At 48.6% G+C, this 288,358-nt stretch overlaps 1 protein-coding gene across 1 annotated transcript; it reads right to left on the bottom strand.

Moving 5' to 3' along the window:
• Positions 1-101,038: 101,038 nt before the first annotated feature.
• On the bottom strand, positions 101,039-275,865 carry DEGS1 (delta 4-desaturase, sphingolipid 1). Its single transcript, XM_069608640.1, has 3 exons — positions 275,621-275,865; positions 211,141-211,883; positions 101,039-103,154 (listed from the first exon to the last, which is right to left on the bottom strand). The coding sequence occupies exons 1-3, from the start codon at positions 275,700-275,702 to the stop codon at positions 103,008-103,010; spliced, it is 972 nt and encodes a 323-aa protein (XP_069464741.1). The 5' UTR covers positions 275,703-275,865; the 3' UTR covers positions 101,039-103,007.
• Between the last annotated feature and the right edge of the window lie 12,493 nt (positions 275,866-288,358).

Genomic DNA, 288,358 nt, shown 5'->3' with positions numbered 1-288,358 from the left:
TTCCGTTGACAAAATATTATGTTGTTATAAGAAATGCATAAAGATATTCGCAAAGCAAGGGGCCATGCTTGGCCCCATAGATGTCCCCAGTCTAAAAACTAGAACCTTGTTGGCTACCAGTGAGCCACGAAAATGAGGAAGCATGCCATTGATTCCAAGGATTTCCGAAGAGTCTGGTGACTCAATGAAAGCTGAGGGAAGGCATACACCTCCACCCTATCCCACAACATCTCTAGAGCATATCTTCGAGAGTTCTCGCCCTGATCCTCCTGGGGTGTCAGAAGTGACACCACTTCTTTTGGTCCATGCCAAGAAAATCCACCAGTATATAGTCCCAAGTGGAGAATAGGCTCAGTGCAATCTGTTGGTTCAGTCCCCATTCATGGTTGTCCTCAGTCAGACTGCTTGGGTGATCCACATCTGTATTGATTGCTCTCAGCAAATGTACTGCTTCAAGTCAGATGCCATGATGAATGGCCCATTCCGATCTGCACACCCAGCAGGGAGAGTTGGGTTGATTTAGTCCCACCCGCCCCCTGTTTGATGTAAAAGATCAAAACCGAATGATCAGTTTGTATTTTGGACACTTGTTCCAAATGTTGGACAGGAACGACTTCAGTGCCAGGATATATTGCTTTCAGGTCGAAGAAGCTGATGTGTTGTTTCCAATCGTTTGAGGACCAAAGGCCAACAACTTGCAGATGATTCATGGTCCCCTGGACCCCCTCTGCCCCAGCCAGGGGGAGGAGAGTCACTTGTGATGATCACTTGCGGAGAGGGTTTCCCAAACTGCACACCTGTTGCCAGATTTTGAGTGTCAGTGCACCAAACCCAGACCAGATTCATCGCTTGTGGAATGGCAGTCGGGTTTGAGGGTTCAAAGCTTGAGGTGAGGCCTACCAGGGCTAGTTGGATTCTGCACATTTTGAGCCTGGCCAGATGAATCACCTAGACACCAGAAGACATGAGGCTCAGGAGCCTCTGGAACCACCAAGATTTATGCTGGAAGAGCTTATGAAAATTGCACTTCCTCTGTGGCCTTCATCTTGATGAACATGAATAATTCCTCCCTCAAGGAGGGGGAGGCGGTATGCTTCAAAAAGGGGAAAGGGAGGAATAATAGTCCGAATTCTCTGCTCACCACGGATATAACTGTAGGGTCCGAGTTGATGGTCTGCCAGGTTTCGACGTGAACGGAAATCCTCCCTCCCACCCGTGTACTCTGAGACAAAGCACGTGATCACTTATTGTGCTTCTTGGCTGCTGAAGAAGAGCACTTTGATGTGGAGGCTGCTAGGGAGACATGTATTTTAGCAGATGGCTTCTTTTTTCACTTCAAACTGGGCAAACTGTCCTGCTGTCTCGACTTGCGCTCTCAGAACCAACGCAAACCTAAAAAAGAACGAGATTGCAGCCTGGAGCTGCTCTGGGACTTGGGGGCTGCTAATTTGGTCAGCCCGGATACATATTTTGCTGTGAGGGTATTTGCCTTTTTGTGGGTGAGCCCCTCATCAGTCATGCAGAGAAATACATCAGGCCCATTGTAGGTGTAGGCAAATAGCCTTGTTTCTGAAACTCCTTCATGAACATCATGGCGTATAGCCATGTTTGCCTACGGGTGTCAATTCTACATTGACCCCGCCCTTGACGAGGAGCGAACATGGTCTGTTGCTTATAGGGGATCCTCCCTTGAACCTTTTCAGGTTTTTTGCAGGAATTAACCTTTCAAATTGATATAGGTCTCTCGAGTACACCCAATTTGCAGCTGTGAGGAGCGTCGTAACATTGGGCAGCCTCAAATTTAACACCAAATTGGTGAGCACACTCTCCCCGTTACACTCCTCTCAAGAGCTTGGTCTGCTTTGCTCAATATGCGAGAGGTGACTGATGAGGAAGATGCTGTGGAGCGGTTCGGACACAAGGGGTATGTCCAGACCAGTTCTCACCTGCTCCTGCAGCCACCAACACACTTGGTAAGTCTCTATATTATCTAAGCTGGGATTATATTAATTTTCACTTTTTCCTCCTTGCTTCAAGTTAGTTCCGCTTTCCCATCTCCATCCTCCCCCCAGTCTGGTTGGGGATTAGCCGACATCCACCACACGTGATAGGAAGTCTCCCTCTTCAGAGTCTCAACTAGGGCAGCCTTGCCCAGGCAGCTAGCAAAGGGTCAATGATAGCTCTCTAGGGCCGCTTCTCCCAACCCCCGTTTTCCCTGTTCGCCCGCGGGAGCCCTTGCTGAGGCAAATGTTAAGTGCTGACCATCGTTTCACATAGCAACCAAACCGTCCATCCTGCATACAATCTGTAATTAGCTGTATAATTGGAATATCTCTGATAATGCATTTAGGTTTATTACCGTAAGTAACCTGAATATTCAAACGACAGCCGTGTATTGCTTTTAGCTGAATATCTTGAACGTACCCTCTATTGCATTTAACTGAATGTTTTTAATATGTCCTATATACACGATAGGTTACAATTTTAAATACAACTTGTATTACATCCAGCTGAATTGAGGGTAGCCTTTATTGCTTTTAACTGAATATCTTGAGTACATCGTGTATTACATCTAGCTGACATCTTGAGTATATCATGCATTACATTTAGCTGAATATTTTGAGGGTAGCCTGTATTACAACTAGCTGAACATTTTGAGGGTAGTCTGTATTGCTTTTAACTGAGTATATCCTGTATAACATTTAGCTGAATATTTTGATGTTAGCCTGCATTACATTTCGCTGAATAGTTTGAGGGTAGCCTGTACATTTAGTGAATATTCTGTGTAGCCCGTACTACATTTAGCTGAATATTTTGAGTATATACTGTACTACATTTAGCAGAAAAGTTTGAGGGCAGCCTGTACTGCTTTTAACTGAATATATTGAGTATTTCCTGTGTTACGTTTAGGTAAACATTCTGGGTGTAGCCTTTATTACACATAGCTGAATATCTTAAGTGTAGCCCTGTATTGCATTCTAGCTGAATATAACTACGCTATTGCCTCTAGCTGGACATTTTAGTTGAACAGCCACAAGAGTTCTTTTATATCATGCTGACTAACTCTCAGGACAGAGGTGCACTCTGGTGCACTAGAAGACCAGCCAACCCCCCCTGCCACACCCTCCCCCCACTTGCACCTCACATACCGCCCTCAAAGGGCACCTTCCCCTCCAAACAACCCCCCATGCCCGCCAGACCCACTTCCTCCTCAACCTTCCCATTCTTCCCATCCTTGAGTGTCACCCGGGCATCCCTTGCCAACACCTCTGCCTCGGCAGACCCTCCAACCCTCTTGACACCCCTCAGGCAACAAAGAACCCTTTCAAACAAAGAATCTGCAACACTCATGACATCACATCTCATCTCTGCATGCCTCTCTTTATCTGTCTCCCCCACCCCTGTCCACACCCCTTACCCACACAACCATATCATCATCTCCAGTGTAATCCCTCTTCAACGAATCAACATTCACCCCAGACACAAACACCCCGGTCCCACCTCCACACTCCCAGGGAAATCTGCAAACTGCTGCCAAGCCAAACCTCAAAATCGTTCCAACTCCATTCTCCTCCTTCCTCACTCAAAGACCCCATTAACCTCCTCCCCACACCAGCACTCCCACGCCCCGAGCACCTTCCTACAACTCCTTCTTACACTCCCCGATCTCTCCTCCCACCACAGCAACATCCACCCCAAATCGCAAACAGCGCACATTCTCTTTCCACAAACCCTAAGAACGATTAGAGCCTCCCCTCTCCTTAACAGCAGAAATAGTCCACCCCCGCAAACATATACCCTGCCCCCCCGCATTCCCACCCACCCCCTGCTCCCTACCATCCTCTCCCCTGACACCACACCTCCGTCCAGCTCCCCCACCTCCACTGCGGAATCCCCCCCCCATTACTTTCCTATCCAACCCTCCTGCCTGCATCCCCAGGGATCAACTATTCCCACTCATGTGTTCTGGTCCACACCAGAACTGTCCCCAAAAACAAACATTTATGACTTCATCTCATCTGAAAACCCAGACATCAGGTTCATCACAGAAACCTGGATCTCCAGCGACTTCCAACCCATCGCACATGAGGCATCTCCACCACCTCCTCCCCCAACTACACTCTCATCACTCACAAAGCTAGTAGAGCAAGCGGGATTGCCATCCTCGACAATCCTCATCTATCTATCTCACACTCCAAGGTACAGGCATCAAATGCAGATTGTGAATCGCTCCTAGTAAAATTTATTACCAGCCCCTTCCACACCCACAGCCTCTTACTCATCTACAGACCCCCCGGCCCCCACCCCATGGCTACAACCAAACACTTCTCTAACACCCTCAGATTCCCAAGCGGCCATCCTATCCTCCCACCCCTCAACTCACCCTTCTAGGATACCGCAACATATGGTTTGAGGCCCCAGACAACCCCATGAAATGACAACTCCTGGACAACCTGGAAGCCCTCAACAAGGCCCGAAAGGTAACCGATGCCACTCACACAGCAGGACATCCTCTCGATGAAATCTTTAGCTCCACGAACCTCATCTCCATGCTCCCCCCCGCACCCACTTCTATGGACGGACAACACAGGTATCCCTTTTTCTTGTCACCCACCTGCCCTCCCTCTTTTCTTTCCTGGTTCCCTCCCTCCACGTATAGCAAACACTGAAAGGCCATAGTAACCCCAGAATTGACCAACTCCTTGCTCTCCTCCCACCCCAACCTGCCAGTCGAAGCAGGAATTCCTTCCGTCACTTTGACTTTTGGCTCACCAAAGCCCTCCTACCTCTCCTCCTCTCAAGATCAACCACCAACAGACAAGGCCCCTCGCTGAGATGGTTCACCCCCCCTTGCTCAAATCCCTAAAAACACAAAACCATTCCCTGGAACACAGATGGCGGGCGGACCCATCACCGTAAAATAAAGCAGCCTTAGCCCATCAGACCCAGGTCTACAAAGCCGAAATCTGGAAGGGCAAAACATCCTTTTACGGGTACAGAATCTGCAATGCTCATGATAGCAGTAAATAAATCCATAAGATAATTGCCAAATTCATGCCCCCCTGCACTCCCACCCCTCGCACATCTCCCAATCCCTCTGTGATGCACTCTCGGACCATTTCTACAATGCGGCATGAGAAAGAACCCGTACCATCAGCACAAAACTATCAGCCCTTCCACCACTACCCCTTAGTCCCCCCACACAAACCCCCTAACCTGCCCCCCTCCCTCCCTATCTTCCCTTTAACCCTCCCGATTCCTCACCATCAGACACCAAATTACCCACCTACCTCCCGTCACCTCGACTGCCCGCCCATTCAATAACAGGGTCCCTCAAGGCACCGGCCTATCCCCTCTTCTCTTCTATATGAGCCCTCTCCCTGCACATAAACGCCCACACAACCTCACCTGCTACAACTATGCTGACTACACACAAATCATCTTTAAAATCCTCAAGTCACCTCGACCCTGACCTTGCATCCTGCCTCACTAACATTGATCATTGGATGACTGTCAACCACCTCCCACTCAATCCCGGAAAAAGAGAAATCATGCTCTGCAGAAAGACAGCCCTCTTCACTGCACCCACCCTCTGGCCACCCTTCCCTAGCCCCTGCTGCATCCTCTGCACTCAAAATCCTGGGTTGTATGATGAACACTGACTTATCAGACCATATTAACAGTGTCTAAATCCTACTACGTACACCTCTGCATACTCAAGCGCATCTTCCCGTACCTCTTCTACTCCCACATAGTGATTGCAATCTTGTCCATTGTCCTCTCCCGACTAGACTATGCCAACTCCCTAATTGGGCGCCCCGGCCTATCAGCTCCAAAGGGTCGAGAACTCTGCAGCTAGGGTTCTCCTCGCCTTTGTTCCCAGAGAGCACAACAACCCCGGCCTCTGCGTCTTCCAATGGCGCCCGGTCAGACAACGGTTCACTTTCAAAGCCATGTGCATCACTCAGCGAGCCCTACACAAGACAGGCCTGAAATGCCTTCAACAGAAAATCCCCCACTACCATCCCAATAGAAACCTGCGTTCAGGCATCCTGGCGATTCCCTCTTTCAAATCAACCAGAATTGGAGGCTCCACTTTCTCTGTCCAAGCCCCCACTATCTCGAATTCAAAGCTGCTTAGCATCCAACGCATCGAGGACCACCTGGTCTTCCCGAGGGACCCCAAGACATGGCTATACCCCCAGCCCCCACCTCCCTCCCTAACTCTTTCCTCTTGAGCTAGCTATGAACTCCAATACATTCACCTAAGGACGGTATGAATTAGCAAGACTAACAATATCCAGTAGAAGACAGGAGGAAGTCCACGCTGCAGATACATATCCAAAATGCCAGAAACAACAGATGGGTACGTATCTCATTCCATACTTACGACAGTTAGCCAAAGGCAAGGCCACTCACCTGCACACATCTGCAACCATACGACTTTCCCAAGGACATATTGCACAACACCTGCCATTAGAATGCAGCTATCCACGACAAAAACGAGTTCTAGCTGGACATAATTATTTCTACTTCTCCTGCACACTCGCTTTTCATAGTGAAAGCACCCATCCACATGTCTTCTTCACCTGGGTAGCGAGTAGGGACCTGGCCATTCCTACCCAATTTATCTTTGTTCAAAATGCATACATGCATTCTAATCTCCTCAGTAGAATCTTCACATACCTGGATTCCAGTCCCCTGAAGGCGTTCAGCCTACAGCACGTTGGGACTATACCAATGGTGAAAGATGCTATACAAACAATGAAAGTTGGCTTCAGGCAGATTCATCGGATCCTGAGGTTTGCGGGATCAAATCACAGAAGGGGTCCCTGAAGTAAACCTTCATTGGTTGGTTTCTGAATTCAGTCTTGAACCTGGTGAAGGAAGTGCCTCCACATGCCTGACTAAGCCTGCTTTGTGGTTGAGATGCTGGTCTTCGATATAACGGAGGACTGGACAAGAACTCGATTTATGTTGGCTGCCAAGTCTGCTTACCCATCAAACCATCCACATAATACAGTGGAGAATATGTGCGGCCCAGGGAAATGAACGGTTGGAGTGATATGTGAGTCGGGGCAGACCATTCTGGGGCGAGTCCGAAGTACCCATCACGGAGTTGTAGCTTTGCTGTATGTGACTGCACTTGGTTCAAACATTTTATGTGGTACAGACGACACCAGACTAGATGCAAGTCGCATAAATTCTATCTGCATCACAACAGGTCCCTGCTACGAACGTGGCACGTTAGATGTACATCCCTTCAGAAGTTCCAGGACGGAGGCTGAACATCCATCAAATGAACCCCTTTAATGGACCCTATGCGAAAACAATGGTCAAGTTAGCCTTTGATGAGGAAGCCTTTAGGAAAATATCCAATATGTTTAGCCATGCTAAGGGGAACCTAAGTGCAGCCCAGTCCCATTATTAACTCTTTTTGAGGCAACCTCAGACCTCTCTGGCAACTTTAGCCCCCAACAGAAGGAACTTCAGACTTGCTGAATTAAACCCCAAGCGGGAACCTACGAGCACGTGGATATCCAGGTTAGATCCCAAGAGGGTGACTTTGGGACAGGAATCAGTGGCACTAGGACTGGAATGGTTCTTCCGTGATAAAGTAAAGTCACGATGATGTTGCAGGACTGAGTGCTGAAAAACCTCTTCCCAGTGCTGGAGCAATTGACAGAGTGTGAGCAGAAAGTGCATCATGGTAAAAGGCATGCCACCGGTGTTCCAGCTCCAAGCACTGAAGACAAGAATGAATGAGAGTATGAAGCCACTTCATGACTGCCTCAGGAAGAACAAGAAGCAAACCCTTTTATGTCCCAGCATAGACGGACAGAGGGTAATCAGAACGCAACACTCGGGACAAGGGGAGAAATATTGTGAAAAGACTGAATACGAAAAAAGGGCAGGAAAAGGCCATCCAGTGCCACATGTGTCAGATCAAGAAGGCAGGAAGAGGACTGGGTGGCCTGACCCAGAGGCAGAACAGAGGGCCTACATGTGCGTAAAAATAAAAGGACACTTTTTTTAGGTCTTACAAAAAATAAAAAAAAATAAAAAAAGAGTCTGATCCTGTCCAGTGGACAGAATGTCAGAGGAAAGGAGATAGGACATGGAAGTATTCAAGATTTGTGTATATCCTGAAGAGGGATGGGGAAGTTGATCCCCTCTTCCCCCTGATCCCCCTCGCCCTCCTATAAAATACATGACACGGAAGGAGGCCAGGAGACACCGCGATCGGCCATACTATTTCAGACTGATTCCCAGTGGTCCAATAATTGACAAGTATGTCGAGACGTACCCCCTCAGCCAGCCCTATGGGCCAGGTGCAGTACAAATCTACCTCAGGGTGGATGAGGAGCCCCAGGCTAGACACCTCAATTGATAGTATTGATTAAAGCGACAAGAAGCCATGTTGCTGACGTCATTAGAGACACCACCACTAAGAAGCGTTCAACATGAAGCACACGTGCTATCTGCACTTTAAGACGCACTCGAATACACGAAGAAAATTAGCATACAGTTCTATAGTTCGAGGACAGACACACATTCATACATACTGTCATTGCTTTTATTATTTTGCCATGAGCTAAACGCAGCAATGCAGAAACCGCAAGCAGCAAGAGATCCTGAGCAAGGCTTGCAGATGCTTACACGCAAATAACCTTATGGAACTGCAGGAGCACCTATGGGACCTGACAGAACTAAGTATGACTAACCTATGGAGAATATAGAATAGCACAAATACTGTAGAGCCGCATTATGGTTTAGGAAAACTACAGCAGGCCACAGGCCTCTCAGCAAGAGCTGAGCTGAATTCATGCTGAATAGAGAGCAAAACATGTGATACAGGACCGCTGCCAAGGTCACAAGATACGGATGACATTTAATTCGCTGAACGACAGTAGCACCAGCTACAATAAATGCGAATAATTCCTCACAATTCAGAGCCGCACAGCTCCAAATCATGGTCTCCGAACACGTGACCCGGCCGACGCAGACAATGGACAGCGACCAGCGCTGGGAAAGGGAGCCGATCTCACGCCACCAGACAGAGGACCGCAACAAAGATGTTACAATGTGAGACAAGTGTTGCACAGAGAGAACAAGCACTCTCATAGACTAAGGTGGTGCTCACAAGTTACAATACAGACACAGTCATTACCTTGAAAAGGTACACCAAGAGCTGAGAACCTTTGCAGATCCCAGGCCTGGGGACATCAGCTCCAGCCAATCACAGTTTAGTATCCTAGGGGTGGGTAGCAACAGGCAAGAACCAATGGTAAGACCCTCACACTGCAACATTGTTATAGATAGTTGGCTGGCCTGGTCCATCCCCAAATCACTGACATGCGAGGGCAGTAGACTAACATGTACAATGTCCACTATAGGTGGTCAATTACTCAGTACCCAATCCAGTGGTCCGATAGGTTTTCTGGAGAAGTGCCACTCTGACGCCAGTTGGGTGCAAAACTGTGAGCCAAGAGAAATTGAGATGTCCATGGATTTCTTCTGTCCCTGTACTGATCCCTGTTGGTTTTTGCTGTAATAAACAGCAGTTTGAACTTGCCATTTGACCGAGTCCTCAGTTTGGCCTGTGGAAGGTGTTGGGCCTTCCGAGAGTCCGCAAACTCCTAGTGGCCCTCTGGCATACCTGGGAGTTTGTCCCAACAAGTTGGTAGCAGAGGTATGGTTGGCTCTGCCAGCCCTGCACCAGGCCATCTCCTTCACCGCCGAACCCGAGAGGCTGTGGGACCCTCGCATATTTCGAGTAGACGGGAAAACACATGCCCATTTACAGGTCGTCAGGAGCCCCTTGTGAATTATCCTGCCCAAAGTCAGCGAGTTGTACAGCCAGACCAAGACGGGGAGGCGAGCGCCTTGACAGGGAGCCTGCAGCCGAGCAGCGCTAGCACACCACGGAATATAAGTATTGACCCAGTCGAACAGCAAATGTGGGTGTGAGGGAGGGTACTGAGTATTGTGGAGTATTGCCTAGTAGTGTTATAGTGAGTAGGGACAGGAGCCGAGGTAGAAGTCCCTTTTCTATGTTTATGGCACATTCAGTCTCAGAGGTAAAAGGTTCTGGTGAATAACCTAGACTATTAACTCCAGGGCTTGGATGTAAGTTTTAGTTACTTACCTGTAACTGTATTTCTCCAGCATTGTTATCTTTCATAGATTCAGATACTTGAATATTCCACTTCGTCAGACTGGGAATACTCAGTGATTTAAATAATTATTAAAAAATCAAATATATATACATTATTTCCATAGATTAATGAATGTAGATTGCCCATTATGCCCATTGGGCCATTCAATTGTGTATTCCCTCCACCTCACTTTGGTCCTTTATGGCCCCAACCAATGAGGTGGCAGGGTTTAAGCTCTGCTCCAGGCAGCCATCTTCAGATTGTGAGCCGTAGAAGACTACAAGTATGATGACTGCTGGGCATGGGAGCAGCCTCTCAAGCGAGGCGGGTGGGAGCATGTGAATTTATGAAAGATACCAATGTTGGAGAAATACAGTTACAGGTAAGTAACTAAGACTTCTCCAGCATTGGATCTTTCATAGATTCAGATGCTTGAATAGAATACCAAGCAGTTAAAACATGCCTCTAACACATGGATATTCTGCAGATCCTTCTGTTCACCTTACTATACAGCAACTAAATAGGTTACATTACCAGGGAAGGCGGCTCCTACCTTACGCAAAAAGAGATGGCAGAGAACCGCTTGGCCCACTGCTGATTCTTTGCTGGTATCTTCTGCCAGGCAGTAATGCTTGGCGAAAGTATGCAGAGTGCTCCAGGTCGCAGCTCTGCAGATGTCCTTCAATGGTACCCCTGCGTGAAACGCAACCAAAGTTGTTCTCCCTCTGGTGGAGTGAGCTGAAGGAGGTCTGGCGAGTGGCTCGCCTTTAGCTTGGTGACAGTGAATGATACATTGGGTTAGCCAATGTGCCATGGTCTGCTTTGAAATACGCTGCCCTTTGGTGCGGCCAGCAAATGTGATGAAGTCTAGTCGAGGAGCGGAACTCCTTAGTTCTTTTTATGTACAATTTTAAAACCTTTGCAACATCCAGCGAATGTAAAGATCTCTCTGCATTAGATGTGTGATTCAAGAAGAAGGTTGGAAGCCCCATGCGCTCCATAAGCGTAATTTCTGACTACACCTTGGGTAGGAATTTAGGATGCGTTCTTAGGATGACGTGGTCCTTGAGGAACAAGGTGAAATGGGGTTCTGACGAGAGGGCTTGCAACTCACTAATCCTCCTGGCGGACGTGATGGCTACTAAGAAAGACACTTTCCAGGATAAAAAATGTTATGTCACACCTATGAATCGGTTCATATGGTGGTTCCATGAGCGCGGTCATGACCGTATTCAGGCTCCATGAAGGAACCAGCGTTGGTGTTGGTGGGTAAGTACACATCAATCCTCTCAGGAATATCTTGTTAGCCGGTTTGGTGAGCAAAGATTGTTGACCTGGATTTGTCATGTATGCCATATGGCAGATAGATGCACCTTGATGGTTGATAGGGAGAGCCCTGCTTTGGCTAGATGCAACAGGTAAGGTAGTACTTGTTCGATCGATGCAGCGAGTAGATTCACTGATGACGTTTTGCACCACTTAGTGAAACTAGTCCATTTTCAGATGCAAGTGATCCATTTGGAGGGGGCCCAAGAGGCCTCAATTATATCCCAGCTCTCAGCAGGAAGATTCAAGTTAATTAATTTTCGCTGTTCAGGAACCACGCCCTGAATAACAGGCTCACTGGGCCGTGGTGGAGAACCTTGTGATTCTGTTGCGTTAAGAGGCTCTGATGAACTCTGAGGTGAATCGGGGGCCATCGGGACAGGTGTCGCAGGGTTGGGTACTAAACTTGGCGAGCCCAATACGGTGCTATTAGAATCATTGAGCAGGCCTGCTCGTTCAGTCTGCTAAGTACTCTCGCTATGAGAGGAATCAGTGGGAAGGCATAAAGGAATTTCCCTGTCCAGTCCACTGAGAAGGCATCCCCTATCGAAAGGTGTTCTGGCTATCTGAAGGCGAATCTGTGGCATTTCTTGTTGGTCTTGGTGGTAAAAACGTGTAACGCTCACCTGATTCCCGTAGAGGCGCCGGTCTTGACTGGGCGTATACCGTATCTTCAAAGGGGATGTGTAACACACGGCTGGCTCTTTGGGCTGGACCTCTGTGCACTGTATGTCTGACTCGAAGGGGAAGATGTCTTAGGTAAGTGAACGCCGTGCTCTCCATCTGCCTCGGGGCAGGCTGCTGTAACCAGTTTCTTCACTGGATAAGGGGAGCAGGCCTCTTGACTTCAGAGGACTGCTGTCCGTCGTTTACTGCACGAACGGTAAGTTTCGAGTAATTCTAATGTCTTTAAAGTCTTTAGTAATGATGTTTCTTGTTTTGCAGGGTTCCGGCGATGGCGGATGACGGGCTGAAGTGAGTTGAAGATGGAGCCCGTGTGATGAATAGAAGCGCCTGGAAGCACGTAAGTAAGCGCTTGTTGCCTGCTTCACGATGCGCTCTAACTGTCTTTTTATTTTGCAGGTACAAGTTCGGAGCGGCTGCAGGGTGCCGGAATACCCACTGGGTTAGATGTGGAAAGGAGTAATGGCACGTGAGTATTAAAGTTCCCCAATGTCTTTAAACGCACCTTGTTTTGTCTTTCAGATGCGGGATGCAGCGCCGAAGGCCTCCGGAGCGTGCGAAGAGTTGGTAAGCTTTTGTCTTTCAGATGCCGGAATGCAGTGTGAAGACCTCCGGAGCGCACGAAGAGTAGGTAAGCCTTTGTCTTTCAGATGCCGGAATGCAGCGCGAGGCGTTGGTGACAGCCGATGGACCAGGTAAGTGAAGAGCTGTCACTGAAGACCGTAATGCTAACCTGTTCTTTCTTGTCTTTATAGGTGTTGCTGAAGACTGGATTCAGGATGGTAAGCCTTTTTCCTTAGGCCCAGGATCAGATGCAGAAGACACGATGAGCGTTCTGCTGCAGAGGATGCAGAATAACGCAAAGCAAGATTCATCCATCGGGTGTGGTTTAAATAGCCTCCTGTAGTGCTTAGGTGTCTCCTTCCACAGCCACGCCTAGGTAAGAAAAGAGTTCCTGCTTTCCAGAAGAGTTCCAGTGTTCTGAATCTAGGGAGTGGCTCCTGCCCCACCCAACAGGAAAAGTAGTTCCAAACAGAAGAGGATCAGAGGCTCAACTGGCAGGCAAGTAAGCAGCATGGTCTGCTGCAGGTAAGTCCACCCAAGCATTATGAGCCCGGCGCTTCCAGCGCTGGGACTGGGCATATTTATGAGCCTGGTGCCACTGGCGCCAGGACTGGGTCCAAAAGGTCCCAATTGGGACTGGTTGGCACTCGGAACCTGGGTTATGGATCTGCTTCCAAGGGAGTTGGGAAAACCCTGACCTTTTGGAAGCAGAGATCATGACAGTACCCCCCCTCAAGGCCCCTCCCAAACCGGGCTTCTCCGGGGGTTTTGGCTTGTCAGGAAATGTTCGGTGAAATCTTTTGATTAGGCGAGGAGCGTGGACATATTCAGCAGGTTCCCAGGATCTCTCTTGGGGGCCGTAGCCTTTCCAGTCAATTAGGTAAAATAGTTTAGATTTGGAGATCTTGGAGTCCAGAATGCTTTTGACTTCAAACTCGAGTTCTCCATCAACTAGGATAGGTTTTGGAGATTTAGTTAGTCGGGTTTGAGGTTGCACGGGTTTTAATAGAGAGACGTGGAAGACCGGATGTATCTTCATGTGCGGGGGAAAGTCCAACTTGACCGCTACTGGGTTTACTATGGTAGTGATGGAATAGGGACCAAGGTATCTTGGGTTGAATGTGCGTGGCCCTTTTAGAGGTAGATATTTGGTGGATAACCAGACTTGATCCCCTACTTGATATTGAGGGGCTTCCTTCCGATGTTGATCTGCTCCTTTCTTGTATTGTTCTTTAGCCCTTTGAAGGTGAGAAACAGCTTCCTTAAAGGCTTGGGTGATTGTAGAATGCAGGTAGTCTACTGCTGGTGTTTCAAGATCTTGGAGGGGATCCAACTCCGAGGTTCGAGGGTGACTGCCGTACAAAAGAAAAAACGGGGTTTTCCCAGTTCCCGAATGGACAGAGTTATTGTAGGCATATTCGGCTATCCAAAGGATGTCTTTCCAAGTTTTTTCAGTTTGTTGCAGCATGCAGCGTAAATACTGTTCCAGAGTTTGATTGGTCCTCTCGGTTTGTCCGTCGGTCTGAGGGTGGTGACTGGTCGATAGTCTCACATCAATTTGAGCCGACCGACAGCAACTTTGCCAAAAATGAGAAATAAATTGACTACCTCGATCCGAAATAAGAACCGAAGGAAAACCGTGCAGTCGGACGATGTTTTTGAGAAATTCTCGGGCCAGAGTTGCTGCTGTTGGCAAGCCTTTGAGCGGAATGAAATGCGCCATCTTGGAGAATAAGTCCACGATTACTAGAATCGTATTGTATCCGGAGCATGGAGGTAGATCGGTGATGAAGTCCATAGAAAGCGTATGCCAAGGGCGAGGTGGGATGTCAATAGGGCGTAAGAGGCCTGCTGGTCTTTCCTTTCGACTCTTGTTTTGGGCGCATACTCCACAGGACATTATAAAGTCTCTGATATCTTTTTTCCAAGACGGCCACCAGAAGTAGCGCTTGATCTTTTCTGAGGTCTTGGCCATACCGGGATGTCCTTCCATTAAAGAATCGTGATCACAAGAGATTACTTTTTTCTGTAAATCTGTGCTGGGTAGGTATAATCGTTCTTGGAAATACAATAAGTTGTCCTTTACTGCAAAGTCCTTTCCCTGCAGATGCCAATTCTGTATGTCTGCTGGAGTTACAAGTTGCCTGGCTTTATCCTTAACTTCCTCTATGGATTCTGTGGCGATTACACCCAGAATTCTTTGTTCGGGAATGATTGGTACAGGTTTAGGGTTGATCAAGTGTTCTTCCACTCCCATCCGAGAAAGGGCATCAGCTTTACCGTTCTTTGTACCAGGTCGATAGGTAATTATGAAGTCAAACTCGGCAAAGAATAATGCCCAACGGAGTTGTCTAGAGGATTGGGCTTTTGCGGTTTTCAAATATTGCAGGTTTCGGTGATCTGTAATCACAGTAACGGTGTGTCGGGCCCCCAGCAGATAATGCCGCCAAGCCTTAAAGGCAGACTTGATAGCCAGAAGTTCCTTGTCAGTAATCGTGTAATTGATTTCAGGAGGCGAGAATTTGCGGGACCAAAATGCCACGGGGTGCAACTGATTGGTTACCGGGTCCTTTTGTGAATGAACTGCCCCCATGGCAAGGCTTGAAGCATCAGTTTCCACGATGTAGGGGAGTTCGGGGCGAGGGTGTTTTAAGATTGGTGCAGAGATAAATTTAGTCTTCAAATCCTGGAAAGCTTGTTCCGCCTCGGTAGACCATTCAAAACGTTTGTTTTTCTTTAACAAGGCAGTGATGGGCTGGACTATTCGAGAGAATTCGGGGATAAACCTGCGGTAAAAGTTAGCGAAGCCTAACATGCTTTGCACACCTTTTACGGAGGATGGTGATGGCCATTTGAGAACTGCATCGACCTTCTTTGAATCCATACGCACTCCGCCAGGTGATAATATGAATCCCAAGAATTCAACTTCAGTCACGTTGAAAACACATTTTTCCAACTTAGCGAAAAGTTTGTGTTGACGCAATCTTTCGAGGACCATTTTCACGTGTTTCCGATGTTCAGATTCCGATGAAGAATAAACGAGGATGTCGTCAATGTAAACAACAACACACACATCTATGAGCTCTCTGAGGACATCGTTCATAAAATATTGAAAGGCGGCCGGGGCATTGCAAAGTCCGAAGGGCATGACCTGATATTCAAATAGCCCATACTTGGTGCGGAAGGCCGTCTTCCATTCATCGCCCTCTTTTACTCGTACCAAGTGGTAAGCTCCTCTAAGATCCAGCTTTGTATATATGCATGCTTTTCTGACTTGGTCCAGGAGTTCAGGGATCAAAGGTAACGGATATCTATTCTTAACGGTGATCTGGTTCAGGGAGCGATAATCTATACAAGTTCTAAGGTCTCCTTCCTTTTTTGGAACGAAGAACAAAGCTGAAGAAGCAGGGGACTTGGAAGGACGAATAAACCCATTTGCCAGGTATTGATCCAGGTATTGTCGAAGGTGAAGGTTCTCAGGCTCGGTGAGGGCATAAATTCTACTACAAGGAGGAGTAGATCCAGGTATCAGGTCTATCTGGCAGTCATAAGACCTATGAGGAGGTAGAGAGTTAGCCTGATCCTTCCGGAAAACATCTTGGTATTCTAGGTATTCGGGAGGTAACTGGGGAGTCTCTGAAGAAATTGCTGCCAGTGCAACACCAGGTGGAGGGTGACAAGTAGAGACACATTCTGGAAACTGGACCGTTCTTGCTCGCCAATCGATCAGAGGATTGTGTTTCTCTAACCAAGGTATTCCTAGAATAATCTGAAACTGAGGGGCCTTGATCACATCGAACACGATCTTTTCATGGTGTCCATCTTGACTTACTAGCGTCACCTCTTGAGTGGTATGCGTTACTGGCCCGGAGGCTATCTCCGTACCATCCACCGTAGTAATGACGTCCTTTACAGCCTTGGGACAAAGTTAGATTCATCCTCAAAACCATTTCATGATCCACATAATTGCCGATGGCACCGCTGTCGACGTAAGCTTCAATTTCATGTAATCGATCCGGATTATCAGGGCTAATGAGGACCATAGGTATCACGAAATGCGAGGTCACGGAACTGGTTTTCACGCTCGGCAAGAGGACCTCTATTCTTGTCGGGCGAGGTCGTTTCCCTGCTCAGAGTTTGTAACTTTGGTAACTGCAGCTCCTACTGCCTTCTTGGCAGGTTTCACCGGACAGTCTCGAAGAAAGTGCCCTGAGTTTCCGCAATAGAGGCATAATTGCAACTGTTTTCTCCTTTCCCGCTCCTTTTGTGTTAGAGGACCTTTCAGACCCCCTATTTGCATGGGTTCCCCGGAGTCTACTCCTTTGGAAGGAGTTGGCGGTTTGGAAAATACTCGAGCATCAAACTTGGAACGATCGGCCTTTCTGTTCTGCAGTCTGTGATCTATTTGAACGACTAAGTCTATATAGTCCGAACAATCTTGTGGGGGATTCACTACTTGGGCTAACACATCTTTGAGCTCTCCACGTAGACCTCTATAAAACAGCGTAATCCTTTTGTCCTCAGGCCATTGAGTTTCCACTATCAGTCTGTTGAAAGACGCAATATAAGCCAAAAGGTCTTGATTACCTTGTCGCAACGAAAGAAGCTCATTGTCCAGGGCCTGCCCCTGTGAATGTCTTGCGAACAGTTTTTCCATACTGTGCTGAAAAGCTTGAAAATCATGGAGGACCGGATCATCTTGATTTACTAGAGGGATCGACCAGTCTGCCGCATTGCCACTAAGGTACGAAAGCACGAAAGCTACTTTAGCTTGATCAGTTGGAAAGGCTGCTGGCCGGCATAAGAAATGCAACCGGCACTGATTGATAAATACTGCAAACCTCTTTGGGTCACCAGAAAATCGTTCGGGCGGAGCCAGAGGTACATTCCCAGGTAGGTTGATCTGCACTGGATTCATAGAGGATGTAGAAGGAAGATTTCCCCCAGATGCGGGTAACGGGGTCTGTCCGGCTTGTGACTGTAGCAATTGTCTAGCGAGATCATCTGTTCGCTCCTTGGAAATAATCAGTTCCCTTCTTAGAGCGTTCGTTTCCTGACGGGCTGCATGCACTTCTGCCCTTAGTTCCCCAAGTAACTGGGCTAGCTGGTCGGTATCCGAGGTTTCCATAGCGCCTGGACGGGAGTTTAGTGGTAGGCTTTGCGTTCTGTAACGCTCACCTGATTCCCGTAGAGGCGCCGGTCTTGACTGGGCGTATACCGTATCTTCAAAGGTGATGTGTAACACACGGCTGGCTCTTTGGGCTGGACCTCTGTGCACTGTATGTCTGACTCGAAGGGTAAGATGTCTTAGGTAAGTGAACGCCGTGCTCTCCATCTGCCTCAGGGCAGGGTGCTGTAACCAGTTTCTTCACTGGATAAGGGGAGCAGGCCTCTTGACTTCAGAGGACTGCTGTCCGTCGTTTACTGCACGAACGGTAAGTTTCGAGTAATTCTAATGTCTTTAAAGTCTTTAGTAATGATGTTTCTTGTTTTGCAGGGTTCCGGCGATGGCGGATGACGGGCTGAAGTGAGTTGAAGATGGAGCCCGTGTGATGAATAGAAGCGCCTGGAAGCACGTAAGTAAGTAAGCGCTTGTTGCCTGCTTCACGATGCGCTCTAACTGTCTTTTTATTTTGCAGGTACAAGTTCGGAGCGGCTGCAGGGTGCCGGAATACCCACTGGGTTAGATGTGGAAAGGAGTAATGGCACGTGAGTATTAAAGTTCCCCAATGTCTTTAAACGCACCTTGTTTTGTCTTTCAGATGCGGGATGCAGCGCCGAAGTCCTCCAGAGCGTGCGAAGAGTTGGTAAGCTTTTGTCTTTCAGATGCCGGAATGCAGTGTGAAGACCTCCGGAGCGCACGAAGAGTAGGTAAGCCTTTGTCTTTCAGATGCCGGAATGCAGCGCGAGGCGTTGGTGACAGCCGATGGACCAGGTAAGTGAAGAGCTGTCACTGAAGACCGTAATGCTAACCTGTTCTTTCTTGTCTTTATAGGTGTTGCTGAAGACTGGATTCAGGATGGTAAGCCTTTTTCCTTAGGCCCAGGATCAGATGCAGAAGACACGATGAGCGTTCTGCTGCAGAGGATGCAGAATAACGCAAAGCAAGATTCATCCATCGGGTGTGGTTTAAATAGCCTCCTGTAGTGCTTAGGTGTCTCCTTCCACAGCCACGCCTAGGTAAGAAAAGAGTTCCTGCTTTCCAGAAGAGTTCCAGTGTTCTGAATCTAGGGAGTGGCTCCTGCCCCACCCAACAGGAAAAGTAGTTCCAAACAGAAGAGGATCAGAGGCTCAACTGGCAGGCAAGTAAGCAGCATGGTCTGCTGCAGGTAAGTCCACCCAAGCATTATGAGCCCGGCGCTTCCAGCGCTGGGACTGGGCATATTTATGAGCCTGGTGCCACTGGCGCCAGGACTGGGTCCAAAAGGTCCCAATTGGGACTGGTTGGCACTCGGAACCTGGGTTATGGATCTGCTTCCAAGGGAGTTGGGAAAACCCTGACCTTTTGGAAGCAGAGATCATGACAAAACGTTGATCTGCGGATGTCCCCATTTGTGAAATATCCGTTGGACTTCTGCTTTGTCTAGCTCCCATTCGTGGGGTGCTGTGTAGTCTCTGCTTAACTTGTCTGCCAAGACATTGTCCACTCCCGTTAGGTGTTCTGCTTTGATCTGAACTTTGTGATGTAAAGCCCAGGTCCATAGCTTTTGAGCTTCTTGGGACAACATCTCTGACCTCGTGCCTCCTTGTTTGTTCGTGTAATGCATGGAGGTCGTGTTGTCCGTCTGGATGGTTACCACCTGCCCTGCTAGCACCAGTAGGAAGGCATTTAGCACCCACTGTATTGCCCTGAGCTCCAGAACATTGATATGTAGTTGGGACTCCTGGCTGGAACACGTGCCCTTTGATTGCAGACCTGCCAGGTGTGCCCCCTAGCCCGATCGTGATGCATCCATCCTGAGGAGAAGGGTTCATGTCGGAGCTTGGAAAGGCATTCCTTGTAACAGGTTTTGAGATGTAGCCCACCATCGAAGTGCCTTGTGAAAAGTTGCTGGTAGCTGGATGGTATTCGCCCAAGACCTGAGTGTGTGTTTCCATTGGCGGTCCAGGGTCGCTTGAACTGGTCTCATGTGAAGCCTGCAATTTGGTATGAGGAATATACATGAGGACATCATGCCCAGGAGAGATTTGAAAGAGCGTACCATGGCTGTCATATTGCTTTGGAACCATGAGGTCAGATGGAGTAATGCTCATATTCTGTCTGCTGATGGTTTTACCCTAGGTATGCTGGTGTCACGCTCTGCCCCCAGAAAAAGCACCGTCTTGATGGGTACTGGGTAGGATTTTGCCTCATTTACCGCTAAACCTAACCCCTTCAGGAGGTTTGTCGCTCTTGCAACTGCCGGGTTCGTGAGTTTGAATGAGCTCGCCCTTATTAGCCAGCTGTCCAAGTACGGAAAAACCTCAGAGTTCCCGTTCTTCTGAGCATTGCTGCTGCCGGTGCAAGACATTTGGTAAAAACTCTTGGTGCTGGCTTCAGTCCGAATGGGAGGACACAGAATAGAAAATGTAACTCCCCTATTGCGAATCTGAGGAACTGTCTGTGGGCAGGATGAATGGGGATGTGGAATAGGCGTCTTCCAAGTCCAGAGTGGCCAGGAAGTCGTGTTGGTTTACCCATGGAAGGACGCTCTGAAGGGATGTCATCTTGAATTTGATGCACTTGATAAATTACTTGAGCACTCTCAAATCCAGTATCGGTCTCCACTGACCGTTTTTCTTTTTCACAAGGAAAAACCGGGAGTAGAAGCCTCTTCCCATGTGATGGCCTGGAACCAGTTCTATAGCTGCTTTCTGAAGCAGTTTGCGAACTTCCAACATGAGATGTACCTTGCATGAAACGGGAGCAAGGGAAGGAGGTTGACCCAGTAATTCGATGGTGTGACCCTCGCAAATCACTTGCAACACCCACTTGTCCGATGTTATCCTTAGCCAGCGTTGGTAATAGTGCCTTACCTCCCACCGGGGTGTGTCGTGAGTGTAAGATAGGAGTTGTCAATTCTGCTTGCCTTGGGTTTTGGCTTGGTTAGAGCCACGTCTTCCCCTATTGGTGCATCTGCTCGTTGGCTGATGGTATCTGTTGTCCTGGAAGGTGTTGCTCTGTGTTTTTTAGCTGTAGGGCGATTGAAGCCTCTGTATTTGGATGATGCACCTCGAAAGGGTCGGAAGTATCTACAAGCTTTGTCCTAGTCTTTAAGGGAACTGATGGCTCGTGCTGTATCAGTATCTGTCTTTATTCCCTTGAGATGGTCGTCAATTTTTTTCCCCAAAGAGGTTGTGTCCAAATGAAAGGCATATCTAATATTTGAGCTTGAACCTCTGGTCTAAAGTTTGTAGCCTTCATCCAGGCTTGCCTTCTAAGGACAGTACCATTGGCCATTTACCTGAAACCCAATTCTGCTATGTCAACTGCTCCGTTGATCACATGATCAGAAGTAGCTTCACCATCCGATATGATCGCTCAACTTCTTCCCGAAGTTTTGTTGGTAAGTGTTTGGCCAATTTAGACATACAAAGCCATAGTTCACAGTCCAGCCGTGCTGTCATGGCCAGAGTGTTGCTAGCCCTGATGGTTAGAGAAGCCGACAAAGACACCTTCCTGCCCGTAGCCTTCAATTTATGCCCTTCTTTGTGAGGTGGGGCTGATAATGGTGATGATGGATTAGACAATTTTTTCCTGGCTGCAACCACGATAACAAAGTCCGGTTTAGTATGCCCTCTTCGGCATAGTGGTGCCGTGTCCGGTGCTTATATTTCTTCTCTGGTCTTGAGAGAAGTAAAGGTGTGGACAAAGGTGTAGCCAAAATCTTAGTTCCAGCGTCCCATATGGTATCTAAAAGAGGAATTGTAGTGATTGCTCTCCGACATTTATCTCTATGTTCATATAGAACTGACTTCTTTTCCTCTGATGTGACTTGCAACTTGAAAGGGTCTGCCTCCTTGCAGATAATCGTATGAAACACTAAATCGTCGGGTGGAGAAGTATTTCCTGGGGAGTCCTTCTTCCTAGGTTTTTCTGCGATGTAATCGTCCCACTCGCTTTGCGTGTCTGACTCATGTGTAATCTCCCCTTCTTCAGGGTCTGAAAAATCTCTGAAAGGGTCCTCCTGCCAGTCCGAGACTGATGTGGTGGATGGAATTACCATAGGGTCCCTAGTAGGTGGCCTTGGTCTAGGTGATGATCTCGGAGGGGAAATCCTTGGCGGCGAGTGTTAGGGAGAATTCTCCTTCTAGGGCTAATTTCCCTCACCTAGTGAGTCCCCCAGCAGCTTTGCTGGATTTCTGGAGTTTATTTTTTCCACCTGGTAAGAGTGTACATCCTTTTTCCACTCTTACACGTGTTTTGGCCTATGTGTTTTTACTCATTGTGTGATCTTGGGCACTGGAGCACACCACTTCAGGTGCCCCTGTTCTTGTATGGGTTACACAGCACCTTTAGTGCAGTAACCCAGGATTGTCTTTAAGACTTCCCTCTGACTCCATTTCGCTGGGGCTGCCTACTGTCCCCTAGAGAAAGGTAAAGTTGCCATTTACTTTACATAGTCATTTTTACCACAGACCCAGTACAACCCATCTTACATGGAGTACTGGAAAGGGCTAATCTGTACCCCTTTTCTGTCTGTACCTCCCTGAGCATTGTTTCGCTCTTTTAACATTTATACTTGGCTGGTGGCAGTGGTATCTACCCTAACTTTTCTACCGAGATTATATTAGATAAACATGGTACTGTTCTTGGCTATTATATTAGCCTCGAACATAAACCTGCTTGACCAAATCGTCTTTCTTTTGGCTCTGGTTGGGTTTATTCGCCATTTCTTTTTGTTAAAGTCCTTCTTGTGTTTTACTTTGCGCGGCAAACTAGGTTCGTCTTCTTTGTTCACCGTCTTTTGACGGGCTTCTGCAGAGAAGCCCTCCTCCAGGCGCCTGGGTGTCTAGGTGGGCTGAATGTGAGGGAGGGGTGTGGTCACCTCCTGCACAGGGTGTCCTAGGAAACCCAAGTCGCACTTTGCCATGATTGGCTGAGGTGGTTGTCCGGGCTGGATAACCCCCCTGCTGCGTGATTGACAGCTAGGCTGTGTGAATGGGGGTTTTGCGCATAAAAGGCAGGTCTCTTGGGCTAGAAGTCAGAGTCGCATCTGGAACTACAAGGAACTGAGAGAAGCGGAGAGGAGGACGGCTGCTGCAACTACCCCGTCCCGGTGAAGCCCTGCTGCAGTCCTGAGCTATCTACCCTTCGACGACTAAGAGGAGATCCAGTCCGGAGTCTTCTTCCCTTGAGCCTGGTGGGGATAACCAGCTCATCATCTCCAGCCAGAGATCTCCGCCGTGGTCGAAATCGCTGCACACTGCTGTAGTGGTCCAGATAGCCACCTGCCGAGCCTCTCCTGTTTTTAAGGAGCGCACCTTTTATTTGTTGTCGCTGCTGCCGCTTCATCCCTGTGTGATGCAGACCCCTTTCAGATGTCCCCCTTCACAACGAAGCTCCAGGAATCGTCGGTCTGCGGGAAACAAACAGGAACAACTGCCAGGGCACCAGCTGCATCATTGGAATAAGGTACTGTGTTCTACTCGAGGAAACTGGGTGAATCCCTTTTTCTTCATCCTCAAGGCTCGCCCTTGTCTTCCCTCCTTCTTATAACTTTTGCTTCCGAACATTGACAATATCAAAGTACTCTTGGCTACACTGAATCGTGAACTGTCTAACGGTGTGTTCTTCGGCAACAGGTCTCCGGTGTCACTTAACCCTGGCTCTGACCCTTTGACTTTTGAACTCTTGTTCCTGAATGTTTCTCGATACTGTCTGCCTAACCTAAATATTGCCTGTGATTTTTGCCTCCAACTCCCTCTGGGTATCTCAGGTGCCAAGTGTGTTTTTGCCCCGGTAGCATTTCATGTCACAGATACGTGTTTATTGAGTATACCGAACTGTCAAAAAGTGATCACAACCGTATCTGTGGTATCGTGTTTTGTTCATAACACCGGTCATTCAAACACAGGCTACTTACCTTGAGACATACTGTACAAAGTGAATTGGTTAGTTGTAGTATATTTAACGTGTGGTTTTGTTTAAAGTTTAATAGAGGTGTTGTGTTTATAACTAATGGTTTAAAAATAAATGCACTTATATTTTTTACCTGAAACCTTGAGTCAGTGTTTGCTTGAGCCACAGCAATTGTGGTCCCTTTGTGTAATCTCTGCTACTGCTCATATACTCTTGAGATAAGCCTGGCTGCTCTGCTACTGCTACCACTATAACTTAGTAGTACAGGCTTGTACCAAAGGTAAAACTTGTATTGCCACCTGAGTTCTTAATTGTGTGTAGTGGTCCCTAAGGGCACTGCACAGGATTCTGCCTAACAGCGAAGCACTGAGCGTCCTGCTCCTAGATCTGCGAGGTGGCTCTGGTGAATATGCTCTCTTATGAGGTCTGCTCCTAGTAGGGGAGCTTCTTGGTGTGCTATGAAGAGGTGAAATATTCCTCTGGGGGGGGATCCTGTATCTTTCGGCATAGAAGATCGATGTCTTTGCCTTTGCCGCCTGTTGAATTCATCAATAATCCTTTGCATTGATGCCATGAGTGTTGGATCGTATGGATCAGTGGACTTCTCTGTAGTGGGATGCCAGGGAGGGCTATTTTCCTTGGGAGTGAGAACAGGCTGTCCACAAATGAAATCGGTGTCCGAAAATTCTTCCTGTAGAATGATGTCTGGAAGCTCCGTCATCTCTCTTAAGGGAGACAGTTTATTTCCTTTTGGCTGAGTGTGGTCCTTTGGAGTATAAGGGGCCGTGCCCATTGACTTGTTTATACCGGTTTCATTGGGCGGCGTAACTGTGGCATCCGTGGACGGTGAGCTGGGTTTATTTTTCTCCATCAACGAGGAAGTGGGTGGTGTTGTGGACGGTGTTGACAGTTTCGTTGACGGTGGTTTCGTCGACGAGGACTTCGCCGACGATGGTTTCGTCGACGAGTGATGGTCCTTTGACTCCGTCGACGATAGCTTTGTGGACGAGTTATGGGATTCCTTCGTCGATCGTTCAGTGGAGGCAGATTTCAACGACTATGAATTATTCATCGAGGACGAGGTTTGAAGCGTCGCCATGGACGTTCTCGGTTTTGTTGACGGCTTGGTCGTCGACGGGCCCTTATCGCTGGTGCTGCTCGCAGAGGGCGTTTTTCGTGGACGATTGCCCCCCCACCCAAGAGTTTTTTTTAAATGCCTCCTTTGCCTATTCTTCTGGTCTCCAGAGGTAAGGGAAGGTGTGAGGGAGGTCAATTCCACCTTTCTCTTGCCCTTATGTGAAGGGGAAGTACTCAGTGCCATTGAGGAGGCCCTTCTCTTTGAAGCTTGCCTCTCAAAAGGTTTTATAGACAGCACAGGAGCGATCTTAGATTCTTCATCAGAAGAGTGCCTTCTTGGCTGTAGATGCAGAAGGAGTCTTCTGTGTCTGTCCTGAAGAGTTTTGTTGGAGAAAGTCCTGCAAATGTCGCATTTGTGGATTTCATGAGGGTACAGGCAGTATATGCACTGCTCATGAGGATCCTTCATGTAGACAAGCTTTTTCTTGCATCTAATGCAGTCCCTGAACAGGGAAGGCTTTTTGACAGTTGGTTCTTCCGACATGGTGTGAAGAAAAGTTTCACTCGACGCCCAGAAACACAGAGTAGGAAGAGCTTTATCAGGGGATCAAGGTAGGATATTTTGAGGAAAAGTTCACAGCTAACAATGAGAAAAATCGAAAAGCTCAAGAGAGCTGGAGGATTCCCTGTCTGTTAGACTGTGGTGAAAAATCTGAAGATGGCTGTCTGGGGCAGAGCTTAAACCCTGCCACCTCATTGGTTAGGGCCATAATGGACCAAAGTGAGGTGGAGGGACTACACGATTGAATGGCCCATAGGCCATAATGGGCAATCTACATTCATTTTTCTAGGGAAATAATGTATATATTTCATTTTTTAATAATTATTTAAATCACTGAAGATTCCCGGTCTGACGATGGGGAATATTCAAGCATCTGAATCTATGAAAGATCCAATGCTGGAGAACCAAAGATATTCCTGTGGGTTGGGTGTTTTAGTTCGGGTCATAGATGACGGTATCCCCGCGATGGTTAGCAAGGGAGCTGGCCTAAACTGAGGAAGGTGAGTCGACTGGTTGAAGTGTCCTGGAGTGAGGCTTTTCACACGTTTGGCGATGCAGCGGATCATGAGAAAATATTGGTATACTCTGCCTGGAGTGCAGGAAGACAGCTGTGGGGTTTTAGCTTAGTTAGGAGGTAACAGGCTATTACAGCTGTATTTGATTTACCTATGCTGTTCTGGTAGCTTGGTGACATCACCCTTCGGTTTGCACATAGGACACGCAGAGCTTGAGACAGTGAAACTTGGGATTGGCAGACGAGGTGAACCAGTAGCGGTGCGCGGAAGGCGCACGTGCAGGATTGTGGGTGTGCCTGAGGAGGCAGTGATTGTGAAGGAGGGGCGGTGCATAGAGCATGCCTGATGAGTTGTCGAGCCAGAGAGGCTTGTAGAAACTCAGAAGCATTATTATTGCATTTAAACAGCAGACTATCGAAACCCTCGACTTGAGGTCAGGTAAAAGGTATTGAGATGCAGTAAGGCAACAATGGGGGGATACGCCCCTTCAGCACCTGTGCAAGATACTTCCACATTATAAGGACAAGATATGCAAATATATCATAGAATGGTCTAAAAGTACGGAGGGTAAATTAACCAAACCATGGCCACCTTGTGGAAGTTTTTCCAAAGATGCGCAGCAATCACTATTGACACACATACAGGGTACATACAAAGGGAACAAATTGATGAAACGCATGGCCATATTTGAGGTGTGGCGCATGTTCCAGGAGGGGGATGCCACAAAGCACCTGTCGTTGCTAAGCCAGCGGGAGGTAAGGAACCCATCCCTCTGCACCTCCCCCTCCAAGTGTAGCATCCAACGATACAGACAATGAACAGGGAATGTATCCGGTAAGAGCAGCAGAAGAGTATTCAAATCCGACATCCAAGCCACCACCATATACAAAGGAGGAGAAGCCGAAAGGTGAAGACCAGCTAGCTAGTGATTCAGGCGCGAACAGCGTGGCACAGTAATGCACAAAGGAGGAGTTAGAGGGCATACACGCTAACGAATGGATAGCAGCGCAGGTACTTTTAAAGCTTCAAGGGAAGACAAATGCAGAGGCAGAAGTGTCGACCGAGGCGATAGAACGCCTGAAGAGGGACAGCGACACGACACATTGGGCATAGATAATGGACGAGAAAGACAGAAGGGACAAGGAGAGGGAGGTGAGATTACAGCGCGAGGACAGAGAAAAGGAGAGAGGAGAAACTGGAGCGGGAATACAGGGAACAAAGAAGGGAGGAAGAGAAGGAAGACTTGGAAATGGAGCAGGAAGAGAGAATAGAGATATCTCCAGGGAAAGGAAGAGAGTGGAAAGAGATGAGGGAGAAAAAGGAGAGAGATCCAGAGAATGCGTAGAGACAGAGAGCTAGCAGAGCAGGAAAAAGAACGAGCGAGCAATAAGGCAGTGAAGATGCAGGCAGCACTGAATAGGGAAAGGAATAGATTTGAAGAGCACAGACGGACAGAACCAGACAGTACAAACTTTCGGGGTAGAAGCGCAAATGATGGAAGTGGAGTAGGCCTACCGGCCTGGGCACGAGGAAGCAGGGGTGACTTGAGAGACATCAATGTCAGCATGAAACCCAACACAGACTTGACATCAAGGAGACCGAGATTCACAGATGACTTTTTGTAGTAACATAGACACAGGGTCTGAAAACAAGGACAAATACAGGGGGGTAGCAGTAGCGATCACAGTCCACGGGAACAGGGACAGACAAACAGGTGTTATGGGAGTTCAGGACACATACACGGGGAGAAGAGGGAGGTGGCTCAGACGAGCAGACACAACAGACTGACTTTTGCAACTCACACAGCACCTATATTAATAGACTAAGGGATCTCCCAGGACGAAGGAGGGGGAAGACAGCCATAGCTTGTTCGAGAGGACGATTGACTAAAGTTTATGATGATAACAGGAGAGTGACTATACTGGAACCAGTAGATGTATGCACAGACATTGTGGACGAGAGAGGGCCTTGAAAAATTAGACTGACTAGGTCGTCACTTGAGGAGAAGGCTGCATACACACAGATGCCTTTATTGGAGCGAGGTGAGACCTCAGTACATGGCACGGAAGCACACAGACAAGTAGAATGTGAAGTGTAGGTTGCCATCATTGAGCACAGGAGATGGGAAATGGATTCATGAGATGGAGAAGATGACAGCTGGTCATATATTAGCAGTGGGTGACGTAAAGGGACTGTTGGTATCAATATTAGAAGACACAGTTGATGATGTATGGAAGAGGGTGGGGTTCCAAGGGGTGACGACAGAACACAGCGCACTATGGGGCACCATTTGCAAACTGCAGGGCAACAGTATGGCAAGCATTAAGAACACAATACCGAGACACGTCAGACATTGGGGAAAAGACGTCACGTAAAATGAGGGAAGATGAAGACCCTGTGCAGTACATTCAGGTGATTCAAGAGCTATGGTGCCTCGAAACTTGAGAGCCTTCGGACAAAACAGTAGCAATATTTTATCACATATTAGTGCAGGGACTACCAGAGCTAGTCCAGAGGAGTTTGAAGAAATTGGTGGTGATGGAAGCAAAACGATCGCCAGGGATACAATTCACGATAGTGCATCATTGTAGACTATGGCAGGAGAAGGTTAAGCAAAAGTGGAAGACAGGAAGGCAGATGTGGTGAAACTTGTGCAGACAAAGCTATCAAAGTATGCGATGGAAGGGGCAGTCATCACCATCCCCACCCCATAGGCACAGAAGCAACTGCAGCATCAACAGCCACAACCATTTGCACCGCCCCTGGGAGGAGGGTACATGGGGCGGGGAAGCCCATAGCAAGGGTTTCGAGGAAGGGGAGGACTACATTGCGGGCATGGCTTCAGGCCACAGATGCATCACAATCAAGGAGGGTTTCCAGGAGAGTTTTGGGGATATGAACAACAGGTGCAAGAGAACCCAGGGGACTTTTTGGGGGGGTTCTGGGGCAAGGAAGCAAGCCACCATAGTGCTGGACCTGCATGCAGCTATGTTTTAGGTGGACGCAAAAGAGTTGGGAAGAGCAGGACCAACAGCCATATCAAAGGGGCCAAGATGACTATTACGCACAGGGCCACCAATCACAAGGGCAGACTCAGGGCACATATCAACAAATACTGCAAGCGCAAGCACCACCAGCACAGATGCAGGTACCACAGATGCCAGCACCAATACCACAGCATTTGCAAGCACCACAGATTAGAGGGAGCACATAACTTCTAGCACAAATACAGAATGATGATGCACCAGCACCCGTCCGACGACTGGGGGGGAGTTACCATGGTAGGGAACAACCCCTTCACAGGAAACGGATTGTTCATCTACCCACAATAGGACAGTCCACAGACAAACTTGATGTGTTCCATCCAGTTGATCACACCCAACCGTGCGGAGGAACATCGCATAGGGGTGGCGATAGGTGACAAAACTTTTTCCTTTCTTGTTTACACTGGGCTGACTAGATCATGCTTTAGGGAAGGAACATTTACATTGTCAGGCGATGCCATGAACACTCAGATTCTCTGGGGCTCAGGAAGTGGTTCCTTTTACTGATAACATGTCACGATCTATTGGAAAACACGATCTATCACTACCTTTACTCTACTCTCGACAGACACCTGTAAACATACTGGGCCGAGACATGAGCAGACTAAACATGACCATTTAATTCACAGATAAAGGCATAGTGTGCTCAACACCAGGCATACACATGCTCAATGTAAGGCAGATCGTTTGCATATTGTGGACGCACGTTACAGAAGAGGGGGGGGGGGTGGCCAGTGGACCCAGAGATGTTCCAGTATGGAACTGACATTGCTATTGCATGGCTCCCAGGCATTGCAGGGAAAGTGTGGTGGGTCCCAAACGAATACCTGTTTAAGCCAGAAACACCATTGGACGAGGCAAAAGGAACAACAGTGCCCATAGAAATAGAGGCAGTGGTGGCGAGAGAGGATTGGATCGCAGTGCATGGGATGGATGACACAGGGAGGACATGGAAAGCAATAATAGTAGTTGCAGAGGGGTGCAGGCTGACTACAGTGATCGACGAAGAACTATTCCCGGAAGAGAGACAGGAACTGGAGATGGTGTTTGAAATGTGTGTAACCTATTGGTTACAGACGCATTACAGAGAGGTGCCACAGAGGATGGCGATGGAGGCGCCAGTCATTCTGGGAGGAGGACATGTCCCCCATCAGCTTATGCACCACAAATCCTTATTACATGGGCTGCATAAAGAGCATAGGGGGAGTGAAGATTAAACTGAAACCAGGAGCAATTTTGCCAAGAGTAAACAGTATCCCCTAACAAAGTAAGCAGCTCTGATTGAGGGAGGCATTTTGGTACCATCGGAATCTCCATGTAACACAGCAGTGTACCCCGTGTGCAAGGCCAATGGGGGATCATGGCGTTTTATTCAGGATTTAAGACCTCTTAACCATATTGTTGAAGTCGAGTATCCTCTAGCTGCAAACCCAGCGACAATGTTGTGCAGCATTTCAGTGGAAGCTGCATGTTTCACGGTAATTGATTTGAAGAATGCATTCTTCTCAGTGCCACTACACCCACATGACTCGACCAGCTTTATTTACAGAAACCAGAAGTGGAAACATACTTGTTTTCCACAAGGGTACTGCGAGTCACCATCTATCTTTAACAGAGTGATACAGATGGATCTAAGTAACATACAGACGGAAAGCACAGTTTTACAGTATGTAGATGAAAGTTTGATTTGCAATGAGACATAAGACCAGTGTAGGAGGGACTTGATGCACATGCCAACAGTGTTAGCTGACAAAGGGTACAAGGCCAAATTACAGTATTGCCAGAAGAAGGTGCTGTACATTGGACAGATGATGTCCAAGGACAGCCGACAGATCGCCCCACAGAGGGCAGAAACAATACGAAAAAACGCCCTAGCCTATGACAGTCTGGGAAATGCTACAGTTCTCGGAGTTGTGTGTGTAATTACTGCAGAGCATGGGTCTTTGGCTACAGCACATATATAAGGCCACTACTGTGCGCCCTGAAGGAAGCACAGAGAGGAACAAAGACACTGACATGGACCACAGAGAGGACCGAGGCCTTTGAGGAACTGAAGGAAGCCATAAGCACTGCCCCAGTGTTAGGGACCCCAGACTGCAAAAAGGATTTCTTCCTATTCTCGCACACGGACGGTGTGGTGATGAAGGTGGTACTGACACAAAAGACAAGCATGGGCCATAAGCCAATTGCTTACTACAGTGGACAACTTGACCCAGTAATGAGAGGACATTATTCGTGCAAACAGCCGTTGGCAGCTGCAGCCTTCGTAGTGGAGAAATCCTCAGCAGTGACAATGGGGTGCACCACCACTTTTTGTACGTGGAGCATGCCCTCTTTGCAATACTGCATAAGCCAGAGAACACACTGACACACAGAGAGCATCAGGGCACGAGGTGATACTATCGAATGTAGGATTGACGATCATAAGATGCAAGACTGTAAACCAAGCAACATTTCTGGAAAATGTTCTCAAGGCAGGAGACTATGCACATGACTGCACAAAGAATATAGAGATGTTCAGCGAGACACACACAGTAGAGGGCGACGCACTTGAGTGGGGAGACGTGCTGTATATTGACGGTTGGCTGACAATTGATCAAACTGATGGGATCAGACATACTGGGACTGCAGTGTTAAGACTGAAGGAGGACGGGACAAGTGAGGTGGGTCAAGTGCGCGGCTACCATCCCATTATTCAGTACAAGCAACATAACTATTGGCTCTCATACTAGCACTGGAAAGCAGCATAGAGAATGAAGTTTATTCCGACTCTGCCTACGTCACATCAACAGTACACTCAGGACTGGCGCGATGGCTCAGGTTCAGGAGAGCAGACACGACTCCAGTGCAGCATGCACTATTATTAGACAGACTGAACGAGGCAATTGCTTATCCAAAAGAGGTAGCACTAGTGAAGTGCCAGGCCCACAACAAAGGGGAGACCATGAGGGATCGAAGCAGCAGACTTTGAGGCAAAATGTGCAGCGCATTTTGGACAATTGTGGAAACAGAGAGAGAGACAAAAGGCTCTATGAGGGGTGGACATGGTGATGAAGGAAGGTTACAATGTATTACCAGAGACGTAGATCATGGCGCTACGCCCAAGGAGGAGAAAGAGCTATGGGTGAGGAGGGTGCTCAATGTCTCTGACAGATGCCTTATGGCGACAGAACACAGGGGAAGTGGTCATGCCACTAGCATTATTGAAGACAGCATTAGCACAATTGCACTATTCAACACACGCAGAGAAGGAGGTCATTGCTACGCGCATTGGAGAAACGTGTTTTTGTCCAAATTTGAATTAACATGTGGCTGATTTTGTGAGCACCGGCTCGACATGCCAGCAGTTTACAGCAGGGCATACTTTGAGAGTTGAGAGGAGCCATACCAAATCGTGTAGGTCCATTTCTGCACCTGCACGTGGATTACATGGATATGATCCATGTTTGCCAAGGATACTGCTACATGGTAGTGGTTGTCTGCTCATTCCCTAGGTAGATCAAGGCTGGGCCCTGTTCACATGTTGGCACCCTTAGAGCGGCCAGGTTTCTGGTCAGGGAGGTTTTCCCCAAGATGGGGCGTGTGCGAGGTCCTGCAGTCTGACAACAGCCCTCACTTCGCCAACAAACTGTTTCAGCACATCACAACCCTGCTAGGCATCCAGCATAAATTCACCTGTGCGTACCCCCCACAAACAAACGGGATGTGTGAATGCCTGCATGGACTCCTAAAGCAGTCTATAGCTACGACACAGCAAAGCACCAAGAAAAATTGGTTGCACTGTTTGAATTGCCCTTGCCTTGTTTGAATTGCGCAATAAGCAGGGTTCAACCGCCATTTAACGTCCCATGAGGTGGTGACAGGACGGCGCACGCATCTTCCCCTGGCTCCTCCCACAAGAGCACTGAAAGACTGAGAATAGTGCAGAGGTGTTATGACAGTAGATGTATGATAACATTACTCATCTGGTTGCTAGTGCTTCTTTTATCTCTCGCCAGATACAACGAATCCAGGGGGGGCCAGAAGACGGCGAAGAGACCAACTGCGACAATGCACCACAAGACTGTACTAAAACATCCTGTAAAAGTGGGAAATACTGTTCTCCTGCGTAACTTTATAAGGCGCTGGAAAGCACCTAGGTTTAATGGCCCCCATGTGGTTGAAACAATAGCAGACCATGCTGTTAAGCTAGTAGGAAAGTCAGTGTGGAATCACCTTCAAAACATCAAACCCTACAAAGCAGTGGCCTCACCTGGCAACAGAGTATCAGTGACCGACAGGTCCAACATTCAGAACCTCGATGAACTACAAGTGCGTGCACAGCTCACAAGATTAGGGAGACCCGGACATCCTATGGTCACATGATCCCAAGCAGCAGAGGTAGCAACTGGATAGTAGTACACATTGACTAGAGATACACTGTTATTTTCCTTTACAAACACGCATGGCCTACATGAATGCTGTGGGGATTGTATTGTTGTTTTACCCATGTTAACTTCCACCTACCCCCCAAAAGCTTTCTCTAACCAGTTCGTACACTATGCAAGGAGACCCAACCAATTCAGAGCACAATCCCCTGGAGTATATCATCTTGTCTTTGTAGAGTATTTGGCTCAAACATACCCACAACTTGAGCACGGTGAGCCCCAAGTGCTGGCTATATTGAGAGACCTCTCAGTAAGAAAGATCTGGGAGGAAGTATTTGCCTTTGCAATAAGTGATTATTTGGTCCACAGGGCATAAGGGCACTGACAATACTAACACAGTAACACCTTTTTCTGCGCAATTCAGACAGGCAACTGTATCAGCAGGCTGCAAGGATCAAGCAGCGTAAGTAGAAATTAAGGGAACAATAAAGAAAATTATCGTTGTCGTATCTATCGATTTCTAGTGGCCCGATAGGATTTATATTTTGGCAATTGTATGTTGTTACTGCTACCGCTGTACCCTCTACTAACATTCCACCAACACAAGGTGGGACAACCATGTCAGGTATACAAGAGGACAGTGCTGATAAGGTAAGGAGAAGTAAGCGCAGTGTTGACACAGACATGAAGCGTGTAGACATGTATCTCATCGACACTGCTAGAGTGTCTAACAACATGTGGTACAAACATATGACAAAAGTATATAAGGAAACCACCAGGGAAAGCAGTTCTGTCTGCTCTTTAATTCCCTATGCCATGAGTGCCTCTAGAACGTTCATAGCAACTGAAAACACCAGCAGCAAGGGCACAGTGCCTGATGTATTTCGCGACGGTGCAAACGCGAGGAAGATTCCAAGGGAAGACAGCAACATTGAGATGGGTGTCCGAAGGAACATTCCCATATGAAGAAAATTACATAATGACATTAGACATGAACATTTATTGTCAGCTAGATGAAGCAATACGGTACATAAATAATGGACCTGAGAAGGGAGAAACGAGACTCACATTAAAGGAATTGCCATGTCCCTGGACAAGAGTGAAGGAGATAGGAGAGCTTGAACAAGGTGCAGGAAGAGAACGACAATAGCCTGAAGGAATGGGATGTGAGCGCGAAATTGCGGACATGGGTATAAAATGAAGCTGGACCGATGCTGATAAACCCTCTGAAGACACCAACCCTGCGCTATCAGAACAATGGCGATGTTGAAGTTGGCGGGATACAAAACAATTGAACAACTTGCAACAATAAGAGCGGGAACGGCAGTGCTGATGGATCACTACTGGGCTTGTGGATCGAAGGAGTATGAGTAACCTCCACCTGAATGGGGAGGAGTTTGCTCATTGGTACACATCAACATGCCTTCATTGGTTGTACCCAAGACCCAAGAAGAATGTAAAACTAGATGAATTCCTGAAAATGAATAATAAGAGAAGAGATCGATTGGGGTGACACCAACAGCTCGGGCAGAGAAGCAGGAAGGATTGAGGCGAGTGAAAAGGGGGGAAATGACTTCTTGGAGGCATCAGAAGTGGCACTGGACGAGATCCCAGCAGAACACAGGCTGTTTAGCAGGACACAGTGGTTACAGATTCCTCAATGGGAGCAGATGGTAACGATTAACTCTACAGTGAATGGGTTCAACACCATAAAGGAAGAGTTCAGAACAGTAAGTTTGGTGGCACTCCAGAATATAGATATGTATGTACTAGATCTCCTCACTGCAATGGAAGGAGGAGTTTGCGCATAGATAGGGAGTTGCTGTTGCACATTCACACCAGCGAATGAAGATAACCGAACACTCTCAGATGCAGTAGCACAGCTGGCACAGTTGCATGCCAAAATGGAGGATGAAGCACGAGGAACTGGAAAGGACAAGAGCTGGCTGGCATACATATGGTCATGGATGCCATCAGGGCTGTCAGACGGACTGAAGGTTATAGCAGCAGCTCTCGTGCTGGGAGCAGCATCCATCTGTGGGATCAAAATCTGCATGACAAGGTGCAAAAAGACTGCAGAAGAGGCTATCAGAATGCAGATACTGATGGACGTAAACAAAGGGGGAACAAAATGCAAGATCGTTGCAGAACGAGACAAGCTCAGATTGCGCAGTGTGAACTATTTCAACAGGGTCCATGAAGCTGGACAACCCACACGATCCAAAGTACTATGACGGAAAGTGGGTTTTGTGCAACCCCAAAAGCAGTGTGCTGTTACATGCGCTGGTCGTTCGACGACCACAAAAACTATTATGGACACCTTGGAAGGATGATAAATATATGGCAGCCCAGAGCAAAGGGAATGTGATATAAGGATGTGGTTGACAGGTCGACCAGAGGGGGGACTGAGAGGGATGGGGAAGTTAACCCCCTCATCCCCATCCGATAAAATACATGACACAGAAGAGGGCCTGGAGACACCGCGATCACCCATACTATTTTGAACCGATTCCCAGTGGTCCAATAATTGACAAGTATGTTGAGAGGTACCCCCTCAGCCAGACCTATAGGCCAGGTGCGGTACATATCTACCCAGAGTGGATGAGGAGCCCCAGGCTGCAACCAAACACACCTCAATTGACAGTAACAATGAAAGCGCCAAGAAACCATGTTGCTGACGTTGTTCGAGACACCACGCCTTAGCAGTGTTCGACATGAAGCACACGTGCCATCTGCACTTCGGGACAAACACGCACCGGACTACACAAAGAACGCAAGCGTAAAGTTCTATAGTTGGAGGACAGACACATTGTCATTGCATTTATTATTTTGACAATGGCTAAATGCAGAAAACCGCAAGAAGCAAGAGATCCTGAGCAAGGCTTGCAGATGCTTACATGCAACTGCAGGAGCACCTATGGGACCTGACCGAACCAAGTGTAACTAACCTATGGAGAATATAGAATAGCATGAACACTGTAGAAGCTGTATTATGGTTTAGGAAAACTACAGCAGGCCACAGGCCTCTCAGAAAGAGCTGAGCTGAATTCATGCTGAACAGACAGCAAAACGTGTGAGACAGGACCTGCTGCCAAGGCCACAAGATACAGATGACATTCCATTCCCTGAACGACAGTAGCACCAGCTGCAATACATGCAAATAATTCCTCATAATTCAGAGCTGCACAGCTCCAAATCATGGTCTCCGAACACGTGACCTGGCCAACACAGTCAATGGACAGCAGCCAGAGCTGGGAAAAGGAGCCGATCTCACGCCACCAGAGAGAGGACTGCAACAATGTGAGACAAGTGTTGCACAGAGCGAACAAGCACTCCCATAGACTAAGGTGGTGCACACAAGTTACAATGCAGGCAGTCATTCTTATTACTTTGAAAAGGTACACAAAGGGCTGAGATCCTTTGCGGATCCAAGGTATGGGGAGGTCAGCTCTAGCCGTTCACCTTTTAGTATCCTAGGGGTAGGTAGCAACGGGCAAGAACCAATGTAAAGACCCTCACACTGCAACTTTGTTATAGATAGTGATTTGGAGATGGACCAGGCCAGCCACCTGACATGCGAGGGCCAGTAGACTAACATGTATAGAGTCCACTATAGGTGATCTGTTACTCAGTACCCAATACAGTGGTCCGATTGGTTTTCTGGAGAAGGGCCCAAGTTGTAGTGTCACTCTGACATCATTTGGGTACCAAACGGGCCTGCCAGCCAGGAGAAGTTGAGATGTCTGGATTTCTTCTGTCCCTGTACTGATCCCTGTTGGTTTTAGCTGTAATAAACCGCAGTTTGAACTTGCAGTTTGACCGAGTCCTCTGTCCTGTAGAAGGTGTTGGACCTTCTGATAGTCTGCAAACTCCTAGTGACCCTCTGGCATACCTGAGTGTTTGTCCCAACACTTCTTAGGAGGGCGCCATCAATATTTTTATTCATTCCTTATAGCTTTCAGATTTGAAGTGACCTTAGTCACTCCTTGTGTGAATTTACAAGCTTTCAGAGTACCAGCGTCCCCCTCCTTATGGTAAAATGCAGTATAAATATGTAAGTGAACTGGATTCCTTATTGACTTTTGTTGCTTAATTTTATCCACTGTTTTTCGTGCCTGCCACTAGTTGCCTCAATATTTGTGCCTAGGCACTCATTTATATTCTGGAGTTTCATTTCAGACGTTACAGACATATGTGACATTTTAGATTAGACTAAGAGAATCAATAAAGAGAAAAAAATCACTCACTTGCGTTAATCGCAGGATCAGCAAAGCAATTATTAAATCAGGGTTTGAAATTGCTGGGAGCGATTAAGTGACTGGATAGGGCCTAGAAGATCCTGGTTAGCTTGACACCAACAGCTACAAGGAGTTAATTTTGGTGCAACATAAATATGCCCATCTGACAATAACTTTGTACCTGGGAATATTCATAAAAGGGTACATTCGTAAACCTCAAGAAGACCTGTAAAGAATGAATAGTGCTATGTAGTGGACACAGTTAAAATTGCTTCTCATTTAGAAAGTAGATTTGTTACATGATATATACTGTGTTGTTGCTGCTAGTGGTTTCTATCACAACCGCAAGAACCAACAGAAGAAGCCAAATACCTGAGCGGGCACCCGAACATCAAAGCGCCAATTGATCCCATTGATTGCTTTGAGGAAGATATTATGACTATATTGTCAGACACAAAACTTATCTCACAAATACTTTTACTAGGTGATTTCAATTTGGGCTTCTGTGTCCCTAATGACCAACCACGCTAAGACACTATCGGAGACCTTCACTGAATCTGGGCTTACACAAAGAGTCAATCAGCCTACCCACGAAAAAAGGCAGAATACTAGACTGGGTTGCAGACTTAAATTGTGAGATCGCAGTTACAGGCCCATAACAACGGTCCCATTTTTACTCAAAATAATAAAGCCGCATACATACAGATCCAGTCATACCATAGGCTCTAACCTCCTAGGACTACGTTGTCAATCAGGTTTCAGACCACTCCATGGCACAGAAACCGCCTTGATTGACCTGAAAATGCAAAACAACCAACTAAAAGGCAACTGACAATACACCCTACTTCTCCTACTGAACGTCTCAACCGTGTTTGATCTGGTGGATCACAAAGTGCTCTGCAATCGTCTGTCCACCGCCACCAATTTCTCGCAAAAAGCCACTAATTGGATTCAATCATTCCTCAACAATAGGTCAATGAGTCTTCTCTCACTTGGCCTCCGCTGACCCCTCTCCTATCACCTGTGGTGTACTACAAGTTTCATGTGTCTCTCCGACCATGTACAATATATTCACAAAGCCCTTGTTTGACAATTTGGATCATCTCGGTGTCACCTACACCAACTATGCAATGACACCCAGATACTCATACCTCTTTCGGGTTGACTATGACATAGACCTGGCTCTAGTTAACAAAATGTACTCAATCATTCAGGCATGGATGGCAGCACACGGCCTCTGCCGGAATGAGGTCAAGACATATCTTGATCCTAGGGACTCCAACCAATTTGAGTAAACTTGAATGTCAATATACTTCATTGATTCTTGACGGCATCTTGAGCAAAGTCGCCAAGGAGACCAAAACTCTAGGTTTTTACATGGACTCCACCTTGAACCTCGGGAAACAAGTAAACGCCACGGCCTCTGCTACAGCATACACGTGCAAGCTGATACGTGCTTGCAAACCCTTCTCATCTGATGATAGTTGTATCACACTTGCCAGGGCTCTAATCTTGTCCAAACTCGATTATTGCAATGCCTTATATGCAGGTGCAAATAAACAGATTCTGAATAAATTGTAAATTCTGCAAAATAATGCATTAAGAACTGCACTAAGTATCCCGAGGAGACTTCATGTCTCCGAAGTCAGAAGACATCAGAACTGGCTATCCATCAAGGACAGAATCCAGCTTAAAATAGCTTCCATCACACACAAATGCCTGAATAACGCTGCACCGATAAAATCATAAATAAATCTTCACGACCCACAAGGACGGTAAACTCGCATTGCATCATTGTTCCCAGATTGGAAACCAGTTTTCCTGTTCAGGCTGCCCAATGTTGGAACGCTCTCCCGCTCCACCTGCATATGGACCAGACCTTGCAGAACTTCAAGATAAATATAAAAAAATGGCTAGTGTCCAATGACTGCTGACCGTCCTAAATCCTCACCTGCTCTCTGAACACTGTCTGATTCTGTCTTGTACAGTTGCCATGTTTCTACTCATTTTTGTATGTCTACTGTTGTATTCTTCCCGATTATCGCTGTCCTTCTGTGAAACTTAAGACTTGCACCTTCATGTAATGCGCCAGATACCTTCGGATCAGGAGCGCAATATAAATAAGCAAACAAACAATTGGTGGCAATGGTACGTATAATACACCACTCCACCGGCACGGCTAACTACACACATCAGTGTACAGCAAGGATTTACAAAAAGTGTGGTTTTTAAATTCTCTGCCTACCTACACCCGACTACGCCTCAACACCCCTTACAGGAGAATGCAGTGCAGTCATATGAGAAATTCGGGCAAATCGGGCACGCTGAACACATAGCGAGTCACTAGCACCGACACCACCCCTATTCTTTGCAGCACCCATCCACATGCCCCGACTACATGGGTTGCTTTTCTATCGAAGCCTTTCCATCCTTGCTAAATCTTTTGGCCAAATGCACACACACATATTTGTGCCCCAGGACCTCCAACACTCTGGACTTCAGTCCTCAGAGGGCATTCCCACTAACAGCACATTGAAACTATAATAATGGTAATATTGGCGCTACACAAATGACAAGTACACTAGAATACTGCTTGTATCTCTTGATTCTAACTCCCCAGCTGTTCTCATTCTACTTGATCGCTCCTCTGCATTTGATACGGTCAACCACCATCCTCCTAAAACTGCTCCACGATACCCTAGGTATCTCGGAACAGGCACTGGACTGGGGGACCTCCTTCCTCACTGACCATCCCTCCTTCACCACCTGTGGCGTTCCCCAGGGATCCAACCTCTCTCCCTGGAACTAACATCTATCTTGCTCTGCTTGCACACCTAACTTACACTTTCTCCCCTCACTTCCCGTGTTATGCAGACGACAACTCTTCTTCAAACTTCGCTCTGATCCTCTCCTTACTTCCTCCATCATTCACAACTCGCTTTCTTCCATCCATTCCTGGTGTGCCTCCAATGAACTCTACCTCAACGCCAGCAAGACTGAGATCCTTCCTATTGGGACTCTGACTCCCTCTTTCTTCCCTTCACTCTGGCCTCCCTTTATGGGCTCTCCCACTTCTCCTTACTTCTGTAGCCAGAAACCTTTGAGCCCTCTTCGACTCCCTTTCCTTCCTCGCTCCCTCATATCCAGGACCTTGCCAAGAAGGCCCACTTTCAATGCCACCTCCTCAAAGGAATCCTTCCTTTCCTCCCTTTCCCCCTGAAGCTCCACGACTCTAGTGCTCTGGTACTCTCTAGGCTGGTCTATTGCAACAACCTCTTAACCTACCCTCCGCCTTTCTACATCTTCCCAGCTTATCCTTGGCCTCAAGCCCAGGGACTGCATCCCTCCAGCCCTAAAATCTCTCCAGCCCTAAAATCTCTCCACTTGCTTCCGGTTGCTGCAAGGATCAAATTCAAATCCCTCTGCATCATTCACAAGGCTGTCTCTGGCCAGGGGCCACGCTATCTAAAACTGGCTCTCGTCAAATACTCTCCCTCCAGATCTCTACGCTCTGCTAGCACCAACTCACTGCGCGTCAAGCACTTCTCAAAACAGTACGCTGGTGGCCGATCTCTTTCCTCTACGGGCTCCCTCCTCTGGAACAGCCTCCCCATTCCTCTCAATCTTGAGCCAGATCGCCTCAAATTCTGGAAGCTCCTCAAGACGTTCCCTTTCACCTCCTATTTCACCCTCTCTCCTCCCTTGCTAAACACCACATTCGTTAAGATTGGGACCAGGGCCCTCATGTATCCTTCTGGGTCCTGGCCCCGGCCCCAGTCCCAACAATCGCCTCTGCCCACTCCCAGCACTTGCCTTGGGCAGCCACTGGCCTGTGCTGCCTCACAAGCCTTCACTTATTATTGGCAGTTAACCACTCTCACCAAGTGATCTCTGCCAGGAACGTAACGGCTTGCAACTTACCTCCTAGCACTTCCCCAGTGGAACACCTAGCACTTACCCCCTTCCCTCGCCCATTCTCCCTCTCTGCACTTGCACGTTCTGAATGCTCACAAGGCCTAGTAGGTATGCCTCTTTCTTTTTCTTCATTCTTAGTATATTTGCCTTTCGTTCCCATGTTGCCTCCCGCTACCCTGTGGGCACTTTGAAACATAATTTACTTGATGTATAGGCGCCTCACAAATGCATAATAAATAAAATAAATATGACTGTCTCATTCTGCAGAAGAAGAAGAAGAAATAAGGAAAGCAAGGTGGTAACCTCACAGAAATACAAGGTGCCAGCTGAGATGGATACAAAAGTGGCATTAAAGAAAGGGACAGTAACAATGATTAATGCAGTAACATATGTAGTGGCAGAGTTATGATGTAGCAGCAAAGATGCGTAAAGTCTAAATGAGAGGCAGCAGCATTATTGACAAACTGACAAAAAGTAATAAACGGGCATGCAATTGAAATAAAAGGTCAAAAGCGAAAACATGTAAAACAAATACGGCCAGACATAGGATTCAAGAGAAACTGTGAGCAATACAAGACTGAGCAACACAGCAATCGAAAGAGGGGTTGAAGATGTCCATTTTTGGGTGCCTTCCACAGATCAGCAAAAAATTATAAATTACTCACTGTAGTGACTAACGTACAGTCCCCTTTCCTCCATACTGCATGGGCGTCCCATCCTAGTGACGGGAGAAGTAACCTTTCTCACCAGAAAAAAATGTCCTCCCATTTAAATTTAGAGGGGCGAGGGGTGCGACCCCGGGAGCATGCACTGCCTTGACTCCGCCCTCCAGCGCCACACCTCAGTGCCCAAAGACGCGTCGACAATAGACTAACATTGACTAATGACACCAGTTTTATTAGGGGTGAGGATGGTGGGGCGTATGGAGGAAAGGGGACTAAGCGTACGTTAGTCACTACGGTGAGTAACTTATAATTACTCTTACATCCCGTCCTTTTTCCTCCACACTGCATGGGTGATTAAAACTGAGTGTAGCCCCAGGGTGGAGAGGAGACCCTCCTTAAGCAAATAGGTTTCTAAGATCCGCCTGTCTGAAAGCCACGTCTGATCTAGAGCCGACGTCCAACTAGTAGTGCTTGGAGAAAGCTGAAGGGGTGGCCCATTTGGCCGCCCTGTTTATGACTTGTCAGGGGACATGCCGCTGGAATGCATTGGCTGTTGCCTTGGCTCTGACCATTGGGTGTGCATGTTGGCCGGGAGTGGCTTATGCTGTCCCTTGTAAGCTTCTTTGATGGCCGAGACCATCCAATGGGCTATGGAGGCCTGAGACCCCGGTCTTGATCCGCCGACGGTGCCAAACAGCGCGTCTGACTTGCAGAAGCCCTTGGTCCTATCCAAGTAGAATTTCAGGGCACGCCTGGCATCAAGGCAGTGCAGAACTCTCTGTGCCTCATCCTTAGACTGCTTAGCTCATCTTAGACTGCTCAGAGCAATCAAGCCCCTTCTTAATGAAGCAAACTGCACTACTATCGTGAGAGCAACCATACTGTACCTATTAGAGTATGGTAATGCACTACTACTTGGAGCCAACAAGCAAAGTAGGAACAAATATCAGCTTGTACAAAATAACGCAGTCAGAATAATCAAACAGAAACGGAGAACGGAACATATCAGCAAAGCTTGGAAAGAGCTACATTGGTTGAAAATTGAAGATCGAGTGCCTACATGGGAAAGCTCCAGCATATCTGAAATCAAAGATTACCCAATACTTGCCAGCACGTTCACTCTGGTCAGAAGCACTAGGACTCATCATAGTAAAACCACACAAGAAAGAAAACGGCCTAGTTAGAGCCTTTCCGATCCGTGCAGCCACGAAATGAAATCGCTGCCCCTAAACCTAAGATTAGAGACAAATCGCCTTGTTTTCAGAGAAAAGCTGAAAACACTCCTGTTTAAATAAATTGGACTGCAAGACAGTTAGTAATATATACTGAACACACCATTGTTTGATCTTCTTCCACTGTTTCCTCGTCTTGTCCTTGCCGTCCGGTCTTTATGTTGGGGCCCCTATGCCCGCAGGCTTTCGGCGCCCTACATATAAATAGGCTCAGCAAAAAAACAAGGCAGCACTATTTCCTCATACAGATGGAATGCAGAAGGCACCATAGGTAGGAATGCTGGGTGTGTGCGCAGGGCTACTTTATCCTTGTGAAACGTAGTATAGGGCTCTGAGGCAACCAGCACCTGGATTTTGCTGATTCTGCGTGCCGAGGTGAGGCCGACTAGCAAGGCTGTTTTAATGGTGACCAGCCTGATGTCCGCAGATGCCATTGGCTCAAATGGTTTGAGAGCCAGGGATCTCAAAACTATGTTAAGGTCCCACACAAGGTGTGGCCTCTTGATGGGCGGGTAGAGTCTGGCGAGGGTGCACTGGAAAAGAGTGGCCCTAACTTGGGCCTGGATCGATGATTGACAAAGTCCTTCAGGTCCTCTGGAGGCGATCTCTGGAAGAGCTCCCTCCACCTGGCTTGTCTGTTCTTCAGAGACCTCGAGGAAAGCGCGTCATACGCGGTACAAGCTTGCCAGCCATTGTCTGGGCCAAGGCAACCTAGGCAGAGGGTGTGGGGGTCTGAAGTTGGACAGAGCCAGTCGCAGGATGGACACCTGCTGAACACTTTAGAAGTCGCCATGCACCAGGGGACCGAGTACCTGAATGATAAAAAGACAAAAAGACAGAAGAGAAGAAGTATCCCCGCGTGGAATTACATGGCCGAAGCCAAACCCAGGAGCGCTGGTTGAATTCGGCCCATTCCCGTAAACGAGAAAAAGGGGACGAGGTGCCTGAAGGGCCTAAAAGGCATACCAGTTTTCTTCGAGGGTTCCCGAAGTGGACCTGCCAGTACCGGACATCGTCGGAGGGGGCTAAGGTTAAGCCCAGTTTGTCTGCGGTGCTGGATACCAGGGTTTGCCCTGAGGTCTCCATTTCTGGAGCTTTCCAAACCATCACCGGGTTACGGCTCGGGGTCCCCGTTTCTGGAGCTTTCCATACTGAGTATCGGCTCAAGGCCCCTCTCGAGGGAGCTTTACGTACCGGGTTAAAACCAGAGGCTCCTCTTATTGAGGCTAAGGTCAGCACCGACAGACCCGATCAGTGAGCTACATTCCTCAACCGTCCCACCCTCAGGGTAGTAGTGGCACCGGTTCTGTCTAGGAGGCAAGATGGCCGGGCACTGACCATTACACCTCCACTACTGGCTTCGCCGAGGTTCCTCCGCTGGAGGCCAAGTGTGTGGCGGGTTCTAAGATGTCCAGTAAACATCCAAGACCACCAAATACCGGCTCTACCGAAGATCCTTGTGTCAAGGCTAAAGCGTTGTTGAAGTCCCCTGACGAGACAAATGCCTCATCTCAACATGTGACGCAGTTCTCTTCAGGTGTCGACAAAATGGCAGTCCAACCTCCATGGTCTACGGCAGCCATTTTTGATACCTCCCTTACGCCGACGTTCATGCGATCTGGTGACGGGAGCATTCTTTTTGGGGCTGAACAGCATTTTCCACATCAGGTGGACAGCACAAATCTGTTCCGCCCATCAGTTGACTGGCGTGCACGGGCTCTGCTGCCGTATACAGTATTGCTACCTCCTGCTCCCACTCCACTGATTTACGTGGACCCAGTTGGTGGTGGGCCTTCATGGCAACATTCCTCCTTGTGTTCATGGGGGCATGCCCCTCAAGAGCGGCCTCTGCCTGTACCTACCCCAAAGCCTTTGGCCGAGTTCTTTGGGAAATTTCAGATGCTCATGCACTCTGACCCTCTGAAGGCGTCTTTTTAGAAAGTATACCCCCGAGCCTCCTGGCCCGCCTTCAGCGCCAGCCGTTCCACTGCAGGTTCTGGTGGTGCCACCTCCTCCACCTCTTCCTTCTGGACCTCCTCCACCTCTTACGCCCTTGCTCCTGTTGTCTCACATAGAGAAAACACTGGCGGACTGGGATAGCACTTTAAAACCTGAGGTGGTACGTGTTTATTTTTGGAAGGCAACAGCAGCCGCTTTGCCACGTACAAGATGGGCATGAATGCCCTTGGGAGGTTGAAGGCCCTGAATGGTCTTCTGCGCTTCTGAAATACAGGAGGTAATCCATCGGGAGATAGCCTTTGAAGCTGATTTTCCTTTCGGGTCTCCGAACGTAACAAAGAGTTGGGAGGAGCTCCTGAGTTCAGTTGTTCTGTCCAGATAGAACTTCAGAGCACGTCTGACATCTAAATTGTGAAATACTCTTTCTGCATCTGAGACCGGGTTCGGAAAAAAGACCGGTAATGAGATAGATTGATTCAAATGAAAATCAGTCACCACTTTAGGGAGGAAAGAAGGATGAGTGCGGAGCACATGCATAGGGAAGGTAAGGAACAGATGTTCCACAGACAAAGCTTGAAGCTCGCTTACTCACCTTGCCGAAGTCACTGCAATCAAAAAGGCAACCTTCCATGAAAGGTACTTTAGATCCGCCGTAGCCATGGGTTCAAATGGTTTATGGCATAAGGTGGTCAGAACCACATTTAAATCCCACTTTGGATGAGGATTTCACACAGGTGGAAAAAGATGAAACAAACCTGCAAAATGCCTTTTAATGACTGGGTTTGTCAAAGAAAAGGAACAGTTATCGGTGGACAGGTAGACGGCAATAGCCGACAAGGAAGTCCTACAAGACAAGAATGACCTAAGCTGCCAGATAGAAAAGGAACGAAAGGACAGAGTCAATCATAGAATGTCTGGGGTCCAGCTGCTTAGCTAAACACCAGTGACAAAAGCGGAGCCACTTGCTCCTGTACTGGGACCTCGTAGAGGGCTTCCTGGCTGCTTGGATAATGCGCGTATTGTCCTCGGACAGGTTAAACTGCGCTAAGGATTTGAATTTAGGCACCAGGCCGCCAAGTTGAATGATTGTGAGGAGTGGTGCCATGTCTGCTGATCACACTGGTGAAGTAGTTTGGGAATCAACGGCAATCTGATGGTGGACAAATCGACAGATGCTGAAGTTCCGAAAACCAGAATCCGGCTGGCCACAAAGGAGCTATGAACAGGAGAATGCAATTCAATGTATTCCTGAGCTTGCAGAGTGACCGATGAATCAGAGAAGAGGTGCAAAGGCATAAGCCTTCATGTTGTGCCACGGAATTTCGAGAGCATCCCCTAGAGAGGAGGCCCAGAGACCGTTCCTGGATGCATAGAGAGGATGTTTCCTGTTTGTAGCTGTCACAAAGAGGTCCATTTTTGGGGTGCCCCATTGGTGGAGAGGACTTCCGTGTTCAGTTCCCACTAGTAGCTGGCTGCTGTCTGTCGGCTGAGTGAGTCTGCAGTCACATTGAATTGCCCCAGAATGTGTACCCCCAGTAGCCAAATGCTGTGCTGGATGGCCCATTCCCAAATCTGAATGGCGAAGTCCACAAGAGGTGGTGACTTGGTACCACCCTGCTTGTTGATATAAAACATCGACCCCGAGTTGTCCATGCGGAGGCGGACCACCCTGTTCGTGATGGATGATTGGAAAGCCTTCAGCGCCAGAAATACAGCCAGGAGTTCCAAATAATTTATATGAAACTGCCTGTCCTGATCGGTGGACAAATCGACAGATGCTGAAGTTCCGAAAACCAGAATCTGGCTGGCCACCAAGGAGCTATGAACAGGAGAATGCAATTCAATGTATTCCTGAGCTTGCAGAGTGACCGATGAATCAGAGAAGAGGTGCAAAGGCATAAGCCTTCATGTTGTGCCACGGAATTTCGAGAGCATCCCCTAGAGAGGAGGCCCAGAGACCGTTCCTGGATGCATAGAGAGAACGTTTCCTGTTTGAAGCAGTCACAAAGAGGTCCATTTTTGGGGTGCCCCATTGGCGAAAGATGGTGGAGAGGACTTCTGTGTTCAGTTCCCACTCGTAGCTGGCTGCTGTCTGTTGGCTGAGTGAGTCTGCAGTCACATTGAATTGCCCCGGAATGTGTACCGCCAGTAGCCAAATGCTGTGCTGGATGGCCCATTCCCATATCTGAATGGCGAAGTCCACAAGAGGTGGTGACTTGGTACCACCCTGCTTGTTGATATAAAACATCGACCCTGAGTTGTCCATGCGGACGCGGACCACCTCGTTCGTGATGGATGATTGGAAAGCCTTCAGCGCCAGAAATACAGCCAGGAGTTCCAAATAATTTATATGAAACTGCCTGTCCTGCGGTGTCCATAGATCGAAAACCTGGAGATGATCCAGCATCGCGCCCCACCCCAGAAGGGAGGAGTCCGTGGTAACTGTCACTTGTGGGTAGGGCTCCTGGAAGGAGGCCCCAACTGTTAGGATTGTTGGTCAAAACCACCATAGAAGGTCCGTAAACATGCAGGATGGAACTGGGATCATCTTGGAATCTGAGTCTGAAGCCTGACACCAAGATCTCTGAAGAGCCAGCTGTGTACGCCTCATTTTGAGAAGAGGAAGAGCAAGTACGCACGAGACCAAGAGGCCCAGAAGACTCTGGAACCACCAAGTCATCATGTGCTCTGACTGGATGATGAGCTGGCACGTGGTGAATAGATCCGCAATCCTGTCCGCCGTCAAATACACCCTGGAGTCAGTCGTGTTCCCCAACGGAAACCCAGGAAGGTCAGGTCTTGGGAGACCGTCATGGAAGAGTTCTGCCAGTTCACCGACATCCCAAGATTGAACAGGAGCTGGAGGAGAGACTGGAGATTGCTTGAAGCCGTCAGTGGACAAGGGCTGCGTAGGAGCCAGTTTTCCAAGTACGGATCTACATGAACCCCCTATAGCCGAAGCAAAGCTGCGATAACCAACATAATCTTCGTAAAGACATGCAGCACTGAGCTGAGACCAAAAGGGAGCACCGGAACTGGAAGTGCTCCCCTCCCAGGGAGAACCGCAGATATTTTCAATGCGGCCTCCATATCAGGATGTGCATATACGCATCCTGAAGGTCCACTACACTGAAGCAGTCGCCCTTCCGAAGAGAGGACTTTATTTGGCAGGGTGTGATCATCTTGAATTTCTCTTGGGGGAAGAGAAAGGTTGAACTGGGAAAGGTCGAGGATGGTGCGCAGACCAGCCTGGGTGGATTTGGGCACCGTGAACAGACGAGAGTAGAAGCCCTCACCTTGTTCCCCGAGGGGAACAGGTTCCACCGCCCTGAGGTCTAGAAGCTTCTGAACGTCAGCTCTGAGGGAGGGTGTCCCAGTCTGTTGGAAGGGAGGGTTGAAGGGTGGGGTTGGGGCTAGGGGCAAGCGAATGCGCCCCCGAGCGATGGACAAAACACACCGATCTTTGGTGATGGTCTGCCACGCCTACAGATGAGACGAGATTCATCCTCCCACCGGAGTCTCGTGCGACCGACAAAAACATAATTTTGCAGATTTGTCGGCAAGGAGACCATCTGCCCCTGGAGAGGAGGCTGATGGCTGAGAGAAAAACCGACAACGTTGTTGCTTTTGACGGGTGCCGCCAACCGGAGGTTCAGTTCTGCGCGCCCCTGGTCCTGAAACCCCCTGAAGACAGAGAAGGATCGAGACGGACACCCTCATCTCTGTGTATAAGGGGCCTTAGTTGGGACCTTTGCCAGGACCGACAAAGACTTGGCGGTTCGGGTGCTCGCCTTGGTCTTTGTAAGTTTGTCATCCGTAGAAGAATGAATCAATTCCTTGCCGTCGAAGGGAAGGTCCAGAACTTTTTTTTAAATTTCTTTATTTTCCAATTAACAACATATATACATACAACATACAAACATACAAACTTCAACTGGCATTTTGGCTTTCCGGCGGATTCTGCTATGGGGTCATCATCCTGGAGTGTCCAACAGCTTTGTCTTCTCAGCCTGTGGCCGCTTCCACTGGCTGCCTCGGTATCCATGCGATGTTGTCCATTCTTCAGTCCCTTGTGTCTCCCTTTCCTGGGCACTCTGGTATCCCCCTGCCTCCTCCGGATCCTCTTCGTCAGTTTCCTCTTCCTCTCGTCCAAATAGATTCTGCACTAGGGAGTTCCATGCTGCTATTTTTCCAGCCGTTTCCCCCTTCCCTCTCTGCACTGCTCTGATCCACACCCCAGTCTCTGCTAGTGTCCACTTTCAGAGGTCCGCCCACCATGCTTCTGTGGTCGGGCCTTCTCTAGATTTCCAGGACATGGCTATCCTTCTTTTGGCTAATAAGCATATCAAGTCTTTCATTTTTGCTAGATGCACTTTATCCCTGCCTCCTTGTGGGAAGAGGCCCAGCAGGTACCACTCGGGGGGCTCCGCCTGTATCTGAAGGCCGCTCTTCGCTATTTTAATCCTAATGCCTTCCCAGAAAGTCTGTACCACCGGGCATGTCCAAAACATGTGCACCATGTCTGCCTCATTGGCCGAGCACCGTGGGCACCCGCTGGGATCGCCTCCGCATATCATGTTCATCCTTTTAGGTGTGAGGTACGCCCTATGTGTCACGTACAACTGTGCTTGTTTGAACCTTGCGTTCCTGGACACTGTTTTTGGGTATCTCAGCACCCTGTTCCATTCTTGGTCACTGAGTGGCTTGTGGAGTTCTTCTTCCCAACGTTGTTTTATATGCAACTGTTGTTCTGTGTGGGGTCTCAGCATTTGCTCGTATAGTCTGGAGGTCGTGTGTCCCCTCTGAAATGTCATACCACATATTCAATGCACCTGCTGGTTCTTCTTGGTCTTCCCATTCTGGCCATCTATCTTTAATTCTGAGGATTAGTCTGTTATACAGGATGAATTGGCCCTCGTGTATGTCATATTCTTCCATCATCTCTTGGAAGTCTGCCCATCTCCCTTCTCTTATCATATCTCCAATTTGCGCTACACCCTTGGCTTCCCATTGTGTTCGGAACGCTGCCAGCAAACTCATGTCCGTACCCACCAGGCCCGCCAAGGGTATTTGTGCTGAATAGGGGTCCTCCGTCCCCTGCAGTTTCTATGCTCTCCTCCACAATCTTACTGCGAGGTTAAGCATGTACGGCAGAGTCCTGAGCAGAAGTTTGTCCAGCCACAGTATTTCCCTCAGGTAATGTGTTTTCAGTGCGGGCTGGAAGTTATTTTTATCCATTGTTTCATCCTCCCCTAGCCATTTGACCACAAATTGTAACTGCCCAGCCAGATACCTTTCAAAGTCCGGCAATCGAATGCCTCCTCCCCCATAGTCTCTCTGTAGAGTCCTCATTGCAACCCTATTTCTCCCCACTGCCCACAGGAAGTTCCTTGCTATTGTGTTTAGGTTCGTGAAGAAGGTCCTAGGGATGCTATATGGGATGTTTGTGAAAAAGTATAACAGGTGTGGAAGTACTACCATTTTCAAGAGAGCGGCCCTGCCTATCATCCCCAGTGGAAGTGTTCTCCAGAAGGCCATGCATTTTCGTGTTGTGTCTAGGGCTGCTTGTGTATTATGTCAGTGAGAGTCTGCAGTGTCATGGTGGACCTCTATCCCCAAATATTTGAAAGAGTGTGGCGCTCACGCTAGGCCCACGTCTGGGAGTCCCTCCGGGGGGACCCGCCTCAGGTTCGCCAGGGGGAAGATCAGGGACTTCTCTTTATTTATTGCTATACCTGAGAGTCTGGTGTATGCTCCTATTGCTTCCAGGAGGCAGGGCAGGTTAGTGCGGGGGTTTCTACAAACAATAACATATCGTCCGCGTACAACGAAATTTGGTGGAGCACCCCGTCCACCTCAATCCCTGTGTCTCCGTATTCAGCTCTAAGGAAGACCGCCAGTGGTTCCAGGGCCAAGATATATAACATTGGTGACAGTGGGCACCCTTGTTTCGTTCCTCTATAGATCCTCCATTCCTTTGAGATATATCTCCCTGTCTTAACCCTGGCTCTGGGCTCACTATACAGTAGCCTGAACCATCTGAGGAACCCTTCGCCAATGCCAAAGTGGGCGAGGACCCTCACCATCCACCCCCAATTCACCGAATCGAATGCTTTGACTGCGTCGAGAGACACTATCGCACATTCTCCCCGTCCCTGGTTTGTTCTGTCGATGTGTTCCGTCCAGGAACGTAACCTGTTTGATCAGGATGTATCAATGTGGGGATCACCGGCTTCAGACGGTTAGCTAAAACCGCCGTTAGTATCTTAACGTCCTGGTTTATAAGGAAAATTGGCCTATATGCCGTGCACCTTGTGGGCGGTTTCCCTGGCTTAAGGATCGGGACGATAATTGATTCTGACATGCTAGCCGGTAATCGTGCACTTTCGTATGCATCTTGATATGTCTCCTATAACCTTGGGGTGATAGTGTCTTTGAACTTTTTATAGAACTCTCCTGGGAGTCCATCCGGGCCCGGGGACTTGCCTGTAGGGAGTTCTGCTATTACACCCGCTATCTCTTCCTCGGTGAGTGGGGCATCAAGTATTTGGGCCTGCTCCTCTGTTAACTTTAGCAAACTTATTTCTGCCACCTTGAACGCATCCCAGAGCAAGGCGTTACTCTCCACACTCCCTGTATTGTGTTCAAAGTAGTCATCTATTGCTTCCTGTAGGTGTTCTTGGAATTCTCCCTCATCCAGAGCTTCTGCCCGGAGTCGCTACGTTGGTATTGGGGCTTTCCCCTGTGTGTGTGCCCATGTTGTCAATATTGGAGCGTGGTCTGAAAGCGTTCGGGCTTTAATGCTAATTCCTGTGAATTCATGTAGTGATTCAGTGCCCGTGATTATGTAATCCGTGTAAATATTCAGTGGGGTGCGCTGTAGTGTGTGTACCCTCTTCTTGCTCCATGTACCTGTCTCCAGACGTCCGCCAGCTTCAGGTGATCTAGGGCCCTCTGCAGTTCCATGGCGGGTGGCGCCGGCCTCTTAAGTTTATCATCCGATCGGTCCAGGAGCGGGTTCAGGGTGCAGTTGAAATCCCCGGCCCAGATGAACGTTGTGTCTCTGTACTGGGCTGGTTTAGGTGTTCGTTTTTTGAAGAACTCTGCCGTATCGTGATTTGGAGCATAAGTGTTAACTAGGCACACTTCCCTATTCTCCAGCATTCCATTCACTATCACCGTTCTTCCTTCTTGGTCGAATTCCTTTTTAATGAGTTGGAATGGCACTCCCGGGGCGATCCATATCAGTACTCCTCTTGCATAGTTGGAGTATGTGGCGCTATACACTTGCCCTTCCCATTTTTGATCAATCTTGGACTGCTTCTCTCGGGTCAGGTGCGTTTCTTGGAGCATTGCTATCTTGACCTACATTTTGTTGAGCCAGGCGTAGACTCGCAATCTCTTAACGTACGCGTTGAGGCCCCTCACATTCCATGTTGCTATTGTTAGCTCATCCCGGCTCATGGGTGTTTGTAGTCCTGGCCTCGTCATCCCATGGCCCTGTTTGTTTGCCCATTTCCCTGCTTCCGTGTTCCCTGCTGCTGACCGAGGTCACCCGCGTGGGGCTCGCTCTCTTCTCCTCTTGATGGCCATGTCTCCTGGATCTTTGCTGTAGTTCACTCCAGTCACTGTGTGCTGATATTTCCCCATCATAGTCTTTGACCATTCCTCTAACGCCAATGCCATCTTCCAGTTCTTCGTGTCTATCAATAACCCAAACTGTAACTAAAAAAACGAACGCCCAGCCACCCTCCCCCTGCTCGGGCCTCGCCGCTTCTCTCGCCTTGCTCCTCTGGATGAGGCCGGCTCGCTGCAGCGTGATGCCTTAGAACTGGCATCTGAGCTCTCTATCACACTTCTTGGGGGTGCGTTTTACTAGGCTGGTGCGGTTTATTAGGACTGGTCGCTCCTTCATATTTACTTTCCTGTTCCCGACTTCTCATTTGTTTAGTACTTGGCTTCCTTGATTCTAACTATCTGCGGATCTCTCGACCGGGCTGGGCATTGCCTCTGTTAGCGTTTCGCTGCTCCAGTTGGGGGATTCCTTGGGCGTCCATCCACGTATATGCCTCTTCCGTGGACTCGAAGAAGTGCGTCTTCCCCTTATGTATCACCTTCAATTTAGCCGGAAACAGAAGCATGCATCGTATCTCTGCTTTTCTGAGGCGTTCCTTTGTGGGGCCATACTGCGCCCTTTGTTTTTGAACCGTAATTGTGTAGTCCGGATATATAGTAATCTTGGATGAGTTTCTGATAATCTCCCCTCCCCCCTCGAGAACGCCAGTATCTTTTCTCTGTCCTTAAAGTTCATGATTTTGGCGATCATGGCTGTTGGAGGGGCATCCGGCTGGGGTCTCCGCATCAGTGCTCTGTGTGCCCATTCCACCGCAAAGCCTTGGGACAGTGTTCCAGCTCCAACCTCCTGTAGGAGCATGTTCTTAATATATTCCGTGGGGTCGTTCCCTTCCTCTCCTTCCGGAACCCCGATTATGCGGACATTATTTCTCCTTGCGTCTTCTGCTCTCCTTTCCAGGATCTTGACTCTCTGGAGCACCTCCATCATTTGGGTCCTCGTGGTGGCGGAGTCCGCTGTGTTCTGCTGTACCTGCTGCTCCGCTGTTGTCACTCTGTCCGTCAGGTTTCTCGCGTCCTGGCAAAGGAGGCCTACGTCCACCATAACTGTGTCCAATTTTTGTTCCAGAGATGCCTTCAGGGCCCCTATGGCTGTGTCCATTTTCTTCTCAAGCGTCGCCTGTAGGGTGGCGATTGCCTCTAGGATTTGCCCATCTTTACCTCTGTCTGGTGGGTGTGGGGTGTTGGCCTCCATCAATGCTGCCTCCGGTGGATTCAGCTGCCTATTGTCTGGTGCCTTGGTAAAGTTATCCATGCTGACTTGTTTCGTTTTCCCCTCCACCTTCTTATTGGGCATTGTCACTGTGCGGGCCTTGGGTACTGCACTGCTTTCTTGACCGTTGTCTGTGGCTTGTACGCCGGGTCCATGTGGGGTCAGGTTCTAGTTGGGTGGGGGCTGCCGGCAGCTGATTCCTCTCGGCTTGCTACGTTCCCCCTATTCTCCTCCTGCCCCTCTTCCCCCGGTTTCCGGATTCGGGGTCGTTACCACTTTCCCCGGGGGGTTATGGGTTCTGCCCGTTGTGCTAGGGCAGTCTGTATGCACCCTTTGGCCCTCTGCTGGGGGTTCCCTGTGTTGTCGGGTACCGTGCGGGCCTTCTGGCACTCTCCTCACCCGCTAGCTGTTGGGTCTCATCAGTGCCCTGGAGCGGTCCAGCGGCGGGCCGTCGTTTCTATGAGTCCTTCCGTGCCCCTGCGCTCTCTCTTGGGTCCCCGGGCTCTCGATCTTCCTTTGGATCTCCTCTCCGTGCTAATGAGGCCGGCGGGGGCTGGAGGTGATGCTGTCCTCGGCACAGGTCCTCCTCGGATTACGGCGCTTGTTGCGCTCCCTCGGCGCCGCCTTCTTGCGACCGCTCCCTGACGCAGCCGCTCTCCTTTCTCCAGGCGCTCACTGTTGACGTTCCGCGGTGCCTTGGCGCCTGCTCCTTACTTGTTGCGCCCTCGCTGGCTTCCTGGGGGCTTATCCGGCTCTCTCGACGCCGTCTCCTCCTCAGCCGATCCGCTTCGCTTGCCCTGCCGCGGCCACTCTTCCTCTTCTTCTGCACCCCCACTGCTGTCCTCCTTCCTTCTCCGGGTTCGCAGCACCGACCGGCAGCCTCTCGTAGTCTCCCGCTCTGGGTCGCTACGCCATTGGTTGTGTATTAGCGGGCCGCCATCTTGCCTTCGGTGCTCCGTATGTTTGCTGCCCTTTTTCGCCTCATTCCCCAGTCCGGTTCTCCTCAGGGCTTGGATCGGATGGTCGGTGGATCTTCCGACGCCTGTCGGTAAACTTTCCAGCTGAGTAAGTCAGTTTTTAAAGCGGATTAAATCAGGATCATTCGGGAGCTTCCCTTTCGTGCTCCTCACCGCATGGCCGCTCTCAAGGTCCAGAACTTTATCTTGCACCTCCTTCGAAAACTTCCTCGCATGGAGCCACGCCTGGCAGGAGGTGTCAATTCCCACCATCAGGCCTCGAGCTGAGGTATCCACATGGTGTGCCGCAGCTTCCAGGAGATCTTGTGCCAACACCCTGCCGTCCGACAAACCGGCTTTGTAGTCGTCTAGCCTATCCGCAGGAATACACTCCTGGAAATCAGCCAACTCCTACCACAGCTTTATATTAGTTGCTGCCAGGATCAGCTTGGTATTTGCTTGGCGAAGTTGCAGTGCTGAGTTGGCAATGACTTTCTTGCCCAAGGAGTCCAGAATTTTATCTTCCTTGGAGAGAATCCGAGCAGCAGCCGTAGAGGTTGCAGAGGCCGGCTTGGATTGAAGCGTGGCCACAGCTACCACCGTCAAGGAAGGGAGCGGACAAGACGCCAAGGCTATCTCCTCAGAGGTGTGGAGCCTGTAACGAGCATCAATTCTCTTATTGACATGTAGCCCAGTGTTGGGCTTATCCCAGACCTTGCGGGCCTCAGCCAAAACGTCCCTCTGGAGGAACAGGCCGGTGCGCTCTTGTGATGACAAGGTGAATGCTCCCGAAAGCACCCCCTCCTGTGGAACAGGGGCCTCAGGTACTGGAATGTCGAGGAGGGCCATCATATCCAGGAACCGGTCATGGAATGCTCCAAGAGTGGCCCTCGTTCTGCTGGTGTCGTCTCTATGGGAGACAACGGGGGCATGGGAGTAAGAGCTGGAGGCGGACCAAGATGCAGAGGTGCTACCACCGCATGAGCTGCTGGAGACGCCGGAGTGGAAGATGGAGGCGGAGGTTCAAGGTAATCTCCTTGAAAAGACCTATAAAATACTCCTTCTTAGGGTCAAAGTGCACAAGCCTCTGAAATTTCCCAAAAAATACATCCTGTGATGAAGGTTTAGGCGCTGGGGTAGGCAGAGGCCTCTCATACGGGGTGTACCCCCACAAATGCAATGAGGATGGTTGCCAGGAAGGTCCACCACCAAATTGGGTCCACGTAGACCAGTGGAGCAGAAGTAGGCGGAAGCAAGACCATATGTGGCAGCGGCATCCGAGGACGCCAGTCATAAGAAGGGCGGAACACATTTTCACCTTCCACCTGAGGTGAAAATGGCTGCTCAGCCCCAAAATTAAGATTCCCAGCACCCGCCGTCGAGAATGTAGGTGTAAGGGAAGAGTCCAAAATGGCCACCGTGGACCATGAGGGGTGGGCTGCCATTTGAGAACTGCATCACATGTGCAGATGAGGCAACCGTCTCCTCAGGCTGGTCAGGGGACATAACACCTTAGCCTTGACACTAGGACCCTCAGCAGAGCCGGTTCTGGGGGTTCTCAGATGTTTACTGGACATCTTTGAGATGGCCCCAAAATTAGCCTCCAGAGGAGGAACCTCGGCAGAGCAGGTAACAGGAGTTACGGTCTATGACTGCCCTCTTTGCCACCTCGACAAAACCGGTATCACCGTGACCCTGAGCGCAGGAATGCTGAGGAATCACCCTGACAGACAAGACCTTCAGAGCAGGTCTCTCGGTTTTGTCAGTACAGACCTTGCCTCAAAAAGAGGAACCTCGGGTTTCGTCCGGGTATGTGTAGCTCCCTCGTGAGGGTCCTCAAGCCGTGGCTTGGTACAGAAACCTACAGAAAAGGAGGCCTCAGGGCGTGCCCCGGTGTCTGTTTGGAAAGCTCCAGAAACTGAGACCTCGGAGTGAACCCCGGTGTCCAAAGCCAGACACGCCACGATTGACACTGTCCTTTCGTTCATATCTTATCTGGCAGCTTTGGGCATCCATGTCTCGTCTTGCAGGACTTACTTGTCGGCTATTGCCGCCTACCTGTCCCTGACACCTGTTCCTTTTCATTGACAAACCCAGTCATTAAAAGGCATTTTGCAGGCCTATTACATCTTTTTCCACCGGTACGCAATACTCATCCAAAATAGGATTTAAACGTGGTCCTCACCGCCTCATGCCATAAACCATTTGAACCCATGGCTACTACGGATCTCAAATACCTTTCCTGGAAGGTCGCATTTTTGATTGCAGTGACATCCGCAAGGCGACTAAGCGAGCTTCAAGCTTTATCTGTGGAACATCCGTTCCTCACCTTTCACAAGGTGAAAGTTGCGCTCTGCACTCATCCTTCTTTGCTGCCTAAAGTAGTTATTGATTTTCATTTGAATCAATCTATCTCATTACCGGTCTTTTTTCCGAATACGGCCTCGGATGCCGAGAGAGTCTTACACAATTTAGATGACAGACAAGCCCTGAAGTTCTATCTCGACAGAACAAGTGAACTCGGGGGCTCCTCACAACTCTTTGTGACATTCGGAGACCCGAAAGGGAAACCAGCTTCAAAGGCTATCTTCCGATGGATTGCCTTTTGTATTTCAGAAGTGTATACCATTCAGGGCCGTCAACCTCCTAAGGGTATTCATGCCCATCTTGTACCTGGCAAAGCAGCTGCTGTTGCCTTCCAAAAGTATGTTCCCTGGGAAACCATTCCCAAGGCGGCTAGGTGGGCTTCCCCCTCAGCTTTTTGTAAACACTACTGCTTAGACCTGAGCTCCAGGGCCGATGCCCAATTCGGCCAGGCTGTTCAAGAACCTATTTCAGTAGGGAGTTTCCATCCACCCGTATTACCTGCGAGGAGTGCTTGGGAATCTCCCACAAGTAGAGGAAAGGGGATGTGACGTAAGAGTATAACAAAGTTACTCACCGTAGCGACTACCTTACTCGTAGTCCATAGCGTCTAATACGTATCCTCTATTATTGTTAAAGGGTTGCAGACCTGACGATGGAAAAGGACTGAAGGGCGATGAGCAGGGCAGAGCTCAGGAGGGCTGCCTTACGGCCGCGTGCGGTACCCCGCGTAATAGGACATTTTCATTTTTGATGGTGTTTGACAAAAGTGCTACAGTCCCGTCCCAAAAGACGGAATGTCACACAAGTATGGAGGAAAGGGGACGGGAAATAGGAGTAGTGTAATTACCATTCTGCTTGGAATTCTGTTTTTGGGGAAATCAATGGATTGATTGGACATGAAACCTTTATATGAACTTTAGGGAAAACATTTGGTGTGTCTTAAAGACTACTTTTGTATTGTTAATCTATAGGTCACTCATTCTTATTGAGGTGATAGCAATTAAAAAGGCTAAGCAGTAGGCAAGATGTCAGAGTGAACATTTGTGTATTGTTTGAACCGATAGATGTATGCATTTTACTTCTTGCATGAAAGCTTTGCAATTGGCACATTTCACAATTTCTTGGTATATGCAGAGTGCTGCAAAACACACCTTTAGAGAGTTGAACACTAGACCAGTGTCTAGAAGATACAGTAAGTATGCCTCAATGTCTGAATCTGTCTAATCTACTGAGTCCACTGCATGTTTTCAATGACAAATAGCAAGTTTTCAATGACAAATAGCAAAACTCTGCCACTTATTGGAATAACTTGTGCATGTGTTAAGCTTGTATGCTTCCCTGAGGATGCTCATTAATTGTTTGGGAAGAATTGACCAAACACTGATTTTGGGAGCCATGCTGCCAGTTCAAACTTTGTGGTTCTGGATGAGTTAGCGGATACTGTCAACATCAGTAAATTCAGCTTTGCTTCATGGGTGATTCAACTAGCACGTGGAGCTGAAGATCAAGTAACAATACTGGATCACACAGCCGCTCTCCGTTGGACCCAACCTGGGTAAATAGTCTCAAATTGCAGTAGATTATGTAATAAATCCAACGTGATACTTGTATTCACACGTAAAGTAAGAAGAGTCTGTTACTTTTATAAAAATAATGTATCCGAAACAAAGTAGTGCTGTCACTAATCAATTCTTAGTGAGGAAGCAATTGCCATGACTTGTTCATAGATCAGACTTAGTATGCCAATGGATTTCGGAAAACAGTTTCCTTCTTCAGGGCAAGTCTGTTACAGTATGGGTAAGTGTAGTCATACATTTCATCAAGGTGGATTCAGCGCCAAAACATAAAAACATATAACATAACATGTAAATGAAAACAAAACATACCATTTAGTTGAACATTCTACTATCCCCTCTCCTCATAGACAAATCACATTTATGTGTTCGTTATTAATGCATTTGAACTTGTGCCTTTCTGCATTTTAATCGACTGCCTTTTTGGCTCCCTCTGCTAAAATCGAATCTAGGTATGTTTGGATTATGTATTTGAACGTGTGCCTTTCTGCATTTTAATCGACTGCCTTTTTGGCTCCCTCTGCTAAAATCGAATCTAGGTATGTTTGGATTATGTATTTGAACTTGTGCCCTTCTGCATTTTAATCGACTGCCTTTTTGGCTCCCTCTGCTAAAATCGAATCTAGGTATCTGTACCCTAATACACTGCTACCGCGCTTACTGCTGCCTACTTTCTGTGCACGCCACTGCATCTACGGTGGTCATTGTTATTATTGTTTAACATTGTGTGCAATTGCCTACGACAGCACCTCTACCTCAACCACACTTTTTGTAGATCTGATAGGCATCTGCTTTTAGACTGTATTAGGCCAACATGCCCTCCACCCTCACTACTCTATTTGCAAGAATACTGCCCACCCTTCTCTACCTCACATGGCACACCGGTGGGACAGTACCCAATTACACCACCGCCTCCCTCCACTACCCCAATCTTCACAACACCATGACTAGGCCGTCCATTGCTCACCACACCAACCCTTACCTCAACAACCCAGCCTTATGGCTCCAACACTTTGCTTCCAGACCTTCACCAAACATACCATGTTCCATCACCCTGAGAAATGCCAGACTTGGCTCGCGACTCACGCACGCCTCCCATCACTCTGTGCATCTTAACAAACAGCCTCTGACCTCCACCGCATCCACACACTTGAAAAACCAATCATCACCTCACCCCAACCTCCCTAACACTAGCAATATTAAGGGTGCATTAATCAATGTCAGATCACTCACGGCTCACGCTCTAGATGTGGCTGACCTTATTCTTACCCTCGACCTCATGGCTATCACCGAAACTTGGCTTCACGCAGCCTCTGGCCCACTACTCTCCCTTGCCATCCCTCCAGGTTACAACATTATCAGACACGATCGTAACTCTAACCAGTCCAAAGGTGGTGGCATTGCCATCATCCATAAAAATGCTCTAAACTTCCACCTCTCCTCTGTGCATCACTTTTCCTCTATGGAAGCACCGACAGCCAAACTAGCCGTCACTCCTAACCACTCTATCACCTTCCATCTACTTTACCGGCCACCTGGGCCGCTATCCACCTTCGCTGAGGACCTCTCCAACATCATCACTCATAACACCAAAACCAAATCCCAAGCCTCGATATTAGGGGACTTTAACCTGGGCCTCACTGATCCCAATGACACTGCTGCAATGGCTATTGATAATATGCTTATGAATGCAGGATTCATACAGCTTATCAACCAACCTACCCACGTTAAGGGCAGAACCCTCGACTGGCTAGCCTCCCACAATTGTCCTATCCATATCATCTCTAACCAACAGTATGCATGGACCGACCACAACTTAATTACGTTTAACATTCAGTCCAAACCTGCCAGCCTCTCTCCTACCATGGAACCAGCTACTGCCACCCGCAATAAACGTGACATCACTTGCGACAGACTCCTCCCCCTCCTCCTCCTCCCGGCTCTCAATGACCAGGTTCGCTCATGCTCCGACTCCACGGCTATGGTTGACACCTTTAACCTCGCTATGCAAAAAGCCTTAGATATCATCGCCCCATCCAAACTGAGAAAACCCAAACCTCGAGCCCACCTGAACTCTTAGTTCAGACCCCAGCTCAGAACCCTGCGCAAAGAAAAGCGAATTGCGGAATCACATTGGAAAAGCAACCAGTCGCAGCCAACAAATCGTGCCTCCTCCTGGCCGGCCACCCTTAACTACAAGGAAGCCATATTCCAGGCTAAAAAAGACACTTACAATAAACGTATCGAACAAGCCAAATCCAACACCAAAGAATTGTTTAGAATCCTAAAAGAACTTGAAACCCCTGTCACTGCACCAGACACTTGCATCAAAGATAGCACTTGGTGTACCAAAATCCAAGAGGCTCTCCTCGGCAAGATTGCCACCCTCCAAATTAAAATCAATAACAAACAATCAAGCCTACAATCCAACCCACAACCCAACTCTATCCCCACCCTAAACCACCCCACCCCAGACTCTCTGACTCCTATTAGCTTCTCTCCACTTCCGAAGTGGAAAAGATCATCACCAGCCTTAAAGCTACCAACTGCCAAGGCGACCTCTGCCCGGCACCTATAATCAAGGAAGCAGCTCATGACCTAGCGCCATTCATTACTACGCTCATCAACTCTTCCTTTAGCTCTGGGATCGTACCTGACAATCTTAAGGACGTGTGGGTCATCCCCCTATTGAAAAAACCTACCCTGGATCCTAGTATACCCACAAACTACAGGCCAATCACCACGGTCCCGTTTTTACTAAAAATCCTTGACCGTGCAGCATATCTACAAATTCAAGATTACCTTGAATCTAACAAACTCTTGGGACTTAGGCAATCTGGGTTCCGGCCATGTCACAGCACTGAAACTGCCCTCATAGATCTAAAAACACAGATTGAAGATCTAAAAGACAAAGGCAAACTTGCTCTCTTACTCCTCTTGGACCTCTCGGCGGCCTTTGATCTCGTCAATCATGAAATCCTCTGCCACCACCTTAAATCAGCTGCACACTTCTCCGATAAAGCTACAACCTGGATTAGCTCCTTTTTAGACAATAGATCTATGCGCGTGTTCTCTCCACTAGCAGCCGCCCCACCTGCACCAGTCTCCTGTGGCGTGCCACAAGGATTTTGTGTTTCACCCACGTTGTATAACGTGTTCACCAAACCTCTCTTCGATATCTTGGACTATCTGGGTGTCACTTACACCAACTACGCTGACTACACCCAGATACTAATCCCTATCTCAGGTGACTACACGGCTGACTCCCTCGCTATCAATGTCATCTACCAGGTCATCCAGGCGTGGATGGCTCAACTCGGACTCTGTCTTAATGATGAAAAGACTGAGCTCCTTATTCTTGGTTCGCCACAAAAACTTACCAAACTCGACCCTGCGTTCAAGTCCTTCATCATCGATGGGAATATTATCTCAACCGCCAAGGACACAAAAACCCTAGGGATCTACATTGACTCGACCCTATCCCTGACCAGACAAACTAACTCAGTCTCTTCCGCAGTGGCATATACCTGCAAGCTTATTACAGCCTGTCGCCCTTTCCTCTCCGCAACCAATGTGTCACCCTGGCTAAAACTCTTGTATTATCCAAGATTGATTACTGCAATGCAATGTACCTAGGCACCAATTGATGCAACCTAAACAAGTTACAAATTGTCCAAAACAATGCGATTAGAGCTGCCCTCAACATTCCCAGGCGCCAACACATATCCGACACCACACGCAATATTCGCTGGCTCTCAGTCCCACACCGCATCTCCCTGAAATCCCTGGCTCTTACCCACAAATGCCTTCATAACCAAGCTCCCTGCTACCTGGCCAACCGATTTGCCCTCTACAGCTCCATTAGACCCTGCAGAATGGCTCATTTAAACTGCCTTGAGGTTCCACGTTTCAATCTCCAAAGATCAGGTGGAATTAGCTTCCCTATCTTGGCAGCTAAACTCTGGAACACGCTTCCTAATGAGCTTAGCGCAGAACCCTCATTCCCAAGATTCAAACACCTTACGAAAACCTGACTGGCCGCCCAGGACATTTAGCTCTGGGTTCTCTGCTTAATTTGTACATGTATATATAATCTGCTTGTCCTCTCATTGCTATTATTATACCTGTAAATTCTGTATTATACGTGTAAACTTTGTAATTATGGTTCTGTCTGTTTTTCTTATGTTGTAACTAAGTGATGCGCCCAGTTGCCCCTGGGCCTGGTGCGCTATACAAATAAATAAAATACAAAATACAAATGGATCATGGGCCAAAAGAAAGAAAAAGATGAAAAACATAATGAGTCTAACGTGCAGATTCTCATCACGGAACTAAGAGGGGTAAATAAGGCATCCATTACCTGTGTGTCTGGCATGTAAAGCGTTTCTTACGTGTGCCGAGAAAATAGTGCAAATGTCGTCGATCCTATTGCTGTAATGTCGGATAGAAGCATAATTACTACGGGAACCAGTGTATAAAATGATGTCCATATGAAAATTCAAAGCGGATAAACATCTTACCATGAGCAGTTTGGAGCGATAGAAAGCAGCAGTACGCAGTCGAGCAGAGTCTCCGACTGGCGTTTACAGCCATTGCCGAGGCAATGGTTCTATTTATGCATCACGTGACTGCCTGGCACTGTGGATAGGCCGGCAATCATGAAAAAAACAGTGCAAATGAGGTGAATCACGGATCGCAAAGAATAACCATGTAATTATGGGCTATACTGTGCTAGTAAAGCAAATTGTGAAGGATTAAAAAAACGAAAATCAATGGAAATGAAAGAAATACATTATGGATAAAATCATAGAAACCATGGTCAATCCCGTAGTGGCGTAAATTAGAGTAAAATTCACTAGGGACCCCGCAAGGTTAACTGGGTTAATAAGGTACACGTGAATGCGCTTCAACAAAAACATAATAAAAAATAAACATAGTAAAAAATACTATACTGGTGAATCAATAGAAACCTTGTTAAAGGGACACTATACTAAACCCAATAAAGGGTAGGAATTGAACCATAGTGTGTTACCCCAGTCGCCAAAGGTGCCTGGGTCCTAGACAACGTCCAGGAAGTGCAACGAGGTTAAAAAAAAGGGTACCTTATAAGTAAACATTATTCAAAAACCCAAGAGGGCAAGTCACATGGGAACAATAGATCAAGAGTAATGTGGCGAATCAGCTAAGTCACTGATAGGTGTCGCCGGCTGGTGGCATTTAGGGACGAGGAGGTGCGACGGGGCCGTCACATAGTTCTACTGGAATGCTCTAAAAACATAACCAGAGGAACCGTTCAAACAATACGATCATTAGGCAGTGGTGAAGAAAACTAGGCAGAATATATATACAAAGTGCAGCAAACAACGTGGTACGAGACCACACATCTCGAATGTAACAATGATAGTTAATTTCCTCGTTAAGACCATTTGGGGCTAGACTACCCAGTTTGTCAATCCAGAAGGTCTCCCTGCGATTAAGTCTCAGGCCTAAGTCTTCATGGGGATTGTTTTTGATCAGGACCTCCAGGATCAAGAACCTTATTATCTGTGTAAGGTTATGGTTGTTTTCAACCCAATGACTGGCTACAGCTGAATTGAGATTTGTATTGCGAATACAAGACCGATGTTCGTTCCACCTTATTTTAGCCGCTCTTGTTGACTGACTGACATCACATTTCCCACATGGGCATTTAATGCCATATATAATGTTCACACTGTCACAGGTTCCATACGTTTGAAGGAAGATCTTCTTGCCTGTGCGAGGGTGATAAATGACATCTCCTTTAATCACAGTTACAGTTAATACAGTGAAGACAGGGAAATGTGCCGGTTCGTTGTGTAATTGGTTCTTTGGAAGGTGGTCTTGTGCGTACCAATTCGTCCCTGAGGTTCCTACTCCTTTGGTAAGCAAACACTGGTAATTCGTTGAATAGATTCTGTACCCTTGTGTCTTTTTTGAAAATGTTCCAATGTTTCTTGATAATCTTCTTGATCTTATTACTTTTGAGTAGAGAATTTTGACACATACACTGGTGATTTGAGTTCACTGTTGGGTTTCTTAGGTGCTGACAGGAGTGTTTCGCGGTCAAGGCTATTGACCCTTTGTATTGCTGAATTGAGTTCTTCCTGTTTGTAGCCCTGTCTTAGAAATGTGTCTTTCATCTCAAGTTGTTGTGATGTGTAATCTTCTGGGTCACTAACGATTTTTTTAACTCGAAGGAGTTGGCTGAAGGGAAGATTCTTAAGTAAACTTGGTTGGTGGAAACTCGAGCGATGCAGCAGATTGTTGCGGTCAGTTGGCTTACGGAAGAGAGTAGTACTGTAACCAGTGTCTTTCTTAATTATCTGTACGTCCAGAAAAGTAATTTTATCACGTGATGTTTCTCTGGTGAATTGGACATGTTGATCGATGCTGTTGAGATATTCAAAGAAAGCATCAAATGTTGCCTCGGTGCCTGTCCAGACACCGAATATATCGTCAATATAACCTGTCCACAAGTAAATATCTTTCTTCCATTCTTGTTTGTTGAGTATATGATCGAGCTCAAACTTATACATAAAGCAATTTGCGTATGTAGGTGCCATGGTGGCGCCCATTGAAGTGCCTGAAGTATGAAGAAAAAAATGATTACGGTATTGAAAGTAAGAATTTTCGGAAATGAATTGAAGCAGAGTCAAGATGAATTCTTTTTGTGCGTGCACATCCGGTGATTGAAGAAGCAGCCATTCAACTGCTTCAATTCCAAGATCATGTGGTATGGAGGTATATAGGCTTTTGACATCAATGGTAAACATCAATTGGTTCTGTTGAACTGTGGTAGACTTGAGTTTCTGCAGGAAATGAGTGATATCGCGGGTGTAGGTCATCGTTTTCTGTATTAAAGGTTGCAGGAAAAAATCTATATTAGATACCTAACGGTTGGTTTAAACTGTCCATACCTGCAACTATTGGTCTTCCGGGAGGTTTGATCGGATCCTTGTGGATCTTGGGTAGTGTGTAGAAATTCGGTATTCTGGGGTGAGCATTGTTCAGAAATGTGTGTGTGTGCTCGTTGATCCAGTCAAATTCTAGTGCCTTATTGAGCAGTGTCTCTAAATTGCGTTTGATAGAGATAGTAGGATCATGATCCAAAATGGCATATGTAGTGCGATCATGTAATTGTCTAATACATTCTAAATCATAGTCTGCAGTATTCTGAATAACCAAGGCACCTCCCTTGTCTGCAGGGGGAATTGTAATGTTCTTGTCCCCGTATAGGTCCCTGGGGAGCCTCATTTCGTGTGGTTTGAGGTTTTTGTGTGGTGGCGTCTTGTAACTGATCCGTTCTAGGTCTCTAGTGACCATTTTCTGAAATATATCGACAGATGGTATGGTAATAGGTGGTACAAATCCACTCTTGGCCCTGAACTCTTGAAAATCAGATGTACTGGTTAATTTATCTTGAGTCTCCAATTCCTCGAAAAAGACCTTAAGTTTGAGTTTCCTCACAAATTTGTAAAGTTCAAGCTTTGTGTCGACTAATGTTGTGGCATAAGTTGGTACAAAACTCAATCCTTTTTGAAGTGTGTCCTCTTCCATTTTGCTAAGTGTTCTAACTGAGATATTGATAACTAGGTTTTCCTTAGTTGTAATCTTGTTTGTGGTTTGGATCTTGGGTTTCCTCCTCCCCCTGCGGGTTCTTTTGGGCGTGCAGATGCTTGAGTCGAAGAGCTGGTTGACCCGTTGGAATTATCAGTTGTTTGTTCCGTCAGAGTTTCAGAGTCCGTTTGTGCCTCCGAGTCTGAACTAGAAGTATTGTCAGATGGATACTTGAAAAGCTTTTTCGGTGCTATTTGACCATATTTTTCCATCCATGTGTACACCTCGTCATTAATATAGTCATAAGTGTCACGTTTAAATTTCTTGACCTTTTGTTCTAGTTCAGTTTTGTAGTCTTCCAATTTGGCGTTGATATCTAAAAGAATCAAGTTGTATTCTTCTTTTCCCAATGAGACGACCAGTTCTTTCAATATCCTGAATTTCTTGTTCAAAGTAGTCAAATTCTTAGCAAGCTCTTGAATAGTAAGTAAAATCAAGTCCAAAGAGCATTTGTTTAAGATAGCCTCCCACTTCCGAACAAACTCCTTGCTTTCTTTGCACAGGGTCGGTCGCAATTGTATACAGAGTCCTCTAGGGATCCGCTGGTTCTTAAAGTATCCACCCAAAGTGATTGGGCAGGCAGTCACGTGATGCATAAATAGAACCGTTGCCTCGGCAACGGCTGTAAACGCCAGTCGGAGACTCTGCTCGACCGCGAACTGCTGCTTTCTATTGCTCCAAACTGCTCATGGTAAGATGTTTATCCGCTTTGAATTTTCATATGGTCATCATTTTATACACGCGTTCCCATAGTAATTATGCTTCAATCCGACATTACAGCAATAGGATCAACGACATTTGCACTATTTTCTTGGCACATATAACGAACGATTTCCATGCCAGACACACAGGTAATGATGCCTTATTTACCCCTCTTAGTTTCGTGATGAGAATCTGCACGTTAGACTCATGTTTTTCTTCTCTTTCTTTCTTTTGGCCCATCATCCAAGAATGTTCCAACTAAATGGTATGTGTTGTTTTCATTTACATGTTATGTTATATGTTTTGGCGATGAATCAACCTTGATGAAATGTATGACTATACTTACCCATAATGTAACAGACTTGCCCTGAAGGAAACTGTTTTCCGAAATGCACTGGCATACTAAGTCTGATCTATGAACAAGTCATGGCAATTGCTTCCTCACTAAGAATTGATTAGTGACAGCACTACTTTGTTTCGGATAAATTATTTTTGTAAAAGTAACAACAGACTCTTCTTACTTTACGTGTGAATACAAGTATCACGTTGGATTTATTACATAATCTACTGCAATTTAAGACTTTTACCCAGGTTGGGTCCAATGGAGAGCAGCTGTGTGATCCAGTATTGTTACTTGATCTTCAGCTCCACATGTATTTTGAGTCAGGGTGTCTCCAGACTTATCACAGCCAGCGCCCTTTAAACCATCTTTTGAATCTAATGGAGTATTTTTACTTTGGAATTAATACAAGAAGCTTTTTTACATAGTGGTGCCCACTCATTTTCCTCTTTGATTCAACTAGCACATCATGTGGGGATGACCACACCATGTGAGCCCAGGCTGACGTGATCCAAAGGAGTTATGTTCCCTCATTGCTGCTTTGTACTACTCTGAGGATCAGTGGTGTCAATGGGAAAACATAGGAAAATGTCCTGGACAGATCACCCATAGTGCAATACTTAAGCACCTGGAGACAAAACGGTGACATTTTGCATTTGTATTTGTTTTATGCGATGAGTGTTGCCTATTTCGAGAATTTGAGTGCTTCTGTGTTGAGCTATACATTTTGTTCCAGATGAAAGAGTCTGCTGAGAATGACTGCCAGAGAATTGTCAGCTTACAGAACATGCTGTGCTCTCTGCCATATTTTCCTGTAGGTGCTCCAGTGCCAAATGCGCCGAGTTATGTGACGGAGTTAGGGATTGTATGTCTCCAGTTTGCTTAGATAAAACATTACAGACTTGTTGTCGGTCTTCACGAGAAATCTCTTGCTGTAGATTTGTGTCTGAAAGCTCTTAAATGCTCCCTGCACTACTAGAAGTTGTAAGATATAATGTACGATGAATGATTAGTTCGGGTTTCCTGTTCTCTCTAGGTATGTACACCAGTCTTGTTGAGACAGCTTTTGTAATGATCTCGTGTACATGTGGACTTGGGAATGGTTGTCCTTTCAGCAGGATTGTGGAATTCCATCATTGCACAACTACAACATTTTGTGTTACTTACAGCCACTAGATCTTTCCAAACCTCTGTTCCCTGTGGCCGTTGCGAACTGAGCCACTCTTGAAAGAGTCGTGTGAAGTCTTGCATGTAGCGCTAGATACATGCAGAACACATCAGACCCATTTGTTCCCTTACTGAGATCACTACTAATGGCTAAAAAAATGGGAACTACTAATGGCTAAAAAAAAAAAGGGAACTAATGCCTAAAAGGTATGTACCCTGTCACTTGAGGAATGGAGCAGTGATGTGTCCAGTAAGCCGGTAAGATAGCTCGGCAGATTGCATGCTCGCTGCTTCAATCTGCGTGTGATCTGCAGGTGGCAGGTTCGAATACTGGCAAGGTAAACTCAGTATTGATTGATCAACCTCGGAAGGAAGAATGGCTAACACTGGTTGGGTAATCCATGGTATGTAAATGATCTATGTCCAGCACTTTGAAGCAAGTGCTATTTAAAATAATATTTAATTCGGCCCCTAGAAAAATCGTAGGTTTTGACAAGATATAACTGGATTTTGGCACATTTATGGAGAACACCAGTTGATGGTGAAGTGAGATTGAGTGTTTTAAAAGCACTGCTCGATGCCCTTGCTTGTTTTTATTCAGTCGTCGTTATAGACTGGATCACCCCGTCTTCCCAGATAAGTAGCCACCCTCAGAGTACCTTTGTGAACACACATCTATCTATTATATTTTTGTATAGCGCCAGTCACCCACGGGCCTCAAGGTGCTCACAAGACAGAGACAAAAGAAAACAAAGAGCAGATGTCGGAAGGGGGAAAGACTAAATCAGGAGGTGAAAAAGGAGACCTAGCCCAGGTAACAAAACATGTGTTTATTGTTTCTTGAACTGGGCGGTTGACTCGCAGCCTTTAAGGGTAGATGGAATCCGATTCCAGAGATCTGTGGACCAGGCTTGAAAGGCTGATCCCCCCCCAATCCTCTTCAGCAGAACTCGTGGTTGTTGAAGAATATCTTTGTTGGAGCTTGGAGTTAATCGAAGGGGAGCTCTAGAAAATCTGGCTGAGAAGTAGTTTGGGGCTTTACCTGCCAAACAGCTATGAACCAACATGGTGCCTTTAAATTTAATTCTTTGATTGCCAGGCAGCCAGTGCAATCTTCTGTGGGCCTCAGTGACACGAGTACGTCGACGGAGGCCGCAGACAGCCCGAACGGCTCCATTTTGGATTACTTGTAGGCTGTTGATATTAGCCTGGGGAGAACCGATAAGCAGGCTGTTGCAGTAGTCTAATTTAGTGTTGATAATAGCTGCTGCAATCATAGCTCAATATGTCTCGGACAGATGTGGCGAATTTGCCACAGTAAGTGAATATAGAATGAGCAGGAAAATTTGAGATAAAGGACGTTTCTTAAATGTGAGGTGGGAATCAAAATAGACCTCTAAAGTTTTCACAGAGTCAGAGACCTTGACAATACTACCTGCAATGCAGAAATTGCCAGAAGAGGGATCCATGTGTTTGAGTTTGGCCGGTGTGCCCAGAATCAGCAGCAAATTTTCTTATTATTGAGGGCTACAACATTCTTAGCCATCCACAGTTGTATGGCATGGAAAATGGTGTTGACTTTCTCTAGGTCCTTGCTTTAGATGCCTGACAGTTCTATCACGATCTGGGTGTCAGCATAATTTGCAAAACGGACACCCAGTGAGGACAGAAAGCCGGCACAATGGTTTTATGAAGATATTAAATAAAATTAGAGACAGGCAGGATCTCTGCGGGACCCCACAGGTATGCATCACTTTAAGAGACTATCCATTGTCCTTGGTTACAAATGCAGTTTGTGGGCCAAAAAAGGATCCGAGCCAGTTAGCCGCAAGCTCAGAATATCTGCCCACCTCAATCAGTCTATCAGTCAAGATTGCATGATCGACCAGATCGAAGGTGGCTGAGAGGGACAAAAGTGGTAGCAGTGCCTGGCCACCCTTATCCATCTTCACGATGTTCGATTTATTTAAGAACAAGTAGGGCAGCCTCGGTTCTGTGGTTTGCACGGAATCCAGACTTGCCAGTGGCAAGAACAACCAGGTTACTCACCGTAGTGACCACCTTACTCCTAGTCCCCTTTCCTCCATACTTCTGGGACATTCCTCCGTCCTGTGGGACGGGAAATATTTTTGTCCTTCCTCTCTTTCTATGTGGGGTATGGCACGCGGCCATAACCCCGACCATCTTAGCTCAGCCCTGCGCATTGCCCATCAGTCCTTTTCTATCGCCAGGTCGCACACCTTTAAGCAATAATAGAGGAACCTTATTAGAGGGGACAGCGGGCGGGCATATGGAGGAAAGGGGACTATGGACTAGGAGTAAGGTGGTCACTACGGTGAGTAACCTGGTTATACTCCTACGTCCCGTCCCCTTTCCTCCATACTTATGGGAGATTCCCAAGCACTCCTTTACAGGAACTACGGGTGGATGGAAAAACCCCTATTGAAAGAGGTTCTTCTGCTAAGCATGGCCAAACTGAGCATCAGCCCATGAGCTCAAATCTAGACAATGTTTACAAAAAGCTGATGGGGAGGCCCAAGTAGCTGCTTTTGCGATGGTCTCCCAGGGGACATATTTCTGAAAGGCAACCGCAGCTGCCTTGCCCCGCACCAGGTGCACATGAATACCTTTAGGAGGCTGCCGACCCTGGGCAGTGTAAGCCTCCGCAATACAGGCAGCGATCCATCTGGAGATAGTTGCCTTAGAGGCCCGTTTACCTTGTGGATTACCAAAGGTCACCAACAGTTGCGAAGAGTTCCTCAATTCAGATGTTCTGTCTAGATGGAACTTAAGAGCCCTTCTCACATCCAAGCAATGCAGAACCCTTTCAGCTTCTGAAGCAGGGTTCAGAAAGACCATCGGTAGCGAGATCGATTGGTTCAGATGGAACTCAGAGACCACCTTCGGCAGGAAAGAAGGATTTGTCCGTAGGACCACCTTATCCTTGTGGAAAACCAAGAAGGGATGCTCCACCGATAAAGCTTGGAGTTCACTCACACGCCTTGCTGAAGTAACAGCAACCAAAAAGGACACCTTCCATGAAAGGTGCTTGAGGTCCACCGTGGCCATTGGTTCGAAAGCTTTATGGCACAACGTCGTAAGAACCACATTTAGATCCCACGCCGGGCGCGGCTTGCGATAAAGGCACGTCAAAGCCACGAAATGTCTCCTAATCACTGGATTAGACAGAGTAAGAGCATTGGTCCGTGGATAGGTAGGCGGATACCGCTGAGAGATAAGTTCTGCAAGACAGAACGTGAATGCCCGACTCTGCTAGGTGGGACACGAAAGACAACACAGTGTCAATCGTAGCCGCCCTTGGGTCCAGCTGTTTGTCTAAGCACCAATGACAAAACCTAAGCCATTTGCTTCTATACTGAGACCTTGTTGAGGGTTTCCTGGCTGCCTTAATAATGTGCATGTTATCCTAAGACAGGTTGAGATGTTCTAATGACTTGAACTCATGCACCATGCCACCAAGCTGAACCATTGTGGGGAGGGATGCCACAGCTGTTGATCCTTGTGAAGCAGGTCGGGACTCACCAGTAGCCTGATCGGTGGATACACCGACAGGTGTTGAAGTTCTGAGAACCAGAACCTAGCCGGCCACCACGGGGCTATGAGCAGAAGAGAACAGTTTGAGTTCTTCAGCTTGCAAATCGTCCGATGAATCAGAGGCAGGAAAGCATAGGCCCTCATGTTGTGCCATTGAATCTCGAGAGCATCCCCCAGAGAGGAGGCTACCAGCCCGTTTCTGGAGGCAAACAGAGGAAGTTTCTTGTTTGCCGTTGTCGCGAAGAGGTCCACTGCCGGAGTGCCCCAACGCAGTAAAATCCAGCAGAGGGTCTCCGCCTTCAATTCCCACTCATAGCTGACCGTCGTCTGCCGATTGAGGGCATCTGTCGTGACGTTCAGCTGGCCCGGAATGTGTACTGCGACTAGCCAGACACCATGACAAACCCCCACTCCCAAATCTGGATGGACAGGTCCACAAGAAGGCGAGACTTGGTGCCCCCTTGCTTGTTGATGTAATACATTGACACCACATTGTCCGTGCGGATACGGACCACTTTGTTGGCAATAATCGGTCTGAACGCCTTGAGCGCTAGGAAGATCGCCAGCAGCTCCAGATGATTTATGTGGAGGAACTTGTCCTGATGCGACCAAAGATCCGAGACCTGAAGACGGTCCAACGTCGCACCCCACCCCAGAAGGGAGGAGTCCGTTGTGACCGTCACCATAGGCGCTGGGTCCTGAAACCCTGCACCCACCGACAGGTTGCTGAGAGATTACCACCACTCCAGGTCCGTTCTCATGAAAGCCGGAATCAAAATCAACTCGGAGTCCAGATCCACAGCCTGACGTCAAGAACTCTGAAGAGCCATCTGAGTGCGCCTCATCTTGAGACTAGCAAGAGGAAGAGCCAACACGCACAAGACCATGAGGCCCAGAAGCCTCTGGAACCCCCAGGCCACCATGCTCTCAGACTGCGCAAACATCTGGCACGTGGCCAAAACATCCGCCATTCTGTCCCCAGTCAGGTACACTCTGCAGTCGATCGTGTTCCAGCGAAAATCCAGGAAAATCAAATCCTGCGAGACCGTCATGGAAGATTTCCACCAGTTCACCGACAGCCCAAGATGGAACAGGAGCTGAAGGAGAGGCTGAAGATTGCACGCAGCTTTTAAACGGGCAAGGGCTGCGTAAGAGCCAGTCGTCCAAATACGGACATACATGGATACCCTGCAGACGAAGATAGGCCGCAATCACCAACATCATCTTTGTGAAGACACGCGGGGCCGAACTGAGGCCAAAAGGAAGCACACGAAACTGGAAGTGCTCCTCTTCCACAGAGAAACGGGGATATCTCCTGTGTGGATTCCAGATCAGAATATGGACGTATAGGATGGTGCGCAGGCCAGCCTGGTTGGGTTTGGGTACCGTAAACAGCCGGGAGTAGAAGCCCTCCCCTCGTTCCCCAAGGGGAACGGGTTCCACAGCCCTGAGGTCCAGCAGTTTCTGAACCTCGGCTATTAGCGAGGACGACCCAGACGGTTGGAAAGGAGGGTTGAAGGGCGGGGTAGTGGGTAAGGGTAAGCAGAAGCCGCCCGAGCGACTGACAAGACCCACCGGTCCTCGGTGATGGTCTGCCAGGCCTCCCAATGAGACGCAATGCGTCCTCCGACCGGGGTCCCGTGCGAGTGCGGAGAACCCTCATTTGGCAGGCTTTTCAGTGGCGTTACCACCTGAACCTGAGGAAGAGGCTGAGGAGAGGGAGAAAAACCGAGTCCGTTGCTGCCTCTGGCGGTTATTAACTGGAGGCGTATCCGCTCTGTGGGATTTCCGATCTAGAAACCCACTGAAGCCAGAGGAGGGCCGACTTTGCGACAACGGTCTCTGGGTTCTAAAAGGAGTTTTAACCAGGACGGACAAGGACTTAACTGTCTGGGTGCTGTCCTTCGTTTTGGCCAATTCCACATCCGTTGTGGAATGGAAAGGCTCCTTACCATCAAATGGCAGGTCCAACACCTTGTCCTGCACCTCGTTTGAGAACTTGGTGGCATGCAACCACGCTTGTCGAGAGGTATCAACTCCCAGCATGAGGCCCCAAGCCGAAGTGTCGACGTGATGAACCGCGGCCTCCATGAGGTCCTGGGCCAAGACCCAGGCATCAGACAATCCTGCCTTAAAGTCCTCCAGCTTCTCGACCGGAATGAATTCCTCGAACTCCGACAGACCTTTCCACATTCGCCCCCGCTAACACCAATTCAGCATTGGCCTGACGAAGCTGCATGGCCGAGTTAGCAAAAACCTTCCTCCCGAGGGAGTCGAGGAGCTTGTCCTCTTTCCCCAGGACCTGAATAGCAGTCGTAAAAAGAGGATGCTGCAGGCTTGGACTGTAAAGTGGCTGCAGCCACCACCATGGAGGAGGGTGGCGGACAAGACGCTAGGGCCACCTCTTCCGAAGAATGCAGCCTGTATCGCGCGTCAATTTTCTTACTGACGAAGAGTCCAGAGTGTGGCTTCTCCCAGACGCTACGGACCTCGGCCAGAACGTCCTTCTGCAAGACTAGGCCAGTACACTCCGAAGGAGATAAGGTGAACGACCCCGAAAGCACACCCTCCTGCGGAGCGGGTGCCTCGGGCACTGGGACATCCAATAGACACAACATGTCCAGTACCCAGTCGTGGAAAGCTCGAATAGAGCGGGGCTGGTCTTCGCTGTCCTGATCGCCCTGCGCATCATCCGACATGTCGGGGTCTTGCTGAGCTGTGTCGGGCACAGTCTTGTGCACCGGGGGAAAGGGCGGAAGGGTTGGGGGAGGAACCACAGGCAAAGGCGGCGCCGGCAGAACCACCAGGAGCACGGGTGGAGCAGGAGGCGCAGGAGGGCACATTTCCCTGAAAAGACCCTTAAAATACTCCCTCATGGGGTCGGTACGCATGAGCATATGAAACTTGCCGAAAAAAAGAGTCCTCCGGGGAAGGCTTTGGAGCTGACGGAGGAGGCTTCTCATGAGGAGGATAATTCCAGGGACGCAGAGGGAAGGGTAGCCAAACAGGCCCATCCCCAGAGGTGTCCACATAAATCAAGGGTGCCGAACCCATAGGCAGCGAGATGTTGTGCGGAATAGGCATCCGAGCATTCCAGTCGTAAACTGGACGAAAAGGATGCGCACAAGGAATCTTATGTTCACCCAAAGGACCAAACCCTACACCTGCGGCTGATGGCATAGTTGTAGGGGAAGCGCCCAAAATGGACGCTGTGGTTGTGGAGGGAACGGCCGCCATTTTGCCATCCCCTGAGGGGAACTGCGCCACGAGTGGAAGTGAAGCAGGGGTCCCCCCCGATGTATCAGGGGTCTTCATTTTAGCCTTTACACAAGGAACCCCGGCCGAGCCGGTACTATGCAGCCTGGAATGTTTCTGCGACATACCAATAGCCAAACTAGCCTTCACAGGAAGGACCTCGGCACTGCCGGTAAAGGAGGAACTTCGATTCAAAAGCTCACCCCGTGCCCCTTCAACGGTTCTGGTGTCGCCACAAGAGCGGGACCGGTGAGAAAGACCTTTCACCGATAAAGCCTCCTCAGAACTGTTTGTCACCTTAGCCTCTTCACGAGGGACCTCGGACCGGAGTCCGGTAGAAGCCTCTTCACAGCGGCCTCCGAACCTACGTTCGGTTTTACCAAGCCCAGCCGAGGCCTCGGGGCGCACCCCGAAGCCGATAAGGAGGCCTCGGAGCAAGCTCCAGTACCCCACGACTCAGTAGAACTCTGGCTACACACAGCCCCCACAGCAGGGGCCTCGGATTGTAATCTGGTGTCCACAGGCCCCTTACGGAGACCCGTACGCCGCATAGATAAAGAGGAAGGACAAAAATGTTTGCAAACATTTTTTCACGCTTTTACAAAGTGCTCCGGTCCCGTCCTACAGGACGGAGGAATGTCCCATAAGTATGGAGGAAAGGGGACGTAGGATTATGTCATTCTGTAGGACAAAGCCTTGGTATTGGCCAAGTGGAACTAGTCCAGGATCTTTAACAAAAATGGGACATTAGTAAATGGCTGGAAATTCCCGGCGTCCACGCCGCTTTGATGCCATCTGGGACAACAGCTACGGCAAATGACCGATTAACAAGGGTGGTGACCCAGGGTATCAAAGGGTCTTGAAACTCTTGAAATAGTGAGGCGGGAAACTATCCCCTTTACATCACGTGGGTCTTAGCTTAGATATAGCTTCCAGAAACTCCCTTTCTAAGATTTCAAGGAAGGAGAAGGAGCAGCTGGGTCGTAAGGGAGAAATACCAGAGGTGTGTCTTGATCATTAAGTTCAGTTGGTTTGAGAGGTTATGTTGATGCAAAGTGACTTTCTGGGTAAAGCTGTCGTGGATATGTTGATACCATGCTTTGTCTGCTTCTGGAAGGGTATCTGCTGAACTGCCCTTTAATTCAGATAGCACCTTAAACAATTCTCGAGGCTTAGATTTTAGCTAATTCAATCCTGACCGTTTCCTTTTGCTTTCACTAGCTGAGTGAAATTTGAGAAACAAAAGTAAGCAATGAATGATCTGACCAAGGACAGATCTGAGTTTTTGTATGAAGAACATCCATGTTCGAGATAATATCCATGGGTTTCTAATTTTAGACCGAAGCACCCTGTACCGATAAAGTGCTTGTGGCCTACCTAGAATAAGAGCTCTTGTTGATCGCACTGGTACATGGACATTTCCAAGTATCCATCTCTCATGACAAATGTTGCCACAATGGGGGTGGAATTCATCTTGTGCAGTAAGTCATGGCTTTTGACTTGTTCTGCCTTTGCTGGAAAACCCTCTTCATCAGCCTTCTCCTCTCCTTTGTTGCTTATTTATTTATTTGAATTCTTATAAGTTGTGCCACATGCCCGCAGACCTCAGGGCACACACGAAACAAGACAAAACAGATGGAAAGAGCAACAGTGGTGGAAGACCAGGGTCCAATGAATCAGAGCAGTAAAGCAAGAGAAGCATTGGATTTAGTCAGGCGTGGGTTTCAGGATATCAGCCATGTGAGTTTGAATGCTGTCCCTGTTCCATGGGGTTTGGGTGCGGACCCCAGCCAGAACCTGAAATGGCTCAAAGATGGCGCAAGGGTTTCAAAGTGCCATGGGGGTCATGTTCGGTTTTGGCTTTTTGTACTACGTAATCAACATCCTTTCCAAAATGGGTGTTTCTGAATGACGGACTTATTCATTAATGCTGCTTGTGTTTCGGGCTTGAGCCCAGTGCCCCCCTAGACACTGGTACCGGTGTACATGTTAGCGCTGGCTGTTTGTCAGCCTGTCTCTGCAGCATCAAGACTGTTATTTATTGCGCCAACTGCAGTCTAGCTCTTGAGTATACTAGCAGGCACATTTGCCAGGACTCCTTCACTCATTTCCTTAAGAAGGAGCTGGAGATCATCCCACTGTATTTGGTTTTATCTTGCCATTAGTGCTATGGCATTGGCAAGCCTCACACAGTAGGCTGCTGCAGAAGCTGCAATTTTTCTGCCTAGGTTGCATAAATGCTTACTCCCGTTCCATCTGCGGTGGAAGCTGGCATGCAACATCTTCTGGCTGTAGCGACCACAAGTGTTTCTAAATGTAGTTGGGAGCCATATTACCAATGAGGATGTTGATGATGGTCTATATTTCCTCTCAGTTCTGGAATCAAGTGCTTTAATCACTGCAACTCTAAAGAGTGCTTTTTGACTGATTCTAGAAAAGTAATGCAACGTGCATTCAAGTTGGAGTCCTCCAGAATGTCTTCAATTAATAAAGTTACTCACCGTAGTGACTACCTTAACTTCTAGTCCATAGTCCCCCTTCCTCCATACTTGTGGGACATTTCGTCCTTCGGGACGGGACCACTTTTGCAAAAAGCATCAAAAATGTGAATTTTTTCCCTTTTTTATTTTTACGCGGTGTACCGCACGTTGCCGTAATCCCACCCTCCTGAGCTCCGCCCCGCGCTTCGCCCTTCAGTCCTTTTCTATCGCCAGCTCTGAGACCATTAAAGCAATAATAGAGGATACCTTTTAGAGGGGACGGTGGGCGTATGGAGGAAAGGGGACTATGGACTAGGAGTAAGGTAGCCACTACGGTGAGTAACTTTATTATACTCCTACATCCCGTCCCCTTTCCTCCATACGTGTGGGAGATTTCCAAGCACGCACCACAGTTAGTTCGGGTGGATGGGAAAAAAAACATTACTGGAATAAATTCTTAAGGACAGCCTGACCAAACTGGGGATTAGGCATGAAACGGTATGACGGTATACCGGTATTAATACCGTGCTCAATGCCATTCTTATTTATTTACTGTTATTTCGTTTTCAACGGTTTACCGATTTTGTAAACCTTTGCAAATGAAATAACAGTAATTAAATAAGAATTGAGACTGAACTGAAGCCTTCCTTTTAATAGATGTGCGGCATGCCCACAGTGTTCTGTGCACTGCAGTCTGTGTTCACAATGCGCAGAGTGCATTGCAGGGGGCACGGGCAGCCACACTGGATTCTGTCATCTCGGAGGCTGAGCCTGGGTGTGGAGGCAGAGTCTGCCCGGGCTGTCATGCCTCACAACCCCAGCGTACGTTGGAGGAGTATTCAAACTGTCAGAGAGACAGTTACAGGTGTAGGCAGCAGTGCTCCGTAGAGCCCATTTTAATTAAAGTGCTCAGTCCTGTCCCACCAGTGAGCCCTGCCCACTGCCAGCCAGTAGTACTACCCATAAGTGGGGACTGGGGAGCCTGAGCCATCACGGCCCGCTGCAGTCCCACTGATTGCAAGCAAAGAAGATTCGAGTCACTTGTGAGTCGTGACTCACGACAGAAAACAGAAAGCTGATCGGCGGGTGCACCAGAGCACTGTAGTAATTGTAGTTGTGCACCACATGGGCATTGGAGCCCTGCAGGTATGTCATTTTACATGTACAACAAAGGTTACAGAAATGAAGAAAAAGGCTCCTATTCCAAGAAGATTCTTTTTTTTTGGTAAAGCCAATCATGGATATGCAGCAGTCCTCCATTCAAGCACCGTTAATCCTCCTGGTGACTGCCTGCCTGTAGGCATTGCAAGCGGATATATTCAATTCAGAGTAGATAACACCTCTTTTTACACTATTCGCACAACTACAATAACACTTTTTCCAACTCAATTCGCGTTGCAGTAATCATGTGCGATTTATGTCTGAAAAAGTGAACTATGTATTTCATACCGCATCTGCAGTCACTGACGATCAAGGTCCTGGAATCAATCCTTAGTCAAAATAAATAGAAGACGTTTGTTTGGAAGAGTAAGCCACCCCAAATGTCACTTGTAATTTCACTAAAGCGCCCAACAGAGCGCTTTAATGAAAGCTCCATTTGTGCATAGATATGCCTATGCCACTCAATTAAAAAGAAACTTTAAATGGTGTTTGGCCCCTTTGGAAATGTTATAACTTCACCTCGAAAAACTATCTGTCATGATCTCCTTTGGCTGACAGCAAGTTTACAAGTGAATCCAGCAGACATTCTCCCCTTCATAGCGATTTCCCTAATGTATTGTGGAAAGGCCATCTCAAGCATTTCCACTCTGACACGAGTATTTCCCTTTGCTCTCCTGGATTATCTAAGCAGGTATGTGAATGCTCGCTGGTGTGTGGCCTATACTTATTAGGGTACACTGCTTGCAATCAATTGCAAGAGTGCGAACATGCGCATTATTATGATCTGCTTTGCGCAATAAGGAACAAGTTACTTACCTGTAACTGTTGTTCTCCAGCATGGGTCTGGCATGGATTCACATGCTCATGAATATTCCCCGTCGTCAGGCTGGGAATCCTCGGTAAAGAAAAATCAGTATCAGTTTTGTTTCTGATCTGTCTTTCGTAGTAGTAACCAATCACTGATCTCTGCGTCATACTGACCACAGCCAATGACTGCCATCTCCCTAAGCCCCGCCTCTGGCAGCCATCTTCAGATTTGGTAGCACGTGAAGTGGCAGTATGACCAAGTGAAGAGCCGCAGAGGGGTAGGCGGGAGGGTTCGCATGTGAATCCATGCCAGACCCATGCTGGAGAACAAGTTACAGGTAAGTAACTTGTTCCTTCTCCAGCATGGGGTCTGGCATGGATTCACATGCTCATGAATAAAAGAATACATAGCAGTACACACATGCACAACCACGGGAGGTGGCAAAGGCTCAACATTAAGCATTACATCAAACTCAACATTAAGCATCTTACCTCCTCACCAGGCTCACCTCAGGCGAACAGGTTGCGCAGCACTGCTTGGCCGACCCTGGACTCCTCCCTGGAATCCCGGTCGACGCAGTAGAATTTCGTGAAGGTGTGCGTCGACCTCCACGTAGCAGCCCTGCATATGTCCAGCAGGGGCACACCAGAAAGGAACGCCGTGGTAGCTGCGATCGCTCTGGTGGAATGGGCTCTCGGACGGCCAGGCAACGGTCGGTTTGCCAACCGATGACAGTACATGATACAGCCGGAGAGCCATCTGGAAATGGAAGCCTTCGAGAGAGCCTTCCCCCGATTGACAGGTCCAAAGTTCACAAAGAGTTGTGACGTCTTCCGAAAACACTTCGTGCGGTCCAAGTAGAACTTCAGCGCTCTAGCCACATCCAGCGAGTGCAAAGTCCTCTCAGCCGGCGACGAAGGCGACGGGAAGAACACAGGCAACACCAAGGGTTCGTTGAGATGGAAGTCCGACGGTACCTTGGGCATGAAGGAGGGGTGCGTCCTGAGCACTACCCTCGTGTCGTGAAAAGTCAAGTACGGGGCCTTGCAGGAAAGGGCCTGGATCTCTCCCACCCGTCGTGCGGAGGTGATGGTCACAAGAAACGCTGTTTTCCACGACAGAAACTTCAATGGGGCCGAGTGCAGAGGCTCGAACGGAGGTCCCATGAGCTTGGTCAGCACCACGTTGAGCTCCCACGCCGGGGCCGGAGCCTTCACCGGCGGGAACGATCTGAACAGTCCCTTCATGAACTCTTTCACCAGACGATGAGACCACAAGGACGTCCGGCCCGTGGTTCTGGTGTATCGGGAGATCGCAGCAAGATGAAACTTGATGGACGCGTGTGCCAGTCCAGCTTTGGCCAGCGTCAGCAGGTACGGCAGTACCTGGGGAGCCGTAATCCGTAGAGGGTTAATCTTCTGTGCGTGGCACCAGACAGAGAACCTCTTCCATTTGTGTCCGTAGCATTTAAGAGTCGAGGACGCCCTGGCCTTTGCAAGAACCTCTCTGCAGTCGGCCGGTATGTCGTATCCTCCAAACTCTAGCGCTGCACGAGCCAGGCCTGCAAGTTCAGCGATTTCGGGTTGTGGTGGAGGATGGCGCCTCCTTCCCTGGAGAGTAGATCCGCGTCCACCGGCAGCTTGATTGGCGGGGACGCTGACAAGTCCAGAAGGTCCGGGAACCATATCTGCCTCGGCCACGCAGGTGCGACGAGGATCATCCTGCACCGTGACCTCTTGAGCTGGTTGACAAGCCGGATTAGCAGTGGCAAAGGAGGGAACGCGTAGAGGAACAGGCCCTCCCAGGGGAACGAGAAAGCATCGCCCATGCTCCTCGCCTGGGGAAACCTGCTGGCGAACCTCCGGCACTTGGAGTTCGTCGCCGTCGCGAACAGGTCGATCTGGGGTGTGCCCCACCGTCGGAAGAGGCGATCCACTAGATCCTGCCGTAGTTCCCACTCGTGGCACGAGCGCAGCTCCCTGCTGAGTGAGTCGGCGATGGTGTTTTTTATCCCTGCCAGATGAAACGGCACCAGAAACATCCTTTGGGCGACGGCCCAATGCCACAGGTCCTGCGCCTCCTTGGACAGTGCTGGGGACCTGGTTCCGCCCCGTTTCCTGATGTAAAACATGGTGGTGGTGTTGTCGGTGAAGATCCTCACCACCTTGCCCTTGAGGGACGGAAGGAAGGACCTGAGGGCCCAGAACACTGCACGGAGCTCCAGGACGTTGATATGGAGGGACTTCTCCGTCGGGAGCCAAAGGCCTCTCGCGTGCAGATTTTCGGTGTGCGCTCCCCACCCTTCCAGGGAGGCATCCGTGGTCACTGTCTCCTGGTGGTCTGGGGTCTGGAAGTCCATGCCCGCCGTCAGATGCGCGCGGATGCCCCACCACCGGACCGCTCGGCGGAAACTCTCGTCGAGTGTGATCCTCTCCTCGAAGCCGCCCGTCGTTTGGATCCAGCGCGCGTCCAGGAACTCCTGCAACGGGCGCATCCGGAGCCTGCACATGGGAATGAGGTAGATGCAAGAAGACATCATTCCGAGGAGGGACTTGATGGACCTCACCTTGGCCGCGTCGGAAACCAACATCCGCTGTACCTTGCCCAGGATGGACCTGGTCCTTTCCTCCGACGGGGAGGCCAGAAGGGACACTGTCGAGCTTCGCTCCCAGAAACAGTGGGTTTTGCCCGGGTACCAGGTGGGACTTGGCGTAGTTCACGGAGAATCCCAGGTCCGTGAGAAGTTGGACGGTCCTTGCCGTGTGATCCACGGCGAGCTCCCTCGTCTTGGCTCGGATGAGCCAGTCGTCCAGGTAGGGGTAGACGTGGATCCCCTCGCGGCGCAGCTGCGCCGCCACCGGTGCGAGGCACTTGGTGAACACCCTGGGTGCCGACCGTAGTCCGAAGGGGAGGGCTTTGAACTGGTAGTGACGCCCTTGGACCACAAACCTGAGGAATTTTCGGTGCCCCTTTAGGATGGGAATATGGAAGTAGGCATCCTCCAAATCCAACGACGACAGGAAGTCTCCTTCCTCCAGCTGACCCAGGACGTGCTGGAGGGTGACCATCCGGAACTTTTGCGCCTTGATGAACTTGTTCAGAGGTCGCAGGTCCAGGATGGGGCGCCATCCCCCCGTCTTCTTCTTCACGAGGAAGTATCTCGAGTAAACTCCGGAGCCCCGAAGCCTCTTTGGGACGAGTTCGATGGCGCCCTTCCTGAGCATCGCCTTTACCTCCAGGAGAAGTTGAGGGACGTGAAGTTCTTTCCTGGCCACGGGGGGGGACGCGCGGACACCTTCTTTGAAACTCGAGCGCGTGGCCCCGGGCCAAGGCGTCCAGCACCCAACGGTCGGTGGAGATGGACTCCCACACGCTGACGAAGCTCGCCAGCCGGCCTCCCACCGGGGTGCTTCGGTGGGGGCCCGACCCCACGGCCGGTTCAATCCTGCTTCGACGAGGCTTTGCCGCCTTGACCTCCTTGGCGACGACGGGGTCTGCCAGACTTGCCTCGTCCTCTGTAGGCCTCCTGAGCCGACGAGCGGGCCGCTTGACGGTAGGTGGAGAAACCGCCGCCGGAACTTTTGGAGGCGCCCTTGCCTCCGCTGCTCCGAAAGGGCGTCCGCCGTTGTTGCAGAACTTCAAGGGCCCGGGCCTTCTCGGTGTCCGCTTTAATGGCCTGAAGGGAATCGTCCACTGTTTTCCCAAACAGGTTGTTCCCATCGAAGGGCATGTCCAGGACTCTAGTCTGAACGTCTTGACGGAAGTCCGTAGCCTTGAGCCATCCACGCCGCCTAAGGCAAACGCCGTTGCCCAACTGGCGGAACCCAGTGTCGGCGATGTCCGTCGCAACGGTAATGGCGTAGTCCGAAGCCACCTCACCTTCCTGCAGGATCTCCAGGGCCTCTGCCCTCTTGTCGTCCGGCAAGAAGTCCAGCAGGGGAGCCAGTTTGTACCAGAGCTCCCTGTCGTAGCGGGCCACGATAGCCAAGGCGTTGGCCGCTTTAATCGTCGTCGCCGCAGACGAGATGACTCTGCGTCCCATAGCGTCCAATTTCTTTCCCTCGCCGTCCGGTGGGGAAGTCGATGTGGAGGCCGCACCCCCCCCCGGGGGGGGCCGTGTCCGGGACCCGGTACTTCTTCTCGTACCGGTCTCTTCTAGCTGGCGTCGTGGAAGGGTTCTTGAGGAGGGTGAGGCCCTCATCCCAAATGTCGTCCAATAGAGGCACTGAGAGGACCGTCTTCCTCTTGGCCTCGCGCCGCTGATAAAGGAAGCCTTCCTTCTTCTTCTCCTCAGGGCAGAGTTGGAAAAGCTCGGATGCCCTGGTGATCATGGAGTGGAACGATCCAATCTCATCGGGCGGAGAAGCCCTGGTGGGAGGCGACGACGGTACATCCTCGTCGTATACCTCGTCGTCCGTACCCGTCGCTGCCGTGTCAGTCCCCGTATCATCCCCTCGGGTGGACGGGGAGGAGGGCTGGAAGGGGCGCGACGGCTGAAAAGGAGGCTGAGGGTGGATCCTTCTTTTCTTGGTAGGGGGAACACCAGAAGGTCCCGGTTCTGGGTCCCCCGACGGGAGAGGTTCCGTCGGCAACGGTAGTCTCGTCCTTATCTCTGAGCATAAGGACTGTATAGCCAACAAAATGGCCGCCGAGTTGTCTCGCGGCGCTGGCAGAGGGGAATCCGATGGGCGATCAGGGGCCCCGTCGGTACCCTCGACGATGTCGTCGTCACCTGCGTCGGGATCCATCCCGACGGGTCGGTCTTCTTCCACGCCGAGGCCGTGGCTTAAGACTTCGACCAGCTCCTCCTCCGAGGTTGAGGCCGAATCTACGACGACGCCCTGCCCCCCCTTTTTCTTCCCCACGGGGGTCCTATCGATGGGCACAAAAGAGGACTCCCTCCGAGGTGGCAGGGAGACTCTGAGCCCCGAGGTCGCCACCACTGGTGTAGCCTCCACAGGCTGAGCCAGGGCCGCCGCGACAGTTTCGATAGAGGGCTTGGCCGGATGGATTAAGGCCTTCACCACCTTAGGTGCGCTCACCGCCTTACCCTTGAGGGGGGGGGGACACTGCCTCGCTCCCCCTCCGCCTTCGAGCTCGACCGGGGCCTCTCCAGGAGCTTCGCCGGGTGCTCGGCCTTCCTCTTACCCGACCCAGAGCGTTGGCTCGTGGTTGATGGTGCCGGGGAGGGTGCGCCCTGCCTGGCGCCCGTAGAGCCCGACCGTTCGGCGCTCCCGGTGCCAGCGGACTCGCGGTGCTTGGCCTTATGTTGGACCCCCGTCGCCGGGGCGTCCTCAAAGGTCTTAGACCACCGCTCGGCTTTCTTCCTCTCGCCGGACGGGCTCTTCCCTTCCAGCCAGTTGGCGAGACGTTGATGGCGGTCCTTCATGGTCCGCTCCGACATGTTGCCGCAAAACGCACAGTCCTTCTCCACGTGCGTCTTGTCCTCATGTAGGCAGTAAAGCCAAAAAGAGTGTTCGTCCTCCTTGAAGACGTTCTGCAGCTGGCATCCAGGGCAGACCCTGAACAGCTTTCCGGGCGTCGAGCTTCCCTTCTCCTGGGCCATGACCGGGCCTGAGAAACTTCTGGAGTCCTCCAAAAGCGTAGCTCGACGAAATCTTCACCCTTGAGGGGCGCAGACGAATCCGACACGGGTCCCCGTTGATCGGATGGAGAATCGGTGGAGCTTGAGGCTCTTTTGACCGAAAAAATGAAGTTTTTGCGAAAAAACGTGAAAAAAAAATAGCACTAACGCTCGAGAGCAATAGCACGAGGATCCCAACACATGAACGTGCGGTAAAAATCTGAAGATGGCTGCCAGAGGCGGTGCTTAGGTAGAGGGCAGTCATTGGCTGTGGTCAGTATGACGCAGAGACCAGTGATTGGTTATTACTACGAAAGACAGATCAGAAACGAAACTGATACTGGTTTTTTCTTTACCGAGGATTCCCAGCCTGACGACGGGGAATATTCATGAGCATGTGAATCCATGCCAGACCCCATGCTTGAGAAACACCTTGTTTTACACAATTCGCACTCGTGTGCGATTTGCGCCTGAAAATGTTTTATTGTAGCTGTGTGAATTATGTAATACGAGGTGTTTATTGCACAAAGAAGATCATATTAATCTGCATTTTCGCATTACAGAGATGGAGGAGAAATGCTGATGGCAAGCACTGTTTCTTTTCAATGAAAGCATGAAATGAAATTTAAAATCAGTTAATTGACTGCAGCCAGGCCCGATGCTTTAGCAATCCCCTGCCCCATCGATAGCCTTGCTTGCACTTGCAAACTGCAAAGTGCTGCGGTCTGCAAGGGGCCAGGACTTCCTATTTCTCCAACCATTCTATAAGACTTTTATAAAGTTGTATAATTGTTTGCGACAATGGACAGTTAAATTGGACTACCAGGATACCTCTTTACTGAGTTTAAATAAAATAAATGTATGTTAAGAAGAACTAAGGCAACCTCTTGGTAGCGTCTCTTGTTTGCGTTGTGTGTCTTGGTGACAATGTGTGACTTTTCCTGGCAAAAGTATTACTTAAAATAATGGTGAAACACACTTGTGTGCTGTACCGTGATAACCACGGTATACCGTCATTTTACATGAAGGTTATCATACCGTCAAAAAATCAATACCGTGACATCCCTACTGGGCATCAGCCCTGGAGCTCAGGTCCAAGCAGTAATGGTTACAAAAAGCTGATGGGGAAGACCACGTAGCCGCCTTGGCGATGGTTTCCCAGGGAACATACTTTTGGAAGGCAACACCAGCTGCTTTGCCACGTACAAGATGAGCATGGATGCCCTTCAGAGGTTGTAGGCCCTGAATGGTATATGCTTCATAAATGCAGGAGACAATCCATCGGGAGATAGCTGCCTTTGAAGCAGGTTTCCCTTTCGGGTCTCCGAATGTGACAGAGTTGGAAGGAGCTCCCGAGTTCATGCGTTCTGTCGAAGTAAAACTTCAGGGCTCGCCTGACATCTAAGTTGTGCAAGACTCTCTCGGGCATCTGAGGCCGGATTCGGAAAAAAGACTGGTAAAGAGATCGATTGATTCAAATGAAAATCGGGAATCACTTTATGCAGGAAAGAAGGGGGAGTGCGGAGCACAACCTTATCCTTATGGAAGGTGAGGAACGGATGTTACACAGACAGGAGTTTGGCGCTCACTTACTCACCTTGCCGATGTCACTGCAATCAAAAATGCGCCCTTCCAAGAAAGGTATTTGAGATCAGTAGTCGCAATGGGTTCAAATGGTTTATGGCAGAAGGCGGTGAGGACCACATTCAAATCCTATTTGGGATGAGGATTGTGCATCGGTGGAAAGAGATCTAGTAGACCCGCAAAATGCCTTTTAATGACTGGGTTAGTCAAAGAAAAGGAACAGCCGTAGTCAGACAGATAGGCCACAATAGCAGACAATTAAGTCCTGCAAGACAAGACGTGAATGCCTGAAGCTGCAAGGTGAGATATAAAAGAAAGAACAGTGTCAATCGTAGCGTGCCTGGAGTCGAGCTGTTTAGCTAAACATCAGTGGCAAAACGGAGCCACTTGCTCCTTTGAGACCTCGTAGGTGGTTTTCTGGCCACTTCGATAATGCACATATTGTCCTCGGACAAGTTAAACTACACTATCTGAATTCAGGCACCTGGCCGCCAAGCTGAACGATTGTGAGGAGGGGTGCCGCTTTTGGGGATCGCACTGGTGAAGCAGGTCGGGAATCGACAGCAATCTGTGCGGAGGAAGAATCGACAGATGCTGAAGTTCCGAGAACCAGAATCTGGCTGGCCACCAAGGAGCTATGAACAGGAAAGTGCAGTTTGATGTATTCCTGAGCTTGAAGAGTGACCGATGAACCAGAGGTAGTGTCGGGAAAGCATAGGCCTTCATGTTGTGCCAAGCAATCTCCAGAGCGTCCGCTAGGGAGGAGACCCAGAGACCGTTCCTGGATGCATAAAGGAGGAAGTTTCCCGTTTGTAAAAGTCGCAAAAAGGTCCACTTCTGGAGTGCCCCATTGGCAAAAAATGCTGCAGAGAACATCCGTGTTCAGATCCCACGCTTAACTGGCTGCTGAGTGAGTCTGCAGTTACATTGATGTGACCCGGAATGTGTACAGCCAGCAGCCAAATGTCATGCTGGATGGCCCATTCTTAAATCCGTATGGCTAGGTCCACAAGGGGAGGTGACTTGGTGCCTGCCTGCTTTTTGATGTAAAACATTGCCACAGAACTGTGCAAATACGGACCACCCCGTTCGCAATGGACAGTTGAAAAGATTTGAGCGGCAGAAAAGCAGCCAAGTGTTCCATATAATTGATATGAAACTGCCTGGCCTGAGGTGTCCACAGATCGAATACCTGGAGATGATCCAGTGTCGCGCCCCACCCCAAAAGGGAGTCGTCCGTGGTAACCGTCACTTGTGGGTAAGGCTCCTGAAAGGAGGCCCCCACGGAAAGGTTGTTGGTTGAGGACAACCACAGTAGATCTGACGTCATGCAGGACGGAACCTGGATCATCTTGGAATCCGAGTCCGAAGCCTGAGACGAAGAGCCAACCGAATACGCCTCATCTTCAGGCGTGCAACAGGAAGGGCTAGCATGCAAGAAGCCATGAGGCCCAGGAGTCTCTCAAACCACCAAGCCGTCATGTGCGAGGAGTGGAGGAAGAGCCAACACGTGGTGGATAGATCCACAATTCTGTCTGCCGTTAGGAACACTCGGTTATTGACCTATTCCAACAGAAATCCAGGAAAATCGAGTCTTGGGAGACTGTCATGGAAGATTGCCGCCAGTTTACCGAAAGCCCATGGTGGAACAGGAGCTGGAGGAGAGACTGGAGATTGTTCAATGCAGTCTGTGGGCAAGGACTGCGTAGGAGCCAGTCGTCCAAATACAGATATACAGAGGAAATCTGTGATGACCGACATCTTCGTAAAGACATGCCAAGCTGAGACCAAAAGGGAGCACACGGAACTGACAATTTTCTCCTCCCAGAAAGAACCACAGATATTTCCGATGCAGCCTCCATATCAGGATGTGAGAGGACTGTATTTGGCAAGGCGTATCATCTTGAATTTCTCGTGGGAAGAGAAAGATTAAACTGGGAAAGATCAAGGATAGTGCGCAGGCCAGCCTGGTTGGGTACTGAACAGAGGGGAGTAGAAGTCCTCCACTTGCTCCCCAAGGGAAACCGGTTCCACCGCCTTGAGGTCTAGAAGCTTCTGTACCTCGGCTTGGAGGGAGGGTGTCCCGCTCTGTTTGAAGGGAGGGTTGAAGGGTGAGCCTAGGGGGGAGGGGCAAGCAAAAGCCCGCCCGAGCGATGGACAAAACCCACCGGTCTTCAGTGATGGTCTGCCACGCCTCCAGATGAGACTCGTGTGACCGACAAAAAAAATGTTGCTGATTTGTCGGCATGGAGACTACCTGTCCCTGGAGAAGAGGCTGATGGGTGAGAAAAACCAACCACCTTGCCGTTGTTGCTGTCGCCGTGTCCCGCCAACCAGAGCATCAGTTTGGCGCGCACGACGATCCTGAAACCCCCCGAGTCAAAGAAGGATCGACAAGAAACAGAACTGTGCATTGCTACCCAGTGTGCCCAAATGCACTCCTAATTGGATAAAAAATCCCAATGTTAAATCGTTGATACTGGAGTAAAAATCTAAGCCTATAAGGGCTTAGATTTGTGCTTCAGCAATCGAGAATACTTTATTTGAATATTAAAGGTTAGCTTGTACGTTAATTCACAGATCTTTAAATGAACAGTGCATCTCATTCAAGAGAACCAGTCCCCAACACAACTGTTAGAGAATCTCTTCCTTTTAATTCTCTAGTCTTAAACACAATCAATATCAAATTACAGATATCAATATGGTTAATCTTTTTGTGACAATATAAAAAAACATCAGACAGAAAGTGAGCATAACAGTAGGAATATAATTGTTTTAATTCTTGTGCCTGACTTATTAGAGGCAATTGTCTCTTGGAGCGGTTAGCTCCCTCCAGGGAAACCCTTTTAAGATTTTGACAAGTAACCAATGCATTTCGGATCAAAGATCCATCTTCGGGGTAGGGGCTTCTCTGTTCCTATACATGGTGAGCTACGAATAGTAGTAGTATCCTTAATTCTGATCCTTTGGGGAATTCAAATGGACATTCATTTTAATAACTGCTTTAATAGAGTGAGGCTAAAAGTAAGGTATGGGGAGGCTAATGGTACTAACCTATCCCAGAGGGCTGGTGAGGTCCAGAATTTAACCTATCATGGATACAAGAGAGAGAAAATAACCAAGGTAAGTGTTTTTAGAATTGTAAAAACACTACTCACACAGAAGTAGCATAATGTAATGGTAAGTAAAACCTCTGCACTTACCCAGTCTTCTAGTGGCAATCACTGGAGACTGGGAGGCGGCCACGCATAGTGCGGCAGAAACCCTAAAATGGATAAGTAATACTCAATATTTTAGGTCATGGTACACCCTCATGAGGAGACAGTAGACTTTATCTCTATTCAATCTAGTGCGTTTGAAGTGGGGCGGCGGACAGTCATAAATGTGGAATCTAGAGAATAATGTCTCAATGTTATAAAGCTTGTGTCTCTCTCAAGAGCAGCGCACACGGAAGATTGTGCATAACTTCATCGATCCTGTTTGCAATAAGGGTCAGGATATTCACTCACCGGGTAGCGAAGCTTCTCCTCCCGCGCCGACTGCTGTACTGAAAGCAGCGCGGCCACGGGTAGGGTCCCAAGTTGTCCCGGCAACCCCGAACATGCACACGGGGCGGCCGGGCAGAAGCCATCTTGGTGTGGGCATTCGGCCGTAGTCTAGGTTGTCATGGAGATCAGGTATGCATGGACGCACGCAATTTGTTAACTATATCAATCTCTCGTTTGCACTGGCTCAACTCACGGAGAGAATGAAACCTACGTGGGTAACCCAGTTCCCCAGGTATACTGAATGTATATTTGTTGCAGGAATGAGAAGTGACAGATGCGCGTGGGGGCACAACCGCGGTTCAAGAGAATCTGCGGGGTGCCCCCACAACGCAACCATTCTATGTTTACCTCTAAATAGGGTTTCTATCGGGCTGCGCGGAGGCCATTTTCCAGAGATGTATGGTACTGGCGTGTAAAAAACAGATGTACAGATGCCCATGCCGCTATTCACTGGTGGCAGGTACGCAGACCTGTCATATCAATTAGTGCATTACTGCTAAATTTCACAATAGTGCAGTATAGGATCTCCCTGTGTACAGGTGTCACTTCATCGGTATACAGGCATTTTCAGATCAAATGGTACATGCATGAAAAAAAATGAAAGGAAAAATAAATTCTACACCGATTACTGCTGGCACATAACCTGCCATCTAGAATCTAGTAATACATTACTGAGAAATAATTGGAAAGTGGCACGACCAACCATATACACATGTGCGATCTACTTCCATAAAAGTCATCTAGCCTATCCGCAGGAATGCACTTCTGGAAGTCTTCTACCTCTTTCCACAGCCTCAGATTGGCTGCTGCCAGGATGAGCTTGGTGTTCGCTTGACGAAGCTGGAGCGCCAAATTGGCAAAGACCTTCTTGCCTAGGGAGTCCAAATGTTTATCCTCCTTGGATAGGATTTGGGACGCTGCCATTGAAGATGCAGAGGCCGGCTTGGACTGGAGGGTGACCACCATTGAGGACGGGAGCAGACAAGCCGATAAAGCCATCTCTTCAGAGGTGTGAAGCTTGTATCGAGCATCAATTCTCTTGTTGATATGTAGCCCAGTGTGGGGTTTATCCCAGACCTTGCAGGCCTCAGCCAAGACATTCTTCGGAAGGAACAGGCCGGTGCCTCAGGTACTGGAATGTCATGTCCATCATATCCAGGACCCGGTCATGGAATGCTCTCACCGAGCGGGGCTGCTCATCGCAGTCCTGATCCACCACGCATACCGCCTCAGGTTTTAAAGTGCTGTTCCGGTCCGCAAGTGTCTTCTCTATAGGAGACAACGGAGGCAGCGGAGGAAGAGCTGGAGGAGTTCCAGAAAGAAGCGGTGGAGGGAGAGGAACCATCGGAACCTGAAATGGAATAGCTGGGGCAGAATGTGGGACAGGAGGCTCAGGATACATTTCCCTGAAAAGAGGCTTGAAACACGCTTTCATTGGGTCTGAGTGCATGAGCATCTGAAACTTCCCAACAAACTCATCCTCAGCCGAAGGCTTGGGCGCTGGTACAGGAAGAGTCCGCTTGTGAGGGGCATACACCCATGAACGCAAGGAGCATGGTTGCCAGGAGGCCCCACCACCGGCCGGATCCACGTAAATCAGTGGAGCGGAAGCAGGAGGTAACGAGACTGTATGAGGCAGCGGTGTCCGGGCGCGCCAGTCAAATGAAGCGCGGAACAGATTTCTGTTGTCCACATAGCGTGAAAAAGGCTGCTCAGCCTAAAAAAGGAATGCTCCCAGCACCACACGGCGTGGACGTTGGTGCACAAGAGGTATCCAAAATGTCCGCTGTAGACCACAGATGTTGGGCTGCCATTTTGTCGACCCTGGAGAACTGCGTCACATGTGGAGATGAGGCAATTGTCTCCTCAGGGGAGTCAGGGGACTTTAATAACCCCTTTGATACAAGGATCCTCGGCAGAACAGGTACTGGGTGGTCTCAGATGTTTACTGGACATCTTGGAACTGGTCCCAAAATTAGCCTCCAGTGGAGGAACCTCGGCCGAGTCAGTAGTGGAGGGGTACCGTGACCACCCTCTTTGTCCCCTCGACAGAACCGGTACCACCATGACACTGAGCGTGGGACGGTTGAGGTATATACCTCACCGACAAGACCTCCAAAGAGGGTCTCTCAGATCCATCTGTGCAGACTTTAGCCTCAACAAGAGGAAGGAACAAGTTACTTACCTGTAAACTGTTCTCCGGCATGGGTCTGGCATGGATTCACATGCTCATGAATATTCCCCGTCGTCAGGCTGGGAATCCTCGGTAAAGAAAAAACATTATCAGTTTTGTTTCTGATCTGTCTTTCGTAGTAGTAACCAATCACTGATCTCTGCGTCATACTGACCACAGCCCATGACTGCCATCTCCCTAAGCCCCGCCTCTGGCAGCCATCTTCAGATTTGGTAGCACGTGAAGTGGCAGTATGACCAAGTGAAGAGCCGCAAAGGGGTAGGCGGGAGGGTTCGCATGTGAATCCATGCCAGACCCATGCTGGAGAACAACAGTTACAGGTAAGTAACTTGTTCCTTCTCCAGCATGGGGTCTGGCATGGGTTCACATGCTCATGAATAAAAGAATACATAGCAGTACACACATGCACAACCACGGGAGGTGGCAAAGGCTCAACATTAAGCATTACATCCAAAACTCAACATTAAGCAATTCTTACCTCCTCACCAGGCTCACCTTAAGCGAACAGGTTGCGCAGCACTGCTTGGCCGACCCTGGAATCCCGATCGACGCAGTAGAATTTCGTGAAGGTGTGCGTCGACCTCCACGTAGCAGCCCTGCAGATGTCCAGCAAGGGCACACCAGATAGGAACGCCGTGGTAGCTGCGATCGCTCTGGTGGAATGGGCTCTCGGACGGCCAGGCAGCGGTCGGTTTGCCAACCTATGACATTACATGATACAGCGGAGAGCCATGTGGAAATGGAAGCCTTCAAGAGAGCCTTCCCCTGATTGACAGGTCCAAAGTTCACAAAAAGTTGTGACGTCTTCCGAAAACTCTTCGTGCGGTCCACGTAGAACTTCAGCGCTCTAGCCACATCCAGCGAGTGCAAAGTCCTTTCAGCCGGCGACGAAGGCGACGGGAAGAAAACAGGCAACACCAAGGGTTCGTTGAGGTGGAAGTCCGACGGCACCTTGGGCATGGAGGGGTGCGTCCTGAGCACTACCCTCGTGTCGTGAAAAGTCAAGTACGGGGGTTTGCAGGAAAGGGCCTGGATCTCTCCCACCCGTCGTGCGGAGGTGATGGCCACAAGAAACGCTGTTTTCCACGAAAAGAATTTCAACGGAGCTGAGTGCAGAGGCTCGAACGGAGGTCCCATGAGCTTTGTCAGCACCACGTTGAGCTCCCACGCCGGGGTTGGTGCCTTCACTGGCGGGAACGATCTGAACAGTCCCTTCATGAATTCTTTCACCAGACGATGAGACCACAAAGACGTCCGTCCCGTGGTTCTGGTGTATCGGGAGATCACAGCAAGATGAATCTTGATGGAAGCGTGCGCCAGTCCAGCCTTGGCCAGCGTCAGCAGGTACGGCAGTACTTGAGGAGCCGTAATCCGTAGAGGGTTAATATTCTGTGCGTGGCACCAGACAGAGAACCTCTTCCATTTGTGTCCGTAGCATTTAAGAGTTGAGGACGCCCTGGCCTTTGCAAGAACCTCTCTGCAGTCGGCCGGTATGTTGTATCCTCCAAACTCTAACGCTGCAGGAGCCAGGCCTGCAAGTTCAGCGACTTCGGGTCGTGATGGCGCCTCCTTCCCTGGAGAGAAGATTCGCGTCCACTGGCAGCTTGATTGACGGGGACGCCGACAAGTCCAGAAGGTCCGGGAACCATATCTGCCTCGGCCACGCAGGTGCGACGAGGATCATCCCGCACCGTGACCTCTTGAGCTGGTTGATGAGCCGGATCAGCAGCGGCAAAGGAAGGAACGCATATAGGAACAGGCCCTCCCAGGGGAACGAGAAAGCATCGCCCATGCTCCTCGGCTGGGGAAACCTGCTGGCGAACCTCCGGCACTTGGAGTTAGTCGCCGTCGCGAACAGATCGATCTGGGGTGTGCCCCACTGTCGGAAGAGGCGGTCCACTAGATCCTGTCGTAGTTCCCACTCGTGGCACGAGCGCAGCTCTCTGCTGAGCGAGTCGGCGATGGTGTTTTTTATTCCTGCTAGATGAAACGGCACCAGAAACATCCCTTGGGCGACGGCCCAATGCCACAGATCCTGCGCCTCCTTGGACAGGGCTGGGGATCCGGTACCGCCCTGCTTCCTGATGTAGAACATGGTGGTGGTGTTGTTGTCGGTGAAGATCCTCACCACCTAGCCCTTGAGGGACAGAAGAAAGGACCTGAGGACCCAAAACACTGCACAGAGTTCCAGGACGTTGATATGGAGGGACTTCTCCGTCGGCAGCCGCGTGCAGATTTTTGGTGTGCGCTCCCCACCCTTCCAGGGAGGCATCCGTGGTCACTGTCTTCTGGTGGTCCGGGGTCTGGAAGTCCATGCCCGCCGTCAGATGCGTGCGGGTGCCCCACCACCGGATCGCTCGTCGGAAGCTCTCGTCGAGTGTGATCCAGTCCTCGAAGCTGCCCGTCGTCTGGATCCAGCAAGCGTCCAGGAACTCCTGTAACGGGCGCATCCGAAGCCTGCACAGGCGGATTAGATAAATGCAAGAAGACATCATTCCGAGGAGGGACTTGATGGACCTCACCCTGGCCGTGTCCGCAACCAGCATCCGCTGCACCTTGCCCAAGATGGACCTCGTCCTTTCCTCCGACGGAGAGGCCAGAAGCGCCACTGTGCCGAGCTTCGCTCCCAGAAATAGTGCATCTTGCGCGGACACCAGGTGGGACTTGGCGTAGTTTATGGAGAATCCCAGGTCCGTGAGTAGTTGGACAGTCCTCGCCGTGTGCTCCGCGGCGAGCTCCTTTGTCTTTGCTCGTATGAGCCAGTCGTCCAGGTAGGGGTAGACGTGGATCCCCTCCAGGCGCAGCCGCGCCGCCACCGGTGCGAGGCACTTGGTGAACACCCTGGGTGCCGACCTCAATCCGAAGGGAAGGGCTCTGAACTGGTAGTGACGCCCTTGGACCACGATTCTGAGAAACTTTCAGTGTCCCTTTAGGATGGGGATATGGAAGTAGGCATCCTCCAAATCCAACGACGACAGGAAATCGCCCTCCTCCAGTTGACCCAGGACGTGCTGGAGGGTGACCATCCGGAACTTCTGTGCCTTGATGAATTTGTTCAGTCGTCGTAGGTCCAGGATGGGACGCCATCCTCCCGTCTTCTTCTTCACGAGGAAGTATCTTGAGTAAACTCCGGAGCCCCGAAGCCTCTTTGGGACGAGCTCGATGGCGCCTTTCTTGAGCATCGCCTTTACCTCCAAGAGAAGTTGAGGGACGTGATGTTCCTTCCTGGCCACGGGGGGACGACGCGCGGGCACTTTAGAAACTCGAGCGCGTGACCCTGGGCCAGGGCGTCCAGCACCCAACGGTCAGTGGAGATGGACTCCCACACGCTGACGAAGCTCGCCAGCCAGCCTCCCACCGGGGTGCTTCGGTGGGGGCCCGACCCCACAGCCGGTTCAGTCCTGCTTCGACGAGGCTTTGCCGCCTTGTCCTCCTTGGCGACGAAGGCGGGGTCCGCCCGACTTGCCTCGTCCCCTGTAGGCTTCCTGTGACGAACGAGCCGCTTGACAATAGGTGGAAAATCCACCGCCGGAACCTTTGGAGGCACCCTGCTTGCCTCCGCCGCTCCGAAAGGGCGGCCGTCGTTGCTGGAGAACACCAAGAGCCCGGGCCGTCTCCATGTCCGTCTTGATGGCTTGTAGGGAATCGTTCACTGTTTTCCCAAACAGGTTGTTCCCGTCGAACGGCATGTCCAAGACTCTGGTCTGCACGTCCTGACGGAAGTCAGTTGCCTTGAGCCATCCACGCCGTCTAAGGCACACGCCGTTGCCCAACTGGCGAAATCCAGTGTCAGCGATGTTCGTCGCTATCGTAATGGCATGGTCCGACGCCACTTCTCCTTCCTGCAAGATCTCTAGGGCCTCTGCCCTCTTGTCGTCTGGTAAGAAGTCCAGCAGGGGGGCGATTTTGTACCACAACTCCCTGTCGTAGCGGGCTACGATAGCCAAGGCGTTGGCAGCCTTAATCGTTGTTGCTTCCGATGAGATGACTCTGCGTCCCATCGTGTCCAATTTCTTTCCCTCGCCGTCCGGCGGGGAGGTTGACTTAGAGGCCGAGGCCCCCCCCCGCTTTCTTCCTGGCCGCCGCAGAGACGACCAAGTCCGGGGTCGGCTGTGCCCGAAGGCACAAGGGGGCCGTGTCCGGGACCCGGTACTTCTTCTCGTACCGATCCCTTCTCGCAGGCGTTGTGGATGGGTTCTTGAGGAGGGCGAGACCCTCATTCCAGATATCGTCCAGCAGAGGTACAGCGAGGACCGTCTTCCTCTTGGTCTCGCGCCATTGATAAAGGAAACCTTCCTTCTTCTCTTCCGGGCAGAGCTGGAAAAGCTCGGATGCCCTGGCGATCATGGCATGAAACGATCCAATCTCTTCGGGCGGGGAAGCCCGGGGAGGAGGTGACGACGGGAGATTCTCGTCGTAAACCTCGTCGTCTGTACCCGTCGCAGCCGTGTCAGTCCCCGTATTATCCCCACGGGTCGTGGACGGGGAGGAGGCTGAGCAGGGCGCGATGGTTGAAAAGGAGGTGGAGGATGAATCCTTCTCTTAGGAGGAGGGCTCCCAGAAGGGCCTGGCTCCGGGTCCCCCGTCAGGAGCGGTTCCTCCGTTGGTGGCAACGGCAATCTCGTCCTTATCTCCGAGCAGAAGGACTGTATAGCCAACAAAATGGCCATCGAGTTGTCTTGCGGCACTGGTTGAGGGGATTCCGACGGGCGGTCAGGAGCCCCGTCGGCACCCTCTACGTTCTCGTCGTCTCCCACGTCGGGGTCCCTCCCGACGGGCTGGTCTTCTTCCACGCCAACGCCGTGGCTTAAGACTTCGATCAGCTCCTCCTCAGAGGTTGAGGCCGAATCCACAACGACCTCCTGCCCCCCCCTTTTTCTTCTCCGTCGGAGGTTTCACAGGGGTCCTGTCGATGGGCATGAAAGAGGACTCCCCCCGCGGTGGCAGGGAGACTCTCGGCCCCGAGGTCGCCACCACTGGTGTAGCCTCCACAGGCTGAGCCAGGGCCGCCGCGACTGTCTCGATAGAGGCCTTGGCCGGGTGGATCAAGGCTTTCACCACCTTAGGTGCGCTCACCGCCTTCTCCTTGGGGGGACGGTCACCGCCTCGCTCCCCCTCTGATGGGGCCTTCGAGCTCGACCGGGATCTCTCCAGGATCTTCGCCGGGTGCTCGGCCTTCCTCTTACCCGAGCCAGAGCGTTGGCTCGTGCTTGATGGCGCAGGGGAGGATGCGCCCTGCCTGGCGCCCGTAGAGCCCGACCGTTCGGCGCTCCCGGTGCCAGCGGACTCGCGGTGCTTGGTCTTCTGTTGGACCCCCGTCGCTGGGGCGCCCTCAAAGGTCTTAGAAGACCGCTCGGACTTCTTCTTCTCGCCTGACGGGCTCTTACCTTCCAGCTAGTTGGCGAGACGCAGATGGCGGTCCTTCCTGGTCCGCTCCGACATATTGCCGCAAAACGCACAGTCCTTCTCCACGTGCGTCTTGTCCTCATGCAGGCAGTAGAGGCAAAGGGAGTGTTCGTCCTCCTTAAAGACATTCTGAAGCTGGCATCCAGGGCAGACCCTGAACAGCTTTCCGGGCGTCGAGCTTCCCTTCTCCTGGGCCATGATCTAGATGGGCCTGAGAAACTTCTGGAGTCCTCCAAAAGCGTGGCTTTACGAAATCTTCACCCTTGAGGGGTGTAGAAGAATCCGACACGGGTCCCCGTTGATCGGATAAAGAAACGGTGGAGCTTGAGGCTCTTTTGACCAAAAGAGAACATTTTCTTAAGAAAAAGCGCGAAAAAGGCAATAGCACGAGGATCCCAACACTTGAACGTGCGGTAAAAATCTGAAGATGGCTGCCAGAGGCGGGGCTTAGGGAGATGGCAGTCATTGGCTGTGGTCAGTATGACGCAGAGATCAGTGATTGGTTTTTACTACGAAAGACAGATCAGAAACGAAACTGATACTGATTTTTCTTTACCGAGGATTCCCAGCCTGACGACGGGGAATATTCATGAGCATGTGAATCCATGCCAGACCCCATGCTGGAGAACCTTGGGTTTTAACACGGTACGTAAAGCGCCCTGTGACTCATATGGAAAGCTCCAGAAATGGAGACCTCAGGCGAACCCTGGTATGCAGAGCCACAGACGAACTGGGCTTAACGTTAGCGCCAAAATGGTGAACCTCGGAACAAAGTCCGGTACTGGCAGGGCCACTGCGGGAACCCTCAGAGAACACTCCGGTATGCCTATTAGGCCCGTGGGGCACCTCAGGGGAACACCTGGTGACAGAGCTACACAAGACCCCCCACATCCCCTGTACCTGGAAGACCACGGGAAAAAGTCCCCTGGCCGGGGCCCCCTAAAAAGTAAAGAACTTACTGGCCGTTTCTTCTTTTCGTCGATGAAAAGCTGGAAAGGAGGTGGAGGAAGGCGCTAAAACACCTCCCCCCACCGAAGAAGACGACGTTGCAGTGCCCGGACGGAGAGGGAGTAACAGTAGAAGCACGAATCCCAGCGATGTTCCGGGCCTACGCACTCCAAGCAAAGAGTGGGGATCCGCCCTAGCGAAGCAACGTTTGCATGAAGAACAGGACACGAATCCCAGAGGCTCCGGCATAAACGGAGGACTAGGTCACCGAGGAACCGGAGCAGGAAGGAAGGACAAAGGGAATAAAAAAAATACCCTGTGATGCTAGTGCATCCAGCCCCGAACGCGCAGAGAAAAGGACTGAAGGGCGATGCGTGGGGCGGAGCTGAGGAGGGCGGGGTTACGGCCACTTGCGGTACCCCGCATAAAAATAAAAGGACAAAAATTCTAAATTTTTGATGCTTTTTACAACAGTGCTCAGGTCCCGTCCCGAAGGAGTAAAAGTCTTTGGCCTCCTGTGTCTTTATTCAGAACCTCTATACAAGTGCAGTGGCCATAAATTGGTGACTAACAGTAGCGGTGTGGGCTTTCCATTTAAGTAGCTATGATGAATGTAATCGGGCATGTACCTCCTCCTCAAGGTAGTATTTTCTGCTCCAACTGGCGTTTAGAAATCTACTGCACCATCTTGTCCCTTTTAGGATTTCAGGGGCACTGTTTCTTACTCTTTTCCCTTCGTTTTATGAAAAGGAAACACCAGAAATGACGTGCTGCATAGCTCTAGCCTACCAGGCTGGCAGCTCAGAAAGGGTATTCTGCTCTGTTCTCCAGGTATATAAAAGATCTGCTTCTTTATCACCTTTATTATAAATGGTCCTAGAGTCGGATTGTGGTACAGTCGTGTAAACTGGCTCTTTATATAATACTGGTTCTGGACTTGAAGCCCATCATGAATTAGTCTTTAGCCAATTTTGGCACCAAAGTCATTAGAGGTCATGTCATGATTTGGTGCTGAACCTTGGTCTGTTTAGGACGCTTGACACCATGTTTAGATCTATGAAGGTGTCAGGGTCACCTAAATGGCATTCCTGCACTAAACTGTGCAGTCTCTGTATTGACCACTTTGGTGATGGGTACATTGTTGCCAACACAACTAGACTTGTGCGTGCGTTCTCCTTCCTTGTAGGGTTTAATACGTCTCTGCACCTTTTGCTTTTTAGGGTGGTGGTGGTGGTTCTTCGAAGTCCAGTCATTCGATCTCAATTCAGGTGTTTTCCATCCCTGCTGCTTGCTCCGGCGTTGATTCGACAACCAAAGAAAAACACAATCTGAGGGCACAGGCGTTGGGAGCTGAGGGGCACTGTGGGTTCCTGCACATGTAGGATAGGGTGATTTTTGAAGTAAACAACATGTAATATTATGACCAAGCACTAGATGACGGAATATTCATAGCATGTGAATTTACGATTCTGATGCCTAAAAGAAACCACTACACCCACACCAATCATTGCATACACTTTGCTAAATGATCGCAAAGAAAGACGACATGAAAGCTATTGTAGGTGGTAAGCATTTTAATGAGTCCAGAGTCGATTTTGCCCTATAATTTGTTAATACTGACACATTTGCACTAAATCAGCTTCACAAGGACAAGCTGTTGAACAATTTGTATAACAATTTTCTGACTTGCTAAACAGATAAAATGTGGGCTACAAAGGTGGCAAACTGGCAACAAGTTCGGAAATAAAGCATTGGAGCGAATATGCAAATCTTTAATTTATGCAAATAGCATGTTCACCTTGTCCCTGTGGACTGGAGTCAAGGTGTTGACGACCACCATCTGATTCTCCTCCAGGGGTTAATGGACTTTGGTCACAGTTTGTAAAGGGCTGATAAAGGGAGTCTATGGAGCAGTGCATTGCGCTCTAGGCTAAAAAAGGTGTTCATGGGGAGGCACAAAGCGAGAAAAACAAAGCCTGCATCCTGCCCAAAACGGTGGAGTCTCCCGTTTGGTCACAACCAATTCTATTAGTGCCAACACCTAGATCAGAGACCAGATGAGTGAAAGAAAAAAAACAAACAGATAGGACGTTGTATGTCACAAGACCACCTGCTTATTTACAGACCCTTACTACTTGGATTCATAAAGAAGAACATTGGAGAACCCCTCCTTATAAAGTGATTTTGCAGGGTCAAATTGGGCACAAACCGGCTCAAAGCCAACAGGACAAAATCTGAAATTTCAGTACCACCACAACAAATGTTTAAAGACCAGCAAGATTCACTGCAGTGGGCTATGGGGATTAAAAAGCAAGGCACATTTTTCCATCCAAGAAACAATGGAGAGTTCATGTTTAATAATGTTCATAGAGAGCATATGTTTTCTGTCTTGAGCTCAATCAAGATATATTCACAGTGCATTGTGTTCGTTATCTTCAACTTCTTTAGTTTAATTACGGTCAATGGGGGAACATTGAAACTGTTTCTTCAAAGTGCTAAACGTGTATGCAGTGCTACTTTTCACCAACGCCGCAAATTACAAAAATAAAAGGCAGCAGCAATGTTTTATGCACTTCAGTGATGAACTCCGCTGCCAATCGCAAAAGGGGGGGTGTCAGACTGCAAAACAATGCAGGGGTGACAATTCATACCAATGACCACACAAACATGGAAGAAAATGTAAGAACATTTCGTAGCTGATCGTCCATCCGTATCGTCACCAGGAAACACAAGAATGTGGTTTCCAGTGTCCACACAATACAGCAGAATTAGTGTAGAGGTACGTTCCACACAACTATATGAAAACAAAACTATTTTGTTTTTAAATATAACACTGCAAGATGCACAAAATATACTAAACTATCAAGACACAAACTTCTGTAGATCAAATGACCAATATAGATGTTCCCAAGAGAACCATTATGCGATAGGGCTTGAATGTATTTCTATAGCCCACAAGACCAATAATTAATAAAAAAAATACTAAACGCTTGTTTTATTGGCACTGCGTTTAGCAACGGACTACTCAAAATGTCACTTCTACAAACTACCCACAGATCTATGGACAGCATGCACACAAAAAAATAAAATGTGTTCACACAAAACCAAAATGAATTGTGTTATCGAAAATGTTTGGGTCCAAATGGACAAGACCTCAATGCATTTCAAAAAGTTGAAAAACACAAGAAAGAAGAAACAAAACACACAAAATAAACAGCTGAAATGGTGCAAGTTTTTGTGCAATGGCTGAACAGACAATGCCAGAATGGGGCATCTTGACGGGACGAAAAACAAGCTAACGAGCTGTGCATTGCGAGCGACGAACCGCAACATGTATCTTTTCTAAATGCTTGTGCAGCTATGCTAGCTATTTGTAAACTTGGCTTTGGTTGTTCTTTTTTTAAAACTACAAGAACGAAATATAAATATACATTTCACGATGGAACAGGAACAAAGGCTCTTGTGCCCGTTACATTGTCATGGAAGGTAATAGGAGAACGGCGTGTTCCTCATGGCTGAACGGTTTTACTCTTGCTTCACTTCACCCTTAAGTTTTCTTTTCATGCGGGAATATGGGCTTAGTGTGTCGTCCATCACAAAATCATATAGTACAGTAACCCAGGAGTTGTATTGGGGCAGGCTGTCATAGTACTCTGCTGCTATTTTCCTCACCTAGAAAAGAAAAAAAACAATCAATAAGACACAAAGGACAGCTGTACATGTAAATACAAAACACAGGCTAGAGAGACGATTACTGGCTTACAAAAGTCATTTGTCGCTCAATTTACTTTAAAACAGCAATCTATGCATCAGACATGGTCAAGAGAGATCTGCATAGGACGGATCTACTAGAATGGCAGAAAACCGAGTGTTAAACTTAGAGGAATTACCATTGGCTCAAGCATTACTTTTGTAATTGTGTTTTTTGTTTTACAACAAACCATACACGAATAATCCAAATTTATATGCGGTAACATGGAATAAAAAAAAACCAATTCAACACATTCATACGATTAATTCCTGCCTCGATTGATTATCTGCAAATAAAAACGATACAAAGCAGGTAGTAGCTAAAATAAACAAAAAGTACTCGTATGCAAATGTTAAAGTCAATTTTGTGTACAAAACGCTCCAGACGGTGCACTTTTGAAAACCTCAAGGTAGGACAATTTACTAAAAGATGTTGCAGTCCTTTCAGCTGGTATTCATGGCATATGACAACCTCGTGTCTTCTCAGGGATATTGAACAGAGGGCCTAACCTAACACTACAAGCATATCTAGAAGATTAAAACGTATTAATAAAAATGCATGTGGGAATTTAGAGAAGGCAGAATAACTCCCGTTTTTCCTCGAATGAAAAATGGGTATGAGTACTTGGAGATCGAGATTTTTGTTGTTACCCAATCAAACTTCCACGGGTTCTGTTAACCAGATCCTGTATGGAATACATTACTCACCGTAATCGTATTTCTGGTGCTTGTATCTGCTTAGATCACATGCTATGCATAGGCCGACATACTAGTGGAAGCTGCGGAGTATTACAGTTGTTTTTCGAAACTCGAAAATGGGCGTCAAAATAGGGCGTGCCAGTAATACTATCCCTATTGTGACGTCCCCTGTAACCATGATCCCGCACGCGTGGGGGTAACAAGTCATCCACGTAAAAATAATCCAGCCCCATGAATTAATTTTGGAATCCCCTTCATTTTGCAACACTTTACAATAAGAACTGAAGAGAAATGGTCTTGATTGGAGCTTAGCCACCTCGTTTGGGTGTAAAATGCACAAGCCTTCAAACTCTTGGTTTGGAATCAAAGAACGACTTAGAACCTGGTAGCATAAGTACATGATGATATGATTATCGTTCAATTGCCATTTACAGCCTATTCACTTCTGTGCTTAGAGAAAAATCTGGATTACCTCCTCGTTTAATCTTATGCATCACAGTCTACACCATTTGAGCGGTGTCAGCCCAAGACAGAGCCATGGTTTAACAAGCGTAATAAAAGGAAACAAATTGTTTTTGTATTTCCCACGTGTGTAGTTCCATCCCCTCGCTAAGTGGGAGATATACACATGGACTGCCACTCACCTATTTTTGTGTGCCTGCCAACGGACCTTTCTGCTAAGTAGTTGACCCCTCCCCGTAACGATCGAGCGGAGCCTTTTCAGAGGAGGTTTGATCGGGGCAAGACAACCAGCGGAGCAAACACCCTCAAACATTGTGTTACTCGCCCTGTGTGCAGGCGTTTGGATAATGTATGAATTGCTGCATAACACCACGAGTTACCTCATGAAGGCGGCGTGACGATTCACAGCCTCACAGACCAACGGAAAAGTAACGTGCTGTTTGATGAACAAGCAGAGCTACGGTGAATATATTTTCAAGAAGGAAAACCAGAATGGGCAACAACATAAATTAAGGACTACCCACCCCCTTCCCCCTGCATATCGCACCTCAAATCCCTCCCCCCCCCCAATATTTCAAAGCACTGAAATCCGGATCAATGGTTGTTGATACAAAAGGAGCTATGACTGATTGATATGACAGGCCTTTGTGTGCGTTTGTTTCTCAACGTGTTTTTGTTAGCAGAACCAGTTAATGCATGTGGGTGGTACCTGAAACGATGGGAGCCAAACCTGCCACATCAAAACTCAGAAAATGTTATGATGTATATTTACTAAATTCTTATCCCTTTATCACAAACCGTGACAGGGTTTTAAAATAAAAACTCTTGGAACAGAGGGACCAATCCAGGGACAGTCCTGGCAAAACCGGGACGTCTTGTCACCTTAATGCAGAGCCAGAAATCACACAGACACTGGTATGTTGTGTCCAGGTTTATCAAGAAATAGCTTGTCGGGTGCGGAAAGTGCAGTCAATGGAAATGTTCATTACAAAAATATGGAGCCAGGTAAAACTGCCCCTTCACCCTGTACTTAGCAAAAGGCCAGATGCCAGGATTGGCCAGCCTGAGCTGGTCAGACCTTTGCGTATTAGTACCCGGCGAGGGACGATTTGCCATCCTACAACATGATTTGCCCTTGCTGGGTCGTTACCCGAGTGAGTGCCTTTGTCGCACCGCTGATAGCCTCGCACCCGGCACTAACTTTCTTTCCTCGGAGTGCCGGTGTCCATTTTACATATGGCAAAAATGGAATGATTACAACATGTAATCGTTGGATTAGTGCAATCTTAATCTGCACCATTTTTTTTTACTTATTTCGATTTGGCATCTCCACATTTCCGGAAATCGCAGTCTTTACCTTATGGCACACCACGCTAGGCACAGTTTCTCTACACGCCAGCCCAGCCATCAGATACTTTAATCCAGTCTGCGTCATCATAGCTCCTAATCCTTTACACACGGAGCTCCAGATGCAAACTGCTGAGTGAAAAATAATGGAGGTGGAGCTATAAACAAATGACACGTCCATAAACCAATTAAAGGAGACATTTTTTCCTAAAGTGACTTTGCAGCTAATTGGTGAAATGAGTGTAGAGGAGTGGCTTCAAGACAGTCCAGTGACCACAAAAGAAAAACCATCCTGTTCCAGCATTTAATGAACTGTGCACCATGATACAATTCGACATGATAATGTCTATTGAATGTGATTTGGATTTTAATAGAATTAAAGACACAGTCAGCAACTAAATGGGCTGCAGATACTTTTAAAGGGTGGCCAATTCATAAAGTATATTAATCTGTTTTTGAAAATGCATCACTGTCAACATAAGCCACTTATTCGCATCATTATCAGGCACAAAGCTTTGCTATGGAATAAATCGTCATTTAAATAATCCTCCCTACACTCAAAAACATTGGGTCCAAAATAAAACGTTATCAATGGCAATAATGTTTTCATCAGTATTAGAAAAAGTATGGCGTGAAGGAAAAGACTTAACAGTAAATTTGAATAATATACAGGAGGAACAGTGCTCTTTTGACCACAAAAGAACATGCACTAGATACGAAATCGGATTTGACGCAAAGCAATGAGCTTCTTACAATGGGGTGAGTTTGAGGGGCAGTCTGACCAGGTTGTGGAGGGGAGCAAATGGAACAGTCACCGGGGACATACATAGATTAAGGACAACCAACATTGGACATTTTTAAGTGCAGGTAGGCTGTACAGCCAGCTGTGCTCCGGACATGACCATGATGGGTGAAGTGCTAGAATGGAGCAGAGGAAGTGAGCGACAGGCAGGTTAGAGGCGAGGTACGTTAGAGGCGAGGTACGTTAAGAGGGTAACTCGGAGGCGAGGAGGTAGGCTTTTAGTTTGGTTTTGAACAAATCCGTGTGGACTGTTTCTCGTGGGCAAGGGTAGTCTAGGAGGCAGAGCAGAGATTACAAGAAGGCTTATAGAGTTGGACAGATACAGTGGTGCCTTACTGTGGATAGATTTGTGAACCATGAGAAGAAATTTAAATCTGGGCCGGTTTTGCATCATCAGCCATCCAGCCTGGTGACGGTACAAGGAAGTATGTGTGAAGTGAGGGAGTTCAAAAGAATCCTGGTAGCAAAGTTAATGATCTTGTTGAGAGGACAGAAAGCATAGTTGGGGAGACAAAAGGGGACACTGGCACAGTAGTCCAGTTTAGAGAAGACAAGGTTGGTTAAGAGCTGCTTCGCTGTTTTGAAAGGAAGGAGGTGCCTGATTTTCCTCACACTTGGGAGGTTGAGGCGAGCTGCTGCTCCAATTTTGGAGATGAAGAGTGAAGGTGTGAAGGTGTGAAAAGGGTCATAGATGACGCTGAGGTTTCTCGCTGAAGAATAGGGGAGGGTCTCATGTGGGAACTGGATAGGCAGAGAAAGATGAGAGCTTTTGGCAGGGAAGAAGAGTACCTCTGTTTTGGTAGAGTTTAACATCAGAGATTGCATAGCCATCCAATATTTAATGGCAGAGACACAGTTGGAAATTGATAGAAATATCAGAGGAGAGTTCAGGAAAATGGAAGATGATTTTGGTGCTGTCCGTGAAAAGCTGGTACAAGAACCCAAAGGAGGAGATTAGTGCCCCAAGAGCATAAGTGTAGAGTGTAAAGAGGAGCGGACCCAAGACAGAGACTTGTGGAACAACAGTTAGAGGGGCAAGTTAAGAGGTGGTGTCGCTCCAGGAGTGAGAATTGGCACAGTGCCAGATAGGATTCAATCCAGGCAAGGGCTTCATCGTGAATCCAAAGAAGAAAATGTATTAAGGAGGTCAGGGTGATCAACAGTGTCAAAGGCAGCAGACAGGTCAGGGAGAATTAGGACAGGTTTTAGTGCTTAGAAGAGGCAATGAAGTTGGACACATTCATGAGAGCAGTTTCTGTGGAGTGACAGGATCTAAAGCCTGCTTGTAGGAGGTCTCGAAGATTGTGGATGTGTACTAAATTGGTAAGACGGTTAAACACAATCCTTTAGAGCACTTTAGAGTATAGTGCGGAAGGGGAGACATAGTGCAAAAGTTAGCCGGTAGGCTGGGTTAGCCCCTTGCTTTTTTTTAAAACATTTTTTTTTTTTTTTTTTAAAAAAAAGGAGAGGGATGACCATGGCTGTTTTGAAAACAGAGGGAAAACAAGCAGAATCGAAGGACAGGTTGATGAGTTCAGCTGGGTAAGAGGCCACTGTACAGGCAATAGGCTAGAGTAGCTGAGGAGTAAGAGGGTCTAATGAGGCACAAGAGGGGGTTAGTGTCATCAATAGAGATAGCACTTCATAAGTATTAGTGACTAAAGTGGGAGATGGAGGCAGAGGATGATGGTAGAGTAGGCGATGTGTAAAATGTAGGAGGAGGGAGTGTGAGGAAAGTTAGGAGAGTCTAATTTTGGTAATTTATTGCAGCAAAGTATTCAGCTAGGTTATTAGCTGCGCGAGTGATGTTGATAGACTTCAGAGGAGTGAATTTAGGGTGCCCTGTAGAAGGCAAGGATCATGGAGTAAGAGTCAATGAGGGTTACGTAGAATTCCCTTTTAGCTCTATCAAGAGCAGAGCGGTAGAGGTGCAGGTCCTCATGCGAGCGTGTATGCCTCCATTTGCATAGCAGCCAATGCATGTCTGTGCGGAGAAAGCGCATGAATGGGGTGACCCATGGTTGAGGATGCTGAGACTTGGGGGTAAAAGTAAGCAGTGGGAAGTGAGATGAGAACGAGTCATAGTAGGGATTGGAAGCTGGAGAAGGAAGTGTTGGTGGAAGAGGTATCAGGTGTGAAGGAGGAAAGTGAGAACTGTACGTCGGAGAGAAAGGGGGGATGGCAGAAGGTTTAAATGTCCTTTTACTAATAGGTGAAGCAAGTGTTGAGGAAAGGTCAGAGGGTAGAACAGAGATGGTGGTGGAAATAATTGAGTGATCAAATATGGATGGTTTGACAGTAGTATTGGTGGTTGAGAGAGGTGGAGATGAATAAGAGATCCAAAGAGTTACCCCCTGTGTGGGTAGGTAGGTTATGGATAGAGCAGAGAGCGTGGTCACTAAGAAAAGGATGAAGTTCAGAATTCTGAGAAGTGGTTGAAGAGGGAAGGTTAAAGTCACCTACGGGAATGAGGTGATGTTTAGTGGAAAGAGAATCAAGGAGTTGCCCAAGGTCATCAAAAAATGGTCCAGTGGGACCAGCAGGGCGATGGATGGAGAGGATGTGAACTGAGTGAGGCATAGCAATAGTAGGGATAGTAAAAGAGGTAGGAGAGGATTTTGCATTGGGGATTTGTGAGGCATTGAGGCGGGAAGAGTAGATGCCCGACGCCTCCACCTCTGCCAGTCAGCCAGAGTGGCAGTGTCAGGTGGAGAAATCCAGGTTTCAGTGATAGCAATTGGGTCTAGGGGAGAAGAGCCGTAGTGAAAGACCGTGATAAAGGACGTTTTTATTTGCATACAGACTGAGCATTCCAAAGTGCAATGTTCAGTTGATGAGGTAAGGAAGAGAAGTTGAGTCTCAGAGGAAGATAGGCGAGGTGGATGGGTGTTAGAGGAGGTACGGTTAGCGTGTTGGTTTTGTTTGTTGGAAGGAGGTGGACGAGAAATGGAGTAAAGGGAGATTTGAGTGGTGAGTTTCAGACAGGGATTGGAAAGGAGGAAGTTGTAGCAGGATTGGAAAAAGTGTGGCAAGAGGGGAGTAGGAGCAGGAGTGAATGCCTTATAGGTTAGTAGCACAGTAATAAGAAAGCTTTGGGTCCTCACAGGTGCAACAGGGAGAACGGCATAGGCAAAGTGGCTGGTCAAGGGCTGGTCTTCACCCTTCACTGTTCCGCCCTTCAGTGGGACACCCGTGGCTGGACGCCCCTAGGAAGTTCAAACGGGTCAACACACGTTCTTGTCACCTGATAGCCAAGTCCATCTGTGGTTGTTCTCTCTGATATTGTCCCTGCTGTTGCTGGAATGATGCGATTTCTTCCCGATTTGCAAGAGGAGCATCTCGTGGATTTTGACTGGAGATGGGTTTGGTCCAAAATGGCCCCAAGAAGTGGTGACAAGGATCCAAGATGAACACAGAAGTAATGTCACAGATCCAAGATGGCCGTTGGAGGTGATGTCCGTGACCAATCCAAGATGGCCACTGGCAGTCAAGATCCAGACAGAAAGTGAAGCCACAAATCCCATATTACCCCAAGTGATCTGCACCAACTTAAACAATCTGGAGGGTCCAATATCAATAACCCAAACACTTTGCAGTTCAAAGTGGGATTTTACATTCAACTCCACTCAGAGGAAGAGAAGGACATCATCTACTACCATCTAATGCGTTTCAGATTTTGAAAGACGAAAAAAATGGAACGCAGTATGCAACAATGCCCTTCAATGAAGTAACTAAAAACCATCATCCTTGGTTAGAAAGACACCGGAGTGACTTACGAGGGCGAATGTAGGAAGCACCCAATGATCCAGACTATCCAGTCAATTCTCTTCTATATTACATTTCTAAACTACCTAAAGATGCACCTTGCTTGGTTATACCCTGTTCATTTAAAACAATGAAATATACCACTGAAAGCACTTGGTACACTAACTTCTACGCAAAAATAGTCTAGGAAATGTTATACCCAAAATCTTCAAACATGCACATCTTAAAACAATGACACAAACCATTCTATTGGTGCCACATCTAGTCAACTTTTGGCCAGTGCTGGACTGGAAGCGCGCCAAATTATGACCGTCACTGACATTGAAATGCCTCATCTATTGAGAGCTATTGGCCACTTATACCAACTGAACATCAGAAATGGTCTTCTATCCCCCATCATGTTGGATCGCCTGCTTCAACTACAGAGTGTCCTACTGTTAATCCTCCATGCAACGTTCTGCAACCTTGCAAGTTTACCTGCCTTTCTCAATCCTCTTCTACTGGTTTCTACGATAGTACCTCTAATTCTCAATTTGCTATCCGTTCTTTTACATTCCAATGGAATGTACAATTTAATCACCCTCGAACTGTAATATATTTTAAGCATCAGTTCCTGTTCAATGCTTTGCCTTTCTCTGTAATTTTAAAACAAAACTCACTTCTACAGTATTCCCCTTTTAAATCTGGTTTTGAGATTGCTTAAAATACAAAATATCTTTTGTTTAATTTGCGCTCCTCACTTACTGCCTTCAATTTACTGTCCTTGCTTTCCAACTCCCACTAGGTTTCAATTCTTCTTCATTATACCCAATGCTTAATACATTACAAATAAAACATTGTTCCTTTTTCTGTTTTGCTTTACTCTTCTTCTCTTCGAAGTGCCTTCCACAGAAATTACCCTTTCATTGTTTCCAATGCTATGTAATAATTTACAAATTACAACCAATATAGCTACCTGCGCAGCCGCCTCCAATGCCAGTCAGTTGGTGGCCATTTCGTCTTGGCTCTGTAATACGCAGCTGGCGAGAAGATGCTCAGGTTTTCAGTTCAATTGCTATTAGTATCCCAAAAAAATGTCTTGGGGGTACTAATAGCAATAGAACCCTTGGGCCTAACTCAGGGTTATAACTTATGCCGGGGACATTATCTGAACGGTAATTCCCCGCTTCTAGGGCTATTGCTCTTCTGTATCGCTGACAGAGGTCTTTGTCAAGCGCGCAGGCCTTTGCGGCCATGGTTCAGGCCAGCCTAGCGCATTTCCCTGATCCCTTGTTGGGATTGTTCCATCCTAATCGGGTGAATTTTGCTTCCTTTCTTTGAATGGTGATACACCTACTGCTGCTCCACAAAGCAGTTTGTGGGTATTCATGCTATTGGCTCCTGTGAGGAGGCGGCTCGTCGACATGTCCACAAGTTGAGCATTTCTGAAAAGGAGAAATCTTTCGTTTCATCTCCTCTTCCTCATGTTGGTTTCTGTTCACCCGTTGCTCTCAGCAGTCTTCCCACCGTTGCTAGCCTTAGAGACTTCATTTTTTCAAGTAACTAGTCACACTGGGTCTCTTACTTAAGGAGAATTTCGAGAGAGCATGGCACATGCGTGGAGGGAGGGAGGAAAGGCAGGCCTTTTTTTCTCCTCCCCTTGAAGTGGCGGATCGTGAATACATTTTCCCATGGGCGAAACAACTTCACTGCATAAAAACCTAATTTGGCCCATTACTGGCCCATTGTTCAGTGGCCAAGCCGAAGTTGCAGTGGTGGTGGCGATGACTTGGCCTTGGATTTCCACACCAACAGGTTTGGGGGTTTCAAGAGAGGTCAACGGCAAAGAAATAGGAGCACATCCCCTTAACTACAAGCTTCCCCATTTAGAAGCACACATAACGCCATTGTCATAGCAAAACATGGTAAAATGACACCTTTTCCCAAAAGTCAGAAATTGTTCCCTTACTTAGCATGGGCAGCAGTGTTTTCGAATGAGCTTTAGAGTGTCATACTCTTTGTCAATATAAGTTATAGCCCAGGATCACTAAAATATGGTGGGTTCGGTTGTACATGTTAAAATGGAAACAATCTAAATCCATGGAGCGTTTCTCATACATGCCAAAAGTAGTAGTATCTTTTTTGCAATCTCTGTCCAAGAACGGTGTCGTCTTAAGGCCCTAGTAGTTTGTATGTAATATACCGTTTCAGTCTTCTCTACACATGTGGTCAGTGTGTGAACTTACATTCATGATAGTGTCTTGTCTATTTTGTATGGGGATGCAGGTTTTTAAACTAGCAGGAAAAGCATACAGGGATTCCTCACAAGCATTCAGTGTGAGAATGACAAAGTTCCTCACTGTAGTGACTACCTTACTCCTAGTCCATAGTCCCCTTTCCTCCATGCTTGTGGGACATTCTGTCCATCGGGACGGGACCGGAGCACTTTTTAAGCATCAAAAATACAAGGTTTGTCCTTTTATTTTTAAGCAGGGCCACCACACGATACCGTAGCCCTGCCCTGCTAAGGTCTGCCCCGCGCATCACCCTTCAGTCCTTTTCTATCGCCAGGTCCAGGACCATTTATCAACAATAGAGGATACTTATTAGCGGGGACGGCGGGCGGGCGCATGGAGCAAAGGGGACCATGGACTAGGAGTTAAATAGTCACTACGGTGAGTAACTGTCATTCTCCTACGCCCCGTCCCCTTTCCTCCATACTTGTGGGAGATTCCCAAGCACTGACCATAGGTATTACGGGTGGATGGAAATGTCCCCTATTGGAATACATTTTTAAGAACTGTCTGGCCAAATTGGTCATCAGCACGGGAGCTCAGTTCAAGACAGTAATGTCTGCAAAAAAGCAGATGGGGACACCCACGTAGCCGCCTTGGCAATGGACTCCCAAGGGACGTACTTTTGGAAAGGCAACAGCAGCCGCTTTGCCACGGACCAGATGTGCATGAATGCCCTTTGGTGGTTGAAGGCTTTGAACCTTGTAGCACTCGGAAGGAACAAGTTACTTACCTGTTACTGTTGTTCTCCAGCATGGGTCTGGCATGGATTCACATGCTCATGAATATTCCCCGTCGTCAGGCTGGGAATCCTCGGTATAGAAAAAAATCAGTATCAGTTTCGTTTCTGATCTGTCTTTCTCAGTAGTAACCAATCACTGGTCTCTGGGTCATACTGCCCCCAGCCAATGACTGCCCTCTCCCTAAGCCCTGCCCCTGGCAGCCATCCTCAGATTTTTACCACACGTTCAAGTGTTGGGAGTCCTCGTGCTTAGCTCTCGAGCTTTTGCTGCGTTTTTGCACTTTTTTCAGAAGATTTTCTCATTTTTTTCGGTTAAATAGAGCCTCAAGCTCCACCGTTTCTACTTCCGATCAACGGGGATCCGTTTCGGAGTTTCTACACCCCTCTAGGGTGAAGATTTCATCGAGTTACGCTTTTGGAGGATTCCAGAAGTTCCGAGGCCTACCCCGGACATGGCCCAGGAGAAAGGGAGCTTGACGCCCGGGAAACTGTTCAGGACCTGCCCTGGATGCCAGCTTCAGAATGTTTTCAAGGAGGACGAGCATTCGTTATGCCTCTACTGTCTCCATGAGGGCAAGACGCACAAGGAAAAGGACTGCGCGTTTTGTGGGAACCTGTCGGAGCGGACCATGAAAGATCGCCACCTCCGTCTCGCCAATTGGCTGGAAGGTAAGAGCCCGCCAGGCGAGAAGAAGAAAAAGAAGTCCGAGCGGTCTTCTAAGTCCTGTGAGGTGCTCCGGCGACGGAGGCCCAACAAAAGGCTAAGCACCGCGAGTCCGCGGGCACCGGGAGCGCCGAACGGTCGGGCTCCTTGGCTGCCAGGCAGGGCGCATCCTCCCCGGCGCCATCGACCACGAGCCAACGCTCTGGCTCGGGTAACAGTAAGTCCGAGAACCCGGCGAAGCTTCTGGAGAGGCCCCGGTCGATCTCGAAGATTCCGGCAGAGGGGGAGCGAGGCTCGGACCCTCCCCCCAAGGTGAAGGCCCCAGGCGTACAGAAGGTGCCGTTGGCCTTAATTCACCCTGCTAAGACCTCGATTGAGGATGTCGCCGCGGCCCTGGCTCAGCCTGTGGAGGCTGCACCTGCCTCCGCAGAGGGGGGAGTCTTTCAGGCCCATCGAGAAGACCCCCACGAAGTCCTCGTTGGAAAGGGCGGGGGAGGGGTTGGTGGCCGTCGTGGATACGGACACGACCTCTGAAGAGGAGCTCATCCAAGTCGTGGAGGAGGCCCAGCCCATCGAGAGGGATCCCGACGAGGGCGAGGGCGACGGTGACGCAGACGAGGCTCCTCAAGAGCCCTCGCTCCCGTCGTTTCCGGTTCCGCAGGAAATTCGTCCTCCCATGGAATTGTTTCATCGGCAGAGAGACCACCCGTTGCTGAAGAGGCTGTAGAGCGAGAAACAAAACAGCCACCTTGTTGTTGCTGTTTACGGCAGCAGCAGTCAGCTGGAGCACCAACGCGGTGCGCACAGTGGTCCTGAAAGCCTCCGAGTATAAGGCGCCTTTGCTAGTGTTTTCGCAAGGACCGACAATGACTTGGCAGTTTGAGTGCTTGCCCTGGTCTTCGTGAGTTCCTCATCTGTGGAGGAGTGGAACAGTTCTTTACCATCGAAGGGGAGATCAAGCACCTTTTCCTGAACTTCCTTTCGAAAACTTCGTAGCATGCAGCCACGCTTGGCGGGAGATGTCGACTCCGACCATAAGGCCCAGAGCGAAGTGTCTACATGATGGGCCGCAGCCTCCAGTAGATTCTGCGCCAGAACCCTGGCATTAGATAAGCCGCCCTTGAAGTCTTTGAGTCTATCAGGAGGAATACATTCCTGAAACTCGGCGAGCTCCTTTAAAAGTTTGACATTAGCAGCCACCAGGATAAGCTCAGTATTAGCCTGGTGCAGCTGAAGAGCCGAATTGGAAAAAGGAACAAGTTACTTACCTGTAACTGTTGTTCTCCAGCATGGGTCTGGCATGGATTCACATGCTCATGAATAGTCCCCGTCGTCAGGCTGGGAATCCTCGGTAAAGAAAAAACCAGTATCAGTTTCGTTTCTGATCTGTCTTTCGTAGTAATAACCAATCACTGGTCTCTGCGTCATACTGACCACAGCCAATGACTGCCCTCTACCTAAGCACCGCCTCTGGCAGCCATCTTCAGATTTGGAAGCACGTGAAGTGGCAGTATGACCAAGTGAAGAGCCGCAGAGGGGTAGGCGGGAGGGTTCGCATGTGAATCCATGCCAGACCCATGCTGGAGAACAACAGTTACAGGTAAGTAACTTGTTCCTTCTCCAGCATGGGGTCTGGCATGGATTCACATGCTCATGAATAAAGAATACATAGCAGTACACACATGCACAACCACGGGAGGTGGCAAAGGCTCAACATTAAGCATTACATCAAACTCAACATTAAGCATCTTACCTCCTCACCAGGCTCACCTCAGGCGAACAGGTTGCGCAGCACTGCTTGGCCGACCCTGGACTCCTCCCTGGAATCCCGGTCGACGCAGTAGAATTTCGTGAAGGTGTGCATCGACCTCCACGTAGCAGCCCTGCATATGTCCAGCAGGGGCACACCAGAAAGGAACGCCGTGGTAGCTGCGATCGCTCTGGTGGAATGGGCTCTCGGACGGCCAGGCAGCGGTCGGTTTGCCAACCGATGACAGTACATGATACAGCCGGAGAGCCATCTGGAAATGGAAGCCTTCGAGAGAGCCTTCCCCTGATTGACAGGTCCAAAGTTCACAAAGAGTTGTGACGTCTTCCGAAAACACTTCGTGCGGTCCACGTAGAACTTCAGCGCTCTAGCCACATCCAGCGAGTGCAAAGTCCTCTCAGCCGGCGACGAAGGCGACGGGAAGAACACAGGCAACACCAAGGGTTCGTTGAGATGGAAGTCCGACGGTACCTTGGGCATGAAGGAGGGGTGCGTCCTGAGCACTACCCTCGTGTCGTGAAAAGTCAAGTACGGGGCCTTGCAGGAAAGGGCCTGGATCTCTCCCACCCGTCGTGCGGAGGTGATGGCCACAAGAAACGCTGTTTTCCACGACAGAAACTTCAATGGGGCCGAGTGCAGAGGCTCGAACGGAGGTCCCATGAGCTTGGTCAGCACCACGTTGAGCTCCCACGCCGGGGCCGGAGCCTTCACCGGCGGGAACGATCTGAACAGTCCCTTCATGAACTCTTTCACCAGACGATGAGACCACAAGGACGTCCGGCCCGTGGTTCTGGTGTATCGGGAGATCGCAGCAAGATGAATCTTGATGGATGCGTGTGCCAGTCCAGCTTTGGCCAGCGTCAGCAGGTACGGCAGTACCTGGGGAGCCGTAATCCGTAGAGGGTTAATCTTCTGTGCGTGGCACCAGACAGAGAACCTCTTCCATTTGTGTCCGTAGCATTTAAGAGTCGAGGACGCCCTGGCCTTTGCAAGAACCTCTCTGCAGTCGGCCGGTATGTCGTATCCTCCAAACTCTAGCGCTGCAGGAGCCAGGCCTGCAAGTTCAGCGATTTCGGGTCGTGGTGGAGGATGGCGCCTCCTTCCCTGGAGAGTAGATCCGCGTCCACCGGCAGCTTGATTGGCGGGGACGCTGACAAGTCCAGAAGGTCCGGGAACCATATCTGCCTCGGCCACGCAGGTGCGACGAGGATCATCCTGCACCGTGACCTCTTGAGCTGGTTGACGAGCCGGATTAGCAGTGGCAAAGGAGGGAACGCGTAGAGGAACAGGCCCTCCCAGGGGAACGAGAAAGCATCGCCCATGCTCCTCGCCTGGGGAAACCTGCTGGCGAACCTCCGGCACTTGGAGTTCGTCGCCGTCGCGAACAGGTCGATCTGGGGTGTGCCCCACCGTCGGAAGAGGCGATCCACTATATCCTGCCGTAGTTCCCACTCGTGGCACGAGCGCAGCTCCCTGCTGAGTGAGTCGGCGATGGTGTTTTTTATCCCTGCCAGATGAAACGGCACCAGAAACATCCTTTGGGCGACGGCCCAATGCCACAGGTCCTGCGCCTCCTTGGACAGTGCTGGGGACCTGGTTCCGCCCTGTTTCCTGATGTAAAACATGGTGGTGGTGTTGTCGGTGAAGATCCTCACCACCTTGCCCTTGAGGGACGGAAGGAAGGACCTGAGGGCCCAGAACACTGCACGGAGCTCCAGGACGTTGATATGGAGGGACTTCTCCGTCGGGAGCCAAAGGCCTCTCGCGCGCAGATTTTCGGTGTGCGCTCCCCACCCTTCCAGGGAGGCATCCGTGGTCACTGTCTCCTGGTGGTCTGGAAGTCCATGCCCGCCGTCAGATGCGCGCGGATGCCCCACCACCGGACCGCTCGGCGGAAACTCTCGTCGAGTGTGATCCTCTCCTCGAAGCCGCCCGTCGTTTGGATCCTGCGCGCGTCCATGAACTCCTGCAACGGGCGCATCCGGAGCCTGCACATGGGAATGAGGTAGATGCAAGAAGACATCATTCCGAGGAGGGACTTGATGGGCCTCACCTTGGCCGCGTCGGAAACCAACATCCGCTGTACCTTGCCCAGGATGGACCTGGTCCTTTCCTCCGACGGGGAGGCCAGAAGGGACACGGTCGAGCTTCGCTCCCAGAAACAGTGCGTTTTGCGCGGGTACCAGGTGGGACTTGGCGTAGTTCACGGAGAATCCCAGGTCCGTGAGAAGTTAGACGGTCCTTGCCGTGTGATCCACGGCGAGCTCCCTCGTCTTGGCTCGGATGAGCCAATCGTCCAGGTAGGGGTAGACGTGGATCCCCTCGCGGCACAGCTGCGCCGCCACCGGTGCAAGGCACTTGGTGAATACCCTGGGTGCCGACCGTAGTCCGAAGGGGAGGGCTTTGAACTGGTAGTGACGCCCTTGGACCACAAACCTGAGGAATTTTCGGTGCCCCTTTAGGATGGGATTATGGAAGTAGGCATCCTCCAAATCCAACGACGACAGGAAGTCTCCTTCCTCCAGCTGACCCAGGACGTGCTGGAGGGTGACCATCCGGAACTTTTGCGCCTTGATGAACTTGTTCAGACGTCGCAGGTCCAGGATGGGGCGCCATCCCCCCGTCTTCTTCACGAGGAAGTATCTCGAGTAAACTCCGGAGCCCCGAAGCCTCTTTGGGACGAGTTCGATGGCGCCCTTCCTGAGCATCGCCTTTACCTCCAGGAGAAGTTGAGGGACGTGAAGTTCTTTCCTGGCCACGGGGGGGACGCGCGGACACCTTCTTTGAAACTCGAGCGCGTGGCCCCGGGCCAAGGCGTCCAGCACCCAACGGTCGGTGGAGATGGACTCCCACACGCTGACGAAGCTCGCCAGCCGGCCTCCCACCGGGGTGCTTCGGTGGGGGCCCGACCCCACGGCCGGTTCAATCCTGCTTCGACGAGGCTTTGCCGCCTTGACCTCCTTGGCGACGACGGCAGGGTCCGCCAGACTTGCCTCGTCCTCTGTAGGCCTCCTGAGCCGACGAGCGGGCCGCTCATGGTGGAGAAACCGTGGTGGAGAAACCGCCGCCGGAACTTTTGGAGGCGCCCTTGCCTCCGCTGCTCCGAAAGGGCGTCCGTCGTTGTTGCAGAACTCCAAGGGCCCGGGCCGTCTCGGTGTCCGCTTTAATGGCCTGAAGGGAATCGTCCACTGTTTTCCCAAACAGGTTGTTCCCATCGAAGGGCATGTCCAGGACTCTGGTCTGAACGTCTTAACGGAAGTCCGTAGCCTTGAGCCATCCACGCCGCCTAAGGCAAACGCCGTTGCCCAACTGGCGGAACCCAGTGTCGGCGATGTCCGTCGCAACGGTAATGGCGTGGTCCGAAGCCACCTCACCTTCCTGCAGGATCTCCAGGGCCTCTGCCCTCTTGTCGTCCGGCAAGAAGTCCAGCAGGGGAGCCAGTTTGTACCAGAGCTCCCTGTCGTAGCGGGCCACGATAGCCAAGGCGTTGACCGCTTTAATCGTCGTCGCCGCAGACGAGATGACTCTGCGTCCCATAGCGTCCAATTTCTTTCCCTCGCCGTCCGGTGGGGAAGTCGATGTGGAGGCCGCACCCCCCCCGCTTTTTTCCTGGCCGCCGCGGAGACGACGGAGTCCGGGGTAGGCTGCGCCCGGAGGCACAGGGGGGCCGTGTCCGGGACCCGGTACTTCTTCTCATACCGGTCTCTTCTAGCTGGCGTCGTGGAAGGGTTCTTGAGGAGGGTGAGGCCCTCATCCCAAATGTCGTCTAATAGAGGCACTGAGAGGACCGTCTTCCTCTTGGCCTCGCGCCGCTGATAAAGGAAGCCTTCCTTCTTCTCCTCAGGGCAGAGTTGGAAAAGCTCGGATGCCCTGGTGATCATGGAGTGGAACGATCCAATCTCATCGGGCGGAGAAGCCCTGGTGGGAGGCGACGACGGTACATCCTCGTCGTATACCTCGTCGTCTGTACCCGTCGCTGCCGTGTCAGTCCCCGTATCATCCCCTCGGCTGGACGGGGAGGAGGGCTGGAAGGGGCGCGACGGCTGAAAAGGAGGCGGATCCTTCTTTTCTTGGTAGGGGGAACACCAGAAGGTCCCGGTTCTGGGTCCCCCGACGGGAGAGGTTCCGTCGGCAACGGTAGTCTCGTCCTCATCTCTGAGCATAAGGACTGTATAGCCAACAAAATGGCCGCCGAGTTGTCTCGCGGCGCTGGCAGAGGGGAATCCGACAGGCAATCAGGGGCCCCGTCGGTACCCTCGACGATGTCGTCGTCACCTGCGTCGGGATCCATCCCGACGGGTCGGTCTTCTTCCACGCCGAGGCCGTGGCTTAAGACTTCGACCAGCTCCTCCTCCGAGGTTGAGGCCGAATCTACGACGACGCCCTGCCCCCCCTTTTTCTTCCCCACGGGGGATTTCACAGGGGTCCTATCGATGGGCACAAAAGAGGACTCCCTCCGAGGTGGCAGGGAGACTGAGCCCCGAGGTCGCCACCACTGGTGTAGCCTCCACAGGCTGAGCCAGGGCCGCCGCGACAGTTTCGATAGAGGGCTTGGCCGGATGGATTAAGGCCTTCACCACCTTAGGTGCGCTCACTGCCTTATCCTTGAGGGGGGGGACACTGCCTCGCTCCCCCTCCGCCTTCGAGCTCGACCGGGGCCTCTCCAGGAGCTTCGCCGGGTGCTCGGCCTTCCTCTTACCCGACCCAGAGCGTTGGCTCGTGGTTGATGGTGCCGGGGAGGGTGCGCCCTGCCTGGCGCCCGTAGAGCCCGACCGTTCGGCGCTCCCGGTGCCAGCGGACTCGCGGTGCTTGGCCTTATGTTGGACCCCCGTCGCCGGGGCGTCCTCAAAGGTCTTAGAAGACCGCTCGGCTTTCTTCCTCTTCTTCTCGCCGGACAGGCTCTTCCCTTCCAGCCAGTTGGCGAGACGTTGATGGCGGTCCTTCATGGTCCGCTCCGACATGTTGCCGCAAAACGCACAGTCCTTCTCCACGTGCGTCTTGTCCTCATGTAGGCAGTAAAGACAAAAAGAGTGTTCGTCCTCCTTGAAGACGTTCTGCAGCTGGCATCCAGGGCAGACCCTGAACAGCTTTCCGGGCGTCGAGCTTCCCTTCTCCTGGGCCATGACCGGGCCTGAGAAACTTCTTGAGTCCTCCAAAAGCGTAGCTCGACGAAATCTTCACCCTTGAGGGGCGCAGACGAATCCGACACGGGTCCCCGTTGATCGGATGGAGAATCGGTGGAGCTTGAGGCTCTTTTGACCGAAAAAACGAAGTTTTTGAGAAAAAACGTGAAAAAAATAGCACTAACGCTCAAGAGCAATAGCACGAGGATCCCAACACATGAACGTGCGGTAAAAATCTGAAGATGGCTGCCAGAGGCGGTGCTTAGGTAGAGGGCAGTCATTGGCTGTGGTCAGTATGACGCAGAGACCAGTGATTGGTTATTACTACGAAAGACAGATCAGAAACGAAACTGATACTGGTTTTTTCTTTACCGAGGATTCCCAGCCTGACGATGGGGAATATTCATGAGCATGTGAATCCATGCCAGACCCCATGCTGGAGAATTATAAGTTATTCACAGTAGTGACTAACATACTCCTAGTCCATATTCCCCTTTCCTCCATACTGTATGGGTGTCCCTCGCTAGAAACGGGAGACGGAACCTTTTACCAGAAAAATCAACTTCCCCTTTAAATTTAGATGCACGCAACTCCGCCCACCGGCGCCACTCCTCAGTCGCTTTGACGCGTCGACAATATTATCATTGCCTAATGACACTAGTTTTATTAGGGGGAGGATGGTAGGACGTATGGAGGAAAGGGGACTATGTACTAGGAGTACGTTAGTCACTACGGTGAGTAACTTATAATTATTCCTACATCCCGTCCACCTACTGTATGGGCGATTACAACTGAATGTATCCTCAGGACGGAGAGAGCTGCCTCTCCTAGGAAAACAAAGTTCCTGAACACTGCCTGACCAAATACTGCATCCGACCTGGAGCTGGCATCCAAGCAGTAGTGCTTGCAGACATGCAAGGGCGTAGCCCATGTATCCGCCCTGCTGATGACCTGCCACGAGACGTGCCTTTGGAAAGCCACCGCCATTGCCTTTGCTCCGATAGCGTGGGAATACATATTTGCTAGAAGAGGTTTGTGCTGCCCTCGTAAGCCTCCCTGATGGCCGTAACCATCCACTTTGCTATAGAGTCATTGGAAGACTCATAGCTGGGCTTTGACCCACCAAAGGTGACCGAGAGCATCTAATTTGCAGAAGCGCCTGGTTCTATCCAGTTAGAATTTTAGAGCACGCCTGTCATCTAGATAGTGCAGAACCCTCTGAGCGTCATCCTTAGGGTCCGCAAAGAACATAGGTAACACCATCTCCTTGTTTAGGTGAAAAAAGGAGACCACCTTAGGCAAGAATGCGGGGCAAGTTCTAAGCACCACCTTGTCCTTATGGTAGTATAAGGCTCTGAAGCCACCAGTCAATGGATATCACTGTTCCTGTGTGCAGATGTAAGGCTCACCAGGAGGACTGTCTTAATGCTGACTAGCCCGATTTCCGCAGACACCATAGGTTCAAATGGTTTAGGCGCCAGGCCGCCCAAGACCATGTTGAGTTCCCACACCGGGTGTGGCTTCTTGATAGGCGGGTAGAGCCTGGTAAGCCCCGCTAGGTGTCTTAACCACAGGATTAGAGGATGAAAATACCTCCTCTTCCGAGTTTCGGTAGGCTTCAATTGCCACCAGATAGGTGCGACATGTGTCCACCTGCACCCCCGAGTGTGCAAGGTGTGCAGAGAAGGATAGGACGTAGTACATCTTGCAGGTCAATGGATCAACCCCCGTCGATTCAGCCCAGTAGCAAAACCTAGTCCACCTGCTTTTGTAATGGTGGTAGCATCGCTCTTAGCGCCTTGTACAATGTCAAGGTTAGCCATGACAGATGTAGATGCCTTAGTGTGACCTGTTCAGGATCTACGTTGCGAGGGTTAACTTCTGGGGTCGGGGTGGATGACAGTACCTCCCTGCTGTGAGAGTGTTAGGGAGAATTCTCATTTCACGGCTAATTTCCCTTACCTATAGAGTCCCCCAGCAGCTTTGCTGGATTTGAAGGGTTTATTTCTTTTTACCTGCTAAGAGTGAGACTCTTTTTCCCACTCTTAGGCATCTTTGCTATGTGTGTTTAGGCTATTTTTGTGTTTAATGCCTATGGGATCTTTTCTCTCACCCATCTTTATGCACGTGTTACACAGCACCCTCCGTGCAGTAACACAGGGGTGTCGTAGCAATCCCCAAACATAGACTCCATACCCTGGGACAGACTACTGTCTTCCAGGGCATGTAAAGTCCCCATTGACTTTACTAGTGAATCGCTATGAACTAAACCAGTACAACCCATCTTAAAATGGAAGTACTGGAAGGGGTTAATAGTTTTTCCCCTATGTTCATTTTCGAGAGGGTACTTAAAAAGTCCCCCCCAACAAAGCTTCTGGCTGGTGGCAGTGGTTACTACCTTTCATATTCGACCGCAAATATTTCCCTATGGGATTTTCCCATTGTTCAAGGCTAACACTTACTGACAGCCTCTAACATACCGCCTGTTTATTTTATTATTAACTTTACTCCGGTAGGTTTTATTTGCCAGAACTTTGATACAATTTCTTTCTCGTGTCTTACTCTAAACTCCTAACCCAGGTCGGGGATCCTTTGTTCGCTCTTTTGGCGGGCTTCTGCCAAGAAGCCCTCCTTTAGGCGCCTTCGAGTCTGGGGTGGGTCTGTTTGGGAGGGGGAGTAGAACCCCTGGACAGAGTTGCCACAGCAACTCAGGTCGCACTCTAACCTGATAGGCTGGAGGGTCTCCGGCCAAGAAGACCACTCCACTGTGTGAGTGACAGCTAGGCTGTATGAATGGGTCTCTTTCTGCATAGAAGCACGGTCCTGAGGACTGGAAGAGCAAGACGTCACCACTGGAACTACGGAACCGATGGGGAGAGAAGCCACAGACATCTTCAGCATCTACACCACCGGTGAAGCCCTGCTGGATCGTCTCACCACTTTTCTTCCACACGACGAGAGGAGATCTTCAGTGAAAGAGCCTCCTTAACTTGAGCTGGTGGGGTCAACCAGTTCACCTATTGCTCCCTCGGACCTGCCTTGGTCGAATCGGCAGTGCCCAGCACTTGGAGACCGGATAGCCAGGCAGCTATCGACCTGGACCGCGATTAAAAGGAGCGTACCTTTTAAAGTTCATTTGGCAGCACCGCGGCTGGTTTCATCCCTGGGTAGTGCAGCAACTCGAACCTTCCTCCACGACGAGAGCCTCTCTTCCTCTGTTGGACCCCTCGACCTGCAGGAACTACCAGGAACAACCGCCACTGCAGGAGCCACTTCTTCACGTTTAAGGTACATTGTTCTGCCAGGCTGCCCTTTCTCCGTAGTAGCCCCAAAGGTGTTTTAAATCCTTTAACCACTTGTGGGGTCGGCCGCCCTCTCTCTTAACATGGTCTTTCGCCTCACATCTACCTCTTCAATATTTTTCTACTAAAGACTTGACTGCAGCTACAAGAACATTTTTGCTCCTAAGCTCTTGGTCATGTACCACTAACTCTGGCTCAGGCCCATTGACTCTGGCTGATTTGTTAGATCTGCTCTCACTAGATTGGTTTTCAATGAGAAATGTGTCGATGCACCTAAATCTTCTAAACCCCTCTTCCTTCCTACTGTTTTAACTTGTGGAGTGCCATTTTGCTCAGTTTTCATTCACTTGTCTTTTGGCTAAAGTGTGACTGTGCATTACTTGTTCACAAAACTTCAGGGAAGTGTTGCTAGGGGGGTGTCTTGAAGATATTTCAGTTTAACTTGTGCTTTCCCTCCCCTTCGTTGAATTGTTAGAGTGCCATTTGTAGTTGGTTGTTACTGTGCCGTTTTGCTCAGTTTTCACTTTACCGCAAACTTGTCTACAATTGAATAGGGAGTTGTATATGCTTTTCCTTGACTAAACTTAACTTACTTTATCAACTGTGATCTGTGTGTTGAAACTAGATGTGTATAGAATAAATATATTCTCTTTTTGATACAAAGCTTTGGTCAGTGTTTCCTTGCTCCAGAGTACTGTACTGCCCATTGTGTAAACCCTGAATACTGCTCATCTCCCTCTTAAGTTAAGTCTGACTGCTTAGCCACAGCTACCAACTAAATCTTTGTGGTACAGACTGATACCAAAGGAGATTTATTGCTCTCACCTGTAGTCCTAATCTGGTGTAGTGCTCCCTAAGGGAACTGCACTGGATACTGCCTAACAGAGAGTAGGTGAGCTGGGCCCAGCGGAAGGTGCAACGGGGCCTGCTCCGACAGGCTGAGCAGTTCCGAGAACCATGGCCTCGCGGGCCACAACAGAGCTATCAGGATGATACAGACGTCCTGGGCCTCCCTGATCTCTTTACCCTGTGCACCAGGGAGTGGGAGGGAAGGTATTCACGTTCATGTTGTTCCATTGGATCTGCATTGCATCGCCCAGAGAGCCCCAGCCATGCCAGGATGCGAACTGGGACACCTCCTGTTGGACCAGGCGGCAAAGAGATCCACCTGAGGAGGACTACCTCCAGGTTGGCTCCCCCGGGAGGTGGATCGCTGCCAAGTGTATGCTCTTTACCAGAGCCCACTCCCAAATGTTGACTGCAGGAGTGCATAGGGGAGGAGACCTGGTGCCACCCTGCTTGTTGATGTAATACATGCAGGTGGAGCTGTCCGTTTGAATGAGGATGGCTCTGGGGAGGAGCGCATGGAATTACTAGGCCGTAGGCCTAACTCAGGAGCGCTAGTGAAAGCGGTCCGTTCCAGTCGACGAGGAAAAGAGGACTGGGAGTGGCACCGGAGTCAGGGGAGCACATGCTCCCAGGGCCAAATCCCCTTGAGCACATCTAAATTTAAAGAAGGAAGTACATTTTTCTGGTGAAAAAGGTTGTCTCCCGCCCCTAGCAGGGGACACCCATACAGTATGGAAGAAAGGAGACAGGATGTAGGAGTATTACCAGGTTACTCACTGTAGTGACCACCTTACTCCTAAGTCCATAGTCCCCTTCCCTCCATACTTATGGGACATCTCTCCGTCCTGTGGGAAGGGACCGGAGCACTTTCGTAAAAAGCATCCCATTTTTTTTTCTTCAAAAATGTGTCCCTCCTCTCTTTCCTGCGCGGGCCGCGGCCGTAACCCCACCAACCTTGGCTCCGCCCCGTGCATCGCCCATCACTCCTTTTCTATCGCAGTGTCAAGACCCATTAGCAATAACAGCGGAACCTTATTAGAGGGGACGGCGGGTGGGCGTATGGAGGAAAGGGAACTATGGATTAGGAGTAAGGTGGTCACTACGGTGAGTAACCTGGTAATACTCCTACGTCCTGTCCCCTTTCCTCCATACTTATGGGAGATTCCCAAGCACTCCTTACAGTAACTATGGGTGGATGGAAATACCCCTTACTGAAACAGGTTCTTCAGCACAGCCTGGCCGAACTGAGCGTCAGCACTAGAGCTCATATCGAGGCAGTAATGCTTACAGAAAGCAGATGGGGAGGCCCAAGTAGCTGCTCTAGCGATGGACTCCCAGGGAACATACTTCTGAAAAGCAACCGCGGCTGCCTTGCCTCGCACCATGTGCATGGATACCTTTAGGAGGTTTCAGCTTTTGGACGGTGAAAGATTCCGTGATACAGGCAGCAATCCATCTGGAAATGGATGCCTTAGACGCCGGCCTGCCCTGGGGTTTACCGAAGGTCACAAACAGTTGGGAAGAGCTCCGAAGCTCGGCAGTCCTGTCCATGTAGAACTTAAGAGCTCTTCGGACATCCAGGCAGTGTAGAACCCTTTCCGCCTCCGAGGCAGGGTTCGGAAAAAAGACCGCAAGGGAAATCGACTGATTCAGATGGAATTCGGTCACTACCTTTCGTAGGAAAGCTGGGTTCGTTCCAAGGGCTACCTTGTCCTTGTGAAAGACCAAGAAAGGATGCTCCACCGACAATGCCTGGAGCTCACTCACTCTCCTCGCTGACGTAACGGCTACCAGAAAGGAAACTTTCCAGGACACGTACTTGAGGTCAACCGTAGCCATTGGCTCAAAAGGTTTATGGCACAGCGCCGTCAGGACTACATTTAGGTCCCAAGGCGGGTTCAGACTACGAACCGGAGGGCAGAGGCGTGTCAAACCAGCAAAATGTCTCTTCACCACCGGGTTAGTTAACGAATAAGAACACCGGTCTGTAGAGAGGTAGGCGGAAATCGCCGAGAGATAAGTCCTGCAGGACAAGACATGAACCCCTGACTCTGCTAGGGAGGAGACAAAGGACAGCACCGTGTCAATCGTTGCCACCCTCCAATTCTTTCTCCAAACACCAATGATAGAACCTGAGCCATTTACTCTTATATTGGGATCTGGTCGAGGGTTTCCTGGCTGCCTGTATAATGCGCATGTTATCCGCAGACAAACCCAAAGGCTCTAGAGCCGTGAACTCAGGCACCATGCCGCCAAGTTGAGCGATTGTGGGGAGGGGTGCCACATCTGCTGTTCCCCTTGGTGAAGAAGATCGGGAGTTACTGGTAACCTGATCGGCGGACACACCGACAGGTGTTGAAGTTCTGAGAACCAAAACCTGGCCGGCCACCACGGAGCCATCAGTAGAAGAGAACAGTTGACAGAACTCTTCAACTTCCAAATTGCTCGATGAACCAGAGGAAAAGGCGGGAAGGCGTAAGCTCTCATGTTGTGCCATGGGATCTCGAGTGCGTCCCCCAGAGAGGAGGCTCCCAGCCCCCCTCTGGAGGCGTACTGAGGAAGCTTCTTGTTTACCGCCGTGGCGAAGAGGTCCACCTTCGGTGTGCGCCAACGCGAGAAAATCCATGAGAGGATCTCCGCCTTCAACTACCACTCGTAGCTGACCACTGTCCACCGGCTGAGGGCATCCGCGGTGACATTCAGTCGGCCAGGGATGTGCACTGCAAGCAGCCAGACCCCATGAAGCACGGCCCACTCCCAAATCTGGATGGACAGATCCACGAGAGGGGGAGACTTCATTCCCCCTTGCTTGTTTATGTAGTACATTGACACTGCATTGTCCGTTATTATGCGGACCACCTTTGTTGACAAGGAGAGGTCTGAACGCCTTCAGCGCCAGAAAAATCGCCAGAAGCTCCAATTGATTTATGTGCAGGAGCTTGTCCTGAGGTGACCAGAGGTCAGAGACCTGAAGATCTAACGTTGCACCCCACCCAAAAAGGGAGGAGTCTGTCGTGATCGTCACCATGGGGGCTGGGTCCTGGAACCCCACGCCCACTGACAGGTTACTGAGAGAAGACCACCAGTCCAGGTCCACTCTCACGGAATCATTATCCATTTGGAATCCGGGTCCACAGCCTGACGCCAGGAACTCCGAAGAGCCATCTGGGTCTGTCTCATTTTGAGACGAGCAAGAGGACGAGCCAGTACACACGAGGCGATGAGGCCCAGAAGCCTCTGGAACCACCAGGCCGACATGCTCTCCGACTGCGTAAACATCCGACACGTGGCCAACAGATCCGCCATTCTGTCCCCGGTCAGATACACTCGGCAGTCTATCGTATTCCAACGAAAACCCAGGAAAGTCAGGTCCTGTGAGACCGTCATGGAGGATTTCCGCCAGTTCACCGACAGCCCAAGATGGAACAGGAGCTGAAGGAGAGACTGGAGGTTGCCCGCTGCTGCCAACGGGCAAGGGTTGCGTAGGAGCCAGTCGTCAAAATAGGTATACACATGGATACCCTGGAGACGAAGATGGGCCGCGATCACCGACATCTTCGTGAAGACACGCGGCGCCGAACTGAGGCCAAAAGGAAGCACCCGAAACTGGAAGTGCTCCTCTCCCAAAGAGAAACAGAGGTATCTCCTGTGTGGGTTCCAAATCAGGATATGCATGTACGCATCCTGAAGATCCACCACGCTGAGCCAATCGGCCGCCTGCAACGAGGAGCGAATCAGGCCGGGCGTGATCATCTTGAATTTCTCTTGGGGTAGGAAAAGATTGAACTGGGACAGGTCTAGGATGGTGCGCAGGCCAGCCTGGTTGGGTTTGGGCACCGTAAACAGCCGGGAGTAGAAGCCCTCCCCTCGCTCCCCAAGGGGAACGGGCTCCACAGCTCTGAGGAGCAGAAGTTTCTGAACCTCGGCCTTGAGGAAGGGTGAGCCCGGCAGCTGAAAAGAAGGGTTGAGGGGTGGGGTTGGGGGTAAAGGTAAGCAGAAGCCCGCTCGAGCGACTGACAAGACCCATCTGTCTTCTGTGATGGTCTGCAACGCCTCCCAATGAGACGCAATGCGTCCTCCCACCGGGGTCTCGTGCAAGCGCGGAAAACCCTAATTTGGCAGGTTTATCGGTGGCGGTGCCACCTGAACCTGATGAGGAGGCTGAGGAGCGGGAGAAATACCGCGTACACTGTTGTCTACGGCGGTTATTCCCCGCAGGAGTATCCACTCTGATTTTTGCGGTCGCGGAAGCCCCTAAAACCAGACGAAGGTCGACCTTGCAACAACGTCCTTTGAGCCTTGAAGGGAGCTTTAACCAGAACAGACAATGATTTGGCAGTCTAAGTGCTGTCTTTGGTTTTGGTGAGCTCTACATCAGTAGAAGAGTGGAAAAGCTCCTTACCATCAAATGGAAGGTCCAGAACCTTGTCTTGCACCTCCTTCGAGAACTTAGTGGCATGTAGCCATGCTTGCCGCGAGGTATCAACCCCTAGCATCAGACCCCGAGCCGAGGTGTCTACGTGATGAGCCGCAGCCTCCAGGAGATCCTGGGCCAAGACCCTGGCATCGGAAAGGCCTCCTCTGAAATCCTCCAGCCTCTCGACCGGAATGTGCTCCTCAAACTCCGACAGACCTCTCCACATCCGCACGTTAGCTCCGGCCAAAATCAATTCTGCATTGGCCTGCCTGAGCTGCAAGGCCGAATTGGCAAAGATGTTCCTCCCTAGGGAGTCCAGGAGCTTGTCCTCCTTTCCCAAGACCTGAGTCGCCGTCGCGGAGGAGGAAGCTGCAGGTCTGGATTGCAACGTGGCCGCAGCCACCACTGGAGGAGGGAGGCGGACAAGACAAGGCCACTTCTTCCGAGGAATGTAGCCTGTACCTCGCGTCAATCTTTTTATTTACAAAAAGTCCCGAGTGTGGCTTTTCCCAAACTCTTCGGACCTCGGCCAGAACGTCCTTCTGCAAGAACAGGCCGGTACGCTCCAAAGGAGACAAGGTGAACGCCCCAGAAAGCACGCCCTCCAGCAGAGCAGGTGCCTCGGGCACCGGAACATCTAAGAAGCTCATCATGTCCAGTACCCGGTCATGGAAAGCTCTGGTAGAGCGGGGCAGGTCCTCGTTGTCCTTATCGCCTTGAGGGTCCTCTGACAGGTCCGGATCCTGCTGAGCCGTGTCAGGCACTGCCTTGTCCACTGGGGACAATGGTGGCACAGGCGGAAGCGCAGGGGGAGGCACCATGGGCAAGGGAGGTGCCGGCGGAACCGCCGGCGGAACCACCGTCGGAACGGGTGGAGCCGGAGGTGCGGGTGGACATATCTCCTTGAAAAGCCCCTTGAAATATTCCCTCATGGGGTCGGTGCGCATAAGCGCTTGAAATTTACCGAAAAAGGCGTCCTCAGGAGATTGTTTCGGAACCTGAGGAGGCCTCTCATGAGGTGGACAAATCCAGGGACGTAACGGGGAAGGGTGCCACACCGGCCCCTCCACCGACGTATCCACATAAATCATGGGAGCCGCCCCGGCGGGCAACGAAACATTGTGTGGAAGAGGTATCCGGGCGTTCCAATCATAAACCGGCCGGTAAGGATGCGCATAAGGGACCTTAGGTTCACCCAAAGGACCAAACCCTACACCAGGTGCCGATGGCGTAGTTGTAGGGGTAGTACCTAAAATGGCCACCGTGGTCGTGGCGGGAACGGCCGCCATTTTGTCCTCATCTGAGGGGAACTGCGGGACGTGAGGAAGTGAGGCAGGGGTCCCAGTCGATGGATCAGGGGTCTTAATTTTAGCCTTAACGTAAGGAACCTCGGCCGAGCCGGTACTATGAGGCCTGGAATGTTTCTGCGACATACCAACCGCCAACTGAGCCTTCGAAGGAAGAGCCTCGGCACTGCCGGTAAAAGAAGAAACTTTCTTCTTTGCCTGTCACCACAAGAGCGGGAATGGTGCGCTGTCACCGACAGGGCCTTGCCCGGCCCCTCAGAACTGTTGATATCGTTAGCCTCTGTACAAGGGACCTCGGACCTAGGCCCGGTAGAAGCCTTATTGGCACGGGCCTCGAACATCTGTTCAGTAACCTCAAACCCAGCCAAGACCTCGGGGCGTACCCCGGTTTTGTTTTTGAGGGAAGCCGAAAGAGCGGCCTCAGAGCAAGCTCCGGTACCCCACGACTCAGTGGAACTGGGTCTACACACAGCCCCCACAGGAGGGGCCTCGGAGTGTACTCCGGTGATCACAGGCCCCTTACGGAGACTCTGAGAAAACTCCGGTAGAATTATTAGGCCCGACAAGCACCTCAGGGCGAACCCCGGTAACAGAGCTATCAACGCCCCTCCCGGCTTGACAGGAACCCGGGAAGGTATCCCCCGGCCGGGGGGCTCTGAAAATTAAAGAACTTACCGGGCGTTTTTTCTTCTCGTCGATGAACGCCTCCTCCCACCGCTCCAACCGACGTTGAAGTGCCCGGACCGAAAGGGAGTCACAGTAAAAACAGGAGTCCCAACCGTGTCCCGGACTCAAACACTAAACAAAGAGGATGGGGATCCGCCCTCGCGAAGCGACGGTGACACGATGAACAGTCTGGAAAATATAGTTTAAAAGACAGACAGACTAGTAAACTAACGCTAGCGAGAGTCAGAGAGGGAAAAAAGGGAAGAAAATCTTCCGAGGATGCAAGTGCGTCCGGCCCCGATCGTGCGGAGAAAAGGACTGATGGGCGATGCAGAGCCAAGGTGGGCAGGGTTACGGCCGCGTGCCGGGCCCCGCGCAGGAAAGAGAGGAGGGAATAAAATTGGATGCTTTTTACAAAAGTGCTCCAGTCCCGTCCCACAGGACGGAGAGATGTCCCATAAGTATGGAGGAAAGGGGACGGGACGTAGGAGTATACCTTTTTCCCAATCGTCAAGAATCTTGTCCTCCTTGGAAAGTATCCGAGATGCTGCTGTGGAGGATGTAGAGGCCGGTTTCGAATGGAGTGTAGCTGCTGCCGCGACTGAAGAGGGGAGTGGGCATGCCGACAAGGATAGGTCATCAGACGCGTGAAGCTTGTAGCAAGTGTCAATTTTCTTGTTTGGTGCTGCCCGGAAAGGGGTTTTTCCAGACCTTACGGGCCTCAGCCAGGACGTACTTCTGAAGGAACAAGCCAGTGCGCTCCTGTGTCGACAGAGTGAAGGCTCCAGAAAGCACCCCCTCTTGTGGAGCTGGGGGCTCGGGTGTTGGGATATCTAGCAATGCCATCATATCCAGCACCCAATCGTGAAAAGCTTGAATAGACCGGGGCAGGTCGTCGCTGTCCTGTTTCACCTGATCCAACGAGGCGGGAGCAGAAGTATGATCCGCTGCACGTGGCGCCTCAGAACCTGAAGGCGTGGTTGACAGAGCGACCAAAGTCTTTTCCACAGGGGAAAGAGAAGGCAGTGGAGGAGGGCACCACAGGGAGTGGTGGAGGCGGCACAACCGGAACCTGCAGAGGGATTGCCGGAGCAGGGCCCAGATCAGGCGGCTTAGGATACATTTCCTTGAATAAATCAGTACGCCTTCATGGGATCAGAATGCATAAATGTGCATAAACGTCTGAAACTTGCCAAAAAACGCTTCCTCAGGCGAAGGTCTAGGCGCTGGAGTGGGCAGAGGCTACTCGGAAGGGGCATAACCCCGGGACTGCAAGGAGAATGGTTGCAGGATGGCCCCCCAACTGGATCCACTTAGAACAAGGGCGCAGACGTAGGAGGAAGCAAGACTGTATGCAGCAGCAGAGTCCGAGCACGCCAATCCATTGGAGGGCGGAACCGATTCTTACTGTCCACAAACCGTGAAAAGGCTGCTCTGCCCCAAAAATAGGACCCTCATCACCAGCCATGGCGAAAGTAGCTGTAAGAGGTAGTCAAAATGGCCGCCATGGACTGCAGGGGTTGGACCGCCATTTTGTCAACGCCTGAGGCGAACTGCGTCACAGGTGTAAGTGAGGCCGTGGTCACCACAGGAGAGTCAGGGGTCTTGTATTCCATTTTAGCCTTTTGACAAGGAACCTCGGCAGAGCTGGTGCTAAAAGATTCAGAGAGTTTGAGACACCTTAGGGACTTCTGATGAATTAGCCCCAAGCGAGCACAGCCGGTACTAGAAGACTTTTTACCGGCTTCTTTGCCCTCTCAGCAAGATTGGTTCCACCACAGGTCTGAGCGTGGGAAGGCTTAGAGTCAACCCCTGAAGCCAGAGCCCCTAAAAGGCGGCCACCTCAATCTTGCTGGTCTTAGAAATAGGTCAAAACAGGGGAACCTCTGGGATAACCCCAGTATGTTTAGTCACCTTGACAGGGACCTGGAGCCAAGGCTCGGTACACTTAGTTCCAGATGTGGAAACCTTGGCGCGGACCCCTGTGAGAACTGGGCCTAGCTTTAGCCCCTAAAAGGGGAAACTCGGAAGAAGATCCGGTTTTGGCAGCCCCTTTGCAGGGGTCCTCGGATAAACTCCAGAGCGTTGCTTAGATCCCTTTCGGCACACCTCAGGGAGATCGCTGGTAATAGGCCTGCATGAGCACCACCAGGACCCAGAAGACCCCGGGAAGGAGTTCCCTGGCTGGGGTGCCCTGAAAAGGAACAAACTTACCGGCCGTTTCCCATTTTTTCAATGAACTGCTGTAAATGTGTCAGAGGAACGCTTTGGAACACCTCTTCCCACCTGACAAGGCGACGCTGGAGTGCCCGGACTCAAAGGGAGTTGCAGTAGAAGCACGAGTCCCAACAGTGTTCCGGTCCTAAGCACTACAGAAAAAGAGTGGGGATCCGCCTTTGCGAAGCGACATTCGCAGGATGAACAGGACACAAATCCCAGGCACTTCAGCATAGACTAAGGAAGAGATGACTGTGGAACCAGGGCAGGAATGAAGGACAGTGCTACCGACCCAGACTGTGCAGAAAAAAGTACTGAAGGGCGATGCGCGGGCAGAACTCAGGAGGGCAGGACTAAGATCACGTGCCGATGGACGGAATGTCCCACAAGTATGGAGGAAAGGGGAAGGGACGTAGGAGTAATACTGTTCTAGTTTATGCAAGTGCAGAATTTTGGCAAAGATGGTTTTGCCATGGAAGAACCATGGTTTCCAGAGGAAAGCATGGTTAAACCAGGGCCGATAAGTTGCGAGGTATTAATCAGGAATATGCGGTGACTGCCCCCTTCCTAATGGGCAGGGTGCACGATTTTTTGCTTGCTAAGAGTCAATCGAGTCCATTTTCATTAGCGGCTAATGGAAAGTACTCATTCTGGAGGTACGGCTTAAATACTCGAAGAAAGGTACACTGCTACTTCATGAATAAAAGTCTTCTTTGTTGAAATTCTTTTATTGGTTTTAATACAACAACATACAACAAAACAACACATCATAATCACATGTGCAAAAAAAACATTTTATATTAACTCGCCCCCCCCTTCCACTTGCCTGGCCACCGCAGCCATCCACCTCAGCCGCCTTTACGGGCGCTTCCATAATGTCATCCTGTGAGGTGTCTCCGTCCACTCTGCCCTCAAACAGAGATGCTATTAGATGTCTCCAGCTCATCAATGTATGCGCCTCCTCTTCCCCCCTCTATTCATGGCTTCCTGCCACACAATTATTTCGGCACTTGCCCATTTCCAGAGGTCCTGCCACCAGGCCTCCACACTCTGCCTTTTTTTCGCATTCCAACTCATGGCTAGCTTACGTTTTGCTAGTATATATGCCAGGTCTTTAAGCTTGCTGACATGCATAAGGTTGCGTGGTCTAGGGAACCCACCGAGCATTCCCACCCAAAGGGAGTCTATATTATTGAGCATCATCTCCTTCTCAGCGAGGAGGTGTGCCACTTCCTTCCAAAATCTCTTGACTTCAGGGCATACCCAGAATATGTGCGTTATTCCAGTATTCACTTCTCCACATTTTGGGCATGCCCGTGACCCTGCATCCTTGAACCCAGCTATCTTCTCAGGGGTCATATACCCTCTGAGAGTTATAAACCATTGAATTTGCTGTAGCCATACAAATCCTAGAAACTTTTTTGCGATACCCTTGCACTCTGCACCATAACCCAGCACCCATCAACTCTCCTCCCTCTTTTTCCCCAATCACGCCTTATTTGGCTCACCTCCTTCCCCACTCGGGTCATCAGCAATTCGTATATCCGAGAGACTTCATGCTATCCCTCCGATATATCACAGAATGTTTCCACCACTGTCTCAGGCTGCTGAGCCATTACCGTCTCTGTCGTTTACTCTTAACCAACCTTATTAATCTAGCGTACGAGATGTACTGACCCCGGTGTAATCCTGTGTCTTTTACCAACTCCTAAAATTGTATTACTGCACCCTCGTGCCAGATATCTCCCAGCGTGGCTACGCCATTAGTTTCCCAGTGTCCCCCGAGTATTGTTCACATCTGGTGATCAGTCCCAGCTAGCGCCCCAACAGCATTTGTGGGGAGCACGGCTCTGGATTACTCAGCAGCTGGCAGGTTCTCTGCATACTTTTTTACCCACATCTAACAATCTCGACCCCCCCCTACCCCTTTTCCAGTTGGTAACCACATCCATTGCTTCAAAAAGTAAGGGTTGCAATCAGCTCCAAGCAACCCGGACGTGGACTCATCCGCTAACCACTGTGCTGCGTATTGGAGCTGGCTGGCCAAGAAGTATACTTCAAAATCCGGTAACCTAACTCCTCCCAGCTCACATGGGTTTTGTAATTTCCACAGCGCAACCCTGTTCGTGCTATCACGCCATATAAACCCTCTGCACATGCTATGTATAGCCACAAAGAGTCGTCTCGGTATCAGATATGGGATATTGGCAGAAAAATGCAACAACCTAGGTAGTACAACCATTTTCAGCAGTGCCACCCTCCCCATCATAGTCAATGGAAGCTTAGCCAGAATATCATGCTGTTTTTAATGTTAGTCAATGCCTTTACCGTATTCTGCTCGTATTCAACCTCCACATTATGGTAAATATCAATTCCTAGATATCTGAAAGTTTCGGGGTCCCACCCTATCTGCAGTATATGGAGTCTGTTCACCGGTACCCACACATACCTACCCAGCGGGAATATGCTGGACTTCCCATGGTTTGTTATTCTAGACAACTTTGCGTACTGTTCCATTACCTCTAAAATGTATTGTAGGTTCTCTTCAGTGTATTGTAAATATAACAGCATATCATCCACGTACATCGAGATTAAGTGCCACCCTCCTTTGGTACTGATCCCAACTTCACCGTATTGCTGTCTGAGATACGCCACCAGGGTCTCAAGTGCCAGGATGAACAACATTGGGGACCAAGGGCATCCTTGCCGAGTGCCCCTACTTAAACGCCATTGTTCAGAAATGGTCGTCCCCGTCTTGACCCGGGCCATCGGGTTCCTGTATAATAGCTGAACCCATTTAAGGTATCCAGGTCCCACTCCATACTTCCCCCAACACTGCCTTCAGCCAAGGCCACTTGACCGAGTCAAAGGCCTTCACTGCATCCAATGAGATTATCGCAATTTCCCGTGAGCTCCCCTCGGTCTGATCTATCACATGGTGCAGCCGCCTAAGATTAGCTGATATGCACCTCCCCGGAACATAGCCCGACTGATCTGGATGAATAAGTCTATGTAAAAAGGGCTTCAATCTATTCGCCATCGCCGCTGGTTGAGCATTGAGAGCGGTCTGTAGGACCCGCACTCAGCTTCCAGCTTATTAGGCTTGAGCAGTTGATTACTGCTTCCCGAAGGGATGTGGGTAGCTTACCGGCCTCAAAAACCTCAGTTAACATGACTAGCAAGGGAGGAAGCAACTCCTTCTTAAATGCCTTATAAAACTCACTTGGTAGACCATCTGCTCCTGGGGCTTTACTGGTGGGTTTTGACTCAACATATTCAAGCTTATCCAATGTCACAGGCGCGTCTAAACTTTCCCTTTCGGATTCCTCTAACCGTGGTAGGGTCATTTCGGTCAACGCTCCCATTATATCGGCTTATCCCTCATATCCCTTTTCTGTATACAGTTCCTTATAATATTCGTTAAAACTTCCATTCACCTCTTCCTGGGTATGTCGTAACTGTCCATCTGCCCCTTTAACCACCCTGCTTCATGAATAAAAGTCATGAATAAAATGGACAGGTTACAAGTTGTGCCCACACTTTAACACGTCTATAGCTTTCTCTATTCAGAATGCCTGCAACTGTTCATGGTATTCCCATGACATTCTTTAGAGGTGGTTTGGTTCTACGGCCTACAAGGACGCTAGCAAGCATCCCCTTCACACTACCTGTTATCCATCCAGGATTTCAAGGAATTTCTCCTATTGATAATACACCTACGATTGGTGTGGTCCTTTGGATGTGTCACACTAAAACTGGAATAGGTTTTAGGAGACCATTTAGCATGTGCCAACGGGTCTAGGGTTTTCTTAGGATGATTCATTTTTATTTCGGGTCCTAGGTATCCCAAGCCGAAACTATTGCATTAGAGTACAGATACAGAGAAATGGCATATGAGGAGGGACACAAAGCTTGTAGGTGTTAAGGATTGGCATTGCCATGGGCCGTCAAACCAATGACCATTCCCACCCAGCTCCTGCCTCTCCCCATCCAAAACGCATCCTCATGGGTACTCTGAGTTCGCTTGAATAAAGTCTTACCATGAAACTTTGCACTCAATGTGCCTGCTAGTGTTTTTTCAAAGCAGTATTCTGAGAGTTAATGATGTAATTGAGATGTAAACCCACTACTGGTGTAATACAAAATGTCTTACCAGGTCTGCCTTCAGCAACTGATTTATAAGCACTCTGTCCTTCACAGAAGTCCTGTTAAAAACAAGCACTGGCAAAGCCAACAGATTTGGCTTGTGTATAAATATTAGTCATTTGCCAAACAATGTAGGTACTCGCACCGTTTTGCACCTGCTACCATAAATGGGTATCAGGTAATAATATCCCTATGTATATGGTCGCCGTATATAAGGTCACCGGGAAAAGGGTTTGGGGTTGCAGGCATGTCCTCTGCATGTTCCATCTAATAAAGGCCCCACAAAAAAAATGTGTCAATTTATTTGCATGGCGTTATTTTTGAGGGGACATTATTACATGGAACCCATCAATGGCCAGTTAATACCATAGCGTCTCTGCCTGACAAGTGACTTTCCCCATGTCTAAACAGAAGCTCAAACTGTTGGTGTTGCCAAGGCTCGTTTATCTTGCTGTTGCCCGATCCTGTAATGTTAATGATTCCTTCCTATGAGTTAGGAATCGGGTTCCTTTAAGTTTAAGGTGTTGTGGCTTACTGCATTATATTACATCTGCTCACCCAGTGCCAGGGTCTGGTCGAAGAAAGAAGAAAATTCATGGGACATCTATTCACTGAATTCAGGCTGCAAAATGAGGACTACTGGTGGAGTTTTTTTATGAATGGCACAACCACCAAGTCAGTAATCGCATTAGCAAACGTTCTGGCGAGTCTGAACCTGGACAATAAATGCTAGGCCATTACTCAGGCAGAGTCAATCAATCTAAGTCCAAGCAAGTTCATGGCACCTCATTCCATTTCAAACTGTGTTCGACGAACCAACACTTGTAAAAAACTGGTAACACAGTTAATTATATTACATGGCTGATCTCTCCTTTTTCACTGACAAAGTAGCTTCGATACAGATTAGTCTAAACGTCGCTGCCCATGCATTTGCTGCAAAGGGTCACTGTTCTTTGCCTTTTAGAAAGTACTAGGTTTAGCGTAGTCTCAGTTTCCAGTGTTGACGAACTCCAGGCCTCGCAGCCCGGAAACATGCGCCACATCATGTACAAGATTACACTAAATAATCAGGGCATTTCTCTCTATCAATCCTCGATTTTCAATAAGAGTCCCTCTAAGCGAAAGGGGCATGCTCCGATGCCAATGCAGAATGTGAGCACTGAAGCGCCCAGTTCATGCAATCTGCAATAGCCATAGCTTCTATGTACCATGTGAACTTTGGGTGCACAATTTGTCCTTTCCTATTTTAATGGGTTCTTGGTGGGCTTCTTCTGTCCCATTGGGAATGGTCACCCATTCTCACTTACACCTAAACGTTGGCCGAACTCAATCCTTTTCAGGCAACTCGTGCCAGATGACTATGGGTGCACTTTCTGAACAAACAGACGGAATTTGTAGCTTTGGGATTTCTGTATTGTGACCATACTTTCCTATCCAACCCTGGATTTTCGAAAGATGAGGGAGCCTTGAATTACCATGGAGGTTGCGCAATAATGTACGTTCGCATTTACCACCGCAGTCTTTCCTGCCACTCAGTTTTTAGAGAGAAACATTCAATGAATAAGAAACCATTAACTGCACGCTTTGGTGGTCTTTGTAATCGTTAGGTTACGAGCAACTAGAAGACTATTCTCTTTTATTTAAAAAAAAAAAATGTAAAAAAAAAAAAACACACATTAACAGAGTACCATCTAAACGTAAGCAGCAGTGCCACCGTAACATCCTAACAGGTTAACAGCGACCCCACTGCATAAAGATAGAGTGCCAGTGTAGACTGACTGTACCATGTTCCCAAATTTCAGAAGAAAAAACAAGGACACGAAATTTTTACATCAAATTTGACAAAGTTTTTATACTGCACCAAATCATCCCTGTAATTGTCCGACACACTAGACGTGTTCGAGCAGAGGTGTACTGTCCACAAGGGGTTTCCAAAACCATAATTTGCGAAGAAAGGGAAAAGTGAAAGGGAAAATGGGTGTCAAAGGATGAAAGAGCCTAAGAGACCAATAAAGTAAAGTCAGGAAGGACAGGAGTACGGGGCTGAATGCAACTGTCATGGCACATATTCTGGCGGGAACCAAAAAGAAGGGCGCAGGTCCAGTGTACGTGGCAAGCATAGATAGGTCTTCAGCATATGACACGGCCGTGAGAGATCTGTTATGGGCTAAAATGGCGAATTTAGGCTCCCTGCTACCCTGATCTTTGGGATCGCTATGCTCCACAAACATACAGCTTATAAAGTTAGGGTTACCAGGGAAGGTGCGCTTACTGGGCCCATTAGGACATATATGGGGGTTAAACAAGGTTGCAACCTGGCAGCGACACTTTTTAATCTCTACTTGTGCGACCTTGATAACCAGCGGAAAGGGATGGGAATGAATGCAGTGAGAATAGGAATGCTACGAATGCATTGGTTAGCATTTGTTGACGACATTATTCTGCTTGACTCCACCCCAGTGGGTCTCCAGGCGAAGCTCCAATCATTCAAAGTATTTGCCCATGCCCGGAATCTTACACCTAATTCAGTGAAGACTAATATGATCGTATTCAATGCAGGAAGGAGATTAAAAGGCATACAAATAGAGGATGGGAGGAGTGGGAATTCTCCAAATGTCGGAAATAATCTGGGTTACTATACGAGTAATAACTGCTTGGTTAAACTATGGAAAGACAGACTTAACATGAAAGCGGGACCTGTAGCAAGCCAATTAAAGTTGATTTTTGCGAAATACTGGTTTTTCTCTCCTCCCGCTGAGCGAGTTCCTGTTGACAAAAGTTGAATCTGTGTTACTTAACACATTGGATATGTGTCTTTTCGATCTGAGTAAAACTTGACACCTTACAAGGGTGTTTGACAAAGGGTGCACTACACTTCGCACTTTCAATTCCAAATTGTGTGGTCCGCCACGAATTAGGTCTCGTTTCTCTGTCATGTAGGGCGATCTGGCGCTCTTTGGTGAATTATGCAAAAATATTGAAACTCCCTGTATTCATTCGAAAACTGTTGACTCCCTCTATCAATTTCAAAGACGTATGCAGATTGTGTTAGATGACCTTGCATTAACTAACGGCCAGTGCTGGTCATTGGGCCGCCTCTCCGCGCATCCGAGATCTGGCACCAGATATGGAGCCGGATCTCGGGATCCGGCCAGAGTCAGCCACCCGAGACCATGAACTGCGCTGGAATAGTCAAAAAAATAAATAATAATAAAATAAAAAATAAAAAATCGCACGCAACGGCATCATCGCCTTTTACTGCCGGCTTTGGCACTGGTGTCGTGTAATGCACAAGGCTTGCTACATGTACAACTGATTCCTTTCAGTTGTACATGTAGCAAGCATTGTGCATTACACACCAGTGCCAAAACCACGGTAAAAGGCAATGCTGCCGTCGCGTTTTTTTTTTTTTTAAATATGTTTTTTAATGTATTCCAGCATTGCTGGATGTCCACTACGAGCCCGTCCCCTCTAGACCACGCCCCTCGGACACCACCCCGCCCCCCAAACTCCTCCCCCACCCCGGCCCTTGTGTTGTGGGATCCCCCACCACATTTTTTCCATTTCCACCACTGCTAACGGCGATCTGTTTTAGACCAGCCTTCGTGAAAAAAGAAAAATGTTTGAGAGGCATTGGATCTGTACTCTGAATCAGCTCAAGTACAGTACCTTTACCGAATATGCAAAATTCACGCATAGACGATTGCCTTGCTACACTTCTATATGCATTTTCCCTTGCATGTATACACGGATGTATTTTATGCGATTTAAATTCAATCAATTTCGCACGTGAGAACGCTGCAGGCACTGGGAAGGTGATGAAACGAACGTGCAGCAGATGAACTGTAGATTTGCCACCTGTCTTGAGCCTTTTGAAAAACTTGTACTGGAATGCCCACAATTCAGAGTAGCTAGGACGAATCCTTTGATGACATTTGTCAACCCAAACTCTGTGGACTGTTTAGAATTCTTATGGGAAAGGATGATAGGGAATTACAATCCACCAACCTTTGCCTTGGTAAAGCTTGTAAAAATTATTAAAGCCGAGCTAGCAGCAAATCTGTAATTTACTGTCATGCAATGTATATGTATTAAGGTCAACATCAGGCTTGTTTGACCCATCGCCAATGCGACAAATAATATAGTGCACTATGTTAATTTGGGCTCCATCCCAAGGTTAGTGACAATCCTATAAGCATCATCAGTGATCTGAGTATTTGTAAACTACCGTAATGAGAAATGTGGATGTTTCAAAATGTGTGCGTATTTCAATAAGTCGAAATAAGTCTCGTTTTGCGCACTTTATGAAGAACTTTAAAAGAATTTTATGTATTGAGCGTGTAGCAGAAAAAGTATTTTTAGTTGCATTTTATATGAATGTGAAGGATGTTATATGTTTTATACTGTTGTATTTAAAGGTAATCTGTTCTAGATTTTGTAAAGGTTTATTTTAACCATAAACAAACATTTTTTTAAAAAAAAGTAAAGAGGCGAGTGTTTGCGATTGTGGAAGCGTGGAATTTCAATAAGCATGCCTGGAACATGAACAAACAGGGTGGAAAAGGAGAAATTCCCAGGTGTCTGAAGATGAAGAATTTACATGAGGGCAGTATGATTTAAGTAATTATAAATTGGAGTGTATGGCTGCATGATGGATTTCAGAAGTGGTCCAACAGCTCCCTTGAAGCGCAGAGGCTTATGTTGTCAGGGAAGGCTTTCAATGTTTCCAACAAAACAAACACCATCATAATAATAATACTGGGTCTGCCAAACCAGAGGGCCAAGAGTGGCCTAGTCCAGGGTGGACTGTGAGATCGGTAATGTGAACAGAAATATTGGGAAGTAGGTTAAAAGGAGGCCCAGCTTGTAGGAAGCTGTGCAAGCCTTGGCACCCTACTAAGAGATGCTTTATGCTCTCAAATTGTGTAGGTCCTCTGGTGGGTGCCCATGCAATATATGAAGTGGAGTAGAGAATACATCAAACAGATTTATGGGTCTAGTGAACTAACCACACAGAGGCTTGTCTGGGGAGTGGACTATTGTGTCCCTACCATGGGTATCCAGACCTTGCTCTGCAAGAATATAGAAAAGAGGCAGCAAGCAACGAGAGAGTGAGAGGTTCAAATGCACATGCAAAGAATTGCACAGGGAATATAAGATAGGGATGGAATTTATTATTTGCATGCCTGTAGAGTCCATATAGACCATTCAAAACAGCGCTGATCAGACTGGAGCAAATGCTTAATCCCCACTCGAAAGAGCACAATCCCCTGGACAGTTTCTAGTACTAGAAAATTAGTAAGTGGGTGCTAATGTGCTCCAGTGGTGGTTTTAAAGTTATGTTTAACAGTAACCTAGCGGACAGCCAGAGAGAAATCTGGGACTGCCCAGACGACAAGAGTGACAAAGCTCAGAGTTAAGTGTCTAATTAGCCGGAGTGAATTAGATAGGTGATGTATGGCAGAATGGGAAATGGCGAACGAGAACAGAGATGTTTGAGAAGTGGCATATTGCGAATTTATCGGAATATGACTACCAACGCTTGAAAAAAAAGTATTGGGATGGTGAAACGTAAGGAGGATCTGAATTTAGAACCGATAAGTACGAGAAAGCAAGGTGAAAGTGGACTTGCTAGTAGGATTTATAAGCATATTGTTTCCAAATATAAAGAAAATGTGCATTTGAGAGAAGAATGGAGTTGTAGACTTGGGTGTGATATCACGGAGTCGGAGTGGATGGATATGTGCAGCAATGTGAGACTGTGTTCAATGAATTTGAGTGAAAGATCTAGACAAATCAAGATATTGAACAGGGTATTCTGGAGTCCAGAAAGGATGATGAGACGTGGAATGTCTGAGTCTGATGATTGTTGAAGCATTTATGTGAGGTTGGTACATTGGAGCATATGATGTAGCATTGTTCAAGGATTCGTGAATTTTGGTCTGATATATGTGGTATGTGTTTATGTGTGATAGGATCTGATATGGCACTAGATCTTAAAACAATGTTTTTAGGAGGGAATGCTTTGTTGGAGGATCTCACACAGTCACAAAAGAAGTTTTTGTTCAGGGGGGGCATTGGCTGGTAAAAAGATGATATTGAGGGTGTGGAATTCCGTTATCAGATTGGATATCTGAAATGCATTCTTTGTCGAGTGTTGAAAGGGTAATATTTATGAGACAAAAGAACCTGAACCTTTTTGAGAGAATTTGGGGGAAATTTCTGTACATTTATTGAATCTTGGGCTTTTTCATTATTGTTTAATATGTACACAGTTGATTAATTTGAAGGTATATTGGTAGACAATAGACAATGGGATAATTATCTGTTTTGTTAAAAGTTATTGTTTATGTTTGTTTAAATTTACTTTTGAATAAAGAAATAATAAAAAAAAATAAAAGAGTTAAGTGTCTAAGGCAAAAGAGCTTGTTACACAGAGAAAAAATGTGTGTGTGGAAGGTGGCATACGAGCCTGGCCACTTACTGAGAGATGATGCAGCAGGAGGAAATTGGCAATATCCTGGTAACAGCCTGGTACATTGTCCTAGAGCACAGTTGCTTCACAGCTCCGAATCGCTGCACAAGGGCTGCTGTGTGTTACCCATTGCTGTCATCACATAAGGTTACAGCAGGTTAGTATAGCTTTTTATGCCACAGTAAGGCCATGCAGAGTATTTCAGGCTGCAATCCAGCCCAAATGTCTGCACTGGAAGGAGCCATAGCCCCAGAGGGCTATGAATGTCCAGGTCTTAAGTAGGGATAAGTGTGTGGCCCCGAAGGCACTTCTATTTTAGTGTGGCTTTCAGTTGGAAGGTTTCCTTACTGGGTGGTAATTGGGCCCCACCAGCAAACCTATGAGGATTGCTCAGGCATATTGGGGGCTGGGGCCCTCTTACGTGGCAGAAGGGCTCCTCTGGGAATGATGTGCATGTATGCCACCCCTTTCTAACCTTTAATTTGAGCTGCAGTTGCCAAAATGTTTTTTTTTAGGCGGACGTAGGGTGAACCCAGATAACCACGGGTAAACAGCTTGGTCTACTGGATAGATATCCAGTCCCTTTGTACAGCACTGAACCATCAACATTGTGGGAGAATGAGATGGGAAAGGAACTTGTGGGAGGGGATCCAAAATTCACTTACCAAATTTACTTGTCTACCATCTGAAAATAAGCTGATCAGTGGGAGTGGTTTGGGTAAACTCTGCGGAATCACTTGGAAATTAACGCTCAGGTGTGGCATTTGCAAGTGGGTTCCGAATGGGTGTGGTGCAAGGCAGTCCTTCGGCCCAAAGTAAAGACAATTGTATGGAAATTGTAAAGACAATTGACACTTTAACCTCCTACTGTTGGGCAAGGTGGATTTGCCTACTTTGATGGGCGAGTATCAACTTATTCCTTTAAGGTTAATGTTGCCCCTCTCCTCCCCGCCACCTGGTACATATGTACCCCTCTGTCCCCATCCATATCCTACCCCCGTTGCATATTATTCTGTTACCACTGAAAAGCTTTCCATTCTACATCTGTATTGATGTATAGCTCCAAAGCAATGCATCGTGGAAGGGACACACAAAGTGGCCGCCTCTGCAAGGATCTATCCTCTGCCCCTTGATCTTCAATCATTCCATGAACCCCTCCAAACCCTCCTTGTGCCACACAACATTTACAAATACGCAGATGATATTCAGCTCTACCTCAAGAGATCCTCCAGCCAAGATATCCGCAGGCTGAAGGCCTGCATAACCTTTATCCAGTCCCGCATGTCTAGTGCTTACCTGAAGCTAAACCCCTCCAAGACTGCATGCCTACTGCTGACCAACACCGAACACCCCAGCCTGGCTCTCAGCAATGAATCCCCCTTCCCCACTGGGGCTTCACAACCTAGCTGGCCACCTCTGCCAAGTCGTTCAGGTGCGACATCCCAAAATGCACCCACTTCTAACAGCACATAAGTGAGACACAAACCGTTTGGTACCACATTTCTCTCCTGTGGAAAATAAAGCCCTTGATCCCAGAAAACAAACTTCTGAGCACCTGCAGTCCAAACCTTTGTACTCCCACCCAGATGATGGCAATGGCCTTTTGGAAGGCCTTGCTGCCACTACCCTGGCACCCTTGGGATGAGATCCTATATGCGGACTCACAACTCAAAAGACTTTACAGGAGGGTCCTCTTCAAGGAACGGCTCCTCCAACGCATAAGTCCACACATCCCCTACTTTCCACCCTACAGAGACTGGGTGATCTGCTGCCCACCGTTTCGTCTCCTGGTTGCTTGTAAATCCCTTGCTGCGAAATTGCCTGCCCTACCCATCCCTGGTTAGCTCCCCACTCCCTTCTTTCTCTCCTTCGCTCGCAGTGTCCTTCCCCCTAGGATTGTAAAGCGCTCAGTTGCTTCTCGAAGCTATGCCCGCGGTCAATAAATACTGTAACAATAAAAGATGTGCGGTGTGGCATCCTCCATTCTGGACACTGAATTGTTTACCTGTGTCACTGCAGCAGGCCCTTATCAAAATGACAGTTACTCACTGTAGTGACTACCTTACTCCTAGTGCCTAGTCCCCTTTCCTCCATACTTGTGGGACATTCCGTCCATTGGGACGGGACCAGAACACTTTTTAAGCATAACAAATGGTCCTTTTATTTTTATGCGGGGCCACCGCACGTGACCGTAGCCCTGTCCCCGAGCTCCGCCCCGCGCATCGCCCTTCAGTTCTTTTCCATCGCCAGGTCCAGGAGCATTTAGCAACAATAGAGGATACTTATTGGAGGGAACAGCAGGAGGGCGCATGGAGGAAAGGGGACTATGGAGTAAGGTAGTCACTAGAGTGAGTAACTGTCATACTCCTAGGTCCCATCCCCTTTCCTCCATACTTGTGGGAGATTCCCAAGCACTGAGCATAGGTATTGCAGGTGGATGGAAATGTCCCTTGTTGGAATACATTTATATTTATAATACATTTTTAAGACCTGCCTGGCCAAATTGGGCTTCAGCCCGGGAGCTCAGGTCAAGACAGTAATGTCTGCAAAAAGCCGAAGGGGAGGCCCACGTAGCCGCCTTGGCAATGGACTCCTAAGGAACATACTTTCAGAAGGCAACATCAGCCGCTTTACCACGGACCAGATGTGAATGAATGCCCTTTGGTGGTTAAAGCCCTTGAACCTTGTAGGTCACAAATACATGAGGATATCCAATGGGAGATGGACGCTTTTGAGGCCGGTTTCCCCTTTGGGTCCCCGAAAGTAAAAGAGTTGTGAGGAGCTTCTGAGTTTACTTGTTCTATCGAGGTAGAACTTCAGAGCTCGTAACGCTAGGTTATGCAGAACTCTCTCAGCCTCAGAGACCGGGTTTGGGAAGAAGACCGGTAAAGAACGAACTAACAAACAGTGATTGCGAAGCACAACCTTATCCTTCTGAAAAGTTAGGAACGGATGTTCCACAGAAAGAGCTTGCAACTCACTTATTCGCCTTGCAGATGTCACCGCAATCAGAAACGCCACCATCCAAGAAAGATACTCGAGATCGGTAGTGGCCATAGGGTCAAAAGGCTTGTGACAAACCGGTGAGGACCACAATCAGATCCCATTTGGGATGAGGGGCCCGAACCGGCCGGAAAAGATTAGACCTGCAAAATGTCTCTGGATGACTGGATTAGCCAGTGAAAAAGAGCAACTGTCTGACAGATAAGCCGCAATAGAGGACAAATAAGACCTACATGATAGGACATGTATGCCAGAGGCTGCAAGATCAGAAACAAAAGATAAAATTACGTCAATAGAAGCATGCCTGGGATCAACCTCTTAGGCTAGACACCAATGACAATAACAGAGCCACTTGCTCCTGTATTGAGCTCTCGTAGAGTGCTTTCGTGCCACCCGAATTATTCGCATGTTGTCCTCTGAGAGGTTGAACTGCGCTAATGATCGGAACTCAGCCATCAGGCCGCCAAGCTGAGCGATTATGGGGCGGGGTGCAACAACTGGTGATTGTTCTTGTGAAGGTCGGGAATCTGCAGCAACCTGCTCAAAGAGGACATTGATAGGTGCTGCCGGTCCGAAAACCAGAACTGGCTGGCCACCAAGGTGCTATGAAGAGGAGAGTGCAGTTGAATGCGTTCCTGAGTTTCCAAAGGGACTGATGAATCAGTGGCAAAGGAGGGAAAAGCGTAAGCTCTCATGTTGTCCCACGGGATCTCGAGGGCGTCTCTCAATGAAGACACTCCGAGCCAGTCCCTGGAAGCATAAATTATACGTTACTCACCGTAGTGACTAACACACTCCTAGTCTTTAGTCCCCTTTCCTCCATATTGTATGGGCATCCCTCGCTAGGGACAGGAGACAGACCCTTTTTCGTCAGAAGAAAATAATCTTCTTCCCCTTTAAATTTAGAGGCTTGTGGCTCTCTGACTCTGGCCACTGGCGCCACTCCTCTGTGCCCTTTGACACGTCGACAATATTACCACTGCCTAATGACACCAGTTTTATTAAGGGGGAGGATGGTGGGACGTCTGGAGGAAATGGGACTATGGACTAGGAGTATGTTAGTCACCACGGTGAGTAACATATTTACTCCTACGTCCCTTCCCCTTTCCTCCATACTGTATGGGCCATTATAACTGAATGTAGCCCCAGGGTGGAGAGGTGACCCTCCTAAGAAAACAGGTTCCTTAATAGTGCCTGACCAAATGCCAGGTCCGACTTGGAGCCGGCATCCAAGCAGTAGTGCTTGCAGAAGGACGAAGGCGTAGCCCATGTAGCTGCCTTGCTGATCACCTGTCACAGAATGTGCCTCTGGCAAGCCACAGCCGTAGCCTTGGCTCTGATAGCGTGGGCAGGCATATTTGCCAGGAGTGATTTGTGCTGCCCCTCAAACCTCCTTGAGAGCCGCAACCATCCATCTTGCTATGGAGGCCTTTGAAGCTTGATAGCCTGGCCTTGACCCACCGAAGGTGACGAAGAGCCTCAGATTTGCGGAAGCTCTTGGTTCGGTCTGGGTAGAATTTTAGAGCACTTCTGACATCTAGAGACAGTGCAGTACCCTCTGAGCCTCATCCTTGAGCTCCACAAAGAAAGTAGGTAGCACTATCTTCTCATTCAGGTGAAATGATGAGACTACCTTAGGTAAGAATGTTGGATGAGTTCTCAGCACCACCTTGTCCTTATGAAAGGTAGTGTATAGGGCTCTGAAGCCACCAGAGGTTGGATTTCACTGTCCCTGCGTGCAGACGTAAGCCCCACCAATAGGGCTGTCTTAATGGTGACTAGCCTGATGTTCATGGACGCCATTTGCTTAAATGGTTTATGCGCCAAGGCACCCAAAACTACATGGAGGTCTTCTTGATAGGTGGGTAGAGCCTGGTGAGGCCAGCCAGATGTCATCGGGTTGGAGAATTAAAAGACCCTCTTCCGAGTTGCAATAGGCTCCGATGGCCACCAGAAAGGTGCGGCATGTTTCTACTTGCAAAATCCCCGCCTCCACACCCTCCCTCCTGAGTATGCGAGGTGTGCCGAGAAGGATAGCATGTCGTCCAACGTGCAAGTCAGAGGATCGACTTCCTTAGATTCTGCCCAGTGACAAAACCTAGTCCACTTGCTCCTGTACTGGCTCCTATTCGCATCACTCCTAGTGCCCTGTATGATGTCTAGGTTAGCCTGTGACAGACGCAGATGCTTTAATGCGACCTGTTCAGGAACCACGCTGCGAGGGCTAACCTCTGGGGGCGGGGTGGATGCACGTGCCTCCCTGCTGCACTAGTAGGTGAGCCAGGGCCAGAGAAAGGTGCCTCGTGGGCTGATCCGATAGGCTGAGCAGTTCAGAGAACCATGGCCTCGCCGGCCACCAAGGAGCCATCAGAATGATGCATAGGTGCCGGGACTCCCTTATTTTGCAGATTACCCTGTGTACCAGGGGAGTGGGAGGGAATCGCCCAGATATCCCTGTCCCTGCCAGGACGCGAACTGAGGGCACCTCTTGTTGGACCGGGTGGCAAAAAGATCCACCCGAGGATGACCACATCTGTTGAAGATCCTCTTAAGGTCCTGTTCGTTCAACTGCCATTCGGAATTGTCTGCACCCAGCCTGCTGAGCCGGTCCGCCTCCAGGTTTGACTGCCCCAGGAGGTGGATCGCTGCCAAGTGTATGCGGTTTACTAGAGCCCACTCCCAAATGCTGACTGCTAGAGCGCAGAGGGGAAGAGATCTGGTGCCACCCTGCTTGTTGATGTAATACATGCTGGTGGAGCTGTCCGTTTGAATAAGGATAGACTTGCCAATGACCATCGGGAGGAAGGCTACGAGAGTGAGCCAGATGGCCATCAACTCAAGCCAGTTTGTGTGTGGTTCCTGCTCCTGACGGGACCAGACCCCATGGACACTGTAGCTGTCCAGTGTGGCTCCCCAGCCTTCCAGGGATGAGTCTGTGATGATGGTAACCTGTGGAGCTGGTTGCCGGATGCCGATCCGAAAGTTGTAGTCTGTGCTCCACCAGACTAGGTCTTGATGGAGCTGAAGTGGGATGCTGACCAGCTCCGCCTGGCAACCCTTCTCCTGACTCCAGGAGGCTGCAAAGTGCAGCAGCAAGCGTCTCACCTGGAGTCTCATGTGTGGCACTGCTAGGAAACATGATGCCAAGGATGTGTTGGTACCACCATGCTGAAGTCAATGCCCTGCTGAGGAAATGCATTGTGGCTCTCTTGATGGCTGTGATCTTGTCCTCGGAGGGAAAACCTCTCGGAGCTTGCATCACAGATGTGGCCTAGGAATTCTGCAAAGGCTCCAGCTGTGACTTCTTGAGATTGATGGAAAATCCCAACTTGCATAGCGTAGTCATGAGGGCGGAGGCGGTATGATGGAATGCCTCCGGAGATCTTGTTCTTCTTGTGTATGGCGACAATCTGTGAGTAGAAGCCCATACCCCGCCGGGAGACTGGGAATTCCACTGCCTGATTTCTCTACGGGCGATCGAATTTCCGCCAACAGAGTTGTCCCAATCTGTACGAGCGGTGGGGAGGAGAGAGGGAGGGATCGGTAGCCCGAGGATACTACCGAGAGGATCCAGGGGTATGAAAACCTCATGCGTCAGCATTGTGCGTGAAGGGCAAGCCTGCCCCACATCGGAGACACGTGGACCCGGATGAGTGTGTGTCATGCCTTTTTTCCCCTTTGAGGCAGGGGCTGAAAGAAGCCCTTATTGCCTGCCTTGTGCTGTTTGCAGCGATGCTGACTTGGAGACCGGTCCGGATGTCTTGACCTTTGTCAATTTGTCAATTGCCTGTACTTGGCGTCGAGGCACCGATTGGTAGGGTGCGCCAAATGGGGTTTAAGCCACCCCTTTTTGGCCAGTGCCACAATGTCATTCTGCATTGGAATCCCTGTTCTAGCCGCAGGAGCCCCGCCTCTGGGTGTTCAACCTCGGGTTGTGGAAGCCAAAAGTATTCGGTTAGACCCGAGAGCCGTTCATGAAATGCCTTGGGACGAAGATGGTGTGTCTGGGTACTCCTCCTCATCGGTGTCCACCAATGTGTCATGCTGGTCCGGAGCAGCTGGAGGAGTACTGGGCACCGAAGGCCGAGGTGTGCTGACCGGAGCAGGAGGCTGCTGTGGAGGCTGGTGCGTGGCCACCGGGGCTGCAGGAGGCAGGGGGGCCTGCACCGCGGGCAGCTGGGTCTGCGCAGGAGCCCAAGACGCTGGAGCCACGGGAGGAATGGCAGTAGGCACTAGCGGCAGAACTGGAGGCAGCATGTCCCTGATCCAATCCTGAAGGATGGCTCCCATCTGTGTGGACCTCATAAGTGCAAGGAACTTTTTTAAAAATGTTTATTTATTTTTAATAAAAATCCTCACAGGCCTGTGGGGGCGCCAGTTGGCGCATGCGTAGGCGCAGGGCCCCGAGGTTGCTGAGGCCTGGGAGTACTCTGCCTTGCTGCACATGCAGGGTTTATCTGCCCTGCGACGCTGAAGAATAGGCTGTAGGCCACGTACCTGGTGAATACCAGTGCCACCTGGAAACTTGTTCCGCTGCCTGCTCCCCGAAAGGGGATGGCGATCGGACGAGCAGCCATTTTGTCTGGCGCTGTGGCCATTTTGTCAGGCTGCATGCCACGTGCCTGTCGTGGTGCTTGCCGCGCTGGGCCCAGCCACCTCCTGGACTCATGGCAGTAGAGGTAGAGGCTTAGCCTGCCCTTCAGGACGGGGCATGGTAGGCGTAGTGGCCTCGGCTGCATCGCCAGTAAACTATGTACAGGCACACCCTCAGACATATGACCGGTAGTAGGGCGTAGGTCCTCGGGTGGACACCCGGTAACAGAACCTTGCGGTCCCTCAGCAACCTCACTGGTAGGATATAGTGACCCCTCGGCCTGGCGGCCAGTAGCTGAAGCAGCCTCGGTACCTGCACTGGTGTTAGGATGTGACCGGTCCCTTGTGCTCAGGCGTTTCCTGGGGAAGGAGTCGTCCTTGCGGGGTGCAGATGAAAACAGTGGCTCTACCTTGGGCCTTGACTTGTGCCTTACAAAGTCCTTCAAGTCCTCTGGAGGCGATCAATCGAAGAGCTCTCTCCACTGAGCTAACCTGTAGAGTACGGAGTGTAAGCGCGTCACATGCGGTACAACCCACCCAGCCGTGATCGGGGCAAAGGCAGTGGAGGCAAAGAGCATGGGGGGGTCAGACGTAGGGAAGAGCCCCTCGCAGGCTGGACACCCGTTGAAGCACAATGACGTCGACATGCGCCAGGGAGTAGCGTGGCGCCTGAGGACGAAGTACCTGATGAAAGACAAAAAGACAAGAGACACAGTCCGGGAAATAGCGCGTGGAATTACAAGGCCGAAGCCTAACCCAGGAGCGCTGGTGAAAGTCGTCCGTTGCCGTCGACGCGGAAAAGAAGACCGAGGAGCGACGCCTGTGGGGGGAGTCAGGGGACCGCATGCTCCCAGGGCAGCGCCCCCACACACCTCTAAATTTAAAAAGGGAAGAAGATTTTATTCTGGTGAAAAAGGTTATTTCTCCATTCCTTAGCGAGGGATGCCTAGACCGTATGGAGGAAAGGGGACGGGACGTAGGAGTAAGAGGACGTTTGCTGTTCGATGTTGCAAAGAGGTTCACCTTTTGAGTGCCCCATTGCTGGAAGATCTTGGTGAGAACATCGGTATCCATCTCCCACCCGTAACTCGCTGCAGATTGGCGGCTGATCGAGTCTGCGATCACATTGATGTGGCCCGAAATGTGCACAGCTTGGAGCCAGACATTGTGCTGGATAGCCCAATTTCAGATTTGGATAGCAAGGTCCACTAGGAGGGGAGACTTGGTGCCCACCTGTTTGTTGATGTAGAACATCGCTACGGAATTGTCAGTGTGAATTCGAACCACACGGATGGTGATGGAGGGTTGAAAAGCATGGAGCGCCAGAAAAACAGCCAAGAGCTCCAGGTAATTGATATGGAACTGCCTGTCTGGAGGCGTCCACAAATCGCACACCTCGAGGTGGCGCAGTGTCGCACCCCACCCCAGAAGGGAGGAGTCTGTAGTAACCGTTACTTGTGGACAGGGCTCCTGGAAGGAGGTCCCCAATGAAAGGTTGCTGGCGGATGACCACCATTGAAGATCCGCCTTCATGCAGGATGGGACTGCAATCATCTTGAAATCTGGATCCCTAGCCTGGGACCAGCAGCTCCGAAGAGCAAGCCGAGTGCGCCTCATTTTCAGGCACGCAAGAGGAAGAGCGAGCACGCAAGAGGCCATGAGGCCCAGAGGTGTCTGGAAACACCAGGCCGACATATGGGACGACTGCAGGAAGAGCTGGCATGTGGTCAAAGGGTCTGCAATCCTGTCCTCCGTCATGAACACTCTGGTAATGACAGTATCCTAAGGGAAACCCAGAAAGATCAGGTCTTGAGCGATCGTTATCGATTTCTGCAAGTTCACCGGCAGCCCAGGATAGAACAGGAGCTGAAGGAGTGACTGAAGATTGGCTGTAGTGGCCTATGGGCAAAGCCTGTGCAGGAGCCAATCGTCCAAGCATGGATATACATGAACCCCCTGCAGTCTGAGAAATGCAGCGATGACCGACATCTTCGTCTTCGTAAAGACACGCAGTGCCGAGCTGAGACCAAACTGAAGCACACAATACTGGAAGTGTTCCATTCCCACAGAGAACTGCAGATATTTCCGATGCGGGCTCCAGATCAGAATATGCATGCATGCATCCTGAAGGTCCACTACACTGAGCCAATCTCCCTTCCAGAGAGAGGACATATCTGGCAGGGCATAATCATCTTGAATTTCTCTTGCGGTAGTAAGAGATTGAACGTGGAGAGGTTGAGGATAGTGCGCAGGCCAGCCTGTTTGGTCACTAAACAGACGGGAGTAATAGCCCTCCATGTTCCACTGCTCTGAGGTTTAGAAGCGTCTGTATCTCGGATCTGAGGGAGGGTGACCCAGTCTGCTGGACAGGAGGGTGAGAGGGTGAGGTAGGGAGAAGGGGTAAGGGAAAGCCCGCCAGAGCGACTGACAAAACCCATCGGTCTTCGGTAATGGTCTGCCACGCCTCCAGATGAGACGAAAGTCGTCCTCCCACCGGAGTCTTGTGCGACCGAAGGAAAATATCATTTAGATGTTTCATCGGCAGAGACCACCCGTAGCTGAAGAGTTGGAGAGAAAAAACGGGCACCATATTGTTGCTGTTTACGGCAGAGGCCGCCAGATGGGGCTTCAGCGCGGCAGGCACAGCTGTCCTGAAAGCCTCAAACCAGAGAAGGGACTAGTTTGAGCCCCCAACCTCTGATTAAAAGGTGCCTTTGCTGGTGTTTTAGCAAGAACCGACAATGACTTAGCAGTTTCAGTGCTTGCCTTGGTCTTCTTGAGTTCCTCACCCGTGGAGGAGTGGAACAGTTCTTACCCTAAAAAGGGGAGATTAAGCACCTTGTCCTGAACTTCCTTTGAAAACTTTGTAGCATGCAGCCATGCTTGGCGGGAGAGGTCTGCTACGACCATAAGGCCCTGAGCAGAAATGATGAGCCGCAGCCTCAAGTAGATCCTGCGCCAGAACCATGGCATCAGATAAGCCGCACTTGAAGTCTTTGCGTCCATCAGGAGGAATAGATTCCTAAAACTCGGCAAGCTCCTTTCACAGTTTGACATTAGCAGCCGCCAGGATAAGCTCAGTATTAGCCTGATGCAGCTGAAGAGCCAAATTGGAAAATACCCTTTTCCGCCAGTGGCATCAAGGAGCTTGTCCTCCTTGGAAAGGATCTGAGACGCTGATGTGGAGGATGTAGAGGCTGGCTTCGACTGGAGCGTAGCTGCTGCCACCGTCATGAGGGGAGCAGGCATGCCGACAAGGATATATCCTCAGATGCATGAAGCTTGTAGCGAGCGCCAATATTCTTATTTAGTTGCTTTCCGGAATGAGGTTTTTCCCCAGACCGTACGGGCCTAGGCCAGGACGTCCTTCTGAACGAACAGGCCGGTGCGCTCCAGTGCCGACAGAGTGAAGGCTCCAGAAAGCACACCATCTCGTGGAGCTGGGGGTTTGTGCAGGGCATCGCAGTCCTGGTCCTCATCCGAGGAGGCAGGAGACAAGGTCTGTTCCGGCACACGTGGCGCCTTAGGGCCCAAAGGCGTGGTTGACAGAGCAACCAGATTCTTTTCCACAGGGGAAAGCAGAGGAGGACGAGGCCACACAGGAAGTGGTGGAGGAGGTGGCACTACCGAAACTAGCATAGGAATTCCTGGAGGAGGGGCCGGTTCAGGCGGCTTAGGATACATTTCCTTGAATAAATCCTTAGCCTTCATGGGATCAGAATGCATGAGTGTCTGAAACTTGCCAGAAAAAACTATCCTCAGACGAAGGTCTATGCGCTGGAGTGGGCAGAGGCCGCTCGGAAGGCGCATTCCCCCAGGATCGCAAAGAGGATGGTTGCCAGGATGGTCCCCCACCAAATGGATTCACGTAGATGAAAGGCGCAGACTTAGGAGGGAGAGAGACTGTATGCGGCAGCGGAGTAGGAGCACGCCAATAATTTCGAGAGCGGAACGGGTTCTTATTATCCATAAAGCGCGGAAAAGGCTGCTCTGCCACAAAAATGGGCCCCTCAGCACCAGCCGTGGTGAACACTGGTGTAAGAGATTTTGTCAAAATGGCCACGTTGGACGGGGGGTTGGACCACCATTTTGTCAATGCCTGAGGCAAACTACATCACAGATGTAAGTGAGGCGGTAGTAACTACAGTGGAGTCGGATCTACGTGATCCGACCGCAGCTGATTTGCCCGCGGCTGGAAAGTTGGCATGAGAAAGGTGCGAACCATCAAAAGTTTGCACATTTCTCATGCGAACACACGTACATACTCACACCCCCACCCACAACACACCCCCAACATAAACAAATCCCACTTACCTTTTTCTTCACGCCGAGTCCCTGTGGCGCCAGTTCCCTTTCACTTCCGTGATCGGGAACCGGCGCCGCAGGGTCCTTTTCTTATTTGTTTTTTCTCTTTTACGGGGGCTGCAGGGGTTTCCCCCACAACCCCCGCTCACTATACTGTAAAGTATAGTGAGCGGGGTGTTTGCGGGGGACACCCCTGCAGCCCCCGTTTTTTATTTTTTCACGGGTGGGCTGCGGGGGTGTCCCCTGCAACACCCCGCTCACTATACCACACAGTATAGAGAGCAGGGTGTTGCGGGGGATACCCGCGCAGTCTTTTAATTTATTTTAAACAATTTTTCTTTATTTTCATTTAACACCAGACAAACCAAAAACAAATGAACACCAACTCACATTTGCTCTGGCACTTTCGGGTTTAAGTTCATATTGTTCGTTATCAGTGCAGGTTACGGCTAGGCTACGTCCTCCTCCATCGTGATGTCTTCATGTCGGTCTGTGTGCTGCGCACAGGTGCGGATGGGTCAGGTCTCCTCTCCCACCGGGTCGCTCAAAACACTTGTACCATTTTCGTTGTCGTTTACGAATAGGTCTTGTACTAGAGTGTTCCACGCCAGTATTTTGGCTCCAATGTCATTTTCTCCCCTTTGCGAGGCCCTGGTCCAGACAGCTGTTTCCGCTACTGCCTATTTTTTTTAGGTCTGCCCACCAGCCATCTATCAAGGGTCCCGCACTTGCTTTCCATGCCATTGCGCTACGGCGCTTCGCCAGTATTGTCATCAGGTCTTTCATCTTTGCCACATGCACTCTGTTTATCGCCCCTCGGGAACAGGCCCAGTATGTAAGACGCTGGCGACCAGGCTTGCATGTGGATTCCTGCTTTCGACGCGCTTTCCTTTATCGTATTCCAGAACACTTACTCTCGGGCACGTCCAGAACATGTGCACCATGTCTGCCTGTTCTTCCTGGCAGCGTGGGCAGCTCCGTATTTGTTTGTCCCCCATGTTGACATTCTTTTAGGCCTTAAGTATGCCCTGTGCACTATGTAGAGCTGCATCTGCCTGAACCTTGCGTTACTGAAAAGTTTCTTCGCGTATTGGAGGGCTCTGTTCCATTTCTCTTCCTTGAAGGATTGCTGGAGCTCATCCTCCCATTTTGTTCGAGTGTTCAGTGTCCTGGAGTTGATGGTGCCCAACAGTTGTTCATAGAGCCTGGACACGGTGTGCCCCCCCACCCTCGGATGCGTCGTACCAAGCGTCCAGTGGCCCTCCCATGTCTTCCTCTTCCGGTAGGGTCTCCCACCTCTTCCTTATTATTTGAACCATGCTATTATACAGATAGAATTGGCCACTGTGTATGTCTTGCTCCTCCACCACGGTCTGGAAGTCTACCCAGTGTCCTTCTTGCCACAGGTGACCTATTTGGGCCACTCCTTTGTCTTCCCATTGTGCTCTGAACGTTACCAGGCTTGTGATACGGGTGTCCACCAGTCCCGCCAGGGGGATTTACCTTGAACAGGGGTCTCATGTCCTGCACTCTCCACGCTCTTTTCCACAGTGCTCAGCCTAATTGGGCTGTGAAGGATTTTGGCCTGGGTCTCGTTTATCCACAGGAGTTCTCTTAAGTAGTATCGCTGGAGGGATGGTCGAAAGAGGTGTCCTCACCCAGCCACCAAACCACGAATTGAAGTTGTGCTGCCAAATAATATCGGTCAAAGTCTGGGAGCTTGATCTCTCCCCATTCGTAGCCCCTTTGTAATGTGCTCAGTGCTACCCTGTTTCTCCCGCCCCCCCCACAGGAAGACCCTTGTCAAGGAATGTAGTTGTTTAACGAAGGTCCTAGGGATGTTTTAGGGGATGATGGTGAAGTATTATAGGAGTCGGGGTAAAACTCATCTTCAACAGGGCCGCCCGGCCTATCATCCCCAGCGGTATTGTTTTCCAGAACTGCATAGCGTTCTCCATTTTGTCCAGGGCTGCCTGTGTGTTAGCCATGTGCGTCTCTGTGGTGCCCTGGTATATGTCCACCTGCAGGTATCTGAAGGTGATTGGGGTCCATGTGAGGCCTAGGTGTGGCAGCTGGTCTGATGCTGCTGTCCTGAGGCGCGCCAAGGGGAACAGTGAGGATTTTCCCTTGTTGATGGTAATTCCCGATAACCTGCCAAACGCTCCCAGTGCCTCTAGTAGGTCCGGCAGGTGGGTACGTGGGTCTTGGACATAGAGCAGTAGTCATCTGCGTATATCGAGATCTGGTGCGTTTCCCCGTCTATCACTATTCCGGCATCCCTGTACTCTGCCCTTAAGAAAGCTGCAAACGGTTCCAGGGCCAAAATATATAACATCGGGGACAGCGGGCACCCCTGCTTCGTACCCCGCCCTATGTTCCACTCCCCTGAAACATGCCTGCCCGTCTTTACCCTAGCCCTCGGGTCCTTGTAGAGCAACTTTATCCAGCGTAGGAACCCCCTACCTATCCCGAAGTGGACGAGTGCCCCCAAGAGCCAGTCCAAGTTCACTGAACCGAATGCTTTGATTGCATCCAGTGACGCCACTGCATATTCCCCCTCTTCTTGGTCCGTCTTATCAATGACGTGATGGAGTCTCCGGAGATTCCATGCTGTGTTCCGTTCCGGTACATTCCCCGTCTGGTCTGGGTGCACCAATATGGGTATCACCCTTTTTAGCCAGTTGGCTAATGCCGCTGTCAGGATCTTGGAATCTTGATTTATCAGAGAGATCGGTCTGTAAGACCCGCAGTCTAGGGGCGGCTTCCCTGCTTTAATTATCAGAACTATTACAGATTCTGACATGCTACTCAGGACACTCCCACTCTCATATGCCTCCTCCAGCGTCTCTAGTAGTCTCGGGGCCAAGCTATCTTTGTATCTTTTATAGAATTCCCCTGGTAACCCGTCGGGCCGGGGACCTTCCTGTCGGTAACTGGGTGATGACTTCCGCCAGTTCCTCCACAGTAAGGGGGCATCTAGCATGTGGGCCTGGCTCCTCCGTCAGTCGTGGGAGTCCGATTTCCGCAAATGCGTCCTCAAGGTCTCCCTCTTCCGCCTCCTGAACTCTGGTGTATAGTTTCTCATAGAATTGCGAGAACATCATATTTATACCCTCCTGGGACCTTTCCACCTCCCCCTGACTGTTCCGAATTGCGTTCATCAGTTCCCACTTGGTCTCTTTGGTTAGCCAGGCGAGAAGTCTACTAAGCTTTTCCCCTTCTGCATGCAACCTCTTTATGTACTTCCCGTAATCTAGCCACCCTAGCCTCTCCCAGGTCATACACTGTTGTCTCAGAGTGGTGAGGTCGCCCGGTTCTCCTCCCTCCTCCCTTGCCCGTGCTTCGGCCTTCTCCATGTTCCTTTCTATCTCATCCAGTTCAGCCAGGGTTTCCCTTCTAAGTACTCCCGTTTTCCCAATGGCCGCCCGCCTGACCACCACCTCAAAGGCCTCCCAAGTCGTTCCCGTGCTATCCACACTAATTGTGTTATGCTCGAAATAGTCGTCTATTGTGGTTTGAATATGATCTTGGAATTCCCCGTCTAGCAGTGCTTCCGCCCTTAGCCTCCACGTGGGTATGGGGGCTCTCCTGTATGTGTGCGCCCATGTTGCTCCCAGTGGGGCGTGGTCGGACAGGGTTCATGAGTGAATGTGTGCCCCAGTAAATTCACCCAATGTTTGTTTGCCCGTAAATAGTCAATTCGGGTGAATGTCCCGTGTGGGGTGCTGTAGTGCGTGTATCCCCTTTCGCCCCCATGTACCTTTCTCCAGATGTCTTCTAGCTCGAGCTGGTCCAGTATCTTTTATAGCATTCCGCGCTGGTGGCGCGGCTCTTTTGTATTTGTCTAACCGGTCCAGCCTGGGGTCTAGTGTGCAGTTAAGATCACCGGCACAGATGGTCGTTGTGTTCCTGTACGGGGTCAGCCGGGGTGTGAGTGATTTAAAGAAATCTGTTGAGTCGTGATTTGGGGCGTAGGTGTTCACCAGGCACACCTCACAGTTCAGAGAAATTATATAAAGGGTGCCTGCTTTTTGTCTGTGGTCCTTCAGGCAATTTATAATGAAAATAGGAGAGATTGGACCAACCAGACCAAAGATAACATCTGATTACTATTTCAATTGTAATCATTGACTTTATTTTACAAAAAACACACTTAATTGCACAATGACAATTCTATTCATGTAAAATATGGCTCCATAAACCAAAACAACACATCCCTCCATACATACTTGATTCACAACTTCATGCATTTGTCATGTTCACAAACGATAGAAAATGATATCTTGTTCATATCACAATGACAGTTTAGGCATTTGTTACTTCAACACTTGATAAATTTACAATGTGCCCCTCTGTCAACATTCAGGGGGTGGGAAAACTGTTTGTCGACATGTTTCGGTTGAGTTCTCAGCGTGGGCAAATGATTCCCTCGTATATTGTGTTCAACCTTCTTCAGGAAAAGAGAAACAATCGTCAGTTCCGCGTTGTCTCAAAAGGAAATGGGGGTGTGAGGCAAGGAAGCCTTGGGTCTATAAAATAGTGAGAAAAATACATAAATATGTCATCTCTGTTTCATAAAAACCCTTTTACTGAGTCGACAGCTTGACTAATAAAGCTGTGAAGCACCGGCTCACCTCCTCTGAATCTTTTCAGTGGCTGGCGTACCAATGGAGTGGAAAGTTCTCAATTAATAAGCTTCACGTTGTGTGTCCTACAAAATGAGAGGACATGTATACTTATGAGATTAATATGGGAGTATAACGGACTATTGTAATAAACATTAGTGGGTCGGTACTCACTTGATAGGAAAGGTCACTAGCTCCGTAAGGATGGTAAACTGAATTCGAGCAGGAACGTGATACGGAACCTGATTAGGACGCCTGCAGAGGGGAAACAAATCACAAGGACCCCCGAGTCTATGTAATCCCATTTGAAAACCGTACAATTTGCTAATATTAAACTGGACATTCAATAGAGAGAAGATTGCTTACTTCTAAGGTTCCCTGGTGTACTGGCTCAATAGGATAAGAGCTGTCAATTCAAGCAGGAGCGTGGTATGAACGCCTGCAGGAAAGAAACAAATAACACGGGACCCACAAGTCTAAATAGTCCTGTTTACATCACCATGTATCTCGCTATTATTAAGCTGAGAACTCGAAAAAGAAAGAAAATTGCTTACTCAGAGTTCCCTGGTGTACTCCGATTAAAGTGGAGTGTCCATTGTGGGTGACTGCGCTGCGAGGCTGTAAATACAAGCGGAATACATGGAATTACAATTAAGCAAAGTGAACGTTGGCTCGTGGTAGCATCCCCGGCCCTCGTGTACTCACCTAGTGCTTTCGTGAGCCGTCTCGTAAGCAGGCGAGTCCTTGCGAGATCCTCCGTAAAAATCTCAATAGTACCCGCGGCATCAATGCGTGTGCTAAGACTAACACACGGCCGCTCGGCATGCTGGTACAATTAACACACAGCCTCGCGGCATTCTGGGATGCGAAGTCCGGCTGTGCAGAGAATGGGCGCATGGCCACTCGGCAATGTGGAATATGCCGAATTGCGTGAATATTCTCCAGGTGATGTTTACTTACCTGGTCTCTTTAGAAACGGTCTCTCTAACCATGTAGTTAGAGAAATTCAACCGCAAAAGGGCACATGACCGCTAGGCATTGTGGGATATGCAGACCACAAAAAGTGGGATTCCGTAAAATGCTTTCCAGGGATATTTACTTACCTCATCTTTTTAATGTGATCTCTCTGTGTATGTTATTAGAAAAATTCGACCGCAGATGAGTGAGATAGATTACTTACCCATTGGTATAGATTAGTATGATCCCATCCAGCCTAGCGCAGCCCAGTGGCTGGTGCGTCCTTGGAATGCTGAAGTTTATGTGCTGTTAAGGGCATTCCATTCTATAGAAATGTTCAATCCGTGCAGAACCGTGTCCAAAGAATAGATCCATTTCTGTTCGAGGCGGTGTAGGGCACTAGCCATATCTCCACCTCTTGTCTTGGTGCACAGGGTTTGAAGTACAAACCATTTTATGTCTGTATCTTTATGATGGTGTCTATCAAAGTGCTCAACCAGAGGTTTGTCAGGCGTGTGATTCCTGATGCATGAACGATGTTCTCCAATTCGTATCTTCACCTCTCTGGTGGTTTTCCCTACGTATAGTAGCTGACACGGGCATGATATAACGTAAATTGCATTTTTTGTGCGGCAGTTGGTGTGGTTCTTCATCAACCATGTTTTTGCCCCATATTGGAAACTATGTTTCGTTTCAGTGAAGGGGCAAACACTACAATTCCCACACTTGTAGTGTCCAATGATGGGTGGGAGTCCCCATTGGTTCAAAATTGAACTTTCTTTAGGTTTCTCATAAAAGGTGTGTACCAGTTTTTGTCGCAAGTTACACTTTCGTTTAAATGCGAACATTGGTTTTTTAGATGGTGTGCCCGGATTTTTGATTAGATCCCAGTTCCGATTAATGATTTTGTTAATTGCATTACTGATTGGGTTGTAAGTTGTCACACAAACCAATCTCTCGTTGATTTTTTTGTCCTGACTTTGTAAATTGAGTGCCCTGTTGGTGTTGGCTGCTCTCTTCATATTCCTTTTGACCAGTTGTTTTGGGTAACCAGGAGTATCGAGTCTTTCTTTCAGTTGTGTAGCATGTGTCTGATAATCGTCCCCATCTGTGCAATTGCGTCGGATCCTAAGAAATTGTCCATATGGCAGATTAAATTTCAAGCTCTCCGGATGGAAACTGGAATAATGGAGTAAAGTGTTCTTATCTGTAGGTTTCCTATAGAGTGAGGTAACCAGCCCATTTCCTTGTTTTTTGATCAATAGATCCAGGAAACTTACCTGATCTCTGCTCCATTCAATGGTGAACTTGATATTAGAATCACATGTGTTGAGCCACTCATAGAAAGTAAGTAAAGATGTGTTATCACCCCGCCATATGATGAACACGTCATCTATATAGCGACGCCACATTTTTAGCTGTCCATGCGTTTGCATTTTTAGGATTTTAGCAATATGTCTCGATTCGAAATTAGCCATGTATAAATTGGCTAAATGCGGGGCAAAGGTAGCCCCCATGCTAACCCCTTTTTGTTGTTTAAAGATCTGTTTTTTAAAGAGAAAAAAGTTCTGTCATGGCGAGTCTCGAACACTCTAGTATAAACCCTGTTGGTGGTTTATGTGGTCTACTACGTGTATCTAGTACCTCTGCCAGTACTTCTAGGAATGCCATTTGGGGGATCGACGTGTATAACGCTTCCACATCCATAGTTACTAGCAGATCTCCTGTTTCTATCACAACATCTTGAAGGATTTTGATCATGTCTTTGGTGTCTTTAATATATGAAGGCATTGCCAGCACAAAGGGTTTCAGAAAAAAATCACTGTAAATTGAGAGAGGTTCCAGTAGGGAATCTATTGCTGACACGATTGGCCTCCCTGGTGGATTCTTGAGGCTTTTGTGCACCTTTGGAAGTATATAGAAGGCTGCTTTTTTGGGATATTTTTTATTCAGGAATTTCGCCTCGTCCGGACAGATCCATTATTCTTGTAGGGCATAAGTTGTTAAACTCTTAATTTCTTCCTGCAGTCGTGTGGTCGGATCTTGATCCAGTTTCTTATATGCTCTGGTGTCATTGAGTAATCTAAGACATTCTTTGTCATAGTTTTGACTGTCCATCAGGACAATCCCCACTCCCTTATCGGCCGATTTAATGGTTAAGTTCTCCTGGTTACTTAAATTTTGAAGGCTAAATCTTTCATCTTTTGTCAAGTTGTCTGTACAAAAGTTTTTCTTTTTGAGGCTAGTCAGGACCTGTTTCGTGACCCGATTCTCAAAGGTGATAATTTCCGGTGGGCAAGTATGTGCCGGTGGATTAAAATTATACTTCATCTTCAGTCCAGTGATATTGATGTCTGCTGGGTCCTACGCTCTATCACCCGTGTTTTTTTGATTGGGTATATATACTTCAAAGAAGTGTTTAAGCCGAATATTGCGGAAGAACCTCTGCAATTCTAGCTCTATGCTGAATGGATCTGCCCTAGTCACGGGTACATATGACAAGCCTCTAGCCAAAAGGCTCTTCTCTGCAGGGCTTAAAATATGAGAGGAGAGATTGAAAATCGGAAGGGTGTCTGAATTTACTGATTCGAATACCATTGCCGGGTGCGGACCCCCTGTTGTTGGGGTCGTTGTCTTGGCCGTCCTCTGGGGCCCCCTCTGAAAAAAAACCCTTGTTGTGGAAAAGCACCCCGTCCTCTCTGTGGAGGCCCTGATGGACCTACTAGTGATGGATCGGATCCACTTGAGGACCCAGATGAATTAGAGAATGTCACTTTCCTGTTACGTCTGGGATTCTGATAAGGGTTCTGTGGTGGATTAGTAAAGAATCCTTCTTTAAGATACGGATAAGTTTTGTCTTCTTTGTAGCCAGCAATATCCTTTTGTAGTTTAATTATTTTGCGATCTAGATTCAATTGCTTGAATGTCTTAATCTCTATTGCTAGATTTTCCAATATCTTTTTGGCGTCTTGTATGTTTTTATTATCAAGAAATTCTTTTTCCAGGACCGCTAGCTCTTCACCCTGTTTCTTTGTTTCCTCCTCTGCAGTCTCGATTATTAATATAATCCAGTCGCGAGAGCAACGATTACCGACGCCACTAAAGTTTTTTTGAAATTTAGGGTTGTCAGTAAAGATACACGGTATATTCCTTATTTGAAGACCCTCAGGAATGTTTTCCCACCCCCTGAATGTTGACAGAGGGGCACATTGTAAATTTATCAAGTGTTGAAGTAACAAATGCCTTTTATATAATTTCTCTATACAAGTACAGCCCACGGCTGGAAGGGCTATTTAGTCTTTAGAAGGTCACAAAGAAATGGATAATGTGCACTGTTTTTCATTCTCCGATGATCATTATAAAAAACTTTTACGACACCCGCATGGCTAACTAAAGAACAGATAGCCGAAACAACAACAGGTGGTGAACAGGATAAAAGTGAAATTTTGCAAAAAAAGAAAAAGATCACCTGTACAGAATTACACGGTAAACTGATGCTTGAATACCTCAGGGCTGGAATCATTCCTGAGGGTCTTCAAATCAGGAATATACCGTGTATCTTTACTGACAACCCTAAATTTCAAAAAAACTTTAGTGGCGTCAGTAATCGTTGCTCTCGCGACTGGATTATATTAATAATCGAGACTGCAGAGGAGGAAACAAAGAAACAGGGAGAAGAGCTAGCGATCCTGGAAAAAGAATTTCTTGATAATAAAAACATACAAGACGCCAAAAAGATATTGGAAAATCTAGCAATAGAGATTAAGACATTCAAACAATTGAATCTAGATCGCAAAATAATTAAACTACAAAAGGATATTGCTGGCTACAAAGAAGACAAAACTTATCCGTATCTTAAAGGATTCTTTACTAATCCACCACAGAACCCTAATCAGAATCCCAGACGTAACAGGAAAGTGACATTCTCTAATTCATCTGGGTCCTCAAGTGGATCCGATCCATCACTAGCAGGTCCATCAGGGCCTCCACAGAGAGGACGGGGTGCTTTTCCACAACAAGGGTTTTTTTTCAGAGGGGGCCCCAGAGGACGGCCAAGACAACGACCCCAACAACAGGGGGTCCGCACCCGGCAATGGTATTCGAATCAGTAAATTCAGACACCCTTCCGATTTTAAATGTCTCCTCTCATATTTTAAGCCCTGCAGAGAAGAGCCTTTTGGCTAGAGGCTTGTCATATGTACCCGTGACTAGGGCAGATCCATTCAGCATAGAGCTAGAATTGCAGAGGTTCTTCCGCAATATTCGGCTTAAACATTTCTTTGAAGTATATATACCCAATCAAAAAAACACGGGTGATAGAGCGCAGGACCCAGCAGACATCAATATCACTGGACTGAAGATGAAGTCTAATTTTAATCAACCGGCACATACTTGCCCACCGGAAATGATCACCTTTGAGAATCGGGTCACGAAACAGGTCCCGACTAGCCTCAAAAAGAAAAACTTTTGTACAGACAACTTGACAAAAGATGAAAGATTTAGCCTTCAAAATTTAAGTAACCAGGAGAACTTAACCATTAAATCGGCCGATAAGGGAGGGGGGATTGTCCTGATGGACAGTCAAAACTATGACAAAGAATGTCTTAGATTACTCAATGACACCAGAGCATATAAGAAACTGGATCAAGATCCGACCACACGACTGCAGGAAGAAATTAAGAGTTTAACAACTTATGCCCTACAAGAAGAATGGATCTGTCCGGACGAGGCGAAATTCCTGAATAAAAAATATCCCAAAAAAGCAGCCATCTATATACTTCCAAAGGTGCACAAAAGCCTCGAGAATCCACCAGGGAGGCCAATCGTGTCAGCAATAGATTCCCTACTGGAACCTCTCTCAATTTACAGTGAATTTTTTCTGAAACCCTTTGTGCTGGCAATGCCTTCATATATTAAAGACACCAAAGACATGATCAAAATCCTTCAAGATGTTGTGATAGAAACAGGAGATCTGCTAGTAACTATGGATGTGGAAGCGTTATACACGTCGATCCCCCAAATGGCATGCCTAGAAGTACTGGCAGAGGTACTAGATACACGTAGTAGACCACATAAACCACCAACAGGGTTTATACTAGAGTGTTCGAGACTCGCCATGACAGAGAACTTTTTTCTCTTTAAAAAACAGATCTTTAAACAACAAAAAGGGGTTAGCATGGGGGCTACCTTTGCCCCGCATGTAGCCAATTTATACATGGCTAATTTCGAAACGAGACATATTGCTAAAATCCTAAAAATGCAAACGCATGGACAGCTAAAAATGTGGCGTCGCTATATAGATGAGGTGTTCATCATATGGCGGGGTGATAACACATCTTTACTTACTTTCTATGAGTGGCTCAACACATGTGATTCTAATATCAAGTTCACCATTGAATGGAGCAGAGATCAGGTAAGTTTCCTGGATCTATTGATCAAAAAACAAGGAAATGGGCTGGTTACCTCACTCTATAGGAAACCTACAGATAAGAACACTTTACTCCATTATTCCAGTTTCCATCCGGAGAGCTTGAAATTTAATCTGCCATATGGACAATTTCTTAGGATCCGACGCAATTGCACAGATAGGGACGATTATCAGACACATGCTACACAACTGAAAGAAAGACTCGATACTTGTGGTTACCCAAAACAACTGGTCAAAAGGAATATGAAGAGAGCAGCCAACACCAACAGGGCACTCACTTTACAAAGTCAGGACAAAAAAATCAACGAGAGATTGGTTTGTGTAACAACTTACAACCCAATCAGTAATGCAATTAAAAAAATCATTAATCGGAACTGGGATCTAATCAAAAATCCGGGCACACTATCTAAAAAACCAATGTTCGCATTTAAACGAAATTGTAACTTGCGACAAAAACTGGTACACACCTATTATGAGAAACCTAAAGAAAGTTCAAGTTTGAACCAATGGGGACTCCCACCCATCATTGGACACTACAAGTGTGGGAATTTTAGTGTTTGCCCCTTCACTGAAACGAAACATAGTTTCCAATATGGGGCAAAAACATGGTTGATGAAGAACCACACCAACTGCCGCACAAAAAATGCAATTTACGTTATATCATGCCCGTGTCAGCTACTATACGTAGGGAAAACCACCAGAGAGGTGAAGATACGAATTGGAGAACATCGTTCATGCATCAGGAATCACACGCCTGACAAACCTCTGGTTGAGCACTTTGATAGACACCATCATAAAGATACAGACATAAAATGGTTTGTACTTCAAACCCTGTGCACCAAGACAAGAGGTGGAGATATGGCTAGTGCCCTACACCGCCTCGAACAGAAATGGATCTATTCTTTGGACACGGTTCTGCACGGATTGAACATTTCGATAGAATGGAATGCCCTTAACAGCACATAAACTTCAGCATTCCAAGGACACACCAGCCACTGGGCTGCGCTAGGCTGGATGGGATCATACTAATCTATACCAATGGGTAAGTAATCTATCTCACTCATCTGCGGTCGAATTTTTCTAATAACATACACAGAGAGATCACATTAAAAAGATGAGGTAAGTAAATATCCCTGGAAAGCATTTTACGGAATCCCACTTTTTGTGGTCTGCATATCCCACAATGCCTAGCGGTCATGTGCCCTTTTGCGGTTGAATTTCTCCAACTACATGGTTAGAGAGACCGTTTCTAAAGAGACCAGGTAAGTAAACATCACCTGGAGAATATTCACGCAATTCGGCATATTCCACATTGCCGAGCGGCCATGCGCCCATTCTCTGCACAGCCGGACTTCGCATCCCAGAATGCCGAGCGGCTGTGTGTTAATTGTACCAGCCTGCCGAGCGGCCGTGTGTTAGTCTTAGCACACGCATTGACGCCGCGGGTACTATTGAGATTTTTACGGAGGAGCTCGCAAGGACTCACCTGCTTACGAGACGGCTCACGAAAGCACTAGGCGAGTACACGAGGGCCGGGGACGCTACCACGAGCCAACGTTCACTTTGCTTAATTGTAATTCCATGTATTCCGCTTGTATTTACAGCCTCGCAGCGCAGTCACCCACAATGGACACTCAACTTTAATCGGACTACACCAGGGAACTCTATGAGTAAGCAATTTTCTTTCTTTTTCGAGTTCTCAGCTTAATAATAGCGAGATACATGGTGATGTAAACAGGACTATTTAGACTTGTGGGTCCCGTGTTATTTGTTTCTTTCCTGCAGGCGTTCATACCACGTTCCTGCTTGAATTGACAGCTCTTATCCTATTGAGCCAGTACACCAGGGAACCTTAGAAGTAAGCAATCTTCTCTCTCTATTGAATGTCCAGTTTAATATTAGCAAATTGTACGGTTTTCAAATGGGATTACATGGACTCGGGGGTCCTTGTGATTTGTTTCCCCTCTGCAGGCGTCCTAATCAGGTTACGTATCACGTTCCTGCTCAAATTCACAGTTTACCATCCTTACGGAGCTAGTGACCTTTCCTATCAAGTGAATACCGACCCACTAATGTTTATTACAATAGTCCGTTATACTCCCATATTAATCTCATAAGTATACATGTCCTCTCATTTTGTAGGACACACGACGTGAAGCTTATTAATTGAGAACTTTCACGACGGGATTTATTCCACTCCATTGGTTCGCCAGCCACTGAAAAGATTCAGAGGAGGTGAGCCGGTGCTTCACAGCTTTATTAGTCAAGCTGTCGACTCAGTAAAAGGGTTTTTATGAAACAGATGACATCTTTATGTATTTTTCTCACTATTTTATAGACCCAAGGCTTCCTTGCCTCACACCCCCATTTCCTTTTGAGACAACGCGGAACTGGCGATTGTTTCTCTTGTCCTGAAGAAGGTTGAACACAATATACGAGGGAATCATTTGCCCACGCTGAGAACTCAACCGAAACATGTCGACAAACAGTTTTCCCACCCCCTGAATGTTGACAGAGGGGCACATTGTAAATTTATCAAGTGTTGAAGTAACAAATGCCTAAACTGTCATTGTGATATGAACAAGATATCATTTTCTATCGTTTGTGAACATGACGAATGCATGAAGAAGTTGTGAATGAAGTATGTATGGAGGGATGTGTTGTTTTGGTTTATGGAGCCATATTTTACATGAATAGAATTGTCATTGTGCAATTTAGTGTGTGTTTTTTGTAAAATAAACAGTTAATGATTACAATTGAAATAGTAATCAGATGTTATCTTTGGTCTGGTTGGTCCAATCTCTCCTATTTTCACACCTCACAGTTCTCCAGCATTCCATGAACGATCAGGACCCTGCCCTCAGCGTCTTTCCCATTTGATGAGCTGAAATGGGGTGCCCGGGGCGATCCAGGTCGCAACCCCCCCTCGCATAGTTAGAGTATGTTGAGCTATACATCTGCCCCCCGGCCCCCACTTCTTGGCCACCTTGGATTGTTTTTCAGCCGTCAGATGGGTCTCCTGCAGCATTGCAATGTGGGCTTTTGCTTTGTTTAGCCAAGCGTAGACTAAAGTAGACTAAGTCTCTTGACGTAGGCGTTTAGCCCTCCGACGTTCCATGTCACCACATTTAGTTCATCCCGGTTCCTGTGTTTGGCGGATTCCAGTGGCCCGTTCATTCCCATCGGCCTGTTTGGTTTTTCCTTCTCTGGTGTGCTGACCTGGGGGCCTGTTCATCGCCTTTTCTCTGTTATTCTCCTGATAGTTTGAGGATCCTGTCCCTCTCTCGTCTCCCCCTGAACTGGCAGACCGCTCGGCTGCCAATGTCAGTTTTTGCTGGTTCTTCTCCTTAGTGTTCGTCGGCGGCTTTCCCTCGTTTGGGTGCAGCCTCACTTGTTTTCTTTCGTTGCCTTTACCATGTCCCTGTCGCTCAATGAGTCTGCCTCCTCTCGTGCCATCTCTTAACAAACTTAACCACACAACTACTGTAAACCAACGCCCAGCCTCCCACCCCCTGCTCGGGCCCCGCCGCATTCCAGGTGCCGCCCTCCGTTCCGCGGGCACACTTGTCACGGCGTAGTGCCTTAGAACTGACACTGCTAACTTGTCACTACTTGGGGTCCCCTCTGTGGGTCTTGGCGGTCCGGTTCCGGAGGCTTAGAGCTCCCGGGTTAAACCGCTGGTTTAGGCCTTCGGTTCTCATTCTGCTGATTGTCCTGCTATATCTTGTTTCAGCAGGGTGTCCTTAGTATCTTGTTCCAGCAGGGTGTCCTTAGTATCTTGTTCCAGCGAGGTATTATGTCATCCGGTGGCCCACTAGAGTCTTTTGGGCCCTTCTTCGCCCAACCGTTAGTTTGTGTCTCTGGGGCATGTATTTAGTCCTTGCTCTCATTCCCTGCCTCGCCAGGGTGATTCTCGGTTCCTCCCGTCCCCCCTCTCTTGGTTGCGGGATCCCCTGTTGATCCATCCACTCCTGGGCATCCAACGTGGTCTCGAAGATCTGTGTCCTTCCGCTGTGCAGGATTTGGAGCTTGGACGGGTACAGTAGCATGAATTTCACCCCCGCCGCCCAAAGGCGCTCTTTGGTCGGCCAGAACAGGGCTTGCTGTCTTTGCACAAGTGCCGTATAGTCTGGGTAGATGGCTATCCTGCTTCCATTGCGCGTTATCACCCCGCCCTCTCTTGAGAAAGTCAAGATTTTCTCCCTGACTTAGTTCAGGATCTTCACGATAATGGGTCTCGGTGGCGTGCCCAGGCGGGGTTTCTTGGTCAGTGCTCTGTGTGCCCTCTCCACTACGAAACCCTGGGACAGGGTCCCTGCACCTACTTCCTGAAGCAATACGTTCTCTATGTAGGCTGTGGGGTCTCTGCCTTCCTCCCCCTCCGGCAGCCCCACAATGCGCACATTGTTGCGTCTGGCCCGGCCTTCCGCATCTTTGGCCTTGCGTTCTAGTGTTCTGATCTGTTCCAGCGCCTCTGACATTTGCGACTGGGAGGTGGTCACGTTAGCTGCGTTACTCTGCACTTGTTGTTCCACCGTTGTCATTCTCTGTGCTATGTTTCTTGTGTCCTGCCTGAGGAGCCCCACGTCCACAATCACTGCGTCCAGCTTGCCTCTATTGAGGCCTTTAACGCCTCTATGGCCTCCAGGATACTGCCTTCCACCTGTCTGATCTCCCCTTGCGTGGCGTTCGATGTGGCCCTGTCCGCCACCGTTACCCCAGGATGTGGGTCTTCATTCTTGCGGGCGAATGTCTCCATGCTTGTTTGCCTCCCTCTGCTACCTTTCTGTTTGTCAGGCATACTGATGTCTGCGGCCTTGTGACACTGTGCTTGAATAAGGGCGGTGTGCCCCCGGGTGGCCTCCTCTTTGTAGTCCGTGCTTTCTCCTTCAGACTCGACCCTGATCCCCTCGAATCTCCGTTGACTCCGCTGCTCCCTAGCGCTTCCTTGGGGCCTGTTTTGCAGGATCTGTGCCCTCTCTTCAAGGTGTGGGCTTGCCGGCTCCCGTTGGGCTGAGGTCTCCTTTGTGATCCCGCCTGTATGCTGTCTGTTCATGGGTGGTTTTCTCCACCTCTCTCTCGCTGCTGCCTGGCCATTATATCCGCTCTGTTCGGCTGTTTGTCAGCAACCACACGGGAGAGACGTTACGGTCTTCTGTCCTGCCCCTGGCTGTTTGATCTGTTTGATCTGCCCAGGCATATTGGAAGAGGTCTGGCAGGTCAAGGGGCCTCTCACCGCCTTGTGTGGTAGCCGTATTGTGTAGTAGCCGTATTGTGTGGGTCAGGGGTCTCCCTGCCGCCCCGGGGGCTTCTGTTCGCTTGTGGCTTCTCCCTTGCTTGTCTTCCTCTCTTTGGGAGTCTCTGTTCGCCGCCCAGGTGCTGTTTCGGATGGGCTGTGTCCTCCCACGTAAGCCCCGTGACCCTTGGGTTAGCCTCCGGGCACGGGGCCGGGTGCTCCTGTTCCCTGGCTCCCCAGGGTCCTCCGACCAAGTCTGATGGGGTACCTTTTCTGGTTCTCCTGCTGCACCTCTGCCCGCTGCTGCACTGCCGCGGCCCTGGGCCGGTGGCCGCCCGCGTGCCTCTCGTTGGGTGCCTGAGCAGGGTAACACCCACTGGGCTCTGCGGCGCTCCCCTGCCGCCGCTTGGGCGTGTTCTGGCAGGGCTCCTGTGTGCTGGGGGAGCACCCGGTCGGTGCCTCGGGTGCCATCGCCTTCGTTGTTTCTCGGCCCCGCGCTATTCTCTTCAGCTGTCCTCGGCTGCCCGTCTCCGCAATAGTGCGTGCCGCGCCCTTCCCCCTTGATGGAGTGGACGGGCTTGACGCCTCTCTCGGTCCTTTGCCGGGTGGTGTGCAGGTGTCCGCTGGGCCTCCCTGCTTCGTCGGCGGGCGATCACCTAGTGGGTCGCGTCCGCCATTTTGTATGTGGCGGTCCCGCACCACCTCCTTGCTTCGTTCTGGCCTTTCCGACCTCTGATTTTGTTCCGGCTTTCGCCCGTTCGCACCCTGGATCCTCTGGGTGCCGTCCCTTCGATTTGTTCGCGTTCTCCTGCCGATTTTCAGGCATTTTCAAGGATCTTGTGGCAGATCACCTGGGAGCCCTCGGTGAGTCGCTTACTCTCGCATGGCTGCCAAGCCACGCGCCTCCAGTCTTTTTTTCGTTTACTTACCTGCAATGCTTCCACCAAAGGTTTGAACTTTTGGTGGTAGCATTTTTAGACCTTTTTGTATGTGCAACCGTTTAGATACAGTCAAAACATACAATACTGTGGAGTCGGGGGTCTTATGTTCCATTTTAGCCTTGTGACAAGGTGCCTCGGCAGAGCAGATACTAGCAGATCTAGAGTGTTTGAGACACCTTAAAGACTGCTGTTGAATTAGCACCAAGAAGGGGAGGTGGCTTCTTTGCCCCCTGAGCAGGATCTGTTCTACCACAGGTCTGAGTGTGGGAAGGCTTAGAGACATCTCCTGATGGCAGAACCCCCAAAGGGGGCTCCTCAATCATGCTGGTTTCAGATATAGCTCCAAGAAGGGGAACCTCTGGGACAAACTTGGTACGTTTAGCCACCTTGAGAGGGGCCTCAAGCCGAGACTTGGTGCATTTAATTCCAGATGTGGAAACCTCAGGGCTGACCCAGGTTAAAACAGCACAAGAAGAACTGGGCCTAACTTTAGCCCCCAAAAGGGGAACCTCGGATGAAGATCCAGTCTTGGAAGTCCCTTTACATGGGTCCTCTGAGGAATCTCCAGAGCACCTGTTCGATCCCTTTCGGGACACCTCAGGGAGATCCCTGGTAATGGAGCCGCTTGAGCCCCTCCCAGACCCGGAAGACCCTGGAAAGGAACGAACTTACCGGTCGTCTCCTTTTTTTCCTTCACTGAACTGCTGTAAATGTGGTGGAGAAACGTGTAGAAACCCTTCCTCCCACTTGACAAGCCGATGCTGGAGTGCCCAGACAGAGAGGGAGTTGCAGTAGAAGCACAAGTCCCAACGGTGTTCCGGGTCCAAGCACTCCAGGGAAAGAATTGAGATCCGCCCTCGCGAAGCGATGTTCGCAGGATGGACAGGACACGAATCCCAGATGCTCCGGCATAGACGGAAGAGATGACACTGGAACCGGAGCAGGAATGAAGGACAAGGAAATAAAAATAAAAATATTCCCTGTGATGCAAGTGCGTCCGACCCGACCGTTCGGAGAAAAAGACTGAAGAGCGATGCGCAGGGCGTAGCTCAGGAGGGCGGCGTATGGTCACGTGCGGTGGCCCCGCGTAAAACTAAAAAAAGGACAAACATTTGATTTTTGATGTTTAAAAAGTGCTCCGGTCCTGTCCCAATGGACAGAATGTATGGATGAAAGGGGATGGGACGTTGGAGTACTCTTGACTAGAAAGGCTGACGTTGATCAAGTCCAACTAAGGGAACCCCACCACCAGTGGTCACTGAACAAGACCCTAAGTGGGATCTGGAGATAGCCCCTGGACGGGGGATGCTCATCAATTTAAACCCCCCCCCCAGCATGGAGCCTTAACAGGACCATCCGTTTAGTCCCAAATTGGGACACCTCAGTAGAGCATGCATTTGTATCCCTTTCACAGCAATCCTTGTCCAGTTCCCCTGAGCTGTTAAAGTTGGACTTCCATCCAGTCTTGTCCCCAGAGTGGGGAACCTTGGGATCTCATCCAGTATTCCTGAGAGGCTAGTCCTGTCCCTGCGATCCCCAGGAAAGGAAACACTGACCCAAGGTACCTAAAAACCATTTCTGGCTTGTTGCATCTCGAACTCACATAGGTGGGATGGAGCTAGTATCTTGAACACCTCCCATTTTGGGGGACGGCTGCCACAGGCCTAACCAAGAGCGTCATAATAAGGACACACTATCAACGATGTTCAGGGCCCAAACACTAGAGGAGAAGAGCGTTAGGGGTCTGTAACCACAAAATGCCAGCCACATGATGAAAAACCCTTTTGACCCAACATAGGCAGACCCGGGGACTAAATCTGGGGAGAATAATTAGAAGGCAAAATGAAGGTCACAAGCTGGAAAAGAACCACCTCCCACCCTTGCGAGTCTAACGCATCAAGTCCCAACCCATGCAAAGAAAAAAAGTCGTAGGCAAGCAGCCCAGGGCGGGGCTTGCGGAGGCGGGCCTAGCCACATATACACCTGGCTGTGCATAAAGATAAAAAACAACTTGATTTTTGGTGCCATGAAAGAAAAATAAATAAATAAATAAATACCTACTCATAAAATGGATTTTCCCCAAGTATGGAGGAAAGGGAATGGGACATGGGAGTAAAATGGGTTACCTGCAGGTGTAATTATCAGTATTGTCTATTGTAGAAAGACATATGCTGTGCCTCTCCAAAGAAGCCTACTAATACATTTGACTTAAACAAGCTTGTGTGCCAGTCACTATGGTTTCCATATTATAACCCATTAAAGAAACAAATCCCACAATGCAATGCTTGCATGCTCTAAAGTACATGTACACAAAATAACACGGTCGCTCTGAGGGCTTATGAGTCTCAACCAGATTTAGCAGTAGACGTGTCTCCTCTAGTTATTGCATTCTGCCTCAAATGAAAGCATTCAGATACTGGATAGTACCCCCGACTCTGTGTGTGTGGTTCCCAGAACATTTTAGAAGCTACTGCTCCCAGGCATCATCTCTGAACACCAATTCATAATCATCGGAAATATTGACACCAACCTTCCAATAGGTTCATGAGGAATTGGGCAGGGTGGGGGGGGGCCCATAAATTAACATTCGCCACTAGCCATTTGCGAGTACGAACTGGTGTGCTGTGTGCATGTAGCGGGCAGAAGGGGCAAGTGACCTTTTGTGCCTGGCCAGTAGCATGAAATTGGTACTCGTGAAGAATGGCTGACGCTTCCCCAGGAAAGGCAGCGGATTTCACTATATGCAGATTAAATGCTCCTCTACGTCACATACCCGGAAGCGAATTTGCAGTACATCCTTGATGTAATCTATCGATTTGCAGAATATTCGGGTATAAATGTAAGTAGGAATAAATCTGGTCTGTTTCCTATGGAGATTCTGCAGACTAGCTAGTGGAGTAAGCTACCAAACGTAGATTTGACCTGGAAGACTGATACCTTCAGATACCTAGGGATAAACTTGAGACATGACTTTCATGCCTCGCATGTACCCAACACACAGAAGGCCCTGGATGGTATCAAGGAATCTATAGCGTTTTGGAGCAGGGTTCCCCAGTCAATGCTAGGGAGAGTATCACTCTTGAAAATGTTAACGCTCCCACGTTTGTTAGATCACTTCGTTAATACTCCTTTGAACATCCCTAAAAAGTTCAATGAGCTGGACTCCATCATCAGAGGCTTCATTTGTAAGGGGTTAGAGAAACATAATCGGGCAAATGCACAGGACTATGGGGGGCGGGGGAATCAGACTCCCACATTGAGTTGTATTTCTTGGCAGGTCCGCTGAAATTTGTTGTGGACTGGCTAGAAGATGAGCCATCTTTGGACACTAGCTTACTGCAGCCTTCTCTTAAACAATATTTTTTGAAGGAGGTACTGTGGGTACCGGAGCGTACATTCTCGCACTTACCCAGAGCCAGAAGGTGGGATTAGACAGTGTGGCGGCGGGTATGGAAGCTCCTGTGAAATCCGGACCCATATTCTCCAAATATCCCTGTGTTGTTCAACTTAAGACAAGTCAGTTCAAGAGGTTAGAAGACACTAGGAGACCAACGGGTCGATTACGGTGGGTGACTTTCTTAGAAGGGAAGGTGATGGACTGGAGCCCCTAAAACAAACATCTGGAATACACAAGGGTCAATTTGGGTCCGGAAGGAGTTAATAGATCGCCCTAGTCTGGTCTCTTGAAGGCATAGAGTCTGATCCGGTGTTGGGCAGCATGTATGATATGTTTGAGGGTGGCCATGTTTCCAGTGTACACAAATTGATCCCGAGCGGGCTGAGTGTGCCGGAGTTGAAAGTGCGGTCGCAGTGGGAGACAGATCTAGGCAGGTCCTTTACAAACATGGAATGGGCTCGGACCTTCCAAGGTGGTCTCTAAGAATGCCTAATTCAAGCTATCACAACTCTAGGGGTATACATAACTCCACATAAAATATCCCAGTTTCATGGGGCAGCACAGCAGGTCTGCTCCAGGTGTACTGCTGAAAAGGCTGAGATGTTGCATATGTTCTGGAGTTGCCTGGTGACAGAGGTTTTGGGCAGCAGTTGCAGATAAGATGGCACATGGTGGTATCGAGATGTATTTGGGGCCTGCCTCCTAGGGATGTTCCCGCTGAGTAAAAAAAAAAAAAAAAACGTTTTTAAAAAACCACACTGCACACTCACCAGGATGAAGTATCTGGTTTGCGTGCTTTCCAAATGCAGAATTGCAATGGCCTGGAAGACGATGGAGGGACCCAGCGTGGATGCATTGTGGTGCGACTTGAAGCAGTGGGTAATGGCTGGGACCTCGGCATGGTATTGAGCTGTACACAAAGGAACGAAAGAAGTGTGACGGCTTGGAATGCTCCGACACTGGCCCCGTTTGCCCCCTCTGATGAACTGCCCCCTTAGCTGCACAATTTAGGATTAAACATAATCATGGTGTTGTATTTTACATTCATGTACCCCCTTTGGATTTGTGCGAGGACCCCCCGCAAACCGCCCATGGATCGGACATAACTTTGGAAGGAGACTGCATGAGCAGGTGTTATTTTAAGTTTCCTTTGGAGTTTGTGGTTTTTTTAAAAATTCTTTTATAGTATATATTTATTTTATTTTTTGCTTGTGTTTTGGGTGTGGCCTTGCTTAGTCCTTGATCCCGTTTTGTTACCCATCGTGGTCTTTTAGGTACTGTATGGATTGCTTTGGTTGAACGAATAGCAACGGCTGCAAGGCTACCTGGTGTATTTGTTGTATTATGAGTTTTAAAAAATAAAACCGGTTTTAAAAAAGAAAAGAAAAAGAGAAATAAAAAAGAACTATAGCTCCTGTGTGCAAAAAAGTCTATGGCCAAAACTAAACCTTTTATAACATCAATGACTAAGCAGTCTATGAAAGCCCCCTAAGGACGGATGAAGATTCCCGCGAAGAATTGGACTATACACAAGACCTTTGTGCAGAAATTCTTGAACAAAAACCATTCTAATATATTTAAAAGGGCACTTTCAGGTCAGCCTGAAGCCAGAGTGAACTATATTTAATTATCAGCTTGTGTGGGCCTGTAATGGATCAAGGCGGGCACGAGCCAACACCTCTGGCTTTAATGCATTCACCTCCACAGATGGGATAGACAAATGTGGCAGCTATTATTCTGCTCCATCCTCGCTTGCTAGTCTTCCTCTGACCAGCAAACAGTCAGTTGGTGTTCAGACTGGCATTCAAGATGGTGCCAATAGTTTGGGGGATAAAGTAAGGTTGGAAGTGAATGCTTCAAATAATGGTACATGTATGAAAAGTGCTGTAATTGCGACCCAAATCCCACTGGACGACCAATGGTCGCCAAAGGTTGCTCCTGTAACAAATTATGGTTATATAGTGACCAAACTAGTTACTGGTAGGAAACTATTGTGTGCAATCCAAACGGATAAATGTGGTGATGGCAATCATTTGATATTAGCCATATTAAAAAGGTAATACCTTAAGGGCAGCATTGACTAATCAGCAAGATGTCTTTGTATATGAAAGGGTGAATAATCCAATGAGGGCCTTTTCCTAATGTTTCTTTTGCTCTCAACCAGTGCCCCCTGAGCTGGTACAGTCATGTGGTAGTGGGCATTGTTGGGGTAGGCTGCCAATTGAGACTCTGTTGACCCAGGGCCTCGGGAGGGCGCCAGACAAATATTATGTTGGTGCCTACATCCAGTATCCTGGGTGGGGGGGTGGGGGGAGTTCAGGGGGCAATTGGGTCACAGAATTCTCTGCGAAACGGTAATGATCTTAGGTACAGAGGTAAACTCAACAGGTCCAAAAATGGCCCCTCTGTTTTAACTAAACTGGGGCATGAGCCCTGCCCACACACCATTCCATTTGAACTATGTGGATGGGACGATGAGTCATTAATCTTGAATTGATCATGTATTCTGGCGATTTTCCGCGAGGTGACGAACTTGAGGGCCATATCCACAAAAGACAGCGTTGAATTTTTTTTTTTTTTTTTTTAAATCAAGACCGGATGGATTGCGTCATTGTTGATATGGCCTCCAGATTTGTATTAGAAAACATTGTCAGCGAATCAGTCTCCCTTAAAATTATGGGATTTGCGGTAAAAACTTCGTACCGAACCATCTTGTGAAGCTTGCACCGTTAGGTTTCCACTCAAAACAAATTGTGTACTCAATAAACACACTGCAGCCCGTAAGTGTGAGAGGTCGTGGGGAAGTAGTTGCTTCAAGGAAGGAGCATCCATCTATGCAGTCGAGGGACTGGTCATGAATACCTGAAGCTCTGGTATTAAATGGTAACATCAAGGAATTAAATGGGAATTACATATGTTCAATATCGTCATGGAATTCAAATGGGCATTCCCACTTTTTTTTTACCGATTTTATTTGGGCCTAGTTCTAAAGGATCACTCCACTATGTTGCTTCAAGAAACATAGCTTTTGTCTTGCCCGATTTTTGATGGTTCTAGTATTCGTCTACAGGCTGCCACAAGGGGGGTGGCTGGACGACCAATCGGAGGGTTGATGTGTGTTATTAAATCAAGTCCCCTGTTTTCTAATATCAAAGTGTCCAACTTGCAGGTGGGGGATCCAAGTTATTGAACTGCATCTCTCTGGTCCGTCGTCAAGGATAATTTTTGCTTTTGAATATTTATTGGCATACTGGGGTGGCTGAATTGGTCAAGTTTCTTGATGTCATAAGTGAATATGTTCATAATTGGAAATATAAAAATGTTGTGGGATTTCTCTTCCTTGCCAGTGATTTAAATTCTCTATGCCCTGTTGTGGAGGATAACACCCACATCTATGACAATTTTATCCATGCTGACCCAAAAAACTATAAAGAAGGAATGGTTTGATGTGGTTGGATTGTACGTATGCTCTTGGAATAATCAAGCCGACTGGTAGTGTAAATGGGGATACACCAGGGAAGCATACTTGGCAGAGGGTCAGTCATAGATTACATTTTTGTTGCCCCCTGATTTTTGCAGCTCGATATCATCCCTATCACTGGAGCGATAATGGTTTCCTAAATGTTAAAATGGAATTCGGTGCATCATCTGAAACCCTCCACTGTGTACCCAAGAATGGGTTGATTAATGCGGGTGGGAACCGCAAATTCTGGAATGGCAAAGTTACTCACCATAGGGATTACCTTACTCCTAGTTCATAGTCCCCTTTCCTCCATAGTTGCGGGACATTCCGTCCTTCGGGACGGGACTGGAGCACTTTTTTAAAAAAAAGCATTACCAAAAAAAAAAAAAAAAAACAATTTTCTGTCCTTTTATTTTCGCGGAAGCGCGAGCAACTACTACACACTGCACATGACCGTAACCCCGCCTTCCTGAGCTCCGTCCCGCGCATCGCTCCTCAGTCCTTTTCTATCGCCAGGTCTGAGAACATTTAGCAACAATATAGGATACTTATTAGAGGGGACAGCGTACAGGCCTATGGAGGAAAGGGGACTAATGACTGGGAGTAAGGTAGTCACTAGGGTGAGTAACTGTCATACTCCTACGCTCCGTCCCCTTTGCTCCATACTTGTGGGAGATTCCTAAGCACTGACCGTAGGTATTATGGGTGGATGTAAAAACCCTTATTGGAATGAATTCTTTAGAAGTGCCTGGCCAGATTGGGCATCAACCCAGGAGCTCAGGTCTACACTGTAATGTTTACAAAAAGCCGATAGGGAGGCCAACGTAGCCGCCTTGGCGATGGACTCCCAAGGTACATACTTTTGGAAGGCAACAGCAGCAGATTTTCCGCTGACAGGTGCGCATGGATTCCCTTTGGGGGTTGGAGACCTTGAATGCTATAGGCTTGAGAAATACATGAGGCTATCCAGCGGGAGATGGATTCCTTTGAGGCAGGTTTCCCTTTCGGGTCCCCGAATGTAAGAGTTATGAAGAGCTTCCGAGTTCTATCAAGATAAAAACTTTAGGGCTCGCCCGACATCCAGCTTGTGCAGAACTCTTGGCATCAGAGGCTGGTTTGGGAAGATGACTGGTAAGGAGAAAGACTGGTTCAAATGGAAATCAGTAACCACCTTAGGAAGGAAGGAGGAAAGGAAGGATGAGTGCGAAGAACAACCTTGTCCTTGTGGAAAGTGAGAAACGGATGCTCCACAGAAAGAGCTTGGAATTCGCTAACTCGCCTAGCAGATGTTATTGCAATCAGAAAAGCAACTTTCAAAGAAAGGTACTTTAAGATCGTTAGTGGCCATGTGTTCAAAAGGCTTATGGCAAAGCGGTGAGAACGACATTCTGATCCCATTTGGGATGAGGAGTCCGAACCGGCGGGAATGTCAGAACTAACTCAGTTCCTATAAGCCAGTGTCGGTATGGATATTGTACCGGTCGTGTAGTGGACGAATTCTTCCGACCAATGTAACTCTCGGGAGTACCAAAGGACAGACCGAGATCTATTGACTGAAAGATGGTTGGACACTCTGGAACCCGCTGGCTGCAAAGCAAAACGTTTGATCAATATAACACTGGGTGGAGACAGGTAAGTGAGAACCAGACTAACCTGAGAAGTATTCCCCTTAAAGGCAGAAGTTGGTACAGGCCCCTATCCCCAGCCACGGGAAAACAGGTAATCCTGTGAACAGAATGAATGTGCCAACAATGAGTATCTATGAGCAATAGGGTATGGATAAAATGGTGGCATGAAATCAACCAGTTCCTTGACCGATTACTTCTTTCTTGATGTAGAGGTGAAACAGTTCCTTGAGGTGACTTCTTCCTTGCTGTAGAGATGGTAGGTGCAAGACAAACCGACGGCACGAGGACGCCTAGTGTCCCAAAGTGCTTTGAGGAAAAAGTCTCTAGTCCAAGCACAAGCACACATTCCCGCCAGCAAGAGGACGCCTTATAACAGGTCCTGGTTGCAGCAAAACAAAATGCAAACCATGTCTGCTTTAGCGAGCAACGCGACAACAAATCCAAAATCTGTGAGCTAAACGTGGCCGGTCCGAGTCAACAACGTACTTGTAGATCAGACGGAGATGTGAGGCAAGAGACGTATCGAATGCAGTCAGAGTCAAGGTGGCAGTATCCTAATGATATCTGAAGGGCAAGACAAAGGCAAAAGGTCGAAAGCATGAAAATTCTAATGAGTCAAGAGTTCAGTGAGCTACTGCTGAGACGAAAAGGGTTCAGAAGCGCCGGTACAGCGTTCGAGGCAGGACTTTATTTGGAGCACCTGATACGCGGCGAATAATGTGGCAGCATAGGTGTGCTTGCAGATAGTCGTGTCATGTGCCACCGTCGCCACGGCCACCCCCAACACGCACAAAAAGACGTGCCGCGTAAGGGGAAACCCATGCAGTTATTGTGTTGTGGTTAGCCTCACCCGTTTTTCCCAAGCTGCCGTTTGCTTTTCTATGACACCCCAGGAGGAATAGGTCTTGCAGGTTGGGTAAGGCTACGTCGTAATCTGTGGCGTGAGGGTTTCTGTTGCTGTTTCCTGACAGGGAAGAGATGAAAAAGCCCCGCAAATTGTCTCTTTTGATTACTGGGTTAGTCAATGAAAAGCTGTCTGTAGACAGGTAGGCCGCAATGGCGGACAAATAAGTCCTGCATAGTTTGATAGTTTGTTTATATAGCGCCTATACACAATGAGTTTCAAAGCGCTTCAAGGCAGGAACGGAACAAGGGACATTCTTACAAGTCCTTGATAAATTCAGAATGTGAAATTAACTATCGTACTCGGCCTAGCGACATTTCTGATAGTGCATGAGCTTTGACAATGGTAAGGAATGAAGGAGGGGGAGTGTGGGGGGGGGGTCAGGGGGTAAGAACATACAACTGGCTACGATAATAGGCCGGACGACATTTCAGATAGTGCTGGAGAGGGAGGAAAAAAAATAAGTGAGAGAGGGAGGAGACAGACAAGCTGCGGTCATACAGGTCAGGCAACATTTGTGATAGAGTAAGTGCTAAGGATAAAGTGAGGGGGTAGGGAGGCGGACAGCAAGAAGGATTCAAATAAGCTGGCATCTCAAGCAAGCAACAGGGTGGGTGAAACACAACAGGCAGGCAAACAGACATCGCAAGAATACAACAGGGGGAGGGGGCGTGATTCAACAGGTGGGCATACAGACAACCAGGCCACCAGATAAGATGCGTACCAGGCCATTTTACGCATGAAAATCGTGTAAATAAAACAGCTTTATCATTTTCCTGTGTACATTTACACACAAGTTTAGAGCAGACAGCAGTGCAAAGGTTGGGTTACTTGACAGAAGCCAGAATGCTTCTTTTGATTTTTATCTACATGGATGTAATTGCAAGAAACAGAAGGAACAAGTTACTTACCTGTAACTGTTGTCTCCAGCATGGGTCTGGCATGGATTCACATGCTCATGAATATTCCCCGTCAGGCTGGGAATCCTCTGTAAAGAAAAAATCAGCATCAGTTTCGTTTCTGATCTGTCTTTCTTAGTAGTAACCAATCACTGATCTCTGGGTCATACTGCCCCCAGCCAATGACTGCCCTCTCCCTAAGCCCCGCCTCTGGCAGCCATCCTCAGATTTGGTAGCATGCCAAGTGGCAGTATGACCAAGTGAAGAGCCTCAGAGGGGTAGGTGGGAGGGTTCGCATGTGAATCCATGCCAGACCCGTGCTGGAGAACAACAGTTACAGGTAAGTAACTTGTTCCTTCTCCAGCATGCGGTCTGGCATGGATTCACATGCTCATGAATAAAAGAATACATAACAGTATACACATGCAGAACCACGGGAGGTGGCAACAGGCTCAACATTAAGCAATACAACAACTCAACATTAAGCATCTCTTACCTCCTCACCAGGCTCACCTTAAGCGAACAGGTTGCGCAGCACTGCTTGGCCGACCCTGGACTCCTCCCTGGAGTCCCGATCGACGCAGTAGAATCTTGTGAAGGTGTGCGTTGACCTCCACGTAGCAGCCCTGCAGATGTCCAGCAGGGGTACACCAGACAGGAACGCCGTGGTAGCAGCAATCGCTCTGGTCGAATGGGCTCTCGGACGGCCGGGCAGCAGTCGATTTGCAAACCGGTGACAATGCATGATGCAGCCGGAGAGCCATCTGGAAATGGAAGTCTTGGAGAGAGCCTTCCCTTGATTCACAGACCCAAAGTTCACAAACAGTTGTGACGTCTTCCGAAAACTCTCCGTGCGGTCCACGTAGAACTTTAGCTACATCCAGCGAGTGCAAAGTCCTCTCGGCTGGCGTCAAAGGCAACGGAAAGAAAACTGGTAACACCAAGGGCTCGTTGAGGTGGAAGTCCGACCACCCTCGTGTCATGAAAAGTCAAGTATGGAGGCTTGCAAGATAGGGCCTGAATCTCTCCCACTCGTCGTGCAGAGGTGATGGCCACGAGGAACGCTGTCTTCCATGACAGGAACTTCAAAGGCGCCGAATGCATAGGCTCGAATGGGGCTCCCATGAGCCTGGTCAGCACCACATTAAGCTCCCACGCCGGAGCAGGAGCCTTCACCGGCGGGAATGATCGGAATAGTCCCTTCATAAATTCCTTCACCAGGCGATGAGACCATAAGGACGCCCGTCCCGTCGTCCTGGTATATCGGGAGATGGCAGCAAAATGTATTTTTATGGAGGCGTGAGCCAGTCCAGCCTTGGCCAGCGACAGCAGGTACGGCAGCACTTGAGGGGCTGTAATTCGCAGAGGGTTAATCTCCTGTACTTGGCACCAGACAGAGAACCTCTTCGATTTATGACCGTAACACGAGAGTTGAGGACGCCCTGGCCTTTGTAAGAACCTCTCTGCAATCAGCCGGGAGATCGTGCCCTCCAAACTCTAGTGCTGCAGGAGCCAGGCCTGCAAGTTCAGCGACTGTGGGTCGTGGTGGAGAATGGCGCCTCCTTCTCTGGAGAGAAGATCCGCGTCCGCCGGCAGCCTGACTGGCGGGGACGTTGACAAGTCCAGAAGGTCCGGGAACCAGATCTGCCTCGGCCACACCAGTGCGACGAGGATCATCCTGCACCTGGACTTCTTGAGCTGGTTGATGAGGCGGAGCAGCAACGGCAATGGAGGGAACGTGTATAGAAACAGGCTGTCCCAAGGGAATGAGAAAGCATCGCCCATGCTCCTCGGCTGTGGGAACCTGCTGGCGAACCTCTGGCACTTGGAGTTCGTCGCCAACAGGTCGATCTGGGGTTTGCCCCATCGTTGGAAGAGTCGATCCACTTGATCCTGGCGCAGTTCCCACTCGTGGCACGAGCGCAGCTCCCTGCTGAGTGAGTCGGCGATGGTGTTTTTTATTCCTGCCAGGTGGAAGCGAACCAGAAACATCCTGTGGGCGACGGCCCAGTGCCACAGATCCTGGGCCCCCTTGGATAGGGCTGGGATCTGGTGCCCCCCAGCTTCCGTATGTAGAACATTGTGGTGATGTGGTCTGTGAAGATCCTTATCACTTTGTCCTTGAGGGACGGGAGGAACGACTTGAGCGCCCAGAACACTGCTCCGAGCTCCAAGATGTTGATGTGAAGAGACCTCTACTCCGGGAGCCAAAGGCCTCTTGCGTGGAGATCTCTGGTGTGGGCCCCCCAAGCCTCCAGAGAGGCGTCCGTAGTCACCGTCTCCTGAAACGCCGGGGTTTGAAAGTCCGTGCCTGCAGTGAGGTGAGCCCGGGTGCCCCACCATAGGATCGCCCGACGGAACTCCTCGTCGAGAGGGATCCTGTCCTCGAAGCAGCCCCTCCCCTGAAACCAGCGGGCGTCGAGGAACTCATCCGAAGTCTGCAAAGGGGCACAAGGTAGATGCAGGAGGACATCATCCCGAGAAGGGACTTGATGGACCTCACCCTGGCCACGTCCGTGGCTAACAGGCGCCGCACCTTGCCCAGGATGGTCTTGGTCCTCTCCTCTGAAGGGGAGGCCAATTGCTCCACTGTATCGAGCTTCGCTCCCAAAAACAGTGCTACTTGCGATGGAACCAGGTAGGATTTGGGGTAGTTGATGGCGAACCCCAGCTCTGTGAGCAACCGGACAGTCCTCGCCGTATGATCGACGGCGAGTTCCCTGGACCTTGCCCGGATTAGCCAGTCGTCCAGGTAGGGGTAGACGTGGATCCCCTGCAGGCGCAGCCGTGCCGCCACTGGTGCCAGGCACTTGGTGAAAACCCTGGGTGCCGACTTTAATCCGAAGGGTAGGGCTCTGAATTGGTAGTGGCATCCCTGAACCACGAACCTAAGGAACTTCCTGTCCCTTTTTAGAATGGGGATGTGGAAGTAAGCATCCTCCAGGTCCAACGACGATAGGAAGTCGCCTTCCTCCAGCTGTCCCAGCACGTGCTGGAGGGTGACCATCCTGAATTTCTGCGCCTTGATGTATTTGTTTAAACGACGCAGGTCCCGGATGGGGCGCCAACCGCCTGTCTTCTTTCTGACGAGGAAGTACCTGGAGTACACTCCGGAGCCCCGGAGCCTCCTGGGGACGAGCTCGATGGCACCTTTCATTGAGCATCGCCTTTACTTCCAACAGCAGTTGAGGGACGTGATTCTCCTTCCTGGCCACGGGAGGAATGCGAGGGCACTTCTTTTGGAATTCCAAGGAGTGCCCGTTGGCCAGGGTGTCCAACACCCAACGATCGGTGGAGATGGCCTCCCACACTCTGACGAACTTCGTCAGTCGGCCTCCCACCGGGGTGCTTCGGTGGGGGCCCGGGGCCCGACAACCCAGCCGGGTCAGTCTTGCTTGGAAGCGGCCTTGCCGCCTTGGCCTCCTTGGCGACGACGGCAGGAACCCCCTTGCTTGCCGCGACCTCTGTAGGCCTCCTGGGAAGAGGAGCGGGCCGCCTGGCGGTAAGTGGAGGAGCCACCGCTGGATCCTTTGGAGGCACCCTGTCTGCCTCCGGGGCTCCAAAAGGGCCGTCGCTGCTGAAGCACCCCAAGGGCCCGGGCCGTCTCCAAGTCGGTCTTGATGGCCTGTAGAGACTCATCCACCGCCTTACCAAAAAGGTTGCCGTCGAACGGCATGTCCAACACTCTGGTCTGGATGTCCTGGCGAAAGTCTGTCGCCTTGAGCCATCCTCGTCAGAGGCAAACTCCGTTGCCCAGTTGGCGAAATCCGGTATCGGCAATGTCCGTTGCCACCGTTATGGCGTGATCCGACGCCACCTCGCCCTCCTGCAGAATTTCTAGGGCCTCCGCCCTTTTGTCATCAGACAGGAAATCTAGCAGGGGAGCTATCCTGAACCAGAGCTCGCTGTCGTAGCGGGCCACGATCGCTAAGGCATTGGCCGCCTTAATCGTCGTTGTCGCCGACGAGATGACCCGTCGTCCCATAGAGTCCAACTTCTTGCCCTCGCTGTCCGGCAGGGAAGTGGAACTTGAAGCCGCCGCGCCCGCTGCCTTCTTCTTAGCCGTTGGCGAGACGACCGAGTCGGGGACTCGAGTCGGGGGCTCGGTACTTCTTCTCGTACCTGTCCCTCTTGGCGGGTGTCGTGGCAGGGTTCTTAGCCTCTCGCTGTTGGTACAGAAATGCCTCCCTTTTCTGTTCTTCAGGGCAGAGCTGGAAGAGCTCGGATGCCCTGGTTATCATGGCGTAGAACGAGCCAACCTTGTCGGCTGGGGACGCCCGGGTGGGGGGGCGGGGGGGGGTGACGACGGGATGTCCGTTGTGTCATCGCCCGTCGCCGTATCCGTCGTGCAAGCACGAAGGGCGGATCGGGGTGGACTATCCTCCGCTTGTTCGGAGGGCTTCCCGACGGGCCTGGTTCCGGCTTCTCCGCCGGGGTGCGTGGTAATCTCGTCCTTATCTCGGTACATAAGGATTAGATTGCCAACAAAATGGCCGCCGAGCTATCCTGGGGCTCGGGCAATGGCCGCGACGGACGGGATGGCCGCTCCACTGGGCCCTGTTCGTCGTCTGTTAAGATTATCCTTCCTTTCTATGGTTCACCTTCTGAATGCTGTATGTATGTGGTGATGTCATTTGTGGAATGCATGAGCTAGATTGGAGTGTTTGTGTATGAATGGGTTCTATCCCAGGCAGTTGATCTAAGGAAGCCTGGGTGGTGGGAGCCAGTGGGTTTCTCTCATGATTTCCTCCTATCTCCTTATGGACTTGATGAGACCTGATTTGTACCTGTAACTGAAGAACCTGAATAAAGCAACCATTAAGCATACCTGCAACTGTATCCTGATTATATCACTATGACCCAGACCGGGTCATAACAATTGGCGACAAGGTCTGGTCTTGGAGGGGACTGGATATGGATGGACCCTTAAGGCAACAAGGCAACAGGTACCTGTGTGTGTGGTCCAGTATAAAGAGTAAGGAGATACTGCTGTGGGGGGTGCAGAGCAGGAGGGAAGCTCAAGTGAGAGACTGTACAAGGAGAGGGAACCCACTGCCCCCCCATGGTCCAAGAAGAGTCCCACCACCCAGGGCTGAGAAAGTGACAGTGCCTTGGTAGGCGCAAGGACAGCCACCTAGGGCGGAGTAAAGCAGGCTGTACTGGTAAGCATCCAGGTTTCAGCAAGAGTGGCATCCAAGGCAGTAAAGAAGGCTGTCCCGGTAGATTGTGAAGAGAGTATCCTGCCAAGCACTGTGCCTCCATTAGGCAGCAGTTCACAAGAGTAATGTTGCCCTTAAACTGAAGAGCGAAGTGGGGCCCCAGGGCAGAAGATAGAAAGGGTGCTGCGTCTAGAAGAGTGATCGCTGAGTGAAGTTGTGAATGCTGGAAGTTGCTGTTTCCGCCGGCCGCGACAACCGAGGGGGCCGTTTGGAGCTGCGGAGCTCCGTGAGGTCTGGAGGACAGAGGCTGACTGGTGACGTCATGTGAGCATCAGTAGGATATGGCAATCAGATGGAATGATCATTCTACTTACATTCGCGCTAGGAAGTTCGTTACGGTTGGTGTTGCTGGCGCTGATGATACGAGGTGCAATGAGGAGACTAGTGAGAATGAAGAGTGACTTTGGAGTAAGGCACCTTAAAAAAACGTCATAACGTGACCAGGAAGCGATCTTCGTTAAGTGTGTAGACTGTAGAGCAGTCACGGGGCAATTCTCGGGAGGCAGCCAAAAACTTATGAGGATAAGTGGGAAGCAGACCGCTAGGAGCGTACCTGTGTGGAGCGGCTACAATAGTTAACAGCTGCTCCTCAGTGGATTAAGCTGTTTTTAATGTCTAGTTGCTCCATCTATATGGTAAAAGATTTTTGAAGCTGATTTTTTATACTCATTATGGGCGCTATGCAGCTCCCATTGTTTTGTCAAACCGATGAAAATGAAAATACCAAGGTTTTGAAAATTCCACTGCATCGTGGGGCGTAAAGCATTACCTTGAACGGAAGGTTGTTGCGGATGCGTGGATGATTGGAGGTGCAATTGTGGTTTAGGGATTAACATGTTAGTGTTTAACCAATTTTGAGGCATTGCAGGAGGGTCAGCTTTGGACTTTTAAAAATCACAATGAGTGTGGAGGTTTACACTCTTAATAACATTTGCTGAAATGTGCAGAGTGTATTTAGTTACATTCTTTAATCATTTGACAAGGAATTCATAAAGGTTAGGTTAGATGCAAGTTTGCGTATTTGTGCTGATGACTGGGTAACATTTTGTGGGGTGTGTTAAAAGGAATTGATTTGTATGCTGCCTAATATGTAGTGTTTAATGATGTTGAGGATTTGCAGCTTGTAGCGTTGTGTCATGGATTGGACAACATGGACTTATAGATTTTGACTCTACAGACATTACTTCAGAGTAATGTCAAATTGATGTAATTGCTTTTGCTAAGTGAATTGTAGGAACATGTTCTTTTGATATGAGTGTGGGTAGGGCCCTGCCCGCACTCCACAATTTTCACCTGCTAATAACCAACATGTTTTTTTTCCTTAGGTGTGGAGTGGTTATGCTGCGAAACTGTTTGAAGATGCATGGCGTGCATGTAACCAGTGTGAAGTGTGTGTGCTCTGACTGGTTGTGGTTATTCTAGTGACTCTGCGGAGTCATTGTGTAGGTGACTAGTGGTAGTCTAGTCAAGTGGCTCAGAGGAGTCTGGATAGCGATTTGTGTGACTAGTGGTAGTCTAGTCAATGTGGCTCACAGGAGTCTTGATAGTGATTTGTGTGACTAGTGGTAGTCTAGTCATGTGGCTCACAGGAGTCTTGATAGTGATTTGTGTGACTAGTGGTAGTCTGGTCAAGCGGCTGCGGAGTTGTGATGGTGAATTGTGTGACTAGTGGTAGTCTGGTCAATCGGCTCTGCGGAGTCTTGATAGTAATTGGTGAGGCTATGCGGAGTCATGATGGTAAATTGCGTGGCTCAAGAGGAGTCAGGGTAGTGATTTGTGTGGCTCAGAGGAGTCAGGATAGTGTTTTGTGCTGAGCCATGATGGTGAGTGATTGATTATTATTGTTTTTACTTGAAGTGTTGCTTCTGGGGTCATTCTGGATTTTGTTCTGGGTGGTTCTGGGAGCATGGCAACAGAACATCTTGGTAGTGGGGTTACCTGGTTGCTCTTAGTAGCCATGAGGGCTCGAGGTGTCTGGCCAACTCCTCGAGGAAGTATGGTGGTATGGTTGACTGGTTCTCCACTGGTTGCCTCTGTTCTCCGTGTTGCTATGGATGTTGAGTGGTTGAGGATGAGTCAAGTGAGTGTGTTTTGGTTGATTGGAGGCGCCTGTCTCTTTAGTTGCCATGAGTCTACGGTCTGGTGTAGTAGGTTAGACATGTTCCTTGTAGGTGTGTAGCGGACTTCGTGCCAGCCCATATAGGTGGCCGTTTGTGCTCAGGTGTGGCAGCCCTGAGGTCTACCAGTGGCAGTGGTGGACAGGAGGTGTCTTGTTTTCCCCAGGTTGTGTATGGAGTGTTGGTTAGTAGCCCAGAGGGGCAGGTCTGTGCTCCGGCGTGGCAGGCTGGTGACCCGTTGGTGGTGGTGACGGGTGGAAGGTGATGCGCGATTTCTTGAAGGACAGAAGTTTTTGTTGTTTAGTTGGTGTGGTGCCGTTACCGGATTGTTAGTTACGCCTGTTTGTCCAGCTGTTAATTTCTCGGTCTTTTAGAGTGACTGGCAGGGTATTTGTGTTTGAGGCCCTTCTGATGGTTAGGTGTGATGACGGCTTTAGGTCACGGTGTGCTTGAGGCGTGAGACTGGTTTGTTTGGGATTGTAAGGGAAGGAGGTGTTAGGATTATCCTTCCTTTCTATGGTTCACCTTCTGAATGCTGTATGTATGTGGTGATGTCATTTGTGGAATGCATGAGCTAGATTGGAGTGTTTGTGTATGAATGGGTTCTAACCCAGGCAGTTGATCTAAGGAAGCCTGGGTGGTGGGAGCCAGTGGGTTTCTCTCATGATTTCCTCCTATCTCCTTATGCACTTGATGAGACCTGATTTGTACCTGTAACTGAAGAACCTGAATAAAGCAACCATTAAGCATACCTGCAACTGTATCCTGATTATATCACTATGACCCAGACCGGGTCATAACATCGTCGCTATCTTCGATCACGTCAGCAGGGACCGTCCCCTGAGATCGAACCTTCTCGAACCTCTCGTTGAGGTTTATGAACCTCTCGTTGAGGCCTATGGACCTTTCGTTGAGGCCTTTCTCGGTCTCCACCTGTTCCTCCTCAGAGGCTGATTCCGAGTCTGTAATGGCCACCGCCCCCCCCCCCCCCCTCTTTTTCAGCTGGGGCTTTCATGGGGGTCTTAGCGATGGGCTGGAAATAGGATTCCCTCCGCGGCGGCAGGGATACTCTGGGCCCAGAGGCCGTTTCCATTGGCGTAGTCTCAGCCGGCTCCGCCAGGGTCGCAGCGACCACTTCGGTAGAGGCCTTAGCCGGGTGGATCAAAGCCCTCACCACCTTAGGTGCGTCCTGGGCCTTCGCCTTGCGAGGGGAGGGGGGTCGGGGGGGTCAGCGCCTCGCTCCCCCTTCGAGATCGACCGGGTCCACTCCAGCTGCTTACCCGGGTTCTCGGACTTACTCTTCCCCGAACCAGAGCGCTGGCTCGTGGTCGAACGTGCTGGGGAAGTAGCGCCCTGCTTGGCAACCGAAGAGCCTGACCTTTCGGCGCTCCCGGAGCCAGCAGACTCGTGGTGCTTGGCCTTCTGTTGGGCCCCCGTCACCGGGGCCCCAACAGCCGGGGGCTTCTAAGTCCCCAAAGGATTTAGAAGCCCGCTCAGACTTCTTCGCCTTCTCACCTGCTGTGCCCTTCTCCAGCCAGGTGGCGAGGCGGGAACGACGATCTTGTTTGGTCCGTTCCGAAAGGTTCTTGCAGAACGCACAGTCCTTCTCCACGTGCGTCTTGTCCCCATGGAGGCAGTATAGACATCGCAAATGCTCGTCCTCCTTGAAAACGTTATATAATCCGCATCCAGGGCAGTTCCTGAACAGTTTGGATCCAGGCGTCGAGCTCCCCTTGTCCTGGGCCATGTCCGTTGAGGTAGGCCGCAGATCTTCCGGAATACTCCAAGAAGTGTAAACTCGACAAAAACTTCCCCCTTGAGGGGCGTGGAAGAATTCCGAAACAGGTCCCAGTTATCGGAAGTAGAAACGGTGGAGCTTGAGGCTCGATTAAACCGAAAAAACGAGAAATTCTCCTGAAAAAGCGTGAAAACGCAGTAAAAGACTCAAGAGCTAAACACGAGGACTCCCAACACTTGAGCGTGCGGTAACAATCTGAGGATGGCTGCCAGAGGCGGGGCTTAGGGAGAGGGCAGTCATTGGCTGGGGGCAGTATGACCCAGAGATCAGTGATTGTGAATCCATGCCAGACCCCATGCTGGAGAATGTATTTCACTGAAGCCTTTCAAAAAATGAAACTGCACACTGTGATAAAAGAAATGGTTTCCCTCTATTCAGCTTCTGCTTTGTTGATGCGCATGGAGAAAACAGAAGCACTGTGCATATTTATTTTCCTAGCATTTTAGGATTGTATAATTAATAACATGGAAAACTAAGTTGCCATTTAGAATTCATCTTGTAACAAATTATGCTTTTTTTTCAGTGCAAGCATACCAGTATTACGCAATTGCATTTTCCAGAGTTCCTGTGCTGTGTGCATAATCATGTGGAGACAGATCATGCTTACACTTCTAATTTAATGTAAACTCTAATTTTGAAAAACAACTGTTCAACCTTGCAGTCAATGGGGTACATTACTATAAATGGTCAGTGGCAGCAGAGTCTTTGCTCAAGTGAGTGGTCGTCATTACACTAATCACCAGTGTTCTAGCCTCTCAAATCTCCAAGGCTACAATTAAAACATCCAAAGCCTGACTCCAGAAGTGTAAGTGGCGTTCAGAAACAAATGTTTTAATTGAAATAGAAACTCTGTCCCTGTGATAAACCAGATAGGTATTTATCTTTATGTATGGTTCGTCCAACATCTAGGCACTGCGATTAGAACACCTCAGTTGATACTCAGTTTACCGACCTCTGAAGGATATTAGCCAATAAGATAGCTCAGCCAGTTGAGGGACAGTTGCTGCGATCTCTGCGTAATCTGTAGGCTGCAGGTTCGAATGCCAGCAAGGACAACTCAGCCTTTCATCCTTTCGAAGTTGATATCACCAATATCAACCTATTGGTGATAAATAGGTTATGTACAGTGTTTTGCCACAAGCGCTATACAAATAACCATTTGACCATGAGATTAGGTATAGAATTAAGCATTGAGTTCTTCCCTCTCTGCACTGTTGATTCATAACATTGGCATACCATTAGGTATTAATAGCTCCAGGAAATTAGGGCTTTCATTAAACATCAAAAGACAATTCTGCTATCGAACCTCAAAACACACAATTCATGTTTGCTTTACTATGTAATTGGCTAGGTTTTTGTGTTTGCTACATTTAAATATATACAAGAGAGATCAAATGGCCAGACCTTAGAAAAATAAATAAAAAGGTGTATTCTGTCAAAATGCAGAAAGCTGCCGCTTAGTAATGATTTCCATACAGTTTCTGCACGCGTCAGCTGGATGTCACATACATTTTACTGTCTTGCAAAGGAGAAAAGTCATTGGCCCTCATTCCGAGTTTCGAGGTAGCCCGTCCGACTCCGGTCTGGTGAAGGGAGTAATTACCGGTCCAGTCCGAGGTCGGCAGGACCGGTAATTCCCCATTCACCAGAGCCATTCCCCATTCTCATTTGAGCCCCCATAGGCTCAATGGGAAGGCGGCAGTAACGGTAGCGCAAATTGCGGTACCGTTATTGACCCGGTATCCCTTTGCGGGTCCCGTCCATAACGCCTGGTAAAAAGGGAGGACTCGCAAAGGGACCTCGGAATAGGGCGCAAAGGGATTACCGGCACCGGTGTCATTACTGGTGCCCGGTATCCTTTTGCGCCCAGGTCGTAATGACCCCCATTGAGTCTTTTGAAATCACATTTACTCTCAAAGTTTAAAAATGGGGAGTAAAATACTCGGAGGTGGGGTGGGGACAGAGAAAAGAGAGGTAAGGATATGCATGAAAACACAGCCAAGCTTGAAACTACACAGACAAATTTGAAACAAAGCTAAATGCATGAAAACGCAGCCAAATTTGAAACAAAGCTAAATGCATGAAAACACAGCCAACTTTGAAGAGCAACCAGATTCAGATGCTAGCAATGGGTGTGAACATGCAGTGTAGTCAGAAGTGTAATCATAGGGGACAAGCCGAGACAAGGAGGGTAGAAGCCTGTACAGAGGAGGGAATGTACCCAAAGTTATGGAAGAGTGATTTGGAAGTCCAGATTTCATAGTAGAGCAAGGTCGCAGCATCAAGGAAGTTTGAGTGCAAGGGTGACGAGAAAAATACCTTGGGTAGCGTTTTGGTAACGGACAGGGGCCTTTGTTGTGAGCCTTGGGTGACTGGCCAGTCTCCCGCTTGCTGTGATTGGCCTTTCAAGACCAAGGCAACCAATGGGAGGGGGGAGTAAGGCCAGGCAAGGGCAGTACACTTCGATGAAAATTCGTGCGGCCTTCTTGGAAGGGCCGGTGCATGATGAGGGATGCAGATTCAGATGAAGTCGAAGAACCCATGTAGTGGGTTAAAAAGCAGAGAAGTGGAATTGCTCATAATGCAGTCCACAGGCTACCTTTTGTTGCAGAATGATGCGGAATCCACGCAACAGGCGCGTTAAATGCAGAAGAAGTGCCAGGCTTACCCCTATAAAATGCAGCAATTTCGATGTTTGCAGGCAGGGTGAGGGGCACCAGGAGCAAGGTCAGCAAGGCTCCGTCCGGGGCTGAGCAGGAAGCACAACAGGACATGCATGCCAGAGGCTGCCAGGTCAGATACCAAAGACAAAACAGTGTCGAAGAAGCATGCTTGGGATCGAGCTCTTTGGCCAAACACCAATGGCAAAAACTGAGCCATTTGCTTCTGTATTGAGCCCTTCTGGTAGGTTTCCTGGCTGCTTGGATAATGCGCATGTTGTCCTCGGACAGATATAACGACTCTAAAGATCGGAACTCAGGCACCAGCACGCCAAGCTGAACGATTGTGGGCAGGGGTGCAATAGCTGGCGATTTCTCTGGTGAAGGTCTGGAATCTGCAGATACCTGATCGGGGGAAGAATCAACAGGTGCTGCAGTTCCAAAAACCAAAACCTGGCTCGCCACCAAGAGGCCATGAAGAGGAGAGTGCAGTTCGACGTGCTCCTAAGTTTGCAGAGTGACCAATAATCGGTGGTAAAGGAGGAAAAGCATAAGCTTTCATGTTGTCCCTCAGGATCTCAAGGGCATCCACCCCCTCCCCCCCCCCCCCCCCCCAAGGAAGATGCTCCGAGCCCATCCCTGGACGCATAAAGAGGACGTTTCCTGTTAGCTGTCGCAAAGAGGTCCACCTCTGGAGTGCCCCATTGCTGAAAAATGTCGGTGAGGACATCGTTGTTCATCTCCCACTCGTAACTCGCTGCCGATTGGCTGCTGAGGGAATCTGCAGTCACATTGTTGTGGCCTGGGATGTGTACAACATAGAGCCAGACATTGTGCTGGATGGCCCAATTCCAAATTTGTATGGCAAGGTCCACTAGGAGAGGAGACTTGGTGCCTCCCTGTTTGTTGATGTAAAACATTGCAACAGAATGGTCTGCAAATACGGACCACACTGTTGGTGATGGTTGGTTGGGAAGCCTCGAGTGGCAGAAAAACTGCCAGGAGATCCAGGTAAAAGATATGGAACCGCCTGTTTTGGGGCGTCCACAAATCGTACACCTCGGGGTGACGCAGTGTCGCTCCCCACCACAGAAGGGAGGAGGCTGTGGTAACGGGTTCTTGTGGGCAGGGCTCCTAGAAGGAGGTCCCCACTGAAAGGTTACTGGCGGACGACCACCATTGAAGATCCACCGTCATGCAAGATTGGACTGGAATCATCTTGGAATCCGGTGTCGTAGTCTGGGACTGGCTGTCCCGAAGAACACGCTGAGAGCTTCTCATCTTCAGACGTGCAAGAGGTAGCGAGCCTCTGGAACCACCAAGCCGTCATGTGAGAGGACTGGAGTAAGAGCTGGCACAAGGTCAACAGGTCCCCAATCCTGCCCTCTGTCAGGAAAACTCTGGTGCCGACGGTATCCCAACGGAAACCCAGAAAGATCAGGTCTTGAGAGACCGTCATGGACGATTTCTGCCAGTTCACTGACAGCCCAAGATGGAACAGGAGCTGAAGGAGTGAGTGAAGATTGGTCGTAGCCGTCTGTGGGCAAGGACTGCGCAGGAGCCAATCATCCAAGTATGGATCTACATGGACGTGGTGCCGAGACCAAACGGGATCATACCAAACCGAGACCCGCAGATATTTTCGATGCAGGCTCCAAATCAGAATGTGCATGTATGCGTCCCGAATTTCCACTTTGCTGAGCCAATTGCCCTTCCTGAGAGAGGACTTTATTTGGCAGGGAGTAATCATCTTGAATTTCTCTTGGGGGAGAAAAAGATTGGAAAGGTCGAGGGCAGTGCGCAGGCCAGCCTGGTTGGGTTTGGGCATTGTAAACAGACAGGAGTAGTAGCCCTCCCCTTGCACCCCAAGGGGAACAGGTTCCACTGCTCTGAGGTCTAGAAGTTTCTGTACCTCGGCTGAGGGAGGGCGACCCAATCTGCTGGAAGGGAGGATTTAAGGTTGGGGTAGGGAGGAGGGGCAAGCGAAAGCCCGCCCGAGTGACTGACAAAACCAATCTGTCTTCGGTGATGGTATGCCACGCCTCCAGATGAGCCGAAATTCGTCCTCCCACCGGAGTCTCATGCGACCGATTGAAAATATAATTTCGATGTTTTCTCGGTGGGGAGACCACCCGTTCCAGGCGAGGAGGCTGCTGGCCGAGAGAAAAACCGGCCACCTTGCCGTTGATGACGGGGCCCGCCAGGTAGAGCATCCGCTAGGCGCGCAGTGGTCTTGGAAACCTCTGAACCCAGAGAAAGACCTAGTTTGAGACCCCAACCTCCGAGTATAAGGTGCCATTGCTGGTGTTTTCGCAAGGACCGAAAATGACTTGGCCGTTTGAGTGCTAGCCTTGGTCTTCGTTAGTTCCCCATCCGTGGAAGAGTGGAACAGTTCTTTCCCTTGAAGGGAACATCAAGCACCTTGTCCTGAACTTCCTACGAGAACTTCGCAGCGTGGCCGGAGGTCTACACAGACCAGAATGCCTCGAGCAGAGGTTTCTTCATGATAAGCCGCAGTCCGACAAGCCACCTTTGAAATCTTCCAGACTATCAGCAGGAATACATTCCTGGAACTCCGCTGACATTGGCAGCCGCCAGGATGAGCTCGGTATTGGTCTGACACAGCTGAAGAGCCGAATTGGAAAAGACCGTCCCAATGGCGTCACGAAGCTTGTTCTCTTTGCAGAGGATCTGGCCAGCTGCAGTCGAGGATATAGAGGCCAGCTTGGACTGGAGCGTAGCTGCCGCCACTACAGTCGACGAGGGGAGCGGGCAAGCGGACAAAGATATGTCCTCAGAAGTGTGAAGCTAATAGCGACCGTCAATCTTCGTGTTCTGATGCGGCCCAGAATGAGGTTTTTCCCCAGACCATACGGGCCTCAGCCAATACGTCCATCTGGAGGAACAGGCCGGTGCGCTCCTGCGTCGACAGAGTGAAGGCTCCAGAAAGCACCCCCTAATGTGGAGCTGGGGCTTCGGGTACTGGGATGTCTAGCAGCACCATGTCCAGCACCCGGTTGTGAACAGCTCTAATAGAGCTGGGCGGCTCATCGCTGTCCTGTTCCGCTTGGTCCTCATCCAGTGACGCAGGAGCAGAAGACTGATCCGCAGCACGTGGCACTTCTGGGCCTAAAGTGTTGTCTGGCAGAGCACCCAATGTCTTTTCTACCGGGGAAAGAGGAGGAAGTGGTGGAGGAGGTCCCGCAGGAAGAGGTGGAGGAGGTGTTGCCACCGGGGCCTGCGTAGGATCTGCCGGAGCAGGAGGCGGTACATGTGGCCTAGGATACATTTCCTTAAAAAGATCCTTAAAGTACGCCTTCATGGGATCAGAATGCAGAAGGGTCTGAAACTTCCCAAAAACATCCTCGGACGAAGGTCTAGGCGCCGGAGTGGGCAGAGGCCACTCAGAAAGGGCATACCACCCATGACCGCAAGGCTGATAGTTGGCAAGATGGACCCCCAAAAATTGGATCCACATAGATCAGAGGTGCGGACGCAGGAGGGAGCGAGACTGTATGCGGCAGTGGAGCCTGAGCAGCCAATCCATTGGAGGACGGAACGGGTTCTTACTCTCCACAAAAGGGTGGAAAAGGCTGCTCAGCCCCAAAAGGAGGCCCCTCAGCACCAGCCGTACTAAACGATGTAAGAGAGGTAGTCAAAATGGCCACCATGGTCCACAGGGGATGGGCCAGCATTTTGTCAACGCCCAAATCGAACTGCGTCACAGGAGTAAGTGAGGCCATAGTCCCCTCGGGGGAGTCAGGAGTCTTATGCGACATCTCAGCCTTGAAGCAAGGAACCTCGGCAGAGCCGGTACTAGCAGATCTACGGTGTGAACTCAGCACCCTAGGGACTTCTGAAGAATTAGCCCAAAGAAGGGGACCCTCAGCTGAGCCGGTACTGGAAGGCCTACGGTTTGTGACTGCCTTCTTTACCCCCTCAGCAGAACTGGTGTCACCACGAGCCGGAGCGTGGGACAGCCGAGAGCCGCGCCCTACAGCTAGAACCCACGACAGAGGTTCCTCAATTGTGCCTGTGTTTGCGCTGGGCACCTCCTCCCACCTGACAAGTCGATGCTGGAGTGCACGGATGGAGTGGGTGTCACAATAGAAGCACGGGTCCCAACAGTGTTCCGGGCCTAAACACTCCAAGCAAAGAGTGGGAACCCGCCCTTGCGGAACGACGTTTGCAGGTAGAACAGGACATTAATCCCAGACGCTTCGGCATAGACGGAGGACAAGATGACCGTGGAACCGGAGCAGGAATTAAGGAAAAGGGAATAAAAGAAACATTTCCTGGTGATGCAAGTGCGTCCAACACCGACCGCGCGGAGAAAAGGACTGAGGGGCTAGGCACTGGGCAGAGCCCAGGAAGGCGGGGTTACAGTCATGTGCGTTGGCCCTGCGTAAAAGTATAAGGAGGACAAAAATGTTGATTTTTTGTTGCTTTTTCACAAAAGTGCTCCGGTCCCGTCCCGAAGGACGGAATGTCCCACAAGTATGGAGGAAAGGGGACGGGACGTAGGAGTATAAGGGGACCATTTCAAAAGAGAACGACACTCTGGTTGAGACATTTAATAGGACAACATTTAAGTGGACAATATCCACATACTCATTGGGTAACAGATTCCTGGTCGAAAGTCAGAAAAGTATTCTGAATGGCAAACAAACAGTCGGCTAGGCCAGCTAAACACACGCATGTATACAGGTAGCAAATGTCAAATGTGCCATGAGGCAAAAGATCAAAGGTATATTAAAAAGCATTAAGGTAAACAAGCAGAATAAGAAGCTTAAGTGTATTAAATAAAGACATAAAAACTGGTGCAAGCAACTGCGTGGCAGGTCAAAACAAAATGATGCAGAACTTACGCAAAAATGATTTCTAATTACTTATGCTAAAATTACCTCCTCCCTCCCTCTTCCACCACAGCCCCCATCGCCAACCCCCAACATTACTGATGATGGCGAACGCTGACGGGGGCAAGCAGAAGAAGGAAGCCATCACACAGCAGCAGTTTGCACTTTGTCGCAGCAGACAGCCAGCAGCCTAACACCGGCCACGCACGAAAAGGGTGCAGCAAGATGTACACACGCCATTAAGAAAAGGAGGCCTTATTAATGAAGCTCCCACCAGCGTAGCACAGATAAGAAGATTGAAGGCCTTATGAAGCAGGGACTCACCTCTCACTTTCCTTGCCAGAGATGCTTCCAGAAGAAGGGGGGGGGGGTAGGGCTTACAAGCCCTTTTTGAAGCCTCCCTAAGCACTCCCCCCGTCAGACCCCCTTGAGCCAGGTAGGTAAATTGACAGGGCGAGTATCCAATTCTGGGGGGCGGGGGGTATTTAAGAAGGTGCATGCGACTTGTGTGGTGGTGGTTAGTTGAGGACAGGCGGTGGAGAAGGACGTCCAAGAGACCAGAGGAGGCAAAAGCAGTGCAGAAACTATTGGTGAGAGGGGTGTCTGTGGAGCATTTGTGTGAGAGAAGAGTGGGAGTAGGAGAGTAAGAGTAGGAGTAGTGGAGTGGCGCAGAGGTAGTGGCGGATAGTACTAGTTGGGAGTAAAGATAGCAAGAGAAGGACAAAACTGGTAGTCGGTAATAGAGGGGTGAACAGGGCACCATAGCCCTTGAGGACAGTGGTAGTAGAGAGGTGGTGGTAGTTGCAGAGTAGTAAGGAGAGTAGGAGAAGTAGAGCGGGAAGCACAACAGTAGGCGGTGTAGTAGAGTGAGAGGGAGGAGGGAGAAGGGAGAAGGAGGGACTGAGGTATAGAACAGATGTGGATACAAGTGGTAACAGGAATAGAAGTGAGAAAGGAAGTGAGATCGTAGGGTGGAGGTATAAAGAGGGAGCGAGTTTGGTGGGACAGTGACGTGGTGGGATAACGGTGTAAGGGAACAGTACAGCGAAGCGTCAAGAGTGAGAAGGTTTGAAAGTAGTAAGAATGACGCTGGGCAAAAGGCACCATTCCCAGTTTCTCAAGACTACTAAGCGGGAATAGGAGAGGGAAAGGTAGAAGTTCCCGAGGGAATCAGGTAGCCCACGTCTTCGGGTAAACACCCGATATGTAGAGAAGTGAAAGACAGATAGGAGTTTCCGATCGTTGAGTTATTAACAGCCTGGAAGGGACGTCAGGGGTTCGGGAGGCGGGGCCCAGGAAGATGAGAGGGGAAAGGGCCCGCCCCAGCGCCAACACCAAAGGACCCAGAAAGCCCAATAAACTTGAGATCACAAGCCATTCTGGCCATTTTCTATAATAAACACCCTTGGACTTTTCTTTACGTGTCAGCATGATTCTTTGTGATGGGATGGGCGCCACTACCCCCACACCACCCCCTCATCACAGTACGCAGAAAATGTCCTAATCTTTGATTTAACACCCATAGGTCTGCAGAGACTAATCACAGCATTTGCTGAATATGCAGATGTAAACTCCCTAAAAAGAAAGTCACCAAAACTAAGATTCTGACCATAACGTGAATTCGGAGTATTGGGAGACTGTAGGGAGTAATGTATATTTGGGGTTTCCCCATTTTAGGCAAACAATGCAAGAGACAGCACTTTGGTTGGTTAATACATAAGGCCACAGATATATCTTCAGAGATCAGAATAAAATGAAGGTCCTTGAACCCCCACTGCTCCTCCCCCCGATTAAATTTCTTGTAGGTAAGGTTGTTCCCAAACTCATCTATGGCATCGAAGTTATACAACCTTGGGCTGTGGACACTACATAAAACAGTTCTATTTTGCGTAGAGTGTTGAAAATGTCTAATGAGGTGCACACAGCCGCTGTTAGATTGAGCTGGGAATCAACTAACTGGATTATAGAGCCAAATGGAAGTAGCTGCAGCTCTTATATAGAATCTTAAATCCTCCACGGGGATCATTATATACTGATCTTGCAGAGGGTGTGTGTAGAGGGCAGGATTTGGTATTGAATGCGTTTGTGAGGTAATTATGTTTCTTTGATAATGCGCTTAATAACGAGTGGTTTCCAAGCGGTGTTGTGCTGTGTTGTGTTGCTTCCAAGACAAACACGTTGCCCCGACCTATCCTATCCTACCTCTGCAGAAAGGTTTCGTCAGAAATGGGTCGATCTGCAGTTCTTTCCAGGCAGAATGAAAACAGTCTTGCAACAAGGGGATTGGAATTTAAGTCTAGGAGGCATTTGAAGTTTGAACACAAGCGACTAGGAGTTTTGGCGTTGCATCCCCTTTAGCAAGACTGGAATGTTGCAGATTGATAGAACCTATACCCGACAGATTAAATTATTAGGTGGCGTAATCCACGCTTGATTGGTTCGAGTCACTGTAGATTTTGTAATAACCCTGAAGGGCTGGATTCCGTGAAGCATCTTATCTACTGTCCAATCTTGGCGATCAATAATATTAAAAAAATGTGTGCAATCTGTCATTTGTGCAACGTGAACATCTGTGGCAGAGATTTGTTTTCCAATGTCTCTACATTCGGATGGCTGAAAAAGGAATTAGTAATGCACTGAAATGAATTAAATTGAATTGTATACATCGTAATCTGTACTTTATGCATTCCAACTGTGTAGAATTTGTGAAAAATGTTATTTATCGATATTGCCCCACCCAACCCATGGCGTTAAATACAAATAAAATAAATATGAACATTTAAAAATTAAACTTATTTAGCACAGGGTGCAAGTTGAAATCTACTAGCTATCATACAAGTCACTCGTAGCCTCAATTCTATACATATAGACAGCACACCATTTCTTACTCGCCAAGAGTTACTGATCACTAGCCAATGGCTAGTTGCAAGTGTAAATGTTGTGCCCTGGTTTAGCACCCGGGGATGGGGGGGGGGGGGATACTTGCCAGCATGACTGTCCCTACAAAAGAACAAGTTACTTACCCCTGGTAATGTTCTTTCGATTGGATGGTCCTCCCACATATTCCTCATCTTATGATAAATACCTCTCCTGCTAAATGTATCGACAGAGGGCACTGTATGCGGTGTTGTCGAGTCGATGTCCCTCGAAGGCTTCTGTTTGACGGTCAACGTCATCCTCAGTATAAATAGCGCATGCAGCGTCCCCATTGGGTTCAGTTCTTTCCACCCTGAAGAGGAATTACCAGGTGTACCCATAACACGTACATTTTACGGTGTGGTAGGCTAGGAGGGGTGATGAGGAATATGTGGGAGGAACATCCGATCGAAATAATGTTACATGGGGTAAGTAACTTGTTCTTCGAATGGATTGTGTCCTCTCACGTATTCCTCATCTCATAAGACTCCCAAAGAGTAATAATTTGGAGGTGGGAGTATCAATTAAATTAATTTTATCATGGACTGAATGGAGGACTGCTTTTGCAAAAAATTCTCCTTGACTGGAGGAAGAATCCAGGCAGTAATGTTCCACGAATGTATGGATAGGGGCCGCTGAACAAATGTAATTTGTTCGGACACCCCTTTTAAGAGCTGCAGAGGTTGCCATGCCCCTTGTAGAATGAGCAGTTAGGCCTTCCGGCGGGTCCTTGCCCGCTAGTCTGTAGCATTCGCCAATAGCCAGGATGAGCCATCGGGATATTGTTCGTTTGGTAACTGCAAAGCCCAATTTGGGACCAGTATATCCAATAAAGAGTTGATCAACCTGGCGAAATTCAGCCATCCTGGATCTATAAAAACTAAGAGCACTTTTTGGGTCCAGTCTATGTAGCCTTTCCTCCTCCTTGCCTGGATGAGTAGGTGAGTAGAATATGAGTAGAATGTCGGTAAGGTAATTTTTTGTGACAAGTGGAAGTCTGAGACTACCTTCGGTAAAAAGGACGTTTTTACCCTGAGAGTGATTGTCTTTATAGAATATTGTATGAGAAGGTTTGCAAGAATTAGTCCGCAACTCGCTTACCCTGCAGGCTGATGTCATTGCAATAAGCAAAACGGTTTTTAATGTCAAGAGCCTTAAAGGACATAGTGTAGGGGCTCAAATGGAATACATGTTAAAAACTTTAACACAAGATTGAGCTCACAAACGGGTACATTAAATGGAACTGGTGGGTATACATTAGTAAGGCCTTTCAAGAATTGGATAATCAAAAGGGATCTAAAAATATTAATCCTCCTCGGAGGAGCGCTTGAAAATGAAAGCGCTACCAGGTAACCATTAATGCTTCCAATCTGGAGCCCCAGATTGGCTAAATGTAACAGAAAGGAGAGCACCATGGGGGTGTCACATAGAAATGGATCCACATTCTTATCCTTGCACCAGTTGCTGAACTTATTCAAACGGTACAAAGTTTTAGTTGCTGGCCGAAAGCAAAATCTCCACTGCGTCATCCAGGAGGTCCCAATCCTTGTATCTCAGCCTTTCAGAAAACATGCGTGAAGGCTGAGTGTCTTGACCTCTGGATGGAGAACCCGAGCTTCCTCTTGCGAGAGAAATTCCTCTCTTTGTGGAAGACGTATTGGAAAGCAGATGGACATATCCAGAAGGTCCGGGTAAGACGTTCTCCTGGCCCAATCCAGGGCAATCAGGATCATGGATTTCCCGAACATTCGCAACCTCCTGATCACATGCCGAATGATGGGGACTGGAGGAAACTCATACAGGAGTGGAAATTCCCAAACCACTACGAATACGTCTCCTAGAGCTCCTCTTGGGGGAAAGTCCCTGGAACAGTACTGATTGCACCACCTTAGGGGTTCCTTGAAGATCTCTTGAGGGACTCTGAGCTAGTTCCCTGCTCAGAGCATCTGCCGCCGTGTTTTGCTCTCCGGCAAGGTGAACTGCCGACAGAGAGATTCCTTCTAGTACTGCCCAGAACCAGAGCTGCATTGCCTCTCTGCACAGTGGTAGTGACCCTACACCACCTCTCTTGCTAGTCTATGGCCACTGTGTTGTCTGTTATTATCAGGACATTCTTTCCCCGTACAGAGGGCAGGAAGGCCTTCAGCACTAGTCTGATCGCCCTTGGCTCCAAAAGGTTGATATGTAGTTTGGACTCTAATGGAGACCAACGACCGCTGATTGTCAGATCGTTGGTGTGGGCTCCCGACCCCGTGAGTGAGGCGTCCGTCACTACCGCCATCTCCGGCCATGGTTGCCAAATAGACGGTCCCTTGAGAATGTGGTCTTTGCAAGCCCACCACATAAGGTCCTGAGCAACTCTGCTCGGAACTTGCAGGTGGTCCGACATCTTGCCTGAGAACTCGGACCACTGAGCTCTGAGAGCCAATTGAAGGGATCTCATTCTCAAGCGGGCCTCTGGCACCAGGAAAATGCAGGATGCCATGAGACCATGCAACCTCAGAAAATCAAAGGCCGGAAGATGCTGGGCATTCTGGAATTTGGTAAACATCTGCAGAATGTGTTGAGCCCTCACCTCGGTTGGCAAGGCTTTTCCCGAGGAAGTATCCAGGGCTGCCCCAATAAATTGGAGTCTTAGGGATTGTATCAAGTGGGACTTCTTGAAATGGAGAGAGAAACCCAGTTTGTGAAGAGAGTGGCAGGTTACGCTGAGATGTTCCCAGGCTTGCTCGGATGAACGAGCCCTGATCAGCCAATCGTCCAGATAGGGGTAGACATGAATCCCCCCTCTAAGGACTTGCTGCCACCACCGCCATCAACTTGGTGAAAACCCTCGGGCTGAGGCAGAACTCGAAACTGATCATGAGAACCGCCAACCACGAACCTGAGGTACTTTCTGTGCTTAAGATGCATTGGCACATGAAATTAAGCCCCCATGAAGGTCCAATGATACCAAACAATCTTGGAGTTGGAGAGCCTGAAGGATCTGAAAAAGGGTAACCATCTTGAACTGGTCCTTCCTGAGGAACTTGTTCAAGTTTCTCAAGTCCAAGTTGGGTCTCAATCCTTCGTCCTTTTTGGGAATCAGAAAATACAGAGTACACCAACCCTTGTTCCTTTCCGCTACAGGTACATGTTCCATTGCACCTTTCGCTAGCAGGGTCAATATTTCCTGCAAAAGGAGCAGATCCAGAATTTGGACAGTTGTATCCCGGTGGATGAGCCGGAGGCCTGTTTTGAAAAGGAAGACAGTAACCTTGGGCTACTGTTTCCAGTGCCCACGCATCTGAAGTAATGCCCCATCATTCGTTCAGATACTGAGAAAGTCTGCCTCCTACCGAGGTCTTGTGGGTCAAGGCCTCAGAGTGGCTTAGAGGCGGCTGCGGATAAGGTTGCCGCTGCTGGGGCTGATTTAGCACCTCTTCCTCGTCCACCACGAGGGAATCTTCTCTGGCCCCTCTGTCCGGCTTATCCTCTTCCAATTGAGGATTAGAAACTAAAGGACGTACCCCTACAAGAAGATGAGCCTGAATAGGGTTGTGGAGGTTGTCCAATGGCGAAGCTAAGGGATTTAGCTGCCGCTTTGGAGGTCTGCAACTTCTCCAAACTCTCATCCGCCTTGCTGCCAAACAACCAAAGGGCATGTTGAGTAGCCTTGCCTGCACATCTGGCGCAAAACCAGACTTCCTCAACCATGCAAATCTGCATGGTACCATGCTAGCAGCCATTGATCTGCTGATGCTGTCTGCAGCATCCAAACCCGACTGGAGACATTCACTCATTGCCTCCTTACCATCCTTAAAGATCGCCAGGAAGCAGTCCCTTACCTTCTGGGATGTGTTCAGTCGCCATAGCAACTGAGTGCCACAGGGTAAATGTAAATCTAGACAATGTGCAAATCACATTAGTGGATTTCAAAGCCATACTACCTGCAGTGAAAACTTTACGTGCCCAGGCTTCCACCCTCTTGTCATCCTTGTCAGGGGGGGAGTTGGCGGGGTGGGGGGGGTGGGGGTAGATAAACTGACTGCCTGGTTGAGATAGCCGCCTAAACCACCAAGCTTTCAGGAGTGGGACGCTTGGTAATATATTCTGGGTCACTGATGGAAAGTCTGTACTTCCTTGCAAAATTTGTATTCACTGCAGTTTACGGGGTCTCACAATTTGAGACATTTTTTCTGTAAAGCCATGTGGAATGGTAAAATCGGGTCTCTGAGGACCATGGTCCAAGAAGTCAGTCATATCAACTTGTTCGAATGACGGAGTAGGCCTACTCCATCCCATAATTTAACAACCTTCCCCACCAACTTTCTGTACGAGGAGTCAGCATGCTCAGAGGATCAGGCCTGCCAAACTAACTCTGGCGAGGTATCCAAGCCACTAGCTGAATAGAGATGATCATACAAATCCCTTAGTCTTGATTCGTCAGAAATCGGTTGTTCTGGCACATTGGGGGTGCTAAACTGGAGACCAAAAGGTGGTGCCTCTTCAGAGGGTTGGTCTTCCTCATAAATGGCTGAAAGCAAATTAAAAATAGTCTCTTAGGCAAAGACTTATAAACCATGTCTTGTACGGACAATGGCTTCGACAGTGTCCAAGTAGTCTGCTTCGAAAATTGTGCTGGTTTAATCAGCGTCTACTTTGACAGTTCTGACTCCGGAGTCGGCAAAGACGTCAAAACCTTCCGACGCCTTGTGCTTCTTCGCTGGAACCATAGTTGGACTTGGTTCTCGACTCGTCAACACTCTCAACCACTTCTTGTCGGATCAAGAACTTTCTCGATTTGACACTGGCTTCGAAGAATTTGTCTTCGACTTCCCATTGTCATCCTTACTCTGAACAACCGGGGCATGGCTCTTTTGCTTTTCACTTGAGGTTGAAGGAAACCTATGGTGTCTCTTCTTTGCCTTCTTAGAGGAAGACGAAGAGTGCCGCAATCCACTCCTCGATCAGGACCTTTTTGACTTTTTGCCAGAAAAGTCTCGACCCGCTGTTCTTTTTCTCCCTTTTCGAAGGCGACTTTGATGCTAACCTCCCCACCGCTAGCTTACCTCTATGTTCCCCGAGAGCTTTATCGGTCATGGACTAAGAGGAACCACAGTCAGCGGTACGGAAGTGATAAGGATCAGTAATCGACATTTTTGACACGCTGTCCTGCCATGTTTTGAAACACGACTTGGGTGTCGATGGTATTGAAGACATTTTATCACGAAAATCTGTCGCTGAAGTGCGCCGTAATTCACTCGCAGCGTTAGCTCGGAAAAACGGAACTGAAGCCAACGGGTGCTGCAGGAGTTATTTATACTGATGACATCAACCGGAGGCCGTAGAGGGGCATCGACTCGACGACACCGCATACTGTGCCCTATAGCGAGAAAAGAAATTTCCGAAGCAGTTGAGCTGGAGAGATATTTATCATAAGATGAGGAATACGTGGAAGGACACAATCCATTCGAAAGGATACATCTCTTTCTAGAAACAGAGCAAATAAGTCCACAAAATGTGGATATATGTATCATAAGGGCAGCCACATTTGTGTTGCTTTAAAGTCTGGCTGTAGACTTTCTTAAATTTTAAAAGCTTAGGTGACAAAGCCAAGATTCTTCCTTGTGCGATAACATTTCAAATTTTCATGTACAAGCAACATGGTATTGCTTTTGGGCCTGCAGCTCCACCCCATCAGTTCTGTTCCAACACACACATCAACACTATCTGTTTCTGGAAGCTGCTGGATTATACAGAATACATCTGGACTGGGTAGTATGTGATCCCATCACTGGAGGCTATAACTTAAGTGAAGACCATGCACCCCGTTTTGGTGCACACCCACATGGATTGAAGAACGCCCCTTCCACCACCCAAATGTGTCTAGGGTTGAAAGTGGGATTTCATAATGATATGAGGAAGTGTTGGAAATGTGGCAAATTTAAGAAGTGTACCCCAAAGGCGGATTCTTTTTTGTGCTACTGAAAAATGCACTCTGATCACTGTAACAAGCGGACACTGTCATTAGCAACACTTATTGAAGAAATGCCACAAGGTAAAACAGTAGATGGCAGTTAAGTGATTTTACTAGAAACCAACTTGAAACTTCATATACTCTTAGTAGCAACATGCTTTTCCTATACTGTATATCCGAAAGTCAGTTTCCTAAAGGTCGGAGCATATTGTTCCAAGAGGATCTCACTGATCCGTCTCCCTTCTTAAGAATGGTTATTGAGCGCTCCACCTGCAAGCTTTGGCCATGCTGAATGGCACAAAAAAGGCAGTGGCCCCCGATTCCAACTACGTACACACAAGGATTGTATGGAGAGCGATTAGCACATTTTTCTGATGGACCATGGCTGAATCCTTCAGTTATTTCTGGCACCGTTGGCTTAAAGAACCGAGTAGCAGATGGAACTTTTGATAACATTTGTAGTTGTCCTTGACTGCTCTGCCACGTTTGGATCAGTCAAATGGTCAGTTACATTTTCTGGCACCAAATAAAGCTGCCATGTGTGGGGAGCTAACTGCACATATACATTAGGATTACACAGCAGTACAGAGAAGAAAGAAAGAAAAAAAAAACTTCAGAGAGTAACGTCTGAACCACCACATGGTGGTAGAGTATAGGTGAGGTGCACAAATGCTTGTAAATAGTTTCCATGGTTCTATGTGATTTTACCTAAAACTTATTCGAGGCATTTTTTACGGAAACTAATTTATGGAAAACATACAGAATTGCATTTTATTTTTTTTATTAAGTGGGGGCTCAACCCTCCCTAAGCCCACCATTTCCACATATTTGTAAACCCCGCCCTAGGCCCCTCCCCACCTGTTTTATCCCCTTACATGTTAATTAAAAGAAATAAGTATTTCTCAGTAATAAATGCCTCAGATAAAAGCTTTTCGTTAAAATCACTGGATACCGTCGAAGGTTTGTGCAGTTCTGTGTTGCCAGGCCAGAACAGAATTTTAGGAGAGAGACCGGCAAAAATACATAGCAGTCATTGAATTGGCTTCAGTTAAAAGCATGTCATGATTTTAAGTTACTTTAGTGGCATTCAAGATGGTGTGTCTGGGCTACTCAGCTTTTAATAAAAATAAAAAAAATTATTTCTAGAGGATTCCAAAATTGCAATCGTGCACAACTTGTAGTCCTTCGAAGTACCAAGCCAAATAAGCCAACAACTATGTCTCCCTCGAGGCTGGTGGGAACAATTTGTAATAGTTTTTGTTATATAACACTTCATGCCCAATTTCTAACTGCCCAATTTCTAACTGAAAAGCAATATAACAGAGTGGCTTAACGTGAGGTGATTGCCTGACCCAGACTACCTTCTCATATGCAGCAAATAGTTTACGATCCACCACTTAATTGATACTTATCTTAAGTACATTGGTATACTGCACCTGTTCAGCTTCTACATCACTGGATTGACGATTTTTTGCCAAAATTACTATTTTTGTCTTGTATTCATTTTGTAATCTCTTGGTCACGAATTGGACAGCACACCAACACGTTTATACAGTTTAACACTTAACAAAATAGGATAAGAAAAACGAAACATAACAGTCAGGAAATTTGACAGCACACATGTTTGGCTTCCATTCTGAAACATTGCAACGAGCCAGTCATTACTTTTACAATAGGACGATCATAATTCCAATATCATCATTCGTGGACTCGAACCATATAACTCGAGAGGCACTAATCAGTGAGTAACAGTATTGTTCTCATTTCCAGCATACTCACTGCAGTCAGGAAACTTGTAAATGTGCACCCATAACTGGGATGCTCACCGGCAATGCGGTCCTTTGCAAAATAAATACACACGTCCCAAAGGAAGAACGATATATGCATCTTGTAAAACCAAACATTTAGCAGCTGCCAAAAAGGTTCAACAATAAATCCGTCTCATTCTCAAGTTAAGTGGCTAGATGTAATTGTGCTTACCTTGGGAAGGTTCTTACCAGGAACACTTGGAAAGTCATGATGTTCGTTGTGGTAACCAACATTGAAGGTAAGGTAATTTAGTGGTCCATAGTAGGAATAGGTTTCATGCCCTTTCAAGAACATGTAATGTTCAGCTATGAAGTGTCCAGAAATTGGATGCAAACCTAGTCCAAGTATTGATCCTGCAAACATGTAAAAAATGGGTTTAACTCCCCAGAAGTGGTAAACGACAATATCAAAGGAGAACTGAACTATTAGGTTGATGATTTCCAGCCTAGAGATTGGTTTGGGATTGATACATAGAGGCCTTATAGCATAGAAGAGGGGCTGCAATATAATCCATATGAGCTTCCTAAAGCGGGTACAGAAGAACCAGCCCTCAAAGTCAGTCGGGATGTCCACATCAATGCCGTCACCACCCAGATAGCGATGGTGATCCATGTGATACCTCTTGAAGGAGACGGAATAAGGAAGGCCAATTGGGAGATTTGCGAACATTCCAAAACATCGGTTCCATATTGGCCGGTTGTTGCCAAAGGCACTATTGTGGGAGATCTCGTGGATAGCCAATGTCATGGAGTGACTAATGCAGCTGCCAAAGGCATAGGTCCAAAACAGAAGCCACTTCCACTCCAAGTCTTTAACCAGATAAAAGGCAGTCAGTTGGGTGAGAACCATGAACGTTGCAATCCAAATCAAATTGAAATCCGGTTTCATCAAGGTTTTAATCTCTGGATACTTAGCTGTGTATAAAAACAAAAGAAAGTCTGTCAATATTTCAAGCACACTACAAGACAGTAACCCCAACATGCAGAGTTCATATCCCTTTCCAAACTCATTTGATGGACGCTCAATTAATAGACACATTAACACTGTAGAGACAAATGTAAATTAATCGATTTTTGTGTTGCTGGTTTATATAGCACTGCCATTGAACAACCCTCTCTTCTGTCAAATTACAAAGAGGATTAACTGAACTCCCAACAAAAAACCCTTCCATTACACACAACCTTTGTCAGGATCAAGGAGGGAGCTACATAGTTGTTGTGGTGGCAGGGTATCTGTTTGTCACCAGCATAACTATTATCTGCAACCAGTCCTCCATGCTATATTTATGATATGATAGGATAGGTTATTTATAACACGCTTAATACCCAGAGGTTTCTAAGCGCGGACCCGTGGATCGAACCTGTGGTGCTCTGTGCCATCTTGCTGCCAAGGGGAGCACGTTGCCACTGAGCTATACTAACAATATTTGAATAGGGTATGCAATATACAGTTGTTGCTGGTCTAACTAGAGGAAGTGCTCTGTAGAGAGCACATAGTCTCCAAAGCAGCCCTCCCTGCAAGTAATTGGCCTCAGCCAAATTTCGCAATCCAGGCCAGTCACGTAAGATGACGGAGGTACAAAAGATCCCAAAGAGAAGAACACATTACTTCCTTCCTCCCTGCCCCCTGTTAAGGTTCTCTCCGATGGTTGTTCTTCCAATGGATTCCTCATCTTAGATATATTAGTTTCCTGTTTTGCAGTCTCGGAAAACCATTTAAACTGCAGGGGCACTGTGCGGAATCAGCGTTGATCTCAACGGTTACCATTCCTGTGTCCGGAATTGATGTGGACGATAATATAAATATCACGCACCATGCACAGTTACCTCAGTTTCTAATTTTCCTTCTCCCTATGCTCAGCCGTCTTGAGGAAAGTAATATAACCCTGTATGGGCACTGAAAGAGAAGACATGAGAATTCACTCCTAGTCAGAGGGGTAGGCTGGGAGGGCGATGAGGAATCCATGGGAGGAACATCCATCAGAGAAAACATTACCAGGGGGAGCGTGTCCTCCCACAAATTCCTCATTTTAGATAGACTCCCATAGCAGTTTAGAAGGAGAAGCAGATACTTTTTGATTATTTAGTTAGCAGACAATGTTGTGCAGAACCACTCTTCCAAATCCAGCATCCCGATCCCGACAGGGTATCTAAGCAATAGTGCTTTGAAAATGTATGGAGTGAAGACCACATCGAGTCATTTCAAAGGTCCTGCACTGGCAGAACTCTTTGTGGAGCCGAAATAGTTGCAATTACCCAGGTGGAATGGGTTCTTAAATGATAAAGGGACTTCCTTCTCAGCAATGCAGTAGCATTTCGAAATGCGAAGGTTAATCCATCTGGAAAGGGTCCAGTTGGCCACAGCTTTGCCATGTTTGTGACCAGCATAACAAATAGATAGCCGATCACCCAGTCTAATGTTTAACATTCTCGAAATCTAAAAGCCAAGAGCTCTTTTTGGGTCAAGTCTGTGTACCCTCTCTTCATCCGTAGACCGGTAAGGGAGGAAGGGCCCTCAAAACAACCTGTATAGAGAATACTGTAAACAGTGGTTTTCGGGAGAAGGCTTGTAGCTCACCAACCCTGCGTGCACAAGTGATAGCCACCTCCCTCTGCTTTCCCTCCCTTGTCTTGTCGCGCCTAACACTTGTGTACAGGCACGTTATAAATGACATATCACAGTAGCCTGAGAGGGCAGGAATGGAGTGGTTCAAATGGCAATCCCATGAAAAATGTAAGAACCAGATTCCAATCCCAGGACGGAACCAGAAAAGGGACCGGCAGGATTTAATTCATTCTTTCAAGATTTGTATCGCCATAGGCATCTTAACAGCTTTGTTCTGGCGTGTGTTTGAACATCGATAACGTCGTCAAGTATCCCTTAAGAGTAGCCACTTGCAACACTTGATGGGCTATGTGCAGTTTAAAAGCAAGCACTGCAACTGTATTCAAAAAGGAAAAAGGCCTATATCTTTCGTTCTACACCAGCTGCAAAACATGTTCCAACAGCAGTGGTTTTGTTTGTTTGTTTTATTTGTAAAGCGCGCCGGACCCAGAGGTATCAGGGCGCAGTTGAAAGATGACTTACAGTTTAGTTGTATAGGTTATGGCAGGTTACCTTCATGTTACAAAGTGAAGGTAAGCAGCACAGGTGTCAAGGCATGTGAATGTAGAACATCTAAACATATTTTACTACGTTATACATCTTTAGCAATACGATAGAAATACAATGCATATGGTCATAGTTAGGTTAGTGCGGTAGATAAAAAAATGGGTTACAGCTCTTTCTCTATGAGCCATTTGATACTGTTCTTTCTGAATTCGGTAAATGTTTGGTCGGATCTGAGTGTGTGTGGCAGGGAGTTCCACAATTGGGCTGCCTTGACGGGGAAGCTAGATCCTCCAACGGTGGACAGTTTGAATCTTGGCACTTGAAGACAGTTGGGGTTGGCTATTCTAGGCGGTCTGATGGTGTTTTATCTGATGAATCGTTCTGATAGGTACCGAGGGGCTTTGTTGTTGAGGCATTTGTGGATGAGGGAGGCTGATTTGAGGTTGATTTTTTCTTGGGTGGAGAGCTATTTATGTTTCCTTCTTATTTCAGAGATGTGTGCTCTTCTGGGGATGCTAAGGGCAGGTCTGAGAGCATTATCTTGGAGCACTTGCATTCTAATAATAGTTTGTTTGTTCGCTCCCATGTAGAGTGTGTTACAATAATAGAGTTTTGACAGGATGAGGGCTCGAGAGAGGATTAAGCAGCTGTCCGCTGACAGGAATTGTTTTCCTGCTCCAATTAATTTAAATGTTTAGGCCGTTGTTGAGGCCAGCGAGCTTACCCGTTTAGTGAGAGATAGGGTGGAGTCAAGGTAGAAACCTATAGTTTTTACTTCTCCGACTACCTCAATGGTGTTCCCATCAGTGATGAATGCCGAATAGATAGGGTTAAGTATTGTAATGCAAGTTGTGGTGCCCAGGATGATAAACTCCGTTTTGTCATCTTTCAGGCACAGGCCATGGTTGGCCATCCATGTCTGAACGATGCTGTAGACTCTGTTCACCAAAGCCAGATCTTCCACGTAATCACCCGTGAGTGGTAAGAGAATCTGGGCATCGTCTGCATAATTGATATATGTGATACCCAGATTGTCAAGATCGTCAAAGAGTGGCTTTGTGATATTATATGAGATATTATAATAGAGTGTTGGGGAGATACAAGATCCCTGGGGAACTCCACAAGTGATGAGTATCAGGTCTGCTGCGGCCGATAATGAGAAGACCCTCATAGTTCTGTCACTAAGGAAGGACCGTATCCAAACTATGGCTTCCCTATAGAAGTGGGCTGCTGAGTCCAAGTGACTGCATAGGACTTCATGCTCCACCAAGTCAAAGGCCGCCGAGAGGTCTAATAGAAGGAGAAGTGCTAGTTTTCCCTCGTTTCTCAGGGCGTCTATTTGGGCTTTTAAGTCGATAAGGGCTGTCTCGGTGCCATGTTGTGGTCGGAAACCAGATTGGCGGGTGCCCAGGAGTAGATTTGCCTCAAGGAAGTTCTGGATTTGGGTGTATGCTACCTTATCTAAGATTTTTAATAGAAATGGCACTGTGGTAATGGGCAGGTATATTCGGGTCTAAGGTTTGTTCTTTCAGGAGAGGGAGTACCCAGGATTCTTTTAGATTGCGCGGGATGGTGCCAGTTGTGAAGGAGGCGTTAATCAGTTTAGTGATGAAGGGGGCTAAATCTCTAGCCGCGTCCTTGATTAGTTGTGCGGGGCATTGGTTGCCTTTGCAGTTAGAGGGTTTAAGCACAAGAAATGTTTTTTTCTACCTCAATAACTGAGACCTTAGAGAAGTTAAATTGGGTATATTCTAATGGTTTGGAAATCTGCATTTTGTTAGGAGTGGTTTGAGTTTGAGCTGAAAGTAAGGTCTTCTTAAGAGCGATTTTCTTTTGGAGTTTGGCCACTTTGTTGGTAAGTGCCAGTTGTATTTCAGTACACCAGGTTTTATCAGCGTCCTCCAGTACTGCAATTGGGGTTTCCAGTTCTTTTAGAATAGAGAGGAGCTCCTTCATACTGGAGCTGGCTTGGGAAATTCTATCGTTGTATGTTTGTTTGGCCGTGATGATGTCCTTTTTGTATTGCTTTGAGATTCGTATTATATTTGTTTTATTTTCTAGAGTGGGATGTAGATTCCAGGTTGTTTCGCATTTTCCTTTCTGTATTCTAAGGTTTTTTAAGTGAGATGTAAACCAGGAGTTGAGATGCTTTTTAGGTTTGCTGTTCCTAAGTTTAAGTGGAGCAATACTGTCAAGAGCAGTTGCCATGACATTATTGTATTCTTCCACTAGTGAGCCGGGGTCTGTGTGATCTGGTAAGGCGTTGAGATTAGGGAGGATATACGGTAGGATATTGTCCGCTGTAATGTTTTTCTTATTCCTAGTTAAGGTAGGTATAGCAGGGGGCAGAGCAGGTACAGAAGGTCTTTTAGTATTAAGAGTGATGGCAATTAGATAGTGGTCCGTCCGTATTTGCGGAGAGACAGAGGTGATAGAGATGTTGCAATTGTGGCTGGCAATCCAGTCAAGAATTCTCCCTTTTATATGAGTGGCAGTATTCACTTTCTGAGTGAAGCCTAGCTCTGTCAGAATGTTGGCTACAGAGGTAGCCAGGTTATCGTTGGTGTCATCGTATCCTAAGTTAAAATCTCCTAGCACTATAGTTTGTGAAGAGTTTTTTAAATTCTCTGAGATAATAGTAGTGATGTCTTCAGTAAATGAGCTTATTGGGCCAGGCGGTCTGTAGAGTAGATGAATGTTTAACGTTTGGGAATTGGCAGTGGGTAGTTTGATGGCTAGTGACTCGCAGGAGTTTAGGTTAGGAGAAGAGGTAATTCTCATGGAGAGATTGGTTTTAGCGATAATTGATAATCCTCCACCTCGTGAGTCGGGTCTGTCTGACCCAAGGATAGTGTAACTGTCAGGGACCGCTAGCATAAGTGCTGGGCCTGCTGCCTCGTGGAGCCAGGTTTCCGTGATCGCTATAAAGTAGAGGTCATTTTCTAGAATGGTCTCTGCTATGTCTGTAGCATGGGCGACTAAGGATCTGGCATTGATTAGAGCACATTTAATGTCCGGATCTGCCTGTGGCATTAGCCGTGAATTACGAGTGGCGGGTAGATTGCCGGTGGTCTTGTTTCTTTTAGTGGGGAGATTGGGGATGGGAAGTGTCTTAGGACTGTGTGGTGAGATGACTTCCATTGGGTAGCATGTTTTAGGTCGGAGGTGGTCTAGGTTAACATTACATTTGTTAAGAGGTTCAAAGATTTTGGGTAGACGTGCGCAAAGTCTAAGGTTTCTCTGGGATATGTTGCATGAGGATTTAAGAGTAGGTTCTATAGCCTGGGATCCTATGTTCCCTGGGGATGGTACAGAGGACATGATGATATAGACAGTAGCAATAAGGGAGACTATCGAGTTAGTGATGGAAGCTGGGTAGACTCGAGTTGGCAAGTGGGGGTACATAGTGGTTTGCGAGTTGGGCAGATCAGACTAAAGCATGCTGTAGAATGCAGTAGTCAGTGGGGTGAGCAGCATTGGATATAGCAATTAATGGTAGGTTGCCTAAGGCTAAGTACAGCTCTAGGTACGCAGTCTAAATTGCAGATGACTAGGTAGATATATGGGTTAAATGGATCAGTCAGATGGCATGCATACAGCTCTAGGTACGCAGTCTAAATGCAGCTGACTAGGTAGATATATTGGTTAAATGGATCAGTCAGATGGCGGGCATACATATAGGCTAGGTAGACCAATCAAATGGCAGGCACATATAGGCTAGGTAGACCAATCAAATGGCAGGCACATTTAGGCTAGATTGAACGATCAAATGGCAGGCACGAATAGGCTGGGTAGAACAATCTAATGGAGAGATGCATGAGGGTTGAGGTCAGCAATCAAATGGCAGGCGCAGGTAAGTTAGATAGACCAATCAGGTGTCAGGCACATGTGGGCTAGGTTGAGCAAAAAGGGCTGCAGTCAATTAAGCAATCGGCCACATAAAGGCAGCAAGTGCAAAGTTCAGCAGTCCAGTGGCAGCAGGTGGCAAGCCGATTAGGGTTGGATGTTGCGGCTGGGTGGCATAATGGCAAATGCTGTACCTGACACAAGGGCAGGTGGGCTACATATGGGCTGCAGACATGAGGCAGATGTAAAGGCTTGAGCTATGGGCAGTAACCGGCAGCAGTGTTATCAGTAAGGCCAAGGCTCCTGTATCATCAGCGATGCAGTTGGTTGTAGATAGTTGCAATGGCAGCAAGGTGGCGGTAGTGTTAATTCTACGTAACAGTTAGTGACGTGATGGTGGCACAGAGGCACAAGCAATCATTTGGGCCATGTACAGCAGGACCGAAATGCACGTTGTGCACACATGGAGCATGGGCGGATCAGCGCTCGGTTTCCATGCTACCTGGTGCGGGTTGGGAGCGCAGCAAGTGGCGAGGTTTGGTGGGCAGGAAAGTGTAATATTAGGTCAGGGAGCCTATAGGTAGAGCGGTTTTGGTGAATCCAAAATATATTAATAAGGTTACTCACCGTAGTGACCACCTTACTACTAGTCCATAGCCCCTTTCCTCCATACTTTGGAAGAATGTCCCATAAGTATGGAGGAAAGGGGACTATGGACTAGTAGGAAGGTGGTCACTACGGTGAGTAACCTTAATAATCTCTTCTGAAATCCCAATCTTTATATCTTAGCCTTTCAGAAACCAGGCGTGTTGGTTCAGCGTTCCCATTCCTGGGTGAAGAAGACAGGCTTCCTCCTGTGAGAGTAGATACACTCTCTGGAGAAGACAGAATGGAGGGCAAATGGGAATGTCTAGAAGGTCTGGGTAGCGCATCATCCTGGCCCAATCGGGATCATGGATTTCCCAAACTTCCTCAACCTCCTGAAGACTTGAGGGATGGCCAGAGCGCCATACAGGAGGAGTGGAAATTCCCAGTCCACTACGAATGTGAGAAAATCCCCCCCCCCCCACTCCCAGAGCTCCTCCGAGTTAATTCCCTCAAGCAGAAAAGGTTGCACTTGGACGGAAACAGATCTACCTCAGGGGTTCCCCAGACAGCAAAGATCTCTAGAAGGACTTCCTGAGCCAACTCGCTCTTGTGGGAAATCATGCTCTGCCTGCTCAGAGCGTCCGCCATCGCATTCTCTTTCCTGGCTAAATGAACAGCTAACAGAGATCCCGTTTCGTAGAACCCAAAACCAGAGCTGCACCATTTTGCATAGTGGTAGTGACCCTACACCTCCTCTTTGGTTGAGGCAATGTATGGCCACTGCTTTGTCAGTCATTACGACGTTCTTTCCCTGAATGGAAGGCAAAAAGGCCATCGGCGCAAGCTCAAGATTAGTTTTACGTGTAGTCTCGTTTCTGATGGGACCAAAGTCTGCTTATGTGTGCTCCCAATCCCATGTGGGAGGCATCCGTGACTACAGTCCGGCCAGGGTTGTCAAAAAGTACAATCCCGTTCTCTTTGCAGGCCCACAACAGGATATCCTGTGATGCCTTTCTCTGAGCCAGGGGAAGGTCCGTCATTCTCCTTAGATAGGCCGCTGGTATCAGGAAAACGCAGGATGCCATGAGGCCCAGCAACCTCAGAAAATCTTATGTGGGAGATTATTGGGAATTCTGAAACGAAATGACTGACAGATATGTAGTGGCCTCACAAAGCAAGCGGCCCGGACCGCTCAAATAAATTGAAGCGTTTGAGAAGGTGTCATCTGAGAATTCTTGAAGTTGATAGAAGTCCAGTTTGTGGAAAGAGTGGCAGGTGTTGCTGTGATGTTCCAGAGCCTGTCACAGAGAACGAGCCCTGATCAGCCAGTCGTCCATCCCTCCCCGCCTTACACTCGCTGCCACCACGGCCACCAAGCTGCTGAAAACCCTCCGGCAGAGGTAAGCCCGAAAAGAAGCACTCTAAATTGATAGCGAGTACTGCCAATGGCCAATGGCGAATCTCGGGTACTTTGTGTTGGGTTGAATAGGTACATGAAAGTAAGCATCATGAAGATTGAGTGACACCATCCAGTCCTCAAGCAGAAGGGCGAGGAAGATCTTCAAAAGAGTGACCATCTTGAATTGGTCCTTCCTGAGGCACTTGCTCAAGTGCTGCAGGTCCAAGATGGGTCGCATTCTTCAGTCTCTTCCGTAACAGAAAGCAGATGGATACCAATACCAGCCTTGGTTCGGTTACGCTGCAGGTAACTTTTCCAAGGCAACTTTCTCGAACAGGGAAAGAATCTTGTGTAATAGGAGCGGGTCTGGAGCCCGAAGAGAGCGTTCGCTCGGGGGACAATCAGGAGGAGTCTACAGAAATGGGAGAGTACTCTTGGGCAACTGTTTGCAATGCCCATGCATCTGAAGCAATGGCGTACCATTCTTGCAGGTGCTCGGCCAATCTGCCTCCCACAGGGGTTTTCTGAGCTAGTGGCTCAGAGCGATTTTGGGGCTGTGGCTGCGGGCAAGGAGGCTGCTTTGTTTGCTTTTCACCACAACCTCTTGGAGCGCGTGCAAATCTGCTTTGCCGTGGTCTGAACAGCTTGACCTCTACCTCTTTGGTAGAAGGGAGGAATAATAGCAACAGGATTTGATGAGCAGGCGCTAAAAGCAGTGCTCGAGATTCAACCATCACTCAGTAAGCAGGAGGTAACTCTGGGGAACCAAGAGAGGATGCCGCAAACCTAAGTTCCACATAAGATCCAAACTAGAACATTTTGTCCATTCTACATTATGCTGCCACACACATGGCTTTATAAAGGAAAACAAAGTTCCTCTAAAATCTTTGACTTAGCCCATGAAAGCTAACCAAAATCAAGAAACTGACCTGCCCAAATCACTCATGTCAAATTTGGGGACGCTTCATGGACCTTTTCATGTAGAAAAGAAATGTTGTAGAAAAATGTTTTTTGCGTGGGGTTTTGCATGGACCCCCAAAAACATTATTTTGTGACAAATCGAAATTGTCCACTCTGGCAATCATTTAGCCATTACCGTGAAAGTTGTTTAAGCCGCTACTAAAATTCTGAAAGTCGGACTACTCGGTCTCGAAATATTCACCTTTTAGAAGCAAAAAAGATCGATATTCAAACATTTTTTACTATTTGTCATTTATATAACGCCTTACGCCAAGGTGCAACATATGCAGTAGGTCCGGAATTACATCAATAGATGCAAATGTAACAAAACATCCCTATGCAGACTGAATGACTGAAAACACCAAAAAACCACAAAGACACCTAAAGAATGTATCCAAACGACGTATGCCCACACAAAAACACCATCAATAGCGCATGCACAGCAAACGCATGCATTCATCATATGTACAGAATACTATGAACAACAATATCCAGCAAGAACAAGTGTTTAATTAAACAGGCAACAAGACGCATAAAGGACATAAAGGGTGACTGTAGAAGGACTGAAAATAAACATAAAAGGCAAATGAAAGCAAACTTTAAAAACCATTTTTAAAAACAAGGTGTTTTTACAGCGAAGACTACTTACTACCCATAAGAAGGTTAAGACTACAAACTGGGAAGAGCATAGCATATGGAATGCATAGATTCATATAAGTGCACCTTTTAAAGGGTTAGTTAATTCAAGCACCCTTCTAACATCTCACTTCAAGTAACTATTTGTCCAACAGATGTTCCCACGTTATGGCAGCAAAAGTGTAAACTGGGGATGATTTAGTGTTCTCCAATGCATTTTAAGGCAATGCCATTTGATAGACTGTTTCAAAGTTGCGATGGGCTGACAAGAAAAGGGTCAAACGTTCACTGCAAAAGCAATCAATGCTCTCAGCGCAAACCATGTTCTTTTTGTAAAGGCCTTTTGAAAGTCAGTGAGAAACAGCTTTTTAGTGAGACAAAAAAAAACGAAGAAATTCGTACCTTCTACTCAACGGGTAGCACCCCCTGTGAGGCTAGGGAGGTGAGCCCGCTCTGCAACACCCCCTCTTAGGGGCGAGGCAAATGGGATCTCACCGGGAGAGACTCCCCCTTAGGGTAAAAGGGCTCCCGTTCCTGTGAAGAACTCTCAAAACTATTACACATAATTGCATACAAAGGACTCTCTAAAATACCAAGGACTTACACGTTCCAAGACGGGTGAAGGAAAAGCCAATCTATGCCATTATCAAGAAGAGAAAGAACGTGTCCCTTTAAATACAAGTCTCCAATTAACTGAGACGAGCATGTTGAATAGCGAATACATGCCAAACAGAGAGGAATGCATACGCAGGCAAGGGAGGCCCCCTTCCAGCATAACGCCTGGAGGAGGCGAAGCAGAAGGGAGCCATGGAGCTGACGGAATTCAAATTGGCAAGGAACTGAAAGGGGAAGGTGCAAGAGATACACCGTATCCCAGATGCAAGAAGCGGATGGCTGGACCCCAAAATGCAGTGGTGGTGTGACCATGAATGATACATGGTGGGCAGGCGGCCCACAAATCAATACCGATACCAACCCGAGAACAAAGCAGCAATCCGTCGGGTTACCTGAAGGAACACCGGAATGCCACAGGACGGAGAGAGTCCCAGGAAGAGGACGCCAGTGACAGTGAGCCGACAGCAACGAGGAGCGAGAGAAGCTCACAGACAGACACAGAGCCTGTATATGCTCCCCTATGTTGTTGAATGTAACAGGGAGAATAGGAAGACCAGGAGGCTAAAAGGGAAACTTGTCCCAGTACATGTAAAGAAACTTTTAATACAAAACTGATTAGCTTAAATTGCTTTGATGTAAGAATGAGAATCATTGAAGTCCCTGAGAGGGAGATCAAGCAACCTTGGATATCACTACCCTGGTAAAATGGGGCAATACCCAAGCCTTCAACACAGAAAGAACGGAACATAAGAGAAGGAGATGATGAATGAAGTGCACAGAAACCTTTAGGAACTATAGTAATGTGAGAAAGAAGCTCCTCGAAATCCCTGAGGGAAGAGAATTTGGATATCAATACTCTGAAGAGGAAAAGCAAACAAGCTATTCAAGACAGGAAGAGAAGAACGTAAGAGAAAGTCTTATAAATTGAAGCTCAGCAAGGCCACCAAAGTAAATACACAAGACAGAGATTGCTAGAGTAGGAACAAGTTACCTACCTGTAACTGTTCTCCAGCATCGGGTCTGGCATGGTTTCACATGCTCATGAATAAGAATACATAGCACTACACACATGCACAACCACAGGAGGTAGCAAGGCTCAACAGAAGCAGTCTCTTACCTCTTCACCAGGCTCACCTTCAAGAGAACAGGTTGCGCAGCACTACTTGGCCGGCTCTGAACTCCTCCCTGGAATCCCCATTGACTCAGTAAAATTTCGTCACAGCCCTGAAAATGTCCAGCAAAAGCACACTAGACAGGAACGCCGTTGTAGCAGCTATCGCCCTGGTGGAATGGGCTCTCGGACGGCCAGGCAGCGGTCGGTTTGCCAACCAGTGACAGTAAGCGATACAACCGGAGAGCCATCTAGAAATGGAAGCCTTGGACAAGGCCTTCCCATGGTTCACAGGACCAAAGTTCACAAACAGATGTTTTCTGGAAACTCTTCGTGCGGGACACAACAGTGCTCTAGACACATCCAGCAAGTGCTTTCAGCAGGCGACTAAGGCATCGGAAAAAAAACAGACAAAACTGAGGGCTCATTTAGATGAAAGTCTGACGGCACTTTGGGCATGAAGGGGGGTGCATCCGCAGCACCACCCTCGTCTCGTGGAAAGTTAAATTAGGTGGTTTACAGGAGAGGGCCTGGATCTCACCCACTTGTTGTGCAGAGGTGATGGCCACGAGAAAAGAGGTTTTCCACGACAGAAACTTGAGTGGAACCGAATGCATAGGCTCGAACGGGGTTTCCATTAGCCTATTAAGTAACACATTGAGCTCCCACGCCGGGGCCAAAGCCTTCACCGGCGGGAACGAACGGAATAGTCCCTTGACGAATTTCTTGACCAACCGGTGCGACCACAAGGAGGGTCGTCCTGGGGATCTCGTGTAGTGGGAGATAGCTGTCAGTTGAACCTTGATGGAGGCGTGAGGCAGCCCCGATTTGGCTAACGACAGCAAATATGGAAGTACCCGAGGGGCCTTGACCCTCAGAGGGTCGATCTTCTGGGGATGGCACCAAATAGCAAATGTCTTCCACTTCAGTCCGTAGCATTTCCAAGTAGACAATGCTCTAGCCTTGGCAAGAACTTCCTTGCAGTCCGCCAGAAGATCGTACCCACCGAATTCTAGTGCTGCAGGAGGCAGGCCTTCAGGTTCAGAGACACTGGATCTTGGTGAAGAATGGCACCTCCTTCCCTGGTGAGAAGATCTGCGACCACTGGCAGCTTGACTGGTGGGGACGCTGACATTCTGAGAAGGTCCGGGAACAAAATCTGCCTCGGATCATCCGGCACCAGCACCGTCCGAGTTGACTGATGACTCGAAGCAACAATGGTAACGGAGGGAAGAATGCATCCCCATGCTCCCCTGCTGGGGGAACCTGCTGGCAAACCTCTCACTTGGTGTTTGACGCCGTCACAAACAAGTCGATCTGGGGATTGCCCCATTTGAGGAACAAGTTCTCCACTTGTCCTGCCGAAGTTCCCACTCGTGGAAAGAGTGAAGCTCCCTGCTCAGAGAGTCGGCGACCATGCTCTTTACTCCTGCCAGATGAAACGGGACGAGGAACATCCCCTGGGCGACAGCCCAGTGCCATATGTCTTGCGCCTCTTTGGAGAGCGCTGGGGATCTGCTGCCCCCCTCCCTGACCCCCCCCCTTTCCTGATGTCAAACATTGTGGTGGTATTGTCTTTGTCTAAAGACCTGTACCACCTTGCCCTTGAGGGACGCGAGGAACGATTTGATGGCCCAAAACACTGTCCGTAGCTCCAGAACGTTGATGTGCAACATCTTCACCTCCGGCAGCCACAGCCCTCTGGCGTGAAGACTTCCGGTGTGGGCTCCCCATCCTTCCAGGGAAGCATACGTCGTGACCGTCTCCTGGTGCGGTGGGGCCTGGAAATCCGCGCCTCCGGTCAGATGCGAGCGCACGCCCCACCACCTTATCGCCCGACGGAACCCCTCATTGAGCACAATCCTGTCTTGGAAGCTTATAGACACCTGAATCCAACGGGCGTCGAGGAACTCCTGCAGTGGGCGCATCCGTAACCTGCTGAGAAGGATGAGATAAATGCATGACGACATCAAGCCGAGCAGAGACTTGATGGCCCTCACTGTGGCGATATTCAGAGCGAGCAGCCGTTGCACCTTTCCCAGGATGGATGCAACTCTCTCCTCCAAAGGGGACACCAGGCATAACACTGTTGAGCCGGGATCCCAGAAACACAGCGTCCTGTGATGGAGTCAAGCAGGACTTTGCATAATTCAAGGAGACCCCCCAGATCCGTCAGAAGGCGGACGGTCATCGCCGTGTGGTCGATGGCGAGGTCTCTTGAACTGGCTCGGATGAGCCAGTCGTCCAAGTATGGGTAGACGTGGATCCCTTGTAGTCATAGATGGGCCACCACCAGCGCTAAGACTCTGGGCACCGACTTCAATCCAAAAGGGGAGGGCCTTGAATTGGTAATGCCTCCCTTTAACGACGAAGTGCAGAAACTTGTGGTGTCCTTTGCGAATGGGGATGGGGCTGTGGAAGTACGCATCCTCCAGATCCAACAACAACAGAAAGTCTCCCTCCTCCAGTTGGCCGAGCATGTGTTGAAGAGTCACCATGCAGAACTTCTGGGACTTTATGTATTTGTTCAGTCGTTGCAGGTCGAGAATGGAACTCCAGCCACCGACCCCCGGTCTTCCTTCGCACAAGGAAGGACCTTGAATAAACTCATAGCCCAGGTGTCGCTTTGGAACTAGCTCTATCGCCTCTTTCTTTAGCATGGGCCGAACCTCCAGCAGCAGCTAAAGGACGTGGTATTCCTGCTGGGCCACCGGTGGTATTAGGGGACACTTCCGTTGGAACTCTAGAGTGTGTCCGTGGGAGAGAGCATCCAGCACCCAACAGTTGGTGGAGATGGTCTTCCACACGCTGACGAAGTTCGCCAGCCGGCCTACAACCAGGGTGCACAGGTGGGGGTCGGACGTCCCGGCAAGTTAATTCTTGTTTGGAGGTCGACGGGCCGCCTTGGGGTCCCTGGCGACGACAGCATCCTCCGCTGAAAGGCCTTGGAGTGGCCCATGTTGGTCTCTTGGTCCGAGGATCGGGAGTGTTGGTGGTAAGAAGGAGTCCCAGCCGTAACCCTTTGAAGATCGGGGAGACTTGCCTCCTGAGGACTAATAGGACGGTCGTCGCTGCTGTAGCGTGCCCAGGGCACGTGCCGTCTCCGTGTCCCCCTTGATGGCCTGTAGAGACTCATCCACAGCCTTCCCGAAAAGATGGTCTCCGTCAAAGGGGCATGTCCAAAACCTGTGTCTGGACCTCCTGTCGAAAGTTGGTGGCTTTGAGCCAGCCACTGCGACAAAGGCAAACGTCATTGCCCATCTGGTGGAAACCTGCGTCCGTGATGTCCGTGGCCACTGTGATCCGATGCCACCGTGCCCTCTTGTAGAAGCTCCAACGCCTCTGTCTTCTTATCATCGGGGATGAAGCCCAGCAGAGGTGCGAGCTTGAACCACAGCTCCCAGTCGTAGCGTGCTGTGATAATGAGGGCGTTGGCGGCCTTGATGGTCAACTCGCCTTCCCATCGCATCCAACTTCTTTCCCTCGTCGTCAGGAGGAGTGTACGCTGCTGAAGACGTAGAGCCCGACCACTTCTTGGGCGCTGCAGAAACCACTGAGTCCGGCAATGGCTGGGCTCGCAAGCACTTGGCAGCGGAGTCCGGCACCCTGTACTTCTTCTCCAAGCAGTACTTCTTCGCTGGGTCCATTGAAGGGTTCTTCATGAGCGCCAGTCCTTCATCCCAAATATCATCCAAGAGCAGGACCGAAAGGATGGTCTTCCTCGTCGCCTCGCAGCGCTGGTATAAGAAGCCTTCCTTCTCTGGCGCGAGCTGGAAGAGCTCCGATGCTCTGGAGCTCACCGCATGGAACAATCCCATCTCATCCGGCAGAGAGGATATGGGCGGGCGGGTGGTCCCCCATCCCATCGTCATCGCTGTATCCGACTCCGTCTCAGCTGTCATGATGGCGGAAGGAGGCGACAGGTGGCAAGGAGGCAACGGGTGCCTCTTGGATGGCGGCTCCCCCATCATCAGCGGGGCAGTCGGAACCGGTGGCCCTGGGAGTGCGGGAGGCAGCGTCGCCGGCATCCTCTTCTGTATCTCAGATACAAGTGTTTGAAGGGTGGAAAGAATGTCCATTGAAAGATCTCTAGGTGGCAGCTGTGGTGTAGGGACAGGAAGCTGGGGCGTAGGGGCAGGGGCACGGCCAGGGCCCTCGTCGTCATGAGGCCCTCCGTCGCCTTCCTATCTCTGTCATGATCACCCTCATCGTACGGCACGACACTGACGTTTCTCTCGTCGCCACCCTCCTCCTGGATGGTCTGGAGGTAGAGGAGTTCCTCCTCCTCAGCAGAGGACAGTCGATATTCGTGCCCTGGAGGACTTCAATGCCTCCCCCCACACTTTCCTCGTGCCCAGAGGGGACGGTCTCTGGGAGATGGCTGGCATCATCTGCTCCGGGGTCTTCTCAATGGGCTAGAATGCAGTCTCCCTCCTTGGAGGGAGGGACACACTTGCCTTCGAAAGGGCGCCCTGCTACCACCACCTCGATGGAAGGAGCCGCCTTTGTCTGGTGTACCTGGGCTTTCACAGCCAGGCCCCTTGTCCTGCTTGGCCTTCTCCTTAAGGGACTTGTCAGAGGCCCAGTCCCCTTTGGTCTTCTGCGCAGAGGGTAGGCCGGACACCATACCCTGTTTGGCCGTCTCCAGGGCCACCTTCAGCTTGCCCGGGTGATCAGACTTCCTCTTGGATGACGATCCGGGGCGTTGACTGGAGACTGGGGATGTTGAACGCGCCCTAGCCGCCAAGGAGCCTGCCGCAACGGCGCTCCCGGCAGTAGCAGCCTCGCAGTGCTTGGCCTTTTGTTGGACCCCCATGGTAGGGGTGCGCTCAAAAGGACTTAGAAGCCCACTCAGCTTTCCCGGATCCGTGAGAGGCATGCTCCTGGGAACCACCCATTGCAGAGGCACTGGCCTGCAGCCACACCTCCAGCCGTTTACGCCGATCCTTCAACGTTTCAAGAGTTCATGGCAAAATGCACAATCTTCATCCTTATGTATTGGGTACAGGCAGGGGGAATGTTTGTCGTCCATATAAACATTCTGCAAACCGCAGTCGGAGCATGGCTTGAAAAGGGAAGGGGAATCCTTCTCATCCGACATGATCCACGCGGTGTAGGCCTTGAAGAACCTTCTGGAAGCTTCCACAAAAACTCGACAAAATTCGCCCTTGAGGGGCACTGAAGAAATCTGAAAAATGGGTCCCCGTTAATCAGAAGGATGATCGATGGAGCCAGAGGCTCGATTGACTGAAAAATAAGTAAAACTCTTCCAAATAAACGCAGTAAAAGCTTGAGAGCTAAACACAAGGACTCCCAACACTTGAACGTGTAGGGGCTTAGGTAGAGGGCACTCACTGGCTTGGGGCAGTATGACCCATAGCTCAGTGATTGGTTGTTAGGAGAAAGACAGTTCAGAAATGAAACTGAAACCGATTTTCTTTTACGGAGGATTCCCAGCCTGACGACAGGGAATATTCATGAGCATGTGAATCCATGCCAGAACCCATGCTGGAGAAAGGTGAACCACAATTGTCTAGAAGGCCAGAACTACAGAAGAATGTGTACGTTTCCAGGTTGTATTTAAAAATGATCAAAGAAAGTATAAAAAAGGTCAGGTAAAGATATTCTTCAGGGAGGAAAGAAAAGACAACAATCTCTTAAAAGAGCAGCATGAACTGAGAGATCTAAAGATTACCTATTGACAAGAAATACAAAGACTGATACAAGGAGAAGGGAGCCATTCTCCTGACCTTAATTTATTTAGAATAGTGGTAGGGCCAGGAAGATTAGTTTTCTCGCAGCAGACTTCATATGAACATTGACAGGCGACTAAAGAGTAATCTAGTTAAATATATAGGCAACATTCAGCCTTTCTCATTAATATAAACCTTTGGAACATGTCCTCCAAGTGTTGGCCTCTTTCTGACTCTCCATATGGCACTCGCTGACAGTGTATATTTATCTCCCTCCAACCTCCAAAAAAAGAAATATTTTAAAGAAAATCATTTTGGTAAGCTGTTGGGAAGTTAACATGAAACCTACGATTACATTGTTTAAAAAGGAAAAATAAGGTACCAAATAAAGTTTAGCACCATGAAAATACTTTACGAAAAACAATGCATTGTTACTAGGGGAGCGGGGTGAGTCTTTTTTTTTAAACAGCATAATTATTAGGATGTATTCTTTACTGGGGCAATATGGGCCTAAAAACGCCTGACAGAAAATGAATCAAGAGTGTTAACTAGTTAATTAGAAAGGGGACACTAAAACAGTTCAGTACTGCAATTTTAAAAACGAAAACTAAGACTATATGATATGAGTTCAAATAACTGGCCAGAGCTTTCAAATGGAACTTCTGAACAGTAAAGAAAACAATGACCCAGTTTCCCATGAAAGGTTCTCGCTACACGGTCAAATACCATGTAGCTATTGACTAGAGTTCCACAAAGCAGACTGACTGATGGCGAGACAATGGTCATCCATTATGTGGCATCCTTGCTTACTCGCACTTACGAAATAGTTCGCTGACAAAGCCTATGTAAGCATTTTGATTAATTTATGAACTTTCAGGTGCTGAAACAAATTTGGACCCGATACTAAAGCCAAAACACTTTTGGCGACCATAAGATTTCAGTAAACTTGCTTTTCAATTCCCTTTGCCAACTCCCCCCAAAAAATTCTAAATTAAATAAAAAATGATTACTTGGACATCTCAAAGTAAATTCAGTTTCCATTCTTTGATATACATGCACCCTGACCCGCAGCATATAAACTACAGAAGAAGCAAATGTAAACGATACCAGGCGAACACTTCAAAAGAAGAGTGGCATTATGTTCCTTCCTTACGAACCAACAGACAGATCAAGTGTGGTGTCCTATTCCAGTTCACAATAACTGTACTTCCTTTGTATTTTCAAGTCCTTCGTTTCCAAAGCCCTTACAAAGTAGATGAGAACATCACAGACACACCATTATATGTTAAAGGGTTTTAAAAAACAGAAAACTGGCAATAAATAGGAGACAATTGAAAAAAGGGCTGGGTAGATTTTCAAGTTAGAAAATGTATCAGCTGTACCGTGCACCTTTACAAGCAGTCGAGTTACTTTTCAATAAGCACGACTACGAAAACACTACTAGCACATTTGCAAGCTTTAGTTTTCAATTCATTTTGGATAATTACCCATTTAAATAACTATTCACCAAAGGGCTGCCAATGAAAAAAAAATGCATACACATTACCCAACCGAATTTGGTGCAGATTTAACAACCTCAGGAGAATGAAATACTGAGTTAGCCTTGCCAGGACTTAAGCCTGCGACATGTAAATCACTCACTTTGCAGCAAGCGTTTAACCTGCTGAGCTATTTTACCTGATGTTCATCCGTTCCTATTACAAAAGTTTAACTTATGTGGAATTAATTTGGCAGTAAACTATTACAAGAGGTAGATGCTCTCAGCGCCAACATTTCATTATCACACAGGTTAATTCAAGATGCAAGTCCGGCAAAAACCCCAGGCACGTGGAAAAACTGCCTTAGTTGCTCCGACAGCAGTCTGCTCATTAAGATCCATTCTCCTTCCAAGAATGACATGCATTACTTACCGTAAAATCATTGCTGATGATTGTATCTGCTTATATTCCCATGCTGTGCATATAGTCCGACATCCAGTGGTCACCGCGGAGTATTGCATCTTGTCTTTCGAGAACCGAAAGGGGACTTCGACATGGTCGTGCCTTTAACACTATCCCCAAGGTGACGTGTAGTGTACCCAAAATCCCTCATGCGTCAAGGTCGCTCCGATTGCATTCATTCTGCCGTGAGGGAGCCTATGACTATCGTGAGCGAGTACAGAAAAGAGAGAAAGTAGTAAGACGTCTATGTTCCTTCCATCCGTGCGGGGAGGAAGGGTGGGCGCATGTGAATCTAAGCAGATACAATCATCAGAAATGCTTTTATGGTAAGTAATGCATGTCTTATGATGCTTGTTAATCTGCTTAGAATCACATGCTGTGCATAGACTAGCGAGCAGTACCCGGAGTTGAGGTCGGATGTGAGCAGGAACAGTAGTGAAAAGATGTCTTAGTACTGCTTGGCCCACCTGAGAATCAGACCTAGAATGAGCGTTTAGGCAATAGTGTTTTGTAAAGGGGTGTACAGAACTCCAGGTTGCCGCTTTGCAAATGGACTCCAGGGGAACATTTGCAATGAATGCTATGGAAGCCCCAGTGCCTCGAGAAGAATGCGCTCTAGGCCTGAAGGGCAGTTCTCTCTTAGCAAGAGTGTAACAGAGTGTGATGCATTTGACAATCCACCTAGAGAGTAGATTTGGAGACAGGGTCTCCTCTACCTGCAGCCACTAAAACGAAAAACTGATTCGTCTTTCTTAGTGGTCGAATTCTTTCCATGTGAAACATGACTGCTCTGCGTACATCAAGTGTGTGCAGGCTTCTTTCTCCCATGTTTGAGGGGTTCTGAAAGAACGTTGGTAGTTCTTTGGATTGGTTCACATGGAACTTCGAAATGAATTTAGGCGCAAACCTAGGGTGAGTGCGCATAACCACCTTATCTCTGAACTGTTACAAAGGGGTCTAAAACTGAGAGCACTTTTAGTTCACTTACTCTCCTAATGGAAGCAATAGCTATTAAGAAGGCACTCTTGTAGGCGAGATCTTTGAGACTTGCTTAATGCATGGGCTCGAAAGGAGACCCCATAAGTCTAGTCAACACTACGTTTAGGTCCCATCCGGGAGCTGGGTTAGAAATGGAGGGTGAATTCTCTTTACTCCTTCCATGAAAGCCTTAATAACTGGTATCTTCCACCACAACACCTGTTGTGGTGTAGTGTAGGCTGAAAGAGCAGCTAAGTGAACCTTTAGAGAGTTAAAGACCATGCCTGAGTCAAGTAAATGAGTCGGGTACAAAACAATAAGTGTAGGAGAGCAGTGAATAGAGTTGATGCTCTTGGAGTTGCACCAGATGACAAAATGCTTCCACTTATTGGAATAGCAATATCGTGCGTTAGGTTTTCTTGCCTCTCCGAGTATGTCCATACATCTCTGAGGGAGTTGCAGGTGCCAGAACTCTGACTTCAGGATCCAGGCCGCTAAGTTCAATGTCTGTGGGCATTGGTGAAGTGTCTCCTCTTTGTCTTGCGACAACATGTTGTACAGGCAAGGCAGTTTCATCGGAGGAGATGGAGACATATCCATCAGATGATCAAAGCAGGGTTGGCGGGCCCACATGGGGGCCACCAATATCATTGTGATTGGATCCTGGTGCATCTTGTGCACTATCTTATTGAGTATGGGAGTCGGGGGGAGCGTAAACAAATTTCCCTGACCATGTTATCCAGAGTCCGTTCCCTTTGGAACAGTTCTCGAGTATCTGGAGGCGTAATCTTGGCATTGAGCGTTCTCCTGAGTTGTGAACAAGTCGATCTCTGGAAAAACCCATTCCGTGAAAACGTTGGAGACGATGTCTTCAGGTAATCGACATTCATACTCTATTGGTAGTGGGAAATCTCTGCTGAGTACGTCTGCCAGAAGATTGAGTTCCCCTGGAACATTTTGAGACAGCAGAAACATGTGTTAGAGAGCCCACTTCCAAATGTTCTGGGACAGTTTGGACAGTCCTGGAGAGTGAGTGCCCCCTTGTTTATTCAGATAGCACATGGCCGTGGTGCTGTCTGAGGTTCAGGACCGTCTTTCCCTGCAGTTGAGTCTGAAAAGCTTTCAGTGCTTTGAATACGGCCAACAGTTCCAACAGGTTTATGTGGTATGATGCTATGTCCGACGACCAAACTCTGTGCGCTGTCTGTTGAAGCAGGTGAGCTCCCCACCCTGTGAGAGATGCGTCTGTAGTTAGAGTGGCCTCCACTGTGGGGTGGTGAAGGATTTCCACTTCAAGAGGTTCTCCCTCGACCACCACCGTAGCGAGAGAACGAGGGCTGGCGAGACAACCACTAGATCGTCCCATTGTCCGCTGACCTGACACCACTGGCTGTTGAGCCACTCCTGCATTGGACGCATGCGCGTTTGAACGAACCAAATAAATACATGACGCACCGTCACCTCTCGACTGGCTACATATTGAGGGATTTGAAACAGCATGTTTTGGACCCTCTCGTTGGGGGGGGAGGGGGGGGATGCCGTCCTATGTTCGAATTAGAGCCCCTAGGAACTGCTTGACCTTACTGGGTTCTAGGCTGGATTTCCTCTCGTTGATAGAGAATCCGAGACTAAATAAAAGATCTATTGTCATGTCTATCAGTCATTGAGGTAAGGATAAACCGGAATGGAATGCCTGCACAGGTGTGCTGCTGCCACTGCTAGTACTTTTGTAAATACCATTGGTGCGGAGGCTATGCTGAAGGGTAGTACCTCAAATTGATTGCGTTTATGTCTTGTATCATGAACCGGAGGTATTTTCGGTGCGCCAGCAACATTGAAATATGAAAGTATGCATCTTTCATGTCCAGTGTTGCCATGTAATCCCCCTGCGAGAGCAGGGGAATTACTTCCTGCAGAGTGACCATGCAGAACTTTTCTGGCTTTACAAATTTTTTCGCTGGGCGCAGATCTAATACAGGGCGCATGGTGAGATCCTTTTTTGGGGTACAAGGAAGTACACTGAATAAATACCTTTGTTTACCTGTGAAAGAAGTACGACCTATATGGCTCCCTTTTCTTGTAGTGTCTCGACTTCCTGAAGAAGGATACGCAGCTGGTCTAGCGTCAGCCGTCTTGCGTGTCGAGGTCTGAACTTTGGGGACTGGCAGAACTCTATGCAGTACCCATGGGCCACGGTCTTCAGTACCCACTGGTCGGTAGTTATCCCCTCCCATGCCTGAAGGATCGAGGTTAACCGGCCCCCGACCGTGGAGGCATATGAGGGGACCCGGATATGCAGGTCATTTTGAACCGGAGGCCGGGGAGCCTCTGAGGGTAGAGTTACGGCCCCTTCCTTTACCATGACGTTGACCTCTTTGGGGATACAAGGTGGAGTATCCGCTGGTTCCCTGTGGAGAGGACCAACTATTCCCCGAGGTGTACTGGTTTTGAGGGAACCGTTGGCCACGAAAAAGGCATCTGGATCCAGTTCCTCGGCTTGTGTGATTTGATCTAGCGTCTTAAGGGCGTCGTGCTCCTCCTTTGCAGTCTCGAGAGCTTTGTCGACTGCTTTCCCAAATAGGTTGGATTCTTCCAACGGCTTATTAATAAAGTGACGCTTGAGTTTTTGGTTTGAGCCCAGAATTTCTTAGCCACGCGTGTCTCTTTAGAAGGGTGCCCTGAGCCAAAGATCGACCCGCTGACTCAGCGGAATCCAAAGTGTTGTTTGAGGATACTTTGGTCTACTTGGCTGCTGTCGGTTACCGTGGACAGAAGACGAGTCCGTAGCGGTTCAAGAAACTCCTGCAGGCCTTCCTGTAATATGGCCCATTGAGCGTCTGTGTAGCTGGCTAACAAAGTTGTATTGTTAGCGCTGCGCATAGGAAAAGCTGCTGCAGCCGTGACTCTTTCCTAGGCCGTAGAGTTTTTTACACTCCTTGTCAGGGGCAGCCTCCCCGGTTGACAGGGGAACCTCTGCCCTTTTCCTCATAGTGGTCACCAGAGAGTCAGGAGTGGAGTGACCTCTGATGTAAAGGGGATCTGAGGGGGAAGGGCAAAATAACTTTTCTATCCTTGGATTAACTGCTCTTGTGAGGTCAGGTGTTAATAACGAGGGAGCCAGATGCTTTTTAATTGAGTTTAGAAGAGGAAAAGCCTGGATGGCCAGCTGTTTCTCTAGAAGAATGTCCTCTACAAAGTCAGCCTCAGGAACAGCTTCATCAGTGGCGATCTTGAAATGTTCTGCTGCTTTGCGCAACATGGCGTTAAATGTCATTTGATCGTACACTGGAGAGGGCTGTCTAGTGGGAGTGGTCTGGGGGGAATCTAAACACAGGGCATCAGGAACTGGTGAAGGATTTGGAGATTGCCTAGGAGGGTCACCCATATCCGGGATTTTCCCCCCACCCCTCCCACCATGGGGTCATGCATATCCTCAGGGTCAATGAAAGTATCATCATCCTGAGTGTCTGCAGGGACCTCCTCTTCAGTCGTCGCGAGAGGGATCAAAAGAGTCTTAAATTTAGCCACAGGGGGCAAAATGCCTTCTTCCCGTGGTCTTTTGGGGGTGGATTGCTCTCAGAGGGTTACAAACCTGTGAAGCCTCTCCATACAACCTTGCTTCAAATGTTTCCCTAGTCCAAACAGAAGACCCGGAGGGTTCTATAGGTGGAAAGGGCTCTTGTATACTAACCTTGACACCAAACGTCGAGATTTTTGTTTCAACGCAGATTAACAAGCATCAGAACTATCAATTACAAGAGCTAACTTGACCATTTAATGCAGTGGTTTACATGAAGGAGTCTTCTCTCCCAGAAAGCTGCACATCAATGTAGGCATGGCTAACTTGGCAGCAACATCATCAACTGTGAAGATATTCAGGATTCATTGCTCACCCACCCACTAGCATTTGCATCCTGACCTAATTTTGACCAAGATCACGCATTCATACTCGACAAAGCACAGTCTGGAGTACTTGTGCACCTATGGACTACATTACGTCTTTTCCTCTACCTAGAATTCCCCATGAACTTTAGAAGATTACTTTAGGGTTGGGGTGGAGGAAACTGCCTCAAAACGCAAGGTGCAAAGATATTTTTACCTTTTCTCACTTTCCCTCAGAGGCTCAATGTGACCCAAGCCCTGGTCCTTTCTAGGCAGGACTACTGCAACAGCCTCCTCCTGAATCTTCCATCTTCCACTCTGCGACCCCTCCAGCTAATCCAGAATAAGACAGCAAGACTTATCCTTGGCCTTAAGCCCAGGGACTGAATCTCTCCTGCACTCAAAAGTCGTCACCAACTCCCGGGTGCTGCACAGATTAAATTCAAATCCCGGGGACCACACCATCTTTAACTTTATCTCACTAAATACTTGTTACGCTCACCTGGTTCCCACGGGGACGTCGATCTGGAGCGGCCTGGTGACACGTAGAGCCGAGATGACTAACTGGACACCCCCACTTACTTCGTTTGTCGGCTCGTATGAATATCTTTCTGCAAAGGAGAAAGGGAATTAACCTCCCGTAATTCGAGCGTTAACCCACCTTCCACTCCCGTTGTCTGCCCACTGACCACTCCCGATGTTCCCTCTTGTTCTCACCTGATGGTTTAGAAAGGTGGGCTCTCCATCCTGCATCGAGCGCAGGGGCGCGTAGATGACCAGTTACTTCACTGGCGTGGAGGAATTGGTGAGTTCCAGTATTGACTCTAGGATCCAATAGTTTGTAAGAGTTCAAATGTCTTATCTTCACTCTTTCCGATTCCTTGTAGGTTGCCAACTTAACCACCATGAAGAGTCCAAAGGGCAGTTGGTGAGAGTCAGGTAAGTCTATAGTGGTTTTCCCCCTTAGGGGCCGGTGTGCGGCGGTGATGCAGAGTTAACTGCGCCGACCCGAGATGAGTACCCCCCCCCCCCGTGGTAATCCGATAAGTCTTTGGGGGTAGCTTCTATTGCCCATTTGCATTCCTGTGCTCACCTGGCTTTTCTTGTCCCCTTAGATATCGGAGAGCGGTTTGGAAAATGCAGAGTCTGCGATGGAGTGAGGAAAAGCTGCATTGCGCTGCGAGGTGCGTGACAATGCGCGTGCGATGACTCCTTCAAGATCGATGGCGCGATGGATCAAGAATTCAGGTAAGGTTTCAAGTTTGAACCTCTTCTTCTTTCTTTTCGTTTCCAGGTGGTCCAGGACTGAAGCGGGCGTGGCTGAAGACGAAGATGCTGGAGGCACGGTGAGCGTTACGCTGCTGAATGCAGAATAACGCGAAGCACGTGTGGCTGTCCGGGCGTGGTTTAAATAGCCTAGGAAGAAGTCCCAGGTAAGTATTCTTCCACAGCCCCCACCCGAGAAAAAAGTAGTCCCTTAGGTAAAATAGTCCCTCCTAAGCCCCATTTGGCTTGTGGCTTCGTGCAGCATGGTCTGCACCAGGTGAGTATGCAGCATGGTCTGCATTAGGTAAGTTTTCTGAAATGAGCCTGGCGCCCATGGCGCCAGGACTGACTTTATCCTTATGAGCCTGGCGCCATAGGCGCCAGGACTGCACCAAACAGCCCCTAACTGGGGTTTTTGGGCATGCTCCAAATGGCATGATGCCTGCTTCCGGGGTTGCTGGGCCTGGTCTGGCTTCCCGGGGGCAGGCATCATGACAATACTCTCCCTCTAGACCACTATGTTCCTCTGGCAGCAATTCTGTGTGTGTAGTGTTTTGCTAATCAGAGGGCGGACGGGGGCAGTAGAAGGGGGGGTGAGGGGGGGACATTCTCTCCTCTGCGGGCTCCTTCTATGGAATAACCTCCCACCCACCTCCCCGCGCCTTGAGCAGGAGCTTCTCAAATTCCAGAAGCTCCTTTAGACTTTCCTGTTTTCCTCCTCCTTCCCATCTCCTCTCCTAATCCCACAGTTGCTGAATCAGTGTCCTGGGCTCTTATGCATGCTCGGGGCCCTGACCTCCCACACCAATTCATCCCAGCTCCTGTCTACCTACAGGACTTGCATCTGCACACCCTCAGCTGTGGAGGTTCACACTTACACCTCCCGCGGCCCAGTCCGTGTAGCGCTCAACAGTATCTGTTCTTCATCTCACTGACATCCAGGCTTTTTCTGAGCAAGGTTTCCACTCCATCTGCAAGCAAAGCATTTGTTCTAAAGCCAAGTTCTTCACACATGTTAGAGAAAAGAGAACTCCAGAACCAGGAACTTCAGCCTCAATACAAATGTTTCCTCCAACTATGGGTCATGTGTAGAAGCAATTGTTTAAGACATTTAATGGCCTAGCTACACAGCTGCAAGTTCACACTTTTTCTGTGATTGATGAATCCAGACTGTTTGCACCCAGTAATCCAGTGTCCAAAGCATACAGATAACTTAAGAACTAGGCTCCAGACATTTGCGCAAAATGTATCATTTGATGCGTTTGATGTGGAGGATCTCCATGAAATGGGGCCCCATGTGTGGCATGTGCAATATTATGATGCCTTTTTAATTGTCAAACGTGAGCCCATCCTGTGGCCCAAATACACATTCTGGGAACACTGTGCAAGGCCCTCTCAAACCGACAGTCCTGAATTCAAAGCACAGTTCCCATATATTTCATCGAGGCCATACCAAGCAGGGGATTAGATGTTTGAAAATCAGTATAAAATCCCTCCAGAGCCACATAATGCACAACATATGTATGTTACGGATTCAGTCATTTTTTTATAGAAACTACTTTTCAAACATGCCTGAACAAACATGGCGGGAAACTGTCCCTCTATATTTTATTTTATTTGTATATGGTTACAAACCTTTACAAAACACAATGCACTTAAACAAGAAAACGAAAGTTGAAGTTACTTAACTCATATGACTTACAATAGATAAGAACTTCTAATACAAATAAACTAAAGTCATGTAAGAGAAGTTCTCATGATGACATTTAAAACAATAGGAATAACTGAATATACACAATACACCCTTAAATAGATAGCATCTGCACAAAGAGCTGCACATGCAGCTAGACCACACACAACAGAATAACTAAGAAATGTTTAGAGAACACCAATCATAGTCAAAAGGGAATTTCAAACCCAAGATGAAGAAGGACCTTCATACTGTCCCTCTATGGTCTACAGGTATCAAAAAATCAAAAGGTGGTCACACATGTAGATTCCCACATTTGATTTCTTGTTTTTTTTTTCTCCATATGCAGTTCCAGACCACTTGCAGGAATAGGAACCCGAGTTTCTACCCCGAGTAGAAGCAGGCAGAAGGTTTAAGTTCTGGAGTGCGTCTTAAAGAGAAACCAAGAACGCAATGGCACCAAGCATATTACTTATGCATCAGGGAGACCTGTGTTATGGGCGGTTCAAGCAAATTAATGCAAGAAGAAAAAGAAGAAAAAAGCAGGACTCAGTGTGGGCCCATGTAGGGCTTGAATTCCCATACCACCTCCCTGACACACGCTATATCCATAGGTAATAATAATTTAGCATTTATATAGCGCTACGAACCCTCAGGCATCTGAGCGCTGCTTATTATTAGCCATGTGGTGTGGTGCTCATTTATCGACCTCAGAAGGATGAAAGGCTGAGTTTGGCCATGCCGGGATTCGAACCTGCGTCAGCAGGCTCTACACGGATGTCAAAGCGAGCGCTCTACTCGCTGTGCTATCGGACTGGCCTAGGTAAGCTGCGTCATTCACAATATCACAGAATCGGCAAACAAAGCTAACCTTATCAACATTTCCACAAAATACAAATCTGAAATAAAGCGCTCTAAAAAAAAGAAAGCTTCGACAACAGGATACAGCAAGCCAAATCAGGCACTAAGGAACTTTTTGCAATACTGAAAGAATTGGAAAACCCCATCCTTGTACCAGACAACTGTGTTAAAGATGACATGGTGCTCCGACATACAGAAGGCACTTACCAACAAAATTGCTACTCTCCAAGTGGAAGTTGCTGTTGCGCAAACAAGATGGCCGCCTGGTAGGAGAGCTCCTCTCCGGCGCATAATCCTTTATAAAAAATATCCTATTTCTGCACCACCCCGAGCCACATAAGCCAGCAGCACTGGGCACAGCAGCTACCCCAGACCCTCCTACAAAAACAACAGGCCACATCGAACCGCGTGTGCCCTGCCGCAGACGGGGTCGTGGACAGGAGGCCCCGGCCCGCTCTGAGGCTCTGGGGCGATCAACACAGGTGCCGCGGATCTGGGCGGTGCGCGGGCCCTGCTGTGGGCAGGAATGCCCCACGTGCGATGCGGACGAGGGAAGGAGACGCAGGCGATCCGAACCGCTCCTGAAGCCAGCAGACGGGGGACTGCACCCGCGCATCGAGGACGGTGTCCTCTCTGGTAGGACTTGCCCCGACTGCCTCCTACATCCACCGGGCCACGCGCACCCAGCACGGCTCCATCCATCCGGTGCTGCGGGCATCCCGCGGCACCATCCGTGCAAAACCAGCATTGCTGGCTGCCGGCTCCTCCGGACAGCCCGCAACACATGCAAATTGAAACCCAGCGACCCTGACTTTACCCTACGAACCGGCTGAGGGTGGGAAATACTACCGCAGGTGTGTGTGGTGTACTTGGCCCGCCGTTGACGGGCACCTGGAGGTGAACAATCAACGTGGGCGTCTGCATAGGAGCGGTGACCATCCATCCTGGACAACCGAGCGGGGGGCAACGAAGCAGGACCCCCGCTGTGTCAAAGAAAGCCCTCATTGCACTTTAAACACTTGTTTCGAGTGGGAAGCCTCCTGGGGCCGTGGCCGGCAGCACAGTTGGAGCACAAATCTCCTTGGACACACAACCTGCTCCTTAAGCCCCCTCCTGGGAGAAGCATAGGGAGAACCTTGTGTTCCTCGACTGGGAGCAATTACACGCAGTGTAACCCACAGCAGAAACGCCAAAAGGCCTCGGGTCTCACTAAACGCGGGTCAGGCCACTGCGCGGGCTCAACCCCCGTACAGGAAAGAACACTCTCCTTTATTTGCAGACGCCTCTGCATCTACCCAACCTCGAGTGCAATCGATCCTCACCATCCACACACACTGTGTGCGCTGAGGGCGCCACACCCTCAAGCCAGAGCAAGCGAGGTGGAGCTCCTTCTCCCCCTCCAAGCTATCCTCACAGATCAGGACAGAGCCGCACCAGGGGAGACTGCGCAAGCCGAGCGCCTGAATTCAGGATAGAGACGCAAACTAACAAACCCTACTAACAATTTCCCTTTCTGCATACACCTCTCAAACTCCAAACCAAACACAACCACAATCTACAGCACAACAAACCGCACAAACTTCACTACATTTCAACAACAAAACAAAAAAACACAGTCTTGCACAACATTACACGACGACTACCGGCCACAAACAGCCCAGGCCCAGCCAACGGACCCACCGGGCTGAGGCCGCCAACAGCACATCACTGCTCTCTTGCACTTTTCCTGCCTCCTCCCACTAACTCAACCTCCCCTCCTCTTTCAGAGCCGCCAGAGCACCAGGGGACCACTCCAGTGGTGATAATGTTAAAGGACATTTGTACCGCGCACTAACATAACACAACCACGTGGGAGGACACAGTCCACCTCTGGGAGCACTGGTGATCTGCAGGAAATTGGCCATCCTGATCTTGCCCTACCCACCTTCCAAGGCATACCCCGCAGTCACAGAGTAACAAGTCCTGAGGCCCGGGTGGCGTGAACATTTCTCCAACACCCCAAACAACACAACCATGCCAACAATCGGGCAAGCAGGAGGACAAAGCTCAACCCGGAGAACCTCGAGACATCAACGAAACGCACGCTGGGATGCTAACTAGCAAATAAAAGCAAAAATCTCCCCGATACATCCAGTTCCATTGCCCAAATCCTTCTAATCTTCTCCTTGCCGAGTGGTGAGGCGGAGGGGATACTAGGACCCGGAGCCTGCAGCGACCTCCGCGGACGGCCGTTCCATCTGGTGGGCAGCGTGGGTGCAGCCTTGTTCATCGTTCATAGGGAACTCCTAATCTTGAGGTCACATACGTCCCACACCATAATCGATACAACCAGGGAGACACCTACATGATGCCAGGAAAGAAAGTGGTTAAAAGCAGGAAAACCGGACCGATGGATTCTTTTACAAACTCACAAGCATCCTCCGAGAACTCGGACCCGACGTCAGCTGCCGAATCCACAACTGCAGAAGACTCCAAGTTTGACCATCTCCTAACAACGGTCCAGAATGGGTTCTTGGCAATTAACGTTAAATTGGACGACATGGTCTCTACAATAAGCTCCCTTAAAGCCAGGGTAGACAAAGAAAGTGCCAGAATCACACATGCCGAGAACAGAATAAGCGCAAATGAAGACTCGACTCACCGGAACACCCATGACATATCCCTCTTGAAGGGAGAAATGAACAAACTTTGTGATAAGTGTGATGATTTGGAGTCTAGGTCAAGAAGAAATAATGTGCGCATTGTCGGCCCATCAGAATCCTTTTCCAAAGGTCCGATGGAAACCCATATAGAAACCCTCTTCAAGACCCTTCTAGGTGCTGATTCGTTCTCCCCTCAATTCTTGGTCGAACGGGCGCACACTCGCCCCTCCTCCTAAACCGGGGGCCCCACCCTGCATGGTCATTGTGAAGCTGCTGAATTACAGGGACAGAGACGCTGTCTTGAAATTGGCCAGAGAAAAGGGAACCCTGAGACACGGCAACGATAACATTACACATATATCCCCGATTTCTCAGCGGGAGTCCAGTCCCAAAGACGGTCATACGAATCCATTAAGCGTCAGCTACGACCGAGACAGGTGCCGTACGCTCTCTTGTTCCCAGCAAAGCTGTGCATACAACATGGCGGACGTGCGCACTTCTTTGACTCCCCGGCCGCGGCATTAGCTTACATGGAATCCTCTATCCCCATTCCACCAGGAAGAAACAATCACGATCGGAATTTCCTACAGCAGCCAGTATAGACCTCGCCCTGACACATTGATCGACCACGATACCTAAGCTCCATCTCGCTCTTGCTGGACTCACATTCTTGTACTAGCAGAAATGGATAACACAGCTTTTCAGTTACTAAAGTAAGCCGGATGAGATGCGCTCGACTGCTGTGGCGGAGTTGCAGCACTCGTCCCCCTCCACGAGTGAAATCACAAAGTTGTAAATGGGGTTTATCATCAAGTTGGACCAGATGGTCTGGGTGGGGTTGGGTACAGGGAATTTGGAACTGTTTTTGTTGGCCTGGTATATGGTCATTCACGTTGAGAGCCCCAGTTGGGCAGCTTGAGAGTTAGCAGTTAGGTTTATTGTTAAAAATGCAATCACAGTGTCACACGCCGACCCCCTCCATGGTGCCAATCTCCCCCCCGTGATTAACCTTCACTTGCTCAAATGGCACAGAGCACACACACCCAGTGGGATGACGCTTAAAATGCTATCCTGGAACATCAGGGGTCTCAACAACAGAGCTAAATCCAGCAAAGTGGGGGCATACATCATTAGACATCGCCCGCACATCTCCAAGAGACCCACGCACTGCGGGGAACGAATGAAAGTGTCCTGAAACAATGGGGCAACACCAGATATTACACTGACTATTCATCACAGAACAGCGGTGTCCTAACGTTGATACACCCCTCATGGGGGTTTGCCCCTGAAAAAAAGCAAAATTGACCCTTTGGGTAGATATGTGGTGGTATGGGGCATGGCAGCAGGAGAAAAATTAATACTGGTCAACTCATATGGTCCGAACACTGATGACCGCAAATTTTACGCCCACCTCCTAGACGTAATAGGTTCAACGGACGCGTGGGTGCTGTGGGGGGGAGACTAATACTATCTAAGACGTTCTATTAGATAGGTCTTCCAGTAGACAAAGGACCCTCACTAGATCTGCCACCACCATACACCAAATTCTGCAGGAATTGGCCCTGATAGACGCCTGGAGAGGGACGCACCCCACAGACCGACAATATACTTTATACTCCTCTGTGCATGATACAGAATCCAGGATAGATTACTGGTTTATACCCACCGCCCTACTGAGCTCTGTAGTGAGCTGTGAAATACTTGCATGCACGCTTTCAGACCATTCCCCGGTTACACTCGAGATATCCTTACAGAACATTAAACGACCAACACTGCGTTGGAGAATGCCCCCAAACATCCTGAAAGACCCTAATGTGGTAGAAACACTACATTTCGAAATGGAGGAATTCTTTCAAATAAACTCTGGGTCAGTGGGTGCATGGGCCACAGTTTGGGAAACATTCAAAGTTTGGGTTAGGGGCAACCTAATGTCTAAAACTACTGGTCTCCTTAAAAATGTCAGATCAAACCTGGACAGAACCGAAATACAACACTTGAGAACGATTATAGTATAACACATGACCAAAACACACTGGCCGATATCAATGCATACCTCCAAAAATTCAATGATCTTGCAACCCAAGAACTGCAACATATGTCTACTCCAATCAGGGCGTGTAGATACGGTGAAGGAAATAGAGCAGGGAACCACCTGGCTCGTATCCTACAAACTGAACGTAACCACACCCCTATCACAGTACTTGACAGATAAGGGAGAACCCGTGCACACGGAAGAAGAAATTGACGCCGAATTTGCTAGATACTACACCAACCTATACGCAAATCATGATACACGAACGCAGGAAAACATTAAGGCATACCTGAGCGAGATTGCACTCCCTAGACTTTCACCAGAGGACAACTGTGCTCTTGAACAGGAAATAACCAAGGAAGAGATCGCTGAAGCGATTAAGTCACTGGCAGCAGGTAAAACCCCAGGCCCAGATGGCCCAAGTTCTGACCTGTACAAGACATATGCCGAAACACTATCCCCGGTATTAACACATGTATGGGAGGAAGCCTTGAGCTCCGGCTCCCTTCCAGAATCAATTAAAGATGCAGTCATAACTGTCTTGCTTAAGCCCAGACGCCCTGCTCACGAACGCTCGTCGTATCGCCCTATGTCCCTAACAAACACTGATGCAAAGATATTCGCAAAAGTACTCGCTAATAGACTACTCCCCAGAATGACCACTTTAACACACCCTGATCAATGTGGCTTCATCCCAACGAGGTCCATGGCCCTAAACCTGCGTAGACTTTTTAGCATCATGGCACAGATCAAACCGGACGCACAGGCAGTGGCCATCTCACTGGACGCCGAGAAAGCGTTTGATTCCGTCTCATGGAAATACATGTTTGAGGTCCTCAAAAAATGTGGCTTTGGTCCATACTTCACACAATGCGTCAGACTACTCTACACGTCTCCCAAAGCTAGGGTCCTAACGAACCGCACCCTCTCCACTCATCTCACCTTACATAGAGGCACTAGACAGGGCTGCCTCCCCCGCCCCCCCCCCCATCATTTTCGCCCTCACCATTGAACCAATGGCGGCCGCAAGCTGAAGGGAAGAAATGTAGGGCATAAAAATGGCCGGTATTTATCAATCCATCTCATTGTACGCAGACGATGCATTATTGTACATACGGAAACCAGAGAAGAACCTAGAGCCTGCATTGGCAGTGATAAAGGACTTCACGTTACATTCGGGCTATAAAATCAACACGGCCAAGTCCAGAAATCTTCCCGTTAACACAGGCCACCACCTGCCCTTCTCACACGCATGGTCAGCGATGGTCCCCTGACCGCACAAGATATCTGGGGATCCTCGTATCCAGAGACAAACCATCACTATACATTAGGGATGTAACGGTATACCGTTAAAGATACCGTGAACCACTTAATTGAACAATAATAACCGTCACATTGTTTATACCGTTATACCGTTCATACCGTTAAGTGTGATTTTCAATCGGATTTGGAAAGGCTGCAGTAAGCAAGTGCTGGGCAGTCTTGGTCTTGCACTGTTGGATGTGCCGTCTGCCAAGTAGTTTCAGTTAGAGCAGTTTTTAATGCCATTCCATAAACCACACATGCCTGACACAAAATCAATATGTTAGCAATAGGAAGAATAGATACAGTGCCAAGAAGGAAAAGGGTTTACTTTGGGGTGGCGGCTTTTGGGTTTGTATATTTATAATGGATAATGTTCTCTAAACATATGGCAATGGGGGATTTCCCTGTTTCGATCATTGAATTTACATATAATAAGTCACACTGCGAAATTCACATCTGTCGGTATTCCCTGCTGCCGTACCAAAACTAAAGGCTGTAACGTGTTGTGTGCGTGTGCACGTGCGCGTGTGAGTGCGCGTGTGAGTACAAGCTTATACTACCATCATCCTCCATTGATCTGTGGCATGCAGGTTATCAAGATGGCAACATGTTCATTTTCACCAGTAGCCAGTGGGGGAGCAAAACGCCTAAATGACCACAAGAAAAGCTATTCAGTTTGCTTTGCCAGTTGCAGCAGCCCCTCCCCCCCCTCTCCACACATGTGTTTGTGTTTGGTGGAAGCAAGCCATTTCAGTGGAAAGTATGTTGAAATGCCCAATACTGGCCCTGGGTGTCTGGTTTTGTTTGTGATGATAAATCTGTCAATTTAGGACCTTTTAGAAAATATTTGTTAAGATTAGCTAACTCCACCTGCTATACCGCGATAACCATGATATACCGTCATTTGGCAAGAAGGTTATTGTACCGTCAGAAAACTAATACCGTGACACCCCTACTATACATAGATCACTATGAATCCGCACTGCAGATGACCCACACTAAACTCCAAATTTGGACTAAGCTCCCAATATCATTGGCTGGTCGGATAGCGGTACTCAAAATGGCAGTCCTTCCCAAGCTCCTATACATTTTCAACAATGTTCCCATATGGCCAGGCAAACCTTATTTTGAAAACCTTCGGTCCCTTGCAACCACCTTCATTAGGAATGGGGGGCCAACAGGCTCAAATGGGAAAAACTGGTGGAACCCTACGAAATGGGGGGCTTCGCCGCACCCGACTTCGTGCTGTATTACCAAGTATCACAAGCCCAATATGCCAAATATTGGCAGAACCCCACAGAAGAATCTCCACATGTCCCCATAGAACGCCACTCTGTCCGCCCCACGGACTTAAGATCCATAATACTAGTGAAGTCTCATGAGGATGTCTGTAAATATGACCCATCAGCCTGCACAATCGCAGCATGGGCCGCAATCAGCAAGCGACTCCATATTGAAACTCCCCATGACTCACAGTGTCCACTATGGAATTTCCCTGGCATTGTACCCATCCACCTACGACATTGGCATACAGAAAGCCTGGATCCCGGATTACGACATTACAATGAAGGCCATGTTCCCAAACGGAAGATTTTACACCTGAAGACTTCGCAGACACAGTAGGACGGGGCCAACCCGTCACTTTACAATATTACCGTATGAAGGCAGCATTCAAAAATCGATGGCCAACGTTCCCAATAGAACCCCCCCCGAACACCCCAGTTACCAAGCACTTCATACACAAACAGGCACAGGCGTCTCCCATGTTATATAACATAGTCCAAACCCACACAAAATCTTCCAACAATATAAAGGCATCTTGGGAGGAAGACATGGGCACAACAATTGAGGAAGGGAAATGGTCCAGATACTGCCTCCTTACAAAGAAAGTCTCCTTAAACGCGGGGGTTCAGACCTATACAGTTTAAAATACTCAACAAGCTGCACTACACCCCAGTTAAAATGGCAAAATTCCATGAGTCCATGACCACAAACTGTCCCAAATGTAAATCCACAAGCGGACGCATACCACATGTACTGGGCCTGCCCTATGATAATGGAATTTTGGCGGGAAGTGGCGAATATCTTGGAGGAGGTCACACAAATTCCTGCACAACTCAGTCCCCAAAAGTACCGGTTTGGCGACAAAGGAAAGGTCACAGAAAAAAAACAGGACACTGTTTAAGATAGCATGCATAGTGGCCAAAAAATGTATTTTGCAGAAGTGGAAAAGCAGCCAGGCCCCACGTGCAGAGCAATTCCTCACAACACTGTCATATGTCAATGAATGTAAACCACAAGATATTTGGGCACCACTCAGATCTTACCTTGAAAGCACCTTACCAGGTTCAGAAGAGTCTGATGCTGACTGAAACGCAAGCGGAAAATCCCCTTTTATTTTTGTCTATCATGTTTAACTAATGTGTTGAAGCCGTGCTACCTGTAGCCAATACAATGTTTTGTAAAACTGGAATGGAGGGGAGAAAGCTACCATTGTTGTTATGTATATCCTATACTAATGGAAAGTTGAAGCGTGTGTGATGTGACTTGCAAATCAAAATAAAGTTTAAAAAAAAAAAAAAACCGCTACTCTCCAAGTAAAAATAGCTAAAAAAAAAAACATTAAAAAAAGGCTAAACGTACCAATGTCAACCCCACAAATTGTTAATCTACAGACTGCTCTACCTAAATCAGCACATCGCTTTAAATTCGATAAAGCCTCCATACTGGAGGTTTAAAAAATAATACTCTTGCTTAAACCATCCAATTGCCGAGGAGATAAATGTCCTGCCCAACTCATAAAAGACGCTGCGGGGGACTCATCTCCCTTCATCTCTAAGCTTATCAATGCGTCAATTCACCTCAGGTACCATCCCAAGTAAGTTGAAGGAATCTTGGGTCCTACCTCTCCAAGAAACAAACACTGGACCCTGCTATACGCATGAACTACCCACGAACTATAGGCCAATCACAATGGTGCCATTCCTCCTAAAGATACTAGATTGGGTGGCTTATTTACAGATTCAGCAATTCCTGGAGCGGAACCAACTCCTTGGCACCCGGCAATCAGGATTCAGACCGCAACATGGGACTGAAACAGCACTCATTGACCTTAAGACTCAGGTTGATGAGCTGAGAGACCAAGGAAAATGTGCCTTACTACTTATTCTGGATCTGTCAGCAGCATTTGACCTGGTGGATCACAAGGTACTCTGCAACCATTTAGAGTCAGCAGTACACTTCTCGCAACAAGCTATAGCTTGGATTAAATCTTTAAGTGAAAGAACCACAAGCGTTTTCTTCTCTTCAGCAGCAGCTGACTCCATTCCCATCACTCGTGGTGTTCCCCAGGGGTCCTGTATCTCCCCCACTATGTATAATATATTCACCAAGCCCCTCTTTGATGACCTGGACTGTCTCGGTGTCACCTACACCAACTATGCAGATGACACCCAGATTCTCATCCCACTTACAGGAGATTACAATCAGGATCTGGCCTTGGTGAATAGAAAATACCTCATCATCCAGGCATGGATGGCACTCCATGGTCTATGCCTGAATGACAACAAAACGGAACTCCTCATTCTAGGGTCCTCATTTAACATTAACAAACTTGGACATACTTACACCTCATTTGATATTGATGGTAACACGATTAAGGTTGCAAAAGAGGTAAAAAGCCTAGGTTTTTACCTCGATTCCAGCCTTACCTTGGCGAAACAGGGGAATGCTATGGCATCATCCACAGCTTACACATGCAAGCTGATCAGATCGGCCACACCCTTCCTCTCAACAAGTATTTGCACCACACTGGCAAGAACACTTGTGCTGTCCAAGTTGGACTACTGCAACGACCTATACCTTGGATCTAACAAACACATCACCAAGAAAATTCAAATACTTCATAACGCATTGAGATCAGCGTTAGGAATGACTAAAAGAGAACATATCTCAACAGCAAGGAGACAGGCGAACTGGCTCTCCACTAAACACAAAATTAGACTAAAAACGGCCTCACTTCCATTCAAATGCCTGAATAACGCAGCACCTCGTTGCCTGACAGACAGGTTCAACAGAGGACTTGCACGCCGACCTACCAGAGCAGCCTACACTAACAGTCCCCTCCTTCAAACTGATGACAATTGGCAGCAATAACTTCCCTGTTAAAGCTGCCCAACTCTGGAACGCCCTCCCACCCATCCTCAGGGCGGAACAAACCTACCACCAATTTAGACTAAATATCATCAACTGGCTTAAAGTTAATGATATTTGACTTAGACCCGGTACCTCCCCTACACCTCTCTCTCCACAGAAACTAACTTGTTCTAATCTACTGCTTCACCTACAATTGAGAGAACTTGCATCCTACCTGATGCATCTCCCCGACTATTGCACTTGGTATCTCTCGCACTGTATCGCTTCTATGACCACTACTGTAACCTACATTGTACCTTTGTACTGTTGTAACCTTGCAATATACGCTTTATCTTGTACCTCACCTATATCTATGCATACTGTGCACCTCACCTGTAACTATCTTAGCTCCATTTCGTACCTTACCTTTAACTATGCACATTTTGTATCTCACATGTAACCATGCACACTTTGTATCTCACCTGCAAACATGTAAGCTGAAATTTCCTTGTCCTCGCGCCCTGATACCTCTGGGTCTGGTGCGCGTTTCAAATAAACAAACCCAAGTGAGTTGATACAATCTCTAGATAACTTAATAAAAGTAGAGAATTGGACATCTATAATGCAGCCAGGGGCTGGTCTGAGGCGCACCCAGAGAGGGCGATTCAGGAGAGCAGCTACCTGCACCACCTCTGACCCTACAGTACCTTTTGAGGCGGGACAAAACAGGTAGAACTTACACTTGGTCATAAGCAATAATGCAAATCCTGCCGACTGACAGTGCAGCTAGGATTTCATGCTGCAGATTCTAATGATCAAGCGCTACAGCAGGGCTTCTATGAGCTACGAGATGCCATTACAGATGTAGTAGGGTTGATTCAAAATGACTTATCTAGGATTAGAGGCGACCAAGAAGCCGCAGACTTACTGCAGCAACAGATTTTCTGGACACTCTCACACTTAAATTGTCCAAGGTTGCAACACGTCAGGCGATGTCTAGCTCCATTTTCTTATTGCTGAGTGTACTTGCAAAGAGTGGCAGCAGCATCTGCCTGGTCGTCAGGCTCAACAAATTGGATCGTGCACGGGGTGCTAATTTCCATTCAAACAACACCTTCCATGATATGTCAGAAACTATACTCCTGGGGTAATGTGCATTGGGTAAATGACACGTGGTTCAGAGAAGATTATGTTGTGCCGTATTCACATGCATGTGTTTCACCATCAAGTCCTGGAATAACACTGTACTCATTACGTGAATGCAGAGGCTCTACACGAATGGTGTGTGGGAACGCTCAGCCAGTGAATTCCTGTGACAGTAATTCTAAATGCACACTGCATGTTGCACCAATTGCATCTTTCCAAAGTCACGCGCATAGCCTACCTAATATCTGGTACATTTCAATCTAACTTGTTGTCATGCCACAGTGGGAATGCCAACCCTGATCACTGTAAATGCACAAATTAAATGTTGTGGGTTCATTTTGAATCCACCCAAATTATTTCAATTGAAATCATTTCACAGGCCTAGCTTCACGTTAAGGCATTAAGAATACGCGAAATTGAGTTAACAAATAGCACAGCTGCAAAAAATGTATTTGGAGGTGCGAAGCACAGAAGATATATATTTCCAAGCACACTTCGTTGTGGTCAAACAGATTGCATCTTTGTTAGCTTCCGAAAGTACAATGAAAGAACCTATGCACTTGTTGATTGACAGTTCACTGTTCAGTGGCTGCAATACTGGTCTTTCTGTGGTGGCAGCAGCGGCCACAAGTGCTCTACATAAAGGGTTGCCTTGGACACAGTCATTAGAACACGGACTTTGTCGAGTGCGTCGTACTGCTGGCTGTACTTGGAATGGGTCTTATATGAAGGGCCTTGAAGCAACTAGTTTCCGGTTCAGAGCAGAACTTCGCAGACGTCTTGTCTTGGATCCGAACAGTGTGCTCAATTTCAAAAACATTTCATTTTGTCATTGATCAGGAAGAAGTCTACGGTATCAGCCATTGCCAGATGCAGAGTGTGTGCTGAGGAATCACTTCTTGCCAAGAACGTGGGAGTCAAAGTCTCACCGCCTAGGCTTGCGCTGTGGCGCAGCAGACTTGCCAGAACATGATCTGTGCATAGAGACATTTGCGGAATGCAAAGGTTCTCCCTGCAAGTATTCTACAGCGGGTTCATTGAAATCCCCCCTGAAACCACGCCTTGCCATGCGATCATGCCAGGGCAAGATAAACTGCTCATGAAGCGACGAAAGCGACCCGACTATTGCCAAATGCGACAGACGACACAGCCAAGGAAACAGCTGGACCCTCTGTCGCAAAACCCAACTCAGGCCAGCCACAAGATTATCAATGCCTACTCACAAACCCTGAATCCCAGGGACCTCAGACAGGCGAGACAAGTGATGGATTCCTCTAGTTCCAGGAGTACATGGCACAAGGAAATTATGCCCAGGACAGTACAAAATGAGGCCATGCGCACACCCTGTTTTTGTCCCCTCTGTGCTTCTTAAAACACGTCAGAAGAAGGCTTGCTGCTAATCCAGAGTTCAGAATGCCTGAAATTCTACACAAAAAAAATATATATCACCCAGGCTGGCATTTCAAAAGAACTGAAAATATATCGCATTATACCTCAAGATGCAAGTTTGAGTCCAAAGCAAACATACTAATTTGGATGACCTCCAGGTGCAAATCACTGTGGGTAACAAAGGCACTCACATATTGGTTTATTTTCAAGGACAGGGATTCAAACTATTGATATTTTACGCATGTGAGCATATGCTCAAGATCACAGTTGAAAACATATTGGATCAAGAAGCTAGGAGCTAAACTATGCTGGTTGTTAATTGCTAATGAATTCTCAAAGGATCCTGTGTCGTATCTTGAAGCCATTGCCAGTAATGCTTTTCAGTAAACCTAAATACCTCACATTGAATACATGCATCCTTAGCTAGGTCCATTTACAATATAGTGCACTCATTCTGAATACCTCAATTTTAGACACAATCATTCATGCTGGTGTTGGCAATTAGTGCTAACTATTTGAAACGTGATGCAGTCGCTGATTTTTATTGTGTATAGCAAACATGACATGCTTCTAGGCGCTCAGCAATTTATCAAGCAACACATGTTAGTTTTTGCATGCAGTAATTATCTGCTAAAATATGAATGCTTAAATTGTGTTTTGCCACCAATATAGGCAACCTTTTGTATGTAAACGTGGCTCCCAGTAGATAAATTAATGACTTCACAGAGCTACAAATCTGATCTGTGACAAGCTCTCTTGTTGGGGGTGGGGGGGGGTTATGGATTATTGACAACGAGCCTGGTAAAACAGTTGGTCACACATCAGGCGACTTTTACAGACGAAACAGTCAATATCAACAGCAAGAGGCTACAAATGTTTATTGAATACAAAGCACACGCTTCCACGTAATGCAAGGGCCGTTGACAAGGGACAAAAGCAGACACTTGCTTCAGATAATATAGGTCCTTGAATAAATAACACACGTGTTTTTCACAAAGAACACACACATACACTGGCATCTTGGCTTTAGAGAAAGGCGATCAGGAAATCGTAGCTTCCCCCTCCAGCAGAGAAACCTAACGCAAGTGGCAACTTTGTGTTTTAAACGGCACAAAGCAAAGTCAGGAGATGCTTTTTACACCATTTAGATTAGATAAGCAAAGGGCAGTAAGCACCAAAATACACGCGCACGTCCTTCCTCGCCAAGAAGCAGAGGACAGGCTGTAGTCCTGTGCTGAACCAAAAACCATTGAATACAAAGGAATAGTCATTGAACAACAGACGCGACATGTGTTTCTTTATAGTGTGCATATCGAATACTGTATGTTCAAGCAAAGCAACGGATCTCTCTTAACCGTTAGGCCTTAACTTTCCAGGTAGCGGAAATGTTAGACAGACTAAGTCTTGATATAAAGCGCAAGCAGACTGGGGGAAAGGGGCAGAGGTTCGCACAGCAATCAGCAGACTCAGGTCTTGGGGGCTGGGAAGAGATCGGTCACAAATCCCAGAGGCGAGAGAGAGATAATCAGGTCCCACTGGACAGGAAGCCGTGGGCGGTTTGAGTGCAGCACATCTTGCCCTAAAGCGCAAGTTAAATGTGGAAGTCATGCTGTGTGCATTTTGAGACTAAAGGCGTTTGGTATGTTACACCACTCCATAGCATAGCATAGCACAGCATAGCTCAACATAGTATAGTCACTCAAGCTGCAAAACTAAAATGATCACTTGTCCTTTTCTAGATAAACCATGCTACTCGCTCACATAGCAGTTCTTTTCATATGTATGGTAATGTGCTATTTTGCAGTTGCTTTTGTTATAGCATGCGCAATACAAATTAGAGCTTGTAGAAGGTAGATGTGATATTAAAAATATATGAACCTATTACCGTCATTGTCAATTGCATATTTCTGAGTAATGCATTAGAATGGTGTCTCAGAGTACAAAGAATTTCACTAATTTCCTGGCAGCAATGGTTAAATTATGATAGTGGGCGCAAACAATCAGGAAGGCTGTCCCAAGCGCTAGGTCACCTCCTGGGGTGCACACATAAAACATTACTTCTGACTCCATGTCCACGTCGCACAGCCTCAACTGAGGTGGAGTGAGGGGCAGGAATCAAGCTTGACCACAGGTAATCAAGTCAGGGGTAGGAAATGTATTTCACTTACATGGGCTGTGAGGGATAGGAAACATGTTAGATTTGGATTGACTGTTGGGGAGAAGAAATGTGTTAGACCTACAAGTGTTGCGATAGAACAGTGTTTCGCTTAGGTGGATTGCTGGCGGGGTAGGACATGCCTCACATTCCGATTGCTGGTGGTGGGAAATATAGCGCACTAAATGGTTTGTGAGGAATAGGAAACGTGTTAAGACTTGGACAGACTGTGAGGGTTTGGAAATGCATCACGCTCAGATGGTTAGTTGGGGGAGGATATATATTAAGGGGGTTGGGATGTATAGGAAATGTGTTAAACTTAGATGGACTGTTGGGGGTATGAACTGTGGTACAATTAGATGGATTGTTGGGGTTAGAAAACTCCTCAGCCACAACTGTACTCGGGGGAGGCGGCAGGAAATGTGTTACACTTAAATGGATTGCTGGGAGTAGGAAAGGTACTAGAAGGTCTTGTGAAGGATAGGAAAGGTGTTGCACCTAGATGAATCGTAAGGGGATGGGAATTGCATTGGACTTGGAAGGATCTTACGCTGGGAAACATTGCACTTGGATGGCTTTTAGGGGGTAGGGAAAGACATTGCACTTACAAGACTGCACATGTAGGTGAACACGTGTGTTCCACTGGGAGCAAAAGGGGCAAATTACAACATACACAGCACTTGAAGATGTAATGACTTGCACATGTTGGGCACTTAGAGATTGGCAAGACAGCATGTAAGCTACGCCCCGCCTTCTGACAAGATATATGCTGGTAACCTTCATTGCGCCTATAGATCCTAAATCAGCATTGGTATCCCAATACCACTGCTAGTAGATGGCTGCTAATAGCATTTATAGAAAGATACTTCAGTAAGATTTTCAAGGTAGCCGGTCTACGACGCTTTCAGAATACTATATCCTTGATTGCATGCTAGACTTCCGGTCACGCCTCTCCTTAGCATTTAGAAGAGTCTATGAAAGTAGCTGGCTTTTTGTCCCCACAGAAGATCTGATGACACAGCAACATCAATGATTAGCCCCAACGGAGATCCAGGAACGTATAGACGCACTACTTTGGTGGACATCTGCCGCAGGCACGGCTATCCATTAGAATGCAGCTACGACCTATTTTGGTCTAGTTGGACACTAACATTTTTAAGCCTACTCACTCCAGACTTGCCTCAACACCGCTGCCATTGGAATAGAGCGACAACCTATGACAACTCAGTTTAGCTAGACACATAACGAGTCTCTTGCACACAATCAAGCACCCCCTCGGCCCAAGGCCACAGTAATATGCGACGCAGGAGACGCTGCCTCTAGGTACGTAATACGTTGCGCTTAGGTCTACGGATCCAACCCTTTAAGAACAGAGGATCGGACCCTCCGCAGCTTTGTCCTGCAAGGGCTTTGCCGCAGTGTTGTGCGACGCAGGTGCACAGCAGACGCTGCCCATCGGTAGGTAATATGTTGCGTCTATGTCCACGAATCGGAACCCTTTAAGAACAGATCATCGGACCCTCTGCGGCGAAGCCCTCGCAGGAAAAGGCTGCATTTTGCGTGACGCAGGTATTTGCTGACGAAGGGGTCGGAACGCAGATTGCGAGCATGCAGCCCAGCTGCCAACCAGCGGTGACTGCAAGATAAAACAGGTGTGGGCGTGGAAACGCAGCCTTTACTGCAGTCTTTACTGCAGCCTACTAAAATGGCCTTCCTCAAGCATACCTCCATTTCAAAGCCTTTCTCACCCTGCATTGTTAGTAAGCATTCATTCGTTTTACTCTGCTCACGGGTAGTCGTACTTTGTCTTTGAAAGCTGTTTCTCTGTTTTCGGGTTGCATCTGCTGGATTTTCTCCCAGTCTAGGTGTCTGTCTAGGCCTCAAATGAATTTTCTCTGCATTGCTCTGCAGCCATGATTTTTTCCCCTCTAGGTGTATGTATTGGCCTCTATCATTCTGCTTTGCATCTCTTATGTTGTGATCTCTATGGGTGCCCTCCAAGCCTCTTCCTCTCCCCGTTGAGCTGAGCCTGGTTGGCTCCCATCGCATTCTCCATACACTATCTGTTGCCCATGCTTTGTCTCTGCTTGCGCTCTGCCGTTTGCCTGCTGCCCCCCATTACCCCCCCCACTATCCCATCTTGTTCCCGACTCCACTCCTTGTGCACCCAGTGGGGCGTAGGTCTGTGCAGCGTTTTCCTTCTCTTCTCCTCGCCTCCCTTTCACTTACCTCTATCACACCCACTAAGGTGCTCTCAATTTCTCCCATCTTTCCAAACTTCTTTTCTATCTCCTATCCATCTCTTTACTAAGTCTGGAAGGAAGAAACTCAAGGACACCCTGGTCTCCAATCCAGGCCTTCCCATCGCCGACGCCTAGGTCAGTGCTTCTTCCACACAAACTCTCACCGACATTCTTTTTGCCGTACTTCACCCGACTTATGGACCGTTCATATGGACGCACTTCTCTCTCCTTCCTCCTTCTCTCCCATTAATGGGGGCACCTGGTGGGAGGTGCTCATGGCGCCCTTCCAGAGTCATCATTAATGTATTTCTAAATCTCCTCCTCCTCACTTGCCATCCATTACATCCCTGGCTACTCTCTCCTGCAATCCCCCACCCCTGGAAGTCTTCTAAAGTGGCTACTCTCAACTCTCACTCTTCGGGCATCCCCCTCTCTAATCCGCTCACTACCCCTCTCTCCTAGACTGATCACTTTCTGCTCCCTTCGCATCTGAACCTTCCTTTCCGCAAGGGCAAAGGCCCTCCCAGCACTGCCACCTTCCTTCGCAGTCATTCGACCTATGAAGCAAGTGTCAGCGGCCGCCTTTGCATCCACCGTCTCCCCTCCACCCAACTCCGGAGACCGACTTCCATCCGGACACAGCCCTTTCCAACCTTTAACTCTCCATCTCCAACATTGTGAATATCCTTGCCACAGTTGGGAGGATCCGCCTGAAACCTGCCACAAAGTGCAACTCTTGGTACGACTCCAAATTGGCTGCTCTGAAACACAAGTGCAGAGCAGCTGAGCTGAAGTGGGCAGCTTCAGGTGCACCCTCTGACAAACTAGCCTGTTGCCTGCTCCAAAGGCATTACAGACTCCCCATCTTTTCTAGGAAGAGGGTCCACATTCAAGTCTGGATCCCTGTGCCTCCAACACGGCCGAACCTATCAAAATCTGCAAGGAGCTAGCCAATCCCACTGCAGTATCCTCCTCCACTGCACCCACTCAGGCCCACTGCACTGCTCTGGCTTCTCATGTCACCATTAAAACCCAGGACACCCTGCCCACACTCTCCACCACTTCTCCCTCTCCCCCACCCCTCTCAGGCCTGCTATGGCCACCCTCCCTCCTCCTCTCCTGTAACACCTGAAGAGGTTTCCAGACAAGTCCAGTCGAGGAAAGTCTCACCTAAACAGGTGAACCCCCCCCACCACCCAGCTCCTCTAGAACCATCAATGACAACATTGGTTCTCTCCCTCCAGCCTTGGCCGATTTCTATAATCACTCCTTTGCCACTGGCACTTTCCACTCTCTTCTCAAGCACTCCCTACTAAGAAAAAGTCTTCTGCCGACCCCTCCATTCTGGCAAACTATCACCAGATCTCTATCACTCCTTTCCTGGGCAAACTCCTGAAGAAGTTGGCCATCTCCCAGCTAGCCCTCCACACTGAATCTGTTGGTTGTCTCCATGACCATTAGTCTGGCTTCAGAGCAGCCAAAAGCACGGAAAACTGCACTCCTGAAGATCTGCTCTCTAATCTCGACTAACTCTTCCTCTGTCCTCATTCTCCTTGACCGTTACTATGCTTTTGACATGGCCAACCACAACATCCTGATTACTCGTCTCCACGAGACCCTTGGCATCTCGGATCAGGCTCTGGCTTGGCTGACTTCCTTGACCGACCCTCACAGGTCCAGCTTAGTTCCTTTATCTCCACCACCTCTCTCTCTCTGTCTCCCTTCATGTGGTGTTCCCCAGGGCTCTATCCTCTCCCACTGGCTCTTCAGCGTCTTTCTGGCACCTTTGGCCCTTCTAATCTCTATCTTGACCTCCAACTTCCAGTGTTACGCAGATGACACGCAGCTCTCTTTCAGGCTACACTTGGCCGCCTTCTCCTCAACGCTCAACCCCGACTATCTAGCTGCTATTCAGTCATGGTGCGCCTCGCACAATCTCGCCTCAACGCCAGCAAGACTGAGATCCTTCTCATTGGGACCCCTGCTCCCGCTTTCCCTTCCTCACTCTGGCTGCCCTCCTTGGGCCCTCTGCCCTCACCCTCTACAGGCAAAAAACCTTGGAGTGATAGTCAACTCCACACATCACTGACCTTGCCAAGAAGGCCCACTTCCATCTGTACCCCCTCAAAGATAATCTCCCTTTTCTCACCGTCCCCCCAGAAGCTCACCGTCTCCAGAGATCTGGTTCTCTCTAGACTAGACGACTGCAACAGCCTCATTTGCAATGTGCCTACCTCTATTTTTCACCCTCTTCAGCTCATCCAGAACAGGACGGCAAGACTTCTCCTTGGCCTCAAGCACAGGGACGGCATCTCCTCTGCAGGTGCATCCCTCTAGAATGGCCTCCCTGCCTCTCTCCGCCTTGAGCCGGACCTCCTTAAGTTGGGGAAACTCCTCAAGACCCTTTCTCTTCTTTCTTTCTCTCTCCCTCTACCCTGCTAACCTTCCCTTGCTCCTGCTCCATCTGCTGATTGGCTGCCCTCCGAGTCTTACAGGACACCAGCTTTCCCCCACCCCCAGACCAGTTCCTCTCCACTTGCCGCCTGGCCCTACTTGTACTGTCTCCTGGCTAACCTTGCACTACTGGGCTGGGATTGCCGCTTGTAGTCCAAGCATCCCAGCACTTAACTCAGGGCTCTGCTGCTCTGGGTGCACTTCTCCCTGTACCCTCTTCCACTGCACTTCGTGTTGCGCACTTGCACGATCTCATTGACACAAGGCCTATTAAGATTGTCTGGTCCTCCCTCTGTTCACTCTCCCTTACTTTTTTGCACCTTGAAACACTTGGACATGGGTGCATAATGAATAACAAAATCAATCACTCATCCACATGCCTGACCTTTGGGGTTGCTTTTTGTGGAGCCTAGCTAGCCCATTCCATCCCTTATCTTGGCCATATGCGCACACACACATTCTAAACCCCTATGAGAATGTCCCATATTCTGTGCTGCGGTCCCCGAGGGTATTCCCACCATAAGCGCGTTCAGACTATAGTAATGGTAAAAGCAAGACAACGCATAGCAATAGTTTCAAATCCCGGGCTTGCGCTTAGAAACTGGTCTCCAGTATTAAGCGTGTTATAAAAGAAAAATTATAATATATGTTTATTATTGAGTGTTGTGCAAGACCATTGTCTAAATTGAATTGTGTGCTTCACGATGTTGACTCATTGTGGACCCCTGACCCCACTAACACTATCCTGAGAACATTCTTGACTGCTTTCCATTGCTACCTTGATTGGGTTTTGGCTAACCTCTCAAAGTTCCCCTGTTCACTACAACTAGGCTGACCCCCTAAAATCTGTCCACCAGGCCAGATTCTAGAAATCCAATTTAACTGTTAACCATTTTCACCTTACACAGATGCTACCCCTCAAAACTTCCTGACCTCACGGATACCCTTTTTTACTATTAGGATAGTGGTCTTTTTTCATAGTTAAGCTTAGCTTTTCGACTTTACTGTTTTTGCACCCATCCTCACACCAGATCAAACCGTTTCCCACACTTTTCAGGAATTTCCAAACAGAATCCTCTTCCCCAAACCTCCTACTGACTGCTCCACAGATCCAACTAACACGTTATGTGGTTAATACATGTTCCCCCCTGCACTTTTAATGATCATGTGAGACGCAGATGCACTGCTTCCCAACTGAACTGCATGTTATCTATCTCTGATAAGGCAGCTCGTTAATAGAGTAAAGCGTGTGTTTATGTATTTAACAAAAAAACCTTCATATCAGAGCACATCATTAGCACTCAAGGACGAGATACCAGACAATTTGCCATAAATGTGGGTGTCATTAGCGTCCGCCAGAGACTCTCCCGGCACACCACCATTTCTTTGCACACACCCCTTCACAAAAATGTGTGGTTTAGGTTACCGCTAGAATACATTTTGCACTGTTCCCATAATCCAACCCCACTGTTTCTGGACAGTTATGGAACTGGTCATACATTTTCTCCAATAATTTCATTCCACATAGGGCATAGGACAAAAAAGGTGTCACTGCTGCACGTGAACGAAACAGAGAAAATGCTGATATCCTGCACTCAACAGAAGACTCAGGGATTTGTAGCTACATGTAATTCTTTCTGCAAATCTTATTATCTAAACGTACAGTTATTTCCCAAAGCTCAATTTTCCAGACCACCAAGGTGAAGTATTACACTTCTGTCCATGGAGATAATTTATGGTCGCCATACAAACACCCTTTCCAAGAAGAAAAGACATTTTTGAGAGACTTAATGGCAGTTTTTTTTTTTTTTTTCGAAAATCCAATCAAAAATGTAATTGTACATTGGAAAAAAATTAAAGAAACACTTACCTTAAAAGGCAGCCCGATGCCGTGCAGTCCCGTTTGCCAGGAATCCTGTTTTCAATGTTTATGATGTACAAAACGCCATCAACATAGAAAACAGACTTCCTATCAAACAGGACTGCACAGCGTCGGGCCGCGCATCCAAGGCAAGTTATTTTTTATTTTACATATACACCATTAGCACCCATGTCGACAACTACACGGGTGCTAATAGTGATATGCCCCGAGGTGGTGGGCCCGCCACCTCAGGGCATATCGCCTCAGTATATAACAGAATGTTCCATTTATCAAAGAATATCATCTAAACCTAGAGTAAAATAAATAGAAAGTTATAATTCCAAAATTAGCAGCCTGGTACACTCCTATTTACGCTTTTGAAATGTCCACCTAGCAAAGGGGAACAGGTACAGTAGCTCCTGTCTTCTTTCCATAAAGTCAAAGAGCATCTTCGGAACATAGGAATGACCACAGACCTTTACATTTGACAAATGCGGGGGATGTGGCAAGGACAGCTGCAAGCCTCCATTTGCCTCCTGCGTAGGAGGCTCCGAGGTGCCTTCCTTTCTCAACATATTGGGCACTTTGCTGTTCTCACTTATCTGCTGGCACAACATTGTTCTTTCAGGCAATTAACTGTTTGTCGTTCAACCCTTGATGCAGATGCAAGCCATTTGTCCAACGGTTGTGTGAGAAGCAGGATTTTTTTGGTTTGACCTCTGAAAGGGGGGGGGGGTCATTTCTTTTAAACAACCCTTTGCACTGTAACAAGTGAATGAAAACACAGGAAAATGTGTTTTCCTATGGGGCATGACCAACTTTGAATGATCTTAGAACCACCTTCTTTCGCAGCTACAGGCTACCATAACACTGCATGTTTTTACAATGGAACGCTCAGGCAACTATAATCAAACACCAGCCCTCTAAAGGCCCACGTATCACATCTTGAGGGCTCTGGTGTGGAATGCTCCGAGAGCATTATCATTCTAAAAACATGGCAGTGTTATGGAACTTTATGTTCCGAGCACATGAATGAACTTTCATAACACCACTGTGTACGAGTGTATGTGTTCAAAGCACAAAAGAAACTTTCATGGCACCATCAAACAGGGTTATGAATTTTGACAGATACCTGTGGACTTGTGGTGAAGTGTTTCCTCTTTTAGCCATTTTACCAGGGTTAGAATCCTGGCCGTAGCACTGTTGCATTCAAGTGGGCACTACACATTAACACAAGGAGGCTTATTGAAAACCTATTAAGTGAATGTTTCAACAAAACTGATTATCCCTGTCCTCCAACAGTCGGAATCCCAGAGTTGTCAGAGATTGATAAACTTGAATCTGCCGAAAAATTGAATCTGCCGAAACACAGGTTTTTCAGAACCGTAGCCGTGAAGAAAGGGCTGCCATTTAATCTTTGGCCTCCAATGATGCTATCCTCATCAAAAAAGCTGATACGGGTGGGGGTATAGTTGTCCTTAACAAAAACGACTATATTAAAGAATGCTTGGGCAACCTCCATAATGAAGAGTGATACAATGGTCTTCTGTAAGATCCGACCAAAACTTTTTTTAAAGCATTGACCGAAAAGTGACTAAAGCGGAACAAGAGAGGTGGATAAGCAAAACAGGAAGCAGGATTCAACAGTACCTACTTTTTAGTGTTTGCCCAAAATACACAAAACCATTTTAAATCGTCCCCGGGCGCCCGATAGTGGCAGGGATCAATTTGGTCCCTGAACCACTGTCGAAGTTTGCTGATCATTACCATAAGAGTTTGCTAGCAACAGGTCTTCCCATCTTTAAGATGAGACTGATGCCATCAAAACAATTGAAAATGTTGATTTTGACCGCGAACATAACTTACTTGGATTGGACATAGTATCCCTCTATACCAATATTCCACAACAAGCTACACTAGAGGCCATAAAAATAGTACCGATGATAATCTAGTTCCTAACTCATTTATCATGTGGTGTGTGGACATGGTTCTTACTAAAGCTATTTAGAATGTGTGGGTATCAGCAAATTAAGGGGACAGCAATAGGGGCTAAATGGCCCAGAGCTTGGCTAATTTGTATGTCAAGACCTTTGAAAAGGGCAGTATATGTGCCCCTTCCAATCCTTTTCACCACCATATTAAACTTTGGACTTGTTATATTGATTTTGATCTGGGAAGGATCAGTAGAGGTAGCTCAATATACAGAAATCGCCACCTCAAAGTTACCAATAACGTAAAACGACTACTCCAATTTTTCAGATATCACCATCTTCCATGACAATGGTCAGCTACTGGTTAAACCGTACTATAAACCTATAGATTGCGATTTGCTTTTGGACTATACAAGCCAGCTATTAAACATCTCAGGGACAACTTGCCATTTGGACAATTCCTTCGATTAAAGAGAAATAGCAGTCAAAGGGAGGCATTAGAGAATGAGGCCAATATTGTGTCCATGAAATTGCGCAATTGTGGGTACCCAAAGAAACTGGTGAAAAAGGCTGCTAAGAGGCCATATAACAATAGAGAAGCACCGATAGAGACCAAAATACCAAAAACTACAGAGAATCGTTTGGTGTTCGACTTTTACGAACCATAGCTTGGCAATAGGAAATGGCATTAACAAACCTTGGAAGGTGTTTGCATCATCAGAGCATCATTTAGAGCAACCCATTTTTGCCTATAAAAAGAGCACTTCTGTAAGAAACTTGTGAGTAGAAGTAAACCTCAGAATAAGACCCCGATTGCACCAACCCTTACCTCCACCTGGGGCTTGGACCCGATTGTGGGACATTACCCCTGTGGCGGGTGCGTATTATGTAAGCTTACAAAAAAAATATATCTAGGAGGTCAATGTTAGCAGCGATTGACCATACAAATGGAATTGCTTTTCGAATTGTAGCACGGATCATTTAATTACATGCCCATATGGACTCAAGTATAGTGGGAAAACCAACAGGAAAATCAATACTAGAAGCAGAACACAGGAGCGGTCTTAAAAACAAGATCAAACAAGCACCCATGGTCAAACACTTCATGGCCAAAAACCATGGCTGGGAAGATTTCAAGTGGACCATTTTACAAGTGATTAAGGGACCTAACCCACAAGTGAGAGAAGATAAATTGTTTAAAACGTGAACAAGAGCTGATTTATTTTGACTAAAATGGACACAAAGGGACTCAATAAGGCCGTGGAGTGGCATTAAATAAGGTGAAGGGCTGTACTCAGTTCTCCACCCTTTTTGGGTGCTAGAAATATATATTTATCGATTTATAATTTGGCATGGCGCAGAGGGTTGCTTACTTTTGTCTGCCTGGCCCCCTTTAGAGGCCATTAGTAATTGATAGTGATCCTGTCTCCACCGTTAGGATTGTTATCCTTCATTCACTAGGGCTGGGTACTTTTGTACCTATGCGTGCAGATAATGTTTTAAAAAATATCTGGCCCAACTGTCTTACTTTTGGGGCCAATAGTCTCTATTTCTGTCTTTGACACAGTCAACCATGACATCATGCGCAACCGTCTCCGTGATAACCTGGGTATCACCATCAGGCCCTGGCCAGGCAGACCTCTTTCTGATCGACCGTCCCAGGTCCAACTTGGGTCCTTCCTTTCCTCCATCTCACACTCTACTTGTGGTGTTCCCCAGGGGTCCAACCTCTCTCCCTGGCTGCTGAACCAATGCCTGGCACCCCTTGCCCACCGCATTGCCGCTCTCTGCTCCAACTTTCAGGGCTATGCGAATGACACTCAGCTCATTTTCAGGCTTCTCTCTGCCACCTCTTCTCCCTCCCTCATCTCTGTTTGTCTGCCATCCAAGAGTGGTGTGCCGCCAATTATCTCTGCCTTAATGCCAAAAGACAGATTCACCTCATCGGCACACCTGCACCCTCCTTTCCTGCCACTCTCTGGCCGGCCTCCCTTAGCCTCTTCCTGCTCCCACCTGTGAGGCTAAAAACCTCGGGTCATTTTTGACTCTACACTCTCCTTCCCTCCTCACATCTCTAAGAAGTCAAACTACCAACTGCACCTCCTCAGGGGTATTCTTCCTTTCCTCTCCTTCCCCCAGAAGCTTACTGTTCTAGAGCTCTGGTTCTCTCTAGGCTAGACTACTGCAACAACCTCTTTCTAAATCTGTCTGCTTCTACTCTCCGCCCTCTGCAACTCATCCAGAACAGGACTGCAAGACTTGTCCTTGGCCTCAAGCCCGGGGATTGTATCTCTCTAGCCTTGAAATCGCTTCACTGGCTCCCAGTGGCTGCAAGGGTTAATTAAAGACCCTCTGCATTGTCCACAAGGCTTTCTGGGGCCTGGGTCCAAAATACCTTCAACTCTCCCTCTGCAAATACCTTCCAACTCAAGCTCTTCGCTCCTCCACCTCCAACTCCGTCAGGACCAGCCGCTTCTCCAAGCAACGAGATGGGGGTAGAACTCTTTCCTCGGCTGGGGTCTCCCTCTGGAACAGCCCCCCTGCCACTCTGAAACTTGAGGAGTGGCATCTCTGGTTCCGGAAGAACCTCAAGACCTTCCTCTTCGCTTCTGCCTTCACCCTTCCTCTCCCCTGCTGAACTGGCTGCCCTCTGATTTCGAGGCCAGGTCTCTGCCCACCCAGACACACACCCTCACTAACTCTTGGCAACCCCTGCACCTGGGTCTGTATCTGTAACCCTACAGTCCCCTTACCTGCACTTATTAGACACCGCCTGTCTGCACCTTAAACCTTGCACTTGCCACCTTGCTAGCTGCACTATCAGTTGTTTTTATCCCTTGCTCAGCACTTTCCACCTCTCACTTGCACTTTTCCCCCTTCCCACTACGCTGCACTTGCGTGTTCTCAACGTCACCGGCCCTAGTAAGATTGTTGTTTTGTCCTCCCTTGTTCCCCTCCCTTGCCTCGTTGCGCTCCGAAACACATATGTATGAGCGCAATACAAATAAAATAGATCATATATCTATTTAAGTAGTGACTGTTACTCCACTGGCCTTATTTCTGTCTTGGTAGAATTATAGTCAGCAGGAGGCGATTCTTATCATTTTTCCGGTTATTGTATAGGAATGGCCGCCTTGTAGCGACCACGGGAATATCTATTTGCTTAGTAATGGGAGTTACCATGGTGATCCTAGTACACATGGAGGAGACGCAGCATTCGGTTCTGCACGAAAAATCCTTTGCAAATATCATTTGCTTCATAGTAAGCTTTTTGTTCCTGCTCTTGAGGGCTACAAACAACGATGTGGGGTAACTTTAGCCCCCGCTGGTATTACGTACTGTAGAATGTCTTGAGTCCTGTTACTGTTGGTTGCTTGGCAACCCACAAAGGCGAAGCGCTCAACACTTAGTCACCGAGAGACTGTACCATTAGTCGTTCACGGTCTACAAGTCGGAGTGACTTTATTAACTTTCATTGTGGCTGCATTCTGACACAGTGCTTCGTTTCTTCTCTTTCTGTTTTGATTCACAGGGTGCTCATTCAGACGAGACCTGACACATATGAAAGGAACAAACACGGGGTGCTCATTTTTTCTGGGACCACAAGCTTAATACCACCATGGAGGAGCACTAACTGTCACCAAACTAGGCAAGGGAACCTTTGCTAATGAGGGACGCTTATTATACTAAGCGCAATGTTAATTCCCAACACTAACTCGTGCCTTTTCGGTTATTGTTTCAGCCCCTCCCGATTCACATCTAGAATTGGCCTTTTTTTGGACCTTGGTGTATTTCCCCACAGTAGTCCGAAACAAGGTTAGTTACACTCTACTACTTGTTCATTCTTTCCATTCGTACTGTATTGAACTGTGTTCGAGGTTCTGAGTAGGAACATGTTTGGGTGGCTGGTAGCTTGTAAACACTCGTGTGTGTCCACAGATTACTCACAGTTATGGCATAAGAACGGAGGTCCTTACTGTGGTATCCCGCTACCTCTTATCCACCCGAGGTAAACTTTGGGATTTTCCCTGACCCTTAGGTCTGGAGGAGGGATTTATTATTTCCTGACATTGATAGTACTAGTGGCTATTTTTGTTTCTTCCCTTTGGCCGCCTATAGTGTGGTGGAAGTGTGGTGGAAGTAAAGTGTCTGCATGACACATTAACTCTGAAGTCGAGTAGAGAGTGATTCTAGGGGGAACTGAATTCTAGATTCCCTGCATTATAAGTGACCCAATTACATTGCTCATGATGAATGTTTGCCACACAATGGATTACGAACAGAAACATGCTGTTGGCCGATGCTGAATTGCAAAGGCATTTGTGTAAAATTCAGTTACAAAGAGTCATAATAACTCTTAGAGACCATAAATTATTGACTTCACTAACATTTTGTACGCTTTATATAGTACAGCCTATCCCTACTTTGCGAGTACACAAGTCACTTTTTAGAAATTTTTGCACAATTGGATTGTCCACATTGTATTTTTATTGTGTTTAGTCTCTGCATGTATACTTATATTTTGATGCATTGTATGTACTTTTATATTAACCTAAACAAATTGCTAAAGTGTTGCTATTCATTTCTTGTACATAAGTTTTCCTTCTTGCCACAGTATAGGTTGCCTTTCTCTCCACCCCGTTGTTTTGGCGAATTATTGAAAACAAGACGTTAATACCGACTTCACATTATGCATACAACATTGTTTTATTGTCGATAAATACCCAGGGATAGAGAAGCTAGCCCATCAGAAACTTTAAAATCTGAGCCATACTACGAAGGTCATGATTCCAAGGATCTGGACTACAAATCAGCGACTGACATGGTGCAAGCACAGGGACAGAAGTACATCTCATTGGCAATTTAGACAATGATAAAGAGGATCAAACATATTTAACGGCCCTTCCTCTACCAAATATTTAAAAATATATTTTAGACATGTAATTTTTGTAGAGCAGTTGTGCAAAGGTCTTCTTGTTAATAGGGAAAATACAGGCTATGGAAGGTTTTCAAAAGGCAAATAAAGTCCCTTAAGACCTTGTATAGGCAACTTGATCTGCAGCTGTTTCACATGGGGAATCTGGTCCATTCAGGTATTGCAACCTGAAAAGTCTGTACGCTTATCCAAGCCCTCGTTAGCTCACATCAATGGGGGAAAATGCCCACCTTACTGGGCTTCCAGACGCACACCTGCCCCCCTTAAAGCAGCACACCATGATGCAGTTCACCTCATAACAGGTGTCCACAAATTCAACCATATCCCTCCAACACTGTGCATGCTTCATTACCTCCCCTCCCCACCAGGAGCATATTCAAAACTGCATGTATCACCTACAAAGCAGTCTCAAACGGAACACAAAACTAGCTGGCGGCAAACCCCACACCTATGGAGGCTCTCGCACATCACGTAGCAAAACCATCAAAAGGTTGGACTCAAAACTAGCCCATAAAGAAGTCTCAAAAGCAGTCTCTCTCCTGCCACGCCTTGACCATATGGAAGTCAATCCCGGTAGAGGCTTGAAATGCCCCTACCATTCTCCAGTTCTGCAAAACACTAAAAACATGGCTCTTTCAACAATACTTAGCAGAGGACTAACAATTCCCCTCTCCCTCCACCAATAGTACTGTGTTACAGTATAAAATGCCAAGCCCAATTCTGTTGTAAAGCCATCTTGAGCTAGGTTTAAGCTTTAAGCAATAAAATAAATGTGTGTTTTCCCCAGTGCAGAGCTATCATAAATACCTTACCCGATTTGCTCAAAAAAGCTGGTGACAGAAGTGACTTTTTTTTCCTTTTAACATGATGAGCCAATATGCGACATGTCGAGTGGTGGTTGGTGTACTTATGGTGATATTTGCAGAGCCAGACCTTGCCAACTCGATAGTACCAAGAAGCCTAGGCTTAAAGGAATAGAGCGCTATACATCGTTTTGGTCTTAAAACATGGGCAATAATAAACAATATAAAACATATTTTTATTCAAAATTCCTATGTAGAATTTTACACAAATCATGTTTAAACCCCTTTAAAATCAAGCACTAGGAGGTGTCCATTTTGCTAAACCTCCATCTCAGGCTTCCCTATTCCCCCACAATGATTCTCAAATATTGGTAGACAATCGCCATGTGAACCCTACAGTCTGTATTGATCCCTTACCTTAAGGGGGGCCTAAAGCTGTGGTGTTATCTAAAGTGCTCCCTCAGGTACTTCGTAAGGGACCTAGCGGGCTGCCTTGTTGTTCTGGCTCTTATTTCAACGGTTGATTTTACAGATTCTCCTCACTCCCGTCACCACTCTCTCACCCCTTCCTCTAAATCTCACTCAGTCTCCCTCTGCACCCCTTTCCACTGATCTTGCTGGTCTTTCCCAGTTCTCCCATCTCCACCCTCCAACTGATCTCTCCCCTCCTCCTATACTGTGCTTCCTGGTCTTACCCGTCACTCCATCTCTCCCCCCCACACGCCACCCCTTTTCTTATCCCCCGACCAACCTCCACTCATGTCTCAGCCCAACTCCCTCCTTGACTGTTTATAGCCCAGCCTTGCCTGTTATGGTGTTCCTCTTGGCTCCCATGGGCCTTCTATTTTAGCTGCTTGCCTTGGCCGGTCTCTAGCAGAGCTTATGGAGCTCCCCTGAAATGTTTTGATAAGGCTTCTGGCCAGACCCTTTTAGGTGCATCTCGTTTTTTCCTGGGATTCTCTCCAGGATCTGGCGAGTCTTGCTTCCAACCAGGTTTTGGGAGGGTTTTTTCCCCAGATTGAGACGTGGTACATTCTTGGAATGGCAGTTTTGGTCTCCCCCTACTTAGTAGTTCATGCATCAAAGCTCTGGAACTAATACGTTACACTGATGACCATCTGACTTTTAGATACAACCCCAAGGACCTGGTTGTTTCCTAGATGATCCGCTTGGGTTTACAGGTTAGTCTTACGTTTGTTTATTTATTTATAGTGCGCGCCGCACCCAGAGGTATCTGGGCGCAATACAAGGATATGCAGTTTCTTAGTTACACATAGTATGTACACAAATACAGAATGCTATATACAAAGGACAACACAAGGGCACATACACGTAATTACAATTGGCAGGAAGCAATGCTACGACAATACAATAATATTTACAGATTACAAAGTTCTGCCCAATTTAGGTCACGTGCATGTATCCAGTGAGGAAGACAGGTGAGGCTAGTAGGGTGCATCATTAGTGATAATTCAGTTTTTCATATCTTTCCTAAATGTATAGAAGGGCTGGTCGGCCCTAAGAGTCAAGGGTAGAGTATTGCACAATTGGGCAGCAAGGACTGGAAAGCTGCTACCACCTGCTTTTTTAAGTTTGTATCTGGGTAATTGTAGACATCCTGGAGTTGGAAGATCTCGTTTGTCTGGCATGATGGGTTTTGGAGAATTTATCCATAAGGTATTGCGGAGCTGAGTTATTAAGGCATTTGTGCGTAAGGGATGCTGTTTTAAGTTGGATTTGTTCCTTACTAGAGAGACAATTATTGTCTCATCTGGTCAATGAAATATGTTGTCTACGAGGTAGGCTCAGGGCTGTTCGGAGTGCATTATTCTGTAGGATCTGTAGTTTCTTGATGACCTATTTATTGGCACCTAAGTAAAGTGCATTACAATAGTTGATTGTGGAGAGTACCAGGGCTCTAGCTAAGGTAATGCAGCTTTTTGTGGAGAGGAAGGGTCTACAGGAGCGGATAAGCTTACAAGTGTAAGCTGTTGCGCTAAACTTCTTGCACATGTTCCGGGAGGAGTCTAGATAGAAATCTCGCGTTTTTACTTCTTTGGCGACCCTAATGACTTGTCCATCAATGTTGAAGGCGCCGTAGCGGTCGCCCAATTTAGTGACATTGATGGGGGTAGCTATGAGGAGCAGTTCAGTTTTATGGTCTTATGGTTTGATTTCAACACCCAGATACATCCTGTGAGTTGAATTGTATCATTATACAAACACATGCATACCATACCACATATAAAAGGGGACAAGGGACCTTAAAGCACTGGAGCTTACCTTTTGCTTAAGGTAGGCCTGGGAGGTAATAATACTATTTACATTTCTGAATTGTTTCAATCACCACAATAAAGTTACCTTAAATGGCAAAAAGCCAGGAGTACTGATCAGGAGGAGTCTTATGTGGACACAAATTCAGGATTCCTCCCGATGCAGGTGGCAAAAATGCACTTGCAAGCTACAAGCTAGCCATAAAAGTCACTCACCACATACCCACAACACACCATTTCTTACTCGCCAAGAGTCAAACATCAGTGACATACAATTATGTGAAGCTCTCTCAGTCCAAGTACCATTTATCAATTCCCAGACCCTTAATATCCACCTCATCTACCGCCCTCCGTGTCCAATTGGGACATTTGAGTAAGATATCCACACAATACTTTCCAATAACCTCAAAAGCGCAACACTTTTACTATTATTAGGCGACCTCAACTTAGGATACAATGACCCAACAGATCATCCTGCCCAGGCAACGGTAAACATCTTAACAGAACTTGGCCTAACCCAAAGAAGCAATACCCCTACCCACAACAAAGGTAGAATATTAGATTGGGTGCTGGATTATAATTGCTATGCCAATAACCTCTCCATTAGCCTGGACTAACCACTACTTACTCTCATTTACGCTTTCCACCAACAGACCCCCCTCCTATACCCGCCCCCATGGCTCCACCTACACTATCTAGAAATAAAAACAGTATTACAGCGGATAGGCTTATCCCTGCTATTCTCCCTACCCTCAACTCACTTCCTGATAGTACTGACCCTGAAGGATTGGTCGAAGAGTATAACAAAATTATGGCTTCCTCCCTAGACCAGATTGCCCCGCTTAAACTGAGACCAAGTAAGCCTAAAAACCATTTAAACAAATAGTTCACAGCATTCCTAAAAAACTTAAGGCAACAAAAAAAATTGCGAGGCTGCATGGAAACTACTACCTTCAGAAGCTAACAAACTAAAACTTACCAAACTTTCATCCCTCTATAAAAAAAGAAATCTGCCTTGCTAAAAACAGGAATCCTATGACACCCGTATTTCCCAAGCAAATTCTAACATGAAATAATTATTTACTATTCTTAAAGAACTAGAGACTCCCATTGCCATTCCAGACACATGCACTAAAGATAAAAAATGGTGTTCAGATATCCAACACGCACTTGCCAATAAAGTATCTACCTTACAAAATAAAATCTCTCTCAAAAAAAGTATCCCTAAATGCCCCACCTAAAATAGCTGCTAACCTCGCTAAAATCCAGCCCATGAGATTTAACTTTTCTAAAGTATCCATCATAGAGGTGGAAAGAATTATTATGTCTCTTAAGCCATCTAATTGTCAGGGTGATCTCTGTCCGACTCAGCTTATCAAGGATGAGGCTCGAGACCCATCACCCTTCATCCCTACGCTTATCAACGCTTCCTTTACCACCGGCACCATCCCCTCTAACATTAAAGAATCCTGGGTACTCCCATTATTTAAAAAACACACTCTAGAACCCTTGTCACCTAACAACTATAGGCCAATTAAAACAGTCCCATTTCTCCTAAAAATACTAGACAAAGTGGCCTATACGCGAATTCTAAAATACTTGGAATTTCATCACCTGTTAGGAGCTCGACAGTCAGGTTTCCGTCCACAACATGGAACGGAAACCGCCCTCATCGAGATCAAGACCCTTTAGTCGATGAGCTTAGAGATAGTGGGAAATCAGCTTTGCTTCTCCTCCTTGACCTCTCAGCTGCTTTCGACTTGGTGGATCATACGGTCTTATGTAGCCATTTCGACACAGCAGCACACTTCTGCAAAGATGCCATAACCTGGATTAGATCCTTCCTAAGCAGCAGAACAATGAGGGTCTTCTTGCCTTCATCAGCAGCAGGCCCCATACCTATCACCTGCTGCGTGCCTCAGGGATCCTGCGTCTCACCCTCACTGTACAATATCTTTACCAAGCCCCTTTTCGATGATCTGGACCATCTTGGTATCGCCTACACGAATTATGCAGATGATACTCAGATCCTCCTCCCACTTTCAGGGGATTATGACAAGGATTTGGCATTGGTGAATAGAGTGTACCTCATCATCCAGGCATGGATGGCTACGCACGGTCTATGCCTGAATGATGATAACTCATCATCTTGGGTACCCCTACTAACTTCAAAAAACTAGGACCCGACTATTCCTCATTCATAATTGACAGCAACCTTATCAATGGAGCCCAGAGAGGTAAAAACATTAGGTTTTCACCTCGACTCCATCTTGTCCTTTTCGAAACAGGTCAACACGCTAGCGTCGTCCACGGCGTACACGTGTAAACTTATCAGAACTGGTAGGCCATTTCTTTCGAACAACAGCTGCACTATCCTGGCTAGAGCCCTGATTCTGTCACGTTTGGATTATTGTAATGCCCTATACATAGGCTCAAAGAAATCCATCATCAGAAGAACCCAAACCCTACAAAACAATGCCCTTAGAGTGGCCTTAAGCCTTTCCAGAAGAGAGCACATCTCAGACAGTAGGGGACAATATAACTTGCTCCGGACCAATGACAAAATCCTACTAAAAACTGTCACTCACCCACAAATCTCTCAATAATGCTGCACCTATCTACCTCTCAGAGATTCCACAAACGTACATCCTTCAAACCAACCAGATTAGCAAACCGGGATTGCCTGTCCATCCCCAGATTCAAATTATCCTTGATTGGTGGTAACAGCTTCCCTGTTAAAGCGGCTAAACTCTGGAACTCCCTGCCGCCCACACTGATAGAAGACCAGTCCTACCAGAATTTCAGATCTAATCCGATCCTGTGCATAAAATCCAACGACCACTAACTCAGAGTTGCATCCTCCACCCTGTGATGACCAATGCTCCTGTAACTGAAATGTAATCAGTAATGCCTACCTGCTAGCCCTACGGCTGAAACCTTAACCTATGTATAATGCTTTTCATATCTGTATATCCTATTTTATAAGTAATGTATTTCACCTTATGACCTACTGTAATTAAGCTTTGCATATTCTTGTAACTGTTGTGCCCTGATACCCCTGGGTCTGGGGCGCATTACAAATAATAATCAAATATAAACAGAGGCAAGGCCAAAGTTTGCGTTGTATTTGCCCCAACCAAACTCCACAAAATGAACCCTTCTTACCCCTCCTTTTGTTGGAGAGGATGCAGTGAAGTAGGTAATTTGATACATATCTGGTGAACATGTTCTAAAACGCAGTACTACTGGAACGAAGTGTTTTTCTCAAATCCGGTGGTGGTACTACTGGGGGTGTGGGGGGGGGTGACGCAGGTGAAACCACTCATCTGTGCCTGGGCAACTAGCAACCCATATCATTCATCTCTTTGTAGGATACAAACACTATTGCACACAACTGGAAGAACGGGGGAGGGGCGGTAGTTTTGTCCTGTTTTACAGATGTGTTGCATAGCTCTCAACTCACACGCTTTTGGCGGGTGTCACCCGCCTTGCAAAGGGCTGACTCACCCGCCAAGCCTCCAACACTCCCATTCATTTCAATGGGCGTCTCACCCACCGCCAAAAACAAAATCGGGTGATTTCACCCGCCTTTGCAAAACAAATGGTTGAGAGCTATGGTGTTGGTGTAAAATTTGGGAATTATTTCTAGTCGGAATTACAGATTGAGTATACATCGTAGCCTTTATTACCTTCCCACTTTTTGTATACATGTATTCCAGTGTTTGGTCGGTGGGTTCGAGCCACTCTTGGGGGGTATGTGGTGGAGCGAGCTACGCATCTAACGGAAACAAACGTCCGAATGAGTAGAGAACTGGGGACGAGCCAAGGCCCAGAGACTCACTAGCGGAGGCTCCGAGGCCGGGATGCGCTGGGCCCCCGAGGGCGCGACATTTTACAGTGAGATGTCATCAGCGGCCTGTCACTAGCCTTGCACAACGTGGCTACTGGCTGTTGTGACGGGGAGGGGCAGGGCGAGATCACCGGTCAGCTGCGACAGACACAGAGGGCCGGGAGCGAGGCCCAGGCTCCTCGCTGACTAGGCCGCACATCCAACAGGGTTGCTTATGTTTCTCCGGGAGTAGGGGCGATGTAGGACGGTTTGGAGGGGCAAGGGGGAATAAAATCAATACAACGCAATACGCCGAAGGAAAACCGTACACTTTACAGTCTGAACATTTATTTTTTGCCCAAAATGTGTATGCATTGACCTTCCCGGGGATCTCAGTCCACACTCCAAACAGATGACATTTTGTCATGCTGAGGATTGAGTTTACCTAAATAATTCCAATTTGTTCAGTGTGTGTCCTCGACTCGTCTTGCTGTTATGTTTAATTACAATCACAACGAACGGTAGTGTTGGTCGGGGGGGGGGGGGGCTTCACAGCGACCGAATGTCGTTATTAACCCGGGAGTGCTCAGTTTGCTGGTACGGTGTTAATCTCGCCCAACAAATCTACGGCGGCTGTCAAATCCAAAAGGTTACGAGGTGTGACAAGAAACGTTAGCGGCATAGGACGGATGTGACGAGTCAACGAATAAATAAAAGTATGTGCGCACGTGGGGGAGGGGGGGTCATTTAAACGCCGCACATTTGTCAGGCCGCGCTTTCCCTTTCAATTATGACTGCGCCCGTTAGTACACGTCTCCAGCCATTCAAGCCGCCTGGCCTCGCCTCCTTGCACGCCCTTCTCTCACCCAGGTCTAGTCGGCTCTCAGCTAAAATGTGGCGTAGCATTCTCAACCCTGCATTTCTAGGGGCATCCGTACTCACCGAGGATCTCCCGGCGCCGGTCTGCGTGTGGCTGGTCGCTGTACACCCACTCGAAATCCTCCCGGGCCACACGGTTCCCCATGGCGGAGCAGCTCTGCTGTCGCTTCGGTCTCTCTGCCGCCCTCCTCCTCACCACCAGGGCCGCTGTCCACTGCAACCGCCCACTTCTCCTTCCTATCCGCAGCTGGGTCTCCTCCCACTGCCCGTCCTCCTCCACCTCCCGCAATCACTCGGCAGCACACACTACCGGTGACTGCAGCACCTCCCTCCCTCCCCCAACGCCCTGAGGCTGCCCTCGCCTCGTTTCTTTGACTCATGTCTGGCAGAGAGTCTCCCAGGACCCCCGCTTATTATTTGCAATTCACTGCTTCGCATCATAACACAGCCTTTATTTCACGTTTCCCCCTCTAATTTCGCCCCCGAGGTACAGTTTTCCATCTGCTATCGGGGCCTGCAAGCACCATATGTTAGAGGCCCGTGAGATGGGTCCAGTGCTGCGAAGAATCGCAAAATTGCATACTAACTCTTTATACGAGGTGTGGCTTTTCTAAGCGAAGGAAGTGCCCGGGTGGGTTTTCAGAGCAGGAATGAAACGGAGAAAATTCAGTTTTCAAGGGTGTGTTAAAGAGAAGACCATTAAAAAGCAGTTATAACCCGACTAATTTAACAAGCATATTCGTCTATAAAAAGGAAATAAAATTAATATAGGTCAATGCAGCTGTCAATAATGATTGACGAGCTGTCAATCACTCGTCAATCATGAAATAATGTATGCCCAAAGCTGATGGTATGATTCTAAATATGGTTGATACTGCCATCTACTGGGGAAGAGCAGTATTGCCACGTACTGCATTTTTTCGTTAAGATTTTGGAAACATTTTATTGAGGTTTTACAATTTAACAAACAATTCATCCAAGTCTGCCCCGCCCCCCAATTTACAATAAGTATACGTAAAACCAGGTGGAATGGGATAGAACTAGAGAGTTTGTATACAGGGGCTGCCACGATTACAATGTGTAATTGATATGAACCCTAACGGAGCAAACGTCTTGAAAAAGAGTTTGTTTGGGCCTGATTTACAAAAATGATTTAACATCGTAAAGTCCCATTGAACATTGGTGTAAATCGGGCCCTTGTGTTACAGCTACTCACATTTTCCTCAATTGAGGGTACTGAGTCTATTGTTTATTATTATTATTGAACGTGGACCTAGCCTCGAGAAGCAATGGAACGCTTTACAGAGATATACAACAATACAGATACACAACAGAGTGCTTTACAGAGGTATAAAACAGTACAGATCCATAACCGAGCGCTTTTCAGAGGTAACAACAGAACAGATATACAGCAGAGGGGCACAGAGAAGGGGTACAGCTGTACAGGATGGTGGGGAGGAGAGGGGTGGACAATGGCTAGCGAGTCGGGTGCATTGGGGGCCATTTGATGGCCTAGATGTTGAGGATGAGCGACTCCTTGAAGATCTTGAGCTCTTTTCTGAATTGTTGGAACGTGGGGGCAAGTCTGATGTTGACTTGGAGGGAGTTACATAGATTTGGGTTGTAAAAGCTTGTTTCCTGTCCTTTCCTTTTTGCATCACCGGAGTTCAAGTATGCATGTATCTTGGCTTCTGGTGGTGCGCTGTCCACCGGAGATGCTGAGTTTCTCCGTGAGGTAACTCGGTTACTTGAGGGCAACTGTCATATAAATGATGCAGCAAGACTTGAAGGTGATTTGTGCATGCAGTGGGACCCAATGAAGGTTGATGAGGGCCAGGGTGATGTGGTTGTATCTGCATAGACCCTTGATGAGGTGTGCGGTCGCGTGTAGGACACTTCTCAGGAGCATGAGGGAGGACAACGGGAGGCCTTCGAGGAGGGAATTGTCCCGACCCAGTCTTGATAGGACCAGTGCTTGAACCGACAGGGAGCAAGGTCTCGTTCTGCAGGTGGGAGAGCTGATACCAAGCTTTCTGAGTTTTCATAGCTATGTGTGTCTTGAAGGAGAGGTGTTTGTCGGTGTGGTACCAAGGCACTTGGCGCAGGAGGTGAGCTTGGGTGCGAAGCCCTCAGGGTTCATGGTTGATAGCCAGGTCTGTATGTCTGGGTGGTCATTGTTGTTGGTGAAGAGTGGGAATTCGATCTTGATGGGGTTGAGCTTCAAGTACGCAATGTGAATCCAAGACTGGATCAGCAAGAGGGAGGTTTTGAGTCTGTGAATGTCCTTGATGGAGTCGATCCTGAGGTATAGCTGTGTGTCGTCGGTGTATTGGTAGATGTTGTGTGTGGCAATGTTGTGTGTGGCTACGAGAGCTCCCAGCGGCTCCATGTATAGATTGAAGATCACAGGGGAGAGGATGAAACCCTGCGAGACTCCACAGGTAACGGGTAGCATTTGTGATCTAGAGGATTACATCTGAACAAACTGGCTGTTGGCGAGGTAGGACTTAAACCAGCATAGGACAAGGTTGCTGATCACTACGCACCGATATAGGATGTCCGTAAGCGCCTGGTCTACTGTGTCGAAAGCGGCCAAGAGGTCAAGTAGAACCAGAAGGCAGGGGTAGCCATTGTCAAGGATGTTGAGGGCATCATCGACCATCTGTATGGTTGCCGTCTCTGTGCTGCATCTGGGTCTGAAACCGGATTGGTAGGTTTAGAGGAGATTGTTGGTGTCTGTGTTGCTGCAGGTGCGCGGCTACGCTTTCTCGATGATCTTACCTAGGAAGAGGAGATGGGGTGATAGTTAGCTAGGTTGTCGGGATCCAGAGTGGGTTGATTTTATTTTTTATTTACTATGTTTGGTTTATTTCAAACCTTTCAGACCTGTGTTGCCAGGTTATTGCATTTAGATCTTAATATCAATACCCATTCTTTCTCGTTTAGACTACAATTGATGGAAATTCTCAAATAGGTGATTGAATCTACCTGATCTAATTGTCCCCCACATACCAATTAAATTTAGGGCTGTGTCTCCCCCATGGGTGTAATTTTAGGGGGGACGGGGGTGTTTGTCCCCCCAACTTTCATGGCACACTATTTTGTCCCCATTCATTTGAATGGGGCACCTTTTCTTCAGAGGCCATGTCCCCCCCAACATTTTCAGCAAAGTTTCTCAACTGGTCTCCCCTGCAACATATTGAGGATCAGTACTTTAAAAAAAAATAATTTTAACGTTTATTCTGAGGTCATTATTTTGGATGTACTGTTCGAGTTTAAGCCTCCACTGTAGTCCTATAGGCATTTGGTCAACCATGACCAGATTGTCAGAGTATAGGATCCACGGCAGGGCATGACTATAGATTTTAGGGGGAAAGGCTGTCACCCCCCTCTGGACAACCCCTATGTATGACAAGTACAGATTAAATAATGTGGGGGCCAAAGGGCAACTCTGCTTCAGACCTCCTAGATGTTTTCATCTTTTGAAAATGCCCCATCCTTTGATAGTCTCACTTGGATGGAGGTTAGGGTGTATAATGCTTTTAATTGCCTCAACCAAATCCACAGGGCATTTTCAGGTTGCCAGTTAGTCCCAAAGACTTTCCCTGCTGATGCTATCAAAAGCCTATTTCAGGTCTATAAATGGCAAATAAATGTTGGTTTTGGTCTTAATCGCTCTTAATTTTAGCAAATTCAGCAGGAAGAGGTTGAGACTTGTGCCAACACCTTTGGTGAAACCAGCCTGTCTACGATCCAGTCACCCTGTTTCAGTTGCCCAAGCCTTCAAAGTGGTGGAGCAATACTGCTGCAGAGATCTTTCCCAATATATCCAAAAGTTCCCCTATCGCCCTTCTTTAATATAGGGATGGCCAAAGCGGTCTTCCATGAAACAGGCACCTCCCTGGCTAAAAGGACTTTGGGAGGGGAGGGGGGCTAATAGCACACAAAAGCCCATGCAGCTGGGTTTTGTTTAAGCATGGAGTTTGTGAGTCCACCGGGTCCCGGGGCTCGTGAGTAATAATTTTTTTTATAAGATCCTCAATGTCATTATTTTCTAAGCCAATCCATTTTCCTCGAGATTTGCCCTCTACAACTGTTCCCCTGAATGCCGGTTGGGAAAATAATGTTCTAAAGTGGGCAATCCATCTTATTCTTAGTCTGTTCCACCCCCGGGAGATCCGTAAGATCTTTTCCATTCAGATTATGTGGCATGGTTGTTTTCGTTTCCATCTTGCGATTAAGAAATAGTGATAGGGGCGTGGCCAACTGCGGAGCGATGAGGACGTGAGCTCCCTGGGCTCCCGCGGCCGACGCTCAATATCCTGAGAAACAGACTGCTAGTTTATAAGTACCCGTTGCAGAATTATGCCTATGGGGCGACGACCATACGAAGCATAATTGGGCTGAAAACAAGCTTTGAAATTGGCCCCTTGCGCTGAGATCTGGGCAGTGGCGCACTCCCATGTAACATCATGAGACAGGAACCAAGATGGCCGCGACCTGAAGCATAGCTACGGAGATTCAGAAATAGTATTGGGAAGCAGCCCTGAGACCTGGTGCCGGCAACGAGACTGATCGGCTGCTTATCCAGTATTGCACAAACACCCATCGGACATTATACCTTCCTCATGGAACCGCGACCCAGGGGGCTGCTCCGCTCCGGCGGTGTGTAGGGGGAGCAATCCAGGGGAGGAAAGCCGACTGGACCACCTGTTCTGTCCGGCGTTGGACCCTGGAACTCTGCCAGCCTTGCACGTTTAGACACGGAGCCCGGCCCATCCGCCGAGCGCGGGAGGAGCGCCAATCTGAGACCGTCACACTGATCGACCTGCCACCGAGCGACCAGGCAACAGCCCCCGGAGTGGAGGGACGACATAAGCGGCTAGTGATTCCGCCTGCGCCACACAGAGGAACTCATCGCAATGACTGATTCGAAGTGCCACGTTTCCCTGGGGACCAAAGCTGAAGGCACACAAACCCAGGGTGCAACGCCCGCTCGGCAACCTGAGGCCGTCTCCGGAGTACAACACAAAGTAAGTCCACAGCGCGGCGGGGACCCAATAGCAGATCCCAACACAGCCCGTGCCCAGCTCATATCAACATACCCAGCCCCAAGAGCCTCACAAGCAGAAGCGCACTGAGCGGCGGCCTCCTATCCTAACAGCTGCTTACACACGTTCGCTCCTGGAGCCTGCACCCAGCCTGCGACAGAGGACCCTTGCGTTGTTCCGCGCTCTGCGGCCCCGGCCCTGGTACACACCACGCTGAGAGGAAGACCGGGGGGCTGCCCGTGTCCCACCCAATCAAAGCAACCACACGGTCGTCAGGCCCCGGGCAGTAACAAATGAGACTGCAATCCAAGCCAAACTAGGTCCGCGAGACAGGCGATGCAGGGATAGAACTGGACATACCTCCCAAACAAGGTACACATACAACGGAGGGGACGCCAGTCTCCTGGGATTCCAATCAATGCTCCCGGCCACTGATAGCGGCTGGGGTGAGCCAGGCACTACAGGAGTGTAAGAGGTGTGGGGGCGTGCGGGGACGGATGACTGCGGGCAGATCCATGCCATAACCCCCCCCCTCAGAGCAGCAGTACTGCTACTGATGGGACACCGAGCTTCCGGGCGCTGAACCGGTCGCACCGCAGTGCATATAACCAATGAAAGAACACTGGCCGCCCAAGATATTGTTTGATGCTTCCAACTCCCGAGAGTGACGGGGAGGTGCGCCGGGCACTGCAGCAATAAACAAAGGCACGGCGGTGAAGACCATCATCGTCTTGGGGCCGGCAGCGGGGGAAAGAACCATACCATTCCCCCCCCCCTTCAGGAGTGCAGAAACCCCGCTGGTACGACACAGGGCAACCAAGTGGGGAGCGGGTGGCGCAACAGCGTGTATACCCCATTGAAAGAACATCAGCCTCCTGTGACATCAACCAGGCGCCCAGCTACCACGGGTGATTGGGAGTGAGTCGATCACGACTGCAGAAAACAGAAGTGTGACGGTGCGGACCGCCACCGATCTGGGATCGACAACTGGGGATAGCACTACACTATACCCCCCCCTGCCCAGAAATGCCGAAACTCCACAGGGTAGACACCGGGCTGCCAGCAGAGCTCGGGCTGCACATAGCACGCTCCCCGATCATCAAGACAGGATTCTCGTGGCTTGAACTCGCCTGCAGGGCCGGGCAGCGGGCATGGGGAAAGAAAAAACCAAGAAACCCACCATGCGAAATATAATTGACCAATACACCGTCCCCCCATTGCAGTCCCCCGAACCCCAGCTGCTGCTCACCGGCAACACAGACCCTGGACACATGCTTTCTCTAAGAGACGTCATGGCTGCCATAGCGGAGTCTCGCACATCAATGGAACAGAAGATGGACGGAATAAGTCTGGATGTATCCCTCCTTAGACACGATTTACAAAAACTGTCAGCACGCACGGGAGAGGCAGAACAGCGTATTTCCAACACAGAGGACGGCCTGCATAGTGTGCAACAGCTTCAGGGAGTCTCGGACAAGCTTAAGGCTCTAGAAGCCAGAGTCGAGGAAGGAGAGGGGAGGTCCAGGCGTAATAACTTTTGTATATTTGGTATCCCCGAGAAGGCCGAGGGGGCATGCATGGAACTCTTCCTGGAACAGTGGCTGGGGGACCTGTTTGGCCCGGAATTTTTCTCCAAATTTCTTTCTATAGTGAGAGCACACCGCATGCCCACGGGTAGACCTCTGCCCGGCGCCCCTCCAAGAACCGTGATAGCAAAGCTGCTGAACTACAGGGACCGAGACGCACTCCTACAACTGGCACGAACCAAAGGCACGATCACATTCAATGGGTCCAAGATAGTCTTCTTCCCCGACTATACGAGCGAAGTACAGAGGGCAAGGCAATCCTTTCGAAAAGCTGAAAAGACAACTTCAATCAATGGAGGTCAAATATGGCCTCCTTTTCCCTGCCCAGCTTAAAATCTACCATAAAGGCACAACTGTCCACTTCAACGACCCTGAGGAGGCGTGGCGCTGGGCAGAGCAGCACACAGAGGGGGACTGGTCGGCACCTCGAAGCAACAGGGCCAGGAACCACCAGCGGATCAGCGCCAGGTCCCGGACTGGCTGCCAATACCAGACCGTCCGGAGGACATTGGGGACGGACCCCCCCACCCTGATTCCCATAGGAGGTCCGGATCCTATTGACAGGTATGAAATACTCCACTGATTGCACCACTGAAGGTTCCAACAGCACACATAAAGCATTCCATACACGCACAATGTGGCACGCGGTGGTCTGCTGCCCTACGCGTTTGGGGGACCCCCCTGCATCTCTAGTTTAGTTTAAGGGACTCTGATGTTGATACCCTAGCCTTTTTAAATATCAGTAATGTTTGGGCAACAGGTACTTTGTGTTGGGGTGGAGTATAGGGAGGGTGAGGGAGGGGTGAGTTGGGAAAGGTTTTCGGTAGTTTCAGGACCATTGCACCCATGTAAGTTTCACGGGTCTCCATGGTTCTTTGTTAGTTGGGGTTACAGCATGTTCGTACAACAATCCAATCACCACTTTCAGCACGACTTACACCATATCACCAGTTACGGGGACCTCAACCCCGCAAGACATCCACCACACAATCCTTTAATATTTACGCTTGATGGCACCAACCCATTCCCAGTCGCCCTCGACTGAACGCTGTCACTTAAAGTGCTCACCTGGAACGTAAACGGGATGGGCTCCGCGATCAAAAGACGCCTGGTTAAGCAATTGCTCAACAGACACTCCCCCCGATGTGGCCCTGCTAACCGAAACACATCTTGCGGGATCACACTGTACCCTCTTCCAGAGAACAAACTACAGGGCCGCTTTCCATGCGGGATACACAATGGGATCCAGAGGTACCCTCATTCTCATACATAAGCGCATCCGTTTGCCTTGCAGACTGTAGAACAGGACCCTCGGGGTCGCTATGTTTTAATCCTAGGAACACTCTGGGGTGAGACACTGGCTTTTGTTTCAACATACTCCTCACCTGGCCTGGGGCAGGAGTTGTTAGACGAACTGACTACCCTTATGGGCAAGCATCAACCCGATAAGTAGTTCCTGGGGGGGGGGGACTTTAATGACATCATGTGCAACGCCATGGATCGTATCCACCTCAGAAAGTGTAATTCAAACACCCGCACAAAGCTATTCAATTTTGTATCAGCCTTGGGCCTTAGCGACGTGTGGCGGGAACTACACTCGGGACCCAGGGGTTACTCCTTTCACTCGGGAGCCCATGGCTCCCTCTCCAGGCTGGACTACCTCTTCCTCCCGTACATTGATCTCTACAGGGTACTGTCCGCAGATTTGCTTCCCCGTGGAATCTCGGACCATTCACCTTTATTGGTGGAACTGTGGATGCATGGCATAATCCCCCCCAAAACATGGAGACTGAATAATTACTACCATGGGTCCCCGAACTGGTGGACCGCCTTACTGACATATCCACTGAGTACTTTGAGACTAACGAAATAGAGGTAAACAATCCGGTAACAATATGGGAGGCCTATAAAACCGTGCTGCGGGAGAGATAATCTCCTGGACCACTAACAAAAAGAAAGACAGACTCCGGAAGGTATTAGAAGCAGAGGGGGAGGTGGCCCAGTGGGAGAATAAACACATCCTAGACCCAACCCCTCAGACCCAGTGATCCCTTAAACGAGCCACTGAGCGCCTCCGGAACTTAATGCTAGATAATGCGAAACAAGCCCACTGGGACTCCAGAGCGAGAGTATACGAGCTTGGGGATAAGGCTGGCAAACTGCTGGCTTGGCTGGAGAGGAGGGATGAGGGACAACGCTGTGTCCGGGAGATCGTTAGATCGCTGGACGAGAGGCACCATTCGGACGCCGAGATAGCGGAGGCCTTTGCCCAATTCTATGCCGCATTATATCAGGCCCCAACCTCCTCATTGGACCCAACCCTGCTAGACAATATAACACTCCCATCTCTGTCAGCACAACAGAGAGCGGAATTAGACTCTGATCTCTCAGAGGAAGAAATTGCTGAAGCCCTAGCACAACTACAAACAGGGAAAACACCAGGCCCTAACGGGTTCCTAGTCGAGATCTGGCAAAAACTAGGCAGGAACAATATTGCTCCCCCCTCCATAAAATGCTGCTAAGCGCCTGGGAACAAGGCACCCTCCCACCAGACTTGTGCAAAGCTACCATTGTAGTTATCCCTAAACCCGACAAGCCCCTGGAGAGATGCGCCTCCTATAGGCCGCTCTCGTTAATTAATGGGGAAGCCAAGGTCCTTGCCAAGCTCTTGGCTAACGGACTGCAATCGGTTGTTGACACTCTGGTTCATCCGGATTAATGCAGCTTTATGCCACACAAGTCAACTCGAATGAATCTGCGTCGGCTCCACTTGGCACTGGAACGGGCGCCTATCATCGACACACCACTAGCCCTCTTGGCAATTGATTTTGAAAAGGCCTTCGACTCGATCTGGTGGGATAGCCTTTGGGAAATTATGAGACGCATGGGGTTTGGGGACGGTTTACTGGGCTGGGTAAAACTACTGTATACGAATATTCAGGCTGAGGTCAAGGTGAACGGGTAGACCTCCCAACCCTTTCCCGTCGGCAGGGGCACGCGACAGGGATGCCCCTTCTCTCCCCTCCTCTTCGCGCTCACGATTGAGCCGCTTGCCCTTTGGCTCCGTCAAAGTGAAGCCTGGACGGGATTTAAATGGCCTGAGGGACACGAAGATCGAATCTCCCTGTACGCAGACGATCTCCTGGTATACCTGGGGGACCCAGCCCGGACTTGCCCCATAGGTGAGTTTAGTGGATTAAGAATCAATTGGGGGAAATCCGTTTACTATCAGGTAAAGGGTGGAGGGTTGGCTAACCCACAGGGCTCTCCATACCGGATGGAGGGATACGGCTTCCGGTATCTGGGAATCTGGATAACAACAGATCTTACTAAGTATGCAACACAGAACCTCCAACCGATCATAGACCGTCTCGTCAGGGACGTTCACCATTGGAAACTCCTCCCCCTGACACTCATGGGTAGAGCTGCACTCTTTAAAATGATGGCTCTTCCAAGATTCCTCTACGTCCTGCAGAACACCCCACTTAAGATTCCAAACTCCGAATTCGACCGGGTAGAGACCCTCCTCAGGGAACTTATTTGGGGTGGAGGCCAATCACGCATAGGACTGACTACACTTCAGAGATCGATCTGGGAGGGCGGGATAGGGGTCCCCCGCCTCCAAACCTATTACTTGGGCCTCACAGCTTGCGATAGTCAACGACCTGCTCCACGGGGTCCGGGAACTACCCCACATAAGGGCTGAAGTGGCCGCCATGCATGACACGGACCCGTTACACCTACTATATCAAAATCATCAGAGAGCCCCCCGGTCAGCAATGGTGGCCCACGTCACTACTGTGTGGAGACAGGCACATGTGTTTGTAGGGTGGAAAAACAAAATAACCGCGGCACAACCCCTATGGCACAAGAGTAACTTAATGGAAATTGAGAAACTTGAGCCATGGCCGTGCTGGGTGAGGGAGGGGATCCTGAGAGTAGAAGACATCCTGAAAGAAGAGAAATGATCCTCCTTTGATGATTTGCAACTAAAATTTCAACTCCCGGGTACCAAACGGTACCACTACATGCAACTGACTCATGCCCTGAAAACCTGCATACCCGCAGATGCCAATGTCCCGGCCTACACACCAATTGAACGTAATATGCTACCTGCGTACATTCCTACCAAATGCACCTCCATCCTATACAATGCCATCACATCCTTCGCTACTCCTGAACTGATGAGCTTGAAAATTAAATGGGAAAGGGATGTAGGAGAGATAGACCCAGAGGACTGGATTCAGGTGCTAATGCACCCACGGGAAGTAGCTATTTCCTCTAGGCTCCGGCTGGTGCAACTTAAAATCTTGCATAGAGTGTACTACCCTAGAACGATGCTACATGGCTGGAAGAGAGCATCGAATCCGAACTGTCTCCGGTGTGGAGAGGAAGAGGGAACTTTCTTTCATATCCTTTGGGCATGCCCCCGGATTCGTACCTTTTGGAGCGCTTGCTGCAACGAACTGACCAAGATACTCAAGTGCAATATACAACTAGATCCTAGGGTCCTGATCCTGGGTGTACCAGATGAGTGACTTTAATAATTGGGAAAGGCTACTACTGAACACTGCAGCGGGTCTGATGAAGCGCAACATTGCACAAAAATGGGGAGCCCTAGAGCCCCCGACGCTGGAACAATGGGTAATGGACATGGATACTTGCGCCATGATAGAGCGTCGAGTATACAACGCAAGAGGCTGTTCTACCAAAGCCTCGAAAATATGGGGGGGGTGGGAAGAGGGAGGGCATTAGCACCCATGGACAATGGCGATGAAGTCTGAACAGTTGCAAAGATAAGCAGTGCGGAATGTTCTGGGTGATTGGTGATACTGGTATTGATATCTAGTTAAGATTGGACATGCTGGTCCTTGATTGGTTTTTCTTTTTTGTGGTTGTTGTGACTATGCTATAAAACAATAAAAATGCTTTATAAAAAAAAAGAAATAGTGATCACTACTTTCCATCAATTGCTTTGTGTCAACCTCTATGTTCTTCTCCACCGTGAGGACCACCATCTGAACAAATGAATTGGCATTGGCTACTTCACTCACTGATCACCCTTAGCCATATTTAACCAATATTAGTAGGCCCGAACAGGGTCGACCCATTTGACCCTTCCCAGCAGGATTAAGGTGAACCATGAAGCCATCACATAATAGTTTGAACGCCAGCCATGTCTCCTGCAAAAATACAATGTCATAGTTTTCCAAGGCCAAAGTTTTGTTATTGAAGAGATAGATGAACCCTTGTGTTACAGGAGCCAATTTAGAAGGAATTGCCTTCCCTTTTCATCTGATGTTAAATATTCTGATGTTAATTATCACCGGATGCTGCCACAGAGCCAGACATCCACGACCAGTATTGATTTTTGTCCGTTATGTACCCTCTATTTTGTAGCTCCACCACTTTCCTCACAGTGATTGACACAGTCAAATGTTATGTTTATTTGGGCAGTAAATCTTTCCAAGCTGGCTGCCTGACGCGTGCCTGTCTTTAACCGTGGGACTTGGGATTTGACCAAGTCCAGGCCTCCATTTGTTATCTTTCAAAGACTGAGGGGTTACAGCATTTTGCAGCAATTGTTTAGATCCACAGGAGTGATTCTTTAAGTTTATCGGGCCTTCTTCGCTTGTTTCAAAGCCTACTGAAAGCAGGTTTACAGCTGCATCTAGCGTTGAATGAAGATGTAAAATGACCCAGTCTAGACGATTTTATTTACAAATTGAACTATTTGTATATCGTCCCAATTGATATACCGTAGTTTGGGTACATCGTCCAATAGTTTTAAAACATAAGCACGATTCAAGCTAAGGCTGTCTTTAGCACGTGATAACCTCTCCACTATTACTGTGCTTCTTTGGTGGTCTGCTTTTTGAATCTCTGATGATATTCATTGCTTTGTCTTTTGGCGTCGCCAATGGCACTTTTATTGAATTTGGTGCTTGAAAATGTGATTTCCGGTTGATTGCCTGCTGATTTTCTTCCAGAGTTTGAAAATTGTCATTTCCTGGAACAAGTGGGTTCCCAGGCACTCCCAGTTTAGGCGACCCAGGGTGCAACACCCCGATTTTACCCTGACATTGCTGGGCGTTTACTTCAGTTTCATGCTCAATGATTTCAGAGAAGTCTACCAGTTCCACTTGTTCAAACTCAGAATCATC

The sequence above is a fragment of the Ambystoma mexicanum genome, chromosome 4q, assembly GCF_040938575.1.
Source record: "Ambystoma mexicanum isolate Mex_15411 chromosome 4q, UKY_AmexF1_1, whole genome shotgun sequence".
Taxonomy (NCBI): domain Eukaryota; kingdom Metazoa; phylum Chordata; class Amphibia; order Caudata; family Ambystomatidae; genus Ambystoma; species Ambystoma mexicanum.
The sequence above is the reverse complement of the archived record's forward strand: the minus strand, read 5'-3'. Positions and strand labels throughout refer to the sequence as shown.

Coding starts and splice junctions, on each gene's coding strand:
- DEGS1 (XM_069608640.1), bottom strand. CDS start 275,702: ATGGGGAACCGTGTGGCCCGGGAGGATTTCGAGTGGGTGTACAGCGAC. Junction 211,884..275,620: donor CCGGCGCCGGGAGATCCTCG/GTGAGTACGGAT, acceptor TTTTATACACAG/CTAAGTATCCAGAGATTAAA. Junction 103,155..211,140: donor CTGGTAAGAACCTTCCCAAG/GTAAGCACAATT, acceptor TTTCTTTTCTAG/GTGAGGAAAATAGCAGCAGA.